At 38.1% G+C, this 276,582-nt stretch overlaps 7 protein-coding genes and 2 non-coding genes across 13 annotated transcripts; 7 read left to right on the top strand and 2 right to left on the bottom strand.

The window, feature by feature from the left end:
• The first annotated feature begins 14,920 nt into the window (after positions 1–14,920).
• Positions 14,921–19,811, top strand: LOC149820722 (bifunctional 3-dehydroquinate dehydratase/shikimate dehydrogenase, chloroplastic-like). The gene is made up of 10 exons (XM_089983176.1): positions 14,921–15,108; positions 15,868–15,973; positions 16,106–16,324; positions 16,775–17,121; positions 18,018–18,081; positions 18,235–18,337; positions 18,435–18,566; positions 18,861–19,009; positions 19,261–19,426; positions 19,560–19,811. Exons 1-10 carry the CDS (start codon positions 14,921–14,923, stop codon positions 19,601–19,603), a joined length of 1,518 nt encoding a protein of 505 aa, XP_089839302.1. The 3' UTR covers positions 19,604–19,811.
• A 23,177-nt stretch (positions 19,812–42,988) lies between these two features.
• LOC149820721 (Tetratricopeptide repeat (TPR)-like superfamily protein) lies at positions 42,989–44,330 on the top strand. Its single transcript, XM_089981849.1, has 2 exons — positions 42,989–43,128; positions 43,220–44,330. The coding sequence occupies exons 1-2, from the start codon at positions 42,989–42,991 to the stop codon at positions 44,328–44,330; spliced, it is 1,251 nt and encodes a 416-aa protein (XP_089837975.1).
• A 22,899-nt stretch (positions 44,331–67,229) lies between these two features.
• LOC149820720 (large ribosomal subunit protein eL20z-like) lies at positions 67,230–72,590 on the top strand. 3 transcript variants are annotated; one of them, XM_089982581.1, is made up of 5 exons: positions 67,230–67,390; positions 70,070–70,146; positions 71,895–72,018; positions 72,089–72,206; positions 72,366–72,590. In XM_089982581.1, the coding sequence occupies exons 2-5, from the start codon at positions 70,131–70,133 to the stop codon at positions 72,417–72,419; spliced, it is 312 nt and encodes a 103-aa protein (XP_089838707.1). In that variant the 5' UTR covers positions 67,230–67,390; positions 70,070–70,130; the 3' UTR covers positions 72,420–72,590. The 3 variants fall into 3 exon arrangements, with proteins under 3 accessions (XP_089838707.1, XP_089838709.1, XP_089838708.1); XM_089982583.1 differs by having other exon boundaries at positions 67,231–67,390; positions 72,469–72,590; XM_089982582.1 differs by having other exon boundaries at positions 67,234–67,390; positions 70,076–70,146.
• A 53,786-nt stretch (positions 72,591–126,376) lies between these two features.
• LOC149820719 (uncharacterized) lies at positions 126,377–131,489 on the top strand. Its single transcript, XM_089982970.1, has 3 exons — positions 126,377–126,452; positions 127,355–127,480; positions 127,603–131,489. Exon 3 carries the CDS (start codon positions 127,641–127,643, stop codon positions 131,130–131,132), a length of 3,492 nt encoding a protein of 1,163 aa, XP_089839096.1. The 5' UTR covers positions 126,377–126,452; positions 127,355–127,480; positions 127,603–127,640; the 3' UTR covers positions 131,133–131,489.
• Positions 131,490–159,657: 28,168 nt separating this feature from the next.
• On the top strand, positions 159,658–159,729 carry TRNAP-UGG (transfer RNA proline (anticodon UGG)). Its single transcript has one exon. It is a non-coding gene; the product is annotated as a tRNA-Pro (tRNA).
• Positions 159,730–160,070: 341 nt separating this feature from the next.
• Positions 160,071–160,142, bottom strand: TRNAP-AGG (transfer RNA proline (anticodon AGG)). The gene has a single exon. It is a non-coding gene; the product is annotated as a tRNA-Pro (tRNA).
• Positions 160,143–160,239: 97 nt separating this feature from the next.
• LOC149820716 (uncharacterized) lies at positions 160,240–169,564 on the top strand. Of its 3 annotated transcripts, XM_089982635.1 has the most exons (9): positions 160,240–160,522; positions 163,041–163,526; positions 164,296–164,417; positions 164,504–166,690; positions 166,856–167,125; positions 167,267–167,347; positions 168,888–168,981; positions 169,096–169,162; positions 169,258–169,564. In XM_089982635.1, exons 1-9 carry the CDS (start codon positions 160,438–160,440, stop codon positions 169,313–169,315), a joined length of 3,450 nt encoding a protein of 1,149 aa, XP_089838761.1. In that variant the 5' UTR covers positions 160,240–160,437; the 3' UTR covers positions 169,316–169,564. The 3 variants fall into 3 exon arrangements, 1 of the variants encoding a protein (XP_089838761.1); XR_016426475.1 differs by lacking the exon at positions 169,258–169,564 and having other exon boundaries at positions 168,459–168,981; positions 169,096–169,115; XR_016426476.1 differs by lacking the exons at positions 169,096–169,162; positions 169,258–169,564 and adding an exon at positions 168,459–168,590 and having other exon boundaries at positions 168,888–168,907.
• A 13,163-nt stretch (positions 169,565–182,727) lies between these two features.
• Positions 182,728–253,529, top strand: LOC149820714 (RNA-binding protein BRN1-like). Its single transcript, XM_089983672.1, has 10 exons — positions 182,728–182,941; positions 186,923–187,005; positions 189,282–189,333; positions 189,424–189,549; positions 189,668–189,747; positions 216,789–216,971; positions 252,391–252,496; positions 252,583–252,723; positions 252,834–252,977; positions 253,062–253,529. Exons 1-10 carry the CDS (start codon positions 182,770–182,772, stop codon positions 253,187–253,189), a joined length of 1,215 nt encoding a protein of 404 aa, XP_089839798.1. The 5' UTR covers positions 182,728–182,769; the 3' UTR covers positions 253,190–253,529.
• LOC149820715 (uncharacterized) lies at positions 205,675–214,231 on the bottom strand. Its single transcript, XM_089983424.1, has 3 exons — positions 214,186–214,231; positions 212,737–213,694; positions 205,675–205,743 (listed from the first exon to the last, which is right to left on the bottom strand). The coding sequence occupies exons 2-3, from the start codon at positions 213,685–213,687 to the stop codon at positions 205,675–205,677; spliced, it is 1,020 nt and encodes a 339-aa protein (XP_089839550.1). The 5' UTR covers positions 213,688–213,694; positions 214,186–214,231.
• Positions 253,530–276,582: the final 23,053 nt, after the last annotated feature.

The following is a 276,582-nucleotide window of genomic DNA, read 5'->3' as shown; positions in this document are numbered from 1 at the left end:
GGTTTTACAGGGTATGGTTTTTGTTTTAGTGGACCCAATTAGACCCGATACCATACCCAAAAATATGTTTGAAGTCTGGTTCTAACTGGATCCTAACCAAACCGGACCCATTGACACCCCTAGAGGAAATGGCCTCCTGCAATTCTGTTAATTTAAACTGCATTTGAAGTTTGTACGACCAATGGTTCATTTAATACCTATCATTCTTCACTGAATGATTTGATGGGAGATAACAATACATGCTTTAAATATGGTAGTATGTAGAATTTAAAATGTCATAAAATCTTATTTACATTGGTCCTTCCAAATTCCAATTTTTCAAATTGGTCCTTCAAAAAAATCCAGTTTTACCCTAGTCCTTCAAATTTCCAATGTTTTCATTGGTTCTTCAAAATCCCAACTGGTCCTTCATCAATTTTCAATGTTTTCATCGGTCCTTCCAAATTCCAAATTTCTCAAATTGGTCCTTAAAAATTTTAGTTTCACACTGGTCCTTCAAATTCCAATTGGTCCTTCATCAAAATTTCAATGTTTTCATTGGTCCTTCCAAATTCCAATTTTCTCAAATTGGTCCTTCCAAATTCCAGTTTTACACTGGTCCTTCAAATTCCAATTGGTCCTTCATTAAATTCCAATGTTTTCATTGGTCCTTTCAAATTCCAATTTTTCTCAAATTGGTCCTTCAAAATTCTAGTTTTACACTGGTCCTTCAAAATTCCAATTGGTCCTTCATCAAATTCCAATGTTTTCATTGGTCCTTCCAAATCCCAATTTTCTCAAATTGGTCCTTCAAAATTCTAGTTTTACACTGGTCCTTCAAATTCCAATTGGTCCTTCATCAAATTCCAATGTTTTCATTGGTCCTTCCAAATTCCAATTTTCTCAAATTGGTCCTTCAAAATTCCAATTTTACACTGGTCCTTTAAATTCCAATCGGTCCTTCAAAATTCCAATTTTTACAAATTGGTCCTTCAAATTCCAGTTTTACACTGGTCCTTCAAAATCCCAATTAGTCCTTCAAAATTCCAATGTTTACATTGGTCCTTCCAAATTCCAATTTCTCAAATCAGTCCTTCAAAATTCCAATGTTTACATTGGTCCTTCCAAATTCCAATTTCTCAAATCAGTCCTTCAAAATTCCAGTTTTTACACTGGTCCTTCAAAATTCCAATGTGTACATTGGTCCTTCAATATTCCAAATTTTCTCAAAATTGATTCTTCAAATTTCAGTCCTTCAAAATTCCAATGTGTACATTGGTCCTTCAAAATTCCAATTTTCTCAAAATTGATCATTCAAATTTTAGTTTTATCCTAGTTCTTCAAATTTCCAATGTGTACATTGGTCCTTCGAAATTCCAATTTTCTCAAAATTGATCCTTCAAACTTCAGTCCTTCAAAATTCCAATGTGTACATTGGTTCTTCAAAATTGATCCTTCAAAATTCTAAATTTTATCAAATTCATCCTTCAAATTCCAGTTTAACACCGGTCCTTTACCAAAATCTTTTTACCAAAAATCTTTTACCAAACCCTTTTTACCCAAATTCATTTAGTTGGTCCTGCCAAATCCAGTTTTTACTGGTCAAGTTTTTCAAAGTCGAAAGCCTTACATTATTTCTCCCAAAATTCAGCTAAAGGTCCTATCAAAATCTATATTAAGTGATTATCTCACAAAAAGATTCTCGAAAACTTTGTCAATCTGCTAAAAATGTGTTGATTCCAATATTTTACTGCACACAAGAATCACCTCAGATTACCTCTAGTATTCTTTTCAAAAGGATGAAGCTTTTTTTTGTGAAAAAAGTAAAATTCAAATCTTCTCTCTGTTGGTTGACCAAGAGGATGTAAGAAATATCCTTGGTATGATTAGCGAAAGAAATATTCAATGATGTTGAAAAGCTGGAAGTGAATCAATATTGATTATAGCAATGACGCATGCTTAAAGATGATTTTCTGGCAATCAGACAGTGGAAATACCCTAAGCGATAAAAAGAATCCACTCAATCCATATCTTCTCATTCATTTAAGCTACAATCAAATATCCGCAAAGGGGATCTCTCAATTGTCATCAAGATGAAGACGAATATGCGAGTTCGACTCCCGGAGCCAAAGAAGATTTGGATCATCTCCGAGATGAAGGAGTTTGTGATGGATTGATTCATGCTTGCCTTCCTTATATTGCCTTGATTGGTTCCAGCCTTATCTTCAATCATGTCAGCCGTAGGATTATTCTTGACATTCAGACTTAGGTCACAGAGAATATGATGCAAAGGTACGGTGTGGACTCGGTACACACCAACCCACGATTCAGGATCCAAACAGATCCAAACGCACGCAAAAGCATGAATGATAGAGAGTCTGGACAGAACTCTGAGAAATGGGTTTTCGAGACCCGAGCACTGTACTTCAACAAAAACAATTCAAATGAAAGTTGTGTGCGACTCGCACAACTTTCCAACGAATTTAAAAACATCAGATTTGGAGCAGGAATGTCCATTCCACGGACTCGAAACCAGAACTGTTAGACAAGTCCAACACAGACTATCAGATTCTACGGATAGACTGTTTAAAGATATTTTTGACCTCTAAAACGTTAGAGTTTGTGAAAACTTACAACTGACGAAATGAATATCAGTTTCAAACCTTTCCAGAACACTAAAGATTACAATTTTCTAATATTCCTACAGTCCGCTATGAATTTTTGAAGTTATAAAATGATAACATCTAACGAGCATGAAACAAAAATCTCAAAGTGAAATAACAATAGCAAACATTGATAATTTTAGAGCATAAATGCAACAATTCAACGAAATCTCCAAACATGAAAGATGTAGATTTAGATCTTAGATTCTCACAAAATCAAAAAAATCTAAATTTCATGCAGAAAATCTTTAGATAACGGCAAAATACCGAACACTTTCAAAAGTTCTATAGCAGAAAAAAGACAGGACTTCTATCAGTACGACGTCTTGACAGCCAAATTTAGAGGCTCAAATGAACAAATCTCAAAAATTGTTAAACTACAAAGTTATAGGAAATTGTCTTAGCTTTCCAGGAAGCTAAAAAAATGCAAAAATCCGTTCAGAAATGAGTCTGACACATATGTTTTATCAGGGATGCCTTTGTTAACTCGTAACAGTGTTTTGGTCCTTTTGAAAGGATTCGAGTTCATTCACACACAGCAATAACCCGAAATAACTTAAGGCCAAATGAGACAACTTTTAATACAAAACTTTTCTATGCATGTATTCACAACTCTCTAATAACTCAATACAGTTTAACAATGATAAATCAAGAATAATCGCAACACAAATGCGAATAAGAGTAGCAAAAGACTAGAATGAAGAACCGATGGAGATATCCGGGCTGAAACCGATAATGGCCATCGTTGGGGAGCAACCGATGCCACAAGGGAACCCACGAACAGTGGGGATGGACTAACAACCACCACGAACAAGTTCGGCACAGCCACTACCAATGGAACTTTTCACAAATTGATACATGATTCTCCTTTCACACAAATGAGTCTTTCTTCAAGCAACCACACTCAAAAATTGTAGCCAGCCATCACCAAACTCATGATTTTTCAAATGAATAAGAAGCCTCCCAACCCCTTGGTCGACCTCCCCTAATTAAAAGCTTTGCTTGCTTGGGAAATGCCACATTAAAGAGGCCATAGGCCTTCCCAAGCCTTGCACCAAAAATGAGTGTGCATGGGTCTCATTTTTGCCAAGAGCTAATAACTCACCAACAGTTCATTTTTGACTTTAGACTAGTCAATACAAATTTGAATGAGGTCCAAGATGGACCACACCAAGGTGGTGCCACCTAGGACCCCCTCTCACAAAGACGGATCATGATCTAGATCCAAATAGGCTGCGAACTGGATCCTGCACCAACACAAAAGAAAAGTGAATTTGCGAAAAAAATAAAAACTACCCTTGGACCCCATACACCCTCTAGTACAAAAAAAAATCCTACAGGGTACTAGAACTATTCAGATTCGTAGAATCTGGCTCTTAAAAAAATAAAAATAAAAATTACATGAAATAACTATTGCTAAAACAAAGTCCAAAATATGATTCCGCAATGGAATCGAGACAATAAAAGGAGCACGATGAGCATCGGCTAACTGGGAGATCTACTAGGATCAGAGATGTCCTGCAAGCGTGTGGATCACCTTGGGTAGCGATGTCCAGAATGGGTCTGGATATTTGGATTGGGATCCAAATATGCTTCTGTCTCTGGATGCTCTGCATCAGAATATAGGTCAACTAATATTAAGATCTTGACATGAAGAATGGACAAACAAGACAAAAAAAAAATGATCCCCATGTATCAAAGTTTGAAAATTTTTGAAAAAAATAGGACACCAGGACATTGATTTTTTTAAAAATTATTTCAATCAATAAAAGACTTTTTTGACACTTTAAAATAAATTTCATTTATATTGAAAAACACTTTAAAATTTAAAAAACATTAAAATAGCATTTGTATGTATTGATGTCCATACCAACATACATGTCTGGTCATGCCTAGCCTATTCATGTCACCAAAGATATGCGACAACAGGGTTATTCTATTCCACCTCTTATAGAAAAAAGAACTTAAATAAAAATAAATAAATACTTAATAATATGACGATATATTTATACAAAACTTCTACCCCTAGTAGAATATGTAGGTCGTTAAAAGAAGTTCAAATAAGCAAATTATACCAACGAACTACCTTATTTCCTCCAAAATGTTAAATCCCTATGACATAGGCATGTGCAGCCAATATGGCATGTCCCTATGACATAGACATGTATAATGAGAAATATTGAATTGCACTCCTTTCATCAAAACCTCGCATAAGTGCATTAGGGATGGCAGTGGATTGGGGCAAGGGCATGGGACAAGGTGTCCACCTTCGCCCCGTCTCAAAATCCTACCTTCCATCCCCGCTTTTATCGCCGCATGGGTTTTGATTTTAACCTCCACCCCTGGTCTAAATGGGGCGAGGCCCTCTTTCTCCTCAATCTACTGCCATCTCTAAAGAAGGATTGGGGGCGGGGAAAAGCGTAATTAAGTCCATCCCTGCCTCCATCCTTGCATGGGTTTTGATTTTAACCACCCCCCTCCTTCCGATCCACTGCCATCCCTAAAGTGTAGGGATGACAATGGACCGGTGCAGGGGTAGGGGACAAGGTCTCCACCCTTTCCCTGTCTCAAAATCAGAACCTTCATCCCTGCATGGGGATGGATTTTAACCTCCACCCCCACCACCATCACCATTTTATATCCTAGGAATGGCAGTGGATCAGGGCGGGGGGTAGGGGACAAGGTCTCCACCTTCACCCCATCTTAAAATTTGAACCTCCATCCATGCCTTCATCCCCGCACGGAGATGTATTTTAACCTCCACCCCCGCCTTCATCTCCATTTCATGTCCTCCATCCCCGGTCCAAATGAGGGTAGGGCGGGGAGGGGCCCCGTTTTCCCTCGATCTATTGTCATTTCTTACAAGGATTGGGAATGGGGTGGGACGGGGCAAGGCAGGTATCAGGATGGGGGCATGGTAGGGGAAAGCGTAAGTCCATCCCCGCACAGGAATGAATTTTAACCTTCATGCCCGCCTCCATCCCCAGTCCAAACAGGGCGAGGCGGGGCCCCATTTTCCCGTGGTCCACTGCCATCCCTACTAAAGTGCATGCATGATACAAGCTCTCTCCCTCTCTCTCTCTCGTGCATGAAAATAGGCTCTCACTTTTAACTGGATCTATCATACATGATTCATTTTAACAAAAAAGAAAATAGATTGGTTGTTAGATGACTTGTAGTATATTCATTAAGTATTTTACTCTTTTGCACACATGGTCTTCTTTTCTTCATGTATTCTAGTTCAAGTATCTTGGATCTATATAATGTACATACTCTATTCTGTGGACCCCACATTGAAAACCTAGGTAAAACGAGCATTGAATCTGAACTGCAACAAAAATGCATATTTAAGATTTTCACATTCTGAGAGAGACATGGATCTCTAGCCCAATTTGGGGGGAAAAAGAAAAGGGTCAGAGGTGCATTTATCTTCAATTTCTAGATCTTTGGATTCACGTTTAAGATCTAAAGAATCAGAAATTCGAGATATTCAAATGCACCTTTTTTTTTATGTCAGAGGAAAACCCTCACGGAGAGCAGGGCCACTTAATGGGTCTGCCTCCCTGCGTGATAAAACTCCCCGGTTGAAGACAAGACACCCCCCCCCCTCCCCCCCCCCCCCCCCAACCGTGATAAAGCAACGACATTCTTGGGAGTTCGAATCCCAATGGTATGGTCCTATAACTGATAGGAGTCTGCCTAACTCCTGCAAAGACAATATTAAGGCTCTGCTTGGGAATTGGCATTCTGGGGAGTTCACACATTTGGAAAAGTGGCATTTGCCAATTCTTGGATTTGGCAGCTACTATCTTTAACTGATTCAGTCCTCCTAACTATCCAAAGATTGGAAAGGCAAGAAGAACAATATAATATAATCATCCCCCAAAATGAGAGTCCCCTTCACCTAACTGATACGACTCAGTCAACCCTTTCATGCTTTCAATTCTTGAATTCTGCAGCTACTATCTTTAACTGATCCAGTCTTCCTAACAGTCCTAAGTAGGTGTGTCAACAGGTTTGGTTTATCCGGACTCTACCTAAACCAAACCCTATAGGGTCTAGGTATGGACCAAACCCTATAGGGTCTAGATATAGACCCGATTAATACCCAGGTCCGAACCCGAAGGTCTGATTAATACGTGGACCCGGGTATAGTTTGTGAAATTTTATACTAGACACGGGCTCAACCCGAGTTTTGATTAAGACCTGCAAAATTTCAAAGTAAAAGCGATAAAAAATATTATTTTACCAGGTATGGTCCGAGTCTGGTTCATGTAGTTCTTATCGGTTCCGGGTATAGTTTCACTTATAGTAGACCTTATTAGACCTAAGTCTGGACCCGATACCATACTCCAAAATCTGGTCTAAGTCTAGTTTCTCTTGGGTCCGAACCAAACCCGATCGATTGATACCCCTAGTCCTAAGATGAGAAATGCAAGAAGACCAATATAATATAATCATCCCCCAAAATGAGAGTTCCCTTCACCTAACTGATACGACTGGGTCAACCCTTTTAAGTTTTTTGGTTTTTCTAATTTTTTCGTAAATCCAACCCTACAAAATGAGAGTCCCCTTCACCTAACTGATACGACTCGATCAACCCTTTCATGCTTCCAATTCTTGAACTTTGCACCTACTGTCTTTAACTGATCCAGTCCTCGTAACAGTCCTAAGTAAGGGGCGTCAACCGATTTGGTTTATCAGGACCCGACCTGGACCAAACATTGTAGGTGTAATAAACGAAAAAAAAATTTGTTGGATCGGGTCAGATCCAGTTTTGGACCCGACCCAGATCCAAAGGGGGGACAGGCGGTCGGGCACCCCGACCGTCTCTCCCATGCCTTTTAGGGTCACGAGGCAAGGGAGGGGAGGGAGGTTCTCGAAACCTCCCCTTTCTTCTACGCTCTCCCGACTCTCTCTCCCTCACTGTCTCTCGTTCTCTCTTCCCTTTTCCCTTCGCTGCCGCCACCTGCGACCTCCCTCTGCCGCTGCTGCCACCTGCAACCTCCCTTCAACACCGTTGTTGCCGGTCATTTCCTTCCCTCTCTCTGCTGCGAAGGCGCCGGTGACCCACCACCACTGCCTTCCGCTCCGACGACTCCAGGTACGCCCCTTTTCTCTCTTTCTCCTGTTTTCTCTCCTCTCCCCCTTTTCTTCTCATTTTCAATTGGCAGGCCGGCAAGGGGCGACACCCCCTACCGCATGTGTCTGACTGGTTGGCAGGGGCTTTTGCCTCTGCCTCTTGCCTTTCGGAGAGCCGGTAGGGGGCGGCGCCCCCCTGCCGCCTGTTTTTGCTCGGTCAGCAAGGGTTTCCAACCCCTGCCCCTCTCTCCCTCGTTCTCTGCATTTGCTGGAAGGCCGACAGGAGGCCAGTGGCCCCTGTCGTGCCTTCCACTCTCTCTTTCTCTAGGTCTACCAGGAGGGTGGTGTCGAGCACCCCTTTTGGTCTGTCTCCTCTTCGGAGGGACGACAGGGGCGAGGCCCTGTCGTCAGCCTGCTCCAGCAGTCCGGCAGGAACCAAGTCCCTGCCGCCCCCGCTCTCTTTTTTCGGCAGGCGACAGGGCTGTCGTCTGCGTCGCTTCCTCTCTGGCAGAGGGATCCCGAGGGAGGGCTCTCGGGAGGCCCTTGTGCTATGGTTGGCAGGGTGGCAGGGCCCCCTGCTTGCCTCTTGTTCAGGCAGATCGGCAGGGGCCGAACCCCTGCCACCTCCTTTCTTCGGGTTCTCGGTAGGTTGGCAAGGGTCGAGCCCTTGCCACCTCTCTGAGTTTGGGAATGATGGCAGAGGCAGAGCCCTCTCGCCGTCTCCCTCTCTTTTCCTTGATTGGGTGGGCAGGGGTCGAGCCCCTGCCACCTCCCTATGTTCGGATAGGGCGGTAGGGGCAAGCCCCTGTCATTTCTCTGCGTTTTGGTAGGCGGAGAGTGGTTGAGCCCCTCCCTGCTTGTTTATTGCGTAGAGAAGGGGGTCGGCTCCCTCCCTGCTTTCCCGTGTTTCGCTGGGAAGGGGCTTAGACCCCCTTCCTCCCTCTATTAGTCAGGGGAGGGGTCGATCCCCCTCCTTGCTCCCTCTTCCCTGACATCAGGCAGGGGCTTTGCCCTTGCGTGTTCGTCAAGCAGGGACCAAGCCCTTGCCTCTTTTCTCTTTCGGCAGGCAGGGTGAAGCCTCCTCGAAGTCCGCTGACAACAAGTCAGCAGGGGCTCGCAACCCCTGCCCCTGCTTCTTGCGCTTATAGCAGGTGCGCAAGGGCACGATGCCCCTGCCTCTGCTTCCTGTACGTCAGTACGGCGACGGTGCCCCTGACCTTCTATTTTTGGTATTAGCTTGCTAAGATTATTACTTTTGCAGCTCGTGTGACGGATCCTGCTCGCGCTCCGCGACCTAAGTCGTCCACCGCTTACACTCGCAGACGCCAGCAAGCTTGCAACTCCCAAAGGTAGGGGAAGATTGCACAGAAGACTTGGACAATTGAATTGAGTTCAATTAACTAAAAAAGACAATTAAATAAATAAATAAATAAATAAATATATATATATATATATCATATATCATATATATTTATACGAGTACGCATTTAACTCAAGGACGCGATTTCGCGATCCTTGTCCTTTACTTTGCCATAGCGCATCGCGCAAAGGTTCTGTGTTGTACTCCTGCTTACGGTTCCTTTACTTGCCGTTGCGTGTTGTGCTGAGGGTTTGCGCTGCACTTCTGCTTACCGCCTTTACTTTGTCGTCGCGCTTTGCGCCTAGGCTCTTGCTTTTGCATATGTGTTGGTATTGCCTTGCTATTGCAAATGACGTGCAAGTTCTTGCTCTTTGCGTATGCCTTAAAGGCATCCTCGTGGAGGATGCAAGGGGCATTTACTACTCTCCCTCTTGCGACAAGAGTTCAGTCGGGAGCTGACGATACACCTTCATCTAAGGAGAGGGATACCTCATAAGGATCCTGGCTCTTCGTGTGCGCAGTCCTGCAGAGTCAACTTGAGATTTTAGAGAGCTGCGCAAAAGCATCAAAGATTGCTCCAAATCGAAGCATTTGAAAGGATGTGATTGGCTGGTTCTACTCGCCTTTTTGGCATATCTCGGATGATCCCGAATTGGGGGTTCGAGCGAACTTCTTAGCGGGTGTTCTGTTGAGAAACACGTATCCTGTCTATCGAGGCCGGTATCGAGTCATGCGAGACATGTAGATACCCCGATAGCGGATGTGATTCGAGATAATCACATGCATAATGTTGGCACAAGGTATTGTTGTTTCAAAAGATAAAGTAAAGTTAATAAACTTTACATTTTTGTGAAACACTCCTGTTGAGGCTTCTATTGAGGAGCTATACCCCCTTCATCCTAGAGTACTTATAGTCGTGCACGACACGTCTAGTACTGCGATGATCGGATGAGACGCTCGTGCGACCTCGAACAACGCAAAATGCAAAATGCTGTAATCACATAAGTGGCCTCACATTCGCCTTCACAGGCAAAATGCTCGAGTGGTTTAAAGAGCACAACATAGAATGGGTTGTTAGTTAAGCAACCCCTAACGTACCTATTCACTTCTATGTGTCTGTCAAGGGAGAAGACAGAGCGGTACAAACTCCAATGGACAGGTTGTTAACAACCACCCTACGGGCAACGATCCGGCCTCCCTAGTCATTGGAGTTAGAGAAAAGGGGCTACGTTAGTTAGCTCAACACTTCTGCAGAAGTTGGATGCATCCGTGGCACAACCTCCTTTGGGGAATCTTCTCTCGGCTAAAGTTGTCCCTTTGGAGCGAACTCAACTAGCTATTCGGGTTATTGAAAATACATAGAATAACAGACGTCTGAACTAGTCTCAGTTGGTTCTACGTTTTGCCTGCGCGTACCCGCAGGTTAGTAATTATCGAAACATAAGGTCTGTTCACACTGGTCGTTGGGTCGTGAGATTCGCTTGCACTACGGATTCGCTTGCACTATTGATTCGCTTGCACTACGGATTCACTTGCATTACTGACCCGCTTACACTACTTAATCACTTGCTTGCTCGGTAGTTCAGTATGCCACTCGTTGAGCTGTGCACGCCTGTCAAGACGTTACTCTAGTTTGTTAAACTGCTTACGCAATTCCTTGCGGAGTAATAAGGAGCTTCTCATACTAGTTAAATACTTATAATAATAGCATTATACCAGTTGCTACATATTAGCATATGACTTGCTTTATCCCTTGGTCGAACTGTTTGGTACTTATTGTAGCGTAGCACTTGTTGGCTTGCATCTCTTATGATTGATGTGATTGCATACAGCTCGTAATCTACGAACTGGTGGCAACTAGGATTGATGTGGCCGCTTGTCTTATAAGCTGCTTACATATTGTGATATAACTGCTATCGTATGATTGCTTATGAATGGCTTGTGATGCAATGATTTATGCCTTACGATTAATTTAATTACTTGTTGATGGACTGAGCCATTTTATGGTAATTATATGTTTTACGAGCATTGTTATGAGTGCTTGTCTTATTCAGTTGTTTTGTTTGGCTGACGGGTAGAGCTAGTTACTCTTCGCCCACAAAATCAACTGGATTGCCATATCTGCGCGTTCTCATGTGTCGTTTACGCATGCTTTGAGGGCCTATTTGAGGATTGCAATATTCTTTGTGGCAATAATACAATGCGTAGGATTATATGCTTCTATGTGAAGTGATACGATGCATATGCTGATATACATGTTTGTGCCCATATTGTGGCTACTGACCCCAAGAGTGGTCAACTGTTCGGAGCAGTCGACTGTATTGATGCATGTATTACCGAGTAGGGTGACTGTTGAGGACCTGATCTCCAAAGGATTATCTGTGAGGGCGTGTATGATCAAGACCAGGTACGCGACTAGAGTGGTAGATTCTCTGTGAGGATGTACACTGTCCACGAACAGGTTGCCGCAAAGACGGTGAACTCCTGTGAGAAAGTATATGGTCGAAGACCATGTATACCATCTAGGGCAGAATTTCTTGTGAGGTTATACATTTCCCAGACTAGGTGATCCGGCGTTGATCTTGTTGATTGTAATAGTGGCTATCGACCCTGAGAGCGGTCATTTGCGTTGATGCCTGTATCACAATGATTTTCATTGGATTTGGCATTTGTTGGGGACCGACTTCCCAAAGGTTTCGCTGTGAGGTTATACATTTCCCAGATCGGGTAATCCGACTAGAGCGATAAAATCTCTATGAGGATGTGCATTGTCCACCAACGGGTAGCCGCGAATTCGGTGAACTCCTGTGAGGAAGTGTATGGTCCAAGACCAGGTATACCCTCTAGGGCGGTAATTCCTTGTCAGGTCGTATATCTACCGGACCGAGCGATCCGACGTGGATCTTGTGTTTTTGCTTACCATAAAAAGTTATGGCGAGCTGTGATGCTCTTCCGAGATTGTTTGAGATAGCCAGTTATAAATTTATAGCTTCGGCTTTCTGTTTTAGCATGATTACATGCAGGACTCAGATGTGAGAATCAGATCGTTAGCGATTTGAGTTAGTGATCATGTTTTGGACCTTCTACGGAAGGGTGGGCTTTTCTGAGGAAGTATGATGCCTTAGTGAGTCATAACCGGTGACTGTTGGCCGCGTAAGGCCTTGAGAGATGGGAATAGATTAAGGTTGTTTAGGACAAATCGTTTGTTAGAAGTAGTGAGCGACAAACGATGTCCTGACAATGATTAGATGAAGAGACCCCGTTCTAGGAACAAGAACAAGCTTGTTGCGTAGTAGTTCACAGCTTACGATCAAATGGATCGTATGCTGGATTTGTCAGTTGCACTGTTTCCTTGCTTTGAACTACTTACTCGCTCGCACTGCTTACGCGTTTGCACTGCGTACTCGATTGCACTACTTACCCGTTTGCACTGCTTACCTTGTTGTATTGCTTACCTGTTTAACTGCATATTTGCTTTAAACTGCGTAACCTGCTGAATTAAATACACTTAATTCAGTTTCCTGTTAGTCTCTCTTATGCACCTACTAGTTTTTCGCAAAACTAACCAATTCTATGGGTACAGGTGATGATTAGGTACACTACGGGCGATGACGCGATTGCAAGATGGCTTCAAAACTTCTTCTTCCTGCTCTTAGCTCGCGTCCTGGACGCTTTGGGTTTGTAACAACTTTTCTGTGAGATATTCTAATTTTGTGAGTTTTGGTTCTTTTAGCTAACGTGCCCAAAGTTGTCAGCTTGCCTTCTGATTTAACAAAAGAAAAATCTTTCGCTGATTTCATAAACAAACTCTGAAGGAAAGAGATATTTCTAGTCTCTTGCCTGTTTTCTGAAAAGGTTCGCAAGTTTGAAATTTGGGGCGTTACAGTAGGGTCCAGGTATTGTGATAAAAAAGAAGACCCGATTAAGACCCAGGTCTGATTAATACGTGAACCCAAGTATAGTTTATGAAATTTTATACTAGACCCGGGCCCTACCCGAGTTCCGATTAAGACCTGCAAAATTTTAAGGTAAAAATGATAAAAAATATTATTTTACCGGGTATGGTCGGAGTCTGGTTCATGTAGTTCTTATCGGGTCTGGGTATGGTTTCACTTATAGTAGACCTAAGTCCAGACCCGATACCATACCCAAAAATCTGGTCAAAGTCTAGTTTTGCCTGGGTCCTAACCAAACCCGAACCATTGATACCCCTAGTCCTAAGATGGGAAATGCAATAAGACCAATATAATATAATCATCCCCCAAAATGAGAGTTCCCTTCACCTAACTGATACGACTCGGTCAACGCTTTCATGTTTTTTGATTTTTTCGTAAATCCAACCCTACAAATATGATCTATATGATTTGTTTTGTCAGAATCAACATTTGGATTACTAGATTCTGATGCTTGAGTAGGTTTTTTTTTGGAAATTCAAAAATCAATAATATTAAATGCATTAATTCTCAATTGGAAAAACCTTTAAAAAACAGATCCAAAGGCCAACTCTAGTAAACTGACCATGCTGAATCCATTTATGGTGTCAAATTCAGTCAAAACAACTTGCACCTATGCGATCACGGGTCGATTACATATGCACTGTAACACACACACACGACTATAATCTACCATTACACATATTATATTAATGTTAGCAACATTCGAGATCATTTGAAATAATCAAAGCACAAGCAAACATATTTTTAAAATACATGATTGTACAGTGAGTTATTTGTTAAAAAAACAAAATAATACACAATTTTTAAAAAAGTGATAACATGTATTTTAGTTATTTAAATTTAAAAATAAAAGTTAGTTTTTGGCCCCAAAAGTAACAATATTTTTACAAAATGGTGTCTCCGCTCTTGAGGGTATTTTATGCGGTTCAAACAATTGAATACTACTGACTTGAATATAAAAAAAATTAACATTAGAGAAACTCATGTTTTTCAACCTTCTCTGTGATCTTTGGCTGTATTTTTTTTCCTTGTAGGGAAACTCATGTTTTTCTGTCTTATAGTTATGATTTTAAAGTTCTTGATGGATACATCTGTCATAGAAATTTGCTGGTTTGCTGTAAAGAACGCGATGGCTAATCAATGCAAAGGATGAGAGAGAGAGAGAGGTGTGGGGGAAAATCAATAAATTTTGATGTATTAACCCAGCTTGAATTAAAGATAACCCAATTTAGTTCGATGAAAATGTGTTTTGATTAACAGTTTTGGTGTATTTTTAACATTTTTAAAAAAGGTGTTTTTTTTATTATTGTCAAAAAGTTTATGTTTTTTGAAAATTTCTCAAAAATTTAGAGAGAGAGATCCAATGGGACCCATCTTCTAGTCCGAGATTTGGTAACCCATCTTCCCTTCCAGTTGGGGCCCATCTTTGTTGTGTCGGCATTCCGACGACCCCCTTCCCTCTTCCGCTGAAGCCACCAACTAACGCTCCTTGTATTGGTCCGCACAGCTACCCTTCCCATGAAGCCCAACGGCCAATCGGTAGCCCACCACTTTTAGACCACCTCAACCAATTTGTTAGATGATGGGATGCTCATATTAGGTGATTAATTTTTGTGGGTACCCTCAATTTGCTTTTATTTGATATGACAATCACAGTGTTGTTCCCATAATCTTCATTGTCCTTGTGCTTCTGCCAAACCACTGAATTTTTTAGTTTAAGTTTTGTTTTAAACATGATTTATTTCACCAAAATGGAAAATGAAATTATTGTTGGTGTCTCCTCTACGTGTATATATAGGGGTCCCTTCTAGTTGTGATCAACAGTGCCCTCCATTCAAAAAGGTGTAAGGTAGCTTCTTCTCTTGGAGGTGAGGTGAGAGATGTCTCTGCTATGTGTTCCTCTAGTAGCTTCATCTGTGGATCAGATGCTGCTTGAAGCAGACAAGGCCAAGGCAAGTGGTGCAGACCTTGTGGAGTTCAATTTAGACTACCTCAAGAATTTTCAGCCTCGCCAAGACTTGGGAGTTCTGTTGAGAGAGAAGAAGCTGCCTGCAATAGTTTCATACAGGTAGGACCAATGGTTCAAGTCTCTGTTTGGAATTTGTCAGAACTTGCTAGCTCCTAGTAGGTTTTGTTTAGAAGTTGCTTATGGTTTTGTTTTTTCTGAGTATCTAAAGTACCAACATCATGGTGCTTTGGATAGTTACTGTTGAAGAATAAACTCCTCATTTATGGAATGAAACATAAAAAGTTAAAGAGGGCTCGAATATGATGCCCTCCAAAAGTGTTGCCTCTGTTATGGCCATTTCTGTACATTCAATGTACTCTATGGATAGAGGAATACATAGAGTTCAGCATAGTCAAATAAGGAATTGACAGATTTGTGGCCATTGTTCATCACTTTCAAGACCGAGAGATGGTTATCCGACAATTTGATAGTTGAAAAGCTATAAAAAATTTCAACGCACTGAGTTTTTCTCTTCTTAAAATATCTTCGATTGAAAAAAAGAAGCAGAATCTTGTTAATTGTGCTGGAATATATTGTTCATCAACATATTAATCAGAAACTAATTCTTCTGTGCAATCTTGTTTTCATTTTCCATCTTTAGGTGTGAACAAATGTGGTAAATATCTGTAAATGTTAATGTCAGTAAATGCACCAACAGAATAAAGTAACTCAACTAAAGGGATGACTTTAGGCTTGGACGTGAATCCCCTTATGCTTAATCATCTTCTGAAAAGGCTTGGCATTCTGTGATTAGGACTAACTTGAATTCTCTTTCGCCTGCCTATTTTAATGGCTTTTTCCTTTTCCTTTTTGTTCCAGGCCAAAATGGGAAGGCGGTCAATCCGAAGTTGATGAACAGAAAAGATTGGATGCACTTCGTGTAGCTGTTGAGCTAGGATCTGACTATGTTGATGTGGAGCTTAAGGTTATTTTCTTCACTACTTGTGGCTTCTTACAATATATGAATTTGGTAATTGTAGGTTGGGTGTAAGCTATACTAAGAAATGTAGCACAACGAATATGATCCTTTTTCTCTTCTGTTCTTCTATTTTTGCAGGTAGCTGATGACTTCATAAAATCCATATCTGGCAAGAAGCCTGAAAAGCTAAAGCTCATTGTATCATCACATAACTTCGAAAATACTCCATCTGTTGAGGATCTGACCAACCTGGTTTCAAAAATCCAGTCCACTGGAGCTGACATAGTTAAGGTTGCAACAACTGCCAAAGATATTACAGACGCATCGCGCATGTTCCGAGTGATGGCACATTGCCAGGTGAAAACTCTTGCACAATGTTGTTTCTTATGCTAATTCTCATTCTGGGCAGATCTTCAAAACTGTCTCTTTTGCAGATATTGCTCCATTCTACTTATTCACATTTGAATTTCCTAGGCACAATAGTTTAGATCATTTACTAATGCATCTATCTCTTCTGTACTTTCCAAGCCAAATTATAGAACCTGTTCATAATCAACTGAACAGGAAACATTATGAATTTAATCCATAAAGTCAGTTTCTAGTAAAGTTGGTGAAAAGAGCATTACCAAATTGAACTATCATGTTATCTCTGTTACTCCTGTTCTGAAATTACCAAGGATTTTAAGCAGAGAATTCAATGGTTCATATATTTCTTAAGAAGTATTTTTAGAACTTTATTTTTAACATTTTTGTGAACATGACATACAATAAATTTCTTTAGATAATAACATAAAGTGAATTCTCCAGGTTCCAATTATAGGACTGGTTATGGGTGATAGGGGTGTGATCTCAAGAGTGCTTACCTCAAAGTTTGGCGGATACCTCACTTTTGCAGCTCTTGAAGCTGGAAAGGAATCAGCTGATGGGCAACCAACAATCAAAGATATACTGGATGTCTACAACTTTAGGCAGGTGGGGAGAGAAACCCAGATATTTGGGATCATTGGAAAGCCTGTCTATCACAGCAAAGGGCCAGTACTATACAACAAAGCATTCAGTTCTGTTGGGCTTGACGCAGTCTATGTGCATTACTTGGTGGATGACCTTCCACATTTTGTCGATGTATACTCATCACCAGATTTTGCTGGCTTCAGGTTCAGTTCTCTTCTGATAACTGTATGCTTCTTATGTTGGCGATTGCTTTACAGTTTTCCAATATAAAATTACTTTGACCTTGGCTTGTCTATTAAAAAATTCCATGAAAAAGATTTAAATTCCAAAGTTTATCTTTCATAAAGGAAAAAAGAATATTTTCCTCTAGCTGTTATGTCCTTTGCAGAAATTGATGTATATACACTAAAATTGATTTTCTTTGCCACTGCCTTTTGTTACTACCAGTGTTATAAAAAATGCACCTTGTGGTGCAAAAGGCACGCCTCGGCTTGAGGCGAGGCCCTCTGCGCCTCAAGGTGCCAGTCTGAGGCGCAAAAAAAAAACAAAGAAGAAGAAATTTGTATTTTTAGATATTTTTTTTTATAATTTTGAAAATTTTAAGATTTACGCTTTACGCCTCGCCTCAGTTTTTGGTGGAGCGCCTCGCTATGCCTCAACGCTTTTCACAACAATGATTTTAACAATAAATATGACAAATAATAGAAAAAATTGGTAAATCCGATGAGAGAGAGAGCTTTCTTGGAGCCTCCTTGCTAAAGAAGAAGAACTTATTTGTATTTTTAGATATTTTTTTATAAATTTTTTTAAGTTTTCAATTTTTTTTTTGAGGCTTACGCTTTACGCCTCGCCTCAGTTTTTGGTGGAGCGTCTCTCTACGCCTCAACGCTTTTCACAACACTGGTTACCCCTTTTCTTGGCAGACTGAAAAAAACATAATATCATACTTGTTTCATTACTATTTTTTTTATGTTTATGACACAACTATGAGACACTCTTTGGCCACAAATCCTCTGGATGAATAAACCCTTGTAGTTTCTTTATGTGCTAGTGCATTTCCTTTTCCTTCTTACAAATCTTAGATTAAAATGGGATGCAGTTGCACGATTCCACATAAGGAGATTATGGTTGAATGCTGTGATGAAGTTGATCCTGTTGCCAAGGTATTTGATAGAGATTCTACCTTCTTGAGTTCAACGAAATTACTTGTCTTCTATTATACTCTGAAAAGTGATTAACTCTGTCAATTTACCTGCATGTCAAAATTTGAAGATCCAATATTTGCTGCAGTCTCATTCACATTCTTTGATTTTCAGGATATTGGGGCCGTAAATGCGATTATTAGACGTGACGGGAAGCTGCTTGGATACAACACTGATTATATTGGTGCCATCTCTGCCATTGAGGATGCACTAAGAGGTCTTTATCTCTTTTCAGGTGATACTTGACAAATGCTAGCTACATTGCCTGACAAGTTATGTGCTTGCTGTAATTATCGCAGCTGCAAATATTCAAGGTAATATTCCTAGTGGTTCACCCCTTGCTGGGAAACTATTTGTTGTCATTGGAGCTGGAGGAGCTGGAAAATCACTTGCTTATGGTGCCAAAGAAAAGGGAGCCAGAGTGGCTGTTGCCAATCGCAATTATGGTATGGATTCTCTTCAACCATTGATTTTTGGTGAAGAGTTTATGGGCTAGTGTATGCATGTCAATGATTTTTCTCTCCAATTTTATGTCAAATACAGTCCTGATTTGATGTGCCTATGGCAATACCTTTTTCTTCACTGCCACACTCTAACATGCTTATGGACTCAAACTTTTTATCTGCGATTAACAAATGGATAATTAAATCTTCTGATGTTTAGTTAGACAGTTTTCTACCAAGGAAAATTTGAAACTGTCTGTTGTTGAATTGTAACCAATGTTTCTTCTTACTGAAAAGAACGAGCGAAAGCCCTTGCGGAGGCTGTTGACGGTCAGGTAATTCCTCTGTCTGAGCTTGAACACTTCCATCCAGAAGAAGGAATGATCCTTGCAAACACAACACCTGTAGGGATGCAACCAAAAACCGGTGTATCACCAATTCCCAAGGTTTGCCTCCTTTTCTAATACATGTGAACCAATTTTTTCAAATTCATTTGTATGTGATCTCACTGGTTATCAACTACTGATCCCTATATAGTTATCTCAGCATTGCATGAGCTGAAACTTTTGGCATTAGTCTTAAGATGTCGACTCTACATCTAAGTTTACCAACTCTTGTTGTTTTCTTTCTTCTGCTGATACTTGTTCTCAGCCACAGTAAAGAAACTTACAAGGCAATATATTTGTGCCTGTTGCAGCATGCTCTAAAGCATTACGAACTGGTGTTTGATGCAATTTATACACCTATAGATACCCGACTCTTGGTTGAGGCAAAGGAGGCAGGAGCTATCCCTGTTAGTGGCGTGGAGATGTTCCTCAGACAGGCAAAGGGACAGTATGAACTCTACACCAATGGCTCTCCTGGTAATTTCAATACAGCCATCCCTTCAATTTCATTCTCATTATTGTTAGTTTCTAAGAAGAAGGAATTCTATTTCTCATTATGTTCTATAGCTTACTTGATTCCTTACTGTTGATCTGCTATTGGTTGATGCAGCACCTGTGGATGTCATGCGGGAAGCTGTCCTAAGCAAGAAGTAGAAGACCCCAGAAAAGCTGTTACTAGAAGAAATGTTGGCAGCCATTCTCCTTCCCACTTATATATATAAAGATCTGCTGCTTCAATTTTTATTTAATAAGACTTCCATGTGGAACTCTTCCTTGCCCCGGTGATACTGCATTTTTGCAAGGATTCTTGCTTTTGGTCTTGTTGAATTAATTGACACTTATATTGATGGAATTAGACTATCATTTCTTCTTTCATTGTCCACTAAAACCTGGAAGTGAGACATTCATGAGTAGTAGTAAACTGTGCTCCATTCTACGCTCCAAGATACATGCTTCTCAACCAGGTCTGGTAAATGAGCTGAACAAATTGATTCACGCTTGGTTTGTTTTTATGACGAGTTGAACCGAGCTTGAGCTTATGGTGAATTCGAGCTAAAAGAGCCGGGCCGGGTTTCAGCTCACTTGTTCTCTCTCTCTCTCTCTATATATATATATATATATATAATGGAAGTAATAGATTTTGAACTCTAAACCTATTGAGTCCAGCTCAGGATGGCTCTTTTATGGAGAAAATACATTGTTTCAGGTGGTATCCCATGTGGTAAGCGGGGTCCTGTGCCAAGCTGAAGGCCCAGTTTCGAATCCCTCTGCCACATGGGGCTTAAGAGATATCTGGTAGGGGTCTGCCTAACCCCAGCTTGCCTTTCAAAAAAAAAAACTAGAAGAATATGACCTTCACTCGAATCCATTGCTTATAAGTAAAAATCTTGAACTCTTTGTTCTACATTGCATGATATGATATAATAAAAACTATATTGTTATTGCTTAACAAGCCTATATTTGCCAAGCTGAGAAAAACACCTGTTATTCATGTTCGGCCTGGTTCACCTATTTGAGAGTCTAGACAAGCTCTTTACAAGCCGTGCACAAGCTGAACCATGAGCGTCTTGTCTCATGTCCTAAACCTATTCCTAACTCGGGGTTTGGTTAATCATTGTTGAGGAGAGCATAGACAAGTAACTATTGATTTCCTTGTTTGCGGCAGCTGTATTTTGCAGCAGAGATTAGTCATGATTGGGATATATAATGAATTTTTCTCAATCAAACTAATTGCAGTCTTATTATCACGTAAGCATATGGTGGTCCACTACTCCTAACATGTGCTACTTGCCCTAGCTTGAAAAGTTTGTCTTCCGAAGGGAGAAAATAAGATGTACAAGTTGGGAAAAAGCAAGACTTGTATGGCTACAAAGTACAAACAATGCCTTGATTGGCAAGCAAGTGCCTTGTAACAACTAAGCTTTCTCTTTCCAAGTGTCATTTGTCAATTGTTATTATTGTGTTGATCATGGTAGTTGGCTTTGAAATGTCTCATGTCTCAGCTTTCCACAGATGAAACAATTACTACTCACAGTTGGCTATCTTCTTTAGGGCTTGTTGTGACAAGTCTTAGTCTAAACCTATTTTTATTGTTAAAAATTTGTATGTGCAAGATTGAAGCTTCTCTTATTGTTATTGAATTATCTTTGGCTAAGTTAAGCCGAGTCTTGGGTTTCTAAAAGTTCACCTGTTCAAGCCTCGGTTTTGAGGTAGTCTAAACTAACAGGCTTAGAGCACAGCTTAGCATCCTCTGATGTTGCATTAGAATATTTCAAGGACATGCTAAATCATGCAGTCAATGGTCATTTTAACATTCAACATTTGCGGTTTTGGTCATCGGACAGATTTTGGTAAATTGATGTTTTGGTCATCAGTCATTTTTTATTCTCATATGATATAGTTAAAGTTGCAAGGCCAGATCCACTGAGCTGCAAACCCTCCTCTTTTATGTAGGTTTGCAACTGGCACTAGTAGGGTCAAAAGTCAAAACCCTTAATGGTGGAGTTAGCCATGTCCAAAATATTGGTTTCAGCAAATAGGGCTGTCAACACCCACAAGGGCTTTGCACACCTGGTTAAGTGGGTAAGCTTAAGGCCTTCAAGTTTAAAGAGGTTAGAGTCTGATATTCCACTGTCCACGTCCTTTGTTACAAGACACGAGTCAAATGAAAAACTGTCCCAAGTGTGCATGAGAGTACTCATGGAGTTTCACACAACAAACATTGACTCTGTCCCACGGTCAATGTGACACCTCTCAGCAAGATCTGGTAAACAAGCTGAACAAGACGAGCTTGAAGTGTTCAAGCTTGGCTCATTCTTGTGGCAAGCCAAGTCCTCATATAGCAGTGGTTTCTTCATGCTAATCTAAAAAGAAAAAAGGGGAAAAAAAATAAAATAGGGCTGTAAACAGGTTTGAGTTTGTGTAGCTGACCCAATCCAAACGGCAGTGGATCGGGGAGAAACGGGGCCCCGTTCCGTTTGAACCGGGGATGGAGGACATGAAACGAGAATGGAGGGGGAGATGGAGGTTAAAATCAAAACCCGTGCAGGGATGGAGGCAGGAATGGACTTACGCTTTCTCCCACCCCATCCCTAATCCCCGCCTTGCCCCTCTCCACCCCGTCCCCAATCCTTCTTTAGAGATGGCAATGGATTGAGGTAAAATAGAGCCCCACCTTGCCCTGTTTGGACCAGAGATGGAGGACATGAAATGGGAATGGTGGTTAAAATTAAAACTTGTGCGGGGATGGAGGGTAGGATTTTGAGACCGGGCGGGGGTGGAGACCTTGTCCCCCGCCCCTGCCCTGGTCCACTGCCATCCCTACTCTTGGGTCTGGTTGGTGGTTAATTTATAAACTTAAGTGTTTGTACAAAATATTTTATGAAACTTTGAGTATTATTTGAAATTTCTAGAAGCCTAGGCTATTCAATGTAATTTTATACTTCAGGAATTAGGAGCCTATCCATAAATTCAGCCTTTTTGTTGAAAATATAACGACGTTGTCATCCAATTAATTCCTAATACCGCTCTTCTTTTGCAGAATGTTGTACTACCACCTTCAATGTTTACAATTATGAGAAACCCCTCATCCATTGGTCTTTGATTCTGGGCTTGTAATTGATTAGAAAAATCGTGTGGTCCTATATATGATAAGTCACACGTTATATGTTGTCTATGGTTTAGGCCCTCTTTATATGATCTAATTCGGTTGGGCTATGTGATATTGTATATGCTGTGGTGTTATTATGTGAAGAAACCTCTTATGCTATTTTCTGTCAATTTTCAATTCTATGATGGGCTGAATTAGAAATAGACTCTCAGGTGGTTACAATTAGGCTATGGTCCCCAAACCATATATAGTGGCCTTCTCTTCAGGCTCTCCATCATCATCAAGAGAAATTAGTCCCTCTCTCATAAGGTTTAGATAAAAGGCAATGGTCACATATACAGGTTCTGAAAGATTATACTCGTCAAAGATCTGTCGGAGCACCAATGGATTCAGGTACGCTTCTGCATTAAGATTCAATTTATGTTTTGCTTTCAACGATTTTGCGTGAACATGTTTGACAAACATTTTAGTTTTTTGGTGAACTATAAATCCAACAATTGGTATCAGAGTGACTTGTTCTCGATAAATCATTGAAAATTTTGATTTTATTATATATTTTTCATGGCTTTTTGTTTATGGCATCAATCTGTCATGATCGCGGTCAGGGCACGAGCAGAGGAAGGTTGATCAACCCTTCTTGTGTAGTTTAGATGTGCCCGAATGCTAGGAGGGCCGATCGGCCCTCCCCTTAGGGGTTTTCAGACGAGCGAGAGGGTTGTTTGCCCCCCTCTTCTGAACACTGAATTGACGCAGCCGACAAAGGGGGGTTTACCTCGTTCAAGTTGCCAGACAGAAAGGGCCATCAGACCCTTTTCCTTTTCCTGTTAATCGGACGGAAGGGCCGTTCGACCCTTCTCAGATTTTTTTGCTTATCGGACAGTGGTAGGGTTTGTTGTGAATGTCAGACGACTTGTTGTCATCGTCCAGTTCCTTCAGACACCAGCAAAAGGAGTTTGCTGCTTTTTTCAAACAGTCTGACGACGGGAGGGCCCTCCTCCTCTTTCAAATTGTCGGACGACATCTCGAAGGCCGATAGCATCCAGGGCCAGATTCGGCCATCGTCAAACATCTCGAAGGTCGACAACATTCAGGGTTGGACTGATTTGACCCTTGCAAGCACCTCTTAATAATAAATTTTTTATCAAGTTTTTTATTATTAAATTAAGGGGCGTTATGTATGCATTATGGATCACTTTAGAGGGTCGTCTTTGGTTACTTTTTCGGCTCTATATGGATTGTGATTTCTTTTGTTTATATGCATGTATTGACGTATTTGAACCATGGTATTCTTTTCAGAATTAAGGGTCCAATATTCTAAATTGACTTGATTGAATCAATATATTGTCAAAGTAACCCCTATTGTGTAGATTAACTCATTTGGAATATTGTGATGTTTATATGTTTGTGATTCACGAGAATAGTGATCGACCCAAAGAAAGATTACTATTTGGCCGAACCCAATATATATATATATATATATATATATATATATGAGGCAATTGTACGATTTTTCATGTGAATAACGAGTCGGTTCAAAGAAAGGTTCATTGTTTGACAAGACTAATTGTCCACGTTTGATTACTGTATTGAGAGTATCACTTACAAGTTGACATTTTTGTCTAAAGACTAAATGTCAATATTGTGCTGGGTATCTTGTGATGGGGTTCACAACAGTTTAAATATATTATTTTTTTAATGCATGTGAAAATATATGTTAATCGTGAGTTTGATTGTTCTTTATTCAGTTAATACTTTTGCTTCTTTGATATCTGCAAACATCAATTCCATCCTTGTTTTGAGTAGTTTTAATTTCAAAAATTAAAAAGAGAATATTATGATTGTTTGCGAATGCATGGATTTAGATCTTGCACTACGAGATGATCAACCACTTTCTCTTACGGATACGAGTTCCGCCGAGGATAAAAGAAACTCCGAGCGGTGGGATCAATCCAATCGTATGAGTCTCATGATCATGAAACGTGTAATTTTTAAATCATTTAGGGGCACCATGTCCGAAGAGTTAAAAGCTAAGAGGTTTCTTAAAGAAATAAAAAAAATATTTTGCTAGAAATGAAAAGGTTGAGACAAGCACTCTCCTTTCGAGTCATGTTTCTATAAGGAATAAAAGTAAAGAGAACATTAAGGAGTACATTGTGAAAATGTCCCATCTTGCTTGAAAACTAAAGGCACTAAAGTTAGAGCTGTTTGAGGACTTACTCATGCACTTAGTTTTGATATCCCTTCCTGCACAATACAGTCAGTTTAAGGTCAGCTATAACTACCAGAAGGATAAATGGACTCTTAATGAGCTCATTTCACACTGTGTCATTTTTTAGGCAAAATTATTTAGATTTGAAAGAAACATTTATTATGCCATCTTTTAGGCAAAATTTAGTTTTTATTTTTATTTTAGACAAATATGATTAATCTTGTTTATTTAGAAGTAATGAATTTAAATTATTTCTTAATTCAAATCTTATTGAGACTGATTCTTTATCAACGGTTAATAACCTTTATTTGCTCAATACTATTATCTCATAAAATAAAACTGGTATAAGTTTTATGAAATAGATTTTTAAAATAATATATTTAATAAAAATAGTGTGAAAGCCAGATACCAAATAATAAAAACTGGCTCGCATGAGTGGTAGAGTCTTGGCCGATCTTAGGGAACGGGAGGAAGTACTTTGTATTTCACAAAAGCTAAACTACTCTTTATTGCCAAAACAAAATAAACTAATTAAATAATTAATCTAAGAGTACGACCATTTGCGAAGAGCTTACAAAAAATAAATAAACGGTTTTATTACAGACCCAATGAATTAAATAAATCAAATAAACCCTAAGTTAAATAGAAAAGAAAAGGTCTTCAGTGCTCGGGCTTCTTGTCTCTTCCTTTCTTCTTCTACATGCTAGTTGATCTTCGAGGGCTCCCAGAGGGGCTATGAGAGGCCTGGATACCCTTTTTTTTTGGACCCCATAGGACTAATTTTGGGGCTCACCGCACGTCTGAACGTTTTCTTGTAAAAACATAAACACGAAACAAAACAAAGCGAACAAAACTAGACAAAATCTCACAGTTAGTGAATAAAAATAAGCAAAAAAGAATTGAACCAAAAGCTAAACAAAATATCACTAGAAGACAAAATAGCAAAAAAACCTAACAAATATGTAACAAGTTATAAAAGTAACTAAATAACAACTAGATTAATAATCTAACTTAAGGGAATAAGGCAATAAGCTAAACAAACATCATGATTTTAACTAATTAATTCAAGAAATTTAATTAATTAATCAAAAGACACTCTAATCGACTAAGCAGAAAATTGATGAATTAAAGACTATGGCTAACATGTCCACTAACTAATGGGTTGAAATTAACAAAAACCAGAAAAATGCTAACCAGTTAATTACCGATTTTTTTTGTAACAACTAATGATTCAAAATAACTAACTAATAAAGTCAATCAAACTAACTCAATCAATCATCAATGTATCAAACTTACTAATAACGTGAATTCAATCTAACTAATTAACCTATGGCTAGTTTATCTAAGACAAAATAATGTTAACTATGCAGAAATCAAAAGCTAACATGACTATACTATTGACAAAAAAAAAACTGTGAAACACCCTAACACATCTTCACAACATAAAGTATACTAAAAAGGAAAACAAAACCAATTATTTTGTTGATATTTAACTACCAAGGATGTCGACTATGCTATCTACGCAAGCCATGAAGCACGCGATCAGTACCCGAACATCTGCGTGAATGGCAATTCACGCCACCCACCAGATGGCTGGATGCTAACCTGATCCGAAATCTGGACCAGCCTGCATGATATATAAATCTCTGCGATATGATGATCACGCCGATCAAAACAAACACCAAATTGTGTGATCAAAGGTTCACGCCGATCACGTCTTTTGTAGTGCTTTGATCAGATCCAAATTTTTGCTAAGCCTCAAGATTGATCTGATCTATCAACAATGACAGGTCTGATCAATCTTCACGCAAGGAGTAATGAAGTAAATATGTAGAACAGTAACCTAAATAAAAAATCACTTAAACTATGCTAAAACAACACTTTTTATTATGCTATTCACTACCAGACCTCCTAGGCTACACTACGCTATATGCTAAAAAAATTGCAGAATGATAAAAAAATAAATTAAATATTAACTATGATGCATGCCATGATCCTAAATACTATGGAGAAGGGGGAGAAGAAGCAAACCTTGCGATTTACCTCCAATGGAGGGGTTGAGAAGAAGAACATGGTTTTTCTCTCTAAGTTGCACGTACCTCCGTCGACCAAGGCAAGAAGAACCAGTGATAGAAAAATGTTAGAAGTAACATGAATCAAAGGGAGAAAGGAAGAGATTGAGGGAGAACCTGTTGGAAACGAAGAGGAGGAAGAGAAGAGGGAGAAGATGCCTGCGTTTTCTCAGAAGGAAAAAATGTGGGCTGTAGATTGAAAACTATTATTTATACTAAATATTAGGTTAAAACATGATTTTCTATAGAAGTCTAAATTTTTTTTCAAAAATTCCAAATTAGGTCTTCCTTAAAAACATGTTTTTCACAAGAAACTTTTCTAAACTAATTAAAATTAGTAAATACACTGCTAATCTAATTAGGCTACGAATTACAAAAATTCTAAACTAACTAAAACACTGAAAAACACAGGGCAAGTTATGAAATATGTGATTTTTCTATATTTTTTATTTCAATGTGGTTTCTCAAAAATAAAGGTAATAATGGGTTTTTAATGCAATTTTTCTATGAATCATGCATAAAATAGCATGAATGAAATACAAAAATATATGCACGATCAAATTCGCCCATACTTATCATTTGCTTGTCCTTGAGCAAATTGACCTTGAATAACAAAAACCAAAACAAAACTAACAAAGCAAAAACCTAACTCACTTTTGTAGGAATCACGGTTGCATTTAGCATATGAAGCAAGCCCTTTAAACCCTTGGGTTACCCCAATGGATGAATAAGGTCTCGTGAAGGTTTGTAGTGATGCTACCCATAAACATCTATGTCATGTATGCATAAAAATTCAGCTTCCAAAAGCATTAGGCAGTTAAGAAGTTTGTTTTCATAAATATTTCATGTCATTACACTTTCGAAATATAATTAGTCTTTTACATGCTACCACAAAGTAAAATTTCTTCTTTTACTTTTCTAAATATCATAATCATTTATGCTTTATTCTCAAAAAATTAAATATACACATGTCATTATTTATTTTTCCTCACTTATATGCTTTCTGCACATGTTTTCTCAATACTTATTTCTAAGTAGCAAAAATTTTCTTTTATACTCTTTCTTTCTTTTTCTTTTTTTTTTCTTTTTCAGATTTTTTATTTTTTTTGTTGAGCACTATATCAAATTTTCAATTTTCGTGACCCGTGTAACGAGCTTTGGGTCAGTGACTGTGACGCCCCAAAATCCCAACTTGGAAAATCCTTAAATTTTCAGAGTAAATTTTTTTTTTGAAAGCATTGCGCAAAAAGGAAAACTGGCAAGGGAAAACAGTTGGGAATTCTGAGCGGGTCACAGGGAGAAACAACAAGAAGAAACATTTTATTTATTACAAATTGATACATGAGCAATATACATCATTTCCCTTTTTAAAATACAACTGCCATGATCTCAAGTTCTAGAGTGTGGGTTCAGTCCTCCGCCGCACATCGAGCTCCATCGCACCACGACAAGCCATTCACCTGTATCCCCATAACACGGGGTCAGTACTCTTGTGAGCTAGTGAAGAACAACCACATTATATAACCATTTTATCAAGGAAAAAGCATATAGCATGTAACAAGTAAAGTTACAGATATATGTGCATGTGTCAAGTAAGTGCACATGCTACAAGTCTAAGCAACAATGAAAGTGGCAAGTACAACAAGGAAACTAGCAAAAACAAGGAACTGAGCGAAACCACTGCTGAACAACAGGTAGCTAAGGATTTACGAGCAAGACGAGAACCAACACAATACTAACACCAGCAGTGAAGTAAAGATAACGCTAAGTGATAAGCGATAATGTCAAGCATTATTACACTTAGACAATAATATCAAACGTCTAAGTAAGTGAACAAGGAAGATACAATTCAAGCATCATGACCCAAGATAAGCAGTACTATCGTGATCACAAGATTAGCAGGATTATGGAATTAGCATTTGTGTTCGAGGGCAATGATGAATGTTTCATCAATTATATACCCAAGCACACAGGATATACTAAAGGAAGATACGTGTAACCACACGTTTTTAGCACAAGTGAGCTCAACTCACGAAATGGGTCCATTGCCCACACAAACTCGCCACGGAGTTTCTAGCATTTAGTCCAGTCTCGTAGACAAGCATATATATTTCTATAATGTACTTCAAGTCCCCTTTTGTACTTACGGGACAGATCAAGTGTCAAGGGTAAACCGTGTGCCCAATGCAACGTACACGAAGATATTCAGGCATTTAAGCAGTAAAGCAATTTAATAATGGAGCAATTATGATTATGGGAATCATCACATTCATTTATCAACAATTAGCCTTAATTAGGCATCTCCAGTCACAATCCCTCCTTCCGAGGTACTTAGGCCCATCTGGCCTTGTGTTCCCCACAGGGCAACACGAGGAGAAATGTCAAGGTCACACTCAACATTTACGTACTCAAGCACAACAAGAGGAGTACATTATCGATGAAGGTGAATACATAAAAAAAAAATTAGGGATGTGACATATTTAGACAAGTGAGCCTCACTCACGTAATGGGTCCCTCACCCATGCTTAACTCTCAACAGGGTTCAACCATATAAGTTAGGAAATGTGCCAACATCCTAATGTGGTGGTTGATCCCAAACCTTTGTCGGGACAAGTTAGATACATAGTGTGCGACATGCATTAGCGTAATGCCAAGAGGTGAACTACCACACATACATATATGTCGCATACTATCCATAGACCGTTCGTGTCAATATGCGTAAATGCGAAGAGTACATAGCCAACCATCAAACGTAACCGATAGTATTTATGTGTTTCATTTCTATTCCCAAGTAGATTCGTGCAAGTGCCAAGTGAGGTTAGACAACCATAAATATAAACAAACGCTCGCATTACGATATTTACAAGTATGTCAATGCAAGCATATCAAACACGTGTCTCTTTACACGAATTTAACTTCGCATAAGTATTTAGACGTATACGCCTCGTGGTCCCTGTGAGGTACGCAACGAGGTCTTAGCCATTTCATCCACGTGCTCGGCCTCACACGGCCACAGAAGAGCACATCGCCAGTGAAAGCGATCTAACACCATCTCCATTTTCATTTCTAGGGTATCATAGTACATGAGCTCTTTCTCACGATCATGGGGTCGTCGCCCAAAGACTCCAGCCGAGTCGCAACCCTCAACAGGGGTTCTGTGCCAATACCCATATGGTGTTCAGTTCGTTCATGAGTCACATCAAGTGTATAGCACACCTTTGATGCATTTACCGATGTCTCGAGCATGAGACAAAAGTGTACCATACAAGGTACGCATTAAACAATACAATGTGTGAGGATGTGCCAACGTACATAAGCCACACATTTTCTCACCTTTCGCAAAAATACCAAAACGAAAGCAATAATACGAATACATATTTATGAAAAGACACATTTCAGTATTTTTGAGCGATACGAAGCTCAAAATGTATATTCAATCATGATCACATGTGCAACGAGTGTCCAAGGCTTTGAATCCAAAATTTCCAAGTATGCGTATTTCATACATCATACGTCAGCTCATCAAGTTTAGCGAGGCCCCTCGCTTAGGGAATTCGCGAGGTCAACTCCCACGAGTGTTAAAAATGAGTCTTAGCGTAATCTCATGCGTATGGGAAATACATTAGCACATTCACGAAGTGTCATCGCATTCGCGGAACTCAAAAAGGTCAAAATGATATTTTTCTAAGGAGAATGTTGAAAAACCCACTACATGGGAATCATGTATAGCTACATGGGTAGCGTACCACTCGCCACACTATACATCGCCATATTGCCAAGACGGGGAAAGTGAAGGCTGTGGTGGTCGTTTCGGTCCGACCACGCGCTAGGTAAAACCAAGCGGCCGACGAAGCGTCAAAAGAGCCAGAAAGGCTAACCGCGGCCTGCAAGGCCCTATAGGCGGTTCCGTACCTTGCACCGTCAGTGCCTAGGGTACTAAACGAGGCTGTTGGGACAACGCTCATAACCTGAGGAAACTCTAATTTTTTTTTGCCTTTCTTTCTTCTTGCTTTCATTTGCTTACTTTTGTATATTTTGAGTTGGCGGCGATGTGGAATTTGCAAAGACAGGTGATCCGGGCCCTCGTACCGGACTCGTAGGTCTGCTACAACCACTAATACGAGCCCCACTCAGCTCGCTCAATGCTGCAATTTGGGTGCAGCCCACTCCAACGCCACCTAGTGGCTAGCAACGCCGCCCGGGTGCATCGGCTAAGGCGCTCAAAACCAACCACGTTGGGAGGTCTGGTCCGTTGGACCAGATTTGGCACCACCTCGAGTCTGTCCCATGTGTTAGACCGGGGTTGCCAAAGGGGCAGCAACCTGCACACTACGCCACATAGTGGCCATGTATCTCGCCCGAGTGCACTTAGCACCCGGCGTCGGTCATTGCGCCAACCGCGAAACAGTCCAAAGGTGGGGTCTGGTTCGCTGGACCAGACCCTAGCTGGTACCACCCTGGTCTGACCCATGCGTCAGACCAGGCTGCTAAAGGGGGCAGCAACCCGCAGTGGGGTGTCCTGGCCAGCAGAACCACCTGCAGCCCGCACCAAGGCAGGTGCGGCTGGGACATCACCAAGGGATGAGTTGGGCCCAACGACCAGCTGCTCTGGTCCGTGACGGACCAGACCCTGCTGGGTCTAGGTGGAAGCACCCTGGTCTAGGGCTCGGACCAGCGGGGTGTCTGCAGCCCACTAGCTGTAAGGGTGCCGACTGGAAGGAGCACCAACGGTGGCGACCCTGGGTGCAGCGCACATCCGGTTTCCCCAAGTAGGTGGGGCGTCCCAAGGGGTACCCTTCCCCATCTGGTTGGAGGAGGTCCTTCGGATGGGTCTGGGCTCCTAGGTGGGTCAGACCACCCTGCTAAACGAGAAGGTAGCAGCGCTTTAGGTGAAGCCAGAACGAGCTTTGCTTCTTCTTCTTTTTTTATATTTATATATATATGTATATCAACAGAAAGCACCCAAAAGACAGCCCGATTAGGGGTTCTTACGTGCTGATTTAGTGAAAAGGATGAACACAATTATCGTAGATATGCTCGTTGTCTTCGCACAGAGACCAAGAACACAGGTTTTTGCGCAGCGGTTCAGGAGATGATGCAGAAATACCGGACAGTGTCCGGGGCTTTCTAGACTGCTGACGAAGTTCTGACAGTCTGTTAAAACGTGAATTTTTTGAAGGGTTTTCAAACCGAAACAGAAAATGTCATCAACATGAAAGCTGTAAAGCATTGTCTTATCTTTTCAAAATGTCCAAGAACGCCTCGATCCGACTGGTATCTAGTGAGATATGATTGTTTTAGCAGAGGCATCTCCGACGTTCCAGAATTCCGAAAATCCAAAAGAAGGCTATTCCGTGCAAAATCATTCAAGGTGAGTGTGTGCACATGCCAATGTGTCATCTCATTGATCTAGCACTCTCATGAACCATTCAAAATCCAAATAAAATCTAACCCCAACCCTTTACCCTTCATACTACAAGTTTTTTTTTTCAAAAAAAAATGGAGACACAAAGTTGTGAACTTCACCTCGGGGTCTTCGGTTGGAGACGGAAGGAATGGAGTGCTCGAGCTCTCCACACACCCTCACCAAGCCTCTCTTACACTCTCTAAACCTCTCTCACACACCTCACTACTTGGGAGAGAAATTGGGAGAAGGGAAAAACATTGGAGGAAGAGAGAAGGATTTTTCTCTCTCGTCCCCCTCTCAAGCCCCCATTTCAAATGGAGGGCTGGGATTTCATGGGGAGGACGGAGGGTCCTCCATCCTCACGCCCCCCCTCAAGGCTAAGCCTCCCTTAGGTGCCCTAGGTTCACATGGGTGGACCTAGATTGGCCTAGGTCAAGGGTTCAACAACCCTTGCCCATAGACCACACCAACTCTCCTTGAATTAAGGAAAGTTGTCCCCTCCTTTTTGACCTTGGGTCAAAAAACTACTTTTTCAAAAGCCTTTTTTTTTCTTTTTTCTTTTTGTTTTTAAAGGAAGTAGCATGGGCTGAGCCCATGCCCACGTGGCTTCATGCCACCAACTACTTGAAATTCCAAAAACCAACCTCAATTCTTGCCTTTTTCAAACTTTTTCAAAATTCCTTTATTAATTACATTTTTTTGAATCTCATTTTTTTTCATGGTAGCATGGGCTGAGCTCATGCTCACGTGGGCCCCATGCTCACCTACTACATTTAAATTCCCAAATCAAACTTCCTTTTTGAAGTTTTTGAAAAACCTCTCATTGGTTTTTATAAAATTCCAATTTAACTATTTCAAAACAACTCAATATATGTTTTCTTTTAAAGTTAGGTTAAAATTTTTTTTTTCCAAGGTAGCATGGGCTGAGCTCATGCTCACGTGGGCCCCATGCTAACCACCTTTTGAAAATTCTCAATCACACCTTTTGAAATTTTTGAAAAAGCTCACTTTGGCTATACTTAATTCCATTTCGAGTCTTTTTAAAAACCTTGATCATTTCTCATTTAAAAGCTAGGTTTCAATGACTTCAATAATTCATTTCAAACTTACTTTTTATGTATTAAAACCTAAGTTTTAAAATTATTCATCTAGTTTTTTTTTAATTTCAACGAAATTCGCTCTCGTCGATACTCGTTTATCGATAATTCACATAAGATGATGAGGTTTTTTTTTCTCTCGTTTGGGTTCCGAATTCAGGGTGAGTCTAATTAGATATATTAGGAATCTAATTTAGGAATATGGGACCTTAATTTATTATGATTTATCCTTAATTGTTTTGTACCTAAAAAATTACGCGATTCAAGACCTCGTATAATTGTAAGTGCATACGTATATATGCACGACTTTACGAAAATCCCTCATAATCATACAAGAAAATTTATCCACTAAATTATATCATATATTCAATTATCACATAAAATATCATGGGCCTTACAGTGACTCCCAGACCAGACGACCTTAGGGCACCAGATACAAAGTATCACCCAGACTTAATTACTCGAGTCACTAGACCTTCTATTTTCATAGTTTTACATATAGCTTGATTCTTGTCATGTGCAATGTCAACATCTATTAGGCTTTTTATAAAGTTCATGTAACGGGCTTCTGTACCGATGGCTCCCAAATCAGATGGCTTTAGGGTACTAGGTGTAAACACCCCTAAGGCTCTACTTTCTCGAACAAAATAGGTCACATATATCAACTTAGACAAATAAGTGATTTCCTTCGTTATCCTTTTCGACATGGAATTGAGCCTAGCTATTAGGGAATACGAAGAGATCAAACAACTAAACATATGCTCTTTTTTTTTTTACTTTTGAGCTCTTATTTTCAATGTTGTTCATTTGCTTAATTTTTCAAAAATAAAACTATGCATATTCATACTTGTGGTTCAAAATAAACTCTAACATGCATCTATCGTTATTTGTTTGAAATCTACATAAATAACCATGTTTTTCTATATCAATGTCAATTTTTTTTCGTGGAGCCTAAAAATTCTCTAAAAATATTAGATTATATAAAGCATTCATATAAGGTCAAACTCATTCCTTAAAAACCCAATTTTTATGAGTTTTCATCAATGTACAAGTACAAAGACAGAAAAAGATTTGGGTGTACCAACTACACCCTTCTCCATACTTGAATGGCATTGTCCTCAGTAGTACTTCCCTATGCTTGCATGAAACTAGATGAATGCACATGAGAAAGAAGAAAAATAAGAGAAAAAGAGTAAAAGTCAGCTGATACACATTATAGAATCTTACCTGATGTTGCCCTGTACTGACTTTATAGAGATTCCACCTGTCTCAATGTTTATAACTCATAAAAATACACCAAATGCAATGCATACATGATCTAACCTTCATGCTCGTGGATAAATAAAATGACAAAACAACAACAAAACTACTAATATCACAAGACTAATATGGGTTGCCTCCCATAGAGAGCTAAATTTTATGTCTTCAGCCAGACAGATCTCTGGTGACCCTTCATCATCCATGAGATCAATGGACGTGAAGAAACCTCCTTCTGCTCGAGATCATTCAGTTTTACTAAGGCCTGAGGAAATAGGGCTCTAGGAATATATGAAGGAGAAGGCACTGACCATGGGCCCTGCCTGCTTTTCTTAGACCTAGTAGGAGAGATCAACTAGTCAATAGGTCTGTCACTGAGCTCTCCAGTCTTCTTCTGAGTAGGGTGGAGTTCCTTTCCACTTCGAAGTATCATAACAGAGTTGGCCTGCTCTTGATGAGACTTTGTGAGATGCAGTCTGTGGCTCATGGGTTCTTTATCCCTCTGGTTGACAACAGACTGACTTGTGAGGCTTTCCTCGCTTCGCCTGCTCAAGGCCTCAACCAACTGTCTCATCTGGGTTTCTAGCTTTGCTATTGACTGCATATGAGAATTGAGGTTGGCCTTGATGTCAAAAAAGGCCTCAAGAAGCTTCTCCTGAAATGACTGACTCGATGTGAGCTCCTGAGGTGAAGGCAAGCTAAGCGGGGGAGGGGCCTGTGAAAATGTGGACTGTGGGTAACCTTCTGAGAGGTTACCTAGTCTGGCCTACGTCTGAAAAGGCATATGAGATGGGGCTTGTGGATTGCTCCATGCAAAGTTGGGGTGGTTTTTCCATCCCGGGTTATAGGTGGGTGCATATGGACTGTGCACTGGTTTGACGAAACCTTGGGCAACACTCACTTTCTTCTGAACAAATTCAGGATAGAGTGGTGCTGCCGGACAGACTGAAACATAGTGTGCAGGGCTAACACATAGCTCGCACACTTTTCTTATGTAATGTAATGAAGTTGGGTTGGGCAGTAATTGATCAACTTTCCTAGTCAACTGGTCTACTTTGATTTCCAATTCATGTTCGGATTCAACTTAAAAAATTCTTCATTTTTTAGGACCACCAAAAACAGTTTTCGTCCCATCAAGCCTCGAGGACCGAGCATGGTGCATAGCATTTTCACTTAATGTTTCGGACAGGGTCCATGCCTCGTCCTTGCTCTTGAGCATGAACATGCCTCCACACGAAGAATTAACCATATGCCTGTCCTTCTCGGTCAGACCATCGTAAAAGTATTGCATCAGTTGCCAACGAGACACCTGGTGGTGGGGGCACTTCCGGAGAAGATCTTTCATCTTCTCCCAAGTCTTATAGAATTGTTGTCCCTCAATCTGAGAAAAGTTGGTGATGGCTTTTCGAAACTGGTTCATCTTACCAATTGAGAAGTATTTTTTGAGAAATTCTCACTGCATATGTTCTGAAGTGGTAATTTGAACCATATCTAAGGCCTTCAGCCAATGCTTGGCTTTGTCCTTGAGGGAGAATAGAAACAACGTCAACCTCAACGCGTCATTTTCAAAATTATTGATCTCCCCCGTTGAGTAGATCTCGAGGAACTCATCGAGATGATGGTAGGGGTCTTTGTTGCTAAGGACATAAAAGGATGGTAACATTTGAATGACACTGGCCTTGATTTTGAATTGGTTTGCTCCTACATAAGGTCTCGTGATACAGGAGGTGAGAGTGTAAGCATTAGGAATGAAGTACTCCCTGAGAGAATGAGTCAATTACTAATCCTCAACCATGGGGCCAGGTCTACGAGCTTTCCTAATAAGGGACTCAGGGTCCTCTAAAGTGTCTACAAGCTCGAGGTCAAGCGAGCGTCGCCCTTGCATATATCGCATGTAAAGACCGGTGTAACAACCATCCTAATGGTTGGTTTTCTACCTAACTAGTGCACTAGCGTGATCAAACCACACCATGAAAGCAGGAAAAAATAATATAAAGAAAGAAGGAAAAGAAAAAATAAACAACCACACACTTGCAACCAACATATATTTTTGTAAAAAGCAAACTATGAGTACGGTACCAATCGTGCATAGTCACCTCCTAGGGGTAGCCTAATAGGTGGGCCATGTAGGAACAGTAAGATGATCTCTAGGTTTGCAAGCACGTGGTTCTATAATCCTAATATAGAAAGTAAACTAATAATCCTAATTAATCAACAGAAAAATAAACTAACAATCCTAAATAACTGCAGAAAATAAGCTAACAACCCCAAATACGAGGACTAGGCAACAAAATGGGTACTCAATTTTTAATTCGTCGTTCCCCGACAACAGTGCCAAAAATTTGGTATAAGTTTTATAAAATAGATTTTTAAAACAATATTTTTAATAAAAATAGTATGAAAGCTAGACACTAAATAATAAAAACCGGCTCGCATGAGTGGTGGAGTCTGGGCCGATCTCAAGGAATGGGAGGAAATACTTTGTATTCCACAAAAGCTAAACTACTCTTTATTGCCAAAATAAAATGAATTAATTAAATAATTAATCTAAGATTGTGGCCCTCTGCGAAGGGCTTACAAAAAATAAACAAACGATTTTATTACAGACCCAATGAAATAAATAAATCAAATAAACCCTAAGCTAAAAAGAAAAGAAAGGGTCTTCAGTGCTCGAGCTTCTTACCTCTTCCTTTCTTTTTCTACATGCTAGTTGATCTCTGAGGGCTGCCTAAGGCGCTCTGAGGAGCCTGAAGGCTTTTTTTTTAGATCTCAGAGGGCTCATTTTGGGGCAAACCGCACGTCTGAATGTTTTCTGTAAAACATAAACACAAAACAAAACAAAACAAAGAAAACAAAACTAGACAAAATCTCACGGTTAGTGAATAAAAATTAGCAAAAAAGAATTGAACTAAAAGCTAAATAAAATATCACTAGAAGACAAAATAGCAAAACAACCTAACAAATATGTAACAAGTTATGAAACTAACTAAATAACAACAAGATTAACAATCTAACTTAAGGGAACAAGGCAATAAGCTAAACGAACTTCACAATTTGAACTAATTAATTCAAGAAATTTAATTAACTAATCAAAAGACACTCTAATCTACTAAGCAGAAAATTAATGAATTAAAGACTATGGCTAACATGTCCACTAACTAATGGGCTGAAATTAACAAAAACCAGAAAAATGCTAACCAATTAATTACCAGAAAAGTTTTTGTAACAACTAACGATTCAAAACAACTAACTAATAAAGTCAATCAAACTAACTCAATCAATCATCAACATATCAAACTTACTAATAACATGAATTCAATCTAACTAATTAACCTATGGCTAGTTTATTTAAGACAGAATAATGTTAACTATGCAGAAATCAAAAGCCAACATGACTATACTATTGACAAAAAATACCGTGAAACACCCTAACACGTCTTCACAACATAAAGTATACTTAAAAGTTAAACAAAACCAATTATTTTGATGATATTTAACTACCAAGGATGCCGACTATGTTGTCTGCGCAAGCCGTGAAGCATGCGATCAGTACCCAAACATATGCGTGAATGGCAATTCACGCCGACCCACCAGATGGCTGAATGCTAACCTGATCCGAAATCTAGACCAACCTACATGATATATAAATCTCTGCGATATGATGATCATGCTGATCAAAACAAACCCCAAGCTGCGTGATCAAAGGATCACACAGATCATGTTTTTTGCAGTGCTTTGATCGGATCTAAATTTTTGCCAAGCCTTAAGATTGATCTGATCTATCAACAATGAAGGGTCTGATCAATCCTCACGTAAGGTGTAATGCTGCTATTCACTACCAAACCTCCTAGGCCACACTATGCTATATGCTAAAAAATTTGCAGGATGATAAAAAAAATAAATTAAATATTAACTATGATGCATGCCATGATCCTAAATACTACAAAGAAGGAGGAGAAGAAGCAAACCTTGTGATTTACATCCGATAGAGGGGTTGAGAAGAAGAATGTGGTTTTTTTCTCTGAGCTGCACGTACCTATGTCGACCAAGACAAGAAGAACCAGCGATAAAAAAATGTTAGAAGTAAGATGAATCAAAAGGAGAAATGAAGAGATCGAGGGAGAACTAGTTGAGATCGAAGAGGAGGAGGAAGAGAAGAGGGAGAAGAGGTATGTGTTTTCTAAGAAGGGAAAACCATGGGCTGCAACTTGAAAACTATTATTTATACTAAATATTAGGTTAAAACATGATTTTCTATGGAAGTCCAATTTTTTTTAGAAATTCCAAAACAGGTCTTCCTCAAAAACTTGTTTTTCAAAAAAAGTTTTTTTAAACTAATTAAAATTAGTAAATACACTCTTTATCTAATTAGACTACGAATTAAAAAAATTCTACACTAACTAAAACACTGAAAAACATAGGGCAAGTTATGAAATATGTGATTTCCTGTATTTTTTATTTCAATGTGGTTTCTCAAAAATAAATATAAGAATGAGTTTTTAATGTGATTTTTCTATGGATCATGAATAAAATAGTATGAATGGAATGCAAAAATATATGCATGATAAAAAACCTTGCATTTAAGTTCTCGTGGTACAAAAAAAATTAACGAATGAGAATTCCGCTATATTATGGCAGAAGCACTTAGGTCATATTTCTAAACAAAGAATTGAAAGGCTTGTGTCGAGTGCAATTCTTGATTCTCTTAATTTTACCGACTTTCAGGTTTGTGTTGAGTGCATAAAAGAGAAACAAGCAAACATAAGAAAATTGGTTGTCGAATGGAGAACAAACGTCTTAGAACTAATTCATACAGATATTTGTGGGTCCTTCCTTATGGGTTTTTAGAATAATCAATAATATTTTATTATGTTCATAGATGATTATTCTCGTTATGAGTACCTTTATTTAATTCATGAAAAGTCTCATTTCTTAGATATTTTCAAATCTTTTAAGGCTGAAGTTAAAAACTAACTTGGCAAAAGAATTAAGGTCGTCTGATCTGACCGTGGTGGTGAGTACTATGATACATATGATGGACCAGGTGAACAATGTCTAGAGCCCTTTGCCAATTTCCTAAAGGAATATGGGATCGTTCCTCAGTATACCATGACAGACACTTCTAGCATGAATGGTGTTTCTGAGAGATGAAATAAGACCCCTTAAGGATATAGTAAGGAGTATGATTTCTCATTCTACCTTACCAGAGTCTCTCTGGGGAGAGACATTGAAGACTGCATCTTATGTATTAAACATGGTACCATATAAAACAGTAACCAAGACCCTATATGAATTATGGACAAACAAAAAGCCTGATATGAAGCATTTTTATATTTGGGGATGTTCAGCTGAGGTTAGACCCTACAAGCCACATGAAAATAAACTGGATTCAAGAACGATTAGATGCTATTTTGTTGGGTATTCTAAAAGGTCAAAGGGCAATAAATTTTTTTACCTTGTAAATAAGTCCTTTTTTTGAAACGAAAAATGCTTGTTTCTTTGAGGATGCTGAGTTTGGGTAAAGTGATAACGTAAAAGACATTGCTTTTGAAGAAGTGTCATTTTTTCTTCCTACAGTTGTAATTGACAATGATTAGATTTCTATTCTTGACATTGTTCACACATATACAAATCAAGACAATGCTTTAGATCTCTCTATCCAAAATCAAATTTTTACTCTTGGAGTACAAACTCAATAACCTTAAGAAACACCTCAAGTAACTCAAGAATAAATGACACTAAGGAAATCTACTAGAGAGAGAAGAAGGGTAATTTCATATGATTATATTGTCTTTCTATAAGAACATAAGAGTGATACTGGCCTAAGAAAAGATGATCTAATCAACTTCCATCATGCCAAAAAAAATTCTAACTCTAAAAAATAGATTGATGCAATGCATGAGAAGATTAAATTCATGAGGGACAATGACATGTGAGATCATGTCTCATTAATAGAAGGTGTGAAACCTATTGGTTGCAAATGAATATTTAAAACTAAAAGAGATTCAAAGGAAAATGTGAAAAGATATAAGGCCCGTCTTGTTGCAAAAAAGTTTTCTCAAAGGGAAGACATTGATTACACATAGACTTTCTCTCCCGTTTTTATGAAAGGCTCTTTTAGGATTATAATGGCACTTGTAGCTCATTATGATTTAGAGCTGCATCAGATGGATGTAAAGACTACATTTCTTAATTGTGACATTGATAAGATAAAATATATGGTCAAACCAAAATATTTTGTCTCAGGTAATGTTAAGAAAATGATTTATAGATTAAAGAAATTCATCTATAGACTTAAGCAGGTTTCTCGTCAGTGGTATCATAAATTTCATCAAGTTGTCATCTCATTTGGTTTTGAGATTAATGTAGTTGATGAATGCATATACCATAAGTTCAGTGAGAGTAAATATATTTTCCTAGTTTTATATATCGATGACATATTGCTTGTCAGTAATGATATAGACATACTGCACAAAACCAATAGATTTTTGATAAAAAAAAATTAAAATAAAAGATCTTGGTGATGTCTCTTTTATATTAGTGATCCAAATACATCGAGACCGTTCTCAGAGTATTCTTGGATTATCGCAAAATAGCTATATCAAAAAGATTCTAGATAAATATGGCATGGAGGATTATAAACCAGATGATACTCTTATTGCTAAGAGAGTCAAGTTTAGTCTCGCTCAGTGCCCCAAACACTAGTCTGAAATTAAGGATATGGAACAGATTTCTTATATGTCTGTTGTAGGGAGTCTTATGTATGTTCAGGTGTGTACGAGTCCGAATTTAACATACATTATTGGAATGTTAGGCAGATATCTTAGTAACCTAGGTATAAATAATTGAAAAGCAGCGAAAAGGGTTATACGATATTTACAGAGAACAAAAGGCTATATGCTCACATACAAGAAGTCAGATCAGTTGAAGATTATTGGATATTCTGATTCTAACTTTGCTGAATGTCAAGACAGTCGCAGATCCACGTCATGTTATATTTTTCTGTTGGCCAGAGGAGCTATTTTCTAGAAGAGTGCCAAGCAGAAACTCGTTGATTCTTCCACTATGGCAGCAGAGTTCGTAGCTTATTATTAAGCATCCAATCATGAAATATAGTTATATTATTTTTTCACAGGGCTGCAGATTTTGGATAATGTTGAAAGATCACTAAAGTTATTTTGTGATAATAATTCGACAATGTTATATTCTAATAACAGCATGAACTCATCGAAGTCAAAACACATTGACATTAAGTTCCTTATTGTTAAAGAAAGAATGCAGAATTGTCAAATATTGATATAACATATTGGCACAAACTCTATGATTGCAGATCCGCTTACCAAAGGTTTGTCATCCAAGGTCTTTCATGAGCATATTGCTCGAATGAGTGTTTTATCATTTTATGATATGCAGGTTTAGTGGGAGTTTATATTTGAATGTTCTATGATATAATAAAGTTCTTTTTACAACTTTAAAATAAAGTTAAAGTTTCAGTTTCATTATGTAGTCATATGTTGTAATCTCATTAAAGTTTAAGGAAAGACCAGTTGAAAGTAAGCATCTTTGATCACATTACATGTAATTTCCATGCTTCACATTCATACTTGATCCATGTTATTTTGTTATGTCAATATACATGATAATTGATGGGTTCAATTACGTTATTTTTAATAAAGATTGCTTTGGTTCTATGTTGACAGGATCAATAAACCAAATTTGTAGAGATATCAATTGATAAGACAGTGTTTTTGAGCTCATAAGGTTATAATGTGTGATTATAAGGTTACATATGTGGCCCAAGTGAAAGATTGTTGAAAAAAATTGTGGGCCAACATATGATAAGTCACACGTTATATGTTATCTATGGTTTAGGCCCTTTTTATATGATCTATTTTGGTTGGGCCATGTGATATCTCATGTGGTGTGGTGTTATTAAGTGAAGAGACTTCTTATGTTATTTTTTGTTAATTTCTAATTTTATGATGAGTTGAATTGAAAATAAACTCTCAGATGAATACAATTAGGTTATGCTTCACAATTCAAACCCTCTATCATCATCAAGAGAAATCAGTCCCTTTCTCGTAAGGTTTAGATAAAGACAATGGCCACGTATACATCATACTTGTCAAAGATCTAACGGAGCACCAATGGATTGAGGTACGCTTCCGCATTAAGATTCACTTTATGTTTTGCTTTCAACGATTTAGCACAAGCATGTTTGGCGGTCCTTTTAGTTTTTCGGTGAATTGTCATTTTTTTCCCAACATATCCTTCATGCCCAAGTTTTTCCCAACGTGTCCTGCATGCTCAAGGATAAGAACTGATTATGCAGTGTGAAAGTCCAAAAGGGTCGGTAAACCATGATTCCCTCGAAAGTGTTCGACGAAATGCCCAAACCAAATTTGTACTTTTGCACCTCTAGGATCGTCGGCCTAGCGCGGTCTGGGAAGGTCTACCATGCCCGTCAGTTGTTTGACACAGAGGGACTTAGTCGCTTGGAACGCCATGTTATAGGAATATTCACAAAGTAGGTATTCCAAAGAAGCTCTGTCTTTGTTCATGGACATGAGATTGGGGGGGTTATGATGTGATCCCTACTCTTTTACTGCTGCCATTAGCGCATGCGTGAATGTGGGTGAGCTCAATTATGGAAGAAAATTGCATGGATTGATCGTTTCTTTGGGATTGCTCTCATCTTTGCCTGTTTGTAATTCACTTATAGATATTGATGGAAAATCATTGGACCCATCGAGCTCCTTGGCTATCTTTCGTCAGATGAAGGAGCTCAATTATGTATCCTTGTGTTCTCTGCTTATGTCTTATGTCCAATCGGGCTTGTTGGAGGATGCCCACAGAGTGTTCGATAGAATGCCACAAAGAATAGAAGTTGCCTGGAACATTATGATTGCTGGTTATGCTCATCGTGGGGATGTTAATTCATGTTTTAGTTTGTTTAAGGAAATGAAGAGGATGGGTGGAACACCTGAATTGCCGACATTTTTGAGTCTCATGAGTTTATGTTCTGATGCGGAGCATGCTTGTTATGGCTGTATGATCCATGCCTGTATTGTGAAATGTGGTTTGGACACGATAGTCGAAGTAATCAACTCAATTCTTAGCTTCTATGCTAAGTTTGATTGCAAGAAGAAGGCCACAAAGCTCTTCGAATCGCTGAGGCATCGTACGCAGGTCTCATGGAATGTCATGATCGACGCCTACATGAGACACTCCTATGGGGATGAGGCTTTTACTTTGTTTCAGCTGGCACCTGAGAAAAACAATGTTTCCTGGACTACCATGATTGCAGGATGCACCAGGAACGGTCATAGTGAACTCTCACTAGACCTCTTTGTGAATATGAGAGCGAGTCAACTTCTGCCGGATGATTTTACATTTGGAGCTGTGCTTCATGCATGTGCCAACTTAGCATTACTGGGACACGGTAAGATGGTTCATGCTTGCATTATTCTGATGGGTTTCTCTTCATTTGTTTATGTTGCTAATGGTTTGATCAATATGTATGCTAAATGTTGGGGCTTGCTTGAAAGTGCTATCAAAGATAAGGATGAAGTTTCTTGGAATGCAATGATCTTTGGGATTGGGCAGCATGGGCAGGTTGAGGAAGTCTTGAAACTGTATGAGGCAATGGTAGACTCCAAAATGAGGCCAGATAAGGTCACTTTCATTGGCCTGTTGATGGCTTGTAGTTATAGAGGGCTCATTGAGTAAGGGAGACACTACTTTGAGTCTATGATCGATGTCTATGGGATCACACCTGAGGCTGATCACATAGCATGCATGGTTGACATGATAGGTTGGGCCGGATTTTTGAAAGAGGCAAGTTCAGTGGTCGAGGGTTATATGTGCAGCACAGAAGTTGGCACCAGTGGGGCGTTACTTGGCTCATGTGTGTTGCATGGCGATGTCGAGCTCGCAAGAAGAGTAGCAGGGGAATTGTTAGCCATGGAGCCACACAAGGAGGTTGGTTATGTGTTGCTATCTAACCTGTACTGTGGTGTCGGGCAATGGAAAGATGCTCAGAGGGTGAGGAAGGAAATGGTTAGGCAAGGGGTGAGAAAATCACCTGGGTGTAGTTGGATTGAGGTGAAAAACAATGTAGTCGTTTTTGTGGCAGGTGAATCTTCACATCCCAAAATGGATGTCATTTGTAAAGTTTTGCACTCATTAGCTATCCAAATGAGTAGCACAAGTAGCAATCTTTTTTATTTAGAAGGCAGCCTCATATCCAAGAAGAATGTTTAACTGGTTGAATCCCATTGTTCTCACATTGATAACACAACACAATTTTTTGCACGAGCCAACTCGAGTTTTTGAGATAAATGAGACAAACTATTCCGCAAAAAAAAAAAAAGATAAATGAGGCAAACATGAACAGCCACTATCGGGTTCCGAAGCAGATCCAGTGTTCTGGGCATATCCTCCTCCTCTCTTAAAAGGTAGAACACTTATCTTACGGGGGCTCCGAGTGGTTGGTAGGAGCTGTTAGTGCACGTCTCCTTGTGGTGGGACGTTGCAGGTTCAAACCCCAGTGCTACGTTGAATAATAACTTGTGGGGTCTGCCTAACCCCATCTTGCCTTTCCCAAAAAAAAAAAAAAATTCTAGCTTTCATGTTTGTCATGCATGGCTCATCATGAAGGTAGTGCCAATAAAACTTTGTGGTGTATGATATTTGGACATGGAATTTGTGAAGCACACAAATTGCATAAAATAAAATGTGAGGTGTCACTTAATTGGCCGATGCTTCAATTCTATGGACGGTTATGAACACGTAAAACCCTAGTATTTTTTATGCACCTATTCGTACTAGATATCTCGAAAGATTTCACGTTATATGCAGTGGGCCATGCAGCGACCTGCCTGACAGCCATCCATCTTGGCATTTTTTGATATGGGTGCAGTGTCTATCTTGTGAAATGTTGAGATGGATGGTCAGCAGTACTGAAACTACATGCTAACACGGCTGCATAAAAAATGACCTGTATTTCTAAGAGAGTGGATAGGTGCAATATGATGGAAGAAAAATTGTGCATTAAATCAGGTGCTTAATGCACAAATATTTGTGCAATCATGTTGCACTTGATCAATAAAAAAAAAATAGTGTCTTAAACTGCTTAGAGTAGATCCAATAATCTGTTTGAATGCCTTTCAAGTTACTCAGCTGAAAAAAAAGAACTTATCGAAATAACAACTTACTACACTGGATATTACACGGTTCGGTGTTGGGATCACCTACGTCCACGGCACAAACTCTCTAGTCAACTCCACGACTTGAGTAGGTTTCATTATTAAGAGTTTTTAAATAATTTTTACAATTAGATATTTCAAGCATATCCAGACTCTCTCTTTCTTTATAATTTACGTATTGAACATTGTTGTGAACTTCTCTTTGCCTTAGGCGATCCTCCATTTGCCTTAGCCGATTATTATCAAGATGCTTCATTTGGTTATCAACCTTATCATGAACCTCCATTTATTTTAGCCGCTGATTATCATGCATTCGGTTATACCTCTTATCTTGATCAAGGCTCTTCATTCGCTGTTGCCTCTTATCTTGATCAAGAGTATCGTGATGAAGACTCTTCATTCGGTTATGCTTCTTATCTTGATCAAGACTCTTCATTATTTGGTTATGCCTCTTATCTTTATCACTCTCCCTCAAACTCGAGTTGGGGTGAATACACAACCCGAGTTTGCTTCAAAGTCGATCAAAATCAATCCGAAGAAGTGTTTTGGTTAAGATATCGACTACTTGTTGTGACAAAGAAACAAACTTAGTGATAAGACTGCCACGAGCCACCTTTTCTCAAACAAAGTGAAAGTCAATTTGAACATGCTTCATGCGAGAATGAAATGTTGGTTTGATAGTCACTTGAAGAGCTGAAAGATTATCACAAAATAGAATAGGTGGTTCAGATAAATATATCCCAATGTCTCGAAGAATAAATGACAACCATGTAAGTTCTGTTGTTGTCGATTCCATTGCTTTTTATTCGGCTTCAGTACTTGAACGAACCACTGTCTGTTGTTTCTTAGCACTCCAGGATATGTAATTGGTGGCAAAGAAGGTGGAAAAGCCTATGGTGGATCTTATGGTAAGAGGACAACCAGCCCAATCCGTATAAGAAAAGGCATATAATTGAATTGGAGTATTAGCCAATAAACGGGGTTCATACTCAATAGTTCCATGAATAGAGCGTAAAATTCTTTTTACCATTTGAAAGTAAAACTCAGTGGGATTTTGTATGAATTGACTAACATAACTTATATTATATGAGATGTCTGATCTAGTAAATGTCAAATATTGTAATTCTTCGACCAGACTTCTATACATAGTACAATCATAGAATAATTTTTCACTTTCTTTAGTAGGGCAAAGGTTAGAAGCCATAGGAGTGGAGATCGTCTTGGCACCTAGCATCGGAGCATGATCCAATAGAGCATAAGCATACTATTTTTTATTCAGAAATAGACCTTGAGCGAAGTGATGAACCTCTATTTCCAAAAAGTAGTGAAGATAGCCCAAATCTTTCATAGCAAACTCATTGCTAACTTTGGTAACAAAATCATTTATCATGGTAAGATTATTTCCTGTGAGAATTATATCGTTAACATAAAACAAAAGAAGCATTATCCCATGATGACTTTGATAAATAAATAGAGATGAGTTAACAACATTAGAATAAAATCTCATAGAGAATAAAAATGTACCAAACCTGTCAAGGCTCTATTTAATTTACACACAAAGTCAGGTTTATTTTTATCTTTATACCCAGGTGGTTGATCAATATAGACATCTTGATTCAGGAACCCATGTAAAAAAGCATTTTTAACATCTAACTGTCTGATATCCCAACTGTAGGCAAGAACAACGGGTAGAACAATTTTAATAGATGAAGGTTTTATGATAGGGGAGAAGGTTTCTGCAAAATCAACTCCAAGTATTTGACAGAACCCTTTAGCCACCAAGCGAGCTTTAAGATGTTCTACGCTCTCATCACTTTTAATTTTTGTCTTAAAAACCCATATGATCCTTATCACATTCATATTAAGTGTATGAGGAACTAGAACCCATGCATTATTCTGTTCTAATGCTAGCAATTCTTTCTCCATAGCTTGACGTCAGTCAGAACTCTTCAATGCCTCATTAATTGTTTTTTGTTCGAGTAGTACAGTTAGGGCTAAAAAATATTTTGGTTTTAGTTTGATTATTTCTTCTTTTGATCATGTGACCATATGATGGATGTTCTGAACATCAGTCCTAGCAACATCTGAGATCTCAAGTTGAATAACACTTTCTTCATGATGAGCATAAAGTTCAAGATAAATCGGATTTCCATGATTCTCATGGTTATCAAGGTTTTGATGATCATTTTGACTCTCAGTAGGAAAGCTGAAAGTATTATCTTGAAGAATACTAGTTTGGCAGTCATCATTAATGCAACTTTTTTGCATAAAATTATCAATTTGATGATAATGATTTGAATCAATGAAACGTACTAGTTTTTTATTGCCAGTTATAAAAGCAAATAGTTTACCAAGAGCTTTGTATAGAAAAACGTGTTCATCAAACACATGTCAGGATATAAAAACACAACCAGTAGGAGGATAAAGGCATCTATACCCCTTATAGAATTCAATATATCCCAGAAATACACATGTTAAAGATCATGGTTCAAGCATATTTTTGTTGTAGTCTCTAATATATGGAAAACATCTGTAGCCAAATGATCTAAGGCACGAAAAATCTGATTGTTTTTTTGTTAGCAACTCAAATGATCTAAGTCTATTAATCAGCCACACAGCCGTGGAGAAAGCTTCCACCAAAAAATGTGTGGAAATATTACTATAAAAAATCATAGTTAATCTCAGTTCAGTAATAGAGCAATGTTTACGCTCTATCATTCCATTTTGCTGGGGCATTTTTGGGCAAGCTTTAATATGTTTAATGCTTTTTTCTTTTAATTTTTTTTCCAATACGTGGTTGACTGCCACCGACCAAACCAAATATCGATTGGCGCCAGCACACGAAACACCCAATGACAGTCGAAAATGACCCTGGGTGGCCGTCAAACCTAGTGTATCCGGCAATGGCCTAAATCAGCCTCGAATGTCGGTGAACCTGAAACGTCCGACAAGCAATTTGAAAGAGATGAAAAGTGGAACCGGATCCCTCCCATCCGATGGTCTGAAAATGACCCCCTGGGTTCGATTCGGCTGACTAAAACCGATTGGCTCTCCCCTTGGTCCGGTAAACGTAAAAGAAATGGGAGGGTCAGATCCTTCTCGTCTGTCAGTTTCGACTATTCAAAGGGAAGGGCCGAACGACCTTCCCTCATGTATTGTCCAATGATGCTGAAGGGGAAGGGCCCAACGACTGTCTCTCTCATCCTAGCACTTCCAAACGGCATGAGGAGGGTCAATCGACCCTCCTCCACCCATGCTCCGTCATCTGTCGAAAAAGAAAACATAGGGAAAGGGGATCCGGTCCTTCTCCTTTCTTTGAGAATCGTGCAGGCACCCAACGGTGTTCGCACCAAAAAATCGACCGCAAAAGATCGTTGAACGCAACGAAAAGTATAATAGCGAAACAAAATATTTCAATGATTTAACAAGAACAAGTCACTCTGATACCAATTGTTGGATTTCAAATTTACTGAAAAACTTTATTTGATCGTTAAATTTGTTCGTGCTAAATCATTGAAAATATAAAAAAACATAACCTTAGACAACATGAGGTCTCTGCACATAATAAAACCATACCATATAAGATATCATATGGCCCAACCGTATGTGATCACTTTATATGGGCCTTAACCTTAGACAACATATAATGTGTGATTAAACATATATAGGCCCACACAATTTATCTAACATCTTAAACCATTATTTCATGGAATTCAAACATTGGCAACACACGGTGACTTGATCAAATCATCTTTTTCCAAAAAAAAGTTTCAATGGAAAGGATTCATGTCTATGTAATAAAAGACACAAATTAATCTTTTAGAGAGAGAGAGAGATAACTTGGAAGGTTCCATGGCTCGTAAGAGTAGAGGTCTATGCTAGCGAACACTTTAAGTTTTTGTTTGTTTTTTTATTACATTGAGAAACCACATTTAGGATCAAAGACCTTGGCCAAGTTGATCTTAGCCTACCAATCCTATGATCACCATCCTGGCCGCGTAAAACTTTGTAGGCAAAATTTGTTTACAAACTTATTATCTAGCATACTGCATTTACTCATCTTCTTTTCACATAACTCATAAGCACCATTTTTCAAATGTGAAACACCAATGAAATAAAGATCCCTAACCTAAACTGGAACTAAAGAATGATCAGATGTGAAGATCGAATACTATACCAACCAAGAAAAAACTCAACGGCCTCCACAGTTTTTGTCATGCTTGAAGCTATACCACTTATCGCCCGGTTTGATCAAAACCCATTTAGTTAAATAAATTTAAAACTCAAAAATTTAAGACTATTTTTTTTTGAAATACGAGTAATAGGCAGCAGAAATCTTTCTTTTGGGTGTGGGTTAAATGAATTCGACCCTGATTTAGACTTTGGTGCCAATCCACCAGATCAGCTAATTTAGCAGTTATATCTACAAATCATTTAAGGCAAGAAAAGATTATGAGAAACATTAAAAGGGATTTCAAAACACTCAAAAATATTTATAAAGTCAATAAGTTATAACAAGCAGAACCACAACACAAAATAAGATAGAAAACTGGTTCCAAGCCGCCAATCCTATCCACATATCACAATTGTAGCTAATCATCACCTTTGAAAATATTGTAACATCACCCATCCCATTGTTTGGTGCAGGTCGGTTGACTGCTCATCCTCAGATCTGGTGCCTAAGGGTCCACCATGGTTGAACTGTGGTAATGACGGCATTCTGCAAATGATCAGTCTTGCATTGTGGAACTACTGAGCTGACAACTTGGTGCATCTATGTCCACCATCATGGATCCACTTGGTTAACGATTGAATGCAGTTGGACCATTCGTTGGTAAACAGCCCCAAAGATAAAGATGCATAAAAGGATTGGCCGTCTCCATTGGCTGGGTGTTTGAAGTAAGTGGATATTGTTGAATGATTGGTGCAGATGGGTCTTCAAACATTGAAGAATTTGCCTCCATGGTTGTTCCATTCATTCTCACATTCTGGCTTTGGGGATATTGATACCTCAAATCATAATCTTCATCATCAAGAGGAGAAAGTTGGCCATAGCAGTTAGGAGAGCAACTGGGATCAACCCCTTCCATGCAAGGCTCTGGGACAACATGGTCATCACACTTGGGTGACACTTTGGCTTCTTCTTCATTCACAATATTGGCAACCTCTTTCCCTTTTCTCGAGCCCCTCTTGACATTGTTCAAAATCCCAGTTTTAGCTTCATATTCTTTCTTAGCAGTTTTGTTATAGACTTTGCATAGAACACAATCATCCAACTGCAAAAAAATTTACTTGTATGTTAATATAAGCAGGACCCATATAAATTATCACACACACAAACACACAAACTCTGTGCTTATATAAGGTGCATTAATATAAACAGTCCTAAGATAATAGACAATTTTGAAATAAGCCTTATCCATAAACAAGTAAGCGACTACAATTTTCATAGAAGACTTGATCCTGGCTTAAGATGAATGTTGGTCAACGTATTTCATGCAGAACACCCTATCTTTAGAGAAATAAAATGGGTTTCATCACGCATTCAATCATAATCAACGGCTAAATGGTTCTGCTGGATGGTTAGGATTGAATGTATATATAATGAAACCCATCTTATTTCAAATGATGGGATCAATGTTCTTTCATGCGTGCAAGCCCACAGGAATGGTGCATGTCTCTATTTATATATTGCGTTAAACTAGCTTTTTATGATTAAGTCAGTAATTTGGCAAAAAGGAGGATTGTTTAAAGTGGGCTCAATGGACAAGGGAGATGGAATAGTTCTTGGGTTAAGACCCGAAAATATCAGGTGCAATATGATTGCACAAATATTTGTGCATTGAGCACCTGATCACCCTCCATCTTCAGGACCGGTGTGTGGGCCCAAGACCTGATGGGTGATCACGTGCTTAATGCACGGTTTTTTGTGCTATCATGGTTGATTTAGTGAGAATCGACCCTTAGATCATGTTTTTTATGAAAAAATGGTTTTTTTGAGTTGGATGGTCAAGCAGCTCGCATTGTCCAAAGTGTTTCATCCATTGGACAGTATATATTGGTTTCTTACAATTTATTTAGTAAAAAATATGCTTTACACAGACTTTATGACATCTAACCATGTTTTTTGAAATGTGAAAATTTGATGATTCACAATCCCTATAAAACTTTATAATTCAAAGTATTGTGGGCCGTTGATTTTTAGCACTTTAAAAAATGCATCTGAATAACAAAACTTTATAATCCAAAACATGTTTCTTACTAAATGAATGATAAAAATCTAATATATAAAATTTGATCAGTAAAATACTTTAGCTTTAAAAAAGGAATGCCGTCAATCATCCCCAGTTTTGAACCTTTCTTTGATTGGACGGTCCTCATCTCTCTCTCTCTCTCACACACATATATATACTCATTTCACACACACACACACACACACACATATATATATATATATATATATATATATATATATATATATATAGAGAGAGAGAGAGAGAGAGAGAGAGAGAGTACCCTCATATTTTTATCATCCTTGCCAGGTGTGGTTTTCTTGTTTTCGTTGTTGGTGTGTTTGGAATCAGGCAAACGGTATTCATGCATTATCCAGTCGGTCTTTATGCCTTTAGGAGCCTTTCCTTGATAATAAACAAGTGCTTTCCTCACTCCAATGTGGCACATTTTGTCGTCAAAGATGGGCTTATCAACACCAGTGGCTTTCCAGTAGCCGTTCCCAGCAGTTCTACTCGGCCGTTTCCCATTGGGGTACTTCCTATCTATTGGTGTGAAGAAGTACCGCACACACTCTCCATATGCAGCCTTCCCTGTAGTCATCATGATCAACAGTAAAATCCTTTAGTAACAATGAACCAAGAGACCCTTGTGCATGTGTGTGTGTCAAGACTCAAGAGAAAGAGGCATTAATTCAGTATATTTATCAACGGATACAGCAGAACAGGAACAAGAACAAGAACAAGAAGGGTTACAGACCTTATTTTCTCTATATATTAGTGCAATTCAAAGATTTGTAGCACCATGATTTAAATATCAACAATAACAATGGTACCACCAACAGCAACAACAATGATAATATCATTTCTCTCGCCATTATCATCGCTATATCATAGTTACTATTATATCATAGTCGACTATTAACATGAACCTTGAGCCATTTATATCATAGCGACGTCTCTTAGAGAAAAAAAATTATTATCATTATATCATAGTTATTATTATTGTTATTATTAACATGAATCTTGAAACATTTATTCATGAGGTCGAAACATCAGCAACACAGTGACTTGATCAAAGCATCTTTTTCCAAGAAAAAAGTTTCTGTGAAAAAGATTATGTCTATATATTAAAAGTACAATTATATCATCCTCTCAGAAAAATATTGTTATCGTTATATCGCAGTTATTATTGTTAACATAAATCTTGAACCATTATTTCTTCGAATTCAAACATTGGCAACAGACGGTGACTTATCAAAGCAGCTTTTTCCAAGAAAAAGTTTCAATGGAAAGATTCATGTCTATATAATAAAAATACAGGATGTAACATACGAATTAATCTTTTAGAGAGAGAGAGAGAGAGAGAACCTGGAAGGTTCCATGGCTCGTAAGAGTAGAGGTCTATGCTGGCAATCAAGTCCTTGAATTCGTATGAATCTGCATCAGGAGCAAGAAGTCTTTGTGTGAGGTGGTACCCCAACAACTCTTGGTCACTAGGGTAGAACCCGAACCCTATTCTTGTCTCATTGGGGTGCCTATTCTCCATGTGGGGAACCTCTTCAAGAACACAACCAAAAAGGGAGGAACGTTTGCTGTGTGTATATGGAGGGGGGCGGTTGGGAGGAGAGGAGTCTGTGAAGAGAGAAGAAACGTTTTATTAAGGTGGTAGAGAGAAGGAAGGGGAGGAGGAGAGAGAGAAGAAACGTTGTATTAAGGTGGTAGAGAAGGAAGGGGAGGAGGTTGAGAGCGAGAGAGTCCTAGTAGGATACGGTGTACAGAAGGCTTTGCAAGTAAAATACCTCTTTTTTAGATAAATTGTTGATTCAGCTCTCCCTAGTTGCGTACGGAAGAGAGAGAGAGAGAGAGAGAGAGAGAGAGACGTTTTATTCAGGCAGTAGAGAGAAGGAAAGGAAGGAGGTTGAGAGAGAGTCGTAGTAGGATATGGTTTATAAAAGGCTTTCTAAGTAAATATTTAAGATAAATATTTGATATATATAATATTTATTTTAATTTGAATTAAAATAATGAAAAGTTGATATTCACCTATTTCATGATAAAGTGATCATGTAGTTCTCCCTAATTATGTGTAAGGAAAATCAACGGGGGCTCCACTTGTTTGGTAGGAATAGCTCTTGTACGTCGCCTTGTGTTGGGACGTTGCAGGTTCAAAACCCAATGGTATAATTGTATAACTGGTAGTGGTAGGGTCAAGGTTGTTAAATGTGATGAGGCGAAGCGAGGCGTTGAGCCTGCGCTTCGCCTCTGAGGCGTACGCCTCTCACAACTGGAATGGAAGTGAAGCGGTGGGAAGGGAGGCAGTAAGAGAAGGACCACCCGCCCAGCTGGTACAGAAGCGAGGGATATGCCGGTCGTCCGGTGGTCGGAGAAGGCTGAGCAGCAGCTGCAGCACAGCAACTCCGGTGGTCGGTGGTCACAACTTGTCGGAGGTTGATGAGGGGCGCATCACAGCAACGCCTCAGTACCTTGAGCGTGCGCCTCGCCTCTGAGGCGTACGCTTCAGGTACTGAGGCGTAGGCCTCTCACAACACTGGGTAGGGTATCCCAGCTTGCCTTTAAAAAAAAACAAATCTGTGGATGAAAGAGAGAGAGAGCTCGTAAAAAACTTGTTAACTTTCTTGTATTTTTATAATCAAGATATTGCTACTAAAAATTAGTTTTTACAAAAAATAAAGATCCAAACTACCAATTACACTTTTATTAGTTGAGTAAAAAGTTGACTTTTTTGTTTTTTTGAAAAATTTAGACAGCAGGGATTAGACACCACACCAATGTTGTTAAAGTCGGTTCACCATGTGAATCGGTTTCTTCATAACAAAAAAAACGATTCGAATAAAGTCGAGCTCAACTTTTCACCTTAAAAATATTAAAAACCTGAATTGAATCGTCCCTTTTAGAATCGCTGTTGGGCCGATTCAATCTGAATCAACATTCCCCTTTGCTAGCAGTTAACGGGTCCAGTTTGTATCATGTACCCAACCGGCCTGAACCCAAATTCCCGGCCATGGGCATGGAAAGTACCGACACCAATAATATTTGAGTCGATCCAAACTCGACCTAAGCAATATGCGGGCGAAGTTTGGGTCATGATTTTTATGGGCACCCAACCCGATTATAGTATTTTATATATTTTTTAAATAAAAATAAATTTCAAAATTTATGCAAATCCAGGTTTGGGATTCTATTTTTGTGAACCAACAAAACACAAACCTGGTTATTAGTTATATGGCGGGTCCGAGTCAATCCTGACCCATCCCTAACCTGACCCATTGACAGCCCTGTTCTTTGCTCTCATGAATCTAGCATGAACACCAAGAGGGGTTATTTGATTGGTGGAATGCACTCCACGGGACTATGGAACCTCAAACTTGAAAGCGAAAAAGGTGGATAATCCAAAAAAGATTTGGATTCGTATTTGAGACACGAGATGTGGGGTTCAATCTTTAAGTTTTGCCTTTCCTCTGATAGCCTTTAGTGATGTAAATGATCATAATCCAAATGATATGTAGTAGTGAGAATTTGGTAGGCATGTAAATGGTCCTAATGATATGTAATAGTCAAATTTTGGTTCGGGTTGGGCCTTGTGGCTTGGTTGAATATTAGGTAGAGACCAAGTAACTAAATACGTAAATCTTGGGAAATGAAAACCTACAAAATGGGAACGGTGCTAAATGAAATATGCTATTGAATTTTTTGTGCTTTTTTTTAAAATTTTGACCGTACAGATGTGATTTATATGTCTATTTTCATAGGAATCACTTCTTGGAGCATTTGATTTCGATGCATGGATAGGATATTATAAGGTATCCAAAATGAACAACCTACAATTTTTACTATTTTTTTTTTTTTTAGACCCAACTGGTCCGAGGTTCGGCTAGAACAGGGTGGACAAAACAATGGATTTACAAAGGATCCTCAGATTCCCCGTGTGTGTTTGGGTTGATTTTTTGGTATATTTCGCAGACTTGTATTAAGAGTCTGCATGCCCATACGAGGCTTGTAAGTAGGGTTTGAAGGCCTGAACTTTTTGTGCTTATACCCTAACCTCGACCTAGCCGAACCTTCATTCTTGCCTTGTGTTTTATCATAGCGCGTGGTTCAAGCCTACCCAACAAGCTGGACCTCTTTTCCTACGTGCCTCGTGCACCTCGATCACAAGCAAGGGCTAGGGAAATCCTTGGCCAAACCGACATTTGGTTGGTTGAGACTTCTGCTTATGTGTCAACAAAAACACGCAAGCTGTCATGGATTTACTAAATGGTCCCACCACAAGCGTCACTGATCTCATGTCCGTCCACAATAAATAAAAGATTTAGCAACGGTTGCAATCATGCTAATTAAATCCTGTTTTTTGCCTTAGACTTTTACTGTCACTAAAGGTCTTTTTAACATACACTACCGCGATGCTGGTGCATCTAATTTGTGTTTGCAGTAGGTCATACTTCCTTTATCATTTGTGTTCGATTTATCATTATGCAAATGTCTTCAAAATGTATGATTTTTTTTAACTAAATACTCTTGACATACGACCTTCGCAAAAATGGTTCATCATTCTCATATCATTATGCCAATGTTCCTAAAATGTGTGAACCTCCTTTAACTAAACACTCTCGATGTACAACCTTCACGAATGTCATTGTTACCAAAATGTATGAATCGACTTTAACTAAACACTCATGACATATTATCTTCACATATTTTTAATATAAATGTCCCAAAAATGTGCAAACTTCTTTTTACTAAACACTCTTCCAATGATATGTGAAGGATGTACCATATTTGTAAACGCCGAACATCAATAGTGTTTAGTTAAAGGCATAATTTTAAAACCCTGTTACTCGACTCATTTTTGAGTGATTCGTAACTCGGTCTGGTCATGTTAACTATATATTTTATATAATATATATATTAGGTATATTTTATAGTATGTTACTAATATATTATATGTAATATGTATTATATAATATATTTTATAATATGCTGAATGTATAATTTTATTAATATATGTATAACTATATTTTTATATATACTATAATATATATATATATATATATATATATATATATATATATATGACTCGATTGAGTCATGGGCAAACTTGGTAGAGTCATGCTAAAACTCGACCAAAACGTCACATGACTCGATCAAGTTTTATTCAAAATGAGTTTTTTAAGGTTTTTAACCCAATAAATGGGTGATCCGGGCCAAGTTAATGAGTTGACCCAATGAGTTCATGCATTTTGGAGACATTCATAATAATGATATGGGAAAGTCATACCATATTCACCAAAGTCAGTACGTTGAAGGGTGTTTAGTTAAAAGAAGTTCACACATTTTATGAACATTCACCTAAGAATATGCAAAGGTGCCAGGAGTGTTTAGTTAAAGGTGTTTGACACATTTGGAGGACATTTGCATGATATGCAAAGGTCATACTATACTTGTGAAAGAAAAAATGTCAAACATAGTCTGGCATCCAAAATTTTAGATATTAGTATGGTAATTTGGGTCATTTTCTGTTTTTTTACATGTCTTAGTAGGAACTTGATTGCCCATAAAGTAATAATATCTAGGCTGTATATAGCCAATATGTGATATAAATGGTAAACTATAAGTTACCAATATATTAGTTTGTCAACACGGTCTGTGGGGAGTCTATGGACATGGGAAAACAAGAAAGAAAAAAAAAATGAAAACCTACAAAATGGGTCAGTGCTAAATAAAACATGTTAATGGTTTTCGGTGTTTTTTTTTCAAAATTCTGATCCCATGGATGTGTTCAACATGATCGATCTATTAGAAATTGACACTTGGATCAAGAATTTTGGATGAAAAAAATGATATTATAGATATGATCTGTAACCATTATTTAGTAAAAAAAGTTTTGGATCGTGTGATTATAGTATATATGTAGGTTTTTTAAGACCTTTAAAAACCAATGGCTCACAATGTATCAAAATTTCAAAACTTAAAAATCCTATTTTATGCCCAAAAAACATGATCCAAATCATGATTCCTATGAAATTAACTATGTTGACTATATTCATAAGGTTTAATTATCATGATACAGCCTACGGCTATGATTTCTAGTACGTGAGAGTGAGGTGCTCCCATAGCACCGTAGCAGTGCCGCTGACGCTGCTGACTGCCACCCATCTCAGCATTTCTCTAAATGAAAACCACTCTTACAAAAGAAATGCCAAGATGTGAGCACACATATACGCATGTAACTTCGGATTGGCAGAGGTGTCCTTAGGGATGGCAGTGGACAGGAGCGGGAGCGGGGGACAAGGTCTCCACCCCGCCCCGTTTCAAAATCCGAACCTCCATCCCTGCACGGAGATGGATTTTTACCTCCATGCCACCTCCATCCCCGTTTCAAGTCCTCCATCCACAGTCCAAACGGGGGCGGGGCCCCGTTTTCCCTTAGTCTATAGTCATCCATTGAAGGATTGGGGACAGGGTGGGGTGGGGCAAGGCGGGGGAAAGCGTAAGTCCATCCCCGCACAGGGATAGATTTTAACCTTCATCCCCGCCTTCATCCCCATTTCATGCCCTTCATTCCCAGTCCAAATGGGGCGAGGCGGGGCGGGGCTCATTGTCCCCCGGTCCACTGCCATCCCTAGGTGTTCGTCTCACTTTTTTTGGACTTCTAGCAGTGGTCCAGGACCACTGCTAGAAGTCATAAAAAGCTGAAAAAGTGTGCCACTGACGGCACGCCACATCGGATGTATCATCATACACTTTGTGTGTTTGATCTCTCTCTCTCTCTCTCTCTCTCTCTCTCTCTCTATATATATATATATATATATATATATATATATATATATATATATATACACACTAGAGCCCTGGAATGTGAGAGGCCTTTGGCATTGAACGTGCAAGAGGCATTGGTTTACTTATTTTCATGTTTTGAACTTTTAGTCTAAGACCACCCTAAAAGTTGTAAAACCCCAAAAAAACAGGAAGCAGATCAGGTCATGCTGAACATAAGCGTTTTTGCTCATGCTGACCTCGTGGCCATCCTATTTGCATTTTAAAAAGCTCAAAAGTCAACAAAATCACGTTGCTTTCATCCAAAATGCAAACGGACGGCCACGATGTTGGCATGAGCAAAAACGCTCATGTTCAATATGAACCTGATCTGCTTTCAAAAAAGCACACATCATATATATATATATACACACACACAAGAGAGAGAGGGAGGGAGGTAGCTGCTTAATTGGTAGGTGCTTACTCAAGTCACATTTTGTGGCTGTTGGATCCAAATGAGATAACAGCCGCAAAAAGAAGTATTAAAACTCATTTTGACCTCACCTTTACCCTTTTCTTCATTTTTGTCCCCTCCGCCCTCTCCAACCCTCTCGGAGCCGCTCCATGCCGGAGCTCTGAAACCCCCTCAACGCTGGAGGACCCTCCCTCTATTCTATATGCTTGCCTAAGGTCGATGCCTACCACCCCCCAATTTGCCCATTCCTCTCTCTCTCTCTCTCTCTCTCTCTCTCTCTCTCTCTCTGTGAGCACCCACTCTACCTACCTCCCTATGTGAGCACCCTCGATCCGATGACGTGGTTTGAAACCACTATAAGCACCCACTCCGCTGGATGATGAAGAAACTAGTGACACCCAAGACGTCCGCCCATGTCCTCCTTCATTCAGATGACCGGTAGAGGAGACTAGCCATATGCGAGATATTTAAATCGCAGTATTTATGTTTTTTCATAAATCTCACGATATTTTAAAAATCTCGCAAGAAATTGCCATTTTAAACTTTCAAGCAATTTCTCAAGATATTATTGTGAGATTTTCATAAATCTCACGATATTTGTCACTATGGCCCCATCCCACTACGCCAAACCCCTTCGGTCTAAGATGGATGGTGACCTTGCTAATGCATGTGTAAGACAACCCTGTACCAACCGTTTCTTGTATATGCAAATGGTCTCCAGGCTCTCCAGATGGTGTCAACAAATGAGCTTCTAGTCTCGCTGTCTTAAAAAACATGTGTATAGAGTTGTGCAGCCACACATTCAAGCGCAACTTTCGTAGATTATGTCTTAAAAATAATGCATGGATTCATGATTTCAAACGGTGTGAATCTTAGGGTTGAAATCAATGTGTGCCTTGCATATGCCTCTTAAATCGAATACTTCGCTTCCAATCTGTCCAAATAGTTGTTTTTGAGAATAAAGACTTTTTTTATCACCGTATTATGTTTTGGGGTCGCATAATAAACAACAAGCCATAATGAGACGTGGGGATTAGACTCATTTCCTTAACTTATAGGTTTTCTTCAGAAAAACTCATTTTTCGATGAAGGAAACCATAAGGGTGTGTTTGATTACCTCAGATATCTAAGGATAATAAAAAAAAACTCATTTTTTTAAATGCCTTGATCCAACTCTTTTTTACAAACTAAGGATTTCAAAACCGAGGTAATCAAACGCACCCCAATGGTATGTTGATGAGAGAAGACAAAAGTAAGCTACATGATTATTCTTCCCCCATTCGGCCCCATGGTAGCAAAAACAAAACAAAGTAACTTATGGGTTTTCCTCCTGGGACCCACCTACATCGCAGGAAATAATATGAGAGAGAAAATCGTAATCATCCATGTCCCTAACTATCTCTAACACCAACCTCAAGTAAGAGAACACTGATCATCCAAGCAAACAAATTGCAAATTCAGCTTGAGAGTCAATATTATGCATGACTACTACACTTGCAAAGTCAAAATATAGAAGAAAATCAATGTTCTTCTTAAGCATCGATTTGGAACCTTGTAGCACCACTCAAAGAAACCACAAAATTTTTCAGTACCCTACAATATTTGTTAAAAATATTTAAATGAAAAAATATTATAATGTCAAAAGATCTTTTATTATAATAAAAAAACATTACATAATTGTAGCAACCATACGTTACACAATCTTCATTATCATCCTGCATTTGGTTTGTCATCTTTTACCATACCTCAATAAATACTCTTGCTATTCTCCATCAATGCTGCATAAAAATGCAAAAAATTATGCAACTATTAACCAACAGAAAAATTGCATTTATAATTTTATAATAAGTCACTGTGCCTGTATTAAGAGATTTGTTGGCCAATTCCCAAAATCAAGCTACACCACAAATTTAAATATATCAATATAAACATTCAAAGCATTAAATGTAGGAAAGAAGGGAACTAATGCATTCAAAGGCAACCCTTATTATTAGTTTTCTATTGCCCTCCCGAGATCAATTTATACATCAGCTGAGTAATCAAATTAAACACAAGAAATATAATCTACAAACAAATTCGTAAGATTCAAGTAACAGATATAACACATACATTGAGAGAATAAACGAAAAAAAAATCCATCCATTGAAGAATGGAAAACCTCAAATAAAAAAAAAACATCCATATCTACAAATATAATGCAGAAATATAACACTCATGCTTCATTTTTATACATACAGTACATAGAAGATTCTCCATAGCATACAATTCACAATAGTACATCATCTCGTTCACATATGGAAATCTTATATTAGTGCTAGAACTTAATCAAACGGACTTTTCATAAAGAAGAAACACATACATGTTTTTTCACGTTCTTTGGTGAAAAGGACAGTGCTTACTTGTAATTGTTAAAACTCTACTACCTTGGACATGCACCAGCTTCTTCTACATCAGCAAAATATGCCCAGGTAAAAAATAGAGAAACAGTTCAGTTGCAGGAGTCCACAAAAATATGCCCAGCTTCTTCTACATCTGTTTTGGGATGAAGGCATAGTTGTTGTTGTTGTATAGAATTCCAAAACTCCTATAGAGTGGACAGAAAATACTAACAATCATCCTGATCTCTCTATAAAAAAAATGCAGGCCATGTCTGTTATCTTCATCATCATTTAAGATAAGCATGAAAAAGATTGTAATAGCTAGTGCAGAGTCTACACTTGTTAGTTACATGGTTAAACTAAAAAATTATCCTTCCAATACGTATGAGTTGACCACATCCGCTACTTTCCCACCTAAAGACTCTACCAAAACCTTAAGAAAAATAGTCTTGCTTTTTGTCCATATTTACATCAAGCACACATCTAAAGTGCCCTACCAAGAACTAGGACACTGCTTATCTGTATATTGAAAAAACAAATATATACTAAAATAACAACAGCAGAATAATAGCAAAAAACATTACTACAGGAAAAAACATCTCAGCTCTATGTCTTAGTCCCACGGCCAGCAGAATAATAGATTGCTTTAAATAATCTATCATTACTAGAATAGAGACCAAGGAAAAGCTTTTGAATTTTATACAAAATAAAGAAAGAAGCAACATATTTGGTTATGCACCCAAAATTTTGAAAAATATAGCTAAATGACCAAACAAAAGGAACAGGGACAAACACCCAAAGGGTTAACAGATCCATAAGAACTAAAAGGAAAAACAAAGATGGAGCCCAGCATACTAGCAACCTGAAAACATTTCAACAACAATGATGTGAATGGCAACTTAAACATTAGATCGACAATCAAATTAAACACAATTAATTCTTAAAAAAAACCCAAACTCACAAATGTTCACCCTAATATGCATCAGATCTAAAAAAAAAAAGACATACAACTGGGTATATAATTAACACGTACCATAAAGCAAACAAATTCATGGTTATGCAGTTGAGTATTACTAGAATAGAGACTAAGGTAAAAAATTTGAAAATTATCCAAAATAAAGATAGAAGCAACAGATTTGGTGATGCACCCAAAAATTTGAAAAATATATAGCTAAATGACCGAAAAAAGGAACAAAGCCAAACAAACTCAAAGGGCTAATACAACAAATCCATGGTTTCAGCCTAAAAATACTCGATTGTAGCCCCTGTCACCCTAAAGCAAACAGATTTGAAACTGAAGAAGAAGAAGATAATGATGATGAACTGCAAAGCAGAATAATATACACTTGGCCTTAATATGCATCAGATATAAACAAAACAAGAAAAAAATGACCGAAATGGAAGGGGTTGATGTCACCGGTGGAGAGGCTGGTGACGTTGACGGGATGGGGATGCCGGCAGAGATAAAGAGAGGGAGGGAGGGAGGGAGGAGCGTGATATCAACGATGGGGATGCCGGCCCACATGCATAGGGGGCGGAGGGGGTTGCAGCCTCTCTCGCTAGATCGTGGAGTCCAGCAGAAGCTCACAGAAAGGGAGAACACGAGGAGGTGGGGGACTCGCAAATGGCCCGTCTCCTCTGCTGGTCATCGAAACGATGGAGGACAGGGGCGGACGTCTTGGGTGTCGCTAATTTCTTCCGATCGTCGGGAGGAGTGGGTGCTTACAGGGGGTCGGAACCACCGTCGCCGGATCGTGGGTGCTCGCAGAGAGAGAGACGAAAGAAGATCAACATTTGAACCCATGTACCATAGAAAACAGAAGTAGAAATAAAAATAAATAAAAAGTTAAAGAAAAGAAACTACGGACATATAGCAAGAAACAGCAAAGCCAAGCTCAACCATAAAGCATCACCCATATAGCCGATGAGTGAACGTTGATCAGAGAGGAGAAAAAATATTTAAGATGCATACGTGGAATCGTATATACATCAACCAAGATTTTATGAACAAAATGATTAAAGATGATTATAATTTGACAAAAAATAGCATCAACCATCAATTGGAGTTCACATTTAATTCTAATAGGACCCAAAAGCAGATCAAACAGGACAGACTCCTCTTTCACAATTAAGATCTTCACATTCTATTAAATAGGACTACAAAAATTAAGCAAAACTAGTATTTTTTAACAGCTTGACACATCGACTGAAAACCCAATTTATTTAAATAACTATGAGTTTGACTATCATGCAAAATTAACCAAACCAAGATCCTAAATCTTGAAGAAAAGCCTTTAACCCATAACAGGCACTAAGAAAACCAATCGGCCCCTAAAAAGAGAGAAAGACCTAAAAAGAGAGAAAGAGAAAGACAGGAGGTGGTAAGCGAATGGGCAGATTGGAGGGTGGTAGGCATTGAAAGAGCGTCCGACATTGAGGTAGGGTCCTCCAGCCTCCAGCGTAGAGCTGCTCCTAAAGAAAGAGAGAAAATGAGAAAATGGGTAAAGGTGAGGTAAAAAAAAGGGTTTAAATACTCTCTTTTGTGGTCGTTGGATCTAACCGTTGGATCTAAAAGCAACTACCACTTTTTTTTCTTTCTCTATATCTCTATTTATATATAGATGTATCTTAAAAGTTAATCTAATATTAAACTTAGTGTCATACTCATCAACTTTATTCCCATCTAGGTCACGTCGCCCAACTATTTATTTCAAAGCATCTAGTTCTAATAGTCGAGAGGGTGGTGTATGTTCCCCCCATGATTCACTGAATCTCAGGTCTGTGTTCGAGGCTTTGAATGAGCACCACGTATACAAGCACATGGGGCTCGTATTCCCGTGTATATTGACATAACTTTGCATCGGACTCTGGTGTTGTTGCAAAGACTTAAGTACCCTTTCTTGTTATTCTTCTCATAAAGTGATGGTTTGAGAAAATAACAAAAATGCCCTTCATTCAAAAAAGAAAAAACAAACAGTTCAAAAAAATGACAAACATGTCCTACATTCAGAAAGTCGAGGATGATGTTGACTCTTCAAAGTCTTCTTCTTCTTTCCCCGTAAAACACTATAAAACCCTCTCTCTCTCTCTCTCTCTAGAGAAGAAATAAAGGGAGACAAAGAGTTCTCCCTAGAGAAGGCTATGAACATCAACCCTCTCACTCTCTCTTCCTTCTCTCTCTACTTCTGTGCACATCCAACAGACGATCCTACATTGCTCCATCAAACACCGACTGACATGCACACTGACTGTAGCATTGTTCAACTTGAAGAGTTGTGGAGTCTAATTCAGAGTTTTTGCCCTTACAGGAGAAGGGTTTGGGGGCTCCTCCCAGCGTGGGTAGCATCATTCAACTTGATTCGTTGTGGAGCCTGATTTAGAGTTTTTGCCCTTACAGGAGGGGGGTTCGGGGGCTCCCCCCCGGCGCGGATTCCGGGCTATGTAGTGTTATCGGGCTTTCCTACAGCGATTTGTAGTATTTTCGGGTATCCAACGAGCCCCACAACGATTTATAGTGTTATTCGACTTTTCAACAGCGATTTGTAGTGTCTTCCGCAAATCGCTATAGCGATTTATAGTGTTTTTTGATATCACTATAGCGATTTGTAGTGTCTTCCGCAAATCGCTATAGCGATTTATAGTGTTATTCAGTAAGCAAATCGTTGTAAATCGCTACCCGAATTAAGACCAACTTGTCAGGGTTGTATCTTCCTAACCGGAGGTCATATTCCAAATCCGTAAAAAGTGGTGTCTTCGTTATTGAGTCTAGTTTATTTCTGTAAATTTTAAGTAATTTCTATTGTCATTTCATTCCCCATTTTAACTTCAACGATACATTACAACCACAATCATCAAAAGAAAGATTGCCCAAGCTAAGAGTCTTGAGAGAGTAGAGGAGGGCCTCACCACCCACCGAACAACAAAAAATACAATGACTCAACTTCAAGTGCAGTAAGGACCCAGAGTCGAATAAATTTAGAGGCAACTCATCGATTGGCTCAGGTTCATATTCAGCATGACATCTAGAAAACTTAAGAACTGGTTTGTCAACAGTAAATGATTATACAAAAGTTGCCCCCAGACCCCTCTCTTGTAAGGGTAAAAACTCTGAATCAGGATCTACAACTCATTTAGTTGAATGATGCTACCCACGCTGGGATGAGCCCCCAAACCCTCCTCTTGTAAGGGTAAAAACTCTGAATCAGGCTCCACAATAGTCAATGTGCAGGTCAGTCGGTGCTTGATGGAGCAATGTAGGATCTTCTGATGGATGTGCACAGAAGCAGAAATAAAAGAGAGAGAGAGAGAGAGAGGGTTGATGAGCCCCCGGACCCCCCTCCTGTAAGGGCAAAAGGTCATGAACACGCTGGGAGGAGCCCTCAGACCCCCCTTTTGTAAGGGTAAAAACTCTGAATCAGACTCCATAACTCTTCAAGTTGAATGATGCTACCAACGCTGAGAGGAGCCCCCAGACCCCTCTCCTGTAAGGGTAAAAACTCTGAATCAGGATCTACAACTCATTTAGTTGAATGATGCTACCCACGCTGGGATGAGCCCCCAAACCCTCCTCCTGTAAGGGTAAAAACTCTGAATTAGGCTCCACAACAGTCAATGTGCAGGTCAGTCGGTGCTTGATGGAGCAATGTATGATCTTCTGATGGATGTGCACAGAAGCAAAAATAGAAGGGAGAGAGTGTGAGAGGGTTGATGTTCATGGCCTCCTCTAGGGGAGATTTCTTTCTCGGATAATCCTGCAGTGCAGAGACTGGGTCTTAAATAATCATCTTCGGGGCACTTAAGTCTTTACAACCACTCCTTTTCAAGAATCGTAATTTTTTTTTGCACCAATAGAGGAGAGGGTACTTAAGTCTTTGCAATCGCATCAAACTCCAACGCTAATTAATGCTGACAAACATGGGAATACGAGACACACATGCTTACATACGTGGTGCTCTTTGGGACCCCCGAACATGAGATGTAGCTAACTGCCCTGTTCGGGGGGGGGGACATATAACCTGCTTTGCTAATAGTCTAACAAGATAACCGTTAAACTTTCCCTCAAAAAAATATAACGATTAAACTAACCCAACCTATCTTAAGGTTAAAAAACATAAAGAAAATGATAATATGATTCATTTCGCCCCCAGGTCGGTTCTCCCTCAACAAAGTATTTTGCATGCACTATATGTGTAGGGTGTTAGGGTCCGAGTATGGTGATAAATAATAAGACTCGATTAAGACCCGGGTACCGACTTCAAGGTCGGATTAATACATGGAGTTGGATACCGTTTGTTAAATTTTATAACAGACCGGGCCCCGATTAAGGCCTGCAAATTTTTAATTTAAAAATGATAAAAATATTATTTTATGGGGTATGACCCGAGTCTGGTTCACGTAGTTTTTATCGGATCTGAATATGATTTTTTTTTTATAATGAGTTTGATTAGACTCGAGTCCGAACCCGATACCATACCCGAAAATAAGGGCCAGCTCTGATTCCACCTGGGTTCGAACCAAACCCGGCACGTCACATGGAGTCATCCACCATCAACTTTTTTTCTTCCTCTCCTGTATATTAACTTCAATGATTTGGGGACGTTAGCAGAGTTCTCTGACTTTTGATTGTTAAAAAGTTGGGGCATCTGTACCGAAACCTCCTGCAACTGACCCCCTTCCTGCAAAGAGGCTCAGTCCTTCGTTTTCCTCTGCCGTACCCCACATGGTACTCTTTTTTCATCCCCCTTCTCTTCTTCACCATCTTCTTCTTCTACTCTTTACTATTGGTACTGCAGAAGCCGGAAAATCGACTTTCCCGGGCGGAAACGAAGTGGGTTTCACTGGTTTCGTTGATTTGTGTAAAGAAGGGACAGGGAAACTCTATTTTTGTATTCTGGGGAGTCGATTTTCTGGCCAAATTCGAAGCGGGTTTCTCTTATTTTCTTAGTTTGTCGAGAAAAGATGGAGAGAGCAATTGTTCGTTTTCTTTTGATGTGGTTGGCGAGGAAAGCGGGGTTGGTTTTCTTTTGATGTGGTTGAAGGGTATCTTCCTTCTTTCTTCGTTTGATGGACTGAAAGAAAGGGTTTTTTTTTTGCGATTTATGCAAGTTTTCCTTTTCCTTGATTCAATAGGCTGTCTGTCGTTTTGTGTTCTCTTTTTGTCTGTTAGTTAATCAGTAACGGATTGCATTTTTTCCAATAACATCATTTTTTTTTGCATTAAAATGAATTGAAAAAATATGGCCCACCGGAACTTAAGTTGTGAGTCTTCCAATTATTCTGTGGATATGTTGTTAATGGTAGTTCTCGTGTTTAAGGATTCTTGATTGAAACATTGGGTCTCATGGAGAAACATGATTATTTAAAAGAGGATGGAAATAGAGAAAAACACTGTCGATTGAGGACTCTGTTGCTGTTTGTAGGGCTATGCACTAAAGTAAGCACACGGTATATATATATATATATATATATATATCTTGTTGCTATCTTATGTCAGCTATGTAACTAAGATATCATTTTTCATGATGTTAACAAGGCTGCGGAAGGTAGTATTTTGTGTTTAATCTATAGTTTATAATTGAGTAATAGACTGTACTTCTGAAGTGACTGTTATTACCTTTCGATTAACACAAGGAATTGACTATAGTCTAAAAGTAAAAATATGTGTTCTTTTGATCCTTCTTTTTTTGTGTGTGCTTGTCAATTAAGGTATCCTAATTTGGGTTCTTCATTCTCATGCACATTGGATGTAATTTGTTTTTTTTTTAACATTTTGGATTCAAGCTAGTGATGTTTTGTTGAGCATGTTTCGGAAGATGATGTTAATTTGGTGAATCATTGTTTGAGATTTGAGGTGGTGGGAGGATTAGCATGTGATCGGTATTGGAAACATTGTTTGAAATTTTGGTGAGATTGTTGGATTTCCACACTATAAGTTGTTAATAAGGTGGTTCAGCGATGCAGATGTGCACATTGATAGTCTTTGTTTGAGGTTTGGATCAGATATAGGGTTCTATAAATATTCGCTCTGTTTTCTGTGCTGCACAAATGTTGAAGAGCTTAAGCTTGAGTGAGATCCTGGTCTTTAGTGTTTGAAAACAACAGATAATAAAAAATAGTCATGCAACCCTTGTTGAACCTTTCTGCCATAAATACAGTATTTCTCTTGTAAAACCTTCCTCAGTAGTTTCTGAGGACATGTTTGTCAAACTCTGGAATAACTTCCGCAACCTTTTGTTACTGCAATTCTCTTAAAGTTTGTGGTAAGTGGAGGGATTTGGGATTACATCTGGCAACTGAGGGTGCAACTTTTCCCTGTTTTCCTAATTAAGTGCTCACACGATTATCTCATGATATTGACTAGTGGCATGGTTAAAATCACGCTGGACCTACTTGTGATAGAGAAGATTTGTCCATGGATCACTGACATTTAGTTATGACTTGGACACATTTAATTGTCTTGGTTAAGGCATGGAAGGCAAATTAATCTAAAATCACTGAGACTTCTCATGATATTTATTTGTCTCTCTCTTCTCTTTTCTAGCTAGTTGAGTCAAAGTTTGGTTTGAATTTAAACTCTGCTGAATCGAGTTTAATATTGTGAACTAGCCTTCTTGGTGTCACATTTGCTGGCAAAGGGTTGTTAAGATGTACAAAGGTCATGGACTATTGGCTGGGTCATATTTCATGATTTAGTGATTATGTGATCTGATTGTTTTTATCTTTTTTCCACCTATTTTGCTACACCAATGTCCATAATGTTCGTAAAGCTGAAATAAAAAACATGTACATGAGATTGTTTGTGCATCACATCCTGTTCCTTGTACAACCTTAATTTTTTCCTCTTCTACCATCCCTTTTTGTATGAAGATACAATTTATAATTTTAGATACTATCAGGTATTTGCTTTCAGGAACCACGGCATTGACATAGTTCATAACATTATGTACAATTACAATAGATTATTGAAATCTGAGCAACTAGATGTAACAAGTTCTTGTTTTCTCTTTGGAAAAAGTAATAAAGAAACTATATTATACTTCTTTGTTTGACACCTAAATGTATTATACAACCCTGTGCACATGAACATTAAGACATTTCTCTCTTTTTTCTTTGTCTTTTGTTATTGAATTACAATATTCATGCATGAATCTACCAATAGCATTCATTTCCTATTCAGTGTTTCTTACCTATGGGTTAATCTTTTAAGTTCTTCTACTTGTATGTGATACATATTCTTTTCCAAACAATTGCAAGGCACATTTGCATAGAGAGACTTGCAGCCTCTAGTTTATGCATCTACATTGCATCATCATTATTTTTTGGTTGTTGTTGCTTGCTCCTGATGCTATTTTCATTTCTGCTATTATTTTTTGTCATTTTAAAATAATCATATATTATGAAGCTGTAGGGATTCTGTGGAGTGGATGATTTTGGCTTCCTAACAAAGTGAATGCAATATACTTATGCAAATGGAGCAAGGTACTGCAGTGTTGGAATCAATGCCTAAACTTTTACTAAAGTGTTTGCTTGTCTATGATGAGTGGACTTCATATGGTGCACCTTCACCAAGCACAACTGCAAGATCTTGGTTAGATAGGATGAAATGATAACTTTGATAAAGTTCCATATATTGCCACAGTTAATCTTGTGATTATTTAGGTCCAGGATGCCTCAAATTTAATATGCTATGGCTGAGTCATCTATTGCTTTGTATATTTGAGTGTAATACCTTACTTTTCCTATAATTAGTTGTTTTCAATTGGTGGATGTGCTATTATTTCTCCACTTGGTCTAAGGCATGTATATGTGCATTATTACCTGGTGTTGGCGTGGTTCTTGCCTGTGGGAATTTTTCCTTTGTTATTCTGGGATCAATATTTCTTCTGCTTGTTCTCTCCTAATTCCTTGTGTTTTTAAGCATTGTTTTCGTTGTTATTTTTCAGGCAATTAGATTTCTACTTCGTATGGTGTCCATTGTTACTTGGTGTCTTGGAATTTAGCTTGACTCTTATTTATGAGATATCAAATTTTTGGGTTAAAGTGAGTTTTGATGCTTGTGTCTGGTTCCTAGAGTTTTTAGTTATGGTTCAGTTTTTATATTTGAAGTAGTTGGTTGTATTAAATAGAATAAATGTGCTTTTACAATCTTCATCACAAGCAATCTTAGACTGTGGTCAGTAAATTGGCCCTAGGTATCTATCCTAAAATATCAGCTTTCGAAGGCCTGTTGTCACATGGATTTCATGAGAGAACCTAGACCCATATCTCCTTGATTTTCTTCCTTTTTTTACGATACTATACGCTTTATATAAGTGGACGTGTACATCCTTTTATTTTTATTTTCTTGGTAACTTTTTTTTTTAAGTCTAGCTGGGGTTAGGCAGACCCCCACCGGTTATTAAATAACATACCATGGGGGTTTGAACCTGCAACGTCCCACCACAAGGAGACGTGTACTGACAGCTCCTACCAACCACATGGAGCCGCCATTGGTAACTATTTTTTTATGCACTAGAAGCATTCATGTGACTGTCTTGCTGCCATCTTGTCCTCTGTAAATTTTTTGGGTTATTTTGGACACTATCTTATGATGAGCTTCAATTTGCATGCTTTTTCTTTTCCGCTGAACAATACAATGAGGCTGCTGGAGTGGTGCTACAGAACATGCTGTTTGTAAACTTAGTGTCTCTTACGTCTAGGGTTGGGATTCAGCTTGAACTTGGTTTACTTCATTTAATTAACGACGAGTTATTTAAATTCCACGAAAAATCCTGATTCTTGTAAAAACTGAGGGCACCAACAGATACTTTGAGAATATCAACATATCTATTTTTTATGGGCAAAATCTTGGTAAAAAGCATTATTTTTAATATTTCTTATATTTTTATTTCTCCTTGTTATATTTCAAAATGCTATTATTATTATTTTTTGTTATGAGCTTTTTCCCATATAACATGAGATAAGATTAGTTTTGAAAACTCCGGAGTATGTCATGGCGGCTTGAACTTTTGTCCCTATGGTTATGGATGCTGCCAGTATGGCATATGGCAGTAGATGCCATTTGACACCAGCAACGTGTACCATACCTAGTATTATTTAATGTTGGCAACTCTTTTTTGTGCTTTTCTTGTAGCCAGTTGTTTTCTGATTTGATGATATTAAATGGTGAAATCTTCCGTCCCCCTGAATGAGGGATGTCTGCATCTGAGAACTGTACTCTTGTGCAGAGCCTGCAGTAGATGGCAAGGAGTGTGAGGTAAGGTACTCTCTGATCAATGATGCAGAAGGTTTGCAAGAGGGGATATATGACAAGCCCCTCCCTTGCTTTGGTTGTGGGATAGGATGGTTCTCGTGAGTCTTTCTCTCTCTCTCTCATATGTTCTACCGGCAATTTGGAATTGATGGTCTGTTATTTTTCCAGTTTTCTGCTTGGATTTGCTTTCCCATTGATGTGGTACTATGCCACCACCCTCTATTTTGGTAACTACTACCGCAAAGACCCAAGGGAACGTTCTGGCCTTGCAGCCTCTGCAATTGCTGTACTCTCTCTCTCTCTCTCTCTCTCTCTCTCTCTCTCTCTCTCATTATTTGGCAAGTAGGGGATTTGAGACATTTTGGTTAGCTCCTGACCATTTGGGCCATGCCAATGCCATACATATTTGTGTTCTAAAAGAGTTTATGCCTAATGAATTTTGCAGGGTTTGATATGCACAGTTGCTCTTGTCATCACTATGGTTGTTCTGTTGCTTTAGGTGGTTATATCATTATATACTCAGGTTGTTCCCAATCTATCTGTAACAGTCCATGTATGTGATGATGAAAGTGAGCATGGAGAAACGATAGAGATGCTGGACGGGCTGGAGTTGCTGCAGAACTTGTATCGTGTTACTCTTGTATAGTGAAAAATAATTGTAGCTTGCGGAGATTGGCTTTCATCAATGATCTAATTCGTCTCTACACATTAATCACGGTCTTATTACTGTACTTCACCATTCGCTCGATGCATTGCATATCCCGGTCTGCAATCCATTAATAAATATGGGGAAATATTGGCTACTAATGAAGGTAAGGAGCTAATGAGTAGAAATCACTCTTTTCTTAAAAAAAAATCATTTTTTTTGTAAATCATATTATGACAAGTGATTAGATTTTTAAAGGGGTTCAAAAATCAACTGCCCACAATGTGCCAAAATTTCATAACTCAAAAGATCACATTTTTACATCAGAAAATCATGATCCAGGCTTGATCCTTAGCAAACAAAGCATGTTGAACACAGTAGCTACTACTTGCACCTATGATTTCTAGCTCATTAGTTTCTTACTCATTAGTAGCAAATATTTTCTCAATAAAAGGAAAATATTGGCTAGGCTCATGAATGAAAGTGCCTGGCTGTCAGGCCCATTCCAAAGCTGCCATTCTTTGAATTAGTCTCTATCGATACTAGAATGGACTGTTCCTGGATGTCGAATTTTAGGAAGAAGGCCTCCAACCAAAGAACAGCGGTTTTTTTTATTTAGTTACACTGAGAAACCCAATTCCTTGTAGCAGGTAGATCATAGATCGACCACGGGAAGAGAGGTGAAAACTCTGTGGCTATGACCCTCCTTGCCCCCCCAAGGCTTATGCTGGATGTCGGCTTGCGCAGGGAGGTAATGCCCACAGGAATTGAACCTTAACCACCATTATGACAGCCAAGGTCTATCCCCACTGAACATCGTGGTTTAAACATCCTAAATGAATGATCTCATTGGCTAGAACTGACCATAGTGACAAAAGTTTAAATCAATAAAATACCGACAGTCAAATTCTCACAAGGATTTTTTTTTTTCTCCTTATATTTTCAGCAAAAGTTGACAAAAATAATAAATAAAAGAGGAAAAATATGTAAAACAATAAAAAATTATATGAACAAAGGCCAATAAAAACACAAATATTGCATGATGTTTTAAAAAACCAAAAAAAATACCACAATGTAACATTTGAAACGGCTGATAAAATATCGAAATGTTTTTGAAGATATCGTGATATTTGTCAATTTCCTAACGTGGAGTAACTTTTATTACCTTCTGGGTGCGAGCTCAGTTCAGTTTTAATCCATTGAATTTCATGTGCCTGGGCTCAACTTTGGGCTTGAGCTACCAAGCCTAGGTTCGTGGAAGGAGGATCAGCTGCAATATGATTGCACACTTTTAGTGGGCTGCTGCACCTTATCACTGACCATTGGGATTCTGCCTGTCAGCTATGGGCCTGCCCAATGCTGTCAAAAATCGTATCGGCTATCGAATCGTTTGGCCAACGATTCAAGTGAATCAGCCAATACTGATTCTCAAGTGAATCCGCTAAAAAATAATTAAAAAATATTTCATGTTAAGTATTTTTTACATTTATTAAAAAATAACCAATTCAAGTTAGTATCACATCAATTTTCTGCGGATATGATAAGAATAATGGAAAAAATAACAGCAGCCAGATTTTGTTGAGAATCTTCCTTTCGAGTTTTTCTCGTGTCTCTATCGGCAAAAGTAAATGAATTAAAATGTGAATAAATGAATAAAGTGGAATAACAATAAAAATTACATAAAAATAAAAATAGACTTTTTTTCTTGGGATATAGCCAATATAAACTGAAATATCACGATAAATTTGCGATATTTATACTTAAAAGTAATCTCACAATATTTTGGCCGTTTAAAATGGCGATATGATGGTCGCTTGCACTTTTTTTTAAGGATGCATCGAAACCTTTTAATTAGTTTTATGTCCCATGACCCAAATGAGCTTGGTGTAGTGGGATGGGGCTTAGGGCGGTCTAAGTTCAAATCCTGAAAGCATCACTCCCTTGTGCAAGCCTAACTAAGGTATCTCTTTAGATGTGAGGAGTAGGGTTTTATGCTGTTGGAACAGATCGTAAGTACACTAGGCTAAGTCCAGCATGACTGGATCTGGATCTCTGATCCTGGTGACGGTTTTTTTGTCATAAAAGAGAAAACATATCATTTCAGAACGGCTTGGTTCATTTGGCAGGGGCAACTTGTAAATGTCACCAAGTAAATGGAACGTCACAAGTTCAACTCCCACGAGTGGCGTCCCTTGCCGCAAAGTTGAAGCTAAGTGGAGGACCTTAAGGGTTTTACCAATCAGAGGCCAGCCAAGGTGTGGTAGGTGAAAGAGGATTTTTCTTTAAATTATCCAAAAAAAAATGTCTCATCGTTGTGGGGCCCATAACCTGTCCATGTGGGGTCCACCAACAAAATCCTCTGCAAAAACCGTGGAAGTGAAGCACACTAGGACTTGACCGTTGAGTGTTTTATCTGATCACCATGAGCCCTGGTTGCGAAACTGACAACTCTTCTTAAATCCCATCTCTTACTAATCCAATTCCAAACCTTCGCTCTAAGCCTCTAACCACCGTTACCATCTCCCGCTTGCCGTCCTCTGATGGTCTCAACCCCTCCTTTCATTCTTTACCACCACTGGTAATTCCACCATTCTCCTGTTTGGTTCAAAGGACCAAGTGAGGAGTCGAACGCCTCCTTTTGTTTTCTTTTCTGTTTTCATGGTTTTGTCTATCTGCCTCACTTTAGTGCTCTTCTTTCTCTTGCTGCATTCATCTTGTTTATTGCTTTTCATGGTTCATTTTTCTCCAACACTTCCACCTTTTTCGGTTTTAGCTTGTGGGTATGCCTAGTTTTGTGTTCTAATGGCTTGTTTGTTGATTTATTCTCTGTAGCATTAATGGGTTTCGTTATTTTGATTTTTTTTATGGATTTACTTCCAGTGCGGTTGCCTATTGTGGGTATCTTGAATTTTAGACCCATGCCTATCCATGACCCTATCTGAAAATATTTTGGTGACCATACAATGGGATTTTCAAAGGGTAGGGAAGGGTCGGGCTCTATATCTTACCTTTTGTATTTTTTGGTGTTTGCCAGTGGATTTCTTATTCTTCTTTTGCCCGTGGACAAATCATAAATCTTGTGTTACAATAAGAACTAAGCAAACCACAAGATAAAGAGAAGAAAAGAACAAGAGAACTTGTCCACTGTGGGGAACTGGTGCATAGGGAAGTGATAAGAAGATACGGCGGAACAAACTAATTATGTTTTCTGATAGAAAATTGGATCATGACACGATGTCGTAATTGGTGAGATTGGATGAAAATCATGAGAAAAAATAAGCACCAACCAAAGGGGCTTGCTTTTCCTAATAATGCTAAATGCATTTTCCTCAGTTTATGAAATGTAATGTTGATTTTTCTCTTGAACATTGAATGCTTGTCCTGTTGGATCTCCAAATGAGTCTGAATCATAATTGATGAGCATAGAGAGGCAAGAGCTGGAGGAGCGATGGCATCATGAGACAAATGACAGTTCTAGGCATTCCCACATTCTGGACAATGTGCAACTATTGCCGCACTGGATACAAATACTACATTACCGTCATGGGAAAAACTATCCGATGCCGGTGTTGCTCGAAGATATTCATAGCGAGAAAGAAGAGCTCGCTCGAGCCCTTTCTCGAAAAGAACAAAAGATGTAATCAAAATTCACCCGCGAGACAGATGGATGGATTGAGTCAAGTTGGTAGTCTTGATTCTCAGCAAATGGTGTAGCCTGGAGGTGAGAACGAAAGAAATCCGATCGAAGTTATAGATCAGAAACTGAATTCTGTGGAGCTTCCTGGAGTGAATTCAACTGATAAATCGATCTCAGAAGTATTGACAGTGAATTCGGTGCTGTCTAGTGACGATTTGTTAAAGCAGGGCCTTCAACTCATGATCCAGGGATTCTTAGAAAAGCTTCGTGCTGCTAACATGGAGAAGCTATCTGATCTTGAAGACTGTGGAAGGATGATTTTGCGTGTTATTGCTGATCTTGGTTGGCCAGACAGGATTGGAAGCTCTGCTGCAAAATTTAGAACTACAAGCCATGAAAGTTGACACTTGCCAATCATTAGTTTCTTGCTTCATGTTTACACAGGCATCAAATGTTGGTCAGGCTAAGGTTGCATGTTTGGAGATAGGCGGCGCTCAATTTGATGAAGTCTCGATGAAAAAATTGCTGATTGCAATCAGCAGTTGAGAGAGCTGAGGCATCTGCAGTTGAAGCAAGACAAAATGAAGAGATGGCTATGCGAGCGAGGATCCAAGCAGAGGATGACTTGGTTTGTAAACTAGCAGAATTATCGATTTGTCAAACATTGCAAGAGGATGCTGTGCGAGCTTGGAAAGAAAAGGCAGATTCCTTAGACAAAACAATGAAGCATGTTATGAAGGTAGAGGGTGAAATTCATCTGCTGAATGACTCCTTAGCTTCTGCTGAGGCAAAATGGCGCCCTCTCTGTGAAGATGCTGCGGGAGCAAGGGACTGGATTCTATGAATTGAATTAATCTTTGTGGTTGAAGCTGGAGCCTCCATTTTGAAGAGGAAAGTTCATTTTGTATCTGAGCAGGTTCTGTAGATTGGGTGAAGCTGTGGTTGGTGATACTAGAATTCAGTTTTTAGCGGTGCAGTCTAGTTTAATTTATGTAAAACATTGTGTTTTTGTGTTCTTAGTCAGTGTACAAAAGATACATCAGTGTGGCTCTGTGAGTGCTGGGCACCAGATTGATATATAGTGGAAGATCATTTTTGTATATAAAAATGTGGAAGAAACTCCTGAAATTTAATTTTAGTTGACTGATTCACAAACTTGAGTGATTTAGAATGTGGGGAAATTTCTTCTTGTTCAATGTTTTTTCTGTACCACAGTCACTGTATCTCTATTTTGATTGAATTCGACAAACTGTGATCAAGTTATCTAACTCATCCATTATGGCAGGAGCATCTAGTCCCCAAATATAGCTTGATATTGGTGATGATGATACTATTTCTTATAAGCTTGATATAGGCTATGATGTTTTCCCTTGTCATAGTCACAAATATCATAGAATTTTTTAAAATCTTGCAATTTTTTTATTTATAACCTGAAGAAACCGCACCCAGCACGAAGACCTGGTCGTGTTGGCTCAGCCTGACATACCTACGGTTGTCGTGCCGGCAGCGTAAAACTCCAAGGCTAGGACCCCTGCTCCCGGGGCCTATGCTACGTGTTGGCTTGCGTAGAGGGGCAACACCCATGAGAATCGAACCTTAACTGCCCGTCGGGGGCAAAATCTTGCAATTTTATCCCTAGATTTTCAAAAGCTGTTACAATGAGAAAACATTAAACAACATCAGAGGAGGGTTCAGGCCAGGATCGCTTGGTTTGTGAAGTTAGTTGGTCATATACAGGCTCATGAGGCTTGGGTCCATGTGGGTCTTGTCTGATATCAAACCAAGATGAGCCTATCTCAAAAAAAAAAGCCAAAGTTGAGCCAACTATTACGTTGGAGTATAAGACACCAATGAATCAGAACGACTCTGGGCTTTATAAAATGGAAGGAAAATCGCTTAACCTTTATGAAACGTCACAATTAACTCATTTAATGTTGTGTATGGCCCAAACCAGGTCCTACCTAAGTCAATAAGGGTGAACCCAGATCTAGGACAATGGGTCGATGGGGGTCAAACTTGTTCAAGATAATGGCTTACAGTTGAGCTGTCCTACTTGCTTAATGGCTGGTTGTCGGTTTCGAATACCACTGTGTTCGAATTCTGACAGTGTTGGATCTCTATTGTACCCGGTTTGGATCAATCCAATCGACATTAGTGGAGCCCAACTGAACCCGGTGTGGATTAGGCAATGGCTGACCTAGAGAAACAGCTTACCCTGACCCATCAAGCTAAGTCAAAAACTTGGTCCTGCAAGACCAAGACAAACCTTGACGTAGGCCTATAGCTGGACCCCATTTAAGTTTTGATGGGATCAGATCCAGACTATTCCCGTTTTAGTCGCCAAATCCAACTGGTCAAGATGGTGTAGACATGCTCTACTTGAGAAATGGGATGAAATAAAAGGGACAAAGTATTCAAATTCAACTTTAGATAAAGTTGGTCATTGTCATAAGGTGCCTTTGTACCTAAAAATGGCATCCACATTGCCAAGGTTGAAGCAATTTTCCCAAGTGAGAAAATGGATTTGGAGATGGCTACTATCAGTCTACAAGTAGCCAGGCTGAAAGCCTAAAAAAATTTGTTGATCTCAAGATAGGTAAAGAGATGTGTGTGACATTATCCTCTATCGAAAAGAATGGATATTGATTATATGTGGCTCGATATGCTTCAATTGTAAATAATTTATCGCAATAACCCCCGATAGGTTGTCTTCATAAAAAATGTGTGTGATCGCATGTTCGCAAAGAATCTTGCTAACCTGACAGTCTTCACAAGAGCACAAGTACCTCTAAATATCAACATTGTAACCGTGAGATCGGTCGCGAGCTTCGTATCATTGTTGAAGACAATGCACTACTTGCACACATGTTTGTTTTACCTTTTTTCCAGTTTCTCTAGTTTTTCTTTTACCTTCGACACTACAACGCATACCATACGGTGTCCTGCAATATTTCTTTTCTCAAAAAGTTTCATTATCATGAGACAACTTTTCAATAAGTAGAATTAGAGGCTTGTCATGTATGGCGAGAATCTACGAATTAAAGTTCTTCGCTATATTAGATGTTAAGCAGTTGTATCTTCTCATTGAAAAGTGATAGTTAACCCAATATTTCGGTTCTACATCACTGAAAACATAATTTGTATGCGTCTATGTTTTGTTCCTTAATTTTGTCAAGAAAATAATTGCATTGTTCTTTTCTGGTTGCTCGAGTTGCACTCCACCAAAGTGCACTCAGTGGCGAACCAAATTTCTTCAAAAAGTTCTTCATTAAATGTTTTATGCAAAATCCAACATGACATGTAGGTCATGTGTGGGTGACAATATACTTTAAAGCAAGATGCCTATTTGAGATAACTGTCAATACTCCTCTCTCTCTCTAAACTTGTCCAAGTATATGAATTTGTGTTTTAGACGTTCTAAAAACCATGTCCATGAATCATTGAACTCATTATCAATAACAGTAAATGCTATAAAAAATATCTCATCACAATTATCAATAGTATAGGCTGACAACAATATACTCATGTATTTTTATTTTAGGAACGTGTTATCTACCATAAGAACTGGAGGACATTCTTTCAAAAAACCATCGATACTTGGTTGAAAGGATAATAATAGATACTAAAATCGATCTTTTTGATCGGTCTTAATATACCCTATGGATCACCGGTTAGCCTTAATCAGATTATCCAAATAGGCGATAAGCATCTTGAATGACTATTTGAATAAACCATATAATGCAACCTTAGTGTGTTTCTGTCCATGCCATGTTTATTTGTAAGTAACATTCACACCTTTCTTGCGACTGATGTCATTCATGATTTCTCTTAAAGTTATGTTCAAGTTATCATGCATGTATTTGTGAATAACACCTAAAATTCACTTTGATGATATTTTTTTCACTATAAGGTTGTTCAGTAATCCACCACATGTATGTTCGCTATCACACCTCTTTACTTGAAAGAAACCTGCTTCACGTACCTTTGCACAATAGATCTTCCAAGGAAAATCAACTTTCATATGAGTATTGATTCTTGTGCATACGATAATAGTTTTGTTATTGTAGCTCTTTAAGAATTTTCTTTATAGCTATTTTTTATCACATGATCTTTAAAAAACTCACAACAGTGCTTAAGATTATTAAACATTTTGCCCAAATTAATTTCTCGATCGTTTGAATGTGTTGATAGCCATTGAAATTGTTCACAATCATTAAGTCTTTTATTATGTAATTATTGCTCTTAATTATATGAGAACCCATTGAACAAGAAGCAAGGGTTCACATTCTTGAATGTCATTGGTGCATCGCTTTCACCCACCCTTATTTGTCACATGTCATCATTATTTTCACCCTCTTATTGATATGGTATATTCATCATTATCAATATTATCTGGTTGTTCACTGTCAATATGATTGTTGCTATCACTAATTGATTGTTTGATTGCACCAACTAAATCAAAATTCATTGTATCTATCATTTCATTTGCTTTTATGCATGCATCATTCCTGCATTTTCATTATTCAAGATTAACCATCAAAATATTACATTCATCATGACAATTATATTTCAACCATAAATTACATCAAAATTATAACTTGTACCTAGCATTGTTGTATGCTTAAAAAGGCTCCATGTCATTCAAATTATTGCAATGAAGATCACTGACACTTCTTTGCTTACGTGGTTTCATATCATTTGCAATAATTCGTTGATCATGTACAACATCAATATCGTTCATTGTTTGAGACAGTAGGATAATCGACAAAGGACAAGTCGATAGATGGTGCCTGAGATACATGTATATTCTCCATGGGATTTACATCATTTTATTAATTAACTACTCATTGTTTAACTTCTCCTTCATTAACTTTGTATACTTTCAAGTAAACATCATCACTAAATAATATTGATTCTACTTCATCATCATCCTCAACATCTATCCATATTTTTTGCTTGTTTATATTTGAAGAATAACTATACCTAAGGCTCAATAAGTCTGCCACAAATCCGGTTTTACGAGATATTGAAGCCACAAATTTCTTAAAGGTAATATTTTTAGAGACCACTATAGATTTTCAATTAGTATAATGAGACCTACGGTAGTATACTTTAATTCTTTCAGATGCCATTATTATCTGTATACAACAGCCACAATAGTGTACTTTAGCCCATTAATGATTATGCACAGTGAACCCTAATCCTATTACATTAACACAAGAACAATAAATATTAACTAAAGGATAAGCAAACAATCATAAATCATCTACAACAATATATATTTCTATGAAAAAATTGTAAACATAGTAAACTCTAAATGATAAATCTGGTAGCTGAAAAAGTCGATGATAATGCAAGAAAACATACAAAAAACATCTATAGCAACAACCAAACATAAATACGCATGAGGATATTCAATGATCATAAGCTGGATTTATTCACACCCTTGACTGTAGGCTACCATATTAAACATAAATACGCATGAGGATACACGTATATATTGTATAAAACTCGCCTTTCAAACCTGTAGATGGGGAAGTCGATCACAAGAATGATACTGCAACCTTTTCAGAATGCAGGAATTGCCGCAAGGGTTCTACAGAGAAGTTCTTTGCAGACACAAATGAAAAGAAGAAACCCTGAAATAAAAAATGAGTATATATATGATTCAACAAATCACAAATATTAAGAAAAAATGCATACAATAAAACTTTTGCCAATAATTAAGTAGGAGAATTCCTTTAAATAGAGTTTTGCATATACCTTTATAGGATTTTGGAAAGTAAATGCAAAAAAGTAAGATATTTGTGAGAGGTGTTTCACAAATATATTTATGCAAAATATTGATGTATATATGAAAGTGTAGGATTTTTGTGATTTTGGTGGTTTCAGTTTCACTAAAAAATCGTAAATAAATTTATGTTAGTCCGTGAGTTTCGCATAAAAAAACATGTGATTCTAGATTTAAGTGAGAGTTAGACAGAGCCAATGAAAGGTACAATTTTATCGAAGAAGGCCTCAATTTGCAATTGTGAAGGATAAAAGGGTCCTAATGATGTCAGATATTTGCGATTTTGGACATCGAAAGAATATAAAAATTTGTAGAGTTTTTAAGAAATTGGGTCAAATTAGTTGTACAATACAATCATTTTCTTATATAAAAAACCATAAAAATTTATCATATAAAAAATTTAAAAACATTTTAATATCAGGATCAAATGTCGTTAAAATCAGCATTTTATCGATTTTTGAACTACAATAAAAGCACGATATTTACAAAATCTTGCCAACATTCACACCCATTCGTAATATACACCCACACATGAACAAGGTCAGAACCAACCTTTTCCAACTCATGATATTCTCATGTTTCTTCAAAAACTCTAAGAATTCTCGGTTCTCTAATTGTTTCAATTAGAAAGAATGCTATTGTTTTTTGTAATTATGCTTTTTGTGTTGAAACTTATGAGCTTATGATGAATAGTTTGTGTACCCTACGAGGCCTTCCCAGTTCCCACAAACAAGTTTGCCTTTTGAATACAAAAAATAGCATGTTTCTCAAAAAACCCTACAATTTGCCAAAATCAATCGATATCCGAAATTACAAATGTTGGGCATTAAAATGATCATCTTAACCTTTGCATATGTGAACTTGCTGAGGATATGTGAACTTCTTCAAACTTTACTATTGATTTTTGACCAAGAAATTAAAAGATTAGAAAGTTTGCATATATTACATCATAATATATACATACTTTTTCTTTCACATAAAATATAGGGAAAAAATAACTAATATTAGCAAGGATGAAGAAGCCCATATAAAATATAGGCGAGGATGAGGGAGTTTGCATATATTTTATGAAGACCTCACGAAGTCTGCATAAAATATATGCGAGGATGAAGAAATCCACATATATTTTATGAAGAGGAAATCTGCATATATTCTGATAAAATATGTGGACTTCCTCATCCTCATAAAATATATGCAGACTTTTTCATCATTCAATTTTTGAATAAAAAATTAATAGTAAAGTTTGTCGCAAAGGAAGTATGCATATCCTCAAGAGGTTCGTACATGTGAAGGTTTAAATGATTATTTTAACACCCAACATTTGTGAATTTGGACATAGGTGGATTTTGGCAAATTATAAGGTTTTTGAAAAGTGCATCATTTTTGTCGTATAGTAGTCTTTTTTTCATTTTGAATAGAATATTTTCCTGCATTTGCCCACAAGGTCTCTGACACCTCGCTAGGTGAGTGATAGTCAAAGCACGCAACCCTTGCCGCAATGCAGAAGTCAATGGGAAACTATCACAGGTGAGCAGGGGAGAGTACTCATGGAGTCTTATCATGGATACCGAAACAGGGTCACAGTCAACACACTTATCGGAGTATAATAGAGAACTTCCAAACCAAAACGGTGGTTTATCCCCCTTCATAAAAAATATATATGCTTTGCTCACATTTTGGTCTTTCCTAACAATTTCTGGGCATTCAAAAGTGAATCAGATTATCAAGTCCAAGTGAGTACCAGAAGACGAGATTATCAGATTTTGCATGCAGATAAAAAAAACTAGAGACCTTTTTGTTTTTCCATTTTCGACAGCGAAGATAGTGGGATTCGAACTCAAGACCCCTATGATATGATAGTGCAACCTAGGCATCCTGTTATCTCATCCAACACACACAAGAGACTGTTTATGCAAGAAGAATTGAACATTCAGATAAGGATGCGTGTGTTGCATCCCTAGGGGACCAACTCACCACCCCTAGGGACACAACTCACACGTCTCTGTGGGGACCGCGGTGTCCCTGCCTCACAGGATTGTCCTGCTTATCAAACACCGCCTCAATGGGCCACCATTATGGTATGAGAGTCCCTCTGTCCAAATGAGATTATGCATCAACCACAGACTACAGTTGCAACTAGACAAATGCAGCAACATGAACACACACTAACTGTGAAGAAGTGATGGTTGGTTTGCTAGAGAACCCTCCTGGAAACAAACTCAAAAGACTCAGACCATCTTCACCCCCTACCTTCCTTGGAAATGTTTTAAGATGTGCTTGTTCAGTGCCACCCCAGCTTGGATCGAGTTAGTCTCAACTCTCAGAGCGACGAACACTGAAAGAAAAATGGCCCAGCTGCAGTTGCTGATGAAGGATTTAGAAGATAATGAGGTGGAGTGGTAACTCTCTGTGAAGAGACTCTAGGCAGCATGATTGGATTTTGTGGATCTCCTAAGCTTGGAATTTTTTTTTGTGTGTGAAAACAACTTTCTAGAAAGATATACTTCAGCTTCAGTAGATTGGATGCAAGTTGGAGGTGCTAGAACAGATTTTGGGCAGTTTGGAATTTTGAACTGCTACCAAGGCTGCAAAAGGCAAGGTCATGGGCAGTAAAGCACTTGCTAGGAAGTTCATAATTGGATTCCAAAGGATAGCTTGGAAAGTTGGCTGGAAATGAAAATGGCCATTATTATGTCAGTCCAACTGAAGTATCAAAAACAGAGTAGAAGATATCACAGAGAAAATGGATACTTCACAAGAGTACTATCTAATTCTAATATCATCCAAATTATTCCATCTAAAATGCATTTCTGAAAATATCTGCAACCAAACACTCTCTACCGTTTTGTGAGTGAATTTTAACATTTATGTGTTACGCTACACATTGCATGACAAACCAATAGCAAATATATGCACAAAAAGTCGTGCACCACATGCACAGTTCAGTAAAGATCTGTTATAGAAAGGAGAGACAAAAGATGGGTAAAAAGATCCCTCTTTCACAGTTGTTAGCATAGTAAGGTCATACAAAGTGCAAAGTAAGGCAATACCAAGAGCCTTTAAAGAAAACTAATAGTGAAAGTTTGAGAGCGTCACACCCCTGAACTGCTTAATCCCTTAACATTATCCAAAAAACATCTAAAGTAGTTCCAGGATGATGATTATTTCAAGAAAATTTAAGAATTATCATGGATATGACACCACGCAAAAATGCAATAAGAATCATGCAATATATAGCATATATTTCCTTTAATATATCATCAAGCATAGAGCAAATATTTTCTTTACTCTCTGGTATTGGAAAATATAGATGCTAATTGAACTTCTATACACCCCCATGCCAAAGGGGGATTACCAAGTTGATGGCCACTGAAATAAAAGACAACACAAAAAGCCCTTCCTGCATGCAGTGACTGTTTAAGAACGGGTACTGTCCTTTTTAAAAAACCAAAAAAAAAAAAAAACAGAACGGTTGCCTGAAAAATAAGTGTCCAGTGACATAATAAAACTCTTTTGCTCATGGCACCTCATTCATAAGATCGAGATCTCTGAGACCAGGGGCTTCTTGGCAGAGAAATTCCCACTGTGATTCAATAGTTGCCAATGCCTCGGAAAACAGTCGGATTTTCGCCTCTCCTTTCACCACCTCTTGTGCTGCTTTAGCTGAAGCCTCTTTTTTCATCTCCCAAACACTCATTGCCTTCTCAAATGCTGTTTTTTGCTTCATCAACTTCTCTCGACAGTGCAGCAACTTGTCCTCTACCTTAATTCGAGCTTGTCGAGCCAAATCTTCCTGCTCCTTGGCCTTAGTAAATAAAGCCTCAACTTCATCGACTTGCTGGTACAGATGGTTATAATCTTCCCTGAGAGAATCTGCAGAATCCAAAGCCTTGGCAGTTTCAAGTGCTAGGATCTCAGCCTGCCTAACTCGAGACAGCTGTGTGGATGAAAAATCTGAAAGACAAGAATGATGAGACTTTGCTTCTTCAGCATGTTGCTGTAAAGCCTGAAGGAGATCATGTATTCCTGTGTTGGATATGCCAAGACAGCGAAGATTGCTAAGAACCAAACTCCCCCAGTCCAATATCTGCTGAAGTCGTTCCATGCCTGCAGAGTTCATCAGGGTCAATAATCCTTGGATCATGAAGTGAACCCCTTGCTTGAGACATATGACAGGGGAGTCTTTTGGAACTAAACTCGACTCCTTTGCAGTCAAACCAATGGTTGATGTATTGCTTGAATTCATCTCTTCCTTGACCAACAGGGGTTTTACCATATCATCGGATGACACGTCTAGCATAGTTTGTTCAGTCACAGGCTCCATAACCTGGTCCAGACAAGTCGTTGTGTGCTCCTCCTTTTCCACCGCAGCCTCCTCTTGTACTTCAGCCATTGACTTGGTAGATTCAGTTTCCATTGCTTTAGGTTCATTAACCTTCATGGTGCTTGTTTTTTCATTGGAGAGCCTGATTTGTTCAGGTTCTTTAGTTGATGACTCAGTTAAGATGGGTTTGTCTGGGCAGTCTGCTGGATGAAGATCTTTGCTCACACCACTTAGATGTTCATCATCTCCCTCTCTTCCTTTCTTTCTCCGTTTATCTTTGTATTGCTCCTCCAAACTGGTTTTCCTTTCCCATCCCTCGTCCTTCTCTTGTTGAAAACTATCATGACAGTGACCTCCATTCATAGCATCTGTACATACTTCATTTAACTTTTCTTTTAACCCAGTAGTACTGCACCGAATTCCTCCAATGTAATCTGATGGCACTGCATTGCAGGCTACGTTTCCATTGAAACCATTAATGTGAAAAGTGCTTCCCCAGATACCAGGCAGCATAGTTTTCTGAGTTTTAGAATTAGCACCTTGATCAATCCCGTCTTTCTGTTGAGAAAATGAGGATTTTCTCTGTCTCACATCGGTTTCAAATCTGGTGTTTGGGATAGTTATATCATAAGCCAAAAAGGCATTCAGACACTTCTGGCATCGGAGGAATCTCTTCAGAAAAGTAGTGTAGTATTCAAATCTAAACCCACAAGATGAGCACATAGTCCAAAAAGTAAGAGGGATTGAGGCAGTAAGTGGAACAGCCCGGTTTGTATAATAGGTTCCAACATTTTGTGGTGCAGCATGATCTTTCCTGCTAGAACCCTCTTGAGGCTGGGATCTATTAGTTTGTTTTGCAGTTCCCATAGAAGCTGTACCATTGTCATGTGACACCCTATCTACTTTTCCCAAAAGATTTTGAATGGCTTTTCCAATGAGGTCAAAGGCAGAATCTGCACCGGCAAACTTATTTTTATCAGGGTGAAGAAGCAATGAAAGCTTCCGGTATTGTGTTCTAATAGCAGCCTCATTTGCTGATTGTTCAATTTGGAGAATCTGATACCAATCCATTGCAGAACCTCCAACTTTGGGTTTGGCAGCACAATGGACATTGCATATGGCTACCATTTGAGACAAATTGTGAGTTCCTGGGAAGAGTTTCTGTGCCTTCTCAATCATCCTTCTTGCACCCACATAATCTTGATGTGCCATCTTCATCTCTGCAATCTGTCTGGCCCTTGTGGCCTCATCTTTGTTACACTCCATTTCCAACTTCAAGTTCAGTTGCAGCACATTCAAAATTCCTCTTATCTGAAATGCTCTAGCATATCAGCAATGTTATTATTGCTACTGAAGTTGATCGGTGAACTTCTTGATCAGAGATTGTACAACCTGTAATGCCTTGTTCTGCCTGAAACCAATAAATATACATCATTGAGAATTTTCAGATGTCTAAAATGCTTTTCTTAAATTCACTGCAAGCAACCATAAAATGAAGAAAAACACCATTCCCGTTGCCCACACTTGCCAGAAATGGATACACAGTAAGGTTGCAGATACTAGTTTTCAATGTGAGGCCCTAGAAAGAAAGTTTTGGGTATGTTTTCAATTAACATAGTGCTGTTAAAACTCATTCTAAAACCTCTCCCCCAACCAACACCCCCCCCCCAAACCCAACAAATGATTCGATATAAATGAATCAAATGTAGTTGATTTGATTTTGAATTGCTTTACAACAAAGTATGTTTAAAACTTAGGAAATAAAGAGATTAACAGATATTGTAAAAAATAAAAAGCACACATGAACAAATCTGAAGGACTGTGTTCAAGATAAATGACCCGTAATACTCGTATATGTAGATGACTGTGGTATAACTCACATTTAATTAAACTTGAGGCACATAGCATTTTTAGGGATATCTGGATGACATTGAAAACCCAGTTTACAATAACCAAACAAAACCTGGTTTTGTGTTGGTGGAACAGAGCCAGGTTTGCAAAAACTTGGTTTTCCAAAATCCAGGCTTTCAAAAAACCTACCTCTCCCAGATTTTTCATTTGCAAAACTTGGTTTATTGAGAGAGGTTTGTGTTCCCCTGCACCTCTCCCTTCTTCTTTAACAAACCATACTCACCAATAGAATGAAAGCAACTAGCATTTTTTTTAAGGCCATTCTAACCACCCACCAGTAGGAAAGCAACCATGATGGTACCACGTAATGAGAATGGTTACTTTTCAGCTATTTTCAGACCACCAGTGGCCAACAGGAAAATAGCTATGACATGAGGCTTTTCCCTTTTTTGACCATTTTTAGACCATTTTTTGACCACCCTTCAATTGGAAGACAACTGGGAACAAACCATCCAATGTGTATGGTATCATCCCAGCCATTTTCCAACCAGTGAGTGGCATAAAAAACGGTCATAACTTTCAGCAGGTGGGGGAGATGGTGATGAGGGAGAGTGCTTTTATGGCTGAACAATGGCACTATCCATACCAGATCACACCTCCCTAAAAAATGCATAGAAAACCCATTTTAAAGAGGTTTTGTCATCTAAAAAAGGAAGGAAAATCTAGTTTTGGAAAACCTAGGTTTACCAAAACTTGGGTTATTGAATCCCAAGTTCTGGTATGTGCCATCCAAACACCCCCTTAATGGTTAATTCTGATTACTTAATAGAGACCAGCATAAGGCTAGCTAGAATTTTAAAGAATTTCCGGGCTAAGGCTCCTACTAACATTACCGCTTCTTGGAAGGCTTTTGTATCTTTTAAGTTGCATTATCATAGATTATTTCCCCAAATTGTCAACACTTATATAAGTTAAAAGAAAATGTCATCGCCTAGGAAGAACCTCTACGTGTGTTTATGTTAGTATGTGGTCCTACCAGAAGAAAAAGCATTTTGTTAAATTCCTTTCTAAAAATAATATATGCATGTATGGAGTTACTAACTCTGTTTCTTTAGGTATACAAACACATGCATCAAGGCATGCAATCTCATTGACCTTTGTTAGTTTGCCTAATGTGTGTGTATGCATGTGTGTGTATATGTGTGTATGTGTTTATATATATATATATATATATATGGCCAAGGCTGTGTAACACCTGTGATTTTTCAGAGTATTTTTAAGTATAAAAAAATAATATTAATAAGAATTTTATGTGAAAGAAATGTAAAAATGCAAATTAAGTTAAATTACAAAAGATATTTTATGAAGAATCAGAGTTTGATTTCAGTAAAATTCACGTTCAAAATTGAATTTAATGAAAAAATAATTTAATAAAATAATTGGTAAATTGAGCCTAAATAAAATCATGTAGGATTTTGGGTGAATTTAGGTTTAATTTGGATATGGATCTAATGTGATTTTATTAAATTAGAATTGGTTTTGGTTGGATTTGAAATCCAAATTTAAAATAATATAAAATATTAAATAAGGATTTTATGAAATGGAAAACTTATATTAAATTAAGTTTTGTAAAATGTAGAGGTTCATAGGGTGGGGCGTCCCCCCATGTGGTCCCATCCTATGTGGCATTTCAATTTGATGTAATTCTAAAAGTTAGGTAGGTTAAAACACCAGTTGAAATCTTAGTTGAATCATAATTCTAAGTTTCCTAAAATGAAATTAGGTAAAATAGAAAAGAAAAAAAATAAAAAATATATCAGAGCCAACCACAAGGAAACTTTGTGTAGACTTTAGAGGAATAGAAATGAGACTCCTTAAGGTGGGACGTCCCATCTTAAAGAGCCTCCTTTGACTGGAATAATATCTCAAAGCAAAGTAACAAAAAAAAAAGTCAAAACTTACTAAACAAGTTAAATAGGTTAGTATATTAAAACCTAAATTTTTATGTTTTGTTTTTAGCATGTTAGAGAGCACAAGAGGAGACGTCCCATGCTTGTGGGCCCTCATGTGCTTAGTTGGAACCTCTCTAAGAGGTAAGATATAATACACTATTATGTATATTATATAGTTACATAAAGTAAGGTTTAGAACTTAGTTATATTAAGATAGCAAAGCAAAATAAGGAATTACAAGAGATATAATTTAGAAAATTTCAAAATAGAATTTTAGAAAGTTAGTGCTGGAGTTGAGAAGGGTTTGAAAGGTTTTGAAACTTATAAAAAAATTATAAAAGGGCCTAGGAGGAGCTCACGGCACCCCCTATTGGCCTTTCTTATTTTTTTCCAACTTCTCTTTCTTTCTCTGTGTTTTTTTTTTCTGCATTGTTGTTGAGAGGTACTGGAACTCCATTAGAAAGAGTTCAACCAAGGAGTTGAAGCCACATTTCGAAGGAGGTGCGGTTCGAGCCTACGAACCGGTTGTTTGGTTGTTTTTTGCGTATACCGATTTTGATGAATCGAGGTAGGGGGTTCTAATCTTATTCATGTAGATTAGAATCTTTATATATGGGCATATTTGTGGGATTTAAGATTTGTATTTGAGATTTCTGTCAGTCCTAATGAGATAAGGATTTGATATAGATCTTAATCTCACAAATACCCAAAAACGTTTTTGAGAAAACCCTCAAATTCAGTGTAGATTTGAGGTTTTTCTCAAAACTAATGATCGATCAGATTTGTAGGGATTGAATCAAACCTAGATATGTGAAGAACCATAACAGAGACCGGTTGGTTCTCATAAAAATATAATCTGGATGTGAGGTTAAGTCGTATAGGCGCCAGATGGAATTATCGGGCCTTCACGATTAATCGGGTTTTTGGAAACGTATCCGAGTAGGGTCAAGGGTTGATTTATTCATAGATCAGTTCTGATCAAATCTCATCTATGGTTTAGATCAGTCCTAAGATGGGTTGGTGAAAAGAATCGTTTATGGATCTGGATCCAATCCAGACCCGTTTCCATATATAGGTTGTACTATGTTGTAATTTTAAACATTCATTAAAGGGTATTTCTGTACCCTAATCTTTGTAATCTTTATATACATATGCCTTGAATAGATTAGTCACGAGTGAGAGAATCAGTCGTGACCTTCTGCAGCCCTCTTTTCTTGTTTTTCTCCTTGCACAGGTAAGCCTGGAGCTCACCTTTTCACATGGTATCAAAGCAGTAGCCTGGGATTGCTTCTCCAAACAGGACTGTCCAAAGAGATCCTAAGTTTCAAGTCGAAAATCTGTGAGTTCAATATATCTCATCTGTGTCTTCTCCAAAACTGTGTCTCCTTCAATCTGCGTCCTTTTTCTAAACCCAGAATCAATCTGCGTTTTTCCCTCTTGAATCCTTTTAAACCCAGACCTCCAATCAATCTGCGTTCATCTTCTTAAATCAGCGTCTAAGCATATTTCGGTTTCTTTAATCGACGATTTCTGAAACTTATTCTCTAAAATCAATTTGGTTTAGGAAGGTTGTCATGGTATCGGAGAATCAATTTGGTTTTATGCCTGGAAGATCAACTATGGAAGCTATACATCTTCTTAGACAACTTATTGAAAGATATAGAGAGAGGAACAAAGATTTGCATATGGTTTTTATTGATTTAGAGAAGGCATACGATAGAGTACCTAGGGACGTTCTCTGGTGGACAATGATGAAGAAAGGTGTTTCTCTCAAGTACATTAGTATAATTAAAGATATGTATGAAGGAGTAGTAACCAATGTCCGCACTTGTGGAGGGGTGACAACCAATTTTCCGATAACGGTTGGGTTACATCAAGGATCTGCTTTAAGCCCTTTCCTATTTGCGATAGTGATGGATGAGCTTACGAGATCAATTCAAGAAAATGTACCGTGGTGTATGTTGTTTGCTGATGATATTGTTTTGATTGATGAGTCTAGAGCTGGGGTTAATGCTAAGTTAGAATTATGGAGACAGACATTGGAAGCTAGAGGTTTTAAGTTGAGTAAGAGTAAGACTGAATATATGGAATGTCAGTTTAGTAAGCAACGAAGTAGTGATGGGAGTGTAGTGAAGCTTGGTGAGCAAGATATACCGGTGAATGATTATTTCAAATATTTAGGATCCATCATTCAAAAGTATGGAGAAATTGATGGAGATGTAAATCATAGGATAAAGGTTGGGTGAATGAAATGGAAAAGTGCTACTGGAGTGCTGTGCGATCGTAGAATGCCATTGCGGTTGAAGGGAAAGTTTTATAGGACGACTATTAGACCCGCTTTACTATATGGTACGGAATGTTGGGCTGCCAAGAGACATCATATTCAAAAAAATGAGTGTAGCTGAGATGCGGATGCTTAGATGGATGTGTGGAAATATAATAAAAGATAAGATTCGGAACGAAGAGATACGTAAGAAGGTAGGTGTTGCACCCATTGAAAATAAGATGCGAGAGAATCGTTTACGGTGGTTTGGACATATTCGGCGAAGGCCTAATGATGCTCCAGTTAGAAGGTTGGAGAAATGGGAAAATATATTAGTTAAAAGAGGTCGGGGTAGGCCTAGGAAGACTTGGATGGAGATGATAGGAAAGGATATGAATGCTTTGAACCTCACCGAGGACATGGCGTTGGATAGAAATGATTGGAGGAAAAGGATTCATGTGGAAGACCCAAAATGAATTTCTTTTTTGGTTCATATCGCTGACCCCAATTGTTTTGGGATGAAGGCGTAGTTGTTGTTGTTGTTGTTGTATTCTCTAAAATCAGGAACGTCTAACAATCTTTGATCCTTTAAAAGGACCATCGATCTGCTGTCAATCTGTTTTACTTGAAATTTTTATGTGTTATCTATACCATTCTTGCTATTCGAGATTACGGGATTTGTTGAAGACTAGTTATATTCATTCAACAAGGTATATATATAATTTTTTTATCCATCTGAAACAGATTCAGTGACCTCTTATGTTTGCTAACCACAACAGGATATAACCTTTCTGGTTAAATTTCTGCAAAAAAAAAAGTCGTTGATTCTCTTATCTATTAACTAAATCTGGTCCGAAAATTCTCCTTTTTTCTTTATTCCCAATCACTTGTGTTACCCTCAATGGATTCCTCATTCTCACAAACGCCTCTTTCTTCTAATTTTCTTAGTCAACTCGTCTCTGAGAAGTTAAACAATAGCAATTTCTTGACTTGGAAAAGACAGATCGTCCATTTTATAAGGAGTCAAGATCTCTTTGGACATCTGGATGGGTCAATTTCAACCCCTCCAAAGTTTATCTCGCAGGAAAAAGAAGATGATAAAGGGGCATCCTCTACTGTGCTTCTCAGAAACCCAGATTATATCGCGTGGATGAAGAAAGACCAAGCATTGGTGGCATACATCACCTCTACATTGTCACAAGAGGTTCTTGTAGCCATCCCTAATGATTGTTCAGCCAGGGAATTGTGGGATAAGTTACTTCAGAGTTCAGACATATTCGCAAATATCTGAGGCTAGAGTTGTGTTTCTTAAGCGAGAATTTCAGATGTTGAGGAAAGATTCCATGTCGATCATGGAATACTTAAATAAAATGAAGAGTATCACGGATCAGCTGGCTATCGTGGGATGTGTGGTTAATGACAAAGACAAAGTACAACAAACTCTAAGCGGACTGGGGTCAGATTATCATGTTCTGACGACATCATTATTGTGCCTCCCAGAGCTTCCTAAGTTCGAAGATCTACGTGCAAAATTATTACAATATGAGATGAGTCTGAAGGAATTTTTTGAAGAAAATCATGCGCAATCTGGGACTCAAAAAGTTCTTGCTACAGGGCTAACTTATGGCAGAGGAAGAGGAGGTGGTGCTTTTCGAGGCAGGAGTGGACAGGGAAGACCTGGTTTTGGGGGTCGTGGGCTACTCCCAACGCCCAATGTTTCTTCCAATTTGCAAAGTCAAAGGACCATTCCTACATGTTTCTTATGCAACAAAAGGGAACATATTAAAACAAATTGTTGGTTCAATCCCCAGAATAAAGGAAAATCTTTGCAATTAGAAGCCAAAAAAGGCACATAAAATTCAAAGGCTAGGGGAGAAGTAAAAGAGTTACTATTGGCGACACTGGCAAGGCTAAATATGAAGCAAAATGATAAAGGCACTTGGTATGTTGACTCAGGGGCAGCAACCCACGTTTCAGGTGATGCGGGTAAACTCTTAAACCTTATTCCTTATGTTGGTAGAAATAGCATAATTACAGGAGATGAGACTCACCACTCTATATCGCACATTGGAAATGTTGTTATACCCATGTCTAAGTCTTCCCTTCAACTTCCAAATGTTCTTCATGCACCAAATATTCAGAAAAATATTGTTTCTGTATCAAAACTTATTGATAATATTAATGCTTCAGTTGAATTTACTCTCTTCTGTTTATGTCAAGGATCTTTGCATGAGGGAGACATTCGCTGAAGGAAAAAGGCGAGGCAATATGTACATTTTTCAAGAAGATCCCTCCTCCACAGTTCATTCCACTCGTTCATTGAAGCTCTATCAGCATCCATCATTAGTCTCATCTGAGTCTGTGTTCGTTATTTTTTAATGTAATAAGTCAATCCTTTGGCACAGTCGATTGGGTCATTGTGGTCGTTATTTCATTGAAAAACTTGTCTCAAATAATTTGATTCCTAAGTTTAGTCTGGGTTCAGAAACAAGTAAAATAAAATGTCTGAGTTGTCATTTATGTAAGAGTCATGTTTTACCCTTCAATTCAATCAATAAAAGAGCTTCAAGACCTTTTTAGATCATATGTTCTGATGTCTGGGGCCCTGCCCCAATTGCTTCTGCTTCTGGAAGTAGATATTACCTTATCTTTGTTGACAACTATTCATGTTACACTTGGATATTCTTCATGAAGCATAAATCAAAAGTCTTTGGAATATTTTGAAAGTTCTATTCCTTTATCAAAAACCACTTCTCTGAAAACATCCTACATTTTCAATGTGATGGAGGGGGAGAGTTCTCCTTTAGTGATTTTATTGAATTTCTCCAGCATAATGGAATAAGGAGGAGAGTGTCTTGACCACACACACGTCAACAAAATAGGATTGCTGAGAGGAAGCATCGACATATTGTTGAGAGTGCAATGAGCATGATGCATAATAGTAATCTCCCTATTACTTTATGGACAGAGGCTTTTCACTCTACAGTGCATGCGATAAACCGCTTGCCTATGTTACTGTTGGAAAACAAATCACCATACTTTACACTTTTTGGCATCCATCCTGAATACCATGAATTACGTGTTTTTGGATCTGTTTGTTATGTGCACATTGATAGCTCATTAAGGCATAAGTTTCAAGACAAAGCATTGAAGTGTAGATTCGGGGGTATGCAGATGAATATAAGGGGTACAAGTGTTATGATCCTTCGAGTAAACGCATCAAAGTGTCGAGAAACGTTATTTTTGATGAGATGAACTTTGATAATTAACCAACTAACCCCTCTGGCTCATGTTCCAATGTTGAGGTATATTGTCCATGGCTAAGCTCTGAACTCTTCTCCAACATTAATACTGAATGCCCTCCGGACTGCAGTCAGAAGGATGCATGCGAGGAGTCAGAAGATGCATCACAATCAAAAGAGGTTGATGGTCAACCCTTGGAAACAGGAAGGTACAAGGGAATCGTCTACACTCGACGTGAGAAGGACCTTCCACCCGTCTCTACTCCCTGTACGGACCTTAATATGCCTCCTACTTCCTCACAGATGTTGCCGGTCAGAAGGTCTACTCGAGCTCGTCACCCACTTGACAAATGGGTTAGCTAAAAAAAAATTTCACTGGATTATCAATTGTTTCTGACAACCGTAACCAAAGAATATGAACCTTTCACCTTTTATCAAGCTGCCAACTCAAAGAAGTGGATTAAAGCGATGAATGAAGAAATAGAAGCTCTATATGAATGTGGTACTTGGGAGGTTGTTCCTAGACCACCAAATAGAAATCTAGTTGGATCGAAATGGGTGTACAAGATTAAATATAAACCTGATGGGAGTATTGAAAGGTACAAAGCTAGACTTGTTGCCAAAGGATTCACACAAGAGCAAGGGCAGGATTTTGATGAAAATTTTAGTCCTGTGGTGAAAATGGGGACCATTCGAATTGTGCTGGGTCTAACTGTTGAACATAGATGGATATTAAGTCAGCTAGATGTTAAAAATGTCTTCCTGCATGGAGATCTCAAGGAGGAAGTTTATATGGAGCAACCTGCAGGATATGCAGAACAAGATACTGATCAATACATGTGTAAACTGAAACGAGCGATATATGGTTTGAAACAGGCATCTCATTATTGGTTCGAGAGTTTTTCGCTTGAAATACAGAGACATGGCTTCTCTAGGTCTCTTCTTGATCATTCATTATTCATCTACAAGAAGCAGAGTGTGACCACACTCCTATTGATATATGTAGATGACATCATCATTACAGGTAATTGCGAAACTCATATTGAGGAAGTAAAGAAATTGTTGAATCAGAGATTTAAAATGAAGGATCTCGGAGATCTACGATATTTCCTTGGGGTGGAAGTCGACAACACATGTAATACACTTACTCTCACTCAACACAAGTACACAGTGGATATTCTTAGTAGAGCGGGTATGCTGAATTGCAAACCCTTGGCAACCCCAAAGTGTCGTGCATCAGAAACTGAGTTCTAAAGAGGGAGACTTATATGAAGATCCTACTAGACACTGCAGCATAGTAGGTATGTTACAATACCTAACATTCACTCGACTTGATATAGTGTATTCTGTCAATCAGGTATCTCAATTTATGCATGAACCTCATACATCACATATGGAGGCAGTTAAGAGAATACTAAGATATCTAAAAGGTATTGTCGGCGATGGCCTTGTGAACAGAAAGAGTGAGCTGAATCAAGACGCCCATGACATCATTGTTTATGTTGACGCTGATTGGGCAGATGATCCAGACGAACGTCGATCGGTATCTGGTTATTGCAGTTTTCTTGGGTCAAACCTAGTTTCTTAGAGCAGTAGAAAGCAAAAAGCCATAGCTAGATCAAGCACAAAGGTCGATTACAGATCGATGGCTTCTGTGACTGCAGAGGCTACATGGATAAGACATCTCCTCATAGAGATAGGAGAATCGATTGCTCGATCATTTCTACTATGTGACAACCAAAGTGCCATCAATATGTCTTTCAATCCTATTTATCACAGTCGAGCAAAACACATTAAGATAGATCAACATTTTGTAAGGCAAAAGGTCGGAGAAAAAGAAATTGAGCCCAATTTTGTCCGAACAAAAGAACAAGTTGCAAATATATTCACAAAAAGATTAACAAAGGACATGTTTTGGATGTTAAAAGGCAAGTTGTTCATGATCCAAGATCATGTACAACTTGAGGGAGGGTGAAAAGAATCGTTTATGGATCTGGATCCAATCCAGACCTGTATCCATATATGGGTTGTGCTATGTTGTAATTTTAAACATTCATTAAAGGGTATTTCTGTACCCTAATCTTTGTAATCTTTATATACATATGCCTTGAATAGATTAGTCACGAGTGAGAGAATCAGCCGTGACTTTCTGCAGCCCTCTTTTCTTCTTTTCTCGTTTTTCTCCTTGCGCAGGTAAACCTGGAGTTCACCTTTTCACAATTGGGTCGGTTTGGTTTAAAAAAATGCATGTGTTTTCTTTGTTTGTGAAAAGAAGAAAAAAAGATTTTGAAAAGGCTACCCAGGGAAAATCGGGTATGAGTATTTGGCCTTGTTTGTATCGATGGATGTGGAGCAAAGGGATGGACCGACCCTGGGTCATTCCTATGTGTTTTCTCGATATGAATCAAATTAGATCAATCCTGGTATACATATGAGGTCATTGGTTTTCAGAAAGAAAGATAGAATACGTATAGCCTTGTTTACGTAGAAAGGTAAATAGATAGTGATGCATGTTTATTTTCAAACTTTTGTATATCCATGATTATCTTAGTTTTAATTTGTAGTAGAGGGTTGAATCCTTCGTGCTTCAGTCATGCTTTCAGTTCTATAAGCATTCATATACATTATTCACGTCTTGTTTGATCGATATTCGATATTGTAAGTCATCGTATTCTGAAATGTGTAATATTGCATGAATTGTGATCCTAATTGTGCAAAATTTATTTTGAATAATTTGTTTAGGTTAAAGTAGTTCATGCATGAAGTTATATCAGTAATTTGCATTCAATTTCATTAGTAATGACTGACATAAAAACGAAATTTGATATAACATGATTCGGTTTGACTGTTCACTTGTTCGGGCAAACCCATCATCGTTATGGCTTCTGACCACTACCTAGTAAAACGCCTGTAACTTCCTTGTCTGGAGGATTTTTTATGAACAGTTTGCGGCATGTGAAAGCTGACAAAATTCCACACATTCTTTAGAAATTTAAGCTTTGTTCTCTATCTATGTACAAAATAGTGATTGTCGAAACAACAAAGCAGATTCTTGCTTAACCGGTTCTTGAACCAAGGATAGACCGGCTAAGCTAAGCAAATTATTGATTCTTTATAAGGCATGTATACGAATATGCATACAATATGAATTGTTGACAGTAATGTGGTGTATGTATGCCTTAAAGTTTGTAAGAGCATGGCATGTGATGAATTATCTTGCATGTTTATGACTAATGAGACACTACCATTGAATTGCATGTGCATGTGTATTGTAAAGTGGCATATAATTGTGTATGGATGCATGATGTAATGTTCAATGCCTGTGAATGAATGCATATGTGAAAAGAAATTATGTTACAATTATCATGCATGGTATGAAAACATTGTTGGCATTGAATCATGCATTTATGTGCCCGAATTGGAGGCCTGAATCTTAATGATATAGATTCATTATGTATGCGTGCATGAAAGCAATAAAGTTAATGTAATTGAAAAAGTGTGATAAACATTAATTCTATTGAGGCTTACAATGAGAGGGTAAGCGGTACTCCGGGCTTCGTACAATAAGTTTCTAGGAAAATCCTCTACATTAGCCGCATGGTGACAGGTTAAGGAGCTCATGAGTAACGTCTGATGCATCATGATAGAGGTGTTGGGAGCCTTCTTCCAGTACTTGTGAAAGGTACCTAGTCACCCAGTCAGGTTATACCCACATGGCTAAAAAGTGAAACCCTAAGTGTACGTGCATTTATATAGTCATAGCATGGATCATGTAAAAAGAAAACTTAAATAAAGACAATTAAAGTCATTCATGAATAAAAGATCTCTTGTTCTGCAATGGTAAGTGCATGCATTATCTATCTGCACATGCATAAAGTTGGTATTTCTCTATGAATTGATTTGTGCTAATGCAACTATGATCATGCATCAATTTAGTATTCATTTCTAAATCAATTTGTGATATGCAATGTGTGTTGAAAGCATTGGTAAAATGGTTATCTGCATAAATGATTGGTTGTAAAGCGAATACATGTTCATATATATTGATTCGTTTTATATGTATTGGTATTCCCTACCAGGCTTTCACGAGGCTGACCCGTTTTATAGGTTTTCAAGTGAAGTACGATGTATAGCTGCAAATCAAATGTGGGATGTTGATACGACATCGAGAGCTAGTCTTTTTCTTTCCCAAAGATAGTTTTTGAAAAATATTTATTGTTAGTTTGGATTGAAAACACTCTGATATGAATTTTAAATTATTGAGATTGAATTAAATTTTAATAATGAATGTTATTCGCATTTTAATTCAGTTATGATAGTTGTTCGTTATGTAACCCACCTGGAATGTTTAACCCAAAGAAAAAAGTTGTTTCTGTTGATTTTAAAATAAAAAAAAATCATAATTTTTTTTCGGGTTAAAATTTTGCGGTGTTATGGACTGCACAAATGATTAGGGCAGTTCTTGGGAAGATGTGGCAAAAGAAGGTTTCTAAGCAATGATTATCACTCAAAGAGAAGAGCACAACAGTCATGCATTAAACATAACATATGCAGTGGGCAAAAGTAGACATGAAACCTAGGTTTCTTGCAGTCCTATTTGCATCTAATGCATGATTGTATCTACAAGAATTCGTAGTGTTAAAATGGCAATGCATACAGAAGATACACTGCAGGCATCATGCACAATGAAACAGTTTGTCCTAGGTAAAGAAAAATGCTTTGTCCACCATTAATTGATATCCTGTTTCTTTAGGATGCCTGTATCTATCTAATGCACAAAAGCATGCATAGACAACAGAACTTTATGAAGGTTTAAGTCTGGCAAGCAGCTGAACCAGGCTCGAGAGAAAAAAATAAAAATTAATAAAAGTTCAAGAAGGATAAGTCAAATATAAAAAATCTTATCAGAAAACACTTCAATAGCAAGAAAAAGATGAACAACAAAGACCACACTTTTCCTTATAATTTCATATTTAAATTATGAAAAGTAGAAAAGGAACTACTTCCAGTGATTTTAAAACAGAAATCATTCAAATCAAAGGGTCTTGATAATTAGTTGTCAAATCTTGTTTTCCAGTCTAGAAAACAACCCTTAAAATGATGTTAAAAACATTGAGAATCATCTATCCATTTTGCAGTACCATAGAGGAATGGTTTCTAGTTTTTTTGGTTTTTTGGCAAACCAATTTTAGTTTGATTCAATGATTCAAGCATTTACAGGACCCCCATTTCACTCCCCCAAGAGACACATTTATCATCAACCTGATGTGAAATGGCTGATTTAGCCTGATGTGGATCAATTTTAACAATATTGCTTAACATACATGGCAACATTGTTACAATTTCTCAAAGAAATGATGTAATTTTTAGAGAACTGGTTATAAAATTATAAAAGTAACGTTCCAAAATATACTCTCCATAAAAATACCTAAGACTTGAATTAGCTAGCTAGAAAAAAGGCTTGAGATTCATTTCATCAATAAGAACATGGAGTCTATGATAGGGTTACCGAAAATACTAGCTGCTCGTTACAAAAGTATTTTCAAGGAAACCATTTCTGAGAAATGATGCACAGAATTTCAGAAATGCTGATGAAACACTCAACAGATTTGTTCTTTTCATTTGAGTCATTTGACACATTTCCCATGCAAAATGTGCTTTCACTGTAACAATTTAATCTTCATTTGTTATTAATATTTACAACGTACAAAGGTTGAACAACTTGTTTGGTTACATGGTCATCAACAACAATATATTCACATATTTTATTAACCTATTTCCTGCTTATCAGACATGATGATGTTAGTGATGCAAGTAATTTATCCGAGCCTCTCCTCTACCACCAGCAGCCTGAGTTCCCTACACTCTGACCACCAGCACTTAGTTCCTCTTTACCATGTAGTTCACTCATCAAACCTACATCTTCTAGACATAGGACTACCATAACCCAGCCCCTCAGGACTTCGACCAATATAAGGAGTTCGGCCCCGCTATTAGTTTGCAAATTTATAATGGTCTAGATAATGAGTCAGGATAATTAAATAAAAAAGCCCCATAGACTTACGTACTACAACATTATTGATTGAAATATTTAAAACATATGAAATTAAAAAATAAATGTCCTTGCAATGTTGTTAAAATTGGTTCACTAGGTGAACCGGTTTCTTAAAAAAATGAAAAAATTGAATCGATCTTGAAGCAGCCCCTTTTTACCATCATATAACATGTCATTAAAAAATTGCTAAAAATGTTAAACAAATTTCTAAACCCCTAAAAAATTATTTAAAAAAATGAATTTGAATCGGCCCCTTTTGAATCATTTTTGGGCTGATTCAGACTGATTTTGACAACATTGTGTTCTTGCTTTCCAAAATGCTAGTTTTTGTTTCCACTTGCTTCACACTTCCCATTTGTGCTTCCCATAATGGTTCCTGTTTTCATGTTCCTTCCCAGCCACCTTGATCTTCCACCACATATTTTTGGCAAGTATTGAGTCATTAATCATCGATTCATCATTTATTTGCTATTGCATATTTAATAAATTATTATTACATTATCAATTGTATATAGTTCGTAATGCTTGAAAGATTCCAATAGATAAAACATGCTTAGGCCTTTCTGTAATAATACTGCCACTTTGTGTTTGAGTGTGGTGTTTCATATTTGCTTCTAATGTATTAGAAACAGGTGTATATGAAACGTCATACAAGCTTTTGTGTCCCATAAACTTGAAACAAATTTTCTCATTATTTGATACTTTTATTAATGATTTCTAGACAAGTTTTGCACCAGTATCAGGCAACTATATGCCTAATACAAGGTAAGAGTCCACAAGAGTACCAATACAACCATGTTCCCACCACGAGGGATGTATCATTAAAACATGAGGTTCAAACTTCAATCTCAGTTATCAAAAGTGAAGTAAGATAAAGAATAATACAATACACTTATCAAAATCAATTGAAGATAAAGAAATAACACAATTAAAAGCATCCTCAAATTGATCATCTTTGCAAAATGTGCAATATGCATGTTAGTTTGTGGAACTGAATCAATTTTGCAGAATCGAAATTTTGTATCACCCGCAGCATCAAGATCTCATAAAAAAATGATCAACCTTACAATTGCTAATAACGGGGATGTCACCTTCCCCTTTCTTTCTGGAAGTAAATTCTATAAGTCACGTGTTTCACAGAACAAAATTCTCAATTCCACACGTCTTTCAATTTAAATCCAAATAACTGAACACAACAACAATGAATGCCAAGATAGATACAATAAGAAAGCCCACTTTCAGCCATAGAAAAATAAATATTCTAAAAATATCAGGAAAAATACTATTCTATACAATGTCAATACTAATTGATCCATAAAAATCTGTATTGCACGATCACTCATTCTTTTTTTTTTTTTGAGAAAGTGCGCGATCACCCATTCAAGAGCTTACATTATCCCTCAAAAGATTACCACGAACTATCAGCTTATCTTAAGCAAAAAAATCAGTCATAACGAAATAATCGAAATCAACAAACCGTATATGACAATCCACTCATACTTCCTCATCCCCACATCCTAAAACCAAAGATGAACCGTATTATGTGAAAGAAATAATCAAAATAAACAAACTTCTTATGATAATCAGCTCATATTTTTTCATCCCTACGTCCTAAACCCAAAGATGAACTGTACTAATGTGAATAACTATGGGAAAACTATTTAAAAACACTTTGTATAATTGACTTCCATGAAAACACAAAAGAAACAACAATCAGGGAAGCCTCACATGAAACGAAGAACCATCAAAAGAAATGGAACATCAGAACAAAAACCATTCAATACTTTGAAGAAAGAAAAAGAAACAAAGAAATCACCATCACTATCCTTGAATGCATGGACCTACATAAGCCTAAAATATGCAACGTTGGTACACAAAAATCGGCATGACCCACACCCCACAACCCCACTTTCATTCATAAGAAGAGTCACCCAAGCAGGACAGTATAGGGAAACAAGAGAAAGGGAAGAAGAACTATACACATTCAACTCTTTGGTTCCTTCTAGAGATTTTTAGTCTCACAATACAAAAACCTACACTAAGCCAACCACCAAACATTTGCAGTAATGCAGGGAAAATGAAGAAAGAAAAGAAGTAAAAATGTCGCATACTTTTTTTTACCCCTACCAACTAGGAAGACCACAAGTTACCAGTGGAGTGCGATGGTAGAAGACGACTCACCAATGCATTCCCCACGAGAGAGAGAGAGAGATGCGTCTGTACAGGAGGACAATGAGAAAGGCAGGTGCCAAAACGAGCCACGTTGTAAAAAGGAGAGAGAGACTCTAGAAGTTAGAACGAACCGGTGTTTCTACCGGGACCGGTGCATCAAACGAACCGCTATTTTCCTTTTTTTCACCCAAAAAAGCATGCATCATATGTGATTGTAAGCGTGAGAGAGAGAGGGGGGAATGTCTGGTTAAGTCCTGATAAGGTCCTTCAAAAATCAAAATTGTAGTTTTTTCTTGTTGAATCTATAAATGTGTTTGCCATTGCTTGTTTAATAATAAAACATGTTCTGGAGCCCACACTAACTTTGTCCTTACTTCACATAATCGGAGTTTGTCACCTTACATGGCACCCCTTTTTTGTTATGTCACCAGTAGAATCTTCAAAAAATCATAGTTTTAGGTGTGTTATGCCCTATCTGAACCGTTGGATGTATTTATTATTGCTTATCTATTAAGAGATAAGCTTTGTTTTAAATTGATTTAATATAAAAATATGTTTTTTTTTAGTCTAAGGAAAAGTGGAAACCCCCCTTCACTCAAATCACTGATGGCACATTGGTTGGCCTCTAATCATTAAAATCCTTGAGGTTCCCCTTTCTCACTGAGTACACCCAGTTTGGACCTAGTGATAAGGAAAGCCACCAGCAAGTTTCAAACTTGTGAGGTCCTGTCAACTTTGTGACATTTACAAGTCGTGTCTACCGGATGAGCTGAGATCTTGTAAGCTTTATTATCAAAATTTAGTACAATATCAATTGTTGATATTTTTACCTATTTAAAATGCTCATATGAGCATAAAAATGATTAGTGAGATATATGTTTTTTTATTGAGTAAACAATGACATAAATACATCTATTGGTTCAATTTGAGCATAAAGTACCTAAAACTATGATTTTTGGGTCACCTAGAAAAAAAGGTAGAAAGAATCTTAAATAAAGTTTTTTGTGCTTTGATATATATATATATATATATAATGGTATTTTCTACCCTCACATGTAAGAAACCCCTAGTTAGAACTCATAAGGGTGGTTGTTTTGACCAAGTCGGTCATGGATGTGTTCAACCTGATCAAAATAGTAAGAATAAACTCTTGGATTATACTTTTTGACATAAAAACATGGTATTTTGAAGTTTGAAAATTTGATACATTGTAGACTATTGATTTTCAACCCTTGTAAAATTTAACATATACATAAAAAAAACATGATCCAAAAGTTAGTTTTTACTAAGCTTAATGTGCATATCCAAAGGCGTAGCTAGGGGGGGCTAGCCCAGTCCTGCCTCCCGAAACAGTTAAAAAAAAAATTTAAAAGCCCAGTCCTAGCCCAGCCCTGACTGCAGCAAATAGTTTGATTTGTCCATATGAAATAGATTTTTATTAATAATTGTAGCCATTTTTTATTTTATCTCAAAAAAAAAATTTTCGGGGGCACTGCCCCCGAACCCCCAACTATCGCACAAATACTTTTTTTTTTGCTAAACCCCTGTTTGCCCCCCCCACCCCCCCCCCCCCCCCCGCATATCACACGCGGAGGGTCAAATTGTGTTTTTTTCATTAGGGGCTTCCTTACCAGCGAAGGTAGCAAACATTACCCCTATATAAGAACAAATATATACCACCATAAGTATGAAGTGCATATTGACAAGTCATTATCGAAGAATCGACACCTTAATTGTGTTTTTTCTACCCACAAAAAAAGGCATTTATAAACATTGAAAAACAACAAAATTATGTGAGACCTTGATTTTTCAAGTGCTTAAGCCACCTGCTCCCTTGTCATGATTGGATGATCCAATAGTTAAATCCTACGAAACCAAGCATGTACATCACACCTCTATGACTATATTTCAAATAAAAAATACCTGAATGCCCTAGTTCTGCCTAGTGTTTAACTATGAAAAAATATCAACTAGACTCTAGAGTACCGCACTCTCTAGCTAAAACGCATTGCTACAAGCTTTATTTAATCAAATTGGCCTCATATATGTGTTCAGTATGGACCATTTACTAGGGAATGCAACCAAAAAGCTTTGACATAAAAAACACAATTTTTCTCAATCATAAAAAGTTCACATTGACTATTGAATTTTGAAGCATTTAAAAATTACGGATATAAATTGCAATTGGTAAATTTAAAATTGTTGTTTTGTGTGGCTTGAAAAGGTCATTGAGTGGGACTTGATTGCCACATATGAAGACTCCTTGAGATCAACTTTTGATAATCCATATTGATAGGTTTGAAAATGGACAAATGAAAATGCCTTGGGTGTTAGACAAGAAAAAAAAGGAAATAAAGAGAATTGCTTTTTTTTAGAGAATTAAATGAATAGAGAGAGAGAAGAAGGTTCTCTACTGAAATAAGAGGTAGTATTTGTGCTCCGATTGGGGGTTTGAGAGAAGTAGGATAGTGAGAGTGCAACTCTCTTAATGGTTGGTTTCTCTTGGTATTGAGATTCTTTCTTGAACTTCTCTTGGGTTTAAAAGAAGGTGATCTCTCTTGGTTTTAGAGAAGGTGAAGATAGATTTTGTAGGGTGAATGAGTTTTACTGATTGATGATTAAATTATATGCATTAATGAGGCTTTGAGTAATACAAGACGATTAGTTGGTGCTCTCTATATTTTGTTTTGGTTATCTCTCTTGTATTTATATGGTTTTTGATTTCTCTTAAATAATAAAACTTTCGATACTTTCCTAGTGAATGTAGACGGTTTTGCTGAGCCATGTAAAATCCTTGTTCTTGTGCATGATTTGTTCCATTGCTGCTTATATTGCACTTGTGCATGTTCTTTGATCGTATCGATCTCAAATCCAACTAAGAGTAATCTTGGGCATGAGCCTCAAAATCGCAACAAAAAAATGATTTTGATTACAAATTAAGCATATGAATCATATTTACAGGGTTTGATCCACACAAAAACACACAAAAAAAGATGGATTTGCTTTCTTAGTAACCATTCGTGGGAAAGTTTGGGGTCTGTTTTGCTTCTTACAGATGATCCATAGGGCCTTCATCTATGACATGAAAACACGCCCTAAGAGACAAAGGGCACACTGGAGCCGATCCACCTGAGACCCGAAGAACCAAAAGTTCTAGACCTCTTTTGCAAAACCGAACTTGATCAAGAGATAAATTACAAAATACCATGCATTGCACAAGTCTCTCTTTGAGAGCCTCTGCACGACCAACGGATGTCCAGAGGGAGAAAGCGCGACATTCAATAATAGAGTGGCAGCTTTGAAATATTATGCAAAACTGTGGACTGTCCACCATGCATCCATCCCTAAGTGTCACTAAAGGTGAGCTCTCTTCTTGTTTAGTTACGAGTTTGCTAAAACCATTTTCTTAGAAATTGACCATAGGGAAGAAAATTTTAATTGAGAAAAAAAAATCCACTTTATACGAGGAAAAATATTTCATCGTTTGTACGGCTAAAAATTTTCCACACCTATTTAGTTGAAGATGGAAATTTGTATAAAAATGAATATTTTCTTATAACATGTATTTTCTTGTTTGGAGGCGCAAGGAAAGATTGGAGGGGGGGGGGGAGCTCAAGAATTTTACCAACCCGAGGCCAGCCAATGTGTAATGCATTTTCCTTTGATTTATCTAAAAAAAAGTGCAACATAAGATTTTGCTTTTGATCACAAACTCTGTTTGGACCAGGCATGGAGGACAAAAACTGGGATGGAGGCGAGGATGAAGGTTAAAATCAAAACCCGTGCAAGGATGGAGGTGGGGATGGACTTGCGCTTTTCCTTGCCCCACCCCATTCCCGTCCCAATCCCCGCCTTGCCCCGCTCTGTCTCGTCCCAAATCCTTCTTTAGGAATGACAATGGATCGAGGGGAAATGGGGCCCTGCCCCACCCGCCCTGCTTGGATCGGGGATGGAGGTGGAGATTAAGGTTAAAATCAAGACCCATGCAGGGATGGAGGGCAGGATTTTGAGGCGGGGTGGAGGTGTAGACCTTCTCCCCCACCCCGGTGCACTGCCATCCCTAAAACTGATACACATTCTTTGTGTTTCTCAATGACTTTTAAACATGATTGGAGGTGGGGAAATATAGGAAAATGTGAAAAAAGAAAGAAAAAGGCATTTTTTCCAATTATTTCAAATAATAGAAATTGCCTGCTATGAAGATCCATATTCTCTCCAACTCTAGATATGAAGAAAATTTTCATATAACAAGGTGCTCTCTTTTTCTCTCCTCTCTCTTTCCAAGCTGATTTTCACTTCAGCTTGGTCTTTGAACTTGACTTGGAAAAAAGGTTCACAAATCTTTCGATATTTTCAAAGAGGGTTTGGTCATTATCATTCGTTGGGCCAAGTCAAATGGGCATTCAACAAAGATGATTTTTTTTCTGTTGCTTCCTGCTATATGGCATGTAATGAAGATAGTATGTCTTGGTTCACAAATAAAACTATTTGGTGTAAAAGATTTTTGCCTAGAGCATCATTTTTTACTGGGTGCTTTTTGTCACGGGCTTACTTTTTCTAATAAGTCAGTGTGGCATGACGGTCATTCCTTATCGCCGCAAGCCTTTCTATCGCTCTATCATGGGCATAAAATGTTTCACAAACCCACAACGTGCCAAGCTGCCCAGCCTAACTGCCAAAGGTCGCGTAGCAACAGCTTTCCATGTGCTAAATCATTTTCATTGGCCCTGCGCACCACCCCATGTGCAACTGCCTAGCGAAAGCTAATCAAGCACATTTTCAAATACGTATTCTATGTAGTCCATGTCGCTCAATGCATAGCCATCCCATACCAGCTATCACTTTTAAAAGAGTCACAAACTTTGCCTTAGCCTTGCGTGTCATGGAGCGTATTGCGACTCCATGCGCACGACACAACAAAACCTCACCACTCAAGGAACAAGACCTTTCAGCCCTTAGTCTGAAAACCAGTTGATGATTGAACACCATAGCGAAGAGCACCACCAAGACTCATTTGTCGGTGCCTAGGCATTCACTCGCCTAGCCCCGAGTCACCATACTTGGTTGAAACCACCTAAGGTGATTCCTGAGAGAATTAGCCTTAACCCACACACACTCATGTGCGTCCAACCGCTACGCGTGCGACAATGCAAGATGAGAGGTCCTTAACCAAATCTCCAAAGGCAATATCCTCTTATCCGCTGACATTGTTTAACCAAACAACGCTCCATGTTTGTGCCGCCACACAACGATGCACTAATAATGATACTGATGCCTATCGCATATCGTACTACCACCGCACGTCACCGATCAAGCGAACGCATGCAGTGTGTTCCTATACTTGATGTATTTTTCACTCAGTAGAGCTCCACACTATACATGCCCTGTTCTGAAAGATCGGCCCAGGACATTTTTTTCCATCCAAAACCATTGTCGTCCTCGACAATCACTACAACAAAGCAGTAGATTAGTGACGACCACATTCCGTCGCTACTCCGTCGCTAACATGGTTAGCGACGGATTAGCGACAACGAGGCGACAGTATGCTTACGTCGCGAATATTTCGACGCTAACTGGCGACGAAATTATTCCGTCGCCAAGTCCGTCGCTAATTGCGACGGAATAACGAGCGCTATATTCCGTCGCCAATCCGCCGGTACTAAACGGCGACCACGGCTTGGCGACGGATTTACTTCCGTCGCTATGTCGTCGCTAGATTAATATAAATAGCGACAGATGGTTCCGTCGCTAATCCGTCGCAAACACGAAAAAAATTTTAAAAAAAATTATTTGAAAATTAAATACCGAGCAATTTCTATTTCCTGTACAATTTATATTTCCTGTAAATAAAAAACAAACCACACAAAAAATTTCATATAACAAGAATCTACAACAATTAATCGTTCCACCTTAAAATTAAGAAGTTTAATTATTTACAATTCAACAATTACAATTAGGAAACATAAAAAAAAATAGAACTTCTTCAACACTGTCCTCTAATCATCGCCAAGATTTTGTGCGTCTTCTTGTTCATTGTCTTTATCTGTCCCTTCAGCTCCACTACGCTGATTATCACTAGCAGCCTACACAAGAAAAGAACAGACAGTATTGATAAACAAAATATAATGAAATAAATTACACACTATATGTGATTCTATCATGTGCTCATGTGTGATCTAAGGCAATAAAAAAACTCTATATGTGATTCTATCATGCTCATATGTGCTCTAAGGCAGACAAAAAGTTATATATATATATATGTGATTCTATCATGCTCATATGTGTGCTAAGGCAGTCAAAAAAATGAATATGTGATTATAGCATGTTCATATGTATTCTAAGGCATCTAGAAAAACTCTATATGTGATTCTACCATGCTCAGATGTGCTTTAAGGCAGGCAAAAAACTATATATGTGATTCGATCATGCTCGTATGTGTGCTAAGGCAGTAAAAAAATTGAATATGTGAATATAGCATGCTCATATGTGCTCTAAGGTAGGCAAAGCAAAAAATTTTATATGTGATTCTATCATAAATGATATATAGCATGTTCATATGTGTTCTAAGGCAGTAAAAAAACTCTATATGTTATTATAGCATGCTCATATGTGTGCTAAGGCAGTCAAAAAACTGAATATGTGATTATAATATGCTCATATGTGTTCTTAGGCAGTCAAAAAACTGAATATGTGATTATAGCATGCTCATATGTGTTCTAATGCAGTCAAAAAAACTTTATATGTGATTCTATCATGCTCATATGTGTTCTTAGGCAGGCAAAAAAACTTTATATGTGATTATAGCATGCTCATATGTGCTCTAATGCAATAAAAAAACTCTATATGTTATTATAGCATGCTCATATGTGCTCTAAGGCAGTCAAAAAACTGAATATGTGATTATAACATGGTCATATGTGTTCTTAGGCAGTCAAAAAACTGAATATGTGATTATAGCATGCTCATATGTGTTCTAATGCAGTCAAAAAAACTTTATATGTGATTCTATCATGCTCATATGTACTCTAAGGCAGACAAAAAGTTATATATATATATATGTGATTCTATCATGCTCATATGTGTGCTAAGGCAGTCAAAAAATTGAATATGTGATTATAGCATGTTCATATGTGTTCTAAGGCATCTAGAAAAACTCTATATGTGATTCTACCATGCTCATATGTGCTTTAAGGCAGGCAAAAAACTATATATGTGATTCGATCATGCTCGTATGTGTGCTAAGGCAGTAAAAAAATTAAATATGTGATTATAGCATGCTCATATGTGCTCTAAGGCTGGCAAAGCAAAAAATTTTATATGTGATTCTATCATAAATGATATATAGCATGTTCATATGTGTTCTAAGGCAGTATGTTATTATAGCATGCTCATATGTGTGCTAAGGCAGTCAAAAAAACTGAATATGTGATTATAATATGCTCATATGTGTTCTTAGGCAGTCAAAAAACTATATATGTGATTCTAGCATGCTCATATGTGTTCTAATGCAGTCAAAAAAACTTTATATGTGATTCTATCATGCTCATATGTGTTCTTAGGCAGGCAAAAAAACTTTATATGTGATTATAGCATGCTCATATGTGCTCTAATGCAATAAAAAAACTCTATATGTTATTATAGCATGCTCATATGTGCTCTAAGGCAGTCAAAAAACTGAATATGTGATTATAACATGCTCATATGTGTTCTTAGGCAGGCAAAAAGTTATATATGTGATTCGATTATGCTCATATGTGTTCTAAGGCAGACAAAAAACTGAATATGTGATTATACCTGAGAGGGACCTAGAATCAAAGATCCCCTATCCTGAACAGCGGCCTTGATCTCATTTCGGAGAAAGGGGGCGACGGTGTATTGGAAGTAGTTATTCAGTGATTTATTAATGATCTCGCGTACATCATCATCGGAAAGAATAGTTGGCTGCTTGGAGCTTATGTCGGCGCAAGAAGTCGGTGAGCATTAACTGGAAGAACCAATAACTGGTGAAGTATTCATATTACTCCCAAACCTGAACACACAACCTTTTTTGGGTTCACCTGCTGCAGTCACCCATGCTGTAGGATCAAATGATGGATGCTGAGTAGCGTCATCGCCATATCGCTCTACCATCTGTTGCTCATATGCCTCCTACAAAATAATGTTTAAAGTATTCATTAATAATTAATGATAACATTATGATAACTTGCATATATATTGCAATGATTATTAATAGAATTAATACATACCGTTGTCGTTCTCGCCTTCTATGATACGAAGACTCCCGTGGTCTTCCGTTTATGTGTTTCTACAAATACATATTTATATGGTACACTGCCTCCTTTTTCTGCTTCCTGCGAAGTTAAATGACAAAAGATTTAGTACACAAGTTTGCAACAATACTTATAAAATTAATATTATATATTGATGAGTTACCATTTTCTTTAAGTGGCTCCCAAATGTCTTAGATCCACCTGTGTGTAGATGGGCTTCGGGCATCTTCGATCGATTTTGTGCAGCCTTCGCAGAGCGATTTCTAAATGCATCTCCCGCCCACTTATCGCACATTTCATCCCAGTAATCTCTCATGATAGTAATAGGACCATGGCCCTTCCACAGTAATGGATCATCTACTACGCCAGATGCTTTTTTTGCTGCAGTCTTCATAGTGTGCAGCATGTCTGCAAATCGATTGGCAGCCACCTTCTGCCACACCTTCCTTGCATCATTTTCTTCCACCGTAGTTGCAAAGCGATTCGAAGCCTACAAATATTTTCAATCATTCTGTAGACATTGCTTAAATAAATTAACTATGAAACACATTAACTATGAGGAACAACTGTATACCATGAATGAGGACCACAATCTGTCTAATACATCCTTTGGGTACTCTTTCCATTGAGCAACTGGTCCTGGTAGATGTTGAAGAAGTGAATTCCTAATCTCCCGTACTACTTCTTGTGGCTCAAACCTCGTGCTGCACATGAATTGTTACATAGTAAATATCAATATAAAATATTTAAAAGATATGCAATAATTGAAAACAAAATACTTACGGTCGATTATCGATATACACTATTCGAATGAGTCTTCTTGTGCCAGCCTGAGAAGACCCTGTTTCCTGTGTTGGCTGTTGACTTGTGTGATCAACTGGTGTAGGTGGGTCGTGTACAGGCACAACATCATCTGTAAAAAAATACATTAGAAATTCTCAGAATGCGCATTTGAATTAATCAAGCATCCAATTAGTTATATGATATACCTATCACAGAAGCCCGTGAAGATGAAGGCTGAGTCTGGCTACTACTGGATGAGCGACCACTATAACCTCCACGAACCATATTCTAACAAATAACATATGTCATACAATACATTCAAATAATTCACATCAAGTATTACAATGCATTCAAGTCATTCACATCAAGCATTGCAATGCATTCAAATAATTCAAATCATTCACATCAAGTATAGCACTAATTCAAATCATTCGTTGCATAAATTATAATACATTCAGATAATTGAAATCATTCACATCAAGTATTACAATGCATTCGAATCATTCGTATCAAGTATTACAATACATTCAAATAAAATTTTTAATCATTCACACCAAGTATTGCAATACAACTCATATCAAGTATTACAATGCATTTAAATAGAGGTTTGTAGTATAAGATTTTGCTCACTAGCTTGAGAATTTTTCCTCGTCACTAGTTTGACTTTCTTCTTCTTCTTCTTCTTCTTCTTCTTCTTCTTCTTCTTCTTCTTCTTCTTCTTCTTCTTCTTCATTGTTTGCCCATCCACTTGGTACATCATTTGGATCACATTCCTCTATGAATGTTTCATCGGCCAATGGAGATATGACATGCATATCATGCGCAACATCGTGACCATAAGCGAAGTCATAGACATCATCTGATTGATAGTAATCACTGTCTTCAGCTAACTCATCTTCCTGTAACTGATCATACTCGGGGTATAGTTTGGATTTCACCTTGCAAACTGCCCACCATTCATTTCTATCTGACTTTTTTATACTCGGATATGAAGTATAATAAACTTGTTGAGCTTGCGAGGCTAATATGAATGGTTCATATGTTCCAAACCTGGATTTATGATTCACCTCCACAATGCCTGAAGCTTTGTCGAGTCTTGTTGCAGTTGGATCAAACCAATGATACTTGAATATCGTAACCCTGTTATTCATGCCTAAGTAAGTCAACTACATTATTTCCTCTATAACACCGTAGTAATCATGTTCATTTTCACCATAGTTGCTACCCTTGACACACACACCACTATTTATCGTTGATTTGTTTATACCGTAGTCTTTTGTATGGAATCGATAACCATTTACGATATACCCGTTGTAGCATTGCACAACTTTGGTCGGACCATTTTCTAAATCACATATTCCTTGATCTTTAACATCACCATGGCGAACCTACGCACAGACATAAACAATTATTGTGATCACGATCAATTAAGTAACTTAGTGTTGTTTATAAGTACAAAATTTATGTTAGCTTCTTTACCAACTGTTTCAACCACTCCACAAACTTAGTTTCACGTTCTTTTTGTACTTCTGCATCAGTGAGATGTGAAACTTTGCTTTGCAACTCTAGATCAAATCGTCTGCAAACCACAAATACTTATATTACCGAGCCATGTATCCACATATAGAACATAAAAGGATTTATAATTGAGTTGCATATACATATACTTACTCGATGTATGGGTCGATCGCTGAGGAATTAAAAAGAATATAGATGTGTGCTGCATCTTGCTCTTGATCTGTCAATAGCCTTGATCAGCAACTACCAAATGCATGCCCAAGTGGTTGAAATATCGACAGCTTGTCAGCTACAGTTACTTGTTCTCCATCATCGTTACGGGGCAGGCATGTGTAACGTGTTGGAATATGAGGTTCGAAGTATATAGATGAGAAATTTGAAATCTCTTCTAAAGTGTACGCCTCACAAATAGAGCCTTCTACTCTTGCTTTATTACGAACCTTTTTTTTTAGGTCGAACATGCATCTGACAAGAATATACATTTCAAATTTTAAATATTTGTCATTAAAGAGACAAATATAAAAAAACATATACCTTTCAAATGGGTACATCCATTGAGATTGCACAGGGCCACCAACCCTTAGTTCATATGGCAGATGTATGATCAAATGTTCCATAACATCGAAAAATGCTGGCGGAAATATCTTTTCTAACAGACAAACAGTGGTGATGACAAAGTCTTTCGTCCAATTGTGATCCTTCCCAAATCCACGGAAGGGTGTAGGACTGCGGGCATCTGTTAATACATCTGGAAAGTATCGCAATCTTCTTAGAATCTCTATGCCGGACAATCTTGAGGATGGACCTTCTGTTTCAGTTGTGCCTGCTTTAAATGCATTCTTTTGACGTCGGAACGGATGATCGCTGGGTAGAAATCGACGATGGCACTCAAACCAGCAAGGCTTCCTTCCATGCCTCAATCTAAAAGCTTTGAAATCCTCCATGCAGTACGGACAAGCCAACCTCCCATGTGTGTTCCAACCAGATAACATACCATATGCAGGGAAGTCACTGATTGTCCATAGAACAACGGCCTTCATGTTGAAATTTTGTTTTTTGTGGGCATCATACGTGGTAACACCGTCATCCCACAGTACTTTTAATTCATCAATCAATGGCCTTAGATATACATCAAGATTTTGGCCAGGTGAGGTCGGACCAGGGATCAACAGAGACAAGAAAAGATTTGGACGTTTCATACACAAGCTTGGTGGAAGGTTGTATGGAGTTACAAATACTGGCCAACATGAGTATGAAGTTGATCTACCCCCAAATGGATTAAATCCATCTGTACATAGACCGAGTCTAACATTTCGCACTTCCATTGCGAAGTTCTGATGAGTATGATCAAAGTGCTTCTAAGCTTCAGCGTCAACAGGATGCGTGATCTTGTTTTCATCGTGTCGAACTTTATTTGCATGCCATCTCATGTGTTTAGCTGTCCTTGAAGACATATACAATCGTTGCAATCTAGAAGTGATAGGAAAGTAGCGGAGCGACTTGTATGAAACTTCCTTTGATCTCGTGCTACCATTGCCTCTTGTCTTTGGCTTGAACCGAGGATGCCCACATGACGGGCATGATATGTCGTTTTCCTGCTCATTGAAATACAACATGCAGTGATTTGGACAAACATCAATCTTTTTGTAACCCATACCTAGAGCGTTGACCATAACTTTCGCACGATAGAAATTTTGTGGCAATTTCTCATCTTTAGGCAACATACTCTTCACAATCATGCACAAACGGTCAAAACATGATTGACTCAAATTATACTCGGACTTCAAATTCATTAGTTGAAGAACTGCAGACAAGATAGTGTGACTCTCACAACCGTTCCAAAGTGGCTCATCAGCATCTCTAAGTAAATCATAAAATCTACTAGCTGCATCGTTTAGTGATTCTTCATCTACGGCAGTTCTTACATCACTAGAACTCATAGCAGAACCTAGTTTTGTTCTTGCGGCATCAAATATCAAATTCGTATATGGATTATCGTGCACCACATTCACACGTGCATCAAAATCGTTTCTAAATTCTTCTCCATGAAACGTCCAGTTCTGATAATCACTCACAAAACCCTTCCTGTATAGGTGATGTCTAACGCCATGAGGTTCTACAAATCAATTATTCTTACAAATCTTGCAGGGACACCTAATCCGACCTGTGAGATCTACTGTACTGACACTTGTCGTTGCAAATTCAATAAAACTGTCAACACCATCCATATATTCATGCGATAACTCATTGTCCACTATCCTACGGTACATCCATTCACGGTTTACAGTCATTTTGTCGTATGATGTTACGAATAGTATTCTAACCAGTTAAAAGAGAACCATCAGAATGCTATGATGAAGAAAATATCAAATTTATCATGCAATATATGATGTCATACAATCACAAGAATTATGATGCATGCATTGATAACTTAATATTTTCATGTGCAAACTATTCATGACACGATACATTCATTTGAAGCATGCTTTCAGTATACAATTTCACATGGAAGACATAATCAAATTGAAAGTAACTACATGTAAGCATGGATACAATCACATCAAACATTACAATACATCGAAATAATTTATATCAAACAAATGTCAAACATGTACCTGCAGCAAACACACTTAAATATCCCACTAACTACTACCATGCCTAGCATGGACTCCGTACTCCAAAAATAAGAACACTTCCATATTCATACATTAAAATCATGCTCAGCATGATCTTCAAACTCCAACAAAGCAGTCCTAGATATCAACAATTAAGTGAGTGTGTGAACAATAAAGTGTTACACTCAATAAATTAAATAACATGTGAAGGGATGACGGGGCACTTACTTACCACGGGGCACTTACTGAACAATAAAGTGTTTTTGTCACTTACTTACCACGGGTGGCGGGGCACAAGCGAGTTTCGTTGAGAAATCTGCAAAAAACACTGTGTTAAAATGAATATTTTTCAAAGCTCACAATGCTCCCCCTGCGTACACTCTCAGATACCATATTCAATCTATATCTAGTTGTTTGGTACTCAGACCTCAATCAAACTGTACAAATGACAATTATGTTCCCAATATCAAAACTTGAACTTTAAAGGGATGATTATGATCACTGCTACTTTCTTTACACTCTTTTGAAGAAATTAAAACCACCAAGATAACTTGTCTGAAATGCCAAAGATACAAACTAGAGTGATAGAAAAAAATGGACAAACCCTCAGTTCAAACAATAAATATGCATGCGGTGCTCAAATCTGTTACAATGTGAAGGCTGAAATGATGCCTATCAAGATGAAGAAGACAATGGGAATGGGTGCCCATTGTAAGATTGCTTATAACAGATACAAACAAATTGCTTAAATCATAGTCATGCCACAATTGCATGATATAGCAATGTGATGTTAAAGTGAAAAACACATGAATTGTAGCAGAAGCAGACTTATCTTAAATATAGCACAAATACAATTAGAAGGCACCTAACAATGAGCAGATACAGTCAACAAATCTCAAAATTTCAATATCCTGCATGATGAATCTTTTTTTCCTGGCCATATTGAAAGGCATTGAAAATACGAAAATCAACATAAAGAGGAAGGGAGATGACAGAATTCTTTACCTCGCTAAGGCAACACTGGATGCTCGTTGTAGTACCCAGACGAAACCTATCGATCAAACCCCATCGCTCAGACCCCTGTCGATCAAGAACTATAGAAACCTGACGATCTAACTCCGTCGCTCAAACCCCTATCGAGCAAAACTTGAACCCCGACGATCTTGCATCATGTACGGGATCATCCTTTTGGGTATTTGAGGGTTTCAAGGAAGATGGTGGTGAAGGGATCAGGTGGATAGGAGAAGGTGAGAGGGTTTTGAGGAAGATGGTTCGTAGGTAGCAGGGTTTGCGAAGGATGACGGTAGTCTGGCGATGGAGGAGCAACAGTGGGGAGAGGGCGCAACCAGGAAAGGGGAGCGACGGCTGGCGAGCGGTGGACGGGGAGCGATGGCAGGCGAGCGGCGGCTGGCGAGCGGTGGACGGGGAGCGGCGGCAGGCGAGCGGAGGTGGCCGGGCGGTGGCGAGAGCCGACGGGCGGCGGTAGGGAGAGGGCGGCGGGCGGGAGCAAGACAGCGAAACAGGAAAAAGAGAAAGAGGGATGGGATTAGGGATTTACGCGACATTTAGCGACGGCTTAGCGACGGAATAATTCCGTCGCTAAGCCGTCGTAAATCAAAAAACCAAAACAGCGACGGAATATACTCTGTCGCTAAGCCGTCGCTAATTAGCGACGGATTCGCGATGACAGAGTTCCCTCTCTAAATCCATCGCTGAAATGGTGTTCTTGTAATAAGAATTAGCGACAAAAAATTACAATCGCTAATCTGTCGCTAAGTAGCGACGGATTAGCGATAAACGTTGTTTCTTCGCTAATCCGTCGCGAATTAGCGACAGATTGTTTCTTTAGCTAATCTGTCGCTAATTCACAACGGAAAAAATCCGTCGCAAATTTCCGTCGCTAATTAACAATTTTCTTGTAGTGAATGCTGGTGTAGGTAAGAACACAGTCTTCACTGATATGTCAATTTCTCTTTGTACTTATCTTTGGTTTACTCTTTTTCTTCAGCCTACTCAACTTGTTCTGGATTATATCTACCATCGCCGCAACCTTTAACATGTCAAGTCGCATACGTTTAACGTATCTTCGATCACTTAGACAACGATCCTTCGCTTTATCAATATCGAACATTCTCTGCTCGTGAGACCTCAGTGTAGTCTCATACACAAGCAAGTCATCCTTGCCCGCACGACAAACTTGTCATATATCTTGATGCTCATGGCTGGGTGCCTTTCAACCCTATCAAGGGCAAGTCTAAGCCCTTCATGATCCTCGTAGAGAAAGACGATCACCAATGCGTGCCGCAGGGATATCAACTCTCTTAAGCACCAACTTACGGTTTTTCAATGGTCCAAACTAGTCCTTAGGTGGGGGACGTCTGCTTACATATCACCCCAATGCGGTCCTTCAAAGTATCTTCCTGGGCACTCGTCCTCATAATGGCACTTTGCCACAATGCTGCACTCCCCTCTCAAAACTGACACATTGTACTCTCTCTCTGAGTCAGCAAAACGTTCTTACATAAACCAACGAGCCACAAACAACTTTTTCTAAACATGCAATCCATTGAAGATCTACCAACCCAAGGAACCAAAATAATGTGCATCATGCTCAATATGGGCACTCCACTAACCCACAATCTTGGGAGAGAATCTAGAAGTTTAATTGATTCTCTCATACCCAAAGGTGCAAATCCATCAAGCCGAATCCAACATGCATTCTCTGCATGCACAAGGCAAACGCCAAGCTCCACCTGTGAGCCTAACAAACAACTGGTAAAAATCTTTGGCTTATCTATGTTCTCTTAGCCAACTGAACAACAACCTTACACTTCTGCTTATCATCGACAAGATGTCTCATACCATCCTGCCAACATCCTGCTTCTATGCACAGTCAACCACACTTTAGCTGCGCAAAATTACGTAATCAAGATAAACCATCGTTACCCTCTTCAGTGTTGCACACAATAAAGAACAAGGTCTCCGTGAATCTTTTTGCTCTGATGTCAATTTATCACGGGCTTACTTTTTCCAATAAACTAGTGTGGCGCGATGGTCCTTCCTTCCTGCCGTAAGCCTTTCTATTGCTTTATCATGGGCATAGAATGCTTTACAAACCCATGATGCTCCAAGCTGACCAGCCTAACGGCCAAAGGTCACGTACCAACACCTTTCTATATGCTGAATCATTTTCATTGGCCCTGCACACCACCCCGTACGCAGCTACCTAGCAGAAGTTGATCAAACACATTTTTAAATGTGTATTCTATGTAGTTTATGTCACCCAATGCATAGCTGTCTCATACCAGCTATCGCTTTTAAAAGAGGCACAAACTTTGCCTTAGCCTTGTGTGTCATAGAGCGTATTGTGACTCCATGTGCACGACACATCAAAACCTCATCACTGAAAAAGCAAGACCTTGCGGCCCCCAGTCCGAAGACCAGTTGATGATTGAACACCATAGTAAAGAGCACCACCCAGACTCATTCGCCGGTGCCTAAGCATTCCTTCGCCTAGCTCCGAGTCACCATACTCGATTGAAACTACCTATGGTGATTCTTGGAGGAATTAGCCCTAACCTACACGCACCTCATGCATCCAACCGCTACGCGTGAGACAATGCAAACCAAGGGGTCCTTAACCAAATCTCCAAAGGCAACATTCTCTAATCCGTTGACATTGCTTAACCAAACAACGCTCCACGTCTGTGCCTCCACACAACAATGTACTAATGATGATATTGATGCCTATTGCATATTGTGTTACCACCGCACATCACCAATCAAGCGAACGCATGCCGCATGTTCCTACACTTGATGCATTTTTTACTAAGTAGAGCTCCGCACTGCACATGCCTCATTCTGAAAGATCGGCCCATGACACTTTTAGTCTAGAAGATAAACACTGTAGACCACCTGAAGATGATTGGAATAAATTTAGCTAGCAAATGTTGTCTTTGTGAAAATAACATTGAAATTGTTGATCATTTGCTCTGGTTTTGCCCTTATTTTCAAGAGATTTTCTCCCTTACGTGGTTGAATGTTAAAATGGAGCTCATTCATATCCCTTTAGGCAATTGATTACTGGGCCTATGCTGACTAAGTTCTCATGCAAGTGGTGGTGGTTTATATCTGTTTGGTCGAGAGTTTGGGAAGAAAGAAACAACTGATTTTTTTAGGGAAAAAAAAACTTGCCAAAGTCAATTCTGTTGTTTATCCAATTCGGCCTGTTTTGTGATGTGAAGCTTAATTGGAAGGATTCAAATCTCTTGTGGCTAGGCTACCGGTGAATAGTCTTTTGTGTGTCTTGGTGCCTTGGAGGATGCTCTGACTAAGTTCTCATGCAAGTGGAAGAAAGTTTGGAGGTGGTGGTTTATATCTGTTTGATCGAGAGTTTGGAAAGAAAGAAACAATTGATTTTTTAGGAAAAAAAAGAAACTTGTAAAGTCAATTATGTTGTTTATCCATTTCGACCTATTTTGTGATGTGAAGCTTAATTGGTAGTATTCAAATCTCTCGTGGCTAGGCTATCGGCGAATAGGGTCTTTTGTGCGTCTTGGTGCCTTGAAGGATGCTCATGTATGATATCGAATATTATAATATGTAAGCTTGTGATATTTCATTAGTCGGATGACTCCTTGTCATCTGGCTAACCTGTATCTCTCTTTCTGGCTGATATTTATTGGATCCTATTCTTCTTCAAATAAAAAACATCATCCAAACAAAAGAAAAAGCTTTCATATGAAAACCATAGTTGGCAAATTCGTTAAGTAAGCTTGTGACTCACAGACTTGTTTTGGATCAGCCCTTAATCAAGTCAAAAAACTGTGTTGACTTGGAAATGCCCAAGTCAAAAAAACAATGTTTTGGCTTAGTCAAGTCGACTTAGTTTTATCGAGTTGGCCAACTTGCACGAGTTATGACTCATACATACATACTTGTTTTCAGTGTTTTTTTAATTATAATATAATAATCATAAGTTTATAGCTACGGTTAGCCAAATAGGGGTAGGCAGTTACTTATTCTTTATATATATATATATATATATATATATATATATATATATATATATATATATATATACAACAAAACATGTTGGTCGGTATTAATTAGACATTTCCAATGCCTTTTTCGTAAATCTAACCATGCATATGCATTTGGTGTGGTCCATTTGCTAGAAACTGATTGTTGAATCCTCGTAATCGGATCAAGAACTATAATTTTTTATGCTTTGATATTTATGAAAATACTGAACCATTGATTTTCAAGCCCTAAAAGATCTTTCTTATAAATCGTAATTGGATGATCTATGAGTCTCTTTCTATAAATCTAAGCATCTAGGTAAATTAAAAAAAAAAAGTGATAAAAAAAAACTATGAAAATTTCAGTTTATACCAACAAACATGTTTTGTTGATAGACATATTCTAGTTACTCATATACATATATAAAGGAAAACCTGATGCTTGGACGCATGTCTGTGTGCCGCGGACTGCTGCTAAAATTATTCTTTTGCCTAGGTTTTTAGAGGCGGTCTGCTAAAAAATGCAAAAAAATAATTGTGTCGCAAATCACGCGCATAATCAGTGGCGCAAAATAGTCTAATAAAAGTGAACGATTTGTGTGTGGCAGAGAAGGGGGGGGGGGTAGAACACAATTATGTTCAAACTTTTATGGTACATATTGTTGCACCCAAAATCTTGGAGAGCCTTGCAACGTGCCATAGGTATGGGACTTGGTGTGGTGCATGGGGTTGAAGAGACGTGTGCATGCCACTGATAGTGCCGTGTGCCTGAGCTTGACACTGGGTTGTGCAAAGGGGTGTGGCATGTACACAAGTTGGTGCAACGCAGGTGCTGAAAAGGTGTGTGCATGTCACTGATTGTGTCATGTGCTTGAGCTTGGCACTAGACAGTGGAATGAGTGTGTGACATGTGCACTGTCAGGGTGCAGTGCACATTCATAAGAGGTGCGTGCATGCCACATATGGTGTCCTGTGTTGGAGTGGGGCACAGGGTTGTGCAAGGAGTGTGGCATGTGCCCAGGTGTGGTGCAGTGCAGATGCGGCAACAGATGCATGGATGTGTGTGAAGTGCGGTGGAAGTGCCCCAAGAGTGATGGATTGGTTGGTTGCGGCGTGCATGAGGCAGTCGGGCCAACCCCGTGGCAAATAGGCTTTGCCCATGTGTGCAGAGTTTGGTACACATGCATAACAATGGTGTCATGTGTTGCACAGACCATTGTCGTGCGTGGTGCATGTGGCGTGCGAAGCACAGCATGCGGTGGGCACGTAGTTGCGGTGAGCTTGGTAAGGGCTTGGCATGTGCAGCAATGTGCGCAGTGTGGGCACAGTTGCGTGCACAATCTTTGATGTGATAATCCAACGAGCATTTGAAGTTGTTTGGGGCCAAGATCGAAGATTCACCGTGTAAATGGACTATGGAGAACGCGTGGGTGAAGGTGGATTTGAAGAATTCGGAAGTTGAAAAATTTATGGTTCCCCAAGTGTTATTCAGGTTCCTCTTGCTGGCAGGGGCCTCGCTCCTAAAATACCTATATAGGGGACCTCCTGTTTGAGCTGTCTGGCACATGTTGCAGCAGCTTGGCATAGGCACCCCCTATATCGCACGGGCAGCACTGGGAGTGCATGGGGGTGTCCGTGTGTAGTGCAAATCCCCCATGGGACGCAAGCAAAGGCCTTGGGTGCGCGGGTAGGCGACTCTTGATGCGGCGGTGCGGTCCCAACCGTGCATGGTGGCACGGGGTTGTGCAAGTGAGTGCACAGCGCCAGCGAATGAGTTTGGGTGGTGCTTATCGCTATGGCATGGAATCATCAACTGGTCTTCGGACTGGGGGTCGAAAGACCTGGTCCCTTCGGTGGTGAGGTTATGTTGGGGGCGTGCCCATGGGGCTGCTAGCTGCTCCATGGCACGCGAGGCTAAGGCATTCGTGCGTTGTTGGCTCGGATGACTGGAATTGAGGAGAGGTGGCGTGCAATGATGGTTGGAGGCATGACATGCATCGGTAAAGGCTTTGGGATGTGTTATGCTCCCCATGACCCGTGTTGGATGTTGGTTAAGTCGGTAGTGCTGCGAAGGCACGTTTCAGCCCTTGTCAACGTGCGCTTGCTTGTGGGAGTTGTAAGGCACGTTTGGCTCGGTGGTTGAAGGTGCTAGCCGGTATGGGACGGCTATGCACGTAAGTGGCGATCAGATGCACGATGGACCATGTTCGGAAGGATTTCTTGAAAAGAAGGGTTTGCTAAGTTGATGTTCCGCTGGGTAAGAAGTTTACGTGTGGAAAACACGTGCTGTGAGGCTGACTAGGCCGTGAGGCCTAGTGCCGCACGGGCCTTCCTTGGCTTGAAAGGCGAAAAATTTGGCCTTGGAAAATTAGCCCGTGACACATATATTTATCTATTTTAATGAATTAAATAAAAAATGAAAAGTACTCGTTCATCCTCATAAAAAAGAACGCGTATGAGGTCAGTTGCTCTAATGTTGTTCATCCACGTAAAGAACATCTCAAATACCTTCTAGATGGATCTCACATTTGTTTTCATAGCCGTTGATGCCCTAATGTCCTCTAAGATTTGTAAAGAAATAGTTCCTTCGTGGTATTTGGGATGTTATTCATGGCTTGGATGGACAACATTTTGATAATCAATGTTTGCTCATACCTTATATTCCCTCTCTATCAAAAAATAATCAACAGTTTGAGCTTATGTTTGGCTTGATCTCGTGAACTTCTGGTTATTATGAAATTTAGAAAGTGAATCTCATTTGCACAATACCCACAAACAACCAAACTTTAAAAAGTGAGTCATGCACAATACTCTTAAAGCAAGCCTTTGCAAATGAGGCATCATGAGATTCTAGTTATCATTCTAATGAGACCTTGTGATTTAAGTTCTCATAAGATTTAAAAAGTAATCTCATTTGCACAACACCCCAAAAACAACCAAACTTAAAAAGTGAGTTGTGCACAATACCCCTAAAGCAATCCTTAGCAAATGAAACCTCATGAAATTCAGGTTATCATTCTCATGTGACCTTGAGATTCTAGTTCTCATGAGATTTAAAAAGTGAATCTCATTAGCTTACCCTGCAAGCAACCAATTATACCCTTAATGATGAATATTTTTATTGTAATTTGACTTTTTTTTTAATAATCTAACTATGGTTAGGTAGATCCTTACCAAAACAAAAGCCGCCCATGTGGATTCGATCCTAGGCCTTTAGCTTGACACAAGACCCTGCTTACAACATGGGATATCACCTCGTTGGTAAAATACAAGCCAATGACTTATGCTTTAACATAAGTCAATAAAAAGCAGGCTCTTGTTTGATAGTTTCTAAGCAAAGATTGGCTTATATTTTACCAACGAGGCTCCACTTGTCTAAGGAGCAGCCAGTGCACATGACTTTGTGTTGGGAAGTTGCAAGTTCAAATCCCAATGATATCACTGTATAATTGGTAGGGGTCTGCTTACCCCGAGCTTGCCTTTAAAAAAAAAAGTTTGGCTTATATTTGAGGTTTAAAAAACATGTTGGGGTTCATATTCAAAACTAGGGATAAAAGGTTGGCTATGAAAAAAAAATTTTCTTTTCATATACCATATTTTTTCATTTCCAAATGTGACCTTAGATCATATTTGAAGTGGTAAATATTTCTTAAAAACTTAGATTTTTTTTTCCTACAGAGAAAGCTGGGGTTGGGCAGACCCTTACCAGTTATAGAACCATACCATTTGGGGTTCGAACTTGCAACATCCCAACACAAGGTGACATGCATTAACAGCTCCTACCAGACAAACTGAGGCCCCGTTATTAAAAAAAATAAATTTTTGTCATAGAAAAAGCATGAGTGGCTATGAAACACCGTTTTCTCCATCTACTGTGGCGGAGAAGTATTTCATGTGCACGATTGTTGAAACCATACATGTGGAAAAAAATATTGACTCATTTTCCATAAGCATGAAAATGTTTAAATTTTCGCCCACCCTAGACGATTTTCCCTTTTGTCTTTTTTTTTTTCAAATGCAGCTTAAATACGGAAGTAAAAGTAATTTAAAAAATCATTTATATTTAAAAATATATAAATTTTTATTTAATTTTTACTCAAAGAAACCATTCCTCAGTCTGCCGTACTTACGGTCTCTATTCATGTCGGCATAAAACTCCGAGGGCTTACCCTCGACCCCAAATTTCGGCTCTTTGGGTGACGCTCATAAGATTTGAACCAAAACCGCTCGTCAAACGGTCTGCGCTAATCCCAGTAGGCCAAACGCCTTCGGTCAGAGTATATATAATTGAGAGGGGAATAAAATGGAAAGTCGTGGAAGTGGTACTCTCTCTCTCTTTCTCTCTCTCTCTTCGCTCATCGTTGTGAGCTCCATTCTTTTCGAGTTTACCAAGTAAGAACTCTCTCTCTCTCTCTCTCTCTACATGAGTTGGGAAAGGGGTTTTAGGATGTTGGTCGATTGGGTTTTGAGATATAATTTCGTGGTTTAGAGTTTTGATTGCCAATATGGTTTTTGGTTTTTGGTTTTCTAGGGTTTTACTTCGTGGGTGTGCTTGTTATCATCTTCCTGTTAGGGTATTTTTTAAGGGGAGGGTAGTGGGGTTTGAGATTTGGAGTTTTTTGCTCCGCAGATTTTTGGGATTTTGGTGCTTGGTTTTGGGGGTTTGTAGGAAACAAAGGGTTTTGGAGTCAAATACTCAAATCTCTTTGCATTCGTCCACTTTGGTGTTTCATGGAGATGTTGAAGATGAAATAATTTTGTGTGAGGTTTCTTTCTGCTCGTTTTTCTTCTCCATATATTCAATTTGGATATAATTTGTTCGAATATGGAGAGTGGGTTTAAATTGAGTGATAGTTCTCAAGGAAGTTTAGGTTTCTATTGTTGTAGTCATTCCTTTTGCTTTCATAAAGCAAACCTTAGAGATTTTGTATTTTTGTAGTTTTACACTTCTAGTTTGATTTTTTCCTTAACTTCTATTGCACACGTTCGTCTTAAGGTAATCTGGTTTTTCTTCATTTTTATGAATATCTCGAGTATTTAGTTTAGATTAGGGTTTGATCATAGAAATTGTGGCTTTTAATTTAGTTATTTTTTTCCGGATGCTGCTTCTGATTGTAGCATTCGTTAACAGAAAGGATATAAGTGTTTCTTGGGGTGTATACATGATAGCCGTCCATATGTTGTGCGTTTGTGCTCGTTTTTTATATTCTTCCTTTTGTTGGATTGCTATAAAGTGCCTTGCAATTGAGAAAATCTTTCAGTTTGGTCATTATATTTTCGTTTTTGTTGAACAGGAGTGTAGAATTCTTCCCATTTGACACTGTATTTTCTAGTGGTGCATGGTGGATGAGGAAAATTGTTGCTTGTAGATGAATCAGCCTCATGATTGAGGTTCTATCTTGTTTCTTCCACAATAATAGGTATATTGGAGTGAAAGGTTTTTTCATTTCACAGGCTAGTGAAACTTTAATTACAAACATGTTGGTTAAGTTGATTTTGGCCGACACAGATGCATTATCAATGACTGAGTTCACTACATTAGGGAAATTGGACAGGTTGTAGCTTGAACTGAAACTTGAGATGCAATGCAATAAGGAAGAGGCCCTACGGGCTAAAGGGATTGCAGAAAAGAAGATGGAGAATAAGGATTATGTTGGCGCGCAAAGGATGATTTTAAGAGCAAAGCAACTCTTTCCTGATCTGGAGAATATCTCGCAGATGCTAACTGTCTGTAGTGTACACTGCGCTGCTGAAATCAAAATCCAGGGGTCTGAAATGGATTGGTACGGAATCCTAGAGGTTGAGCCAACAGCAGATGAGGCCTCTATCAAGAAACAGTACAGAAAGCTTGCTCTTCTTCTTCATCCTGATAAAAATAAGTTTTTTGGTGCCGAATCTGCCTTTAAGCTTATTGGAGAGGCAATGAGAATTCTTTCTGACCAGGCAAAGAGGGCAATATATGACATAAAGAGGAAACAGGCGATGAGCAGAACTAGGCCTAGTCTCTCTAGGAAGCGTGCTTCTTCTGCAAAGAAGCAACCCGTATTTCCTACTGGCTTTCAGAATCATACCACACCACAGTTTGCAGGCATGCATCAGCATCAGCAGCACCCTCAATCAACGGCTGCGATTTGGCAGCAGACAGCAGCCATGAATTGTCAGCAGCAACAATCCCAATCAGCAGCCACGGGCTGGCAGCAGCAGCAGCAAGCCCAGTCAACAGCTTCAACCACATTTTGGACAATGTGCCCATTTTGCTCTATGAGATACCAGTATTACAGGACTATTATGAACAAAGAGCTGCGATGTCAGAATTGTATGAAGCCCTTCATTGCCCATGATATAAATGTACCAGTCACTGGATCTGGAACTGGAACAGGAATTAAACAATCCTCGTATTCAGGAAGTGGTTCTAGTGCTCATAGACCTCCACAACCAGGAACTTTTGGAGGCACCTTTAGTGGCATGGGTTCTCAGGGGAATGTTGCTGGTGCATCAATGCCACCAAAAAGCTCCAATGAAGTGAAGCAGGCTGAAAGTAGGACCACTTTTGAAGCTGAAAAGGTTGATGAGTTAAAAAATAAGGCTACTATGGAGAAGCAATCTGTAAATGAAAAAGCGAGGAAGAGAAGGAAAACAGTTGTATCTGAATCCAGTGACAGTGAGGAGTCTGAGGACATTGACAGTGAGGAGTCTGAGGACTTTGACAGTGAGGGGTCTGAGGACATTGACAGTGAGGAGTCTGAGGACATTGACATGCAGGAGCAGTTTCCTGCTGTACAAAATGATGGGGTAAGCAACCAGTGCCCACGACGATCTTCTAGGAACAGGCGTCATGTTAGCTATAATGAAGATAAGGCTGATGGGGATGATAACTTTGTGAGTGTCCCTCATTCTAAAAGGTCAAAAAAGAGTAAAACATCTGAAGGTGATCAGAGGAATGAAACGGATTCCACTCAAGAAGCAAAAAGCACAGATGGGAAATCCAAAGGTAATCCTCCCCAAGATCAGGAGGAGAACAACCAGAAAGTGGGAAATTCTAAAGAAAACAATAAATTAAACACAAATAAAGTAGAAACAAGTAATGTGGAAAGAAATGGTAATAGTAGTGGTGAAAGAACTAGGAGTAAAGGTCCTGATGAAAGTGACGAAGATAGTGAGACGTCACCAGAGTTCTTACAGTGCCCTGATTCAGAATTCCATGACTTCGATGGTGACAAAACGGTGCACCATTTTGCATCAGATCAGGTCTGGGCCGTTTATGATAACTCACATGGGCTGCCTCGTTATTATGCAGTGGTCAGAAAAGTTCTTTCTACAGATTTCAAACTGCGGATCACATGGTTTGAGCCATTCCCTGGTTGTGAGGAAGAAGAAAGTTGGCTGGATGCCGAGTTGCCTGTAGCTTGTGGGGGATATTCTCTTGGCAAAACTATAGTTACTGAAGACCGTCTAATGTTTTCTCATCTGGTCACATGTGATAGGGGCCGTGGTAAAATGAATTACAAGATTTATCCTAAAAAGGGTGAGATCTGGGCCCTCTACAAGGACTGGGATATTAATTGGAGCTCTGAGCCACAAAACCTCCAGCATTTTAAATATGAAATGGTGGAAGTACTCATGGATTATTCTGAGGATGCAGGTGGAGATGTCGTGCTGTTGGTCAGGGTGAAAGAGTTCCAAAGCTTGTTCATGAGAATGGTAAGTAACGGATCTGCAGTTGCCTTTCATATTCCGGGGGGACAGTCCTACAGGTTTTCTCATCAGGTCCCTGCATATAGAATGAGGGGAGATGAGAGAGAAGACGTCCCAGAAGGCTCCTTTGAGCTCGATGTTGCTGCTTTGCCATATAACTTTGAAGATTCTTTGCCTTCCAAAAGCTTGAAGGAAGGTGAAATTGAAGGAACAGGTATAAGGCATCAAGGAACTAATTCTTCAACCTCCATACATGCCTGTGTGGACAAGGAATCCGTTTCTGGCTTGCAAAAGCCAAAAGCATCTCCATCTGATAAAGTCATGAAGGATGAATCAAAGAAAAAGCATGCCAAGGAAAATGAGGATGTTAAATGCAGTGAAGAGGGTTTGCTGGATAGGAACACTGTCATGGATATGAAGTCTGATTATAAAAATGCCAGTAAGTGTCCCAAAGATGAAACAGAAATAATGAACAAGAACTGTGTATCTAAAAGCGGTGAAATCTCTCCGAGTTTTTGTGAATGGAATTCTGTGAATACCACAGGGGAAAAAGATAAACCATGCCCTTCTTCACTGTTACCTGGAAAGAACCCTGTTCAAATTAATTCCAATCAACATTTGGACAATGATGCAGGGAACAACCATGCTGTCGGTGCTTCTAGACACTGTCACCCGCTTCAGGCAGAGGCTCAGGATGCTGATGTCTATGAATTTCCAGATGCAGAATTCCATCCCTTTATGGATAATAAGTCTATTGATAAGTTAAAAACAAACCAAATCTGGGCAGTATATGACGATCTTGATTGCATGCCTAGGTTTTATGCACGGATAAAGAAAATAGATTCTTCAGCAAGCAAAGTGCATATTACGTGGCTAGAAATTATTCGCGAGGACATGTTGGATAACGAGGTTATGTGGCTGGATAGGGAGCTACCCGTCTCTTGTGGGATGTTTAGAGCTGAAGGTAGTGGCTGTGTCAGCCCAAAATCATTCTCTCACCGTGTGAGTGTTGACGCAAGTTGGAGTAAGGGAAAATATTGGATCTATCCACAACAGGGTGAGGTGTGGGCGATATACAACAAATGGAGTTCTGGATGGACAAAATCTGATCACAAGAGCCACAAGTGTTCAATTGTGGAAATTGTTTCCACTTACAGTCCTGAAAAAGGGGTGAGAGTTCGCCATTTGACAAGGATCAAGGGACATCATACTGTCTTCAAGCATAGTGGGAGATCAGAAAGTAATATCCCAAGAGACTGGCTGCTGCAATTCTCTCACCAGGTCCCTGCTTTCAAATTAACAGATGAAGGCAATGGAAAGTTGAGTGGATGTTGGGAATTAGATCCTGCATCTCTCCCACCAGATCTTTTTGTTTGAGGCCCAAATGCAGCCTCAGACAAATCCCCAGTAATTGACCTGTCTATTCTCATCTGAAGTTGGGCTAATGTGGTGGACAAGGCTTCCTGTAAATTGTAAAATTGGATCGAGCAGGTTATCAAGGATGATTACCTGCTTGTTTCCTTTTTTTTTCCTTCTTTTTGGTCTGCTAGGATCTTATTATACTTCCGACAGTTGACTCTGTCATTTGAGTAACCCACTGCCCCTGTACCAAAGTTGACTCATCCATGTTTTTATGTGGATATTTCTTGATGGGCACGTGAGGTTAATCACATTTATAGATTTCTGTTCTGCTTGATCCTCTCGATTAACAAACAACAGAATTCAAATCTTCAATTTGGTAGCTACATTCCTTTTCTGTTGCTTTTTTTTCCCTATTTCTAATATCTATTCCTGTTTCTCTTCTGTCTTACCCCACTTATTGATTTATGGCACTGGGCATTCTGTTGTATGATCTCACTTGGAATAGTCTTTTCTGGACTTGTGGGCCATGAGATCTTGGAGGGAAAGAAATTTAAGGTAAGCCTGTGGCACCACCTTACTGGAAGTTTTTTTTTCTTTTTGTTGTAAATCTTTACTCCATGTAACTTCTGATATCCAAAGGAGATATAGAACTTAGTTGCTTCCTTTTACTCAATATAAATATTGGCAAGAATTGGTGGATGCATTGTGTGTGAAAGCTCCTTGATAATTGAGTTTACTTGTTCATGTATGGAAACAAGTCCACCATGCTTGATCTGCAAACCAAGCACCATTCATTCTATGCCTTCTGTTTTTCTTTTATTTTCAACTGGTGTGTGCATTCATCCATGTTCCTGTCCCCAAATCGGCATGGCCGATCCAAAAGTGTGTGTGTGTGGCTGCTTGCGCAAGTGTACAAGTGTGCCTGTGTGCATGCATGTGTTCTGTGTCTGACTTCTGTTTTCCTTTTCTTTTCAACTGGTGCACACACACATGCATTTTCCTGTCCCAAATTGGCATTGCCTATTCAAAATGTGTGCATGCATCTATGCCTGACTTCTTTTTCTTTTACTTTTCAAGTGGTGTAGCATGCATGCATGCTCCTGTCCCCAAATCTGTGTTGTCTATGCTAAAGCATGTCCGTGTGTGTGTGGTTGGTGGCTCCTAAATGGGCGATGCCTATGCAAAAGTGTAAAGTCCATGCTCCTGGCTACTTGGCAAATGGTGAATGCTCTGTGCACTTCTGTAATACCAGCTAGCTAACTACGTGATTCTACAATCAGAGCAGTAAAGACCTTTATAAATGTTCACCAAATGCTGCATAAGTGATTGAATGCAACTAGGAACAATTGGAGTTTGCCAAATAATTCAGATCCTCATGAAATGCTGTCAGGAAGATGCGTGATGCCAGCTTCGGTGAAGTTGCCAAATAATCTTGTATTCAGTTCCTCTTGAAATGCTATCAAGAAGATGCGTGATGCAATCATCGGTGATGTGCTTCCTTCATGGTTTGAAAGCTACTCATCAATTGTTATTTTGTTTTGGAAGGTTAGGTTCACTGTGCTGAATCACGCTCCGCAAACTATGAGATGATTTGGTTCAATTGGTTATATCTGCAAGGTATGAGTTGAAATCTGCTGTTCTGAGAAGTGGCAAATGAAACGCCCTAGTGTTGCTATTATTGTGGTTAGCGGCTGTGCCATATGCAAGTGTAATTTGTAAGAGCCCTGGGCACAGTATTTAGCTCCACCATTTGGCAAATGGCAGCATTGCTGAAATGTATCGTTTCTCTGACATATACTGGTTATATTTTCAAAATACTACAAAAAACACGATAATTTGGTAGGTGGTGGTGTGGTTTACTGAAAGTATTGTGATTTTATGATTAAAAGGACATTATTGTAATTTTATTGCATTTCCTATGCTTTGATGGGCAAATTCTAGGGAAAGAAAGACTTTTGTGTTAGTATTCATATGTTTTAGTGCTTATTTTGCATTTTTTCAATATCCAAATTTATTTGCTTTGCTGAGATTCGCAGACAAAAACACAAGAAAACTAAAAGTTGAAAATCACAGGAAAAAAGGTCATGATCAGAAAATTTGCTGTTTCAAATGTTTGTCACTATGGTTCTAAGCGAGCCACCTAAAAAGGTGATAATTTGGCTGGATCCGAGGTGGATACGAAAGGAACAAGTTATTTCCTGTGGAGGGTAATGAAAGTCTGTATTAAGGGTGGCCAGTCCAGCTTGCCTTAGTATTAAAAAAATGGTTTTCTCAATCAGAACATATAGATGCATTCACAGTAGCTTATTTGATATGAGTCTTACCTTGGATCATGCTTTTTTGATGTAAAAATACAATTTTTGAAGTCAAAAAATTTAGTATCTGAAAACTAAAGATGGAGGGTTATGGAACGTCTTCAATGCACCCTGTTCAAAACCCCCTATGGATCCAACAGAGCCATGGCGATCTGAGGTTGGAATCAGCGGTCAACACTGGACGTCTACTGGATGCAGGTCGCTCATCGTGGGTGGCTGTGGTGGAAAGGGAATCATCCAAGGGAGAGAAGCCTAAAGCTTCCTTTATGGTTTCAAGAAGCACGGAGAAGACAGATTATCATACTTGCAGAAAGCTACCAGGGAATGGTGGGATCTGAAAAAGGTGCAAAGGATCTGACCAAGGATCCGACCTGAACCATGTAAAGATTATGTATGCAAATATAAATGCACAGTTTTAGGTCACGATTTCAATACAGAAATCGTGACAGCCGCAGCCCTCTCTTGTATCCTTTTCTTCGTCTCTCTCTCTCTCTCCTTTCTCAATACAGGTACCAAAGTGGAATTCTAACATGGTATCAGAGCCGAGATCTATCTAAGGGCCAGAAAAAGTTTCCATCAGGTGCGACAATCAGAGTTTTGAGGTTTTTCGCTTCTCCCTTTTCTACTCTTTTTCATTTCCTTTCTTCTTCTCTCATTCTTCTCCTCTTTCCTGAATTTTTCTGTGTACCCACATCTCACGTGGGCTTGTTTCTCTCTTGGATCTGAGATTCACGTGAATCTTGTTCACGTGAACCCAGACCGTGAAAAGGAGTGGCTGTGTTTCACGTGAATCGCTGAAATCGACTCACGTGAAACACCAGACCAATCACAATCCCTATTTCAATTTTTTTTTATATTGGCTGCTTGACCTCCCTTTATTGCTATTGTTTGTTCGATCTTCCTCTGTCCAATCTTCTCCACACACCTATTATTGCACATTCAAATATATGTTTAATGTGTAGTTCCCTTCCTAATTCTTATTTCTGCTACTTGCCTGAAAATATATTTAACGTGGAAAAGTTTATTTTATCACGTCAATCTCAGTTTTCTGGAATGCTTAGGAAAAGGTTCAGTCCCTTTATTCTCTGAATCTGACAACCGCAAAAAAAAAAAAAAAACTGAGCATTTCGAGAAAACTCTTGCACTTCGTGAACACTCTTGTTGAATTTTACTCTCTATGGATCCTTATTCCTCTCAATCAAATCTTTCTTCAAGTTTTCTCAACCAACTTGTTTCTGAAAAGTTGAATACCTCAAACTTCTTGATTTGGAAGGGACAAATTATTTCTTTTATAAGGAGCCAAGGTCTCTTAGGTCACCTGGATGGAACCACTCCAGTCCCACCAGAATTTGTCTCGAGAGAAGAGAAAGATGATCAAGGAGCAAGTTTGATCGTATATGTCAAAAATGTAGAATTTCTCAATTGAAAAAGGAAAGATCAATCAGTTGTTGCATACATCACCTCAACTCTATCTCAAGAGGTCCTTGTTGTCATTCCCGACAATTGTACAACACTACAACTTTGGGAACGACTGGTTCAAACATATTCGCAGATTTCTCAAGCAATGATGGTTTTTCTAAAAAGGGAATTTCAGTTGCTAAGAAAAGACTCCATGACCATCATGAACTATTTGAACAAGATAAAGATCATCACAGATCAACTTGCCGTTATAGGATGTGCCGTAAGTGACAATGACATGGTGCAACAAACTCTGAGTGGATTGGGATCTGACTACAATATGATAGTCACTTCACTATTGTGCCTTCCTGTTCTCCCTACCTTTGATGAGCTACGAGCCAAATTGATCCAGTACGAAATGACTCTAAAAGGATTCTCTGAAGAATCTCGCATTCACATAAATTCTCAAGAAGTTTTTGCCACAGGAGTGACTTATGGTAGAGGACGAGAAGGACAAGGGCAAAGTGGACACGGACGTCGTGGTCTGCTTCCCACTCCAAATATGTTAGCTCATGCGCGGGGATCAAGATTCATCCCTACTTACTTCTTTTGTAACAAAAAAGGGCATATCAAGGCGAATTGTTGGTATAATCCAGAGAATAAAGGAAATGGTCCACAGACAGAAACCAAAGGGAAGTTCTCAAATACCAGATACAATAGAAAGATTAAAGATCTACTGATATCTGCCTTATCAGAGTTGAAATTGAAGTAGAGTGATGAAGGCACTTGGTTTGTTGACTCAGGGGCAACGACTCATGTGACAGGTGATGCAGGTAAGATTTCTAACTCTATTCCTTATTTTGAAAAAAGTGAGATTGTCACTGGAGATAGATCCCACCATCCTGTTTCTCATGTTGAAAAAACTGTCATTCCCATGTCATATTCCACTCCTACTCTTTCTGACGTTCTTCATTCTCCTGACATTAAGAAAAATATTGTCTGTCTCCAAACTTATTGATGATAATAATGCTTCAGTTGAATTCACTCCCTTCTCTATGCAGGTCAATGACCTACGCATGAGGGAAACATTCGCTGAAGGAAAGAGATGAGGCAATATATATGTCTTTGAAGAAGCTCCATGTCATGTTGTTCGCCCTGTTCATCTGAAATCGAAGCCTTCATTAGAGTCGTGTTCACCCTCTTCTGCTAATGTTTTTAGTATTTCTGAATGTAATAAGTCATTCTTATGGCATAGTCGATTAGCACATTGTGAGAGTCATTTTATTGAGAAACTTGTCTCTAATAATCTCATTCCAAAAGAAAGTCTCAATGGGGATGAGAGCAGTCACAAGTGTTACAGTTGTCTTTCATGCAAGAGTCATGTATTGCCTTTTCATTCCATTAATAAGAGAGCTTCAAAACCTTTTGAGATAATATGTTCTGATGTATGGGGACCCGCCCCAATTGCCTCTGGATCTGGGAGTAGATACTATCTAATCTTTGTTGATAACTATTCTTGATACACTTGGATATATTTCATAAAAAATAAGTTGGAAGTCTTCTCTTTGTTTCAAATTTTTATTTCTTTTGTCAAAAATCAATTTTCTGAGTCCATTCAATTTTTTCAATGTGAAGAACGTGGGGAATTCTCATCCCGTGATTTTATTTCTTTTCTTCAAAATAACAGAATAGGAAGAAGGGTGTCTTGTCCTCACACCCCTCAACATAATGGGATTGCTGAACGAAAACATAGGCATATCGTTGAAAGTGCCATGAGTATGCTTCGTGACAGCAATCTCCCCATCAACCTATGGACAAAAGCTTTTCATTCTGCCGTGCATGTGATAAATAGACTGCCTATGGTTATTCTGAAAAATAAGTCTCTTTATCACTGTCTTTTTGGAGCTCATCCTAGTTATCATGATCTGCGTGTTTTTGGATGTGTCTATTATGTGCATATTGATCAGTCCCTGAGAAACAAGTTTCAGGACAAAGCCCATAAGTGTAGATTTGCGAGATATGCAGATGACTACAAATGATATAGGTGTTATGATCCCACCAACAAACGCATTAGAATCTCAAGAAATGTTGTCTTTGATAAACAAAATTTTGATCACGGAGCCGACGCAACGAATATGCCAACTGAAGTTTACTACCCTTGGCTGAGCTAAGAACTTTTTGTTGGCTCCAATGAAGCATGTTCCTCAGATTGCGTGCAGCAAGAAGAAGAGATGTTTGAGAACACTAGGACGTCGGGACCACAGAATGCAGGGGAAGTACTAGGCAGATACAAAGGCATTGTCTATTCTAGACAGAGACCGACAGCATCAAGCCATTCAAATCATGTTTCAGCCGTCAATCCTACTCTTTCTCATACTCTTGAGGTCAGAAAATCAAACCGCATACGACATCCTATTGACAAGTGGGTTAGCTATAACAACTTCTCCTGGGATCTTCAACTGTTTTTAACTGCCATCAATAAGGAAGATGAGCCCATCATGTACTATCAAGCAACCACTTCTACCAAATGGGTAGAAGTCATGAATGATGAAATGCAAGCCTTGCATGAATGTGGAACCTAGGAAGTTGTTCCCAAACCACCTGACAAAAATGTTGTCGGATATAAATGGGTCTACAAAATAAAGTACAAGCTAGATGAAACCATTGAACGATATAAGGCAAGGCTTGTAGCAAAAGGATTCACTCAAGAAGCAGGGCAGGACTATGATGAGACTTTTAGTCCGGTTGTGAGAATGGAAACAATTCAAATTATTATTTCTCTGGTTATTGAACATGGATGAAAGTTGAGTCAGCTTGATGTGAAAAATGCATTCCTGCATGGGGATTTGAAGGAGGAAGTCTACATGGAACAGCCTCCTGGATATCAAGAACAAAATTGTAAGACCCATGTGTGCAGGCTAAAAAAAGTTATCTATGGTCTAAAGCAAGCACCTCGCTCTTGGTTTGATAGCTTCTCGCTAGAGATTTAGAAACATGGATTTTCACGTTCCATGCTGGACCACTCATTATTTATTTTTAAAAGTCAGCCTGTGACCACTCTATTATTAATTTATGTCGATGATATTATCATCACAGGAAACTTTGTGGGCCACATCTAAGAAGTAAAAGACTTACTAGGTCAGAGGTTCAAAATGAAAGATCTTGGAGTTCTATGTTATTTCCTTGGTGTAGAAGTTGATAACCATGCTCATGGCTTGACAGTCACTCAGCACAAGTACACCGTAGATGTTCTCAGCAAGGTAGGCATGAAAGACTGCAAACCTCTAGGAACTCCGAGTGTGCTTCATCAAAAACTTAGCGCTCATGATGGAGATCTGTGTGATGACCCCACCAGGTATCGAAGCATAATAGGAATGTTACAGTACCTCACATTCACTAGACCTGATATTGTTTATTCAGTCAATCAAGTGTCTCAATTTGTGCATGTGCCACGTACTGGACATATGGAAGCGGTTAAGAGGATCCTTAGATATCTGAAAGGGACTATTGGGGATGAATTGATATATTCACCACAGTCATATGGCAAAGATGAGCACGAACTTACTGTATATTGTGATGCAGACTGGGCAGGAAATCCTGACGAACGAAGATCTACATCAGGATATTGTGTCTTCATTGAAAGAAATTTAGTCTCTTGGAGCAGTAGAAAATAAAAGGCTATTGCTAGATCAAGCACTGTGACTGAGTATAGATCCATGTCTGTTGCTACTGCCGAAGTCACATGGATCAAGCATCTACTAACTGAAGTAGGAGAAAAGATCTCCCACACTACCTTGCTATGTGACAACCAAAGTGCTATCAACATGTCATTCAATCCAGTACATCACAGTCGTGCCAAGAACATTGAGATCGATCAACACTTTGTGAGACAAAAGGTTGAAGAAAAAGAGATTGATCCTGAGTTTGTCAGTACTGAAAGACAGGTTGCAGACATATTTACCAAAGGGTTAACAAAGGATCGTTTTTGGATGCTTAAAAGCAAATTGTTCATGGTCCAAAACCATGATCAACTTGAGGGGGGGTGAAAAAGGTGCAAAGGATTTGACCAAGGATCCGACCCAATCCATGTAAAGATTATATACAGAGGACCCGATTTTTGTATTATGTATAGAGGACCCGAGCCATGTACAGAGCCATGCAAATTTTTTTTATTAATCGGGTCTGGGTACACCAGACCCAGATCCATACCTCATAATGCAAATATAAATGCACAGTTTTAGGTCACGATTTCAATACAGAAATCGTGACAGCCGCAACCCCCTCTTGTATCCTTTTCTCTGTCTCTCTCTCTCTCTCATTTCTCAATACATGTACCAAAGTGAATTCTAACAGGATCGAGACGGTGACTTACTTGCTAGATTTTTTGGAGAGCAGGATGCTAGAAGAATGGATTACAAGTTTATTTTCCTAAATTTGAGGATGTTGTGGTTTGACATGGGGTAAAGCTTTCACCGTTGGACAAGGGGCTCTTCTTCACCAAAGCCTCTAACGAGCAGGAGTTTAAGGTCTTCGGTCAGAAGAGGGCATGGATGGTAGCAGAGCAGACCACCCTCACAATGAAATGGCACTCGGGTATGTTGGTAAAGCTCGATGAAAAGCTGCATGGTTTTGTTGTGGATCCATCTTTCTAACCTTTCACCAGAACTTTGGTTAAGGGAGTTCTTTGAAAGTGTAGCAAAATATTTAATGGGGGGGGGGCTTACATGGGTGGACACTTTCACTAGATCTGAGGAGCGGAGGACCTATGCTCGGCTATGTCTCGAGGTGCCGCTCTCATTTCAGCCACTATCCACCATTGAAATCTAAGTAGAAGGGGGCGTGCCACTGCTGGGATTGTGGATCAACCTATCACTCAACTATGTCATGTCCAACATGGGCTTCCAAACAAGAGGCGTTCCCACTACCGAGGATGAATGTAAGCAGGTCAAGATTATGAGCCAACACCGTCAGGACTTCAGATAATAGACTCAACCCTATCTCGAATATTTTTATTGCCCTTCAGGATACAAGGTGTAATGATCAAGATGATTTAGGAGTGGAAGTACCAGGGAAGGGTGAAAACAGGAGTACAATCACCTCTGAAGGTCAGATGGAGATATGTACCCCAAAGGGCGGGGTAAGGAATAACCACGAGGAGGGCAGACCCATAAGAGAGAGTATCTCGATCGAAGGATTCTGTGATACCTCAATGGTAATGGAAGGGAAGGCCCCATATGGAGCAAAGGTGAGGGAGGCTAGGGAGGAAGAGCAGAAGGGAAGGAGGTATGAACAGGGGAAGGGGGGCATGGCAATGTTTACACCTTCACGGTTGGTAACACTAATTATATTCAGATAGTAGTTGGGGATTTGACCACCCAGAAGATGAATTCTATGGATAAGGAGGAACAAAAGAGCATTAGCAAGGAGGAGGTCTATAGGGAGAGGTAATGTAGATAGGGTGGTGAACCCATGTCGAAGCAACAAGGAATGACCAATGACTATGTAGCAGATGCTGCAGGGTATATAGAATCTTGATCGACAAGCTAGGGCTTTAGCTCTAATGAAGAGTAGAACTGGACTTGGTAGGAACTACAAGGGGGGCAGGCATCATCTCTTGCCTGACACCGCCCAAGCCTCCTGATCAGAATTATGAGCAGCATCTGGCGCTGAGGATTGGAGCAATGATTGGCCTCACAGAGCTGCACATTGTGGAGAAATCTACTGATATGTCTGACACCGATCAACTGTCAAGAGAGACGGATGATGGTACACACCAACCCTTTCCATTTTCTCAATGAGAACTATTTGTTGGAATGTGAGAGGCACTGTGAGAGGAGCGACTCAAAGAGGGCTACAAGACATGTTAGCTCGTCATAGGCTGGCAATTGTGTTTGTGCTAGACTCCATGCTATCCGAGAGGAGTTTGGAGCTTTTCAGGCGCAAGTTCTCTAATTATAGCATTTTGGCTAATGATTGGTATGCATAAGGCATTGGGCGAGTCATATGCATGTTGGATGAGAACAAAATATTTTTAAAATCACACACAATGTGGTTGATCTTTTTGTAATGATATTTTTAAAACATATTTTCAATAAAAAGATTTTGAAAAATCGTCAACCAAAAATATAAAAACCGATTTTTCACTTTTGTGGTGAGTATGAGCTGAATCCTCAGGGAACGAGAGAATATTCAAATTAAATCTAACATTTTTAATTTTTTAATATTGATGAAATCAAAATATCTATAATTAAATCACACACTAAAAGAAATTAAAAATTAATTAAACAAATCTTAAATTAAGTTGCTCAAGTCTTCTTCAGATCATAGGGGCATTTTTATCAATTTATCAATTTAAGCTTTCTAATACTTAACAAAATTACCCTTTAACTTGTTGCTGTTTGTCAACCTAAAACACAGAAAATAACAAGTCAGTAAACATAATTACGATAATTAATTCAAAAATTACACTAAAACTAATTCTAAAATAAACTATTAAAACTAAATTGCAATTAAACTAAAAATAAACTAAAATATAACATCTAATTAAACTAACTAATTATATTAAATCTAACTAAGCTAATGATTGTAATTACACTAACTACTATACAAAAAACAAGAAAAATTAGAAAAATACCTGTTTTGCCCTCGTATAGTGCAAAGTTGGATTTCTGACAGGTTTTCGAAAATAAATAGTTTGAAGGGGCAGTCCAAAATTGATAAAATTTGTTTTGTTCTGTTCGTGACACATTCAAGAATCTGTCAGATTTTACATAACTAAAAAATTCATCCAAAAGTTTCGGATATTAGTGTTTCAAAACTGATAAAATTTTAAAATTTAGCCTATCTCGAAATTAAAAATCTCAAAAAAATTGTTTTTGAAAAACATTTAAAAATGTGACCAAATCAGCTTCGATTAGGCTGATTTTTGGTCCGCTGACAGTCAACACACAAATGAATAGAATAGACTTGATTTTTCAGAAAAAACTCGAAAAAAATGCACATAAAATAATGATTGCAATTTGTTGTAATTTTCGGTTTTAAAATTCAATTCACTATTCACATGCAAACATTCAATCAATACACTATTAGCGTTAAGCACATGAAAATCAGACCTAAACACCTCTAATATGTTGTTAAACATGGTAGATAAAATATGAATTAACTAGCTAAGCAACCCACAATAAATCTAAATTAACAGAAGTTAATGTCAAATTAATTCTAGGTTAAGGCTAAAATGCATACAATTAACTACGCTAACTTAACTAAAACAAAAATTTGTTCAATGAGAGTAGCTAACCTAATGGACTTAATCCAACATAAACTAACTAATTAACTCGAATGTGAAGATTAAATCTACAACTAATTTAACTTATACTTAAAAATTAATCAAAGCTAACTATAGTTAATTTGCCTGATTAGGGTACAAGCGGGTGGGTTTGCATTGATTTGAAGTTGGATGTTCACGCCCCCTAGTGGACCCCACTAGGGTTAATCACTAGTTAACAAAGATCGGACTTACCTAACTGGACACCCTACACGAATTTTGACTAACTCATAAAATACAATAATAAATGAAAATAAATCAATTAGACTATGAAAATTTAAGAAAGCAATTCAAAATAAGAATCTAACCTATTGTAAAGTTGAAAACTAAATTAAAGACCCAGGGAAAGACACACTTACATACCTAAATTGCTAGACACGATTTTGAAAACCAAATTCAAGAGTGAAACTTTTCCTAAAATGGTTAGTTGAATGTTAAATACAATCTAACTAAAGAAAGACACTTAATGCTTGATTCGACTAATTGGTCTTAATGTGGGGTCCATGCACTTTTGCCTAAATTGGGTAATTGCCTTCTAGAGCCAAAAGACGCCAGCTATAGAAGTCCACACGGTTTGACTAAAAAATTTGAAATTTAAGAGAGTAGCTCTTCCACTTAAGGCAATTGTATTAGAATGTTTAGGTAATGATTTTGGAATTTTATGTCATTTCCTTAAATCTAAAGAGGAGAGGATCATCTAAGGTTGGCGTCTTTAAGGATGTCCAACACTTTCCTCTTTTACTTCCAAAATTTTGGAAACCCCCACAAATGGCCAAAATCACCTAGTCCATGAAAAATCCCGAAATGCCCTTCATTCAAAATTCAAAACAATTATAAAGTTACCCTAAACTACTATACCAACTCCATGCTAACTTAACTAATATTTAAATGAAATATGAGGTTAAGATGGACTACAAATAAAAATTGTGAAAAGCTACAAATCACTACTTTGAAATTCTAATAAAAACAACTATTGACTAAACGATATTCAATGAATCTAGACTACTCTAAATGACTTTTCTAAACCTAATACCTACCAAAAACTATACTCAGACCTTGCTGGTCTGCCATGGTTGCCGTCTTCCTTGAGGAAGATGGAAGCCCCCAAAACACGATTTTACAAAATAAAAACAATAAAAAAAATGATTTCTAAGAAAGAAAAATTATAACACATTAAGAGCTATTTTTATATTTACTTAAATCCACCACTAAATTCGACCTTAGGGATTCTAAAACATACTGTTATACACTGTAGTTTACTATAAAAAAATCAGACTTCAACAATAAAAATCGAAAAAATCGACTAGACTATATCTAGCTGATTTAGCCAATTTACTAAAACACACAAAAACATGATAAAAACACTATGATCTAGACTAAATTTTAGACTTATAAATCTGTAAAAAATGTGGTCGATAGGTGTGACCATGACTAAAAAAATCTGAGAAATAAAGTATAAAAATTAGGGAAAATGACTCACAAATGGTGGACTCGATCTACTCTAGAAGAAAGGGGAAGAAGAAGACCAACCTCTAGGGTGATCCGACGATTGCGGGGGAAGGAAGAGCGGTTGATGGAGATGGTCTACATACCCAGCACGTCTTTTAACAAGCTGCAGTCCCTCCTTGCGTTGCTACACCCACCTGAAAGTCGTTTTGAGAGAAGGTTTGAAGAAGAGAGGAAGAGGGTTGTATGGAGAGAGCGACGACCAACCACGTTGGTGTAGACGGTACACCACCGAAGCAAAGCTCCCATGTAGTCTGCAGCAGAGAAAGAAAATAAAACATAAAAGAAAACAAAAACAAGGATTGAAATAAAGAAGAATTTGCAATTGGATGTCTCCACACCCAGCCATTTGAAGTTATGAATTTGCAATGTTGCAGCTTTGTTTATTCTCTATATCTAGCCCATGTCTGATTCAAAGGGGATTTCAATTCCATGAGATATAAGCGATAAAAACGAGTAGGCACCCATATCGTTCATCATGCAAAATCTTCAATGACTTCATAGAGGGTATGGGACTTCTAGAAGTCACAGATGGTGCCCTCCATTACACATGGATGAACAATAAGAAAGGTGAAGAGAGAGTGTTTTGCAAATTAGATTGGACTTTTCTCAATGATAGTTGGTTGAGTTACTAAGGTACATGAAATTCCATGTGCATATTTTCACAATCAACATCTGATCATAATCCCATCATGTTCCAAATTGTTCTCCTTTCCTTCTGGTCCCAAACTGTTTTGCAAATTATATTGGACTTTTATCTATGACAGTTGTTTGAGTTACTGGGGTACAAAAAATTTCATGCGCATATTGCCACGATCAACATCTGTCGAAATCCCTTCATGTTCCAAAATTAATTCTCCTTTCCCTCGGGTCCCAAACAGTTTAGGTTATATACAATGTAGACCTTTTAAGAAGGAATGCAAAGCAATTATGGCAAGTAGTTGGCAGGTACAAAGTATTGGTTGTCCCATGCTGAGAGTGATGAGAAAGCTATAGGAAGTCGACTTCAATTTGTGGAATTGGAGCAGAAGGAGCTTTGGGGACATGAAAATCGAATTAGGGTTCTTCGTCAAGAATTAGAAGGGATTCAAGGAGATATAGACTGAATCTGAGAAAGCCATAATTAGGGAACAACAATTAAGATGAGAACTCTAGCAAGTGCTTTGTGAAGAACATTACTGAAAGCAGAAAAGCATAATTCAATGGCTCACAGAAGGTGACTCTAATACATCCTTTTACCACGCTGTCGTCAAAGCTCGTAGGCATAGAGTTCAATGCTATGTTGATATTCATGAGGCTTATTTGCATCACTTTAGATGGATTCTTACCAGATCTCATTCAGATGGGCAATTATTGGAAGGGCTAGCAAAAGGACCCAGGGTATCTAGGGAGGAAAATGTGATGCTTTTGAACCCTGCATCTGAGGAAGAGGTTAAATGGGTGGTGTTTAATTTTAATGGAGATAAAGCACTGGGGCCAGATGGATTTCCTGGTTATTTCTCTCAGATATATTGGGATAAAGTGGGACAAGATGTATCTAAGTCAGTAAAGAATTTCTTTAGGAAAGGTAAGATAGTGCACTGGTTGAATGCGTCACATATTGTATTGGTTTCAAAAGAAGTTGCTAACACTATGTCCAAGTTCAGACCTATCACACTATGTAATTTCTTATATAAAATAATATTGAAGATAATGGTGCTAAAAGAATCCTCTCAAGGGTGATATCAACAAATCAAGGAGCTTTCTTATAGGGCAGGATGATCCATGGCTCATGAGATAATTGACTCCTTAGATCACAACAACATCTCGGTGGTTTGTCTCAATGTGGACCTTGCCAAGGCTTATGACCATGACTGGAATTTTCTCAAGCATGTCATTGAATGGATAGGTTTTCACTTGAATTGGTTGAAGCTAGTGATGTTGGTTGTGTCCTCAGCTTCCCATGCAGTATTTGTGAATGGATCAACTGGTAGATGGTTTCAGAGTTTGAGGGGTCTTACTCAAGGGGATCCCATATCTCCTTATTTATTCTTGATCGTTATGAAATGCCTCATACAGAGACTAGAAAGCGCTACCCAAATGGAAGATATATGTTGGTACGTGTGGCCATGAGCCTTCACGTTTTTGCTTATCCATAAGAAGGTCTGCTTATGGATAAGCAAGAGTCGACCTTTTTTAAACTTGCACAACCGTTTTTCAAATTCATTGATTTATCCTTATCAAAAACGTCGACACCTTGTGATCATCGCAAAATTTTTCCTCTCTTGTGGTTTCTCTCTCTTCCTTCTCTTTTCCTTTTCAACTTCTATTTTCCTCCTTTTTGAAGGGGGAAAAATAAAAAGACAGAAAAGAAGAGAGAAGAGAAAAGAAAGAAAGAAAAAGAAGAGGAACTCTTTTGCGGGGTCTCACTTGACCTTAATTTTGAAAATATTTAAGAAAATAACTCGCTTCCGTTTTTGAAATATTTGCGGGAAAACTGGGAGACGGGATCCGCTCGTCGGTACGAGGTTCGACCGTTCCTGGCGCCTTTACCAGGGGTAGTCAAACCAAGGGTCGAATTCATGCCTTTTGCTTTGCTAAGAAATTATCTAAAAATTTATTCTAAGTCTAAATGCACAAAGAATCATGCTTGTGCAATGCAGTGATGTATGCTCTTTTTGAAAATGATTTGAAATTTTCTAAGTGTTTCTGAGATGAATCTGATGATAGAGTGAAGAAATGGTTTCTAACTTAGAACTTAAGATTTTAAAGTTCTAAGTTTTTGGAATAATCGGAATTTTGAGAATAAATCTTGACTTTGAAAGGAATGATTCGGAAGTTGAGATAAAAGGAGAAGAAAGGAAATTTCAAAGTCATAAATGGACTTTGAATCAGAATAGAAATGAAATGGAATTGAATTCTAACTTCGAAGTTTGAAATCGAAATGAAATGTGGAAAATCTAAAATAGAATTGAGAGATAGAATTGATTTGAAAGTTGAAATTCAAGATGGAATTTGAATTCAAAGTCTGGATTCTAATTTTAAGATCAAATTTGAATTCTGGATTTAGAATCCGAAATGGGAGTTGAACTTGAAATTTTGAGATCTGAGATGGAATTGGATACTACATCCTAAATGGAATTGGATCTGAAGTCTGAGATCCAAAGTAGAATTGGGTTCTGGATCCTAAAATGGATTTGGATCTGAAGTCTGAGATCCAAAGTAGAATTGGATTCTGGATCCTAAAATGGATTTGGATCTGAAGTCTGAGATCCAAGGTGAGATTGGATTATGGATCCTAAGATGGGATTGGATCTGAAGTCTGAGATCCAAAGTGAAGTTGGATTCTGGACCCTAAAATGGAATTGGATTTGAAGTCTGAGATCCAAAGTAGAAGTGGGTTCTGAATCCTAAAAATGGATTTGGATCTGAAGTCTGAGATCCAAGACGAGATTGGATTCTGGATCCTAAAATAGAATTGGATCTGAAGTCTGAGATCTAAAAGTAGAGTTTACACTTGGAAATCTGGATCCAAGTTGGGATTAGGTTTTAACTTTGGATTCAGATTTTGAAAAGTCCAAATAGGACCTTTAAAGATGGATCTGGGTTTTAAAAACCCAGATTGAATTTTAAAACTTTAGGAAGATTTAGATTTTGAGATTCATAATCAATCTCAAACCGTGATTGAAGATAAGAAGATAAACTTGATTTTGGTTTTGAGAATGAATCAGAAACTTCAAAGTTAAATTTGAACTTTGAAATTTTGAATTTTGAATTGAATTGGAATTTTGAATATAAAATGATTTTGAAATTCCAAAGTCAAATTGGACTTTGAAATTGAGATAGAATTGGAATTTTGAAATAGAAGTTTGAAGAAAAGTTCAAAATCACTTGGGTTTTTAAAAGAATTTTAAAAATGTGATGCAATTCTATCCTAAATGATGAATGAATCTAAATAATAGAAATTGGATTTTGAAAAGCTATTTCATTCTTTAAATGAATTAAGAATGAGGTTGAAGACATAATACATCTCTGACTATGGTCATTGAATGTATTATGTAATAACTACATTTAAATTCAAGTGAAGAATAAAATAAATTTTGGTGCTTTTATAGAATTTAAAATGAAATTAACTCTCAATATACCCTGACTATGGCCATTGGTATATATATTCAGTTAATTTTAGATTAAATTCTGATAAAAGAGGAGAATATTTAAAGAAAATATGATGATTTCTGGAAAAGGGTCCAGTGTGGATCAAGTGTTATTTTATAAAAGGTAAAAATACTAAGTCTTGTTTACATCCTCACTATGGCCATTGATGTAAATCATCAACTTAGGATTAATTATCTCTTACAAAATGGTGCACGTGCCATTCGTGTTTCACCATTGTGAAAATTTTGAGAAATAAAGGCAAAAATGCATGAAAACAAGCAATTCATGATGTTTACAATGCTCATACATTCTAATCTAGTGCAGGGAATATAAAATTTTCATTATATTCTAGTTATTACATCATTGGGTGGGAATTAAAATCCTAGTCTAAGAAGGAAAGTAGCACTTTTCACATGCTTCCTGCAAAACAAGGTTAGCATGAAAGTAAATGGAAAGTACTTATGCTAAGAACTAACATACATATGGCTTGAATACGATGCTTATATTAAACGAAAGATGCATATGCCTATGCTTGAATGATTATACTTAGGCTAACTGAGAGACACCCATGGATAGCCCAAATGATATGTTTAGGCTGATTGAAAATTGTATATGAAAAACCTAAGCTATAACGGAAATGTGTGTAGAGATGTAGTACCTAAACTAATAGATAGTATGCACACACCTTAGCCTAGGTATAAATGCTTATGTTGAAGGAGGAATGTGTGTATTAAAAATGGAATGCCTGAGCTAATGAGGAAACACAGATGAAGTTACCTAAATAATATATTCATGACGAATGAAAAGTGTATGATGTATACCCTAAACGATGTAATTTTGCTAAATGAAGATGTACATGAGAAGGCAGGGGGTGACTGGTGAAGATACATGTGAGATACTGTAAAAGGAAACATTAGGTGGCAATGTGCCATATGTTTGGACAATAAGAAGAGTAAGTAACAGTGGAGAAGGGACGGGTTCATGGGGAGTTTGAAGGTGTTGTAGGTGGCTACAGGTATAATGCTGGGAATGGGATCACTGTGGATATTGCAGCTGGGCAATGGTGACAACAGTGAAAGCGAGAGTGTGGGAAGCAGATGTGGCAGGTAAAGACAAGTGGGAACTTGCCGCGAACAGCGACATGGTGTCACTTAATGGAGGTTGGGAGTTATACATGAATATAACAAAAGATGTGCTTCAGTGTATGATTGCACAGCAGTTGTAGAGTGTTGTGAATACTTATAGCAGAAGAATGATTGGAGTAGTGAGGGGCAATGAGATAGTGCTATGGCAGGCACAAGAAATGGTGGCTGGTGGTATTGGCAAGTGGTTAGTTAAGTGTAACAGCACACAGGAAGTGGTGCAGTGTATAGGATACATAATGAAGTGAGTACAACCAATGAAGAAAGATGGGGTTGAATAGTGGGTGTTGTATACAGGCAAGTATTATTGCTGGGAAGACAACAAATAGTTGCTGGAGATGACACGGACAGACAGTAAAGGTGTAAAGAGGCTGGTGTGCAGGTATGGAGAGTGAGATGGAGAAGGTGCACAATGTGTGTAAGTGATAGCTACAGCAGGTGGAATGTTGCTGTTGTGTATGCTGCGATTTGCAACAAGTGGTGGTAGTTGGGAAGTATTGACTGTGTAATGAGTTCTGTAAGTGAGACTGAAAGTGCATTATGAAGGGAGGTATGCACTGTTGTAGTGTAGTGAGATGCTATCACAATCATTCACAAGATAGATTTTTTTTCTTTGGCGATATTAACACATGGATTCCAGCACTGTTAACCCATTTATTTCTATGACAACAGCATCATCAAGGTAATTCCTATCAACGATTAACTGATAAATTATATATATATATATATATATATATATATACATCTATATATATTTGGCAATAGTGAATTGCTTTGTATATGACAAATCGATTTCTGCAAACTAATTACTATAAGATAGTCACTGTTGTGACTGATTGTACATGAACATACAGGTGATACCGAAATGGATTTTTTTTACTGAATGAATTTGAGGAAAACATGAAACAACAAATAGACTTACCAGTTAATTTCACTTTTTTTTTTTTTGAATATCTTAGAATTGACAGAAGCGTCACCGCCCATCATAAGGAAGATAACACGATCGGATCATGGGTAAGCAACTGTTGTAATCTTGGTGATAGCCTAATCACACTTGTTGTTCCTGTAAGCTCTTTTCACAAAATTGATCCAAGACGACCAACAGACCCACAAAAAATCCCCAAACCGTGCATGGTTGGAAGTTAGTCTGAGAGAAGCCAAGCATCTGAGTTTTCATATGACCACAATGTATAAAATACAGATATATATACACAGCTGTTGTTTCAGATGCACAGATTCTACAAACTATAAACTTATAACTATTATCTCCATATCAGCAGTCATATTATCAAGGGATTCATTTTGCATTCTGCCAACTTCAGTTTTAGCGTCAACATAAGAAAGAGGAAAAAATAATAAATAATAAATAATAAATAAATAAATAAATACCTGTCAATCTACGTGACTGATGAGAGAATGGACTTGAAATATTTGTTAGGTCTTTCACAGTTTCCTTCAATGAGCCAGTTTCTTCGACTTTCTGATTCCTGTAAATAAATCTTAACAACACATTGCCTTAGCATTTGCAATTTTTAATAGGCTATTCCCTGATTTCAGAACCCACGTTATCCTCATAGCGACCCGCTTCTTTAGATTTGATCTGCTGACATCTTGCCTCCTAATTCTGCTTATATTCGACCAAACTGATCATACCATAAAGAATACAGAAAGCAACAAAGAAGAATGGAACTAGCAACTAATAAAAGGATATTTTGTAGAAGCAAACTTACCTCTTAATGAGAACCAAGGTAAATACATTAGATGTATTGCATACAAAGGAATTTAGAAGACAATAAAAATAGAATAGATAAAAGGATATACTGAAGATGCTAACGTCAACCAAGGAAATGTGACATATCTCCAGCAACAAATTCATTGAATCCAGTATCCCAGATGCCGAAGAGGATACGATCCGTTGCTATGGGTATATATAAAAAAAATCGCTCAATATCAGAAACAAAATATACAGGATATGCGACAAAATCAAACTCTGTAAGGAATTTGATGTCCGAGTGAACTGGACACCCCGTTTCTCAATAAAACAAATGCACAAGCCCTCGACATTCCCCTTTTCACATTTTTTTGGTATAGAAACCCCATAAACTCAATAGCTCACTGACTGGTATGATCATCATTCACTGGATACACTATGTCCGAGTACCTATCATCTAAAGAGCTGACAACAAGGCACGTCAGATGATGAGCTATACCAAATGAATTTACAGACAAAGGGAGAAAGAAATTATAGGTCAGAAAACAAAAACATGAATCAAAGGATCATTGCTAGGAATCAAACTGTATATCGATGACAACAACTGCAAATAGTGCAGACACAACGATGAATCTAAAGAGAACGATCATAAAACATCTTTAAAACCAGAAATCAAGTATGCGAGAAATCAAAATTCAAAATAAAAGAGAAAAGGGGATCTAAATACAGGGGAATACTGAATCAACTGATGTTCAAAAATAAATAAAAAAAGAATAATAAAGAGAAAAAAAAATGTCAGAATTCGATGTTCCTGTTAATGTCGCACAAAGGTGAATTGATTTGTTATAAACAAATCCCTGTTACCATGAGTGCTTTGATGGGGCCGAACCAAGAAGTTTAAAAGAAATGAGCAGTAAAGAAGGGAAAAAAATAGAGAGAAAATAAGAGAAAACCCCAAAGAAAGATAAACAATACGATTAGATACTATTGCCGAGAAAGAGAAAAGCGACCAGAGAGGATTGCTTACCGTGCTCTGAAGGCAACCCTGAAAAATGGGGAAGAATGGATGACCGAGGAATTTGATCGATGGCGTTGTTTCAAGTCTCAAAGTCTGAAGCTAAAACTTGTAGACAAAAGATGAATCTGTATGCTTTTTACCAGGGAGCATCCGCGTATCTTGTAGTTCTGCTAAAGCTGGAGTAAGAGTGGCTCCTTCTCAGGGTAATGCTGCTGCAGGGTCGGATCTTTTACACGATGGGGGAGAAAGCTGGGAAAGTGGGGGAAACTGAACGAGAGGTAGAAGTAATGGGGCAAAAGGCCGTCAATTCAAAAGAAAGGAAGAAGATGTAGAGGTAAAAGCAAGTGGAGGGGTGAGGAATGGATCGTGAAGGAGAAGAAGGTGGAGAGGCAGAAGATGGATGTCCGAACCCTTCCCCTTCGTGCCTCTTTTAAAGAGGAAGAGGAAGCTTCGGGAGGATCCAGGTTGTTGGAAATCGATGGCAGCGGATGAGGGTGGTTCGAAGATGGAGGGCAATGGAGAGATGAAGAGGGTTTCGGCCAGGGTGAACGAAAGAATAGGGGGGAGAAGAGGCGCCTGAGCAGGAGGGGCTCGATGGGGAGAGGAAGCTTCGTGAAGGGCCCCCGAAAGAGAATGAGAGAGAGGGTCCTTGTAAACCCTAATAAACCTTCGTTAAAAATTTTTTATCAAAAAGGGCGAGTCATTTTTTTTAAAGCTTTTTCGAAAGGGTGCCCCTTTTTAAAAGTTCTTTCAAAGAGATGTTTTTTAGAAGATATTTTGAAAAAGGAACTTTTCGGAAACTATATATATATATATATATATATTTCTCGATATTTTCTATATTTTTTGTATTTTTGAGAATAAAACTCTAGAATTAGGGAAAATGGGAGATTAGAAATTAATTTTGAGAAATATTTACAAAAAGAAGAGTTTTCTGAGAATTCAGGTTTTTTTTTTTTTTTTTTCTCAAAAAGGGGTTTGGATCCGATTTGGATCAAAAGTGGGTCAGAGATAAGACTTTGATTCCGAATTCTAACTAATTCAAGGAACGAAGGGAATTTTTGGTTAAAATTTGACCTGATTACTCAGAAGACGGAGGTCAGAGGCAAAGAAGGAATTTTTGGATTTTTTTTGGAAAATTTGGGGTGTTCACACACCTCCGATATTTCCGCATCCAACTACTGCGCCGAGAAGAGAAAAATTGAAGGTTTATAAATAGAAAGGGTCTCGTCACCTATTAATATAGCAAGAGAGCTACAATGTGAGAAACAAGGCCTTCAAAGCAAACCTCAAAAAGCCCTAAAATTCTTCTTCTCCCTTTTTATGCTACTTTCTTCTTCCTCAAATTTGAAGTTCCATCTACCGCCTGTCGTCAGAGTAGTTATGTTGTGCCTGCCCAACAGTTGTATCAGAGTGAGGTTTGGAGGACGGATCTTCAGGCCCCCGTTCAATCTGCAAAAAGGAAAATGCACTACTGTGAGTTCTTTCCTTTACCTTTTGAAAAACTCATGATTTGTGAAGAGTATAAACATACCTACAGATCTGCTATAAGCCTTTATTTTGTTCTTGAGCAGAGGCTCAACAGACTAAGGCCGAATAGTTTTCATTTGTTTTGCATACATGTATATTGTCGAAAAGAAAAATTAGTACAAAACTTATTTGTTGAATGTGTCTCCTGAAAACCTCAAAGGGGTAACTAGAGGCCAGCATCTTGGTTGAAGGAACAATCCCTTTGCAACCTAAACTGTCTTTGAAAACCTAAGAAAAAGGGAAACAGAAAGACAAACCGAGAAAGAAAAAAAACCAACAAAAAGTTTTTTTCTATCGTCGGATAAAAATTGGTTGACTGTCATTTTTTTTGGCAGTGTCGAGCAAGCAGAGACAGAAGCCCTCCGGCATTTTTCTGTTGCTCCCTGTCTGAAAAAAAAACTCATTCATCACAATACAGAACCATAAAATAGAAAGTCAGAAAAGAGCAAACCCTGAGTTACCGGGAAAACCGATTTCAGGCCACTGTTGGGTCTCGAGTCTGCGCGCATGGGAGGCCTGCGTCAAGAGGAGCAAACCCAACCAAAAGCTTGGGCCATTGCCGTCGGTGAATGGCTAGAAAATTAATTTTCAGTTGTTTCTGGAAGCTCTGTCAGTGGAAAGGCCGCGAGTTTGCACACAGAGGGAGCCTGCAACGAGAGGACAAAACCCAACTAGAAAGTTGGGTTGTCACCGTCGGAGAATGACCAGAAAACACCATGGTCACCTCCAACCGCTCTGGAGCTCCGTCGAAGAGGAGAGAGAAAAACCTGAAAAAATACCCTCTTTCGAAAGGATTAGGGCTTATATAGCCCGAGGAGTAAAAAGACCCTGCTGTCCCTAAAATTTCTGCATATTTAAAAAACAGGGTTAAAAAGTTTTATTTTTTAACCCGCATACCTTTTAAAAAAAATAAAAAAAAACAATTTGCAAAACAGGTTTGTGACTAAATTTTTTGAAAAATGGTCAGAAATAACATTATTTCCTTTCTAGTACTTGAAACAATCTTAATTTTTAAATAACTTTGTTCCTTTTAATTTAAACACTCGACTTTTTCTAAATTTTCATTTAAGACTCAAAATAGGTTTATTTACAATCAGAGGCATGCTCTTAGTATAGCCTGACTTAAATTTTTTTTTCTCTTTCTTTTCGTTTCTTTGTCTCTTTGTGCTAACTTGCCATAAATAAATATATATATATATACATAATAAAATAAATATATTCTAGTATAAAATGGCAAGCCAAGTCTGTGCCTCTGAGTTAGCTAAAATCGATAAGCTAAATGGGACCAACTTTCCTGTCTGGAAAAGGTGGATCCCCTTGGCTTTAACCCTGAAAGGACTGGAATATGTCCTTAGTATGTCTATAGATAAACCGAATGATGAAGCAACTCAAGACGATATAAATAAATTCAGAAAATTTCAAAAAGATGACCTAATGACGAGAACAATCATGCTCACCTACATGGACGATGATCTGATTTGGGTATTTGAAGACTATAAGACCGCAAAGGAGATGATGAAGGCAATAGCCATAAAATATGACACCATATCTGAAGTCCTCATCCAGTTACTACTCGAACAATACAACTCATATAGAATGAAAGAGAGTGACAATGTAGTAGGCCATGTAAACAATATGTTGGTCATGGCTAAAGACCTAGCCATTGCTGAAAATATCATTCCAGACAGAATGCAGGAGTCCACCATACTAAAGAGTCTCCCACATTCATGGAAAACGATGACAACTACACTAAGGTTAAACTCAAAGAATTTAAACTTGATTGAGTTGCCCTTACAGTTAGCCATAGAACAAAAACATATGGCTAAAGAAAAGAAGTCTGAGTTGATGGTGGTTCAAGACACACTGTCCCATAGCCGAGTACCCTTTAAACATAATAACTTTAAGAAGAAGGGTAATGACAAGTTTCATAAAAGGCAAAATGCAGGTTTCAAACCTTAAGACAACAAAGGCTTGCAGGTCAAGTGTTTCAAGTGTGGCAAGATGGGGCACATACAGAAGAACTGCAGGACAAAGTTTCCCAACAATAAGAACAATTGGAACAATAGAAGATACAACAACAACTCAAATAAGAAGAATGATGGAAAGAAAGTCATTTGTGTTGTATCGGAATGTCACTTCGCGAATGAAGAGCTCTCAGGATAGTGGGTGGACTCTGGGGCTACTTGCCACATAGCTAAGTCCACCGATGGAGCTATGGATCTCAAAGATTTGGGACCAGGAGAGCACAAGGTTTACATGGGCAATAACTCTTATAGTGATGTTCTGGGAGTTGGTTCTTACAGACTGAATGTGGGAGGGACTAATGTTTTACTTAAAGATATTCTATATGTTCCTTCAATGAGAAGGAACCTTGTGTCTGTACCAGCTCTGACTGGAAAAGGTTTTAAGGTCCGGTTTGTCCCTAAAAAGGTCACAATAGAGAAACATGGTTAGATCCATGCTGGCAGGTGCACAACTATCTAAAGTTTTTTGGGGTGAAGTTATAAATAAAGCTATATATACTTTAAATAGAGTGCCCTGTAAGGCTATCCCAACAACTCCATATGAAAGATGAACTGGTATAAAACCCGATTTAAATCATCTTAGGAGATGGGGATCTTAGCTCATGTAAAAATTTTAGATCCAACTATGAATAAATTGGATAACATATCAACAAGATGCATCTTTATTGGTTATCCAAAAGGATCAAAAGGCTACGGATTGTATCACCAAAGACTAGGAATAATTGAGGGTAGAGATGTTGAGTTTTTGGAAAATCTCAACAATGAATCTAATGATCCAATTGAAGATCCATTTGATTTGCTAGATGATCCTAATGATCAAGATGAACAGTTAGGTAATGAACCAACTATGGAACAGTTAGGCAATGAACCAATTGATTTTGAACCCTCTACCTCTCAAGGACTAAGTGGTCATAAAAGGCCTAGAGTTCCTTCATCCTACTTGGATGACTACTATGTGTATTTGTGTGAGAAACTTTGCTACTCTATATACCTTGATGAGATGACCAATAATCTCTTATATGTTGATGCAATTAATTCGAAAGAGGCATCAGAATGAAAAAAGGCTATGGATGAAGAAATTGAATTCATCGAAAAGAACCAAGTCTGAAATTTAAATGATCTTCCTGAAGGAAGAAAACTGGTTTGTTGTAAATGGGTTCTTAAGAAAAAATATAAAGTTGATGGATCTATAGATAAATTTAAAGCAAGACTGGTTGCGAAAGGTTTTTCCCAAAAGAAAGGGATTGATTATACGAAAACCTATTCTCCAATTGCTAAATTTACGTCCATCAGGATAATATTATCCATAGATGCTCATTATGATCTGGACATATGGCAGATAGATGTAAAGATTGCCTTCCTAAATGGTGACTTAAAAGAAGTTATATATATGACTCAGCCAGAAGGTTATGTGACAAATAATGATAAAGTGTACAAGTTAAAAAAATCCTTGTACGGGTTGAAACAATCACCAAGACAGTGGTATTTGGCTTTTCATAAAGCTATAACAAAGATTGTATACAAACCAAATCAGTTAGACCACTGTGTATATGTGTGAAAATGTGAGAGTCTATTCTATATCCTATCATTATATATTGATGATATTTTGTTGACTGGTAATGATAATGAAAAGATAGTCAAGACAAAGAAATGATTATACACCAACTTTGAAATAAAAGATATGGGTGAAGCTTTTTATATCTTGAAAATTAAAATCACCCAAAACAAAGATTCAAGGACTCTTTGTCTAAGTCAAGAAAGGCATATTGACTATATTCTAAAAATATATAGAATGCATGACTCCAAACCTATTGGGACCCCGGTTGCAAAAGGAGTAAACTTAAGTAAAGGTGATTGCCCAGTTGAGGGCCAACAAAGTCTTGAAAGGCTGTTGGAAGCCTAATGTGTGTGATGCTATGTACAAGACCTGACATAAGCTTTGTTGTAGGTCTTGTTAGCAGATATCAAAGTAATTTAGAATGGCCTCAGTGGCAAGTTGTTAAAAGAATATTCTGATACTTAAAAGGCTCTAAAAGCTTACAACTGAGTTTTCAAGCTGACAACCTTAATTTAATCAGATACTCTAATGCTGACTTTGCAAGATGCAAAGATGACATCAAATCTACTTATGGCTATATATTTCTCTTTGGAGGAAGAGTTGTTGCTTGGTCCTGTAAGAAACATGGTTGTGTGGCTCAACATACTCAAGAGGCTGAGTATACCGAGTGTAATGCAACCACGATATTTGCAGTATGGATCAATAGGTTCATTAAAGACTTAAAGATAGATCTATTATGTGAACCTGTACAGATATATTGTGATAATCAAGTTGTCATTGCTCTAATGAAAAGTGGAGCTGATAGTTCCAGGAGCAAGCATATAATGGTAAAATACCACTACATATACGATATGATTGAAAATAATGAAATATCTGTGGACTACCTTCCTACATTGGATATGGTAGCTGATCCCTTAACTTTGGACATTTCAGAAGACTTGTTTACCAAGCATGTTGCCCGTATGGGATTAAGATATGTATGATTACGAAAGAAATTCTTAACGAAAATTCCGTAATCATCTCAAGGAAGCCCACGCTGGTGGGAGCAAACTGAGTAGTCTCATGTCCAAGTGGAAGATGTTGGTACGTGTGGCCATGAGTCTTCACGTTCTTGCTTATCCATAAGAAGGTTTGCTCATGGATAAGCAAGAGTCGACCTTTTTTTAACCTGCACAACCGTTTTTGAAATTCACTGATTTATCCTTATCAAAAACGTCAACACCTTCGATATTCCCTCAACCGACTGTTGCGCCGAGAAAAGGGAAATCGAAGGTTTATAAATAGAAAGAGTCTCGGTCCCTATCAATATAGCAAGAGAGCTACAGTGTGAGAAACAAGGCCTTCGAAGCAAACCTCGAAAAACCCTAAAATTCTTCTTCTCCCTTTTTCTTTTACTTTCTTCTTCCTCAAATATGAAGTTTCATTCACCGCATGCCGCATCGGAGTAGTTCTGTTGCGCCTTTCCAACAAATATACATGTCCTTTCCCCGTTATGGATTAGTGCCTCCTGTTATTCTTTATGTGGATGATGCAATTATGATTTCTCTAGCAAAGAGTAGTTCAATCAGGAAGTTTTGCAGGGATACCTGATGATTTTGAGAAGCACGCAGGTCTTCATGTAAGCCCCTTGAAGTCACAGGTGATGCCATTCAATATCTCTAATAACATGGCGGAAAGGTTGTGTTCAATCTTGGGTTGGGAAGTAGCAAGCTGCCCAAAAAATATCTTGGAGTCCCATTGTTTCTTGGTCCTATGAAGATGAATCACTGCTTCAAGCTGATTGACAGAATCAAAAGAAGGCTGCAAGGATGGATGGCACATCCTCTTTCATTTGTTGGACGTCTATATGCCTTATCAAATATGTTCTTGTTATCATGACCTCATATTGGCTAATGTCCTTTCGTATACCTATGCAGGCAATTAGGAAGACAGAGAGAAATATGTGTAATTTCTTGTGGAATGGGACTGGATCCACACACTTACACTTGGTGGCATGGAAGGACTCACCCCGACCTAGGTTGGAAGGAGGAGGGGTTGGGCTTAGAAATCTGAAGGATGTCAACAAGGCCAATATGGCATTCTTAGAAATCCCCCTACCTCTCATCCTTATTCACGGAGCAGTTAGTGTAGGTCACTTGTGTTGGGACGTTGCAAGTTCGAATCCCAATGGTATGGTTGCAAGTCTGCCTAGCCCCAGCTTTTTCTGGCAAAAAAAATGAATGGAAGGGGGGGGGGGGGGGGGGGGGCTTAAAGTTTTGATACATTGTGAACCTTTGTTCTTTGAGGAACTTAAAAAATCCACATGCAAATCACAATCACCTCATCCAAAGCTTAGTCATAAAATTTTGATATATTGTGAGCCATGGGTCTTTGAGGATCTTAAACAACGCACATGCACATCACAGTAATCTTCGGGTTGGGTCGCGGACACCCAAGCCTTTACGGAGCCCACCAGCTAAAGTCATAAACTATACAGGCAATTGTCCGTAAGGTTCAATCTTAGTGTTACTATGGTGTAGATTCATTCTTGGGCAGGTGTGATGATATGGATCTGGTTGAATGTCCAACATAGCTGGATGTAACTATGTCTAAAAGAACTTTCACGTGGATGTAGTGGATCTTAATCAGATAACTGGTTGGTTGTGCTTGTGGTGAATGGACACCCAAACCAAGTCGGGGTCCAGTCAACAATAGGACCTTGTTGAACCAGCTTCCCAGTACGTAGGTCCAAAGTCTGAGTAGTTGGAAATGGGTTGGGCAAATATCCATTATGGCTCTCACAGGGAAAGCTGTGGTGTCTTCCATGGCTTTCGGTTTGTATGAGGAAGACCTTTAAAATATGATAAAGTATAATTGGAGAAGAATTACATCACAACAAATGGGCATTTGGTCTAGTGGTATGATTCTCGCTTTGGGTGCGAGAGGTCCCGAGTTCGATTCTCGGAATGCCCCTTTTTTTGCCGCTTCTTTTTAATTTTCTTTTTTTGTTAATATTTTGTGACTGAAAGTGCGCTCGAGAGGCAATTTCTTTTTCATTCATTTCTGTCTTCTTTTCTAAATTTTGAGTCAAAGCTTTTGATTATTCCTCACGGTTGATGGATTGTCCAACCTCTCCAAGATTGAGTGATGATCAAAAATCTTAAAATTCAAAATAAGAAAGCCTCGTCTCTAAATGGCATTTGTGATCAATTTGTTAACTAGGGACAGGTGGCCAACTTTCAAGTATTTATTTAAATTCCAAAATTAGAGAAAAAAAAGGGTAAAAAAGGAGTGTGTGGAAAAATAAATAATTGGGGGCATTCCGAGAATTGAACTCGGGACCTCTCGCACCCTAAGCGAGAATCATACCACTAGACCAAATGCCCAATTACGCTAAGTTGAAATGAGACTATTTTACTTGTACGCTATTATATCCTTCACGTTTCCACCCTGTCTCCTCTTCAAAACCCTCTCTGTCTCCGTTTCTTTCTTCCTGTTCCCCCACATCACCATTCTGCTTCCGAATCCCTCGCCTCTTCGATCCCCCTACATCGTTCATGCGGAGTTTTTCGTGATCATCATCGTCTTCTTCTTGGGTTTTTTCTGTTCTCCCTTTCAATCCCTCCCCCTTCTGATGAAAATAGAAAAGGAAACTTCGTGTTTTCATCGGTTGGATTCCACATGGGTCGTCTAGCTAAGCCCCGAGTCGATGATCAAAGGCAACAAGATTCTACTCAGATTGTCGAATACGATTCTCAACCGTCCGGTATCGTTCTCTCTACCATCCTCTTTTTGGTCTTCGTTTTTCATTCGATTGCTTTTCGGATTTTTGAGATTCTTGGTGCGGTGAATGTAAGTTTCCGGATAATTGGTAGGGAAATTTATGCCTTACTGTCTCAACTGTGATTCCAAATTGTGCCAATCACTTGTTCCGATACTCAAATTGTTAGATTTCTTTTCTGAGTTGGGTGATTTCGACATGTACGTAGCTTTTCGGGTTCGCGCATACTTGTCGTTCGGATTCGTATGCTTGTTGCACGTTGGCATTCTTGGTACCCAAGTCATCTTCTGTTGTTAGAGTTTCCGTGGATGCTTCTTTAGTTGGTTAACATGGTGAAGCAGTGGATGTTGTTTTTTATTGCTCTAGAGATCGTTTGGATGAACCTACTTATCTGGAAAAGTGGGAAAATCTGCAAATACTTGCATTTTCCTGTGTAATGCGCCCTAAATTTCCAACATTTCTGGAAGAATGGATGCGTCCCAATGCACCTTCACATGTGCATGTACTTACTAAATTGAGAAAGGCGTCTCCTATCTTCGCCTTAGATTGTGGATGGCTGAGTGGATTGTGTTTTGCTTCTTCTCTAGTTTCTTCTCATGCTATAAATCAAAGAAGCCAGTGCCCGGGGGGATCATTTTAGGATGCAGAGTATTGTTTGCATTGCAACTTGAGCGGTTTCGGATGCCATTAGTGAGGTCTTATTTGTGTGTAATCTATGAGGCTGTGCCCTTTTCGGCCCATCTTTAAACAAGGAACGAGGATGAATTCTTGAAAGAAAACAAGAAACATCATTCCCTTGTCTCCTCCATAATTTTTCCCGGTTGATGATTCTAATGTGCTGTTTAAGTCTGAATCAGACTAATTTCTTGTCCAATGCCAATGGAAAATAGGGTATTTTAGTTCAGGATTTCAGTTGGTTTTCCAGTCCGACAATGTCTTTATGCTTCCAAGATATTCTCATTTGTGATCACATCAGTCTTGCAATGCCATAATGATTTCTGGTCATTTTTGTTTGTGATGTTCCAGTCTGCTAGTATCATCATGATTCCTGGACCATTTTATGATCACAAGACTAGCAAGTCAACCATTCAAGGATGGGGAAGAAGACTAAGAGAGAAAGTTGCGGGTATGGGGGCTTAATGTAACAGTATGGCAAGATGACCTTGCAAATGCATAGATGAAAATTGTAGGAGATTACAATGGAAGCGATTAGAAGATGCATAATTTGCAGATTAGTGGAAGCTAAAATTCCCTTTTAGCTATACCAATGTTGGTATTTTTGGCGTTCTGTGTTTTGATCTAATTGACATAGATGCCAGGTAAATGACTAGTGGGCCATTTACTTAGGTGTACATGTGTGGTGTAAGCTTAAATTTGTGCTGACAGGATAGATGTAGAATTGGAATTCCTAAAAGTTTTCCTAATTCTTTGATTTAAGTGTTAAGATTGGCTCTTTATATTATTCATCTCCCAATTCAAAACATGGTGTAATGTTTTGTAATAAACTCCATGTTCTTTTTAGTTATTTTCTGCTTGAAAATAAGCGGGGAAATGAGATGAGCTGCTGACAGCTTGGCTTCTTATAAAGAGCTCATTCGAACACATAAAAAGACTTGACAAGCCAAGCATGAACAATGAGCGTTCAGCTCGGCTCGGCTCATATAGGCTCGTTAACCAGTAATAAATATATTCACATATATTTTATATTAAAGACTGTAGGTGGTTGAAGTGTTTGGCTTGCAAGCAGTAATTTTGGAGTTCAATCCTATTACTTACAACTTTGAAACAATGTATTTATTTTGTAAACAAGACCGTTTGAGCTTGGCTCAGCAGGTTTAGAGTTCCATTTCTATTATTTTCAATTTCAAAAATGTACTTTTTAATTAACGAGCTAGCTTGAGTTTGGCTTGTTTAATTCGGCCCTGCCATGAGCTCGAGCGTGGTTTGGCTTAAGACAAGGACGAGCTGAGCTTGAGCACCTTTTGTTTGGTTTGTTTGGCTTGTTTACCAGCTCTGCATGAAACAAAATGTCTTTGGTGGTGCATGTGGATCCCAAAGTAATGTGACTATGACATAAAAGGCCTGTTGAAATTATATTCATGGATCCATATCATTAGTCTATAAGATATGCTTTAACAGTCACTATAATTGAAATATACCGTTCCTGAATATGCAAATTTGTTGTTTTCTATCATTTTTTATGGGGAAATATATATTCAATGACATCATCAAGGTGCAACTACATTCATCTCCGAAGCATAAGTTCTGGGTCTTAACCAAGGGAACTTCTGTAGAGTCCTGCACTTGCTTGTTACAAGTAATAATTAATCAGGATGGCAGTATTGTGTTCGAATTTTGTAGTTGTGTTTTTTCATAATTACTAAAATAACTATATGTGATATCTAAAAGAAATTTCATGTTAGAGATTTATTGTACAGAGCATTATGAAAGTAGTTGCATGCGGCATTTTCAAACTGAACATTTTATCTCTGCGTCTTACCAGGTGAAAATTTTGAAAATGGAAAAATAAGCAATACTGAGCTAGTTCCAAACGATAAATTCTCTGATGATGTACCTTTGTCTGGAACCAATTTAATGGATGACACCCAATTGGTGGATGAAGAAACCCAATTGGTAGACGATCCAAATTTGCATGCTTATACTAATATAGAGAGTGACACAGAGGTCAGGACTCAGTTAGTGGATGAATATGAAAAAGGAAATGGTTTAGACAGTGACACTGATGGAACAGAAATAATTGGTGCATTAAGTGATGATGATGGGCCATCTGATTGTCGGAATTTTTCTTGCCAAAACGAACGCTTTGAACCATTTCATTCTGAAAGGCATGTCACAGAGGACACAGGGGGCATGGGTTCAGTTGATTTTAATGAGAAAGTTGCAACTGCTTCTAGATGCTTGAGTGAACATGCAGAAAAGAACTTTGTCATTGACTCAGATGCTTCAACTGATGATGAGAACAATTTGGGTATGTTTTCTCTCTCTCTCTCTCTCTCTCTCTCTCTCTCTCTCTCTCTCTCTCTCTCTCTCTCTCTTATGATGATGATCATCATCATCACCTTTTTATCCTATGCCATCATTGTCATTCAACTTCCACCTGACAATTGGATTTAGAGATTTATGGAGAGAAACTAAAGAAGGAATGAACTTCTCTGTGTGTGCTTTTAAATGCCCAAATATGTTTTCATCAACATCATCCTTTTCTTCATTTTTAGAGTACTGAACTGAGATACAGGAGAATGATCGAGAGAGTTTAGTAAGTCGTAGGAGAAAGGATCCGGGCGATATTGCGATTAAAATGTCACAGCAGGAACAACAAAGATAACAACTAACAAGTATTTGGTAGTTTAACTAACATGAGCAATTTTAGCAAAAATCAAGGGGAATGGCGAGGATGTCATGCATTTGGTAGTTGACAAGTTGCAGTCTATGAATAATGTAGAAAAATGGAAATTAATTCATAAATAGAATTGCTACAGTTGCTTATGATATTTAGTGGAAGCCATAACCACATCTAAATCTGCTGGGCTGGTAAAAGACATGTATTTTTTGGTTGCTTTTATTAAATATTTCTTCTGCCAATTGTGCCTCATTGTTTTACTGATACTTTCTTCTAATAATTGGTAATTCACTTTTCCTTGGCATCTGTTGCCATGATTATGTGCCCATGGCTAGTAAGTCTCAACTATTCCTTTTCTCAATGATATAAATGACATTTTGTTGCCTTTTAAACTCAGGGTCTGGACAAGGGAACTCTCCTTCTGTTCATACTGCACCATTGCACATACCTCCAAATAAAACTGAAGCTGAGTCAGGTTCGGATCTGCTCGCCATTCAAGCTGGGTTGAAGCAGAAAAAGGTTATTATTTTTTTTTTAAATTAATAAGAGCAATTTATACCACAATAGGGGTCCTGAAATGATGGTTACATTTATGTAACATGCAGGTATGGAAAGAATGTAGAAGCGAGGAGGAAGCTAACCCTAAGGCAATAAAAAATTTCAGTGAGGATATGGGAAATCCATCATTATTGGATGAGATTGTTAAAAACAGTGAGGATGTAGACTCACCTAAAGTACATAGAGGCGAGCATTGTTCAGGGTTAAGCTACATTTGCTCACAGGAACCTGGTGAACTTGCACAAGGCAATGCACTAGGAATTGTAGATAAATTATTGGATGTTGATGATACAGAGCTCTTTTTAGACATTGGGCCTAGAAGAAGTGTTGAAGTGAAATTCGCATCTGTCACAGGAGCAAAGGGGGCTCAGAAGTTGGCTAGAAAGCTAGACCTAAAAAATCCAGTGGAGAGCATAGGTACTTTTGATTGGATTGATAACCATGAGGATGAGGGAGGGGGTGATTTCTTTACTAAAATAAGGGAAGCTTTCTTTGTCAATGGCCATGGGAGAAAATCTTTCACAGAACCTTGTAAATCAAGGAAACTTATTGCCAGAAAAGCTGAAAGCTTGGCTAAAAAATTTTTGGAGAACCAGAAAAGACTATCTCAAGACCATGAGAGTAGATTGGATTTCAGTTGCTCAGATTCGCGAATAGGATTGTTTGGTTCTGTAAACCTTCACATTGAGCAGGCAAATAAAGCTAAGGTTAAGAAAAATCTGTTCACCAATTTGAATGAGCAAGAACATGCAGGAAAATTAGAGCAGCCAACGGAGCCTGAAAAAGATAGCGGTACAACAATTGGCATTTATGATGTTGGTATTGATACACAAATGGCTGCTGAGGCTATGCAAGCTTTGGGTTGTGGGTCCCCTATTAAAGTTGATGAAGATGTTCTTCCCATAAGTCGAAAGGCTGATAATGGTTCTACTGGTTGTTCAGCAAAGAGGAAACCTAAACTGCGTGGCCTCAAGATAGGTAGGGAGCAGCAAGGTTCTGCTACAAAACACTTAAGGAGATCAAGGGATAAACTTGTGGATAAGAAATCAGGAATGAAAACATTTGCAAATGGAAGCGATAATGCTGCTGCCAGGGGAAAGAAACATCTCAGCATGAAGTCCTCTGAATTTCTAAAAAGAGGGAAGGGGAAAGATTCAGATGAGTCTTGGATAAAAAAGATTGATAATGTTTGTGGTTCATCAAAATCAGTTATGGATCTAGGTAGGTTGATTGAACCAGTGGCACTTCGTACCAGGAATTCTATGGAAAAGAACAAGTCACAGAATTTATTCAGCAACTACAAAGGTGGGATAATTGATCAAATGGGTGGAAGAACTCCGAGACGAACCAGGAGCTCTTTGATCGTTGATGCATCAAAGAGAAAAAGGCAAGTTTCTGCTTCTGCTTCGCCATCATGGTGCATGCCAAATGATTCATTCATTACCATGGACAGAGTGGAAAAAGGTACTGAAGAAGAAAAGAAACAACCTTCTTCACAAAAGAAAAGAGCAAAGATTTGCAATAACATAAGTTCTGTGTATCCTGAACGGGTAGCTATTGAACAAATGACATTCAGTATCGCAGATACTGTTAAGGCAAGAAAACGATCAGCTACTGCTAGAGTTTCATTGCCACCAAAGTTAGATCAAAAGTCATGTTTTCTGAATGGAGCAGGAGTTTTAGATGGTGACGTTGGCAAATCATCTTTGCCTTGTGATGGAGAGATTTCCATTAACAAAAGATGTTCATTTGGACATTCTCATTCACGTGCTTCTACATTCAGGAAGCCCAAGAAAGACTTGATCAGCCAAAAAGACTGCAGACTTAATACTGTACATGTGGATAAATGCCATCCAACTATTGTGGTGGATGAAAAGACACCATCTACCTTGTGGGCTTCACCCAAACCCAAATCTCCTTCTCGCTGTAGCATAAATACTGCAGAAGCATTGCAAAGGGACACTGTTCAAATGAGTTCCTTGGTTTGTGCTTCACCTATAAAAAATGTTAATGCAGTATTGCCTGCCCATTCGGTGAATGGTTCTGACAAACAATCTTGTAAGAGGATCTCCTCAATGTCCCCTCTCAGAAGGGAATTGATCAGATTGGATGCCATTGACCCAGAACTATCACCTGTTCTGAAAGATGCTGCCCGAAAAAAGAGAGACATTGCTAGCGTTTGTGTTCTCTTTAGCCACCATTTGGGTGAGGATGTCATCAAGCAGCAGAAAAAGGTCTGTTTTATTCTTTTCCTTTTTCCTTGATTGTATTTTGTGTAGGAAAAATCACCATCAGATTCGCTATTGATTTTGGACTTTATGCTGATTTTTTCTGTTGTACTTGGACATTGTTGTCTATGTGTTATACTTATTTATTTATTTACTTTGTCTTCTTGTTAGATCTTAGCTCGGTTAGGAATTTCTACTGCATCATCTTCTTTGGATGCCACACACTTTGTGACAGACAAGTTTGTGCGTACAAGGAACATGTTAGAATCAATAGCTCTCGGTAAACCTGTAGTAACACCCTCATGGCTTGAGAGCTGTGGTCAAGCTTGTTGCTTTATCGATGAGAAAAAGTATATACTACGGGATGCAAAGAAGGAACAAGAGATTGGTTTCAGCATGCCTTCTTCATTGGCTCGTGCAAAACAAAAGCCTCTCTTGCAGGTAAAAATAGGTGCAACCTAACAGTTTTAATGTATTTACTTTGTTGATTAATTTGTGTGGCCGTTATTTCAAGAGAAATTTCTCTCTCCTCTGATCTCTAGCAAGCTGATGTTGCTTATGCCATGATATATCTCGATGCAGGATTGTAGAGTATTGGTTACACAAAATGTAAAACCCAGTAAAGAATTGCTAATTGGTTTAGTTAAAGCAGCTCATGGTCTGGTAAGGTTTTATGCTGCTATTCTCTTTCTCTGCTATTTACTTGAGGACCTTCTTGGTGGTTTACTATAGTTTAAAATTTAAGTTGTGACTACACTATAACCTGAAGTTGATACACCAGACCCTCAACTTCATACATCATCTGTTAATGAGAAATGTTGTATGTGTGTGTGTGTGTGTGTGTGCATGAGAGAGAGACAGAGGACATCATTTTTGAAAAGTTTATTAGAAATGCTTTGCCCATTGTTCCCTGCTTCTGCTTTTATATATTACGAGGTTGTAGTCCTAGCCCTATCCTGAACCCCATGTAGTACATAAGAGCTGGTTTTGCTGCTCATCTTTCATTTTTGCACTAGTTCTTGTTTATGGAACTCGTTTTCGTTCAGCTTACAGCTTATATTGGAATATGTATGCTGTAGCTGAGGTGTCTTTTCATGCAACTTTGTGAATGACTAACATTGTTTTGTGTTTTGTAAAAACTCTAGCAAGAGTTTCTAATAATGCACAAGGCCTTTGTTAAACAGTATCTGCCATTTCATTTATGTGGTAAATTTATCATGTCAGGCACAACATAGAGTGCATGCTTAATGCTTATTAATTGGTTTTGTTAGAGGAAGTAGATGTTTATATGCACTAGCGTGCCTAGACTATCTCAAATATATATAATATTTGTGGGATGTCAGTGGATCTATTTTATCCAATGTCTGACAAAATTTGACTCTGTTTAGTCAGTTTTGTTAAGCCAAAACCATATCTAATTATATTCGGGTACGGATACAGTTTTGATTTTTTGCTACCGAATTTGATGTACGGATATCTGAATCTGATTACATGTAAAAAACTGAATTTGGTATGTTTTACCATCCAAGTTTGAATCCAAATCCAAATCCACTTAGCCAATATTTGATTAGTAGGATCTGGTATTGATCGCATCTGACCCGAATCCGAACAGTTTACGTCCCTTAATAATAATACATTTTTTTTTGGCGTAATAAGAATTAAGAAGCTTTTGAATAGATAGTTGCAAGATATGATTCAATGGGAAACGGACTTGCATCAAAACATTTATTGCAAACATCTTATATTATCCTTGTCTATCCTGTTGTATTACTAGGGGAGGTTGGTAGCCAGATGGCTACGAGACTACTTATAACTGGAAGGAAAGCTTCATCTATAAACTTGGGTTGCTATGACGTCCACAAAATGCAGGAGACGTCATGAAGAGCATCTCAGTGGTTGCTGATCCGTGTGATGTTCTTGATGGATTTTTGCTTTAAATAGTATTTGAAAGCATACAAAATTGTTTAAGTGCATTATGACCAAGTTCACTCCTACCATCTCAGTTGTTGATCAGAGTTTTGTAATTGTTAAATGGGTACCATGACCTATTTGTCGGAGCATCCTGTTCAGTTTTGAGATATCTTATCTTTCATCTGAAAGATGAATATAATGCAGACCTGATAGTGATCAAGTTCTTACATTCAACCCAGCTGCCTTTTCAACTGGAAATGCAGTCCATACTAAGCTTGTAAAATAACTGCAGGTGGCTGAGAGAGTTGGGAGATCTGCCACAGAGGATCTTTTAATTATTTCCTGTGAAGAAGATCGTTCAATCTGCATACCATTTCTCGAGATAGGTAAAGTTTTCAATCCAGTCCTTGGTTGCCATTGTTTGGAAAAAGACATCTGTAAACTTGTGAGCAATTTCAATTGCCGTGGCATGTGCTTCATGTTACCTGCTTGACATACAGGAGCAAAGGCTTACAGTGCAGAGCTTATATTGAACGGGATAGTCATCCAGAAGCTAGAGTTTGAGAAGTGAGAACCGTTCTTGGCAGGAAAAATTTGCAATTAGACAATCAGCTTAATCAAGCATTTTATATTGTTCTAATATTTACACTGTTTTTCTTCAGGAATCTTCTGTTTATGGATAACAAGCGAACCCGCTCCTCACGATTTCTTAGAAGTTGAACTGCAGATTCTGTGAATAGTTTTTTATTTGCATGTGTGGCATTTCAAGTCCAAGTGCAACACATGGTGTGAATTTTTCATTAGAATTGACCTGTTTCATGGTCCATGGGTTTTTGCTCAAGTAGATTCAAATTCCTAGGGCTGTGTATGTATAGCGGTTGTTCTTTGTATATTGAAGTCCTTCAATCTTATCGAAATTGTGCCAGTTCAATGTATAAAAAAGGCCTCCCTGGTATTTTTGGGTTGCAAGAATGATTTTCATATTTTCTTTTTCGCTTACGACCTGGTTGATTTTACGTATAAAGATGAAATGTACCATTTGCTGTTCATAACTAATTTCTTTTTCCTTTTTCAATTTTATTACTTGGAATAAGAGAGAAAATGGGGAAAGGAAGTGAGGATTATAGGCTTGATGAGCAGTAGTGTCTAGAGTGTACTAAACAAACTTCTGTTATGGTAATCTATATGGCAGCATAAAGTGCAGTGAGCAAAGAGTCTATCAGACCAGAATTTATGGTCACCATCCTGTATGAAGAAATTAGTGAATTTGGAGGACATAGCTTTTAATAATCAAAGCAGCACATGAGTTGGATTAACCTTAAATTGTGATAGCAGCATTAAAATTGCTGCTCACTGTACACATTGGACTCCAGTTGAATGGGTACATGAGGTTGGTTATTTGTTGTGAGTGTCAAGGGACAAGCCACTTGATGGCCTTTCTGAAGCATTGAAGAAAATTGTTTTTTTTTTCTGGAAAATTGAAGAAATTTTATTTTATTTTGCTTTTGTTTTGAATTTGAAATTCCCTTAGTTATGAACTCGGGAAATTTTGCATGAGACCATGTTGCTTTGTAAAGAAAAAAAGGAAAAAAAACAGTTGAATGAATTTATATTAATGTAAAAATCACAAAATTACGTATTTAGTTAAATGGTATATTAACTTCTTCCTCTTTAGGGATGGGAAACAATAATAAAGAGCATGTTTAAACTCTAAAATAAGCTCGGAAAGCTGAATTTCAACAATAGGTATTCAGCTTGGCTCGTATGAGCTCGTTAGGTAGTAAGAAATATATGCATGTATTTTTTGTAATCTTATTTCTTTCAGCTCTAAAACAATGTATTTCCTAGATAGACAAGCCAGCTCAAACTCTGCTTGTTTAGCTCGGGCTGATTATGAGCTGGATCTCGGCTTGGCTCGCCACAAGAATGAGCATCGTTCTGCTTGCTTGGCAGCTCTAGTCCTCTTTGCTTCTCTATGCATACTTGGACTATGATGTGTACCTTTTTTTTTGTTTTTCAACAACTGGAAATAAATGGCGTCCACAATTTTAAACATCTCATTGAGAGGTGCCATGCTCTGTGACAAATATAGCAAGATTTTTGCTTGAAAGTTTAAAATGGTAATTTCTTGCGAGATTTTCAAAGCACGACAAATATTGCAAGATTTACATTTTTAACAGATATTTATCATGAAAACCCCCGAGATTTTTATTTCTATTTTTTATATAAAAAATTTTATTTTTATTTTTATTTTTTATTCACGATAATTTGCCAAAAAATGCAAGATTTATGAAAAAATTCAAAATCTCCTCAGTTATTGACTGCCGATATATTGTCGTTTTTAACTTTTGTCACTATGGTGCCATGTTGACGGTGACACTGTCAAGTTAACACCTACCCATAGTGACAAATCTCGTGAGGTTTATGAAAATCTCAGGAAAATATCGTGTGAAAGTTAAAAATGGCAATTTCTCAAGAGTTTTTTTGTCAAAAACATAACAAGTTTTAAATGCAGTATTTATGTTTTTATCGGTTATTTATCATGAAAAACTGTGTGGTTTTTATTTTTAAATATTTTTATTTATGCTTTCTTATAAAATTCATTTTGTATATTTTAAAATTATTTTTTATTGCCTAGATTTTGCCAAAAAATATGAGATTTTCAACAACAACAAAAACTATTTCTCGCGGGTTTTTTGGTTGCAGATATTTTGCCGTTTGTAACTTTTGACACTATGCACCTACTCCAACGCTACATGTCAAACCTTCCGTCCTAATACTCTTATTATCTTTTTTGTCCAGTTTTGCTTGGTTGGCATGATATTTATGTTATCCAACTCCTTCTTTGTTCATATTAGCAAGTTGGAGCCCCAATGAGGGTTGACTTAGTGGGGGTGGGGCCTTGACTGCTGCACAAGCAGTCAAGGTTCGATTCTCATGAGCATCATCCTTCTGCGCAAGCCAATGCATAGCATAGGACTTGGGGCAGGGGTCTTAGCCTCGAAGTTTTATGCTGCTGGTACGACAACCGTATGTATGGCAGGCTAAGCCAGCGCGATCAGGTCTTCGTGCCGGGTGTGGTTTCTTCGGGTTATAAATAAATATATATATATATTAACAAGTTGGAGTAATTTACAAAAGGCTGCATAACTTGTTAACTTATGAGCTAAAAAAAGAAAGACTTCCCAACTATTGGGTTATTACATTTAACTGCCTGATTTATATCGGTGCAAACTCAGGGTAAATTTTTTTTTTGGAAAACCTGGTCATGCTGGCTCAGAGGCATTGTAAAACTCTGAAGGGGGGGCAATTCAAGAAGGGTCTTGCTAGTTCTGAATCCTAATATGAAATATGAATAGTAAATCTGAATTGGATATGATAAGGTAAAGTTGAATCCAAATTCAAAATGCATGTGGTGATAATGGATCGGGAAAAATAGAATAAAAAAAAGGCTATTTACATGTAAAAAATGCAATCAGGTCTGATTTTGATTCTGATCAATTCTATAGATCCAACTTGAAATGCTGAAAGAAATCAAAGCCTTTTGTTTAGCATGCTTATGTTATCTTTTGCAGACATGCTGTTTTTAGATTTGGATCCTTTAAGTAAAATCCAAAAGTGCATTAGGATCAGACTCAGATCCGTTCAATCAGATTATTTTCGGATTTGGGTTGGATTTGAATTATTATTTTAAGTCATATTTGACATTGATCCAAATCAAAATCCAATAAGGTTGTGTTTTTTACTTTAAATAGTTTGTTTTTCTTCTATTTTTCAATCTAATATTATCACGTATTTTTTAGATTCCCACGTTGCCTCATCGGATCTGATTTGGATCTGGATTAGGATATGGTAGGATCGGGAATAAGTCAACCTGACAAAGACAGGGAAAACCCTTTTTTGAGGAGTGTTAGAGGGCAGGTCTGTTTCCAATCTTCAAATTATTGAAAACCAGACACCTTTTTTTGTTTTATTATTTTATATTCCTATAATGGGATCATAGCTTAGATCTACAGGCCAAAATTCTAGAGAACAAAAATAGGAATTTCATCTAAATACTGTCGGTTAACCGGTATTCTGTAAATTGATTTTTTTTTTATAATTCATAATAGAATGAATAATAGACCTTTTGGCTAATAATATTTGAAAATGGCAATTTAGGAAGATCCAGGTCAGGATCCGTATCTGGATCCGAACCACACACTAACCCTTAAGCACTTGGGATGACCCTGGGTTTCCGTCGCACGTGCGAGGATGACGTCAGGCGCGATCGCTGGAATTAGTAAAGGGTAGTTGGCAGGAGACAGTCTGGACGGTGGGCCCCACTGTGGATAACGCCTTACGTGGATGTAATGATGGAAAGATCCTCGTCCTTTTCGAGAAAGACTTACATATCCCAACGAACGACGATGTCGTTCTTGTCCGTCAGTTCCCGAAATGCCCTCCAAGCCCGTTGGCGTCGGTATCCCATGGGCGCGTTTAATTACCAAATTATCCTTGTCAAGGAATAGCACAAACGTCAGCGTTGTTCCAGTCCAAATAGTTCTAAAAAATTTCAAGGTTGCCACTCCTCCTTGTTAAGTGCCGCAGAGTGACAGGGAGTCCATTAGGGAAAAAATCAGGTGCAATCACATTGCACGTTTCAAATGTGCTGCTGCACTTGAACACCCGCTATCTGATGTTGGGCCCCACAGCTGACACGCTATATGGAAAAGATGAAGGGTGCTCAGGTGCAGCAGCACATCAAAAATGTGCAAATCCAGCCCTGTTTCCATTGTATCTTCTGCTCTATTTCACATTGGGGATGCTTAGTTTTACAGTTTTACTACTCACAAGATAAGCTAAATTTTCAAATTTATTTTTTTCAGAAAGCCAGAGAAAAACTGCTTCTCTCACTGAGTTTATTATCATAAAATCTCAAGTCTCTCTTGCCCAATAGAATACACTTCTTCTTTTTTGAAAGGCAAGCTGGGGTTTGGCAGACCACTACCAGTTATACAACTGTACCATTGGGTTTTGAACCTACAACGTCCCAACACAAGGTGACGTGCAGCTGCTCCTACCAGACAAGCGGGGTCTTTAGGGTTCATTTGGATTATTTTTTATTATTTAGTTTTTTTCACAATTATCTGTCTTGGATCTTAGTTTAAGATTATGCTTTGCATCTTATTTGACATCAGATCTATCTCATATTTGCATTAGGATTAAGATTTTGAGGGTTTTTCTTTTGTTTACTATATATACTCATTGTAAAAAAGATGATAAGATGTTGATTATGATTTTAGTTATTTTTATCTATTTTTGTATTATTCTTCATTATTTTTCTCATTGATTAGTTTGTAGCTGCACTAAGGTATTCCTTCTTGCCCTGTTTAAGAGCGATCCTCTTATTCACTACATTTCATTCACAAGTGGTTTTTATCATATGATAAGAGCCCTTTATGAGTTCTTTTTCATGTTATTCACGATAACTCATTTACCATTCAAGCTATGTTTTGAGCATCGTAGTATGGAATGTAACCACTTTGATAGGCAACAAAGATCATCAATTGATGTAATGACCCTAATTTCTAAAACAACACTTTGTCAAAATTTCATAGATTTTTTTTTCTTTGTAGAAAAATATAGAAAATACTTTAGCAGCGAAAATAAACGATAGTTAGTCATCAATTTTAAAAGATGTCGGACAGGTCATAAGTATGTGACCAATCACTCATTGTCCACCAAAATATTTTATTTATGCAAATAAAAATGAGCTATTTATTATAAACAATATTACTTAGTAAAACAATACTAGATATTGGGTTTGTAAACAAAATGTCTAACAAATTTTAGAGAAACCTTGGATCTTGATGTTGCCTTGCTCTGCATATCACACCGCAAGTTCAATACCTATATCCTTCATAAAATGGGGTCAGAATCATTCCTGGTTTAGTAGAAAAATATTTCAATTCTAACAAATATAATGTGTTTAAAGATATAAAAGTCACTTCAAGGTTGCAATTGAAAACATCATACCTCAAGTCTCCATGACTTAGCGTATAGGTATCTCATAAACCGAAACAAGAGCTCCTCAAGCCTAGCTTAGCCATGCAGATACAATTTGTGTCATTCGCTCGATCAGTCCAACGATGTACCAAGATCATTACCTTACATAAAGTGATGCATGAGTAACACTAACGTACATTCATTCATTCATTCGTCAATATACCTATAACTAATGCATTATTTCGATAATTACAAGTTTTCCTTCTAGGACACAGTGACATTTAACTTCAATGTCAAACGAAGTTGTCTGAGTGTTTATTATGCTATGTATTTTTTTATCCTCAGAAGTCTGAGTGACTCTATTCGTAGTGAAACAACATATTTTTGTTGACAGAGGGATAACCCGACCTCCTAACCTTCGAGTGACTAGAAAATCGTCTGAACTCTTTGGTTCATAAGATAAAGTATGTCACTCGAGGTGGTACCATCATCATCTTTCATGATAAGCGTAAGTATTGAAGGAGTTCAACGATATAATCTTTATTATTAGAACGTCGAGTGTCACATAGGCAACAAAAAGAAAAATATGAACTCAACCTCAACTAGTTTTTTGAAGCACGGGTCAGTTTTTGTGTGGACAGAGACTGTCGTTATGTTTGTTTATATGCATGCAAATATTTCTCTTGGTGTCTACAACCTTCACAATAGCTTCACCCCTTTGCGGGTGAATAAACAACTCTAGCACAACGACACTTATGAGTATTATTCTTGTATAATAGTTTACAGAGACATACATAATCAATGATCACTTTTGATTGACTATTCAAGCATATTTAGCCGCAATGAGCATTGACCTAACAAGTTGCAATAGCTACTCTAACGAGTGGCCCTTACGAGTACGATGCTCTTAAAGACAAAATAGAATGAGTCATCCTTGCATGGTTCCAACAATGAGGAAATCATATTGTCATTCATACCAACTTATATGAGTATTTTGTCAAAAAATTTAACAGCATCTTCCATGTTTAACGGGAAAAATGCTACGTTCCTTTTTAGCTTTGGAGAGCACCTTGTAAAAAATTTCAACATCTTTTCTATTTAACGAAAAAATCACTATTTTCATTTTTGGATAGATATGCACCATTGTGCATACGTTGCATCTCTCATAATTTATCATAAACCTAGGATGCAATTTTGTGCAAATCCAAAACCTTTTCAATAGAGGTTTCTTCGCCAAACAACGTTTTGAATGCGGCAAGGCTTTTGAATCACTTTAAGTAATGAGGATTCATCATCATTTGTATGCTTATTACAACACAATTATATTTATTAAAAGTAGGAGCCTATACATATAACAATATGATGAAAAAGTAAATAGCGTAAAGTAAGTGCCTGTGCACATAATAGCACGACAATAAAGTAAAATGTGTAAAGCAAAGCTTAGTGAATGAAAACACGCATCAGGCTAAATAAAGTACGTAAAGCAGAACTTGGTGAATGAAACCACACATCAGGCTAAGTAAAGTATGTAAAAGAACATATATATATATAGTAAATAGAGAAGTAGTTGGAAGGATACACGTGTGAACACCAAAGCAAGCTTGCAGTAACTTAGAAGGTGTAAACCAGGGACTAAGACCCTATGACATATAATTTACCATAAATATCGAGAAGTAGTCGCAAGGACATGCGCGTGAACATCGAAGCAAGTTTGCAGTGGCCTAGAGGGCGTGAACCAAGGACTAGGATCCGATATTATTTTAGAAATGTGTACGGTAATGAAAATTCTACCATACATGACAGTTATTCCTGCAAATATAACTTGAAATAGAAATCAACGTGCAAACCTATAAAGAATTTGGTAGATGTGGCATAGTGCAAATGTAGAAGTGCTCTTAGGTCATGGCTGACACGTCCTTGCATCTGGTACAATCATAAACAAGAGTGTGTCATCTAGAACTCGTTGGTGCAAAGAAATATAAATATATAGGCAAAAAACATATCAGACCTAACTTAGGTCTAATTGGGTTCAAGTGTGCCTCAAGTGGGCTTAGTCTAGGTCAAATAGGTTGGATCTAGGAAAAAAGATAGAGAAAGTCAATCTATCAAGGTCAAGTAGTCTTGACTCAAGTGAGGTCGGTCTAGGTCAAGTAGGTTCGGGCTTACCCCAAGTGGGCTTGGTCTAGGTTAAGTGGGTTTGACCCAGGTTAAAACCAAAAAATAAAAAAAGAGAAAAAAGCTAACTTGGTAGGTCAAATAGGCTTGACCCAAGTGAGCTCAGTCTAAGTCAGGCAGGTCCAAGCTCACCTCAAGTGGGCTTGATTCCAGTCAAGTAAGCTTACCTAGAGAGAAGGGAGAGAGGATAGAGAAAAGAGAGAGAAGGGGGTGGGGGTCTTATTTATAAGCTTTGGATATGGGCCCCACTTAGGGGATAAGCATGCCCTTTTTTTCCGATTTCTCTCATGGATATATCCTTTGTGGGGCACATTTGAATATTTTTATGAGATATTTATGTGGAGCCCACACGATATTTTTTTACAAGCCTACGTATTTTTGGCTTTCCTCGATATTTTTTGCAAAAAAAAACATGTCATTCTCTTCGTCTTGACGAGATAAAACAGATTGTCTCTGCAAGATTCTCTTATTTTGCCAAATTAGTATGATATGATTTCATTAATGTTTTGAGTGTATATTCCTAAGAATATATGCATCATAAATATAATTGACAGTGCAAAATTCCTTTGTTTCACATTCCAGATTAATATAATAAAATTATGTAAAAAATACCTCTTATTTTTATTCGAAAGTTTATTAAAAAATTACAGATTTTACATCTAATCCTTGGCAATAACGAAGCCACATGGGGGCCAGGGTGGGCACGTGTCCAGCTTGACCTGAAAAAACCCTTAAGGGGTATCGGGTCATGGTGAGTACCACCAAGGGTCATGAAGTCCCCCCCCCCCCTCTCTCCACACAACTCTCTCTCTCTCTCTCTCTTATGCAGTCAAAGTCCAATGTCTGGTAGACTCTCTATCAGATACGGGGTGGTGGACATTCCATCTTCATTTTTTTCTTGTGTTTTTTTAGGCTTTAGGACTTTAGAGTTTTTTGGGTTTTTTAAATTATCAATTAGGATTTTTATTTTGTTTTTTCAAATGAGAAGAATACAACATTAGTTTCTGTGTTTTTATTTTCAATCAACATTAAATATGATTGATGATTCCATATACTTGTTTTTAGTTAGAAACAAAAAAAATCTAGGTTCCCGTTAGCATATATATATATATATGATGTTTGTTTAGAATTTAGATTTTTGATTTAATTTTAATTTTTTAAATAGCATGGACCATGAATATTTCATTAGGTTTTAGGGTTTTTTTCAAATTAGCATTTAGGTATGTTTGTGTTTTTTTTTTATTTCAATCAACATTAAACTTGATTCCATGCTTGATATTTTAGGGTTCTTTTCAATTAGTTTATAACATACACATACACACACACACACACACATATATAAATGTAAATGATGTTTGTTTAGAATTTAGGTTTTTTATTTAGTTTTAATTTTTTAAATAGCATGGACCATGAATATTTCATTAGGTTTTAGGGTTTTTTTCAAATTAGCATTTAGGTATGTTTGTGTTTTTTTTTATTTCAATCAACATTAAACTTGATTCCATGCTTGATATTTTAGGGTTCTTTTCAATTAGTTTATACATATCAATGATGTTTGTTTAAGATTCAGGCTTTCGATTTAGTTTTTATTTTTTAAATAACATGAACCATGAATGTTTCATTAGGTTTCAAGTTTTTTTATGCTTTTTTCTTTCACTTATCATCTAGGTATTTTTGTGTTTTTTCATGTCAATCATCATTAAACTTGATTCCAAATGCTTGATTTTAGTTACAAACTTAAAATTTTAAGTTTTCTTAATCATTATATATATAAATGATGTTTGTTAGGATTTAGGTTTTATATTTAACTCTTCTTAATAGTATGAATATTTAATTAGGTTTTAGTTTTTTATGCCTTCTTTCAATTACTATTTAAGTGTTTGATTTTGGTTTTTTAAATGAGGTGAATATTTAATTAGGTAATTTAGTATTATTTTTTTAATCAATATTAAACATGATTATAAACTTAGAATTTTAGTTTTTCTTTTCAGTGATCATATATATGTGAATGATGTTTATTTAGGATTTAGGTTTTTGATTTAGTTTTTATTTTATAAATAGTATGAACCATGAATATTTTGTTAGGTTTTAAGTTTTTTTTTTTAATTTTCGTTTAGGTATTTATATAATTTTTATTATAAATCAACAATGAACTTGATTCCATATGCTTGATTTTAATTATAAACTCACAATTTTAGGAGTTTAGTTTTTTTATTATATATAAATGATGTTTGTTAGGATTTAATTTTTTATAGTATGAATATTTAATTAGATTTTAGGTTATTTGTTCTTTTTTCCGCTTTTCACCGTGTATTTGTGCCCGCCCTAGTTTGGATTCTTAGATCCGCCACTAATCCTTGGACATAATGAACATGTTCACCATATCTTGCATTTACAAGCTTTTATTATCTAGAGAGTAATATTGAACCTCAAACATCATCATGTTCTTACTTTTTTTTATATATCAAGTTGAGGGATTAATTATTTACAACATGTTCATCATTAACAATTGGGAGGCTTGACATATCATAAGTTTGGCCCCAACATTTTACCAACATAATTAAGCAATAACATATGGGTGAGCTCATTTTGACAGTTTTTTTGGCAAATCCAACCTTGTACACATGTTCACATAGTCCATTTACTACAAATCAATTGTTGGATCATGTTTTTTTACTATAAATCAATTTAACTCTTAAAGCTTGAACATTTACAAATTTTTTAGGTGGTTGAATTTCAAGCACTCATAATTGTGTGATTTAAGATTTTATTCCTATTACATAATGTATGTATGGTTAAATTAGAAAAAGAACTTGAAAAGTGGCCGATTGTACCTAAGTCGTTTACACATGCATCCTACTAAATAATAAATATAATATTGATGAAGATAAAAAACTATTTAGGAGAAATCATTCTTTTAATATAATTTTTTGATTTTTTTTATAGATTAGGCTGTATAAATGTGATCTACATGGTCTTTTTAGTGGCAAATGAGTTTTGAATCATGTGATGGTGATACGCAAGCAGGTTATTAAAAGGCTCAACAATTGACAGCCTATAATATAATATACAATAATTTTATGACTGAAAAAAACATGTTTTTAATAAGAAAAACATGATCCATGATCCTATCTTTAGCAAACACATCTAGTCACAATGAGTTGACATAGTTTGTACATATGATTTTTAGTTCAATAGTTTTTTTTTGGTAATAAAAATATCTATCTATCTATCTCTCTCTATATATAGTGGGGAATAGGTGCCTACCAAGTTAGGAGTACCGTGAGTAAACAGGGGATTTCACAGTATTTTTTGCAAATCTGACCCTACAGATGTGTTAGACATGGTCGATTTACTAGAAAATAATATTTGGATCATGTTTTTCTAGACTATCAATTTTCAAACCTTATATCTAAAAGGAGCCAGGATCTGATGCCATCACATGGCACACTTTGAAGTGTGCCGCTGCACCTTATGCCCTCCATGCTGACAGTCTGTCAGTTGCAAGACCCAAAAGCAGATGGAGGGCAGCCAAGTGCAGAGGCACACTCAAAGCGTGCCATGGCACCTGACCCGGGTTCATCTAAGAATCCATCCTTACAAATTCGAGTATGTAGAGAACATCTTTTAGCCAAATTTAAAAAAAAACATGAAAAAAAAACTTCAAAACTATAATGGTAGGTAAGGATAGAAGTAGGCAGCTACTCCCTACTCTCTCTCTCTCTCTCTCTCTCTCTCTCTATATATATATATATATATATATATATATATATATATAGAGAGAGAGAGAGAGAGAGAGAGAGAGAGAGAGTTACAATGCAGCAAGCCAACACCGTGATACTTTATAGCGGTCCACTTTTCCATCTATATAATTACTAAAAAGCTAGATCTACGCTCTCTCAATCAGTGTATTTATTACAAGGTTCATTCACAGTCAATAACTTATAAGATACACATTGTAATAATCAATGGTTCCTTTGGTGGTCAATCAATCAAATTAATAATTAATGTATAACAATCAAGTTTTGTTAAATTGAACTATACATGATTAGAACTATACATGGCCAACAGGTCATTCCAGCTTCCTTGATTATAAGTATGCATGAATCAATCGCATCAAGCAATGAGGAATCATTCTGCACCTACCTTCACATAAATTGTAATAAATCCAATTAATAAAAACTGACTAGAACCTAAGAGTGTGTTTGATAAGCGGGACACGCTTGTCCGGGGACCAACAGGTCCCTGCCCAAGCTCTGTTCCATGTTTGATACAGGGGTGCATGTCCTCCAAGAGTACTGGCAAGTCCAGGATGAACGTCATAAGTGTGGCTCACGTTGCGATTGTCCTGAAATGCAATGCAAACGCGCTCTAAGAAGAAGCAGATCAGGTCATGCTGAAAATGAGCGTTTTTGCTCATGCTGACATCGTGGCCATCCAATTTGCATTTTAAAAAGATCAAAAGTCAACAAAACCACGTGGCATTCATCCAAAATGCAAACAGACGGCTACGATGTCCGCATGAGAAAAAACGCTCATTTTCAGCATGACCTGATCTGCTTCCTGTCTAAGGGTGTGATTAGGTCAGGTAAACCAGGATTGAACCGAGTTTACTTGAACTGAAACCAAACCCTATCGGAACTCAAGGTTTACTCGAATCCTTTAGTACTCAAAACCATTTTACATGAACATCTATTCACAAGAAGGTTTTCGACATAGATAAGAGATGCTGAATCTAACTAATTACATATAATAGGATTTGGATACCTATCCAATTTGATAATACAATGATAAACTGAATCCAAATCCAAGTATTAATCTGATTTGATTCTGATTACCCAACCCTACTAATGGGGAATCTAATTCAGGGATGGTATCGGATAAACCTGAGGCCCTGACCGATTTACGTCCTTTTCGCCCCTCAAGGATAGTTTCATAATTTCCCCCCAAATCCTTGCGAGATAAACTGGAAAAGGATAGGTTTCGTTATTTGTCGACAATGGTGCGCCCAAACGGCCTGGGAGGGCATTTTTGGAATCTAATGAAATGGCACCTTATTAAACGGGTAACCCGACCCAACACGGTTAACCCGTTTAATAAAAAGGTCGGGTAGACCCGACACGATTATATCTCTCCGTTAAAAGATGTTGCAAGCAGAAAATAAGAAGAATGAGTTGTTTTAAGTAAGAAAAAATTAAAAAGAGTTATACTTTTAACTTAATTTGATGCTAAAAAAAATTAACGTTTTTTTTAGATAAGAATATTTAATGCTATTGTTCTCAAGTCTTGTCACCTCTGTGATTAACTTTCATCTTTTTCTTTCTCTTACATTTAATGCTATTTCTTTGACGAGTTTTAAATATTTAAAAGTGTCGTATATATTTAAAACGAGTCGACACGATTACCAGTTTTGATTATAAACGAATTGCGAATTTAATCATCCCAAAGAACCATTTTAAATATAAATGAGTTGCGGGTTCATGTAAACGGGTTGACTCATCCACCTAACCCGTTTATTGAACAAGTCAAACAGGTTGGCGGGTTGCATACCCCTAAACCCGACCCATTTAATAAATGGGTTATGCGGATGAACCCGTTTAAGACACAAAGCCGTTTAAGCCAAACCGGAACCCGGCTAAAAAGCGGGTTGGTGGGTCGTGTCAGATTTTGCCACACCTACCTCTGAGCGCACATTTGGTCAAAATCTAGCGGGCGGTATATTTTCTCCTCTCTTTCTTTCCTCGGATAGAGAGAGGGAGGGAGATGTAAGGAGTCGTTCGGAATTCGTCTTCAGATAAAAAAGAGAAAAAAAAAAAACGAAAAAAGCGAGAGAGAGAGAGAGGACGTCTTCTCGTCTTCTCATGATCGCCGCGAGTGGAGGAAGAAGACGATCCGATCGCTGGTTCGAAAGGATCTCCGTCGTTCGATTGCTCCTTTTCCTGTAAGAAGGAAGTAGAGAGGAAGGGGGGGGGGGGGGGGAGGAGGAGGGGGTGGGGGAAGAAGCGAGGGGAATGGCGGACGGGCAGGGCGGATCTGCCCGGAACTCCGGTGAGAGCGTGAAGCTCTTCGTCGGGCAGGTGCCGAAGAACATGACCGAGGCGCAGCTCCTCGCCATGTTCAAGGAGGTCGCGCTCGTCGACGAGGTCAACATCATCAAGGACAAGGTCACCAAGGCCTCGCGAGGTGAGCGAATTCTCTCTTTCTGCTCTGTTTCCGTTTCAGATCCGGTGCTTCTCCCGAACGCGCGATTTTCCTTGTTTCCGTTTATCGTTTTCTTGATTCTGATAGTTTGATCGCGATTTTCGGAGACTTGGATTTCGGAATCCATGGAATTGTTGAGATTATGTTGAAAATAGGCTGTTTGAGCTGTGGATTTAGATCTTTTAAGGTAGATAAGAGAATTGAGATCCTTTTTTTTAGGTTTTATGCACAAATGAAGCCTTAACATGCTTCATTTTTCGTGAAATGATCACATTGAGTTGTTTCTAGAGGCGGTTTTGAGTTTTGGGCTTGATTTGGATTGTTTGAGTTTGAGACGTGAATTGAGACTGTTTCTCGTGCTTTATTCCCTGAGGCAGAGAGTTTCAAAAGCATAGAGTGCTGCAAGTTTTGTGGAAGTGATTGTGTTAGCCTTTTTCATACGTACGGATGAGGGAAAATGAATAAAGTATAATTTTTCATCGAATAAAAGTAATCTGGGGTTCGAGATGTTCATTGTTGGGCCAGCATTTAATTTTCCTTCGGTCTCTGGATTTTTTGGATTCTTCATTCATGTGAGCATCGTCAATAAAGATAGTGTTTGACACATCAGCATTTTGAACTTGACATTAGGTAAATTTTAATCCTTATGTCTTCTATTTAAGACCATAACTCCATAATGTTTACGGAATATGTTCTCTCTTACCTACACGAGGAAGTAAGACGCAAGTAAACAGTTTTTCTGGTCTATGGGAAAAATCTCTGCCAAAAGATATCTAGAGGAAATACTATGATAAATACAAAAGCTTAGAGCTAAACACATATCGTAGTCCCCAAATATCATGATATTTCAATTATATTGTGCTTTTAGAGTTCTTGTTTTCAAAAGCAAAACGACATTGCTAAAATGTTTTTCACAACAATGAACAGATTTCACTAGAAGGAACATTCATGCTTATATTTTTCAAAAGGCATTGAGATTTCCGAGGAAAACCACTTATTGTCAAATTCTCTTGATAAATCCCTTGTTTATATTATTGTGAGAATCATATTGAGGACAGTTATACAAACATGCACCCACACAAACTAAGAGTTAAGCAGTTATCAGCCTTGGACGTGGATCATAAGATCCACAAACAACTTGACCCAACAAGATCTAGTTATTTACTGAGAAACATTAACTAATTTGAATTTCATTTTAAATCTGATTGAATGGCTTCAGCCATATCTTATGGAAAATCCTGTGGTACTTGTCACTTTTTTGACAGGCAAGCTGGGGATAGCCCCCATGGGACTTGAACCGCAGACCTTTCACTTATAGTCGTGTGATGTTACCGTCCTTGTCCAGCTATCTCATTTGACCCCTATGATAGTTGTATAGAAGTGCAGTAAGAGTATACTTGATTGACATCGCAGTTCCTCCCAGTCTATGGTACCAGGACATGCCATTTTACCCTCCATACCCGTGTTGACATGCATGTCCCCATGTTGACACGCGTCGACACCAGGACACGCCATTTGTGTTCAATTTATAATTTGTAATTATATTTTCAGTTTATAACTTTATATTTTAGATATAACATATATGTTTAGATTATATTCAGTTTATTTTGAATTTATTTTGTATTTATGTGATATATATATGAGTAATGCTCTGGTGCTCTGGGAGTACCTACTCCCACATACTAGAGATCATGGTTGTAGGTTATATCTTCTCAATTAAACCTTATGGATGTACCCAACATAGTTTATTTGATAGGAATCATGCTTTGGATCATGTTTTCTTGACACAAAAATAAGATTTTTTAAGTCATGAAATTTTGATACATTGTGAGCGATTGATTTTTAAAGGTCTTAAAAACATACATGTATGCTATAATCACATGATCCAAAACTTGTTTTCTACTAAATAATGTTTATAGATCATATCTACAGTGTCTGATTAACAAAAAAATGTTTGGAAATTTGAAAATCTAAAGCTTTTATTAGGTGGGAGTAGGTACACCGGGAACACCTTATATATATATATATATATATATATATATATATATATATATATATATATATATATATATATATAGTCGTATCTCCATACTCACATTTTTTGGAATTGCCATGTCATACCCTCCATACCCATACCCATACCCATACCCATACCCATACCCATACCAGTACCCGCACCCGCACCCGCACCCATACCCATACCCAGGTGACATAACTCCCAGTTTGGTGACTACTACTATATTCTACTTGCTGCAGTAGCAGATTAATTGTGGAGATGGAGGTGAGAGGTGTTCGTTAGAGCCCAAGAACCCTACTCAATGTTTGGGGGAGACTTAGTTGATGACCCTATGTTGTTCCTTCCCTTGGGGCCTAGCCATTTATCCTCCTGCAATAATATTTGCTAGAAGAATGTCTGGCAATTCCACCCTTAAGGTAATCGGTTTGAACTGAATTTTATACATACATATATATATGTTTGTGTGTGTGCATTTGCGCCAAAACCATGTTCTTAATGGAGGGTCCAGATCAAAGAAAGTGATTACACTAAAAATTGCTATTTTACCTAGTGGTGGATTCAGGTATGTCAAGCTTGATCTATCGAAGCTATTATTGTTATATATAGTGTAAAATACAACTCATTTCCTTGAAAAATAATAGCATGAAATACATTGGGTTATCTCTGTTTCTATCTTTATTGTGCACTAGATTAGCAAGATGCACACAAATCTCTTAATAAAAGAAACATTAGTACAAACACATATGTACATGCATACATACATCTATATGCATATGTATGTGCATACACAGAGTTAGGATAGGCTAGACTAGTCTAGAATTTGAACTCTAGGTCATGATCCTAAGTCTCTAGGCACCTGATGTTTTAGGTACCAAGGAACACCAAATTGGTCAGGGATGTTCCACATGCATCATGTGTTCATTTTTGACTCAAAACAATGTTGGAAACCCATAAAAATATGGATCCAAACATGTAGGATAAATGCATAATTTATGAATTTATCTCAATTTGAATGTAACTTGGTGGGGTCCCTATCATTTACATGAGCTGAAATTTGGAAGTTTGCGTGGATCATTCTTAACGGATGCTAGTACTTTTGTCACCAGAAACTTGCTGGAATATGGATTTTTAGGCTGTGGTTCAGAATCTAGGTTTTGTACTGGTGGTTAGGGAAGTCTGCAGTACGGGTTTGATCTGGTATTCGACCAGCCCGAGCCGGTTTATTTTTATATTCGTACAGTCATACCCAGACCCCAATTGTTTTGGGATGAAGGCGTAGTTGTTGTTGTTGTTGTTGTACAGTCATACCCAGATTCAGGGGAGTGATTTCACATTCTGCTCTGACTCTCAGCTCGAATCCAATTAGGGAAGATCCAATAAAGTTGGGTTTGCAAATACCTACATTTGAACTGGATATATCCTATTTACATTCCCAACTGGGGTTTGCTTGAATCAGAAAATGTTGCTGAAGAAACATTTATGGTACGTTTGGTTGTGTTTTTGAAAAGTGAAAATACTGTTCAAAAGAGATTCACTTTCAAAATCTCATGAGATTTCAAATCTCATGAGACCTCATGAGAAAGTGAATCTCACACAAATGAGATTCACTTTTTAAATCTCACTTTTGGGGTTCTGAGCCAGCTCACTTTTTATGAGGTTTTCTTTTGGGGTTTTGTGCTAAAAAAGTTTTATGTTTGGTTGCTTTTGAGGTACTGTTCAAATGAGATTCACTTTCTAAATCTCATGTGATTCCAAATCACATGAGATGCAACCAAATGTACCCTCATTGTATTTAAGTTCTCTTCACCATACAGTAAATGTTGATGTCAAAAGTTTTTTCTGCTTAATTTATTTTCTTCCATTAGTAGTCATGCTTAATGTGAATCAAGTAAGAACTACCCATATGTATTTCACATTTGGCTAATGATTTTGGTATTATTTTTTAGGATGCTGCTTTCTCATATGTCCATCAAGGCAAGAGGCAGACAAGGCAGTCAATGCATGCCATAACAAGCGAATGCTGCCGGGGGTAGGTCTCTTGAGTTTCCATGTGATTTTTTGTTTATTGTTACTTCACACTTTTATGTATATTTTGAATTTACACATGCTATATATTCTCATCTATGTACGCTATGGGGGTGGATGAAGTGTTGATGATTCCACTCTTTTGGTTCCGATCTATCTCATCAATGTGAACATAGGATTGATGGATACAACATGAGTGCAGAACACTAACATGCACATTTACCTACCTAGTTTAAATTGTTAAAATAGATACAGTTTGTAATTGAAAGCTTATCAACTATGTATGATTGAGTAAGCCTGTAATGCATAGGCTTAAATTCTAAAGATTTAATTGTTGCCAAAAAGTTGAAAGTCATGCCAACGATATATAACAGAAAGAAGCAGCACAATCTGTGATAAGATCAATTCTCAAGCTTATTTGATAAAGAAAAACTCAATGGGTTGGACATATATATATATATACCACTAGAATATGAGAACTACCTTGTGAACCGTGATTTTCATGAATTTTGTTTTTTTTCTCTTGAATCTAACCCTACTGATGTGATCTGCATGCTTGGTTTTATTAGGACCAGCTCTTGAATCATCCCATTATGACACAAACAAAAAGTTTAAGGCTTTAAAATCAACAGCTCATAATATTCATAAATATTCAAGCATCCAAAAATTGTATTTTTTCATAAAAAATACACGATCCAACAGTTGATTCCTAGCAAATTCATGATGCCGAACACATCTACGGGGTTGGTTTTGCAAAAAAAGTGTTGTAAATGCCCAGTTCACATGATAGTTCTCATAAATACATCATGATACCATACAGTGGTACACACTCTTGTTTGCATGTATGTATTAACCAAATGGTAGATATAACCATACAAATGTATTTAGCATGGTTTATTTACTATGCTAGAAGGTTTTATCATGTCTAATACATTATAAGATCCTATTTTTGAGACATTGAAAATCAACAACTCACAATGCATGAAAATAAGGGTAGTTTAGATATTGTATAAAAAATTATATTTTAGTCAACTTTAACACATGAAAACAATGAATATAACATGTTAAACATGATCAAATGGTTGGATTTTGCGTTTGGAGCCTAGATATATGCAAATCAAGTGTGTCCTACTACCATAGAAGCACTATATATATACAAGGTTAATCTAATATTAAATTAGTTGTGTTTAACATTAGATGAATTCAACCTTATAAAAATGACTAAAATACCTTTAAAATAATGGCATTTTTTGAAAATGCAAGGTTACTTCTTTGGGCATTATAGGTCTTTTGAACTTGGAGGGAATTGAAAAGTCAAACACCTTTTTCAAGGAAGTAATTTTATGACGCTAAAAGTAACATTGTATTTTTAAAAATGCCATTATTTTAATGGTGTTTTAGTCATTTTTATAAGGTTGAATCCATCTAATGTTAAACACAACAAGTTTAATGTTAGATTAACCCATATATATATGTATGTATGTATAAACAACTTAGTTTTATTTGAAAAATCTGACCCTATAGTTGTGATCTACATGGTCTGTTTTGTGGGAGTTGACATTTGGATAGGTGGATTCTGATGTGTGAGCAGGTTTTTCCAGTGATCCAAAATTGACAGCCATAAACACATTGATTTTTTCATCAAAAAAACATGACCCAAGGGTCAATTCCTAATGAATTGACCATGCTGAACACATATGCAGTGTCAGATTGAGTCAAAAGTCAAAACAACTTGCATCATGAGATCTCAGGTTGATTGTAACTGCAAGTGTTTGTATATATATATATATATATATATAAAGAGAGAGAGAGAGAGAGAGAGAGAGAGAGAGAGAGAGAGAGAGAGAGAGAGAGAGAGAGAGAGAGAGAGAGAGATGTAACCAACTCTATGCAGTGCATTTATGACATATCTAGGTCGTTTGAGCAAATTCAAAATTTGGATTATTAATAAAGTGAATATTACAATTGAACTGATGTATCACTGTGTTCCTGCAAGCACATTCAATTGCGAATAGTACTTAGTTCTGCATTATATGTGCACTTGCAAAGTCATTGACAGTGTTTTTACATGCATATGGTTGTTATATATCACAGTTATCTAGAGGATCAAGCTGCAGGCATTTTGCACGACCAAAATGCCATTCATTCAACACTTTGTACAAGCAGTCTTATTAGTCTTTCACAGGATTTTTGTTCTTTTGTCCTTTCAAAAGGTTTTAATGGCTTTCTTTTGTTTGGAATTTGTGTATGTTTGATTCAAGGGAATCTATTCTATTTCAGGCTTCAAGTCCAATGCAAGTGAAGTATGCTGATGGGGAATTAGAAAGACTAGGTGAGGTTTGATATAACAACAAATTCTATTTTACCTTGGATGTATACCTCATGGTTTTATAACTGTTATATGGCATTCTTATCCGCATAGAACACAAGCTTTTCATTGGAATGCTTCCAAAGACTGTTTCAGAAGCTGAGATTTCTACTTTGTTTTCAAAATATGGAAATATTAAGGATTTACAAATTCTGAGGGGTTCTCAACAGACAAGCAAAGGTATGTTCATTTTTGTTTTTTCCGATTTTGTTTCTTTTGGTCTCCTGTGTTAGGAGTTTACATGATTTGAACTTGGATTTAGTTTAGTTTTTAGTTTTTATTTGTAGCATGTTTGCAGGGTGTGCTTTCTTAAAGTATGAGACAAAGGAGCAGGGTATTGCAGCTATAGAAGCTCTCAATGGAAAGCATAATATGGAGGTTTGTGTCTGTGTTACTATCTTTATATCCTAGTGTTCTTGAGACTAAAGAAGCAGTTCAATAGCACTGTATATTTCATGACCACTTTTAATCATTATGTTGAAGGAATCCTGTTACAACAGTAGTACATGGCTTAGCTGAACCTTTCTCCCTTTCTCTTTATAAGTGGATCCATTAGATACTTGTAAGGTTTATAGTTCTCAGCAAATTGGTTCTTGTTTCCTTAATCATGAGATCCTAGTGTTTGCAAGGGCAGAAAAAGAGTGTACTTGATGGTTCTGTAATTGTCCCACCATTGGATATTAAAATGACAAAATCCTTAGATGTGAAACATTTGTGGGCTACACAAAGGATATGATTGTGCATGTAAATCATATCGTAACTATGTGTTAATACTCATGGCAGGGTTGAATGTTAATATTTGTGACTTCTTCTGTGGTGTACTCTAAATCATATTATTAGAGATATCCTTGTCATACAGGAAAACAACCTTTTCTGATAGTGAGCTTTGATTGTTTGTATTTTCAGCAAGAAGTAAGAATCTGCAAGAAAGATTTTGTTTCTCATTCTAACATAGATACAGAATGGAAGGAATATTAACTGGATCATTTGAAAAAGTAAAAAATAGAAGATAAATTTATCATGAGGTGTTGTCTTGTCATTTTTTATTTCATTATCTTTAGTGTCAGGAACCAATGATGCAATCAGAGCTTCCATGTGAAGGATTTATTCATCAGTTTTCCAGTTTTCCTCTGCTTCTTCAATTTGTAGTTCATGTTTTGTAGCAAAGGATTGTTAATATGTATATATACAATATATATACATGTATCTATATGTATACATATTTGTATATGTATATACGTACATGTGTACATATATATTATATATGTAAATATTGTAACTAGTTGTAACTTTTTTTCTCTTTTTTCTTTATTCTTTTTATTTTTTAGTTAGGTTCTTTTTGGACTAGTCAACATAGAGTTGACTAGTCAAAATGTCAAATAGAGTTGTTGGAACAGTCCCAACAACTCTATTTGTAGCCATTGGACTGTTCCAACAGCTCTATTTGAGACTACCTCTTGTGTATAAATAGGGGTGAACCTCCTCCATAGTTGGCAAACTTGGCGAGTCGACTCAGGAATCGCCTTAGTCGACCCGGATCGGATCCTTGGGTCACAATTCAGGACTGCCGATCTAACCCATGATGTAATTTTTTTTATCATATATTTTATTATTTTAATTCACAATTCTTATATAAAGTCACTTGTTATAAAGAATCTAATATTGTTCAATAAAAAAAAAGTTAATAATAATGTATAATTATATGTTTTTGTAACTTAGCTATTGACATATTAGCTTGAAATTTAGTTATTTCCATGTCTTATTCATGTGCTTACACTATAAAATATAGAGTTCTGACGCGTCCGAGTCACTGAGTCAACCCGCTGACTCGGTGACCCGGTAGGGGTTCGATTCTAGCTCGAGTCACAAGTTTGCCAACTATGACCCCCTCATTATTTGTAATGCATTTTTTTGCACTTTGGTGATTAATAAAATATATTTTTTATATTCTTTGTTGTTGAGAACCTTTTTATGGGTTTTTGTGAGTGTGTCGTTAGTGACACTTTTGTGCTTGTCCATTTGATTTATTGGTGGACATTTTGGTTCGTAATTGGAGGATCATATTTCCTCATATGATATCAGAGCAAGGTGCTCTTTGAGATTGAAGAAGGTTCGTTGGCTCATGAAATTGTGTCTCTCTCACGCTCGTGTTGGTGGTTGCAACACAATCTTGCTTTTTTCTTCGTGAAACATCTCAAGTATTCATGTGATCAAGTTGTGCTCTATTGAAGGTTGATTTGTTTGTTGTGCTCATTGATCTAGTCAAGGTTCGTGAAAGTAGTGCTCATACTCTCTCTCTCTCTTCTTACCCTGTAAAAATGGATGACAAAGAAAGTGTCACCATCATGCCCATGAAACTCAATGATACAAATTATGTTATGTGGTCTTCAATTATGAAGCATCACATTTGAGGAAAAAGGTTGTGGGGATTAGTAGATGGTTCCCATTTAGAACCTAAACTAGTTTTCACTAAGGTGGAGAACGAGAAAGAAACCTCTTTTTTCAATGTGAAAAAAAACTAAAGCTATGGCTAATTATGGAAAAAGTGGAAAGAGTGGAGAGTAGGACCTGCCAAGATTATGTTTTGGCCTATCAACAGAGTCAACATCAAAAAGTGCTCTAGCCTTGCGAAATTCGAGCATGCCAACAATGCTTGAGAATACCTCAAGAACATGTATTACCTTAAGAATATTGCACATGTGTACAATTTACAAGACAAAGTTTGAACTATGACTCAATGCAACAAAAGTATTAGAGAATACTATAACGAGTTATCTGAACTATGGGAAGAATTTGCCTTACTTGAACCAAAGTGGCATTCTCCTGAAGATATTGAGCTCGGCCAAAGGCAAATCGATGCAGAACATTTTTACCAATTTGTGAATGGTTTGAGATCGGAATTTGAGTATACTAAATCGGCTCTTTTGCATAAAGGCAAAGTTTCCTCTATTGTTGATACGATAGAAAAACCAAGCATGGAAGATAATAGATTGAAGAAAAATTCTCTTACGAATGATGAAGAATCTGTGTTGGTCGTCGCTAGGCCCAGATCGTATGCTCGTACTTATAGATCACCTCACTTTGGGAAGTAGACAAATGACTATAATAATAAAAAAAAAATCATTTGTCATTATTGTCATGAACCATGGCATATTAAACCTTTGTGCCCAAGCTAAGTAGAAGGGATGAAAAATACTATACGGAGAAGAAAATGTGTAACGCTCCGAAATTTAACGCAAATTTTTAAGGATTTTTTTTTAAGCGGAAACAACTAATAATTCCCGGGTTAAGCATTTCAGAACGATACAGGAAGGTAAAAGCAAACCACACCATTTATTTCCATTTCAATAATAATAAAATCCAACATCAGAGTTTTCACATTGTGAGTCTCAAAAAAAAAATCTCAATCTGAAAGAAAGCAGAACCGCCAGGGAACAAATAAATCAGGTCTTGGTCAGCGCCTCATCCCGCATCGCTCATAGAACTACTCTTCTCCTGAAAATGATAAAAATTATAGGAATTAGACTACCACGTCTAAGTAGAGAAACTGTATTCTTAATGCAGGTAAACCACGGACCTAGTATGTGATGTGGAATTTCAGCTTATTAAGAAGTACACAAAAAGACTATGTAAAAGCAGTAACAGGCATATATTTAAGCAGGCAAACAGATGAGGCAACATTTATAATTAAGCAATTAAAGCCTTATATGCGAAGACAACAATTAAGCAATTAAAGCATATTCTACAACAATAACAACAGTGATGCATAACATTCATGTAGCAAATTATCCTATGAATCTGAGTATCTCAACTCTACACATTTCAGGACTTCATTTTATTACAAGCTCAAAACATGCTGGAAAAATATAAACATGTCTCTCTAGAACTCCACTCACTGTGATACCTAACATGTTCTAATTGATGTTTATCTTTTCTTATCCCGCAGGTACACACGGGCCGAGGCAACCATCACAGAAGAGAATGTTCGGGGGTATATTATTCAACGGTGTTTTATTAACCCGAACATTCTAACTGTGACTGAAATCCCAAAGGAGCGGCCAGTGACCGAGAGAACCTCCCAAAGGCCAAACCAAAACAGGATGCATCCCTAACTTCTGCAGAAGAACAAAGAGCTACCACCTAGGACATATTGGTAGTCCGGGTCCCCCCCCCAACTCCGAGGACTGGGGACCAACGAGTCGCTTTACGCTCGAACCAATTAAACACGTCCCCGGAGTTTTGTACCACCTACCCTCTCCAAGGTAAGCCCGAATCTGAGTGGGTTAATCTTTTCTTTTAATTATTTTCTCGAAGTAGGGGCATTTCCTCAACTTCCTTCTACTATCATAGCAGTAAAATTCTCAACCTTAGTCATTTTACCAAGGTGTATAGAACAATCCCTAATGTTTTTTTTTTTGTCATATGGATTGCATAACCCACTCAAAGTGCTCCGGTGCCTTTAAACCAGTCAAGCACAAAAGTTATTATTTAATTCCTTTACCAACATACTGGAACCAGACCACGTACCTACACTAGGTACTTAACCAGTATCGCCCATTGGGCAAGGTTTCCCAACCAATCCCCTAGCAGGAGGGGATAACCCTGACTAACTTAATCATTTACCCATTTAGTTTACCACTATGTTATTTCCTTTCAATTCGCAATGCACCAAGAAAAAGGAAATTCACGAATTCTGAGTACATACAATACAGTATGTCAATACATAACATCTCTTTGATATGTCTTACTCAATTTCTATATAAAGAGATCAAGGATTCATCTTAAGAATTGAAAACTATCATTGAGCCTAAAACAGGCAACCTTACAGTCCTTGAATTTAACTCCTAATAATTTCTGTCAGTAAGACGTTCCAGCCACTATCTTGAATATCAGCTCTCCAATTGACATTGTTTTTTTTTTTTTTTAACCGAACAACATGCTGTTACAAAGGTACACAAGATCCAATAATAGCTAAAGAATGAGCAGCTGATGAGTTAATTTGATTACTGTACTTATTCAGCACTACATATATGTTATCGTGCAATAGGGCATAATCTGAACGTGTACGTGCAGCAAGGTACAATCAAAAACATGTATATGGGCGATTTATGAAATAGAATATAACAGAAAACCTCTACTCTGTGTTAGGCATGAAGTAACATATAACCAGAAACAATTTTTTTTTCACTCACTGGTCCTGGTATAAAACAACATGGAAGTAACCCTATTACACTAGTGGAGATATAGAACCACAGATGCATGGATGCCAAATACAGACACTTCCAGAATTTAAGGTTTATCAATATAATTAGAGTCAAATGGTGTAATTTCCTTTAAAAAGATTCTTTTATTTATGTCCAATATAATTTTAGCCAGACAATAAGCTTCAATATCATTTAATTTTAAAGAAACTAAGAAATGTTAAAGGCACAAATACCATTAATAAACACATGCTGGATTTAAATTTTTCCAAACTTGTCATGTTTGGCCAAACCATTGCTGATTACAACAAATTGGACATGCTTCAGAATTTCATAAATGTAGCAATCAATCCAAACAGACCATTGCATTAAGATGAGGCATAGCACAGGCAGGAAATGGGGAACACATCTTTTATGGCTGCGTCCATAATACGGAGGTATGATACAGTTAGTTTTTGATATGGCTGAAAATGAACATTTGCTATTGCTTGCATAGTAAGATATAGTAAAGCTAGTTCTTGATATGATTGTAAGAGACGTATGACAAACAATCTCCAAAAGTATGCAGTCATTGTATTCATGTTTGAATTCTTTTGAGAGAAAATATTTACTTGCTTAGAGAAATCCCCAAATCTGGGGTTTCCCGTTTCAACAACAAAAGCCCCCAAATCAATGGGATTTGGTATTGCCGGATTAGGATTTGACAAGAAACCCACCACAACCACGCTCGATCCCAAAAAGAAATCCGAAACCCCCAAGTTGTAGAGCTCGAAGGGAAAACCCCTTGCCAATCGACCGATTTGGGTTTTTGGAAAACCCACACCCCACCAAGCCCATGACTGACCTGAAAAAGGTTACAGACCCTACCATTTTCCGGCGAAGGAGTTGCGGCAGCCACGCAAGGAGGTCGGTCGGCGTCACCCGGCAAAGCTTCGAGCAGCAGTCCTAAAACTCGGAGGGCGATCCGAAAGTTAGAGAGATAGAGAGAGGAAGAGAATGGGATAGCGAGAGAAAGGAGGAAGGGGTTCGGGGGTCCCTCTTTGTAGGAGGGAGGCCACCCGAAAAGGAAGGGAAGTATACCTTTCCGGCGGCTGCGGTGTGCTCCCCCACCTCCCATCTCCTTATGTGTTAGGGTTCAGCTGAACCCTAACACCCGATATCTCAGGGGAGAGGGTTTCCCCTCTCAAAATCTTTTTATCGGGCAACCCATATCGGGTTGCCCCCTTTTTAACCCCTCTTTTCATTTAACAGGGTGTGGGTCGGGTCCGGGTCCGAACCACGACCTGCGATGCCGGATCCGATTGCGGTTTGGATCCGGGTCGTGTGGATAGCAGTGGATCCAGGGGTTGGATCCACTTGGGTCCAACAGTGGTTTTAAAAAAAAATTTTTTAGTACTTATTTATTTATATAGTATTACTAAAATACTCAAATATGCGCATTTTTCTTTTGGATCCGCTAACGGATCCCAGGCCCAATTCACGTTAATTAATTAAATATATATATATATATATATATATATAAATATAATTTCTTTATGCTGCATAAAGTTTGCGATTATTACAAAATGGCTACGGTTGAAATACCTAAAGAGACTAAGGATGATGATACCTCTCAAGGTACATCCATTGGAATAGCTAAATCCTTATCTCAACTGGTGGAAGCTCTTCAACCTCTTTTTAAAGGATCTTCTTCTTCAACTAGAGCCGCAGTCTCATCCTACACCAAGCCCGATAAATTTCCTTGGCTTCTTGATTCTGGTGCATTTTTTCACATGACCCCAAATCATGATATTTTATCCGAATGTTGTAATAACTTAAGTGTATCAAATGTTTCCACTGTCGATGGTACATCTCTTGAAATCAAATGAATAGGAAATTTTGAGAAAAATCTTTCAAATAAAAAAATATTATTCCAAAAATTAGATAATTCTCGATTTAAATTTAAATCTTCTATGTCTCCCAAATATCCGATTATGGTTGTAATATCTCATTTTCTTTAAATGAATGTTGGGTGCAGGCTCGCCAGTCAGGAAAGTAGGTCATAGAGGTCTCTGCTATATGGATTGTTTAGAGATACCCAAAGATACCTTTTTTTGTAATGTCCAAAACTTTTATTTAAATTTATGGCATAGAAGATTAGGATATCCCAATGTATCCAAAATTCAATAATTTCCAAGATTGGAAAAAAATTGTAATATTAATGACTTGTGAAAATTGTGTTCTTGGAAAAATGATGAGATTGCCATTTAATGATGAAACTTTTATTTATTCTAGACCACTTGAGTTAGTTCATTTGAATGTTTGGGGTCCTGCACCAGTTATGTCTAAAGGTGAATATGAATATTATGTTATATTTGTGATTGATTTTACTAGATATACTTGGATTTACTTCCTTAAACATAAATCTTAAGTTTTTCTCACTTTCAAAATTTTCATAAGGTTAAAAAGAAATTTAATAATGATATTTTTACATTTCACACTTATTTAAGGGGAGAATTTTTGTCTAATGAATTTAAAAATTATTTCAACTTACATGGCATCACACATCAAAAATCTTGCCCGCACACACCATAACAAAATGACTTACCTGAAAGAAAACATAGGCATATTATAGAAACTTTAAGAACTTTACTTATTGCTAGTGATGTGCCTAAGGTTTTTTGGGCAAAAGTCATTTTGACCGCTGTCTATCTTATAAATAGAATGCTATTTTCCTCTTTGAAAAATATTTCACCCAGTGAAAAACTTTTAAACTCACTCCTGATTATTCTAGATTAAGAGTATTTAGTTGCAAATGTTTGTTTTAATAAGAATGACACATTTTCTCCTAGAGCTATCTCTTGTGCCTTTCTTGGTTATGCTGATGACCAAAAGAGATATATGTGTTGTGACTAAGACGGGAAAGCTATATACTTCAAGAAATGTAGCTTTTTAGAAAAGAAAAACTTTGATAATGATAAATCTAAGTAACTGGGTATTCTTTTTTGCTTGATCTTGTTTCAAAACTAGACATTGATGATTGTGGTTATAAGTATGATTTTGAGAATGTTAATGAATCAAGAGATATCGAACCTCTTGATGAACTATCCCATTATGATGAAACTTGTATACAATATTCTAGACGGGGAAACCAAAACCCTCCATGTGCACTTGAGAAATTTTCTAACTTTGAAAGTGAATATGAACTCCAAGCTAGGAGATCATCTAGAATATCAAAACCTTCATCGAAATTTGTATCCTATGACTCTTGCTCCTCGAAATACCAAGCATGTATACCCTTGATCCATTCTTGTGTAGAACCGTCATCTTATGGTCAAACCAAAGAAAATTGTGAATGGGTTAAAGCGATTATAATAGAATTAAAAGCATTAGATAAGGCTCCAACTTGGACTATTCAAAACCTTTAACAAGGAAAAAAATCCATAGGTTGTATGTGGGTATATAAAATAAAAGCCAAGAGTGATGGGACCCTTGAGAGATATAAAGCTAAACTAGTTGCCAAAGGGTACTTGTTGGAATTTGTATTTTCAGCCCACATCAACTTTCAGCAGAGAAAGAGATAGAGAAGGACAAGGGATTGCTGCACATAGAAAAGGTCATTGTCGTGACCTAGAAAGGCTCTGTTTATATACATCGATTTACAAAATACTGTGGACGATAATGTCCCTGATTATAAAAACAAAATACAAATATATGCACATGTGCAAATTAGAAATACTAAACATAAAGTATGGATCTAGACCAAACGTAAATCCAGAACCATATCACCTCTTCTTTAACAGCCTCCCTCAAGTTGTGCATGATCTTGAATTATGGACAACTTGCTTTTTAAGAACCAAAAATTATATTTGGTCCGCCCCTTTGTAAACATATCAGCCACTTGATCTTCAGTGCGAATATAGTATGGTTCAATTTCTTTCTCTTCAACCTTTTGCCTGAAAAAATGTTGATCTATCTCGATATGTTTAGTGCGACTATGATGAATGGGATTAAAATAAATATTTATCGCACTTTGATTGTCACACAATAATAATGATCTTGAGATAGATTCTACCAATTCTGTTAGCAAGTGTCTAACCCACGTAGCTTCTGCTGTGACCGCTGCCATGGAACGATATTCAACCGCAATACTAGATCTGACAACAACCTTCTGTTTTATACTACTCCAGGACACAATGTTGCTGCCAAGAAATATACAATAGCCTGAAACTGACCTTCTCTCATCTGGATCTCCTGCCCAGTCCGCATCTGTATAGATAAAAATTTTATGAGCCCCATTATCTATAAGATTCCTCTTGTAAACAAGTCCATCTCTTATCGTACCCTTTAAGTATCTCAATATCCGTTTAACTGCATCCATGTGCCCAGTTCGAGGTTCATGCATAAATTGAGAGACTTGATTTACAGAAAAGACAATGTCGGGTCTAGTGAAGGTAAGATACTGGAGCATTCCGACTATACTTCGGTATCTGGTGGGATCATCATATAAGTTTCCATCCTGGGAACTCAATTTCTGTTGCAAAACGCTTGGAGTAGCTAAAAGCTTGCAATCTTTCATTCCTGCTCTACTTAACAAGTCAAGAGTATATTTATGTTGTGTTAGGGTCAACACATTGTCTTTCCTGTCAACTTCTATTCCAAGAAAGTACCTCAGTTCTCCAAGGTCTTTCATTTTAAAATTCTGACTTAAGAATTCCTTGACTTCCTGGATATGACTGCAAGAGTTGCCCGTGATAATTATGTCATTTACATAAATCATTAAGAATGCGATTGTATGCTCTTCCCTGAGGATAAAGAGTGAGTGATCAAGAGTGCATCTGCGAAAACCAAGATTTTGAACTTTAAGAGAAAAACTATCAAACCAGGACCGTGATGCTTGTTTTAAACTATAAAGAGCTCTCTTCAATTTGCAGACATATGCTTTAGGATCTCTTTTCGCATATCCAGGTGGTTGTTCCATATAAACTTCTTCTTTAAGGGCCCCATGAAGGAAAACATTCTTCACATCCATCTGGCTCAATGTCCATTTGTGATAGATGGCTAGAGATAATATGATACGAATTGTGCCCATCTTGACCATAGGACTAAAAGTCTCATCATAATCCTGGTCATATTCTTGAGTGAAACCACATGCAACAAGTCTTGCTTTGTGTCATTCAATGCTCTCATCAGGTTTATACTTTATCTTATAAACCCACTTAGATCCTACGATATTTCTATCATTGGGTCTGGGAACAATTTCCCATGTTTGATATTCATGTAACACTTCTATTTCTTCATTCATTGCCTCTATCAACTTGTGTGACTTGACTGCCTAATAGAAGGTAGTAGGTTCATCTTGCTTTTCAACCTGTGACAGAAATAACTGAAAATCCAGAGTGAAATTATCATAACTAACCCATCTCTGAATTGGGTGTCGAATTTTTTCAGATCTCCTGACAAAGGAATGATTTTCAGGTTCATTAACAATCACATCAGTAATGGTGGAAATATTTTTTGCTGCTCTTCTCGTATAGACTGGTTCTGAAAACTTCTCAATCTCCTTGGGCGTCAAATTGTCAATCTCAATTTGAGTTGTGCAAGAGGTTTCATCTGATACAAGAATAGGCATGGGAGTAACACTGCAATCAAATGAACACTCTCCATTGATGTTAGTAAACAACTCGACATTCAATCATAGAGAATAAACTTCAACACTATGATGCGTATTTTGTAAAGAATGCCCATCTTCAAAGTTCTGCTCATCAAAAACCATATTTCTGGAGATCTTAACACGCTTAGACAGAGGCTCGTAGCAACGATATCCCTTCTAATCATCCGCATATCCCACAACTCTGCACTTAGAAGCTTTATCCTGAAACTTATTTCTTAATGATTTGTCAATATGCACATAACAAATACAACCAAAAACTCGTAAATTATCATAATCTGGGTGTTGTCCAAAAAGAGTATAATAAGGTGATTTATTGGCTAAAATTACCATCGACAAACGATTTATAATATAAACCGCAGAGTGAAAAGCTTCTGTTCATAACTCAATAGGAATATGACTGTCATGCAACATGCTCATTGCACTCTCAACAGTGCGACAATGTTTTCGTTCAGCCACACCATTCTGTTGCGGTGTGTGCGAGCAGGAAACTCTGCGACTTATACCATTGTTTCGAAGAAAAACAATAAAGTCATTTGAAGTGTACTCACCTCCCCAATCACACTGAAAATTCATAATATTTGACGAAATTTGAGTTTTGACAAAGGCAAGAAACGTTCTGAACAATTGAGGAACTTCAGATTTATGTTTCATGAAGTATATCCAGGTATAACGAGAATAACTATCAATGAAAACAACGTAGTATCAACTACTCGAAGGAGAACAAGTAGGTGCAGGACCCTATACATCAGAGTAGATCATTTCAAAAGGCCTTGAAGCTCTTTTATTAATTGAATTAAAGGGAAGAACATGACTCTTGCATAATTGACAACTTGTACATTGCTCGTTACCAAAAGTAGGACTCAAACTAGATGAGGAGATAAGATTATCTCTTACAAGCTTTTCAACAAAAGAGGAACTACAATGACCAAGTCAACTATGCCAAATATTTGACTTATTACATTTAGACAGACTAAGAAGACATTCAGAAGAGGATTCATTGGACTCCAACGAAGGCTTCAAGACGACAGGAGCAAAAACACGAACAAAAGGATCTTCCTTAAAGATATATATATATTTTCTCGTCGCTCCCCTTTAACGAATGTCTCTCTCGTTTGAAGGTCCTTGACATACACAGAAGAGAGAGTAAATTCGACAGAAGAATGCGTATCATCAACAAGTTTGGAGACAGAAATAATGTTCCTTTTGATATTAGGAGCAAGTAGAACATTGGACAGTTTTATGGATGAATTTAAGAAGGGTATTATGGCATTCTCAGTGTGAAATTGAATGATGAGTTCCATCTCCAGTGACAATATTGTCGTTATCAAAATAAAGAGATAAGTTCGAGAGTTTACCTGCATCTCCCCTTACATGGGTGACTGCCCCAGAGTCTATATACCATACTCTTTGGTCATCTTGTGCTATTGTCATCTTTGAAAAAGCTGCCAATAAAAGTTGTTACACATCTCCACTAGATTTACTCCCATCGGTCTGCCTTTTTGACTGAATAATAGAATTCTTGCCTTTGTTCTGAGGGTTGAACCAACAATCAACTTTAATGTGTCCCCTTTTATTATAGAGAAAGCCTCTGAGAATATTTCTTGGATTTCCTGCATGAGTATTAGGAGGCATGTTTGGGGTAGGAAGCAACCCACGTCCCCCTTGTCCACCATATGGTCCTCGAGCTCTACCTCCGCGATGATTATTTCTTCTACCATGATCTTGTCCATAAATCAGCCCAGTAGCCAAAACATTTTGTGAGTCAAGTTGCCCACCATCACCATCATAAAGGTTCTTCAAACTGATCTCATAATGTAAAAGTTTAGCTCGTAAGTCTTCAAAACTGGGTAAAACAGGCAAACATGTGAGAGATGTGACAAGAACATGATAGTCTGCTCCCAGTCTGCTTAAAACTTGCTGCACCTTATCTCTCTGAGATCACACATCCAACAAGAGCCAATTGATCTGTGATGCTTTTACCTTCTGAACAATCATCTGGAAGTGCAATCAGTATTTCCTGTGATAAATTAGAAGTAATGTACGCGACTAGTGCTTGGTCTCTTTTCATCCAAGCTATGAAGTCAGGATTTTGAATAATTTGAGATGAGACAACCCCTTTTATCATCCTGTATTTCCTGCATGATAAATTGAAGCGGGGCTGGAGTTGATCCATCTAGATGCCCAGAAAGATCTTGGCTTCGTACGAAGGGAATTATTTGTCTTTTCCAGGTCAAGAAATTTGAATGATTGAGTTTTTCAGAAACAAGTTGACTCAGAAAACTAGGGGAAAGACCAGAATGAGTAGAGGACAAATCCATATTTTTCAAATATGGATTAAAAACTTTTCTATGCGTTTGGATTATGGATCCCGTGCTATGTATCCTTTTTTTTTTTTGAAATATTAGTTCTGGTTATGTACCAGAACCACAACACAGGTCCCTATGATGCCCAATATTTCAGAACAATGGATTACGTGATTCCAAAGAAAAAAAAATATCTTTTGTGAGAAAAATAAAACAATCGACCCAACAACAATGAGATGGAGAAAACATAACTTCTGTTATAGAAAACCAAGATGTAATACAACAGTCTGATACCACTGTTAAAGAAGAAAGTAATTATGGGAGAATAATGAAAAGATTTTAGAAGAAAAGAATTTTTAACCGAAACGATTTTAGAAGGAAAGGATGATTAAGGCAATAGAAGAGAAAACAATTTTGACGTGATCTGGGTTTGTGAGAACAGATCAGTCTTAACGTGATCTGGTTTTGAGAATAAGAAAAACGATTAGAATAAGGAAAAACTCTCAGAGGAGAGAACAAATCATTTCAACGTGATCTGTTTTAAAAAAGAAATAAGGAATCATAGATCTTTAGATATAGATCTGAAAAAAAAACAATACCAGATCTGATATGATCAGATCTGTCTTAGACTAAATGAAGAAACTGATAGAATATAGAGAAAACCGATAAAACCCAGATCTGAAATTCAGATCTGAGGTAAAACCGAAGAGAAAAGAATAAAAAAGAACGAGATGGACAAAATAAGAGAGGGAAGAAAGATGAAGCCAACCTTAGTGAGCGTGAATCGGTTCAACTCGCTCTGATACCATGTTGGAATTTGTATTTCCAGCCTACGTCAACTTTCAACAGAGAAAGACATAGAGAAGGACAAGGGATTGCTATACACAGAAAAGGTTATTATAGTGACCTAGAAAGGTTGTGTTTATATTACAGTGATTTACAAAATACTGTGGACGATAATGTCTCTGATTATAAAAACAAAATACAAATATGTGCACATGTGCAAATTAGAAATACTAAACATAAAGTATGGATCTGGACCAAACGTAAATCCATAACCATATTACCTCTTCTTTAACAATACTCTCAAGAGTATGACATAGACATAGATTATGAAGAAACCTTTGCTCCTGTTGCCTGTATGACTACTGCTAGAACCCTTATTGTAGTTGCTTCACTTAAGAATTGGTATATATATATCAAATAGATATTAAGAATGCATTCCTTAATGAAAATCTTATAGAATAAGTGTACGTGGAGGCACCCCCAGGTATGATTAATCCCTCGAAGGAAGACTTTTTGTTTACAAAAGGCTTTATATGATTTGAAACAAGCTCTCAAAGCTTGGTATGATAGATTTAGTAGAGTTATACTTGACATTGGTTTTAGATCCTGTTTGACTGACACTGCTTTGTTTGTTAAGGATTCTAATGCAGGTACTGTCATTTTACTCCTCTATGTTGATAATATGATCATCACTAGAGGCAAAAAACAAGTATTTCAAAATATTAGAAGGATTCTTAAAACCAATTTTGAAATAACTGATTTAGGTTTTCTAAGATACTTTCTAGGTATAGAGGTCTCTTATTCTCTTAGAGGGTATCTATTATTTTGGTCTAAGTTTGCTTCTGATATTGTTCTAAGGTTTGGTATCACAGATGACAAGAGGGTTGATACTCCAGAAGTGACATATTAAAATAAAAATTGATGATGGAGAGCCTCTTGATAATCCAACACCTTATCATCAACTTATTAAAGTCCGTTCTTATTTGTCAATTATTAGACCTGATACAACACACATTTTACATACAACTAGTCAGTTTCAGCACGACGCCCACATTTGTTCACATGGGAGATGTTTTGTGTATCATTAGATATCTTAAAAACTCTATTTCTAGAGGCTTGTTTATGTCTCCTTTTTCTGCACTAGACTTACTTATACTGATGCAAATTGAGGAGATAATCTTAACAATAGGCATTCAAAGACATTCAACCACGAGTTTATGTGTTTGCCTAGGTGAATCTCTAATCTCGTGGCGGTGCAAAAAGCAACAAACAATCTCTCTTTTTTCGACAGAGGCTGAGTATCGGGCCATGGTCACTACCACAATGGAGGTGACATGGCTAAGAAGATTACTAGCTGATATGGGAATCCAAATTCAAGGAGATTCAAAGATGTGATCCGACAATAAGAGTGCTATCTATATGGCTAGCAACCAGCCAATTCACGAAAGAACCAATCTCATCGAGATGGATTGCCATTATGTACGAAAGGAGTATCTTCAAGGTGTCATTGATTTGCCATATGTCATATCAGAGTACCAATTGGCAGATTTCTTTAACAAACCACTACTCTTAGTTTTCACTTTCTTCTTAGCAAACTTTCGGTTATTTTACAGTAAGTTTGAGGGAGAGTGTTAAAATGTATATACATATAATATGTATATATACAATATATATACATGTATCTATCTATATACATACTTAAGTATATATACATATTTGTATACATACATATATATATGTATGTGTATACATATATTATATATATAAATATTGTAACTAGTTGTAGCTTTTTTTCTTATTTTTCTTTTTTAGTTAGGTTCGTTTTGGACTAGTCAACAAAGAGTTGACTAGTCAAATAAAGCCGTTAGAAGTTGGAACAGTCCCAATTGAAAAAGGTGCAAAGGATCTGACCCGATCCATGTAATATCCATGTAATGACCATGTAACTCCTTTTACATTTATCGGGTCTGGATACACCAGACCCGGACCCATACTGTAATGTAAACTTAAATACACAAGTTAGGTCACAATTTCTTTTTACTGAAATCGTGACAGCCGTAATCGATCTCTCTCTCCCTCTCCCTCTCTCTTCTCTTTCTCAATGCAGGTGCAGAGGAAAACTTTCATGGTATCAAAGCATAGATCCATCTAGGGGTTGAAGAAGATTCCAAAGGTGCGATAGGTCAAAGGTTTGAGGTTTTTTTCATCTCCCATCTTCTTTTCTTCTTCAGTTTTCTTTTTCTCTACCTCCATTCCCAATCTCCATCTCTCGTTTTCCCCCTTTTCTGTTTTTCTTCAGTCTTTTCTTTTCCTTTTAGTGGATTCACGCCTCAAATGAATTCCTAAGCTGTTCACGAAGAGCTCACGCTAATCCTGGTTCACGGTAACCCTGTACATCAAGAAAGGGAAAAGCTCGTTTCACGTGAATGTCCTGTTTCACGTGAAACACTAAGATTAAATTATAAACCATTCAATTTTTTTTCTTCTTCTCTTTTCTGCGCATCCCTTCTTCTACTGGGCTGGATATCCAAGTCTGATCGTGCATTTCGGGCAGACCTGCGACATCAAATCTGGGATTCTAAACCCTTTTGATGTCCAGCCTGCTGTGTGACAATCTCTTTTGATTCGACTCTCAGAACCCCTTTCTCGTATCATATTTCTTTTGACTGTTACGAGTGGGATCCACATTGAAAATACAGTCTGTTTTTTTTTTTCTTCTCTTCCTTTCCTCATTGCTTCCACATTGAAAATACAGTCTGATTTTCTTTTTCATTGCTTAAATATTTGACCTTTCAAAAGTAGAAAAGAAAACTCAGTCTTGGAATACAGCCTGAATTTCTTCTGACAGCCTCTGGTCGCCAATTTTTGAGTTTTTCAGCCAAAAAAAAGAAGAAGGGACGATCAACAAACATCTCTGGCTGCAGACTGAGCACTCTGTGGATACTCTGGTAACACAAAAAGGGGTTTATTTTTCTTGTTAAAACTCTTCTTCATGGATATTCATTCCTCTTCATCCAATCTTTCTTCAAGTTTTCTCACTCAACTCGTTTCTGAAAAGTTAACTACCTCAAACTTTTTGATTTGGAAGAGACAAATCATTCCTTTTATAAGGAGTCAAGGTCTCTTAGGTCACCTTGATGAAACCACTCCCGCTCTACTCGAATTTGTTACGAGAGAGGAAAAAGACGACAAAGGAGTAAGTTCAATTGTGTATGTCAAGAATGTAGAGTACCTCAACTGGGAAAGGAAAGATCAGTCGGTGGTTGCATATATCACTTCCACCTTGTCCCAAGAGGTCTTTGTTGCAATTTCCGACAATTGTACTTCTCTGCAACTTTGGGAAAAATTGGTTCAAACATATTCACAAGTTTCGCAGGCACGAATGGTTTTTCTCAAGAGAGAATTTCAAATGCTGAGAAAAGATTCCATGACCATCATGGAATATCTGAACAAGATGAAGACTATCACAGACCAACTTGCAGTTATAGGGTGCGCGGTGAGTGACAGTGATATGGTACAACAGACTCTGAGTGGATTGGGATCTGACTACAATATGATCGTCACTTCACTATTGTGTCTCCCTGCCCTTCCTACCTTTGATGAGTTGCGAGCAAAATTGATTCAGTATGAGATGACTCTGAAAGGGTTCTCTGAGGAATCTCACATTCACACAAATTCTTAGGAAGTTTTTGCCACAGGAGTGACTTATGGTAGAGGACGAGGAGGACAAGGGCGAAGTGGACACGGAGGGCGTGATATGCTTCCCACTCCAAATACGTTAGCTCATGCGCAGGGATCAAGATCCATTCCTACTTGCTTCCTTTGTAACAAAAAGGGGCATATCAAGGCGAATTGTTGGCATAATCCAGAGAATAAAGGAAAGGGTCCACAGACAGAAAACAAAGGGAAGTACTCAAATAGTGGAGAGATTAAAGATCTGCTGATATATGCCTTGTCAGAGTTGAAATTGAAGCAGAGTGATGAAGGTACTTGGTTTGTCGACTCAGGGGCAACGACTCATGTGACAGGTGATGCATGTAAGATTTCTAATCCCATTCCTTATTTTGGAAAAAGTAAGATTGTCACTGCAGATAGATCCCACCATCTTGTTTCTCATTTTGGAAAAACTGTCATTCCCATGTCATATTCCACTCTTACTCTTTCAGACGTTCTTCATGCCCCTGACATTAAGAGAAATATTGTCTCTGTTTCCAAACTTATTGATGATAATAATGCGTCAGTTGAATTCACTCCCTTCTCTGTGCAGGTCAAGGACCTACGCACGAGGGATACATTCGCTGAAGGAAAGAGACGAGGCAATATGTATGTCTTTGAAGAAGCTCCTTGTCATGCTGTTCGCCCTGTTCACCTGAATTCAAAGCTCTCATTAGAGTCGTGTTCATCCTCTTCTGCTAATGTTTTTAGTATTTCTGAATGTAATAAGTCATTCTTATGACATAGTCGGTTAGCACATTGTGGGAGTCATTTTATTGAGAAACTTGTATCTAATAATCTCATTCCAAAAGAAAGTCTCAATAGGGATGAGAACAGTCACAAATGTTCTAGTTGTCTTTCCTGCAAGAGTCATGTATTGCCTTTTCATTCCATTAATAAGAGAGCTTCAAAACCTTTTGAGATAATCTGTTCTGATGTATGGGGACCCGCCCCAATTGCCTCTGTATCTGGAAGCAAATACTATCTAATATTTGTTGATAACTATTCTCGATACACTTGGATATATTTCATAAAAAATAAGTCGGAAGTCTTCTCTTTGTTTCAAAATTTTCTTTCCCTTATTAAAAATCAATTTTCTGAGTCCATTCAATTTTTCCAATGTGATGTAGGTGGGGAATTCTCATCCCGTGATTTTATTTCTTTTCTTCAAAATAACAGAATAGGAAGAAGGGTGTCCTGTCCTCACATCCCTCAACAAAATGGAATTGCTGAACGAAAACACAGGCATATCGTTGAAAGTGCCATGAGTATGCTTCATGACAACAATCTTCCCATCAACCTATGGAGAGAAGCTTTCCATTCTGCCGTGCATGTGATAAATAGACTGCCTATGGTTGTTCTGGAAAATAAGTCTCCTTATCGCTGTCTTTTTGGAACTCATCCTAGTTATTATGATCTGCGTGTTTTTGGATGTGTCTGCTATGTGCATATCGATCAGTCTTTGAGAAACAAGTTTCAAGACAAGGCCCAAAAGTGCAGATTTGTGAGATATGCAGATGACTACAAAGGATATAGGTGTTATGATCCCACCAACAAACGTTGTCTTTGATGAACAAAATTTTGATCACGGAGCTGACACAACGAATATGCCAACTGAAATTTACTATCCTTGGCTGATTTCAGAACTTTTTGCTGGCTTCAATGAAGCATGTTCCTCAGATTGTGTGCAACAAGAAGGAGAGGTGTTTGAGAACACTGGGACGCCGGGGTCACAAAATGCAGAGGAAGTACTGGGCATATACAAAGGCATTGTCTATTCTAGACAGAGACCGACAACATCAAGCCATTCAGATCATGTCTCAGTCGTCAATCCTGCACCTTCTCATACTCTTGCAGCCAGAAAATCAAACCGCATATGACATCCTATTGACAGGTGGGTTAGCTATAACAACTTCTCCTTGGATCTTCAACTGTTTTTAACTGCCATCAATAAGGACGAAGAGCCCATCATGTATTATCATGCAACCGCTTCTATGAAATGGGTAGAAGCCATGAATGATGAAATACAAGTTTTGCATGAATGTAGAACATGGGAAGTTGTTCCCAGACCACCTGATAAAAATGTTGTCGGATGCAAATGGGTCTACAAAATCAAGTACAAGCCAGATGGAACCATTGAACGATATAAGGTCAGGCTTGTAGTAAAAGGATTCACTTAAGAAGCAGGGCAAGACTATGATGAGACTTTTAGTCTGGTTGTAAGAATGGGAATGATTCAAATCATCATCTCCCTGGCTGTTGAACATGGATGGAAGTTGAGTAAGCTTGATGTAAAAAATGCATTTTTACATGGGAATTTGAAGGAGGAAGTATACATGGAACAACCCCCTGGATATCAAGAACAAAATTGTAAAACCCATGTATGCAAGCTAAAAAGGGCCATCTACTTCCTAAAGCAAGCATCTCGCTAGAGATTCAGAAACATGAATTTTCACGTTCCATGCTGGACCACTCATTATTATTTTTAAAAGCCCTTCTGTGATCACTCTATTATTAATTTATGTCGATGATATTATCATCACAGAAAACTCTGCGGACCATATCCAAGAAATAAAAGACTTATTAGGTCAAAGGTTCAAAATGAAAGATCTTGGAGTTCTACGCTATTTCCTTGGTTTAGAAGTTGATAACCAGGCTCATGGCTTGACACTCACTCAACACAAGTACACCGTAGATGTTCTCAGCAAGGCAGACATGAAAGACTGCAAACCTCTGGGAACTCCGAGTGTACTTCATCAAAAACTTAGTGCTCATGATGGAGATCTGTGTGATGACCCCATCATGTATCGTAGCATAATAGGAATGTTACAATACCTCACATTCACTAGACCTGATATTGTTTATTCAGTCAATCAAGTGTCTCAATTTATGCATGCGCCACGTACTGGACGTATGGAAGCAGTCAAGAGGATCCTTAGATATCTGAAAGGGACTATTGGGGATGGATTGATGTATTTACCACAGTCATATGGCCAAGACGAGCACAAAATTATTGTATATTGTGATGCAGACTGAGCAGGAGATCCTGACGAATGAAGATCTACATCAGGATATTGTGTCTTCATTGGAAGAAATTTAGTCTCTTGGAGCAGTAGAAAACAAAAAGCTATCGCTAGATCAAGCACTGAGGCTGAATATAGATCCATGGCTGCTGCCACTGCCGAAGTCACATGGATCAGGCATCTTCTAACTGAAGTAGGAGAAAAGATCTCCCACACTACCTTGCTCTGTGACAATCAAAGTGCCATCAACATGTCATTCAATCCAGTACATCACAGTCGTGCCAAGCACATTGAGATTGACCAACACTTTGTGAGACAGAAGGTTGAAGAAAAATAGATTGAGCCTGAGTTTGTCAGCACTGAAAGACAGGTTGCAAACATATTTACCAAAGGGTTAACCAAGGACTGCTTTTGGATGCTTAAAAGCAAGTTGTTCATGGTTCAAAACCATAATCAACTTGAGGGGGGGTGAAAAAGGTGCAAAGGATCTGACCCGATCCATGTAATGACCATGTAACTCCTTTTACATTTATCGGGTCTGGATACACCATACTTGGAACCATACTGTAATGTAAACTTAAATACACAAGCTAGGTCACGATTTCTTTTTACTGAAATCGTGACAGCCGTAATCGATCTCCCTCTCCCTCTCTCTCTCTCTCTTCTCTTTCTCAATGCAGGTGCAGAGGAAAACTTTCACCAACAACTGTATTAGTAGTCGTTGGACTGTTCCAACAACTCTATTCGAGACTACCTCTTGTGTATAAATAGGGATGAACCCCCTCATTATTTGTAATGCATTTCTTTGCATTTTGGTGATTAATAAAATATAATTTTTATATTCTTTGTTGTGGAGTACTCGTTTGTGGGTTTTTGTGAGTGTGTCATTAGTAACACTTTTGTGATTGTCCATTTGATTTATTGGTGGACATTTTGGTTCATAATTGGTGGATCATATTTTCTCACAAAGATATTCCTCATTTTCTGTTCTTGCCAAGTTTAAATTTTGTAAGTTAGCAATAAGCTATGTCACATGGGTGCGCGTGCGGGAGCGGGAGCGGGAGCGGGTGCGGGTGCGGGTGCGGGGATTCGGCACTTCCAAAAAACCCGGGTGCGGGGGTGCGGCAGGGGCAAAAATATAAAAAAAAATTATATATATATATATATATAATTTTGAAGTTTTAACAGTTTAACATTTAACAGTAAACATTGTCATAAACTCATAATATGATTCATCATGCATGCAGTATATCAACCTAAATATCAAATTATCAATCAAATAAGTAAAGCAATTACATAAATCGACCTAAATATCAATCAAATAAGTATTGCATAAAAGAACTAAATTACATACCAAAGTATATCCTGATGAAGTAATGGATGCTAATAATTTTCTTCTTCATCATCAAATGCATCATTAGAAGGAATACTGGGCTCAGCTAAATCCATGTTTGTTACGTTGAATTCATGTTCTCCCTCGAAGTCACACTCTTCTGGGTTTACATCCCAAAATTTGGATGTTCCTTGTCTGCATTATAAACCCAATTTGAAAATGATAAATACAATACAAGTATATTTAAATGAAAACTAAGAAATAATCAAATAACTAAGAGAGCAAATTAGTACCTGTATTCATCATTGCTTCGCGAAAGTAATCGAAGATTTGAATGAACATATACTAAATTCTCTGCACGCTTGCTGGTGAGTTTATTTCTCTTCATGTTGTGGATTTGAGAATATGTGCTCCAATTTCTTTCACAACAAGATGAACTAGCAGACTGCGATAGCAATCTTAATGCAAGACGTTACAGAAGAGGTGTTTCCGATCCAAATGTTGACCACCATGTGATAGGATCTATATTATCTTCTTCTCTCGCGAATAATGCCGGTGCATATAATCTCGAAGATGAAAATTTTCCAAACTCTTGTGTGACTTGATGTAGAAGATGTGCTTCTGGAAAAAGTCTTGTCATACACATATTTCTATGTCTTGATAGCTCTGGGTCTAAATTTGGAGGGACACGACCAATACCACCAGCCCGCCACTTATTTGCATAATATTTTGGATTAAGAGAATGTGCCATGCAATGCAAATGTGTGTTGCTCTTATCCCATCTTCTGACTAAAATTGAATGAATATGATTAAAAAAATCTGAATCATCCAATGCAGGATTTTTTTATTCATGCATGAAAACTATAGCTTGTATTTTTTCAATCATATTATCCCACATTTCATAAACTCTGTGAAGCATGGGAGCATCCTTATCAACTTCTCTTAACATTTCTCAAATAGGTTGCGTAAATTGAAGGAAGTATACCACTCTGTTCCAAAACTCATCATCAAGAATGAATTTCTTAATTTCTTGAGCCTTCATATCATCATCAACACGATAGAATGTCCAATTTTCATCAGTCACCATGTTAATCAAAGCATTCTTCACTCTTTTAATCCTCTTCATCATCACAATGATGGACGCAAAACGTGTTTCAGCGACCTTCAACAATTTCAAATCAGAATGCCTATTAAATATAGCATTAGCACGATGGTGGTTAACAACAAAATTCCTAATGCTTTTGACATTTCTTTTTAAATCTTCAATCCATGAACATAAAGCATATGCTTTTGAATTTTCTTCTTCTTTGGGGTTGCATATGCTCTTTAGGGCTAGATTTAAGCTGTGTGCTACACAGAGAGTCCAAAAAATATGAGGGTACTCACTCTCCAAACTCAACGCTGCACTTTTACAAACCGGAGCGTTGTCTGTAATGATTTGTACCACTTTCTGATCACCCACTTCTTTTATCACTTCTATAAACAATCCCTTCAAATACTCTGCATTTTTATATTCCCCAGATGCATCAACTGCTTTCAAGAATATTGGGCCACTAAGCGAACAAGCAATGAAATTGATTAATGGACGCCTTTGAATATCTGTCCATCCATCAGACACAATGGAAACTCCATTTTGCTCCCATGAATATTTTTTAATTTCTAGCAACCTCTCCACGTTTGCCCTCTCTTCTGCAAGAAGTGTGGTTCGTATTTTTTCTGAACTTGGAGGCACATAACCACTCAAATTACAATTTGCCAAGGATGTTACTAAATCCTTCCAATAAGGATTTCTAGCCGCATTAAATGGGAGTGAACCAGAATAAAAATACCTCCCAACTTTTCTATCCAATTCTTCTCTTCCATATGTATTGAATGCTGCTTGTATCGTTCCTCTACCTCCTAGATTGACTTTTCTTTTTTTTTCAGCATCTTCTTGATGGCTTGCAAATGGCACACTGACTGCAGAAGAATCGGCCATTGCCTTTCTCTTCTCATATTCTTCTTGTATTTTCTTGTATTGCCTTCGCATTGCCTCATCAACTTTTCTGCAAGCTGAAATGCCATGTCTTGGTATCTTCAACAAATGAGCCTTCACTCTTGTGTAAGACCCAACAAAATCTTTTTCGCAGAGCTTGCATCGAAATCTTTTGTTTCCACCACCTCCTTTTCCAGTTTTTGCAAGTTTATCTACATGTATCCATAGTGGCCCCACATCATCAATCCCACTGCAACTATCAGCAAAACTAGCAGCAGAACTCACATGTTGGGATGAGGATGACGCAAGTCCTTTCCCTTTATCCGTCATTTTTATCCTGAACACAAAAAAAAAAAATACATTACAATTTTCAATTCAATTCGAAAACACAGGGAGAAGGGGGCGCTCAGCCCCTCTCCTGCCAACCCAACAAGAGAGCGAGAGCGAGGGGGGCTCGGCACCTCAGCTGTCGACCCAAAAAAAAAAAAAACAGATGGGTGAGGGGCCCCCTGTCGACCCAAAGAAAAAAAACAGATGGGGCTCGGCCCCTCCCTTGTCGACCCAAAAAAAAAAAACAGATGGGGGAGGGGCTCGACCTCTCCCCTGTCGACCCAAAAAAGAAAAACATATATTTGAGGGGCTCGGCCCCTCCCCTGTTGACCCAAAAAAAAGAGGTAGATGGGGGAGGGGCTCGGCCCCTCCTGTGCCGAAAAACGAGGGAGCAGGGGAGGCTCAGCCCCTCCCCTGCCGACCCAACAAGAGACCGAGAGAGGGGGGGGGGTGCTCGGCCCCTCCCCAGCCGACCCAAGAAGACAGTGAGAGACATACCTGCGAGCCGAGAGGAGGAGTCTGGGAGGCGGAGCTGGGGGCGGCGGAGCTGGGGCGGCGATGGGAGAGCTCGAGCTCAGGGGGAGAGAGAGGAGAGATTAGGGCAAAAAAATTTTTTTGCCCTAATCCTCCTTTTCATCGGGGGAAAATTTTTTTTTTCGCCCAAAAATTTGGACAAAAATGACCCTGGGTGCGTTGACCGCACCCAGAGTCGTGTTGACCGCACCCGGTGCCGCACCCGCACGCGATCCCGCGTCGCGTCGCGTCGACGCGGGTGCGGCATCTGTTTTGCCGAGTCCCTGTGACATAGGCAATAAGTAGTCTAGCTATAACTATAGGCTTTGATTACTAAGCTCCAGCTTGGTTTCGTTGTAATGTGGTGTAGAGCTTCAATTACTTCCCTAGGTGTTTAACCACCGGATGAAATAATGTTTTTTAACGTAATATCCATTTTTATGCCTATTCATGAAGGGGGGATGGTTGTTGGATGGCCTGGAATATGGTCACCAGATTCTTCTATTTGGGTCACTTATTGGATTTTGATTTACATTCATCAAATGCGCAACTAGATAGGAGCTTGCTTCTGATCAGCTGGTTGCTTTTTTCAATAAGTCATGCACTCACAACCAACAAAAGAATACTTTATTTTGTATCTAGTTCACAAAGATGATAATTTCTACTAGAGATTTTTATCAAAGAAAAATGATATGTAAATAAAATTCACATAACCTCTTAGTGCATGTATAGAAGAGAAAGGGGTGTTTATCTAATAAAATATGCATAGATTTCAAATAAAAAATACCATATTTGAAACTAATACAACAACAACAACAACAACTACGCCTTCATCCCAAAACAATTGGGGTCAGCGATATGAACCAACAAAGAAAATCATTCTGGGTCTTCCACATGAATCCTTCTCCTTCAATCATTTCTATCCAATGCCATGTCCTCGGTGAGGTTCAAAGCATTCATATCCTTTCCTATCATCTCTATCCATGTCTTCCTAGGCCTACCCCGTCCTCTTTTAACTAATATATTTTCCCATTTCTCCATCCTTCTAACTGGAGCATCATTAGGCCTTCGCCGAATATGTCCAAATCACCGTAAACGATTCTCTCTCATCTTATTTTCAATGGGTGCAACACCTACCTTCTTACGTATCTCCTTGTTCCGAATCTTATCTTTTATTGTATTTTCACACATCCATCTAAGCATACACATCTCAGCTACACTCATTTTTTGAATATGATGTCTCTTGGCAGCCCAACATTTCGTACCATATAGTAAAGCGGGCCTAATAGTCGTCCTATAAAACTTTTCCTTCAACCGCAATGACATTTTACGATCGCACAACACTCCAATTGTACTTTTCTATTTCATCCACCCAACCTTTATCCTATGATTTACATCTCCATCAATTTCTCCATACTTTTGAATGATAGATCCCAAATATTTGAAACAATCATCCACTGGTATTTCTTGCTCACCAAGCTTCACTACACTCCCATCACTACTTCGTTGCTTACTAAACCGACATTCCATATATTCTGTCTTACTCTTACTCAACTTAAAACCTCTTGCTTCCAATGTCTGTCTCCATAATTCTAACTTAGCATTAACCCCAGCTCTAGACTCATCAATCAAAACAATATTATCAGCAAACAACATACACCACGACACATTTTTTTGAATTGATCTCGTAAGCTCATCCATCACTATAGCAAATAGGAAAGGGCATAAAGCAGATCCTTGATGTAAGCCAACCGTTATAGGAAAATTGGTTGTCACCCCTTCACAAGTGCGGACATTGGTTACTACTCCTTCATACATATCTTTAATTATACTAATGTATTTGAAACTAATGCATATTAATATTTTTTTCTATATTCAACAACAAATATAAATGCATGGATAATTGGATATGTATGCATAATGGTTTAATAGATAGTTTCCATCAAGTTTATATATACATACATATATATATATATATTATGTATGCTTGATCTATTCATGGTTGGACTTGGGACACAGCTTCAAACCAGGTCTAATTGGACATAGTTTATGACCTGATCCAAAAAACAAACAAACTATTTTTTGGAAGATATGCATGAACTGTTTTTGAGATTCATTTATAAAAACCTAAACCAAGTCTTCTCCCTGATTTAGCTGATTTTGCATGTTCCTGTAGGTCCACATAAAAATAGTTGGATTTCTATTTCATCCATCATTCAGTACCCCAGGAGGGATTTCTTAAATTTTATTCTAAACCTACCACAAATCGTAAGATTTAATTTATCTATATTTCCCAAGGCATAAAAAATGACTTAATATTTAGAGCAATTTTTTATACCCACAGTTATAGAGTATCATGTATTCCTAAATATGTATTGAAGGTAATGACTTTTTATTTTTTATTGAGCATCAATTTGATGGCAATGACTTCTAAAATTCCATAAATTTAGAGGTGAAAGGTATGTACTTCAGAAATTTCAGAGTGGATAAAAATTTTCTTGTTTCATTCTTCATGGTGTTTTCATTCCATTGGACTCCAGTAATAGAATTAGATTTCATTACAATGTTCTGTGATTTTTTTCTTACAGGGTTCTAGTGTCGCTTTAGTTGTTAAGTGGGCGGATACCGAAAGGGAAAGACAGGCTCGCAAGGCTCAAAAAGCTCAGTCTCAACCTCCTAATATGCCAGTATCTGGTTCAACACATCAGGCTTCGATATTTGGGGCCATGCCAATGGGCTACATGCCCCCTTATAATGGATATGCATATCAGGTTTGATTCTTGTATTGGTCCACTAGGTGTATTTGCTTAGTACTGCTAATTGTGCATTGCATGACTGGTAACCTTAAGGCATGTTTTCTATACATGCATGTGTATTTGACAGCATGTGCAATTTCTGGTGTCCCACATGTTAATCTCACACATCTATTACTTTTTAATGGATGCATTTATTTTCCCCTTGGGTATTGGTTTGCCGTTTTACTTGTACAACATATCAGAAAGAAAAAGGAACAGGATGATATAGTAGTTCATTAGGCATTGTTATGTAGCAGTTGAACGTTCTTGTAGCTCTTGTCAATTGTTCTTCCAACATTTTGTGATACATAAGGTGTGTATACCTTATACTATCATCAAATGTTAGTTATATGTGAAATGGAATCTTGGTTAGGACTTATATAATGAAATTGAACGCATGGAATGTTGCCTGTCATTTGATAAAGAAATAAAAAACTACTACTTGACATCTTTGATTATCAAATTAATCTCCTACTGAGATGGGGTTCTTCAAAGCATTGTATCTAACTATTTATATTATCTATACTTAAGGGTATATCTGTAACGCCCCGAAATTTAACCCAATTTTTTTTTTCTTTTAAACCAACAAATGATTCTAGGGTTAAGCATTTCAGAACGATACAGGAAGGTAAAAACAAACCACGCCATTAATAATTTTTTTCAATAATAATAGAATTCAAAGGGAGTTTATCACATCATCAGTCTCAAACTAAAAATTTCAATCAAAAAGCAATTAGGACCGCCAGGGAACAAATAAATCCAGCCATGGTCAGCGCCTCATCCTGCTTCGCCCCTGAACTACTCTGAGCCTGAAAATGATAAAAATTATAGGAATTAGACTACCACGTATAAGTAGGAAAACTGTAATTATTCTTGCAAGTAAATCATGTGTCAGGTGTGATGTGGGTGTTGTGTTGGAATTTCAGTCTAAACATAACACATAGGGAATTCGATGCAATAGAAATAATAGACATATATCTGAATAGAAAGGTAGATTATGTAACAGTTTATACTTAAGCACAAAAAGCATTTTTCTCAACTACAACAATTAAACAAGGTATTACGCAATCAAAACAGAACTTACGCTAACATGAATAACATCTATATAACATCCATAATATGAATTCAATTAACTAATATGTGCACAGTTTAGGATGTTGTTTTATCATAAGCACCGCATATACAACATGATGAAAAAGTAAACCATTGTCTCTTTAATGACTCCAACACAGTGATACCTAACTGTTCTAGTTAATGTTTATCTTTTCTTATCCCGCGGGTACACACGGGCCAAGGCAACCATCACAGAAGAGAACGTTCGGGGGTATATTATTCAAGGTTGTTTTATTAACCCGAACATTCTAACTGTGACTGAAATCCCAAGGGAGCGGCCAGTGACCGAGAGAAACTCCCAAAGGCCAAAACCAAGACAGGATGCATCACTAACTTCTGCAGAAGAACATGAAACTACCGCCTAGGACACAATTGGTAGTCCGGGTCCCCCGACTCTGAGGACTGGGACCAACGAGTCGCTTTACGCTCGAAACCAAAACACATGTCCCCAGAGTTTTGTACCACTTACCCTCTCCAAGGTAAGCCCGAAACTGAGTGGGTTAATCTTTTCATTTAGTTAATTTCCCGAAGTATGGGACATTTCCCCAACTTCTTTCTACTATAGTAGTAGTAGGATTCTCAACCTTAGTCATTTTACCCAGGTATATAGAACAGTCTCATAACCCACCCACAGTGCTCCGGTGCCTTTAAACCAGTCAAGCACACAAGTTATTATTTAATTTCCTTCGCAATATACTTGAACCAGACAACACACCTTCATTAGGTACTTAACCCGTATCGGGTAATCCAATCTGTCTTGCCCATTAGGCAGGGCACATGTCTAAAGATGGCAGCGTACACCAAGTTATGTGTGGAATCAACATCTAATATGTAACAGCTTCTATGAATGCTCAGCATAATTTATTATCATGTAGGGTCTCAATATGAAAATTTCCCACAAACATAGTAACTACCAGTATCTTCAATAGTGAACATGAGTTATCATAAGCATGCCATATCTCCCAACATAATACATAGACAAAAATAGGCTAACAGGTATTTACCTAGACAAGTTAGGGTTTACATAATGAAATAGTGTCAATCGGCCAGCATAAACGTGCTGTATTTTACAGGATGAAACCATTAGCATCTGTCCACATAAATTATGTTCTGTTTAACACAGGTTTACATAATGATTTAATCAACATAGGCTGATTATAACCTATGTTAAGTTCAGCATAACTTTACAGAATGATGTAATCAACATCCGACAAACATAAACTATGATGATTCAGCATAGCTTTACAGACTAAACCATCAACATGGAGCAATAACCAGAAGATCAAGTGGGTGGTCAGAATTTACATGGACAACTTATAATCACAAGGCAACAGCTGTACCAATCGGCCAACATAAATCAACACAAGCATGATATATGTTTCAGAATAAGAAAAATATGATCTGTTAAACAAGATTTTCATAAACCTAATTTGTATTAATCATTATCAAGATTTGATTTTTAGCAGTTCAACCATATGAACCAAGTGTTATTTAACATTTCAGTTCAACTAGAATACAGCCTGCACAATAACTATCTACTTAGCCATTTACTGTACCTTAAAGAATAAATAAGTATTTAATAACATGTCTTGTTACATAGGAAAACAAATAAGGAGCATATTCCATACAGCCAAATGCACAAAAACTGTTAATAATTTAGCTACCCTACAACCTATACACCAAGAAATTCGATTTAGCTTTGAGAAGAACCTCACACCAGAACTGCACAATAGTATAATATGCCATAAACCCTGAATTTACCCGGTCTCTATAAAAATAAGTGCCTAATTTAGTGAATTGTCTGCTGCCCGGGTTACACCACAACTTAATATCAGGAAAATGACAAAAAGAATCTTGCACTATCGTGTTTCATGCAACTAATTGAGTGCAATATTGTATGCAGGGATTTGGAGTTTATGAAATACATACCGGATGCTAATATAGTTACCAAGACAAGAAAAAAAAACATTCACACCACACTCCGAAAACCAACAGGTAACTAGCAACCTACCCGAATCTTGATGGACGATGCCGCAACATTTAAACACAGAATCATTCCTTAGTTCAAGATATCACATGAACCACCTTTGGTACAACCCCCCCCACACGCACCACGCTCTGTAAAAAAAATCTGAAACCCCCAAATTGTAAATTTGGGGTTTCGGTTTGGGGTTGACAGAAAACTCCAACACTAGAGATTTTTCCCCCTTGCAAATCGACTGATTTGGGTTTTGGACAACCCACACTCCACCCAAACCCATGATTAACCTGAAAAAAAACAGTCACAGGAAACCTACCATTTTCCGGCGAAGTTGTTGCGGCAGCTACGAGAGAGGAGGTCGGTTGCGTCTCCTAACACGGCTTCAACAGCAGGCCGAGCTCGGGGGAGGGGAATCCGAGGGTTAGAGAGAGAAGAGAGAGAGAATGGGACAACGAGAGAGGGAGAAGGAAAGGTTCGGGGTCCCTCCTTTGTAGGTGGGTGGCCTCCCGAAAAGGAAGGAGCTCCTCCTCCTCCCGGCGGCTGCGGTGTTTACCCCCAACTCCCATCTCCTATGTGTTAGGGTTCGGCTGAACCCTAACACCCGATAACTCAGGGGAGAGGGTTTCCCCTCTCAAAGCTTTTTATCGGGCAACCCATATCGGGTTGCCCCCCCTCATTAACCCCTCTTTAATTTTAACAGGGGGTGGATCGGGTCCAGGTCCGAACCACGACCTGAAATGCTGGACCCAAATTTGATTTGGGTCCGGGTTGCTTAAACAGCAGTGGACCCAAGGGTTGGATCCACTTGGGTCCGAACCGAGGATTTGAAATATTTAATTCCTTAAATATTTATTTATATAATATTACTAAAATACTCTAATATCCGAAATTTTCTTTTGGGTCCAATAACGGATCCTGGCCCAAATCCACAAAATTCTTAAGTTTTAGTGTAAAATTTGTGGTTCTTACATCCTTTCCTCCTAAAAAAAAATTTCGTCCTCGAAATTTACCTGTCAGTGTTACTCGAACAGCTCGGGGTGTTTTTCTCGCATATTAGCCTCCGGTTCCCACGTGCTTTCATCGATGCCATGGTGTTGCCATCTCACCTTAACGAGAGGAATGGTCTTTGATCTCAAGACTCGCTCACATCGTTCCAGTATCTCCACTGGTTTTTCTTCCATTGTTAGGTCTTCCCTTATATCTACGTCCTCATATTGGATGACATGCGACGGATCTTGAAGATATTTTCTTAACATAGATACATGGAATACGTTATGTATCTGAGCATACTGAGGAGGTAGGGCTATACGATAGGCTGTTTCTCCCACCCGTTCCAAAATCTCAAAAGGTCCAACATATCTGGGACTCAATTTTCCTTTCTTACCAAAACGAAACACACTTTTGGTGGGTGATACCTTCACAAAGACTCGATCCCCCACATCAAAAGTGACCTCCCTGCGCCTTTGATCTGCATAACTCTTTTGTCGACTCTGGGCTGTGAGCAGTCTATCTCTTATCATCTTTATCTGTTGGGTGTAATGTTGTAACACGATTGGTGATTCTACCGACCGTTCTCCAATTTCATCCCAATACACAGGTGATCTACATGGTCTCCCGTACAGAGCTTCGAAGGGAGCCATGCCAATACTCGCATGGTAACTATTGTTGTAAGCATATTCGGCTAAAATAACATGCTTGTCCCACTCACCTTTCCAATCCAGCATACATGCTCGCAACATATCTTCTAGTGTCTGGATAGTTCTCTCTGATTGTCCGTCAGTCTGGGGATGAAAAGCGGTACTCAGCTTCAGTTTCGTACCCAAGGCCTGTTGCAACTGACCCCAAAACCGAGAAGTAAATCGAGGATCTCGATCTGATATAATAGAGACTGGTACTCCATGCAGTCGAACAACCTCTCTGATGTATAAGTCTGCTAAGCTCTCGATGGATTGATTTATTCGTATGGGTAGAAAATGAGCCGATTTAGTCAGTCGATCCACTATTACCCATATCGCGTCATGTTGTTTCCGTGTTTTCGGCAAACCCACCACGAAGTCCATGGTGATTTCTTCCCATTTCCACTGTGGAATCTCCATTTGCTGCATCATTCCACCAGGCTTCTGATGTTCCACCTTGACTTGTTGACAAGTCAAACACTTCGAGACATAACTTGCGACCTCACGCTTCATTCCATTCCACCAATACCCTCGTTGTAAATCTTTAAACATTTTTGTGCCCCCCGGGTGTATGGTGTACTTGGACCTATGTGCTTCTCCCAATAGTTCTTCTTTCAACTTGGGGTCACTAGGGACCCAAAGTCGCTTTTTCATCCAGATACTACCATCTTCTTTGAGTGAGAAGTGTGAATTTTCTTGTTGGGCTAGTGACTTCAGTTTCTCATACTGGGGATCCTCTTTCTGACCTTCAATAATCTTTGTAAGGATCTCCGGGTGAGCAGACAAATTAGATAATTTGATACTTCCCACGACCTCTGCGAACGGTTTCCAACCAATGAATTCCTCCACCAAATTCCACCCTTTTGTCCCATTCTCTCTCTCTTCTCTCTCTAACCCTCGGATTCCCCTCCCCCGAGCTCGGCCTGCTGTTGAAGCCGTGTTAGGAGACGCAACCGACCTCCTCTCTCGTAGCTGCCGCAACAACTTCGCCGGAAAATGGTAGGTTTCCTGTGACTGTTTTTTTTTCAGGTTAATCATGGGTTTGGGTGGAGTGTGGGTTGTCCAAAACCCAAATCAGTCGATTTGCAAGGGGGAAAAATCTCTAGTGTTGGAGTTTTCTGTCAACCCCAAACCGAAACCCCAAATTTACAATTTGGGGGTTTCAGATTTTTTTTACAGAGCGTGGTGCGTGTGGGGGGGGGGGTTGTACCAAAGGTGGTTCATGTGATATCTTGAACTAAGGAATGATTCTGTGTTTAAATGTTGCGGCATCGTCCATCAAGATTCGGGTAGGTTGCTAGTTACCTGTTGGTTTTCGGAGTGTGGTGTGAATGTTTTTTTTTCTTGTCTTGGTAACTATATTAGCATCCGGTATGTATTTCATAAACTCCAAATCCCTGCATACAATATTGCACTCAATTAGTTGCATGAAACACGATAGTGCAAGATTCTTTTTGTCATTTTCCTGATATTAAGTTGTGGTGTAACCTGGGCAGCAGACAATTCACTAAATTAGGCACTTATTTTTATAGAGACCGGGTAAATTCAGGGTTTATGGCATATTATACTATTGTGCAGTTCTGGTGTGAGGTTCTTCTCAAAGCTAAATCGAATTTCTTGGTGTATAGGTTGTAGGGTAGCTAAATTATTAACAGTTTTTGTGCATTTGGCTGTATGGAATATGCTCCTTATTTGTTTTCCTATGTAACAAGACATGTTATTAAATACTTATTTATTCTTTAAGGTACAGTAAATGGCTAAGTAGATAGTTATTGTGCAGGCTGTATTCTAGTTGAACTGAAATGTTAAATAACACTTGGTTCATATGGTTGAACTGCTAAAAATCAAATCTTGATAATGATTAATACAAATTAGGTTTATGAAAATCTTGTTTAACAGATCATATTTTTCTTATTCTGAAACATATATCATGCTTGTGTTGATTTATGTTGGCCGATTGGTACAGCTGTTGCCTTGTGATTATAAGTTGTCCATGTAAATTCTGACCACCCACTTGATCTTCTGGTTATTGCTCCATGTTGATGGTTTAGTCTGTAAAGCTATGCTGAATCATCATAGTTTATGTTTGTCGGATGTTGATTACATCATTCTGTAAAGTTATGCTGAACTTAACATAGGTTATAATCAGCCTATGTTGATTAAATCATTATGTAAACCTGTGTTAAACAGAACATAATTTATGTGGACAGATGCTAATGGTTTCATCCTGTAAAATACAGCACGTTTATGCTGGCCGATTGACACTATTTCATTATGTAAACCTTAACTTGTCTAGGTAAATACCTGTTAGCCTATTTTTGTCTATGTATTATGTTGGGAGATATGGCATGCTTATGATAACTCATGTTCACTATTGAAGATACTGGTAGTTACTATGTTTGTGGGAAATTTTCATATTGAGACCCTACATGATAATAAATTATGCTGAGCATTCATAGAAGCTGTTACATATTAGATGTTGATTCCACACATAACTTGGTGTACGCTGCCATCTTTAGACATGTGCCCTGCCTAATGGGCAAGACAGATTGGATTACCCGATACGGGTTAAGTACCTAATGAAGGTGTGTTGTCTGGTTCAAGTATATTGGGAAGGAAATTAAATAATAACTTGTGTGCTTGACTGGTTTAAAGGCACCGGAGCACTGTGGGTGGGTTATGCAATTAAAATGACAAATGACTGAGACTGTTCTATACACCTGGGTAAAATGACTAAGGTTGAGAATCCTACTACTACTATAGTAGAAAGAAGTTGGGGAAATGTCCCATACTTCGGGAAATTAACTAAATGAAAAGATTAACCCACTCAGTTTCGAGCTTACCTTGGAGAGGGTAAGTGGTTCAAAACTCTGGGGACATGTGTTTTGGTTTCGAGCGTAAAGCGACTCGTTAGTCCCAGTCCTCAGAGTCGGGAGACCCGGACTACCAATTGTGTCCTAGGCGGTAGTTCCATGTTCTTCTGCAGAAGTTAGGGATGCATCCTGTCTTGGTTTTGGCCTTTGGGAGTTTCTCTCGGTCACTGGCCGCTCCCTTGGGATTTAAGTCACAGTTAGAATGTTCGGGTTAATAAAACAACCTTGAATAATATACCCCCGAACGTTCTCTTCTGTGATGGTTGCCTTGGCCCGTGTGTACCCGCGGGATAAGAAAAGATAAACATTAACTAGAACAGTTAGGTATCACTGTGTTGGAGTCATTAAAGAGACGATGGTTTACTTTTTCATCATGCTGTATATGCGGTGCTTATGATAAAACAACATCCTAAACTGTGCACATATTAGTTAATTGAATTCATATTATGGATGTTATATAGATGTTATTCATGTTAGCGTAAGTTCTGTTTTGATTGCGTAATACCTTGTTTAATTGTTGTAGTTGAGAAAAATGCTTTTTGTGCTTAAGTATAAACTGTTACATAATCTACCTTTCTATTCAGATATATGTCTATTATTTCTATTGCATCGAATTCCCTATGTGTTATGTTTAGACTGAAATTCCAACACAACACCCACATCACACCTGACACATGATTTACTTGCAAGAATAATTACAGTTTTCCTACTTATACGTGGTAGTCTAATTCCTATAATTTTTATCATTTTCAGGCTCAGAGTAGTTCAGGGGCGAAGCAGGATGAGGCGCTGACCATGGCTGGATTTATTTGTTCCCTGGCGGTCCTAATTGCTTTTTGATTGAAATTTTTAGTTTGAGACTGATGATGTGATAAACTCCCTTTGAATTCTATTATTATTGAAAAAAATTATTAATGGCGTGGTTTGTTTTTACCTTCCTGTATCGTTCTGAAATGCTTAACCCTAGAATCATTTGTTGGTTTAAAAGAAAAAAAAAATTGGGTTAAATTTCGGGGCGTCTGTCTTGTGCCCTGTTTATGTGTTTGTATCATGTACATGGACCTATTAGCTTAATTGTTTATGTCAGTGAGCAACTCTCTTTTTTCTCCATTTCTTTTTGTTTTCATGGTACCAAAGCTGCAAAGAGTAAATCCTATGGTTTCTAATTTATACAACATCTATATCTATGCTGATGTCAACTAGGATGTTCTTCTAAGAAAGCTAAATAAAGAGGATGAAGACCAAGACGACTCATTGGAGAAGGAAGAACATCCCATGATTTTTTCTAGTGGGTTGCCCCCATTGCATTCTTTATTATGTACTTAGTGTTAACGATATAATAAGTATTGAAAGTCTGTAATATAGTGTAGCATAAAGTTATGTAAGGTACCTTTATTAGGTCATTATGTACAACTTTATAATAAAAGGGGTATACTAGTCTTTTTAGGCTTTTAGTTTTTGAAGTCTCAAGGGGGTCGACCCTTTTAATGTATACGAGGCTCCTCATTCAATACATGGAATATACGAACATTGGTTTCTCTCCCTCTTTTGTTGTGTAACGCCCCGAAATTTTAACCTAGATTTATGTGGATTTTTTTTATAACAGCGGAAAGAATAACCAATATAGGGTTAAGCATTTCGGAACATTACATTTGAGAGAAAATTCAACACATGTATTTCATTTCATTATGAAATGAACATTTAATTACCATAAACTCAAGGAATCACTGGAACAGTAAATCAACAATCTCGATTCAATGCCTCATCCCGCAACCGCTCATAAGTCTATTCGTTTACCTGAAAATGGTAAAAATTATAGAAATTAGACTACCACGTCTAAATAGGAAAACTGTAACTTTTAATGAGGTATGTCATGAATCTAGCATGTGATGTGGGTGTCAAAGGTGATTCTCGACATATGTCTAAACAAGTAAGCAATTTATACCACAGAAACCAACATTCATATACATGAGCAACAGTCATAACAATAACAGAGTGTAACATTAATAAGTGAGATGTGTATTGCAATAGGCATAACAATAACCTGTACAACTCTTAGAGAATTCTTCAACTACCTCATATCTACACATTTCACAATTTTATATCGTCACAGGCTCAAAATATAAAGCATGTTAAAGAACATAAACATATCTCTCCAGTATTTTCACTCATTGTGATACCTAACTGCACTAAATTGTGTTTAAATTATCTTACCTCGTGGGTACACACGGGCATAGGTGACCATCTCAGAAGAGAACGTTCGGGGGTATATTATTCAAGAGTATTTTATTAACCCGAACATTCTAATTGAGACTGAATCTCCAATGGAGCGACTAATAGCCGAGAGAATCTCCCAAGGGCTCAACTCAAAACAGGATGCATCCCTAACTTCTGCAGAAGACATTGAATTACCACCTAGGACACATAGGTAGTCCTGGTCCCTAACTCCGAGGACGGGGACCAACGAGCCGCTTCACGCTCGAAACACAACACAAGTCCTCGAAGTTTTGTACCACCTACCCTCTCCAAGGTAAGCCTCAAAAACTGATTTCATTAGTTAATCATTTTCCAGAAGTTCAAGGTATTTCCCCAACTTCCTTCTACTGCCATAGCAGTAGATCCCAACCTTAGTTGTTTTACCAAGGTGTATCAACCATCCACATCCTTTTTCCACATTGATTTCTTAATCCCACTCAGAGTGCTCTGGAGCTTTTAAACCAATCAAGCACACAATAATTAAATTTAAGTTTCTTATCAGTGTTATAATCATTATTCTTAATGCTTCGGTACCTTTGAACTGTCAAGTACCAAGACCCTGGTACCTTTAAACCAGTCGGTCACCCAACATTTATGATTAAATTTTCATTATTTTTATTGCCATAACACACAGGCTAATAGCCCAAACAACAACTGGTGCAACATCTATAACTATAGATGTAACCCACTTAGTATCATTATTTACGCAGGTGCAACTGGTTAGATACATAAGAGCCTAAGACATTCAAAAAGTTTGATCCAAGGTTTTGACCTCATAGGTGTTTGTCTATATCTATAAATGTCTTGTTCATCAACATCAAATCAATTGGACCAATTCATTAGACATTTCCAGTTCAAATCAATCTATACATATATTTATATATTATTTTAAGTACATGCTGATCATTTGAAATCAAGGCACTCACAGATATCAGTTCACAAGGCTGATCGACCTATACACCATTTGGTTGTCCCGAAATGAACATAAAGATGCCATGCTTTACAAAATGTAATAATCACAATGGTTAGCAGAAATTAAATTAACATGTTTATATTTAGAATGAACAGACACAAGACTCAGTTAACAAGATTTAATGTAATTAGGATGAACTTTCCAGCATGAAATATACACCTTCAGCTAATCAAGAATTCATATAAGAATGTTCTGTTTGTCCAAATGAAACGAACACATTCGGTTGTCCAGAACTAACTTCAGAATGCTATTATTTTTTTTTCAAGTGTACCAAGTGTTCAGGTTTATATATCACCTACTAGGCTTTAATCAGATAGGTGAAGTTTTCACACAATTTATATAGTTTTAGTGATGAAAATTCTCTTTCGTATAATCAGATTATATAAGTATTCATACTATAACTCATTCCACCTTAATTCATCAAATTACACATTTGTAGGCCAGAACTCACGTTAAATGTTAAATTTGAAAACACAGATTGATACAGTCGATGTATATGCAACAAGTCATTGTCCAGTTACACAGTGGTAACCTGGGACCATTGTTTGATCGCCAACCCCTGAATGTAACAACTATTACATCCGATGACACAACACATAGATAACAAAATAAATATAAACCCTAAATGATCCAAATATGAAATAACCCTCCCTTGGTGACCGAACTAGACCTTCACCGCTTTTCAACAACAATTGAAATCAAGATTTAAAGAAAAATATTTACAGAAGCTGAAAAGAACATGCTCAACGATTGTTCAACCAAAAGAATCGGAATCCAAATCTGAACTTACCCGATACTCCCATCAGAAACCCACAATTTCTGGGGTCAAGAATCGGAAATCCCCAAAATCGGAGATTATCAGACTCCAAGAATCGGAAACCCCCAATTTTTCTTGGATGGCTCTATACTCAGAATCGAATGTCCCAGAACCTGGGGTCATCCGATAGGTCAAACAGAAACCCCCACCCCAAGATTGGGTTTCTTGTTTTTTATTTTTTTCTCTGCAGTCGGTTCCATAAGGTTTCAAAGAAACCGAAACCCCCATTTTCTCAAAATGGGATCTCTGACAGCCGATGACCCTGCCGGTCTCTAATAGGGCAGTCGAAATGCCCGATTACTCCCATGAATCTTTCAACAGCCATGAACCCCCATCTGGAAAACCCCGATCGTGCGATAACCGGTTTTTCTCACTAGACCGTCCCAATCACAACCAGACACAATCAATACCAACAGAAAAGGAGATACAGAAACCTACCTGTTCCGGCTCTCAGAGGTTGCTATCGAGGGTGGAGGGTCGTCGGCTTCAACCGCACCACAACCTTGAAGAGGGAGCATGTTCAACTATCGTGCGAGGTTGTCGGCGGCATCGGCCGGTGTCGGGCTGTCGACGAGGTGCGTCAGACAGGAGGAAGCGAGGGAGCGACGAGCGTCTGGCTCACTGGAGTTTGCAGAGGGAGGTCACCGGGTGTGGGAGCGAGGGCACAACCGAGAGGGTTGCGAGAAGGATGAAGAAGGGTGATGTTCTCTCCCCCTTTTAACAAGAGGCGACCCTTCTGCAGTTATGCTCCCCTCTATAACGATCTTTTGCAAGAATCGTGCCCTAGGCACGATTCTTTTCATTTCGATGCTTTAAAGTTGCAGCCGGGTCCGGGTCCAAAGTACGACCCGCGACGCTGGATCCACATTCAGCATAGATCCGGGTTGGACCTTTAGTGTTAGATCCATAATGAACGCGGATCCGTTTGGCTCTAATGTGGATTCAAACCCAATTAACCCAATACTTTTTAATTATAACACTTTTTAAATTATTCTTTTATTAAACATTATTATTACGGATATACCTTTAATACCCATATATATATATATATATATATATATATTTCCTTTTGGATCCGGGTAACGGATCCCTGACCCAATATGAATAAAATCACTCAAATTTTACGGGTATTACATGTTGAGTCTCCTCTAACCCTAATCTCTCTCACTCTTTTTCTATTTGATTTCTAACATGGTATCAGAGCCACGGAGAAGGAGATTAGAGAGGACTTGTGAAGGTGAATCAGACTTCATTCTGGTTTGCACTAAAGCTTGCGCAGAGGGCTGCTGACATCACCATTGTTCATATGATCTTGTTGCTTTAGTGTATATGAAGGTTTGGGTTGGTAGTTCCTGATTTTTTAGATGTTCATAGAATCAAGAATCACCATCATCGGCCTTGATTTTGATTTTTGGGAGATTTTACAAGCATTTTTTCAGAGTTACGGTTTCTTGGTGACTGTTTTGATTTTCTGAGCATATCAGTCACATCGGTGGGTTTTAAACTCTTTGGTTACTCTTTTGTATCATTTTTGTGTTGAAAATCTCCTAGAAGTGGTTTGATGCAAGTATTTGTTATATTGGGTGAGATTTATTGACTCTTTTGGAAGTCTCTCTTAGGCAGTAACTAGTTTTTCATACACTAGTTACATTGTTTTCAGTTTTGGTTATCAATCTTGGCTGCAGGTCAGTGATAGTGATCAAATATCATTACTTTCACCTGTGTGCAAGAAATTTCTGCTGTGTTGATTGTGATTTGCAGTATTGGGTGTTAATCTATCATGTATGTTGTATCTTTTGGTAGTTGTTCAGCAGGTGCTTGAAGGTTTTGGATGCTTAGTCATGCGATTAGAGGAAATATTCTCGGGTGTGAAGAATATTTAGGCTTGTATGCATCTGTGGTGATTTCTTGAGATCCACTGCTAGTTATATGCTATAGTAGTAGTTCTTGAGTGTGGAGCTTGTTTTTTATCAGATACCTTGTTGTGGAACCCATTAGGTTCTATTTTTCGGCTGTGGATTTGTATTGTATGCAGGTTGAACTGTAGTTTGGGGGTTGTGTGAGTCATGGAGAATGAGAAGATCCAAATTGTTCCAGTAAAGTTGAATGAAACTAATTATGCATTTTGGGATGATTTCCTGAAAGCAGTAATTATGGGGAAAGGTTTGGAAAATTACTTGGTTCAAAGTCAAAACCCAAGGTCTCTGATGAGGGCTTTGATAAGTCTATAGAGGAATGAGTTATAAACAATGCAAAAGTCAAGGCATGGATTCTCGGGTCTGTGGAACAGAGAATTTGTTAAAATATATACTTAAATATATATACACATTCATATATATATATATATTATAAGTATATATGTTGTTTAACCAAAATACCTGATAGGGGTATTTTGGTAATTTCAATATACTTTTCATTTTAGGTTTTTTTACTTTTTCTTTATTTTTTTCTTTTTCTTTTTTATTTATTGTATTTTGATCACATAGGGGGGGGCCCTCTTTCTAGTCGTTGGGCCCCCCAAACGGTCATAAATATGATCGTTTGGGGCTCCCAACGGCTAGAAGGGAGCCCCTCTATGTGGTCCCTTGGGTCCTCCCTCTATAAATTGAGGGCTCCTCCCTCCTCCTTGTATGGCTTTTAGCCTCTACTTTTCTCCCTCTCAATAAAGTTGTTCTTGTGCCTTTGAAGGCTTTTCTCCCCTTGGTGGGTTATTTGCACTTGTCTTGTGCTTGTGTTCTCTTTTGCACATTGTGTGCTTGCGTTGTTGGCTTCCTTGCTCCTCCTCTATTCGCATGTTGGTGCTTCCGCGTCTTTCATTACATGGTATCAAAGCAAGGTTGGTGATCTTGCATTCTTATTGAAGCTTTTGGAAAGTGTGCCTCTCAACTTATTTGAAGAACAGAATCTTTTTTTGTTATCTATGGAGTCCGAATCAAAGGTAGAGCTCTCTTTTAAGCTCAATGGATCCAATTATCTTATGTGGGCTTCCGCTATGGAGAATCACTTAAGAGGTAAGAAACTTTGGGGCTATGTTATGGGAACCACTCCCGAACCCTCTCTTAAACTCACTAAAATGGAAGGGGAAGTTGAAAAAACTTTAGATGGCGATGAGCGCATCAAGGCAATCAATGATCACCAATCCAAATTAGAGGATTGGGAAAGTAACCATGCCAAAATTTTGGCATGGTTCATGAACAGTGTTGATCTAAAGAATTGTGCCAATGTTGCGAAATTTAGAAGAGCCAATGAGGCAGGGTTCTTTCTTAAGGGTATGTATACCCAAAAGGACCTTGCTAGGCAATTCTTTTGCCAAAAAAAAATTAGATCTACCAAACAAGGGGACATGAGTGTCCGGAATTATTTTAGTGCTCTTACTCCTCTTTGGGATGAGCTTGCCCTCCTTGAACCTAAATGGGTGGCTCCGGAAGACATTGAATTAAGAAGAGAACAAGTTGAAAAAGAGCATTTTTTTCAATTCCTCCATGGTCTTAGACCGGAGTTTGAGCAAGTTCGGGCATCTCTTCTTTATCGTAGCAAAGCTCTACCTATTGAGGATGCTCTTGCTGAAATATGCCAAGCCGAAACTCGTCTTGGCATTACCCTAAAGAATGATGATGTCTTGGCCGTTTCTAGGCCCGAAAATAATGTTAAATCTTATGAACCTCCTCATTTTGGAAAGAACAATAGAAGAGGTATCATATGTCACTTTTGTAATGAACCGGGGCACATTAAGCCTGTTTGCCCCAAGCTTAAAGCTAAGGTTGCCGTCGTCGAAGAAAATGTCTCAAAAAGGGAAGAAGATGGAAGCAATATTAAAGATACTCTCAATTAAATCTCAGAAGTTATCCAACACCTTCTCAAAAATTCATCAACCTCTACCTCGGGTGCTACGATTGCCTGCTCATCATCACCCCCAGGTATGTGGATCCTTGACTCTGGTGCTTCCTTTCATATGACATCTCATAAAAATATCTTATCAAATGTGTTTTCTGACCCCATACCTTCGTATGTGTCAACGGTCGATGGGACATCTTTAAAAATTGATAGTATTGGGACACGATTTAAATCAAAATTTTTTTATTCCAAAAGTAAGAGTTGTTCCAAAAGTAAATCTAAATATTTTTTCAGTTTCTCAAATTTTCGATCACGGTTGCCAAATCTCTTTCTCACCCAAAGGTTGCACCGTGCAGGATCTCCAGTCAAAGAAGCTGATTAGGCGCGACCATAGAAGGGGTGATCTTTACTATATGGATCTTTTGTCTCTCCCAACCAAGTTATTTTGTAATCTTGTAAATGCAAAAAGTGTTGATGTGTGGCATAAGAGACTTGCCACCCTAATTTTCTAAAGATGTCACTCTTTCCTTTTTTGAGCAATTCTTGTAAAAACAATCATATGTCTTGTAAGGATTGTATTTTTGGAAAGTCTAAAACTATTCCATTTCCTCAAAGAAATTTTGTCTCCACTAGGCCGTTTGAATTAATACATTCAGATGTATGGGGTCCTTTTCCTGTTATATCCAAAGGAGTTTTTTCATATTATGTTTTGTTTATTGATGACTTTACTAGATTCACATGGATCTATTTTCTAAGTAAGAAATCTGAAGTTTTCTCATTTTTTAAAGAATTTTATGCAATAATAAAAAATCAATTCTTAGGTAACTTGTCCATCCTTAGATTTGACTCAGGAGGTGAATTTATGTCTAATGACTTTCAAAATTATTTAAAGGAAAATGAAATCTGTCATCAACGTTCTTGTCCTAACACTCCGTAACAAAATGGTCTTGTAGAAAGAAAACATAGACACATAATATAAACAACTAGAACCCTGTTGATTTAAAAAAACATCCCAAAATCCTTTTGGGCTGAGGCAGTTCTAACTTCCGTATACTTAATTAATCGAATACCCTCATCTACTTTAAAAAATCTTTTTTCATTTGAAAAACTTTACAACATGACTCTTGATTACCAAAGGCTAAGGATTTTTGGGTGTAAGTGTTTTGTCTTAACTCGTAAAAATGATAAACTTTCTCCGAAGGGAAATTGAATGTATATTTTTGGGGTATAGTGAAAAACAAAAAGGTTATAGGTGCTTTGATATAACAAATAACAAATTGTATATCTCAAAGGATGTCACCTTCTTAGAAGATGAAAATGGATTTTCGCACAAATCAAATGAAAAGGTTGATCACTCTTTCCTGTTTGATTTATTACCTTGAGATAATAGTACTGAAGAAACAATTAATGAATAGGAAATGCATATAGATGATTTGTATAATGAACAACAAGAAGATACAAATGAACCTATATCTAGGCAAATTCAAGTTTATTCTGGAAGAGAAGAGGAAAATCCTCCTTGTGCTCTTGAGAGATACTCTCAAAATAACACAATGGAAGAATCATCTCAAAGAAGGTCAAGTCGTGTAACTAAAGCACCAAATAGATTTGTTTCCTATGAATCTTTTTCACCAAATTTTAGAGCATGTCTATTGGCTTTGCATTCCTTTCATGAACTAACTCATTACCATGAAGCTAAACAATATGACCATTCGATTAAGGCTATGGAACTTGAACTAAATGCCCTTAAAAGGGCGCAAACATGGAAAGTTGTTGATTTTCAAAGAGGTAAGAAACCCATCTGGTGTAGATGGGTTTTTAAGGTAAAAACCAAAAGTGATGGGTCTTTAGAAAGATATAAGGCCCGATTGGTTGCAAAAGGATTTGCTCAAGAATATGGGGTAGATTATGATGAAACATTTGCCCCTGTTGCTCGAATGACTAGTGTTCGAGCTCTTATTGTAGTTGCTTCTATTAAGAAATGGTCAAATTTTCAACTTGATGTGAAGAATGCATTCTTAAATTGTGATCTTAACGAAGAGGTTTATATGGAACCTCCTCCAGGTATGAATCTAAATGGAAAAGTCTTAAAATTGAAAAAGGCATTATATGGTCTTAAACAAGCTCCTAAAGCATGGTATGACAAATTTAGCAATGTTTTGATTAATTTGGGTTTTATATCTTGCTATACTCACACTGCTCTCTTTGTTAAGAAAACAGGTGATCTTATAATCATTCTTTTTCTGTATGTCGATGACATGATCATCACTGGAAATGACCAAAAGGGAGTAGATGAGGTTAAATTTATATTGAAGAAAACTTTTGATATGTCTGACTTGGGTTACTTGAGATATTTTTTAGGTATTGAAGTAGCATATTCTCCTCGTGGATATATCTTATCACAAATGAAATTGGCAGCTGATATTTGTACCAAGTCAGGGATTTCTGATGAAAAAACAATTGAGACTCCTGAAGTTGTAAATGCAAAACTCAGACTTGAAGATGGTGTGCTCCTTGAAGATCCTACGCCTTACCGCCAACTAATTGGCTCTCTTACTTACTTATCCATCACCCGTCCGGATATAACTCATGCGGTTCATGCTGCAAGCTAGTTTCAACATGCTCCTACTACTGTACATATGGAGGTCGTGATGAAGATTGTGCGCTACATCAAGAACACCATCTCTAAAGGGCTTTTCTTATCATTTTCTTCATCTCTTAAATTAAATGCTTATACTGATGCTGATTGGGGAGGAAATCCTAATGATCGAATCTCAGTCACTGGTTTTTGTGTTTTCTTAGGAAAATCGCTTATCTCTTGGCGGTCTAAGAAGCAGCAAAAAGTTTCTCTTTTCCACTAAAGCCGAATATCGGGCTATGGCAATGACAACTATAGAAATCGTATGGATTAGAAGTCTCCTCAGTGACATGGGCATCTTCATTTCTACTTCCACCAAGATGTGTTGCAACAACAAGAGTGCAATTTATATTGCTAGCAACCATACTTTTCACGAGTGTACAAAGCATATTGAAATAGACTGCCATTATGTTCGAGATGAATACCTTAAAGGGACAATTTCATTGCCATATGTTACTTCAGAGTATCAATTAGCAGACTTCTTTACCAAATCTCTCCCAAGTCCAAGATTTATGTTCCTTCTTGACAAACTTTCCGTCTTCTCCCCGTAAAGTTTGAGGGGGGGGGGTGTTAAAATATATACTTAAATATATATATACATTCGTATATATATATATATATTATAAGTATATATGTTGTTTAACCAAAATACCCAATAGGGGTATTTTGGTAATTTCAATGTACTTTTCATTTTAGGTTTTTTTACTTTTTCTTTATTTTCTTTTTTATTTATTGTATTTTGCCTAAGGATGGCAGTGGATCGAGGGAAAGCGGGGCCCCGCCCCGTTTGGACCGGGGATGAAGGGTATGAAACGGGGATGGAGGCGTGGACGAAGGTTAAAATCCCATCCCCGTTCATGGATGGAGGCGGGGATGGACGTACCCTTTTCCCCGCCCCGCCTCATCCTCGCCCCACCCCGTCCCTGCCACTTTTCCCCGCCTCATCCTCGCCCCGCCTCATCCCCGTTTGAATCGGGGATGGAGGACATGAAACGGGGATGAAGGCGGGGGTAGAGGTTAAAATCCATCCCCGCTGGGGATGGAGGCAGGGATGGAGGTTCTAATCTTGAGGCGGGGCGGGGGTGGAGACCTTGTCCCCTGCCCCGCCCCGCCTCACTGCCATCCCTAATTTTGCCCATATAGGGGGCCCCCTCTTTCTAGTTGTTGGGCCCGCCAAACGGTCATAAATATGATTGTTTGGTGCTCCCAACGGCTAGAAGTGAGCCCCTCTATGTGGTCCCTTGGGTCCTCCCTCCTCTATAAATTGAGGGTTCCTCCCTCCTCCTTGTATGGTTTTTATCCTCTACTTTTCTCCCTCTCAATAAAGTTGTTCTTTTGCCTTTGAAGGCTTTTCTCCTTTTAGTGGGTTATTTGCACTTGTCTTGTGCTTGTGTTCTCTTTTGCACATTGTGTGCTTGTGTTGTTGGCTTCCTTGCTCCTCCTCTATTCGCATATTGGTGCTTCTGCGTCTTTCATTACAGAATTGTCATGAATATTTTCAAATTTTGCGAGGCAAAAGAAGCTTGGGTATATCTCAGGTAAGTCAATAGACAAGAGAATTGGGCAAGGCATTATCAACTCACTCAAAGAGTTGAAAAGTATGCGCGAAAGAAACAAATCCATTGAAGAATTTTATTTTGATATGCAGAGAAACTGGGATGCTCTTGCTCTTATGGAGGGTCAGAAAAAGTGTGAAAAGTGTGCTAAGTGTGAGTCTTGTACATCATGCTAAACCTGTCAGGGTCTTCTTGATCAACACAAGGAGACTGACAAAGTTATTGAGTTCCTTATGGCTCTTAGACTTGAATTTGATAGAACAAGAAGTGTCATTTTGCATCGCTCCCACTTACCATCTCTAACTCAGGTCATTGCACAATTAATTGCAGAAGAGACCAAGATAAAGTCTCTTGGATCATTTCTCTCTGGGGATAATGTTATGGTTGTGCCTAGGCAGATGGGTGGCAAATTTGAAGGCAGAGGTGGTGGTAGTACTAGAGGACGAGGGGAGATAGGATTTAGTGGAAGAGGTGACATTAGTTTTGTTTAGTGTCACTATTGTAACGACTTTGGTTATATGAATAACTATTGTCTCATTCTCAAGAAAAAGAAAGGTGGTGCATATGCAGTTTCAACTGAGAGTGAGGGTGTAATGCCAACAGTTAGCCAGTTCTTCATTAGTTAGCATTGAAGTGATGGGTAGTGGGCAGGTTCAGAGACTAGAGCTTTCTCAGGAATGCCCGGTCTTTCCTCTGGTTGGCTAATAGACTCAGGGGCTTTGTGTCATATGACCACTCATGAGTCTATCCTGGCCATCAATCGTCCCTGTAGTGACATTTTTTGCACTGCAAATGGTTCTTCTATGTCTGTCTTCAAAGTAGGTTCAATTACTTGTGATTCTTATCCTGGTATTAAAATTAATCTTTTTCAAGTTTATCATGTTCCATCTCTTATTATGAACCTTATTTTTGTGGGTCAAATTACCAAACTTAACTGTAATCTTATCTTCTCCTCTATTGGTTGTGTTGTGCAGGATCAGTTGTCAAGGAAGAAGATTTGGATTGACCATAGGAATGGAAATTTGTACTACCTGGATTGGATCGATACGAGGAAGCAGAAGGAAGTTAGAATCGGATATGGAGTTTCAGTTTTGGATGAATCTGTTTTGTGGCACCAGAGACTGGGGCATATTTTCAGCTCTAGTTTGCAAAGTTTAGTGTCCTCAGAAACTTTTGAAAAATCCAAGTTAGTTATGTCAAATCATGTTAAAGATTGTGTGAGTTGTAAATTGGCCAAGAGTCATTGTCTGCCATTCAAGTCTAGTGATAGGGAGTCAAAATGTCATTTTGATCTGGTACATTCAGATGTGTGGGGTCCTTCTCCTGTTGTGTCAAAAGGAGGATCATCCTATTTTGTGACTTTCATAGATGATTGTACAGGGTTTACTTGGATATACTTTATGAAAAATAGAAGTGATCTTTTTGAAAATTTTAAGAGCGTGCCATGGTTGAAAGTCAATTTACAGCTAAGATTAAAACTTTGCGTACTGACTTTGGTGGTGAATACATTAGTTATGTATTTGAAAGATTCCTGCAAGAGAGAGGTGTGGTTCACCAAAAGTTCTGTCCGTACACTCTTGAGCAAAATGGTGTAGTTGAGAGAAAAAATAAGCATATCTTGGAAACAACAAGAGCTCTTCTGTTTAGAGAAGTATCTAAAGTGTTTGATATAGAGACAAGTTATCTCCTAAAGTTGTCAAATGCTGCTTTCTTGGTTTTTTCGAGGGCCAAAAAGGATACAAGTGCTATGATCCAGTTGGAAAGAAAGTGTGGATATCCAGGCACGTGTTTTAGGAAAAGGTGTTATACTTTAGTCAGTTTGGAGAAAAGTCGGAAAATGAGTCTGACTTATCTTTTTTTGGTTCCTTTTGAAGAAAATGAAGATGAGAGAGAGGATGGGGAGTCAAGGAGAACAAGTTCTAGTTCGAGGAGACAAGTTTGGTCTAACCTACTCAAGGAGACATGAAGGTGAATGAAATTTCATTTTTAGATCAAGTGAAAGAGCAAGGAAGTGAAGGAGTCAATCTTGATCACATTCCTGCAACAACTGATCCTGCATAACAACAACAAAGTCTAGAGTTACCATCCTCTTCTTCTTCTGGTCAGGTACGTAAAAGTCTTAGATCCTCTATACTTTCGTTTCGTTTTGTGTCATATGAGTCTTTTTCACCTCATTATCGTCCATTCCTATCTTGAGCCTGAGTCCTATGCAGAAGCAGCAGGAAAGGAGGGGTGACAAAGAGTCATGGTTAATGAATTGAATGCACTTGAAAGAATGCAAGCATGGGATCTAGTAAAACTTCTTCCAAAGAAAAATATTATTGGCAAAAAATGGGTGTACAAGGTAAAGACAAAGGTAGATGGGTCCGTGGAGAGATATAAAGTCAGATTGGTAGCTAAATGATACAATCAACGTTTTGAAATTTATTTTAAAGAAACTTTTGCTCTTGTGGCTCACATGACCATAATTCGTACACTGCTAGCAGTAGCAACCATGCATAATGGGACCTTTGGCAGTTAGATGTCAAAAATGCATTCTTGAATGTGATTTACAAGAGGAAGTGTATATGAAATTACCACAAGGATACTCAGATTCAGAAGGCAGAGGGTGTAGGCTTCGCAGAGCTCTATATGGTCTCAAACAAGCACCTCGAGCTTGGTTTGAGAAGTTCAGTTTAGCAGTGAGGTCACTTAGTTTTGAGCAGAGCCATCATGATCCTGCTTTGGTTGTGTCTTCCTCTTGTCATGGAATATGTATATTGCTTCTTTATGTAGATGATATGATTCTCACTGGGAATGACATAAAGAAGACTAAAAAGACCAAAAAGAAGCTGACCAATATGTTCGAAATGAAAGATTTGAGGCGGTTGAAGTGTTTTCTTGGGCTTGAGATAGCTTACTCTAAAAGAAGATTGTACTTGTCCCAACATAAGTATGCTACATATTTGGTTATGAAAGCAAGATTGGCAGATGACTCAAAACAAGTAAATTTTCCCGTGGAGGCGAACTTGAAGATAAGGACAACTGATGGTGTTTAGTTAGAGAATCCTGTAATATATAGACAATTAGTTGAGAGCCTTATATATTTGACTATATCTAGACCAGATATAACTTATGCAGCTCATGTAGTGAGTCGGTTAATGAGTATTCCCAGATCAGTTTACTTAGCAGTTGTACTCAGGATCATTAGGTATGTTAGAGATTCTATGCACTATGGCATATTTTTCTCGTCTTCGTCTAATAAAAAGTTGAGAACCTTTTGTGATGCTGATTTTGGAGGTTCTACTAGAGACCTTCTTTCCACTACAAGGTTTTGTGTTTTCCTTGGAAGCTCCTTGATCTCGTGAAAGAACTAGAAGCAGCAAAAGGTTGCCTTGTCCACTGCAGAAGCCAAATACAGGGCAATGGCTCAAGTTGTAGCTGATATTATTTGGATTCGATGACTATTAAAGGAATTCAGAATTCTATGTGAAAAGAAAACTCAATTATATTGTGACAATATGAGCGCTATTCATATTGCAAAGAATCCAGAGTTTCATGAGCGCACTAAGCACATTAAAATAGACTGCCATCAAGAAGGGCTTATGAAGATGGGATTATAGCTTTAGAGCATGTCAACTCAAAGAATCAGATTGCAAGATTGCAGATGTGTTTAAAAAAAATATTGCCCCTTTGTATTTCAGTTCTTTCCTTTTCAAACTTGGAATGATTCTTTTACATCCTTCCAAGTTTGAAGGGGAGTATTAAAAGTCTGTAATATAGTGTAGCATAAAGTTATGTAAAGTATCTTTATTAGTCCATTATGTACAACTCTATAATAAGAGGTATGCTAGTCTTTTTAGGCTTTTAGTTTTTGAAGTCTCAAGGGGGTTGACCCTTTTAATGTGTATGAGGTTCCTCATTCAATGCATGGAATATACGAACATTAGTTTCTCTCCCTCTTTTGTTGAGTCTCCTCTAACCCTAATCTCTCTCTCTTTTTCTATTTGATTTCTAACAATAAGAAAAATATCCTTACACAAGATTTGCATTAATAAACATATTATAAATATGCATAAATTTACACACGTATCACTCACTAAGTCACTTCCTAACATGCTCCATCATGCTGCACATTCTTTTTTAATGGATAGCTTGTTATTGAGGAACTAATGCCAAACCTTGGTGAGCCCTTAATTGAATGTGTTAGTGATCTCATTTTATCCCAATGATTCTTCAACCCTTTTGTCCACTGTTCTCTCCCTTATGTGAAATGCTGGTGTATTTGAATATACTTCTTCTCATGATGGATGAGGTTAAGTACGATCACAATAGCATTCAAATTGTTGCAACATATGATAGGTTTCTAGAATTTTCTATTCAAGGAACTAAGAAAAATGATGAATTTGGTCATTACAACAAATTTGTGAGACCATGGGCTGATATTCTGCTTCTATGCTAGATCTCTGTTATATATTTACTATTCTATGTTGAAGGGTGCAAAGGAGAGGTCATGGTCTCATATTCATTCTCTTCTCCTTTCTCATGTGCCCATTAGACTTTTACGAAAAGGAAATGGGGAGGGGTGTTGGTTGGGGACAAATTTGGCTGAAATAACACCCAAGTGTTGCATTTAGATGCGTGACATATCCCTACACATCCTTTCTCTTTGATTTTTCTGTACATTTTCTCCCAAATGCATAACATGTGTTGGATTATAATTAGATGTGGTACACAAGGTGTGGTTAGTTTGTAATTCATCTAAGGGTGGATGAGTGTTGGTTAATCCTGATCAGGAATATGCAGTGGAAGAGTAATTCATTGGGTTGCTGGTACTTGTGCTTGCCCACCAAACAGAAGGCCATTAAAATTGCATGTAGTTGATTATGAATTGATTCTTCTACTAGGTCAGCTTCCAAATAGGTTCATATTTCACCAACTTTTCAGTGGCCTTGTATTCTTCATGCTCCATGAGTGAAGGCCAAGTTCAGTTTATGATGATGGTTGTTGCTCCTCAACCTACTGTTTATCACTATGTGGCTTCTCATATTTGATCATTTACTAAGCAACATTTACTCATGCCTAATGTTCTTTTGGGATCTTCATTTTAAGCAAGGTATCCTTGCTTTAAGAATTGAGATTCATTTTATTCCAGTCCTTTCATGGGTTTACCTCGGTAAAATGTTCATTTGCAAATCTAATTTTTACTGCCTATATTTGTCATGCTTCCTTTGTAAATTTGACAACCAGCACATGCTTCCAGCAATTATAGTTTTGTAAATCAGAGATTGGTCTAGTGTTCACAGGAGTTGCATGATTCCAAATTTAAGATCAACTGAATGATCAACTTGTTTGGTCACTCCACTACAAATGTCTTGGAAAGTTCATCTCTTCTTTCTGTGTTGTTTTTGCCACAATCACCAAGCCACTTGAAATTACCTCCATAGACAATGTGCCATGGTTTTTGTTCATAAAATATGCCATTAAAAATTCCATGAGTGGCTTTGAGAAAGATTGGTATGTGCCTTGGTCATGTTAGAGTTGTCCTGCACTTGAACCATGTTATCCATTTAAATCATATATTGTAACCACCCCAACTGACTCTCATAAAAATAATGGTTTTTTTTAAACAATTGCAGAAACTCACCCAAGGATCCGGGGCATCACAAATTTACTATACCAAACCACAACCATATCGTGCATTGAATCAAATGAAGTGATAAATCAAACTTTATTAATTTAAATAAAAAAGTCAAATAGTCTAGAACATGAAAATCGACTATATCAAATCATGCCATCTTGCCAGAACCCAAAACACCAGTCACAACTCTCGCAGTCTACAACCAGCTAGTCTAGGACATCACTGAGCATCTGTGCCTATAAAACAATTTTAAGAAAACGGGTAAGAAGCGAAGTCCTCATACGAATTCTTATAAAAATTAAAACAGTAAAGGAAATAGCATAAATCAATTCATGCATAAATTTCAGAGGAATCATAAGAAACAATTTACCACAATTATTCTACCATTCAAGCATTCAACTAAATATCATGCAAACACAAATATTATTCGAAATCAAATAAACATGAATGCATGAACTAATGTTGAACAATAAAATATGCATGAATGACTTATTAAGTTATTTATCAGAGTTTCTTTTGCATGCATGTCCCTATTAAATGCACACAAATTTAATTTTTACTTTTCCTTAAACCTGCAAATACTCAAAACGGGCACAATTCTCAAAGTTCAAGTTAGGTTTCCAGTTATAGCTTAACACACAATTTGTATTTTGTTACTGGATTTCACACTTGTTCTTTGACCGATATCAGGAATCAACATCATCCATCAGAACATTATAAATCAACATCTAATGCCAGAACATTAGAAAAATCAGCATCGACTGACCCCACTTTCTTGGTATACCAATAACTACACTTGAGTCAACAACACCACCTCCAGACAAAGTGGTTGAATTTGTCTAAAACCGTGGCCAAGAGGTGAACCACCATATCGGGTTTAGGGACAAAATCGCACACAGAGTTTTAGTATCCTCACGGTCTCAAAAAATCGCCATCCAAGATTCTCATACTGTAGAAGGGACATCAAGGAAGAGGTTAATTACACTGTTTGGTTTCTTTTATCATTTCAAATAAATTTCATGCTCTTTACACAAGAAGTGTTTTACAAATCAACATGCACAAACAATTTTGGGCCCTGACCCTCACAAAACAATGTAATTAAATTTGAAAAACGAATAATTTTCAGAAATAATTTTTGCAATGCATAAATAAAATCAATAACAGTTGGAGCAACACATACTCCTAGCCTACACAACTCGCAGTGGTTCACATCTGACCACCTGTACATCTCAAAAGTAGTTTATGCAACATGCAAAATTTCAGTGAACATGGAACACACATTGTTTCCAAATATGTTCACAATGCACATTCAAAACACAAAATATGAATGTACATTAAGCGAAGTACATACGCATGCTAATACAATGCTTGCAGAACGCATCATTCATGATCAATTTCATGCATAATCAGCCCAACATGCATATGATCACAATCATGCAAACATCAAAATTAATTTCAGGTTCATGCGTATGATATGCACAATTGCAAACTGATCAATTTAGGATCAGATTTATGTATCATCTCAAAAAGAATACATATCTCAATCAGATTTATGTACATGACCAATTCCATATACTCAAATCAACTATGCAGTAAATTTACCACTGCTGGTCTGGTCCATGTACATACTCAAAATTATATACATGTATCGACAATAATAATAACTATGCAATCCACGGATCAGATTCATGTACATGATCAGATTCATGTACATGAATCGACCACTCAACCATAAATACATCATAGCTGGTTTGATTATCATGCCAATAACTGGGGCTGATCCATGTACATGATCAAAATCATGTACATGGGTCGTCCAGCTGAAAATATACAAGCTCACAACATGTTGGCTGATCCATGTACATGAATGGAATCATGTACATGGGTCGGTCAGACCAAAGCACATGTAAACCAGCCTGTTGGCTGATCCATGTACATGAGTTGGCTAGACCAAAGTACACGTAAACCAACCTGCTGGCTGATCCATGTACATGTTCACAAACATGTATGTGGATCGGCCAGACCTGTACCACATGGGCAGCATGCTGGCTGATCCATGCACATGATCGTAATCATGTACATGGGTTAGCCAGACCTCTGTACCCAACTCTAACATGCTGATCTGCATATATATATAAGTATTGAACTTGACAAAACTGAAATATAAAATATATGCAGATGCATGAGCATGTATCTCGACAAATCTGAACCAAAGCAATATATTCAGGAGCATGAACATGTAACTCGACAACATCTAAATCAAAACAATAAATATTAAGATTCATGGTCATGCTACTCGGCCAATCTGAATCAAAGAAATAATATTAAAATGCATAAGCGTGTATTTTGACAGGTCTGAACCAAAATAATATGATCATGTACTTGGCAGATTTGAACCAAAACAATATAAGCATGTGGTTCAACAGATCTGAACCAAACAGTATAAGCATGTGGTTCAACAGATCTGAACCAAACAGTGTAAGCATGATTATATGTAACTCGACAAAACAGAAGGTATTTAGATGCATGTATATATGTAAATCTGAATCAAAGACATATTCAGATGTATGAGTGCTAAACTTGTCAAGTCTGGATCACACACATACATTCAGTTTTATAAAAATCGACCAGCCTAGAATATATATTTACATATATAGATATTCAGACTTATAAGTATTTAGAAATCGACAAGTCTGAAAACAACAAATACATAATCCGATGCATGAATATTAAAATCGACAGGCCTAAACTATGCTTATTTACCGATGCATGATCAAGAAAATCGACAATCTGATTTACATGCATATTCTCAAATGCATGAGCATGAAAAATCGGAAATCTAACTACATGCATTTTCTCATGTGTAAAATCATTAAAATCAACAAATCTGGAATATGTTTACATATATTTCAGATTTGTTTACACAGGGAAAATCAATAATCACAAAGAAATAAGCCTATATATATATATATATATATATATATATATATATATATATATATATATAAAGTCAGCTTTCTCCTTTTCCCTCTAAAATCATGCTTAAATCGATTTATATGATTCCCTTTCCCGAGCGAATTAAGAGAGAAACTCGTACCTTGATTCATAGCGTGAAAACAAGTAGACAATCGATGGATGCTTTGAAAAAATACTTTTCCTCTTTTCTTTTTTTCTTTCTTTCTTTTTCTTTTCTCTCTTTTTTTTCCTTTTCTTGTTTTCCTCTCCCCTCACTATTTTTGCTTCCTTGCTTTTTTTTTTCTCTCTCTCTCTCTCCACCTCTCTCTCTTTCTAGAATACGAATTCTAGAGAGAGGGCGATCCTAGCCCCTTTTATATTTTGAGTTTTGATGTAAGTTAGTCAAGAAGGGGGTGACGTCTGTTAAAATACATGTAATTCAGATATATATATGTGTGTGTAATTGTCTAAAATACCCGATAGGGGTATTTTAGTCATTTCACAAGTACCCGATAGGGGTACTTGTTTTTCTTATTTTATTTTCCCTTTTATTTTTTGTAAAATATATTTTTTATTTTTATGTTTTTTGCTCACACAAAAGGGGCCCCACCATGTAGTCGATGGGGCCCCCAACGGTCACATTTGTGACCGTTGGGGGCTCCCAACGACTACATGGGGAGCCCCTAGGTGGCTCTCCTTTTAAGGCCTCTTGGCCATCCCCCCTCTCCTTCTTTTGTGTATAAATAGGGGTGAACCCCTCTTGTATTCTTCACTCTTAAGAGCTCTCTCTCTTTTTCAATAAGAGACATTTATATTTTTATGTTGTGTTGTCTCTTGTGGGTTTGGGTATTAGCCTTTTTGTTTGTTCATTAGTGGATGTTGTAAGTGCTTAATGCACTCTTTGCTTTTCCGCATATTTCATTATATGGTATCAGAGCAAGGTTTATGCTCTTCTTCTTAATATAGCTAGTTGTGTAGCTATATTTTTTTCTTGTTGTATATCTCTTCTTTTATTCTCTTGTGAGTGATTAATATGGAAGGAGAACAAAAGATTGATCTCTCCTTCAAGCTCAATGGCTCCAACTACATGATGTGGGCCGCCGCCATGGAGAACAACCTCAAAGGAAAAAAACTTTGGGGATACGTTATGGGCACCATTCCGGAACCACAACTTCAACTAACTAAGATGGATGGTGATCAAGAAAAAGCTCTTGAAGGAAATGCCCGCATGAAGGCCATTGAAGATCACCAATCTAAAATAGAAGATTGGGAAAGTAAGCATGCCAAGATTCTTGCTTGGTTTATGAACAATGTGGAGCTCAAGATTTGCGCCAACATTGCCAAATTTCGGATGGTGAATGAAGCATGGTTCTTCATGAAAGGTATGTTTACTCAAAAAGACCTTGCTCGTCAATTCTTTCTTCAAGAAAAAATCCGGACTATCAAGCAAGGAGAAATGAGTGTAAGGGATTACTTTAGCACTCTTGGTCCTCTATGGGATGAACTATCTTTACTAGAACCAAAATGGGTTTCTAGTGTGGATGTGGAATTAAGGAGAGAACAAATGGAAAAAGAACACTTTTTCCAATTTTTACATGGGCTTAGGCTCGAATATGAACAAGTTAGATCTTCCCTCCTACATAGATCTAAGCCTCTTCCCTTAGAAGATGTCATAGCCGAAATATGCCAAGAAAAAACTCGTCTTGGCATGATTAAAGGAGGAGATGATGTCTTGGCCGTATCAAAACCCGGCAACCATATGAAAACTTACAAACCTCCACATTTTGGAAGACAAAATAATTATAATGGCAATTATAAAAAAGCCATTGCCATCATTGTCAAGAGCCGGGTCATATAAGACCTAATTGCCCTAAGTTGAATGAAGCACCTAAAAATAAGGTTGCTTCCGTTGAAGAAGCTACTCAAAAGAAAGAGGAAGCAATCAAAGGAAAGGACTCTTTTTCGCTTGCTCAACTATCGGAAGCACTACAAACTCTACTCAAGATTCCATCAACTTCGGGTGCCGCCATAGCTTCTTCCTCTCCTCCAGGTATGTCGTCTTGGATCCTTGACTCTGGAGCTTCCTTTCATATGACCCCCCTTGAAAATGAGCTTTCCGACTTATGTAATAATTATAAAAACTCCTATGTTTCAACTGCCGATGGTACATCCTTACAAGTAAAAAGTTTTGGAACCTTAAACTTTTCAAAAGATTTCTTTGTGCTAAACATGAGAGTTGTACCTCAACTTAACTTAAATCTCCTCTCTGTTGCTCAAATATGTGATCATGGATGTGAAATCTCCTTCTCAACTAAGGATTGCTCTATACAGGATCTCCGGTCCGGGAAGCAGATTGGGCAAGGCCATAGGAGGGGAGATCTCTATTACATGAGCAACTTGAAACTCCCCACTAACTCTTTTTGTAACCATGTCCAAGATAAAAATATTGATATTTGGCATCAAAGACTTGGACATCCAAGTTTCTCAAAAATGTACTCCTTTCCATTTGGAAAAAAATTTTGTAATGAGAAACATTTTGTTTGCAAGAATTGTATTTTTGGCAAAATGAAATCTACCCCTTTTCCAAACCGAACTTTTGTGTCTAAAAGACCTTTTGAGTTAGTCCATTCGGATGTTTGGGGTCCTTCCCCCGTCATGTCTAAAGGAGGGTATTCCTATTACGTCACTTTCATCGATGACTACACTAGGTATGTATGGATCTACTTTCTCAATTTAAAATCCGAAGTCTTTGACTTTTTCAAAAAATTTCATATGATAGTTAAAAATCAATTTTCAAGTAATATTTCTACTCTTAGATCCGATTCGGGTGGAGAATATTTATCAAATGAATTTCAAAACTATTTAGAAGTAGAATTTGTCATCAAAGATCGTGTCCTAGGACTCCCCAAAAAAACGGCTTGGCCGAAAGGAAGCATAGACACATCATGGAAACCACTAGGACACTCCTTATTTCCAAAGAAATTCCAAAGAGTTTTTGGGCCGAAGCGGCCTTAACCTCAACTTAATAAATAGAATGATATCTTCATCCTTACAAAATACATCTCCATACGAAAAACTATTTGAAAGAACACCCGATTTCAATAGATTAAGAATTTTTGGATGCAAATGTTTTGTCCTTACTCATAAACGGGACAAATTATCTCCTAAAGCTATTAAATGTGTGTTCTTGGGATATGGAGAAAATCAAAAGGGTTTTAGATGTTTTGACTTGAAAAATAACAAACTCTATGTATCCAAAGATGTAACATTTTTGGAAAATGAAAATGGTTTTGTGAAAACTAAAGATATTGACGAAAGTGAATATGCTTTTTTATTTGATCTTCTATCTCAAGAAGATGAGACTCCTCAAGAAGAGGAAATCTCTAATGAGTCTTTGAATGACCTAGAGGAAATTCCTCTTGATAATGTTATAGATGAAAATGATAGACCAATCCAAACCTATGTTAGGCGTGGTCAACAAACTCATATGAGCGCCTTAGAAAAATACTCTCAAGGATCCAACATAAAAGAAACCTCTTTAAGGAGATCCGGTCGGATCTCCAATCCTCCCAATAGGTTTGTTTTCTATGAGTCCCTAACTCCAAGATATAGAGCATGTCTAATTGCGTTGCATTCATTTCATGAACCCTCACACTATAATGAGGCCAAAGATATTCCCCAATGGGTTGAAGCCATGAACTTAGAGCTTAGTGCCTTTGAAAAAGCAAAAACTTGGGAAATAACTTCGTTACCCACTGGAAAGAAATCAATTGGATGTAGATGGGTCTTCAAAATTAAAACTAAGAGTGATGGTTCATTAGAACGTTATAATGCACGGTTAGTAGCTAAAGGATATGCTCAGGAATATGGTATAGATTATAAGGAAACCTTCGCACCTGTTGCTAGAATGACTAGTGTTAAGACTCTTATTGCTATTGCGTCAGTGAAAAAATGACCTATCTATCAACTCGATGTTAAGAATGCATTTCTAAATGGTGGATTAAATGAAGAAGTTTACATGGATCCCCCACCAGGAGTATGTATTGGTAAAAATAAAATTCTCAAACTTAAAAAGGCATTATATGGTTTAAAACAAGCCCCAAAGGCTTGGCATGATAGATTTAGTAATGTAATGACAAGTTTGAATTTTCGTTCATGTTATACTGACACTGCTTTGTTTGTGAAAAATGCAGGGTCTTCAGTAGTTATTTTACTACTTTATGTTGATGATATGATCATCACAGGAAGTGATGAACAAGGCATTAATGATATTAAGAAGGTTTTGAAAGAAAATTTTGATATGTCTGACCTTGGTTTCTTAAGATATTTTTTAGGAATTGAAGTGGCGTATTCTCCTCGAGGATACATTCTCTCTCAGATGAAACTTCCTGCTGACATCTGTTCCAAATCTGGTATCTCCGATGATAAGAAGACAAAAACCCCAAAAGTCATCAATGCAAAATTAAGGTTGGAAGATGGAACACCTCTCGAGGATCCTACTCCCTACCGGCAACTTGTTGGGTCTCTAACCTACTTATCCATCACTCGGCCAGACATTGCTCATGCCGTCCACTCTGTCAGTCAGTTTCAACATGCACCTACAACCGTGCACATGAGTGCAGTCTTAAGGATCGTCAGATATATCAAAAATACCATAACTAAGGGAGTTTTTCTTTCCTCTGCCTCGTCACTTGATTTAATTGCTTATACTGATGCAGATTGGGGAGGAAATCCCAATGACCGAGTCTCAACTACCGGATTTTGTGTTTTCTTAGGTGACTATGATTTCTTGGAGATGCAAGAAGCAACACAAAGTATCCTTGTTCTCGACGAAAGCAGAATATCGTGCTATGACCATTACAACCATGGAACTTGTGTGGCTAAGAAGCCTCCTCAGTGATATGGGCATTGTCATCTCTACTCCTTCGAAGATGTGTTGCGACAACAAAAGCGCAATCTATATTGCAAGCAATCACACCTTCCATGAGCGTACTAAGCATATTGAGATGGACTGTCATTACGTACGTGATGAATACCTAAGAGGAACCATAGCACTACCTTATGTCATATCAGAGTACCAGTTGGCGGACTTCTTCACTAAGGCTCTTGCGGCTCCTCGATTTTTGTTTCTCCTTAACAAGCTTTCGGTTATATCCCCGTAAAGCTTGAGGGAGGGTGTTAAAATACATGTAATTCAGATATATATATTTATATATATATATATATGTAATTGTCTAAAATACCCGATAGGGGTATTTTAGTCATTTCACAAGTACCCGATAGGGGTACTTGTTTTTCTTATTTTATTTTCCCTTTTATTTTTTGTAAATATATTTTTTCTTTTTATGTTTTTTGCTCACACAAAAGGGGCCCCACCATGTAGTCGATGGGGCCCCCAACGACTACATGGGGAGCCCCTAGGTGGCTCTCCTTTTAAGGCCTCTTGGCCATCCCCCCTCTCCTTCTTTTGTGTATAAATAGGGGTGAACCCCTCTTGTATTCTTCACTCTTAAGAGCTCTCTCTCTTTTTCAATAAGAGACATTTATATTTTTATGTTGTGTTGTCTCTTATGGGTTTGGGTATTAGCCCTTTTGTTTGTTCATTAGTGGATGTTGTAAGTGCTTAATGCACTCTTTGCTTTTCCGCATATTTCATTACAACGTCCCCTCTAGAGCACTCCTTAGAGAGTAGAGTTCTACTAAATGTAGAACTCTATCTCTTCTAGATATTTAATTTATTTTATTAATTATTTTATTATTATTTAATTTAATATTCAACTCTATGGGATAGAGTTCTACCCCATGTAGAACTCTACCTCATCCTATCTCTAATTTAAAAGTTTTAAAATGGCCATGGATGGATTTCGGATTCGGATCTAGATTCAAGATCCAAATCTGGATTTAAGATCTAAATCCATATTCAAATCCACATGGACCCTACCTGGACCATATCCTAGCCAATATGGATCCTGGATTGGGTTCAAATCCATATTAACTTGGATCAAATGGAGCGGATCTAGTCGGATCCAATCCAGAAAAATGTCAAAAATCGAGGTCGATCATTTTTTAAAAATGCATTTTTGAGCCAACCGTAATCTAATTTCGAAAAAATAGGTCGCCAACGCGATCTACATTCTAAGGTGGATCTAATTGGTCATACCTGAATTTTGCTTCCAAATTTCGTCTGAATTTAACCTTAATTTTGCTCAAATTCAAAGGTTAAAAACTGAAAATTTCTGAAATCATAAATAACTCAAATAGTTCATGTTAGAGGGCTCTGGGCCATGCCCAAACCCTGCTGACGTCACCTATATTTTATGTATTTTCTCACAATTTTATCAATTTGATAAATATATATAATTTAAAAATTATATTTTTCGATTTTAAAAATCATGGAAAAATACACGATATTACATATACAATCTTAATCCCTGGAGATTAGACTAACATGAGTCTTATGTAAAAAATGGGTCTTCTGAGAGTCATTTTTGGATCAAATATAATCCATGTACAGCCCTATGACCTCAAAACCCTCTGAAAATTAACACTGCTGGCATTTTTTTCTTTCTGGACTATATGTTGGTAAATGCTACTGTTGAAAGGTGGCTCAATACATCATGTGGGAGTCAACTTTAACACGTGAAAACAGTAAAAATGACATTCTAAACATGATCCAAAGGTTAAATTTTGCTTTTGGATATCAAATCTATGTAAATCAAGTGTATACCACCATAATTTAGTGGTTCAGTACAACAGTAGACTCACATCACACCTTTCATTATGAGGTGATATCTTAGTTCTTGGTCTCTAAAGATGTGTTATTAGGTGCTTCATTTACCTCATGGAGGCTGAGCCTAAGCCTATATTTGAGAGATAGCTGTCCAGACACTGATAAGGGATGTACGGATTCTGGAGAAGAAAGTGTCTTGTGTATCTCAGTGCTTGTGGTTTTAAATGTTTGATATTTGCGTGATCTGTATTTCAAACATTGTGAAGGTCATGCTTAATTTGTCTCTCCTCATAAGCCAGAGTAACAGAAAGCTTTTCCATTATTATTGATTTTTGTGGTACTTTCTAATGTATGAGCATTCTTTCTTCTATAGGGGCCTGGAAGTTACGGGCTTTTGCAGTATCCCTTGCTGTCAATGCAAAATCAACCTGGCTTTCAGAACATTGTTCCAGCTGTCAATCAAGAAGCTGCATTGCGCGGTATGATGATGCTTTTAAAAGTAATGTGCCAGTCATTTCACTACTAGAGCTGAAATGGTAATGGATTGGTCTGCTTTATGTGCTAGGCCTTCAGTATCCTGTGGTGTATCCTGGTAGCATGATGGGTCACAGACCTATAACCAGTGCACCTGGTTCAATACAGCCTGTACAAGTTAATACTAATTCTTCCCCTGCAAATAGCAATACAAGCTCCTCACAGGCTGAAGGTCAGTGAAATAACTATGAACTGAGGTATTGTATTTGTTTCAATTTTAAGGTATACTTAATGATTGTTTCGGTATTAACTGGATGTATACAAATATCTCCTGTGAAACAGGTCCTTCTGGAGCAAATCTTTTTATTTATCAGATTCCTCAAGAATTTGGTGATCAGGATCTTGCAAATGCTTTCCAGTCTTTTGGTAAAGTATTGAGTGCTAAAGTCTTTGTTGATAAAGCAACTGGTGTTAGCAAATGCTTTGGTAAACAAACTCTTCATCTTATTTTATTTATGATATAGATGCAGTAGTTCTTTCTCATGATAAATCAGCTTTGATGTTCTGTAGGTTTTGTTAGTTATGACTCACCAGATGCAGCACAGTCTGCCATCAATATGATGAATGGCTTCCAATTGAGTGGTAAGAAGTTGAAGGTACAACTAAAGAGAGACGACAAACAGAACAAGTCGTACTGATGTAAAAGGCAATCTAACACTGCAGGAAACACAAAAGCACATTCTATGTTGGTATCTGGATCCAACTTCACATTATCAGCTGCTATGGGCTAGATGGAAGATTTTTTATGGTTCTATATATTAATCCAGCCCATGATGTCATGAAGGTGGGAACTGGCAGTTCTTTACCAGGATTGGCATCCTTTTTTGAATATTATATTGTTTGTGCAATTTGCACCTGGAAGTTTGAATTTGTAGACTGTGACATTAATTATTCCATTCAATTAAATTGTTAATTTTTTCCACACATTATTTGTGGCAACATGCTGCAGGATTCTATAATTCATTTGGCATGTTTGCACTTTTCTTTTCCTGAAAAAAGAGGAAAAATCTATCCATCTCATTGTGCAGATTGACCTGCAGTGACTTTCTACTCGTTTCAATCACACCTTAGATGAGGCATTTTAGTTTGCATGAAATATTTAGGTTGACATTCTATGAAGCTTGTAATGTTGTGTGTGTGAAATTATCCCTTTGATGTAAACCTCTGTATCTCATTTTCATTGTTGCTGTGATGTACAAAGCTGTTGGATATGTTGAGTAGCTACAGGTGTTCTTGTCCAAGCAATGTTCTTAAAATGGTGTTTCAAAGTCCCAAGTTATGTGAAGTGCTTTGTTCATGATGTAGTTTCTGTTGGAGACTCGTATCAGTGTGCAGTGAAACTTCAGGTACCTTGTAATCCTTGTACATGTTGATGGTGTCGCTCTTCTTTGTCAGGTTTTGCATTTAACCTTTATGTTGTTCTGCCATGCTTCAAGATTCAGTGTGGGTATTCAAGTGATACATGAATCCATGGTAGCGACTGTAAACATCTGATCCTTGGTGTTGCTTTGCCATTTAGAGGGTCTTAATGTATGGTAGAACCAGGGTTACCGGAAGCACCATAGGACCTGGGGAAGCGTGCTTCCCCGAAGTGCATTTCAGAAGCGCGAAACGTGGCGCTTCCGAAACATGCGGAGAAGCGCCAAAAAAAATTTGGGAAGCGCGTTTCTCCTTTTTTTTGTTTTTTACTTGTTTTTATTTCTTTTTTCTCTTTTTTTGCTTCCACCTCGCTTCCTAGGTCGCTTTCGAGACGATTCCTGATTTGCTTCTAAGTCATCCCGCACTTCCCGCTTCCTAAAATTTTGGAAGTGCCTCGCTTCCCGCTTCTGCTTCCTGAATCGCTTCCCACTACCGCTTCCCTGACTGCCAACTCTGGGTAGAACACACCATAATGCATTCTTACGGTTGCTGTCCACCATGCTTTAATTATCTATTCATTACTTCTTGCAGGTACAAGTTGTTGCCCCATCACACTGGTTGTGCTTTTTCTTCTGTTTCCATTTAAGAAAAAGTTTGTGAGATAGATAAGATGCAGCTTTGCAAGTTTCTTTCTATAGTTGTGTCTATTGTTGCAAGCATGAATTGAATGTTAAAACATTTGACGTTTATCATTTATCTGATCAATGTTTAATATACTTTTTTCATGTATAAATATTGAAATCCTTTTTCATTATCACAAAGTCTAAAATTGGAGAGTTTATGGCTGAATTACATCTCAAGTCTCCTACATGCCTCCTAGGTTCATTTTCTGTTTCAGGTGCAATTGCTATGGGTTTTCAGGTGCAAAAATGTATGCATAGAGAAGACCACACGGAATTCATACCTAGCTTTGAGTTGATGCACTCAATTTCGATACATTGACTAAATTTCATGATTCACTTCATTCTTTCTTGTGGTATTGAAACTTGTTTTTAGAGTAGTATATTTCAATTGATTCATTCATTTTCAACACATTGACTAAGGCTCATTCTTTATTCATTCTTTCATATGGTATTGAAACTCTGGTTTTAGTGCCTGTAATTTATGAATGATGTAATTAGTGGCTGCTGGCAGTGATATTTTTGCCCTAATATCACTAAACAGAGGTTCGGCCATCTCCAACAAAGTTAAGATGGAAATGTGTAAGCAACCATAGAAAACTATACATGCAAGGCTAAATCCATAGAGATAAACTGCTTTTATCGGATCTTGTAGTGAAAGAAAAACATTTTAGACTTGGATACTATTTGTTTACAATGTGTTTTTGCTTCCTGTGGGCATTCACCTGATATCCCTTGCATCCATTCTACAATGTCATACATCTATGAACTCTTCCGTAGTCCATTGTCTTTTGCCCATTATTCTTCATTGCACAGCATGCATGCACGTACAGGCCTCCCCTTACATTAAAATAGGCTTGTTATGATAGTCAGATTTTTATGATTTTTTATTTTCATATTTTCATGTTTGTTTTTTGGAACCTGTCCTGCATACCTAATGAATATTAAATTGTGGATCAAGTTTCATATTCTTTGAAGTCTTGACTCCACATTGGTTCTCTGAATGCAGGACAAACAAGGTACTGTTGATTGGGAGCATTTGGCAACTGAACTGTTTCTTGAATGGAAAGGTGATGTTTTAGTTGATCTCATACTGAAAACACATCGCCATGAAGATTTGTTGAAATTTGTGAAGTTGGTATGATGATTATGGCGATGGAAGTTAAGATATAGAAGTGAGTGCGAACCTTATGGATGCGTCGAGAGACAGTGTGATGATGTTGCAGGAAGGCCGATTAAATAGTCTGAAAGAGAAGGTCCATGGGAGGGTTACGATGTGGCTTGTTAATACCACATGGCAGTGTAGGGCTGCATTAATGTGTTCAACAAAGCCTCATAAACCATTTTGTGAGATTAAACATTGTGATTTTTCATACTTTTATCAAGGCAAACACCACTTGCCAAGTACGTGTATCACTCATTTCCATGAGCACTTGTTTTTTCAAAATTGTTCTAGTAACATATATTCATCAAGCATCAATTTGAACCTAATTGTACTTGGATGTATTCTCTATAAATATTAAATCCTTTCCTTTGAAAGGTGTTCCTGCTATAATTCAGTAACAGTTGTGCTAGATTTTATTTATCTTTTGGTTTGTTTATTCTGACATGATCGATCGAGCAGGCTTCATCTTTTATCCCTCACTTCTTTTGTCTCTAAAATCTAGTTGTGGTTTGGTACTTTTTCTTTCACGTGTTTTATTTTCACGCACATTCTTTTATTTGTTATTCTTTTCTTTTTAGCTTGTAGCTTCTAGTGTCTTTCATCTTTCAGGTTGTTTTTTTTCTATTTCTGTAATGCATATGAAAGAACTCAACTGGCTGTAGTTGTTCACTATTATGCATTTGTTGTGTGTAGACGTTTGTCATGAAATGAAAAGATAAAACATGCTGCCATGGTAATGGAAAGGTGTTGTTGAACGATCACACTGAAGCTGTTCAGAACTTCAGATTCTTCGCCAATGCAGTCTCAACTAAGGTCATGTGTGTGTGTTTGGGCCTGTGTGCTGTGTGTGTGCTTACATGTGGAATTGATCTTTTTTCGTTTTAATGTTCCATGTTGCTGCTTCCTGCCTTATTTATGTGAGTCCATGAGGAGTGGTTCATCTTTTTTTGGTAAGTCATTAGTCACACTATTAAATTATGAGATTAGAGTTGTCACATTTCCTAAAGAGCTTGACATGCACTTACACCAAAAAAAAAAACGCCCCCATACACGCGCGCGCACATGGTTTGCCTTGATAGAAATTCATAGGTGCAAGCTTTATATGATCATTAAAGGGTGTGGTCCCACACTTGGTGCTGAGGGATATTCTATGGTAAGTATTTCACACAGGCCTCTTTATATAATCGTTTTGACCCCACAGACGTATTTTTTGACATAACGTCATTTGTTGAATTCTGAAATTTTAGCATGTTTGATAGATTTGTTAAAACTCTTGGAAACCTGATTACGCAATCTTGACTAGGCAATTGGAACATGTTTTTTTTTTGTCAAAAAGTAACTGTATTTTAAAAATGCTATTGCTTTTAAGGGTGCCTTGATCATTTCAATCAGTTGGCTAATATATATATATATATATATATATATATATATATATATATATATATATATATATATATATATATATATATATATATATATATACACACACACACATTCTGCCCCTTCAAAATCCTAGTTTTTTCACATCTAACACCATAGATGTGATCTATAGGTTTTATTTAGTGGGAACCGGTCCAAAATCAATGGCTATGAAGGCATCATTTTTTCCCAGCTCATGAAAATACATTTTTTCATAAAAAAAATATGATCCAAGAGTCTATTCCCACTAAATCGAGCATGCTAAACACATCAAACGGTTCAGATCTATCATAAAACACTTCAAATTAGAAAAGAGGGCTTAATATGTTCAATTCTCTCTCTCTCTCTCTCTCTCTCTCTCTCTCTATATATATATATATATATATATATATATATATATATATATATATATATATATATATATATATATATATATATACACACACACACACACCGTAGGAAGTAGGTGCCTGACCACTTTTTGAGCATGACCGAATGAACGCGTGTTGAGCGTCCATCGTACGTGCGTAATGGACACATGCTGAGCATCCACCGTGCATGCGTGATGGACACTCAGCATGCATCCAGCATCAAAATGACCTTTAGCGGTGCTTTTGAAGTACCACTAAAGGTCTAGGCAGAAAGAATAACATTTAGCGGTGCTTTTGAAGCGTTGCTAAAGGTTTTGGGGAAAAAAAGACCTTTAGCGGAGCTTCAAAAGCATCACTAAATGTCTTTTTTTGGAGCAAAATCATGCTGAGCATCCATCACGTGCGCGTAATGGACACTCATCACACGCCCGTTTTGGTAAGGCACCTACCTTTTTGGCTCAAAAGTGGTCAGGTTATATATATATATATATATATATATATATATATATATATATATATATATATATATATATATATATATATATATATATATATATATATATATATATATATATATATGAGAGAACTGAACATATTAGGCTTCATAGTTTCAAGTGTTTTATGATAGATCTGAATCCTTAGATGTGTTTAGCATGCTCAATTTAGTGGGAATATTGGATCATGTTTTTTCATCAAAAAAATATATTTTTATGAGTAAAAAAAATTGATGCCTTTATAGCCATTGATTTTAGATCATTGGAAAAACTTGTATACAGTTTAGATTCCAGTGATCCAAAAGTCTGTTCCCACTAAACAAAACTTGTAGACCACATCTTCGGTGTTAGATGTGAGAAAAAATATCAAAAATGTTGATTTTTGATGGGCCTAACAGGGCAGAACGAGAAAACAGGGAGGAGAGTATTACTCTCTCTTTATATATATATATATATATATATATATATGTGTGTGTGTGTGTGTGTGTGTGTGTGTATATATATGGAAAGAAGACTATCTAACCAAACCAAATGAAGGTCCAAAATCTATATCTGATGATAATAAATGACGTTCATTATCTAACGATAGAGTTTTTTTATCGATCGGACTTTATAAATTGGAGCTCTTGTTGTTATTAGAGAAAGACACATCAACTTTATTATCATAAAAGATCTTCAGTGACCTCTCAATAGATTCTACAATATCAAGACCCGTAATGAAGTTTTTGATCCATATGGCTTGAGTCAGTCTCCTATAAAGCAATAAATTTTGCCTCCATAGTGTGAGTTGCAGTTGTAGACTGCTTTCCGCTTCTACATGAGACACCACCACCTGCTAATAAGAAGATGTATCTAGTAGTAAACTTTTTACTGTCTAAACATCCTCTTAAGTCTGCATCAGAGTATCTAACGATCTCTAGGTGGTCAACCTTTATGTAGGTTAACATATAGTGCTTCATTTCTTGCAAATAGTGCATGACCTTTACAGCTTTCCAGTATGCATTATCTAGATTAAATTGATATCTACCAAGCATCCCAATAACAAATATGATGTCTGGCCGTGTGCAGGTTTACGCATATTGCAAACTCTCAACCACCGAAGCATACAAGACGCTTGCCATTTGAGTATTTTCATTATCATCCTGAAGACAGTCTTTTAAACTCAATTTATCTCCTTTTATTATGGGTGTCAATTCAAGAGAATAATTCTTCATCCCATATCTTTTAAGAACCTTAAGGATATAGGATTTTTTAGATAGGCCAAGGACACATTTAGTTCTATCATAACGGATCTTAATTCAAAGAACATAAGCGGTCTCACCAACGTCGGGTCCTTCATATCAAAATGAGAGGAAATAATTTTTTTTGTCTCATACAGTATACTCAAATCATTAGTTGAAAGAAAAATATCATCAACATATAAAATTCGAATTATGAACTTACTCCCACTAGCCTTAAGGTATATACACTGATCAACAATGTTTTCATTGAACGCAAAGTTCAAAATTACTTGATTGATTTTTTTATACCACTGGAGGGAGGCTTGTTTAAGTCCATGGATTGATTACTTCAATTTACATACTAAATTATTTGAGTCATCTACATTGAAATCAAGAAATTGTAACATATATATCTCATCTTCCAGATCTTTATTTAAAAAAGTTGTTTTCACATTCATTTGATATATCTCTAAATCAAAATGAGCTACGAGGGCCATGATTATTCTCAATGATTTTTTAGTTGAGATAGGAGAAAAAGTTTTATTATAATCAATACCCTCCATTTGAGTGAAACCCTTTGCAACAAGCTTAGCATTGTACCTCTCAACCCGTCTTTTAAAGTCTGTTTTGGTCTTAAAGACTCACTTACAACCAACAGGTTTGACTCCATTAGGTCGATGTAGAAGATCCCATACTTAGTTCTTTGCCATAGAGTCAAGCACTTCTTTTATGACATTGATTCAATGTGTCGAACTATCACTTTCAATGGCTTTTGCAAAGGTTAATGAATCATCACAAATATTTATGAAATCATTGTATTCTTACAAATTTACCACATAGTATGAATGAATAGCAGATTTTCTGGTCCTCATGGACTTCCATACAGGTGCTACAGGTGGCTCAAATTGAACATATGCATCATGTTGTTGAATGATTGAGGTTTATTGATCATTTTTTTTCTAATATCATCCAAAGGGACTGATAAAAAAACTAAGCATTTTTCCTTCGCAGGTATGGAAACCGAATCCTGCAAATTTTTAAATACAAAACTTGGAGTTGCATCTATCCCAATAAACTATTTTCAAGAAATCTTATTTTATCTATTTTCACTATTTGTGGTGTATAAAATAGACAATAAAATCTAAAGCACTTTGATCTTTCTGGATAACCAATGAAAAATCCACTAGTCATCCTAGGATCAAAGGCTTTTATGTGTAGGTTGTATAATTTAGCTTCAGCTAGACATCCCCATATGCACATATATGAAAAGGAAGGCTTTCTATCTGTCCATAACTCATAAAGAGTCTTTTGGACAACCTTCCTAGGAACCTTGTTCGATATGTGCAATGTTGTCTTAAGAGCTTCACCCCACAAGGTCAAGAGAAGGGTTCAGTGATTTAACACCACTCAAACCATTTTCTTAAGCGTACGATTTTTTCTTTCAACCACATCATTATGGTAGGTACTACCAGGCGTGGTATATTAAGGCACAATGCTTTCCTATTTTATAAACCACGTTAATGACCCTTTCTTTTGTCTCATCTCAATGAAACACCCATAGTATTCTCCACATTTATCAGACCTGACTACTTTTATAACTTTGTCGGTATGTTTATTTATTTCTCTCTTAAACTCCTTAAAAACCTAAAAGACTTCATATTTTTCAAGCAATAAGTAGAGATACATGTACTGTGAGTACTCATTTATAAATGTGACAAATACTTTTCACCTGTGTAACACGGGATAAACGGCCCGCTAACATTTGTATGCACAAATTTTAATTTAGCACTACTGCATTTGACATATTTCTTATATGTATTGGTCTGCTCAGCCTTTCTGTAGTCAACACATAGATTTGTATCTTTGAAGTCATGGGATTTAAGAATCCCTTCTTTCATAAGTTTTTGGACTTTCTCTTTCTAGATGTGTCATAACCTTCAATGTCATAGTAGATAGGATTGATCATCAGTCAAAACACGTTTATTGTCAATTAACACATTCTCAACAGAGTTGGATTCTTGAATAAGGAATTTGGTTCTCAAATGATACAAACCATCATATAAATATGCATAATCAGCATGAATAGAATTTCTAAAAATAATAAGTTTGAAGTTTTCAAAACTAAAAGCAAAATCAAACTTATCAAGTCTTGAAATAAAAATAAGGTTTTGACTATAAGATGGTACATAAAATGTATCAACCAAATTCAAAACAAAACCAGACTCCAAAACTATTCTGCAGGTCTCAAAGTTCTTTAAATGAGAACATATCTTGTTTCCTGAAAAAATGCTTCTTTCATGATCTCTTGGTTCCTTTTTGTCCAGAAATATCTGTAAAGAATTACAATGTGCAAAATGGCACCAAAATCAATCCACCAGTTGTTCAATGGAACATGAATTAAATTTCACTTATGAGAAACAAAAGACTCATTACCTTTATTCTCAAGTCATTTTTTGTACTTTATGCACTCTACCTTCTTCCGTACCTTCTTACAAAATAAGCACTTTATGAAAGAACAATTGGAACTCTCCTTAGAGACTTTCTTCTTGAAAGAATCTTTCTTTACTCCAAGCCTATTTTTTGCTTGATGAGAAGCCATATGTGCACTTTGTCTCTTCTAACCCTTCAATCTTTCTTCATCTTCAACACACTTAGACAAAAGATCATTAAAAGATCACTCATCATTATGTGTGTTGTAAGAAATCTTGAAGAGTCTGTATTCAATAGCCAATGAGGTTAGAACCAAATGAACCAAAGAGTTAGAAATGACAAGCTTCGTGTCATTTAACTGAGATGCAATATTGCCTATTTTCAAAATGTATTGTTGGATGTTACGTCTCCTGAATATTTCATAAATACTAATTTGGACATCAGGCTACTGACCCTAGCCTTATTAGAACAGACAAACTGAACCTCAATAGCTCTCAGGAATTTCTTCATTGTCGTACAATGAGTAATGGTGCCTTGAATATTCTTAGTCATTTTATATTACAAAAGTAACTAAGAGCCTATTCGAGCGCTGCCACTTCTCAGAGGTAGCCTTCTGATTGACTGTGTTATATTCTGTAAGAGTGAGAGATTCATCAATTCTAAGAGCCAAATCTAGGTCCATGTAATCCAGAGTGAATAACATAATTTTTTTCGATCTTAAAAACTAGATCCGTCTAAAATGAGGATATTACTAGAACCGCCAATGACGAATGAATCTGGTACTATAAGAATGAAAGACAAACCATATCATTGCTTATACGAGACTCAAATAAAAAAGGTAAACACGAGACCTTTTATTATTCACCTTTTCTAAGGCAAGCATAATAGAGTCATTATTATTTTACTTTAGTGAAAACATTAATACCCAGACGTGGTCTGCCTTTTCAATTTTCAAAGAATTGACTTCAATTGGTAAAACTAGTAGATCATGTAACCAGATGCAATTTGACATTGTATCTTTAGGTACGAACATACTTCATGGGATGGTGTACACATCTACTATAGCACCCTGTGACTTTGGAACACAATAACCTATCTTTGGGTAGATTCATTGATTCATAAAGTCACACACAATTGCAATATTGAATTTTAACTCAACATGGTTCAAAGACTCCTCAATCAACACAACTTGGATCACTTTGGTGATTACTTGAGTAAGTTAATTGAGATCTTTTATCGTATTTATATTCAATATGCAAAGCATGTCCATGCATACATATTCATAATAAACTATGTATCAAAAACACAAATTCATGCTACATCTCATATGCATAAATGAAATTTTGATAAAACATAGCACATATATCATGAATTTAGTCATAATTCATGCTTAAATATCATGGATAATACAAAAAAATATGAAATGCATACAATGTCATGCAAGAGTTATGCATCCATGATAAAATTACACATAAAAGCATGAGTAAAATGACAAAATTATGCTATTATAGGTAATACTCGGGGTCCTAGTGTTGGAACCGGCCATAAAATACCCTGAAGCGATCTAAAACAACCTTGAATCTGTCAACAAAGGTCCTGAATTGGTCTCAGAATAGCCGAACCAGTCTGACACATGCACAAAGGCGTCTAAACCCCTAAAACTTAATAAGAAAACCCATGTTCTTTCAATGATACATTAAAACATGGTATCTACTTGCAAAAACCAGTGAAAACCTTTCAAAACCAATCAGAAAAGGATCCAAACCGGTTCTGAAATCTACCGTATCAGTTATTGAACCGGTATTGCTCCCTAAAGGGGGTGAACAATGCATGAATCTTGTTTCAGACCTGATCCGACTTGAAATAGTGCATGGGTCGGATCCTACAATCTAGAACTGGTTCAGATTCAAACCCAGTCTGGATCCAGATCTTGTTCAACTGAATCTCGGATCAAATCCCACAATCCAGACTCGGTCCAACTGGATATCGTGTCGGATCCAATGATCCAGACCTAGTCCAGATCTTGGATCAGATATAACCGGATTGGGATCAGACCCGATCCAAGACCTGAACGATCTTGGACCGGGCCCCTCCAGATCAGGAGCAAACTCGATCCACCTGAAACCATTTTAATTGGTTTTGGGTTCTGGATCAGTCTCTCCTAGGTCGGGTTCCACTGTAGCTACAATGCTGTAGTGGAAACCTGACACACCCCTATTTAAAACTTATTTTTTTTTAAGGTTTACGGTTACGTTTGTAATCGATCACTTAATCATCGACGGTCGACCTCTGGCAACCAGTCACTGTCAGATCCGGTCATCTGCCGTCGACTGTGTGTGTGTGTTGGGGGGGGGAGGGAACCAGAACAAAAAAGGGGGGTTTTATTCCCCTTTTCTAGTGAGGGAAGAGTGGGGGTTACATGTATGGCATTCATGCATGTGAACCTTTCACATTCACATATTGAATGTGGACCACATTAGCGACAACCCTCCCACTCTCATTGAGTCTCTTGGTGTGCCCTATGTCAAACTTGGTCACATCCGGTTGGACCCGATCCAAAAAGTCCAACAATAATATCTAGGATATCTACAAAATTAAGTTTCCAAAATAAAAAAATACATGCAAAAGCAGCTATCTCACATATATACGGCTGCACGTACAGGGATACAGCCAAATTTATGAAGTTTTCTATATGACTATACAGGTGAGTAAAGCAGCAAATGTAACCCAAAAAACATAAGAGATCAAAATGCCTCAAAACTATGCATGGATAAAATATGCACAAGAACACAATATAGAACTGAAATACATCAGGCACTTTGACACTCCTCTTGTCTAGAGTTATGGACATGAACATCAAGTAGGAAATAAGAGAGCAAAAGCGCAGAATGATTTTCACTTTGTCAGGAAAACTATCAATCAACTAAAACAATTAACCTAACAAATCAGCCTTGGTCAAATACTCGAATTGAACACAACGATATCATTCCATGAAACTCCTTACCTTTTGGCATATAGGCATTGCCGTTACTATCACAGTTAAGATGATCATGTCCAAGAATACCAATTCATGTACCAGCTAGAAGTCAATGAACCCACAGTATCTCTAAAACAATTTAGGTCAGTGACTAACTTCTGTTGTTTCTTACTACAAGAACATGATTCTCCAATAACATACAATATCTCAAAAATGGATCAACTATCAGTAGTACAACTGTTAAACTCCAAGTTATTGGAGGATGAAAGTTCTAATGCTGAAGATGATGAGGCCAATAGAACAGACTCCATAAAGAACTCATTCTGTAACACTAAATAATTCTTGAAACAACAGCTATATATATGAAACAATTTTGAAGCACGGTAGCACCCGTCAGCTAACAATATTAAGTCAACAACAAGAAGTTATTCACCAAGCCTCCCTAGATAAGACAATTGACAGAATTCCTAGAATAGCAGAATCATAGAAACCATGTCAAGGAGAGACTAGTGAAACTAAGATAATCCTTATAAGCTACCATTGTAATTAGCAATATTTTCTACCAGAGATTTTTTTTCATTAAAGTTTTAGTTTAACACAAGAATTGATATAACAAACTGGTACCAAACACATATTTAACCAAAACAAGATGGGAATTAAAGCAAAACCTGTGTTTGTAATGGAAAATAATACCAAGTATTCCACGAGCTGCAGATCATTATCAGTCTTCATCTCTGCAACTTCCCAGCATCCTTTCTCTACTAGTTTTTTTAATGACCTGCACTACAAAAATTACCTTAATTTATGAGTGTCAAATTAAAGAAAAACAGCAAAAATAAAGGATTTCAAGGCAATATTTATGTTCTCATTTTCCGAGAAGAAACTCTAATCACAGATCATTCATTTTTATCATAATAATTAATATAAGCATGTTTTAACAAGTTCATATCAATATACTTTTGAACGGGCAAACACAGCATTGGCTTTGGTAGCACATTGAAGCTTGAGAGAATCATGAATAAACCAAATGGTTAAATAAATGTTACTCATATTGATGAACTTGTTAGGATTTGCACTTTTTTTGTTTTCTTGGATGTCAAGCTGGGGGTTTGCCCCCGGGGGTTTGAACTCAAGACCTCTCAGTTGTGATGGAGAGACCTAACTGTCCAGCTATCCCATTTGACCGCTTAGGGATCATACTTTGGATCATGTTTTCCCAACGTATGCATCACAATCAAAACCTGCATATACGTCACAATCAATCACATGATCGAAAGCTTGTTTTCTACTAAATAAACCATGTAGATCATATATGCAATGTATTAAAAAGTCAAAAAAATAACAAAAATGGTTTTCTACTTGACAAGACATTCCATTGAAAATAGCAAATCCAACCTGAGTTGATGCTTAAGGCCCAACAGGCTTAGCCCCAACCCTGACCCATTTAAACCCGTCCTCACCCTGGTCATTAGGGGTGTCAACGGGTAGGGTTTACCTGAACCAAACTTTATAGGGTCCACGTAGGGTGATAACATGATTAAGACCACCCAGAGGTCCGATTAATACATAGAACCACATAAAGTGTAACGCCCCAAAATTTTAAACTTGCGAACATTTCAAAAAACAAGCAAGAGAATAGAAGAAAATCTCTTTTCTTTCAGCATTTATTTATGTAATCAGCGGAAGATAATTCATTTGTTGAATTTAGAAAGGCAAGCTGACAATTTTGGGTACGTTAGCTAAAAGAACAAAAACTCACTACACATGTTACTTGCAAAACACTTGAAAAAACCACTTTCATTTAGAGAAGTTTCCAAATAGTATAAAATTCGGATATCCAAAGGAAAATTTGTGACAAAACCCCAAAACGTCCATGACGCGTGCTAAGAGCAGGAAAAGGAAATCTTGAAGCCATCTTTCAATCGCGCCATCGCCCGTGGTATACTTAATCATCACCTGTATTCATAAAATGAGTTAGTTTCGAGAAAAACTAGTTTGTGCACAAGAGAGACTATAATAAACTGAATTAAGAGCATTTAATTCAGCATGCTAAGCAATTTAAAGCATATCAACAGTTAAACATGTAAGCAGTTCAAAGCAGATAAGCAGTTTAAAGCAAGTAAGTAGTTCAAAGCAGGTTAGCGGTTCAAAACTCGATTGAACAAAATGTATGTGTGATTAAACTTTTATCTTCGCAAGAGTTTATACAGAGCCATAAAAAGGGTTTAGTAGAAGCCTATATAAATGTTATCTTCTACTTGATTCGACACGGATGAAGAGACACAATGAGACATTGCTCTAGCTTGTTTTTGTTCCTTAAACAGGGGTCTCTGTATCATTATCAAGACGTTTGTCGCTCTCACTATTTCTAACAAACTCTTTGTTCTGAATAACCTTAATTTATTCTCACCTCTCAAGGCCTTACGCAACCAACTATCACCTGTTATGACTCACTTAAGGCGCCATACTTTTTCAGAAAAACCCACCCTTCCATAGAAGGTCCAAAATATGATCTAAAATCAATAAAGATCTGATTCTTACATTTGGCTTCAACATATAATCATGCTAAAACAGAAAGCCAAATCTATAGATTCATAACTGACTATTTCAATCAATCTCAGAAGATCATCACAGCTCACCATAACTTTTTATGGTAATCAAAATTCACAAGTTCCACATCGGATCGCATGGTCTGGGAAATGTACGACCTCACAAGGAATTACCGCCCTAGATGGTATACCTGGTCTTGGACAATACACTTCCTCACAGGATTTCACAGTCTTTGCGGCAACCCACTCTTGGACAATGTACTTCCTCACAGAGATTCTACCACTCTAGCCGATTACCAGATCTTGATCATACATACCCTCACAAAGAATCCTTTGGGAACCCGGTCCTCAACAAATGTCATATTCAATAAAAATTATTGTGATACACACATCAACACAAATGACCGCTCTCATGGTCAATAGCCACTATTATAATTAACAAGATCAATGCCGGATCACATTGTAAAGACCGTGAAAAAAAAATGTGTCTGACTCGTGTCAGACACGTGCCCGGCACGTGTCGGACACGAGTCAGGGTCTGACCCCTGTGTCGGGCCCGGATTCGGGCCGGACCCGAGCTCAACCCGAACCCGGGTTCTCGAACTCTCGAGAACCTACGTCTTTTAAAAAGACGAAGGCGTCTCGGGCGAGGGGCAAAACCCCTCGCCCCTTCTCTCTCATCTGCACCGCCCCCATCACGCTCCCGCCGGCGATCGGAGACGCCGGCGAGCGATTTCCGACCGGCCGCCTCCCCTCCAAGCTCCGGTGAGTCCCCGATCGCTGCTCCTTCTCTCTCCTCGCTCGATCTCTGCTCCGTTTCCCCTTCGGCGTTGCCACCTTCCCTCCCCGTCGCCGGCATCATCAGCCGACGGCGGCCTTTGAGCGCAGGCGGCCACCTTTTCCTCGGTCCGGCAGGTTTCCCGATGGCGCGAGCACCTGCGTTCCTCCCTGCAGTCGCCGAGCGCCGGCGATTCGCCACTCGTCTCCCCTCCGCATCTCTCCTCTGGGTGGTCTTCGGCAGCCGGCAGCGTCGGCCGCCCCTTCGCTGTCTCCCCTTTCTGTCGCCGGCGACTCGCAGCCAGCGTCCCCGGCCACCAGCGACTTCTCCCGTTGCCGTGGTCATTCGAGGTATAACCCCTCTCTCTTCCTCTTTTGTTTTGGGTTGATCGACAGGGGGGCTGCGCCCCCTGTCGTTGGCCCTTCCTGGCAGGGGGCTCCGCCCCCTGTGACTCCTTCCTTTCTGCTGGTGGTCGACAGGGGGGGGCTGAGCCCCCTGTTGCCTCTTGCTTGGCAGGGGGTTAACCCCCCCTGCCTTTTTGCTGATTGGTCGACAGGGGGGCTAAGCTCCCTGTCGCCTCTTGTCGGCAGAGGGTTACCCCCCCCCCCCCTGCCTTTTTGCAGTGGGTCGGTAGGGGGACTGAGTCCCCCTGCTCTTTTGGTGCCTTTCGGCAGGGAGCTTTGCCACCTATCTTTTGTTTGCCAGCAGGGGGCGGGGGCCCCCTGCCTTCTGTTTGTTTCCCCTGCAGGGGGCGGAGCACCCCTGCACCATTCTGTTGATCCTCGGCAAGGGGCTCTGTCCCCTTGCCTCTTGCATTGTGCCGGCAGGGGGCGAGGCCCCCCTGCCTCCTGCGTTGTGCCAGCGGGGGGGCGAAGCCCCCCTGCTTTCTTGTTTTCGAGCAGGGGCTTGCCCCCTGCATCTTTGTTGTTCTCTGGCAAGGTGCTTTGCCCCATTGCCTTGTTCTTGCTGTCGGCAGGGGGCTACGCCTCTATCTCGTGTTTTAACAAGGGGTGTTTCCCCCCTGCCTTGTTACGGCAGGCGTGGCAGGGAGCCTCTGCCCCTCCCCTGCCTTTTTCTCTGTGCCTGGCAGGCAGGGAGCTTCTGCTCCCTGCCACTGCTGCTGTTGCCAAGCAGGGTTGAGGCCCCTGCCTCTGGCACCCCTGTCTAGAGAATGCAGAGTTTCTGCATCTGCCTCCTGCAGGAAGGGAGACCTTGCTGCGCTTGTTGCTTCTCGTTTATTTTACAACTTGTGCTAACGTTCTAAGCTCTCCAGGTTGAACGGTGGATCCAGCTCGCCCTCTGTGGCTCGAGCTCTTGCTTGCCTACGCTGCATGCGTACGAGGACCCACAACCCCTTAAGGTAGGGGATTCTTGCGTGAAAGGACAATGAACTGATAAATGCTAAAATAAGAAAAATAACTAAAAGAGGACGATATATGTATACGTATAATATATATACGTATGTCTTTACCTTCAAGGACGCGGTTTCGCGATCCTTGTCCTCTTTACTTTCCTGCACTTTCCTTTCTGTCGCCGCCACGCTATATGTGCCTATGCTTTCTATTCCTGTCTTTACATTCCATGTCTTTTAACTCAAGGACGCGGTTTCGCGATCCGTGTCCTCTTTACTTTTCCGCACTTTACTTTCCTGTTGCCCCGCGCTTTGCGCCCTGGCATTTACTTGCTTATGTTTGCCTTGTTCTCCAGGATGCTTGGTCCTCTTTTACGTTCTCGCACTTTACTTCTTCCATTTACTTGTTGCCCCGCGCTTTATGCGCCATGGCCTTGCTTCTGCTTTACCTTTCTGTGCTGTCGTGCTTGCTCTTGCCCTTATCTTTTGTATGCGTTCGTCTTTACCTTGTTGCCGCACTTTGTGCATATGCCTTGCTCATCCAGGTATTCTATCTTTGTCGTATGCTTCTTTACTTGTTTACGCTTATCGATCTATCGAGGTGCAACCCCATGCCTCGTGAGTCGTCCTTTACACCGGCGTAGTCCGTATAGGATCTCATACCTCACGAGTTGCTTGCGTAGTTGCCTGCTTGTGCGTTACGATGATCGAGGTATGATCTCATACCTCGTGTGGAGCTTTAGCGTTCTACCCTCGCGGTGCGGCTTCGCCCACCAAGTCTTGTCCCTCGTTGTGCCTTGGTATTAGTATGTGCACGAGTTTGCCTCTTGTCAGCTTGAACTCCCTGAGTGCAGCTTCGAGTGTATAGTGTATCGTTTCACTTGTCTTAAAGGTCTCAACACACACTTATGCACTTCGGTTCTCTAAAGACGATGGTCTTAGGTGCGATCCTATTTTAAGGAATGTATAGCTTGTAAAGTAATAGCGGCCAGATTTCTCAAATCGATGCATTCGGGATAGGAGTATTACACTCTTAGTTTGTCTATTGGATACGACTTTGATAACTTTGTTCAGGATCCTGTGCACGAGTAGGGCGGAGATCCTAGCGAGGTACTTGCGCCATCACTAGATCGACGTTATCTCACCTCTGATACGAGACCTAGTTTTTAGGCTTTCTGGTTCAACCAAGATTGTAGCGCCTTTATTTGTGAAGGTATTGTTGGATCTCTTACGAGGGATCCATGTTCCTCCTCTTGTAGTTGTAACCTTAGTCACATACGATATGTTTGGGCTACGAGAGCAGAACGAGAGGTCTACAGTAACCTTTAAGCGTGTATTGACACATTAAGCTAATCTTGTTATGTTGCTTTCGCCTAATAGGCGGGTTGCTCGCGATTGTCTAAAGGACCCGAGTTCACTGCGGGCTTCTATAAAGTAGAAGCATTGGGATTTCCTGCGAGAGATCCGTACCCCTCTCATCGTAGTTGTACTTTTGAACAGGTACGTTGCGTACTACGATGAGTAGGATGAGAGGTCTATGTCTGCCTCGAACATGCAATGGCATGTATTTGAGATCACAAGAGTGATGTTGCTACCCTCACTATAGATTAACCCCCCTTTCATCGTGGTTATGCATTTGAATAGGTACGTTGTGTACTGCGGTGAGTAGGATGTGAATTGTGTGCTTGCCTCGAACGCGCAATGGCGTGTATAACTCACTTAAATAATAATCATGCACCTTCACAGGGAGGATGCTCGATTGGGTTGAAAGACCAGAGCATGAGAATGGGACGGCGGTTAAGAAACCCTCCGTCGTGCTCATTCGGGACGGTTCATCAAGAGAGAGGATGGATGGTACAAAACTCCGATGGACAGTCATATATGGCAATCTCGGGCAAAGATCCGACCTTCCCCAGTCATCGGAGGTTAGGGGAAATCCTTTTGGCCACTTCTGCAGAAGTACGGATGCGCATCCATTGGGCCTTTGTTTGCCTTTGGGGATTTACTATCTTGGTCACAGACCGTCCCCTTAGGAAGGAGACTCAGTCAGTCATTCAGGGTATAATAAAATACATAGCATAATGGACCCCCGAATCGATCTCGGTTGTTTCTACGTTTTGCCTTGTGCGTACCCACAATGGCCTGCTCAGTAATGAGACAAGATATAACTTATACACATGATCATGAGATACGCATGTTGTGACGTGCATTGCTTGCTTGCTTGCTTGCTAGCTCGGTAGTTCGGTATGCTATTCGTTGAACTAGGTACGCCTGTCGAGGCGTTACCCTTGTTGGTTAAACTGCTTACGCAGTTCTTTGCTTAGTAATAACTAGCTTCTCATACTAGTTGATTGCTTATCCTGTGTAGCTTATGAATTGCTTGTGATGCAATAGCTTGTGCCTCTCGATTAATGTAATCACTTGTCAATGGATTGAGCCATCCTATGGTACTTGTATATGTATTACGAGTGTTGTTATGAATACCTGTCGTATGCAATTGCTTTGCTTGACTGGTGAATAGAGTTGGTTACTCTTTACCTATTATATATGTGAGATTGCTATAGTTGCTTGTTTAGCACTATAATTCTCCTTGCTCTTGTACGTAGCTGTTTGACTTACTAGAGCCTTGCTTACTCTACAACACATTTGGTTAGATCTGCTAGTCTTGCTTGTTCCTGCTTTAGCTAACGTTTATCTTACTTATTGCAGCCTTTGCTCTTTCTTGTCCTTTGCACCCCTACTAGTATGTTGTGAGACTGACTCATTTTCATGGGCAGGTGGTGAACAGGTTGAGACAGCTTGCGATGACGCGATACATTCAAGGCAATTCCCTTTCCTGACGTTGCGCTCCTGGGGATACTTTTGATAGATGTGGTATAAGGTTTCTTTGAAAGCATCTCTTTTTTATAACTCTGCATTTCTAAAACTGTATTACCAAAATGTGGTTCTTCTTTTCATTTCAATAAAATATATATTTGAATTGCAAATCAGTTTGTAAGGGGAAATCTGCTTTTGGTTGTAATGTGCCCAAGGTCTAGGGACTTGTTGTTTTGAACCTGATCTTCCGCTGAACTTCTGTTTTAAACTCTGATAAATGATTGATTTCAAAGCTTTCAACCTTTTTCATAAAAGGTTTCAAGTCCACGATTTTGGGGCGTTACAACTTTTGGTATCAGAGCAATAGGAAAAGTGGTAATCCTTGATCATCCGCCATCTGCATCGCACTGTGAGTATTATTTTCTCTTAACTTATTTTGTAGTTATTTTAATTAAAGAATGTGTTTTTGCTTAGATGTCATTCAATAAACTGATCAAATCTATGGACGCATTGACCGGAGCAGTTAAGCAGCTCCAAGCGATGGTCCAGAACCTGGATCATAAGGTTGATAGGTTGATTTGCACGAGCACCAACCTAGGGCGGAGTGTCAGCCCTCATGTTTTGTCCGATCTGATGTGCCTTTGGAACCCCGTTGATTGTCAATTTTTGCGGTAAGGTGGGGCATTCTGCTGAAGAATGCCTTTTTTAAGCAACGTCGCGACCGAAAGTCTGCCAAATATAGTACTGACGACAAGCGTCGACCTGCTAAAAGACAGAAACTAAGTGAAGGAAATGAGCCTCAACGACCGGTAAACCCAAAGTGTTTGAGATGCGATCATGTTCATCGCGGACAGGCATGTCCTCGAGCCTCTGGTGGCTGCTTTTATTGTGGTAAGATGGGTCACTTTATCCGTGATTGTCGCATAAAGAAGGTGGATGACCTTCGGTGAGTGGGCAGTACGCCCCAACCTCCTCAGCAATAGCAACAGAACACATAGAAATCGTCGAGTAGACACTTTTGTTAGTCTTAGTTTAAGGCTTTTTGTGTGTGTTGTTGCGTATTTTTGTTAAGTAAAATCTTATCAATGGAATTTCGTGTGACTTTGGTGTCCTTGTGATCTTAATGATTGTGATGCTTATTAGGTGAATGACGTGTCACACCTACAACTGATTAGTTTTTGGGTAGTTGACTTGTTACGCCTACAAATGATCAATTGATTAACTTTTAGGTGGTTGACTTACACGCCTAAAAATCATTAGTTTAGATCATTTAAGTTATATGACACCTCACGACTACAAATGATTAGTAGTTTGATGATACATCACGCCTACATAACTGTGTTGCAGAGGGTTTCGCATTATGATTGGTTGTGTGATTACATCATCTTTGTATAGCATGATTGATGAGTATCATGAATATTGGACTAGAGATTGTCTTGTAGATAGGTGCGCGTGTTTCACGCCGAAGTGGTCGAATGCGATGTGCTTCGAGGTAAGATTTGTGGATGCATATGATGATGTAATGATCAGAGTATTTGCACATACAACTTGAATCTTGTGAATTTATTGAACTGCGTAGGAGTTACGTAAGTTGAAGTTTAGTTTATTCATAATACATTATTTGCGTATTTCTGTGTATAAAATTCATGCTTTGATTGCGCATGCTTTGAGGTCCTATGCGAGGAATGTTTATTTTCGATATTTGATTATGGTTCGTGGAACCTTGTTGGAAGAATGTGTGATTCTGTGTTTCGTTCTGCCATGTGAAGTGATACGATGCATATTGTTGGTATATATGCTTATGCCCATATTGGTGGTTGTTGACTCCGAGTGCGGTCAATTGTTTTGATCAGTCGATTGTCTTGATGCATGTATCATTGTGTATGGTATCGGTTGAGGATCTGATCTCCAATGGATTATCTGCGGGGGGGGTGTACGACCAAGATCAGGTGACCCACTAGAGTGATAGATTTCTGTGAGGACGTGCACTGTCCAAGAGCGGGTAGCCGCGGAGACGGTGAACTGTGAGGAAGTGTATGGTTCAAGACCAATGATACCATCTAGGGCGGTAATTCCTTGTGAGGTCGTACATTTTCCCAGACCAGGTGATTCGGCGTGGATCTTGTTGATTAATTGTGGCTATCGACCCAATGAGTGGTCATTTGTGTTTATGCGTGTATCGCAGTGATTTTTTCTTTGATTATGGCTTTTGTTGAGGTTTGGGTTCCCAAGGGTTTTCTGTGAGGGTACGTATGACCAAGATCTGGTAACTCGGCTAGAGTTGTAGAATCTCTGTGAGGATATACACTGTCCAAGAGCGGGTAGCCGCGGAGACGGTGAACTGTGAGGAAGTGTATTGTCCAAGACCAGGTATACCATCTAGAGCGGTAATCCCTTGTGAGGTTGTACGTTTCCCAGATCAGGAGATCCGACGAGGAACTTGTATGATTTTGATTTCCATGAAAGGCTATGGTGAGCTCTGTTGATCTTCTGATATTGATTAGTATAGCCAGTTATGAATCTATAAATTTGGCTTCCTGTTTTAGCATGATTATTATGCCCAGCTCAGATGTGTGAATCAGATATTTATTTTAGATCGTGATTATGTTTTTGACCTTCTATAGAAGAGTGGGCTTTTATGAGAAAGTATGTCGCCTTAAATGAGTCTTGATAGGTGGCAGTTGGCCGCATAAGGCCTTGAGAGAGTATAGATTGTGTTTATTCATGACGCAGAGATTGTTAGAGTTTGCGAGTGTGACACACGACCTCTTGATGATTTAGAGACCCCATTCAAGGAACGTAAGCTAGAGCAATGTCTCGTTTTATCTCTTCATCCCTTATCGCATCTAGTAGAAGTTAATGTTTAAACTTTTCTATTGGTCTTCTACTAGACTCATTTTCTTTGATGACTCGTTGTGTTTCTTAATCCTTGAAGATAGCGAATAAGCATTCTTATAGCCTTCTGCTACACTCCCTTTCCATTTGTGGCTCTTGTGAACTCTTGCGAAGACAAGTTTATAATGAATTCACACATACGTTTTGTTCGATCAAGTTGTTGGCTTCGAATCTCTCTTTGGGTCGCATTATGTGTTGTCCTGATCTCTTCAGAAGCTTTTGTGTTTGGGGGGTTCGTGTGCGCTCGTGCATCCTAATCTACCTAGTTCCTTAGGCTGCGGTCTAGGCAGATCGCCTTCCTGTGAAATTTTGAGGACGAAATTCTTTTAAGGGAGGTAGAATGTAAAAAAAAAGTGTCTGACTCGTGTCAGACACGTGCCCGGCACGTGTCGGACACGAGTCAGGGTCTGACCCATGTGTCGGGCCCGGATCCGGGCCGGACCCGAGCTCAACCCGGACCCGGGTTCTCGAACTCTCGAGAACCTGCGTCTTTTAAAAAGACGCAGGCGTCTCGGGCGAGGGGCAAAACGCCTCGCCCCTTCTCTCTCATCTGCACCGCCCCCATCACGCTCCCGCCGGCGATCGGAGACGCCGGCGAGCGATTTCCGACCGGCCGCCTCCCCTCCAAGCTCCGATGAGTCCCTGATTGCTGCTCCTTCTCTCTCCTCGCTCGATCTTTGCTTCGTTCCCCCTTCGGCGTCACCACCTTCCCTCCCCGTCGCCGGCGTCCTCAGCCGACGGCGGCCTTTAAGCGCAGGCGGCCACCTTTTCCTCGGTCCGGTAGGTTTCCCGACGGCGCGAGCACCTGCGTTCCTCCCTGCAGTCGCCGAGCGCCGGCGATTCGCCACTCGTCTCCCCTCAGCATCTCCCCTCTGGGTGGTCTTCGGCAGCGTCGGCCGCCCCTTCGCTGTCTCCCCTTTCTGTCGTCGGCGACTCGCAGCCAACGTCCCCGGCGACCAGCGACTTCTCCCGTTGCCTTGGTCGTTCGAGGTATAACCTCTCTCTCTTCCTCTTTTGTTTTGGGTTGATCGACAGGGGGCTGAGCCCTCTGTCGTCACCTCTTGTTGGCAGGGGGCTAAACCCCCCTGCCTCCCTTTTGTTTTTGGTCGACAGGGGGCTGAGCCCCCTGTCGTTGGCCCTTCTTGGCAGGGGGCTCCGCCCCCTGTGACTCCTTCCTTTCTGCTGGTGGTCGATAGGGGGGGGGGGGGGGGGCTGAGCACCCTGTCGCCTCTTGCTTGGCAGGGGGTTAACCCCCCTGCCTTTTTGCTGATTGGTCGACAGGGAGGCTAAGCCCCCTGTCGCCTCTTGTCGGCAGAGGGTTACCCCCACTGCCTTTTTGCAGTGGGTCGGTAGGGGGACTGAGTCCCCCTGCTCTTTTGGTGCCTTTCGGCAGGGGGCTTTGCCCCCTGTCTTTTGTTTGTCGACAGGGGGTGGGCCCCCTGCCTTCTGTTTGTTTCCCCTGCATGGGGCGAAGCCCCCCTGCACCATTCTGTTGATCCTCGGCAGAAGGCTCTGTCCCCCTGCCT

This window comes from Nuphar pumila, chromosome 12 (genome assembly GCF_984573655.1).
Source record: "Nuphar pumila chromosome 12, dmNupPumi1.hap1.1, whole genome shotgun sequence".
Classification (NCBI taxonomy): Eukaryota; Viridiplantae; Streptophyta; class Magnoliopsida; order Nymphaeales; family Nymphaeaceae; genus Nuphar; species Nuphar pumila.
Note: the sequence above shows the minus strand (reverse complement) of the source record. Positions and strands in the feature narration are given on the sequence as shown.

Excerpts from the sequence above, each read along its gene's own strand:
- LOC149820716 (XM_089982635.1), top strand. The coding sequence starts at position 160,438 with ATGGGTCGTCTAGCTAAGCCCCGAGTCGATGATCAAAGGCAACAAGAT. Across the intron at positions 160,523-163,040 it reads ATACGATTCTCAACCGTCCG|GTGAAAATTTTGAAAATGGA; the intron begins GTATCGTTCTCT and ends GCGTCTTACCAG. Across the intron at positions 163,527-164,295 it reads TGATGATGAGAACAATTTGG|GGTCTGGACAAGGGAACTCT; the intron begins GTATGTTTTCTC and ends TTTTAAACTCAG.
- LOC149820721 (XM_089981849.1), top strand. The coding sequence starts at position 42,989 with ATGCCCAAACCAAATTTGTACTTTTGCACCTCTAGGATCGTCGGCCTA. Across the intron at positions 43,129-43,219 it reads GTTATAGGAATATTCACAAA|CGCATGCGTGAATGTGGGTG; the intron begins GTAGGTATTCCA and ends TGCTGCCATTAG.
- LOC149820722 (XM_089983176.1), top strand. The coding sequence starts at position 14,921 with ATGTCTCTGCTATGTGTTCCTCTAGTAGCTTCATCTGTGGATCAGATG. Across the intron at positions 15,109-15,867 it reads CCTGCAATAGTTTCATACAG|GCCAAAATGGGAAGGCGGTC; the intron begins GTAGGACCAATG and ends TTTTTGTTCCAG. Across the intron at positions 19,427-19,559 it reads CTACACCAATGGCTCTCCTG|CACCTGTGGATGTCATGCGG; the intron begins GTAATTTCAATA and ends TGGTTGATGCAG.
- LOC149820720 (XM_089982581.1), top strand. Across the intron at positions 72,019-72,088 it reads TGTGGGATAGGATGGTTCTC|TTTTCTGCTTGGATTTGCTT; the intron begins GTGAGTCTTTCT and ends TTATTTTTCCAG. Across the intron at positions 72,207-72,365 it reads TTGCAGCCTCTGCAATTGCT|GGTTTGATATGCACAGTTGC; the intron begins GTACTCTCTCTC and ends TGAATTTTGCAG.
- LOC149820715 (XM_089983424.1), bottom strand. The coding sequence starts at position 213,687 with ATGACGGATAAAGGGAAAGGACTTGCGTCATCCTCATCCCAACATGTG. Across the intron at positions 205,744-212,736 it reads ATATTTTTTGGACTCTCTGT|GACATTCACGTGAAACGAGC; the intron begins GTAGCACACAGC and ends CACGTGAAACAG.
- LOC149820714 (XM_089983672.1), top strand. The coding sequence starts at position 182,770 with ATGGCGGACGGGCAGGGCGGATCTGCCCGGAACTCCGGTGAGAGCGTG. Across the intron at positions 216,972-252,390 it reads ATAATGGATATGCATATCAG|GGGCCTGGAAGTTACGGGCT; the intron begins GTTTGATTCTTG and ends TTTCTTCTATAG. Across the intron at positions 252,497-252,582 it reads TCAAGAAGCTGCATTGCGCG|GCCTTCAGTATCCTGTGGTG; the intron begins GTATGATGATGC and ends TTTATGTGCTAG.
- LOC149820719 (XM_089982970.1), top strand. The coding sequence starts at position 127,641 with ATGCAATGCAATAAGGAAGAGGCCCTACGGGCTAAAGGGATTGCAGAA.